At 47.7% G+C, this 251357-nt stretch overlaps 11 protein-coding genes across 15 annotated transcripts in view; 5 read left to right on the forward strand and 6 right to left on the reverse strand.

Moving 5' to 3' along the window:
• Positions 1–210, forward strand: part of SQLE (squalene epoxidase) — a 17565-nt gene extending 17355 nt beyond the window's left edge. The window contains exon 11 of the mRNA XM_083872918.1: positions 1–210. This exon is cut by the window's left edge and continues 2055 nt beyond it. The gene's annotated coding sequence lies outside the window, so the exon portion shown is untranslated.
• A 9063-nt stretch (positions 211–9273) lies between these two features.
• Positions 9274–22653, reverse strand: VPS28 (VPS28 subunit of ESCRT-I). Its single transcript, XM_083856700.1, has 9 exons — positions 22457–22653; positions 22272–22300; positions 22020–22057; positions 21436–21525; positions 20501–20606; positions 18502–18603; positions 17790–17843; positions 13345–13436; positions 9274–9488 (listed from the first exon to the last, which is right to left on the reverse strand). The coding sequence occupies exons 1-9, from the start codon at positions 22491–22493 to the stop codon at positions 9371–9373; spliced, it is 666 nt and encodes a 221-aa protein (XP_083712826.1). The 5' UTR covers positions 22494–22653; the 3' UTR covers positions 9274–9370.
• A 616-nt stretch (positions 22654–23269) lies between these two features.
• On the forward strand, positions 23270–27558 carry HGH1 (HGH1 homolog). Its single transcript, XM_083856686.1, has 6 exons — positions 23270–23825; positions 24357–24454; positions 25632–25730; positions 25857–25948; positions 26817–26939; positions 27022–27558. Exons 1-6 carry the CDS (start codon positions 23314–23316, stop codon positions 27166–27168), a joined length of 1071 nt encoding a protein of 356 aa, XP_083712812.1. The 5' UTR covers positions 23270–23313; the 3' UTR covers positions 27169–27558.
• A 372-nt stretch (positions 27559–27930) lies between these two features.
• Positions 27931–115175, forward strand: MROH1 (maestro heat like repeat family member 1). The gene is made up of 44 exons (XM_083861517.1): positions 27931–28063; positions 28886–30208; positions 31237–31382; positions 37268–37399; positions 41535–41697; positions 43430–43528; positions 47066–47430; positions 49332–49472; positions 53723–53980; positions 55343–55616; positions 57357–57470; positions 59269–59342; positions 63439–63686; positions 63961–63985; positions 65470–65580; positions 68309–68441; positions 68557–68601; positions 69437–70716; positions 71173–71229; positions 71901–72008; positions 72124–72243; positions 73087–73209; positions 74586–74732; positions 78825–78851; positions 80921–81115; positions 81880–82074; positions 83300–83449; positions 84644–84739; positions 89278–89382; positions 90207–90342; positions 91728–91840; positions 94931–95083; positions 98166–98320; positions 99728–99957; positions 101312–101801; positions 104003–104140; positions 105326–105440; positions 107214–107360; positions 108399–108587; positions 109879–110193; positions 110271–110405; positions 111412–111514; positions 111981–112046; positions 114699–115175. Exons 2-44 carry the CDS (start codon positions 30187–30189, stop codon positions 114782–114784), a joined length of 7524 nt encoding a protein of 2507 aa, XP_083717643.1. The 5' UTR covers positions 27931–28063; positions 28886–30186; the 3' UTR covers positions 114785–115175.
• Positions 115176–116614: 1439 nt separating this feature from the next.
• Positions 116615–161322, reverse strand: BOP1 (BOP1 ribosomal biogenesis factor). The gene is made up of 16 exons (XM_083872427.1): positions 161280–161322; positions 160411–160596; positions 157485–157604; positions 128786–128940; positions 127716–127833; positions 127233–127334; positions 125862–126074; positions 124982–125143; positions 124182–124262; positions 123844–123913; positions 123419–123551; positions 122596–122776; positions 120888–121176; positions 120717–120801; positions 118371–118478; positions 116615–116777 (listed from the first exon to the last, which is right to left on the reverse strand). The coding sequence occupies exons 1-16, from the start codon at positions 161286–161288 to the stop codon at positions 116624–116626; spliced, it is 2166 nt and encodes a 721-aa protein (XP_083728553.1). The 5' UTR covers positions 161289–161322; the 3' UTR covers positions 116615–116623.
• SCX (scleraxis bHLH transcription factor) lies at positions 132430–137852 on the forward strand (the record flags this gene model as incomplete). Its single annotated transcript, XM_083872691.1, has 2 exons — positions 132430–132993; positions 137811–137852. The coding sequence occupies 2 exons, from the start codon at positions 132430–132432 to the stop codon at positions 137850–137852; spliced, it is 606 nt and encodes a 201-aa protein (XP_083728817.1).
• Positions 139860–146151, reverse strand: LOC310915645 (uncharacterized protein; the record flags this gene model as incomplete). The annotated part of the gene is made up of 3 exons (XM_083872701.1): positions 139860–142876; positions 142960–143021; positions 146139–146151. 3 exons carry the CDS (start codon positions 146149–146151, stop codon positions 141125–141127), a joined length of 1827 nt encoding a protein of 608 aa, XP_083728827.1. The 3' UTR covers positions 139860–141124.
• Positions 161323–163363: 2041 nt separating the features above from the next.
• Positions 163364–191430, forward strand: HSF1 (heat shock transcription factor 1). Of its 4 annotated transcripts, XM_083864705.1 has the most exons (13): positions 163364–163625; positions 166993–167101; positions 170222–170358; positions 172465–172589; positions 178626–178701; positions 181258–181319; positions 182225–182318; positions 184765–184910; positions 186484–186711; positions 188244–188346; positions 188618–188683; positions 190753–190822; positions 191199–191430. In XM_083864705.1, the coding sequence occupies exons 1-13, from the start codon at positions 163497–163499 to the stop codon at positions 191393–191395; spliced, it is 1542 nt and encodes a 513-aa protein (XP_083720831.1). In that variant the 5' UTR covers positions 163364–163496; the 3' UTR covers positions 191396–191430. The 4 variants fall into 4 exon arrangements, with proteins under 4 accessions (XP_083720831.1, XP_083720828.1, XP_083720830.1 ...); XM_083864702.1 differs by lacking the exons at positions 163364–163625; positions 166993–167101; positions 170222–170358; positions 172465–172589 and adding an exon at positions 173145–174173 and having other exon boundaries at positions 188241–188346; XM_083864703.1 differs by lacking the exons at positions 163364–163625; positions 166993–167101; positions 170222–170358; positions 172465–172589 and adding an exon at positions 173147–174173.
• Positions 191431–203465: 12035 nt separating this feature from the next.
• Positions 203466–222714, reverse strand: DGAT1 (diacylglycerol O-acyltransferase 1; the record flags this gene model as incomplete). Its single annotated transcript, XM_083861641.1, has 17 exons — positions 203466–203612; positions 205523–205585; positions 206370–206457; positions 207245–207310; positions 208331–208443; positions 209342–209386; positions 209997–210038; positions 210292–210330; positions 210794–210897; positions 211462–211527; positions 211621–211761; positions 214223–214328; positions 217450–217502; positions 218331–218416; positions 218988–219028; positions 220225–220312; positions 222542–222714. The coding sequence occupies 17 exons, from the start codon at positions 222712–222714 to the stop codon at positions 203466–203468; spliced, it is 1461 nt and encodes a 486-aa protein (XP_083717767.1).
• An 820-nt stretch (positions 222715–223534) lies between these two features.
• LOC310916320 (cytochrome P450 11B, mitochondrial-like) lies at positions 223535–230664 on the reverse strand. 2 transcript variants are annotated; one of them, XM_083873772.1, is made up of 9 exons: positions 230351–230664; positions 229983–230138; positions 229204–229403; positions 228416–228616; positions 227413–227570; positions 226506–226696; positions 225988–226066; positions 225157–225336; positions 223535–223856 (listed from the first exon to the last, which is right to left on the reverse strand). In XM_083873772.1, the coding sequence occupies exons 1-9, from the start codon at positions 230617–230619 to the stop codon at positions 223743–223745; spliced, it is 1548 nt and encodes a 515-aa protein (XP_083729898.1). In that variant the 5' UTR covers positions 230620–230664; the 3' UTR covers positions 223535–223742. The 2 variants fall into 2 exon arrangements, with proteins under 2 accessions (XP_083729898.1, XP_083729897.1); XM_083873771.1 differs by having other exon boundaries at positions 225157–225348.
• A 9995-nt stretch (positions 230665–240659) lies between these two features.
• On the reverse strand, positions 240660–244999 carry SCRT1 (scratch family transcriptional repressor 1; the record flags this gene model as incomplete). Its single annotated transcript, XM_083870048.1, has 2 exons — positions 240660–241396; positions 244885–244999. The coding sequence occupies 2 exons, from the start codon at positions 244997–244999 to the stop codon at positions 240660–240662; spliced, it is 852 nt and encodes a 283-aa protein (XP_083726174.1).
• Positions 245000–251357: the final 6358 nt, after the last annotated feature.

A 251357-nucleotide genomic window follows, 5' to 3' on the forward strand; every position in this document is an offset into this window, starting at 1 on the left:
AAGTGTCAACCTGAAAATATGACCATGAGATGCCTACGTGTCCTCAGGACAAGAGGAAGGGCTTTGAAATATCAGAGTGGGATCACTGGGACACAGGGCAGCACAGGATTGGGGTTCTGGCTGAGATTACTGATGAGCTGCTCTTTAGTAGTGTTGGCTGGGTGCTCACTCCAGAGGAGAGTTGCAGGGCAAGATCTCAAGCTGTGTTCTGTGGTCCCTGACCGCAGTTGCTTTCTCATGGATGCAGAGGGATGTTGGGTGGTGGAGAAGAAATCATGAAAAAAGCAGTTCTTGAGTCAGCTGAGACTAAGAAGAGTAAAGCCTGGCAGTGAGGGACTAATATCCATAGGTAAAATGGCCAAAAATGGAATCCAACAGCACCAGCATGCAGCAGGTGGTCTGCAAAAATCCTGATTGTCATTCTCTGCACTTATATGCCACAAATAAAGCAACATGCGAGGAAGGTTTTGTCACAGGCACGATTCAGAATCTGAGAGGAGCAGAATACAGGCATTTTGATGCAACTTTTGAGTTGTTTCTCTGTTTTCTAACTCTGAAGAGGTTAATTCAAAGGATTTCTACAGTGCAACATTTAATGGCAATAATGTGCTGTTAGGTAAGTGTTGTGGGCACAGGGAGAGAATGAGTTGTGGTTATCCCTCTGTTCCAGGACTGATGCAGCTGCAGAAGAGAAGTAGCTACGTAGTGGTGTGTTTGTAGATGTTCACATAGTGCAGGAGTATGAAAACTTGCTTGTAGTGGAAAGAGGAGATAGTATCGTGGAATCATAGAATCATTAACTCTGGAAAAGACCACCAAGATCATCAAGTCCAAGCTTTGACTGAACACCACCATGTCAACTAAACCATTACACTAAATGCAATATCATGTTGTTTCTTGAACACTTCAGGGGTGGTGGGTCCACACTTGCCTGAGCAGCCCATTCCAGTGTATAACCACCATTTCAGCGAACAACCTCTTCCTGATGTACAACATGAGCCACACCTGGCACAGCCTGAAGCCATTTCTTCTTGTCCTGTCGCTGCTTGCTTAGAAGAGGAGATGGACCCCAACCTGGCTACAGCCTCTTTGCAGGCACTTGTGGAGTGATAAGGTCCCTCCTGACCCTCATTTTCTCTAGGCTAAACACCCCCTGCTCCCTCAGCAGCTCCTCACAAGATTTGTACTCCATTCCTTTCCCCAGCTCCAGGATTCAGCTGCTGCACTGCAAAAAGGGGTAGATGGGAAAGGTGTGTGGAGCATGCTGCCTGTACTGGCTTTCCATGTGTAAACTGTGACCTTTGCTACTTCAAAGGCTGCTCACATCCCCTAAAACCTGTGTGTTGGTGTTTGCTCTAATGCTATTGATGCCCATGGGTTGTTTTGTGTCAGTAGGGCATTAATTTACTGTTGAGTCATAGTCTTTGTACATCCTGCTCTCCGAAACCAACTCGTGTATTCTGAAAAAAAAGTGAAATCCGTTCAATCCAGAATAAATATGGGCAGTTGATAAATTATTCATCCTGAAATTCTGGCTTGCTGAGCATGACAGTACTACATGGAAAATAGTGTCAGCAGTTCCTAAATTGTTCCCTGTGAGGCTCCAAAGAGTTGCACAAGCTCATGTGCTGTGCAGAGTGAACAGAGTTACACAAACTCCTGTGCTGTGCAGCGTGAACAGAGACAGGACGCAGTTTGCTGAGACAAAATTATTAAAGGTACTGACAATAAAAGCCAACAGGGTATTTTATACCCTAAATGGTAATTGAAATGCACTCTTAATATAAGCAAAGTAACATAAATAGGAAAAAGAATCCTGATCATAGAATAATTTGTTTTGGAAGGGATGTTTAAATCTCGTGTACTCTAACACCACTGCAATGAGCAAGGACGTTTTCAGCTAGATGAGGTTGCCTGGAGCCCTGTCCAGCCTGATCCTGAAAGTTTGCAGGGTTGGGTGTCTACCCTCTATCTCTATGGGCAACCTGTTCCAGTGTTTCAGCACCCTCATTGTAAAAGATTTTTCTTATTGCTATTACAAATCAACCCTTTTTCAGTTTAAAACCATTGTCCCTTGTCCTATTGCAACAGCTCCTGCTGAAAAGCTTGTCCCCATCCTTCTTATAGATCACCAGCAGGTACTGGAAGGTCTCAATGAGATCTCCCTGGAGCCTTCTCTTTTCTGGGCTGAACAACTTCCTTAGCCTGTTTTCATAGGAGACTGACTTCATCCTCTAACCATGTTCCAGGCCCTCCTCTGGCCCTGCTTTAACCAGTCTATGTTGTCTTTCCTGTGCTGGGCACCACAGAGCTGGGTGCAGTTCTCCAGGGAGGCTCTCCCAAGAGCCGAGCAAAGGGGGACAATCACCTCCCCTGCCCTGCCGGCCCTGCTGCTTTTGGTGCACCCAGGACACAATTGGCAGTGTGGCTGTGAGTGCACACAGGTGGCTCACGGCCAGACTCCCATCTCCCAGCACCCCCAAGTCCTTCTTGCCAGGGCTGCTCTTGAGCCATTTGTTCCTCAGCCTTTACAAATATTGGGAGTTTCCTCAATGCATATGCAGGACCTTACATTTGGTCTCATTGAACCTCATGAGGTTTTCCATGGGCTCAGTCCTCATGTCTGTCAAGATCCCTCTGGATGGGATCCTGTCCCTCAGGCGTGTCAGCTGCACCACTCAGCTTGGTCTCATCTGCAAACTTTCTGAGGGTGCACTTGATTCTGGTGTCTGTGTCATTGATAAAGATATTAAACACAGACCCCTGAGAGACACCACTCATCACTATCTCTGTCTGGATGTTGAGCCATTGACCACTACCCTCTGGATGTAACCATTGAACTAATTCTTTATTCACACAACAGTCCACCTACCAAATCCGTATCTCTCCACTTTAGAAAGGATGTAGTGGGGTACCTTGTCAAAGGCCTTACAGAAGTCCAGAGAGCTGATTGACATCTGTAGCCCTTCCCTTGTCCACAGATGAACACACCCCTTCACAGAAGGCCACTGGGTTGGTCAAGCAGGACTTTTCCTTGGTGAAGCTGTTCTGGCTGTCTGGAATCACCTCCCTGTTCTCCATGGGCTTTAGCACAGCTTCCAGGAGGATCTGCTCCATGATCTTCCCAGGCTAACAGGTCACTAGTTCCCAGGGTCCTCCTTTTGACCTTTTTTTAAGATGGGTACATTTCCCCTTTTCCAGGTATATGGACCTGACTGCCATGACTTTTTGGATGTCATGAAGAGTGACTTGGCAACTACATCAGCTAATTCCCTCAGACTCTGGCAGGCCTGTTGGTCCCATAGACTTCTGTATGTTCAGACTCCTCAGGCTCCTCACCTGATCAGATCTGATCCTATAGTGGGAATCACTTTGTTCCCTCAGTTTCCATTCTGCTGTCCATCCACTTGAGAGATGTGGAAGAGATGTTTCCCTTGAAGACTGAGGCAAAATTTGTTGAGTACCTCAGCATTCTCTTCATCCCTTCATTCTCTTCACCAGCTTCATGGCCTTGCTTCTTTCTTTGACCCTCCTTTTCTAATTAACAAACCTGTAAAAGTCCTTGTTACTCTCTGAGTCTTGCCAGGTTCAGTTCCAGCTGTGCCTTGGCTTTCTTTAGTCCATGCCTACGTTACCCCATGCCTACACAACCAAACCTCATCCCTATACTTTCCCCAGGATACCTGTCCTCGTTTCCATTGCCTGCTCATTTGCTTCTTGCCCTGTAGTTTGACCAGCAGGTCCCTACTCAGCCATGCCAGTCTCTTGGCCTCCTTGCCTGATTTCTTGCTCCTGGGGATCAAGAGCTCTCACACTCTATGGAAAGCATCCTTAAAGATCTGCCAGCTCTGTTCTGCTGCCTTGTTCCAGAGGGCAGTTTCCAGGGGTCCTATTGTCCCTAAGATTCAGGGTTCTGATTTTCCTTTTTGCCTGACCCGTGTTCTGCAGGAGTGTGAGCTCCACCACTGCATGATCACTGCAGCCCAGGCTGCCTCCGATCTCCATGTCCCAGATTAGCTCACTGCATTCATGCCCATCGAGTCCAGCCCTGTATCCTCTCTAGCACGGCTGTCCATTACCTGCCCGAGAAGTTTCCCTCCATGCATTCCAGGATTCTCCTGCGCTGCTTACAGTTTGCTGTGCTCCTCACCCAGTAGATGTTGGGGTGGTTGAAGTCCCCCAGCAGGATAAGAGTCTGTGAGTGTGATGCCTCCTGCAGTGGAGCAGCAAGGCTTCATCAGTTGGCTCCCCTTCTTCAGTGGCCTGTAGTGACACCAACCACAAGATTTCCATCTCAATAACCACACTGCGGTGATGGGATCTGTCCCCCAAGGTTCAGCAAAGGCAAGTGGGTCACAGCTTTCCAGCAGCACGGTGGCTTCCAGCTGGTGTTCATTGTGTGCACTGGTGTACGGGCCCTTCAGCTGGGCTGTCAGCTCTATCACCTTCTTAGAAGGGCACCCCTGAATTCCTCTGAGGTATTTCACTGGTGTTTCCCTGATTGCTTCTATTATCCCAGATGTCCCTGGCTCATCTCCATAAGATTTACAATGTTCTCCAATGTGCTCAACACCTCTGGAGCCACTTGGTCTGAGGTTCCTCACTCTGTCCCTTTAACCTTGGTGCATCTTCCCACAGCTTGTCATGGGCAAGCCTGATATTATCCCTCTTCCCTGCCATGTCTAGTTTAAACCTCTCTCAGTGAGCCCCTCTGGCTCGGAGCAAAGAAGCCCTTCTCCTTTTGGGAAAGGTGAATCTCATCTGATGGCAGCAAGCCTGGAGCCATGTAGGCCATCCCACTGTCAAACCAAAATTCTGGCAGTGACACCAGCCGTAGAGCCACGAACAAGACTGGTCCGTCTGCTTCCTACTTCTTGTTTTTGCCAGCAACTGGAAGAATAGAGGAAAAATTATGTGCTCCACATTCCTTTACCAAGCAAGCCAAGGTGCTGAAGTCTCTTTGGATGACCCTTAGGCTGGGATGTTGTGGCTCCACTGTCGTCCACATGGAACACCAGTAATGAGTAATAGAGCTATGCCAGGCTAGGAAGTTTCCTGGAGTTGTCCTGAACCTGGACCTTAGAGAGGCACCAGACTTTGCTAAGAGGAACATTTATCTGGCATATTAGACCCTCTGTTCCCCTTAGAAAGAATCACCTGCAACTACAACCCATCTTTTCTTCCTCATGGAAGGCCTTTCTGACTCTGGTGTAGCTGGACCTTCATCCTCATCACATGTTGACTGGCATTCCACCTCCAGAGCCTCACACATCCTGTACAGAGGCACCTGGAGCAGTGAGGTGGACAGGAAGGGATTTAATCTGCTGCCCAAGTGAGGACTTCATTCTTTATCCGTTTCCTCCTTTCTTTGGAACTACTGTTTTCTGCCTGCTGGGGGGAAGATACAGGAGACTCTTGATCATATTTTTTTTTTTCTGGTGGTTGTTCCTGTCTCAGTGCAGGTTCTACCAGCCTGTCTCCTTCTTAGACTCTCGGATTCTCCTAAACCATCCTGTTTCCTCTCTTTAGCTGTGCCACCAGACTGAGCAAATCATCCACCTGCTCACACAGGTGTTTTTTGTGCTGCTGTCCAATGCCAGGGATGGGTGGAACCCAACTGAGATTGTCCTGGCATCACCACGACTGGACCGCTCCGTGCTTCCACCCACTCGGCAGCACCAGGTAAAAAGGTAAACAGGATGCTGGAAATTGTTAGCGAAGGGCTAAAGCAAACAAATGACAATTCTGCCTTGAAATGGGCCTTTGCACTGACTGGTGCATGGCAGAGCTGGAGGAAAATAAGCCTGTCCGGAGCCCGTGGTAGCTCCAGCTGCTTTGGAACACATTCTGCCACACTTGCTTGTTTATCAAGTGTCTAGACGCCCCAAGTCAGTTTCTGCTGTCTCCCTGCTTCTTTTCCATGGCAGACATAACAGCACCTGCCAGCTCTCTTTTGCCGAGAAAAGCAACTCTGCACACAGAGCTTGGGGCCTCTCAGGGGGGGTTCTGTAACTTTGCTTGCAGCAGCACCTTGGGGTGTTTTCTGTGTTCTCCAAGTGAAAAGAAGCTTGTCAGGAGCCCGTGGTAGCTCCAGCTGCTTTGGAACACATTCTGCCACACTTGCTGTTTCTCCATGTCTCTAGCAGCACTGTGGTATGGAGGTGTGAAGAAAAAGAATGGAAAGGTCTAGAGCCCTGGGATAGTGCATGGTCTGTGAGTATACTCCAGAAATTCCAATATATGGCAGACACTCCCTGGTGTATTAAATGGAAAGGCCCCAAGAGTGACACAGACCCAGCAGTAACAAATACTGAAACCAGCAGTAGAAGGGAAGCCAATAAAGTAGATTGGTGGGCATGTGATAAGATTTAGGACTGCACTTCTGATGACCTGGAGATAAAACAATGGTCACTATTGGCAGTAGCCTTACGAATTGGTTGTGGTTGCAGAGGGATTAGAGAGGGATCAGACATAAACAAGGTAAGATAGACTCCAGGATTGTAGTGGGATGTAGCAAGAGTACAATCCGGAGTCCGGTGCAATTTGTATGGGCAACAAGTGATGGTAGATGGATGACACACCTGCCAGTGGACGGGGAAGTAAAAGAAATTACCATAGGTCTCCCTACTTTATGTCCCATTTGGAAAAGGTCCCCATTTAATGGGAGCCATGAGCTCCTGCAAATCAGAACAAAGCAGGATGTCCCAGACAGTGAAGATCAAGATGATACCTGGCAGGAACCCTCTAGTGGAGTAAAGCTTGGATGGGCCCTGGAATCTTTGTTTGGCCCTGTTGCAAACTATCAAAATAGGGAAATGTTATATAGGCTCACAGGTCAGGTAGATAGACTAGCCAGAGTTAGGAGAGAAGGATTCAGAGAACTCAATATGCAATTACAAGCCACTACCAAAATGACCTTACAAAATCAATTGGCTCTAGACATGCTACTTTTAAAAAGAGCATGGAGTGTGTGGATATTCAAAAAGACAAATTGACCACTGCTGCGTCCACATCCCAAATGTAACTGCAGATGTAGAATATGATATTAGTCAAATAAAACATATAGAACATGAGGTACAAGAGGAGCAAAAGGATTTAGCTACTACTTGGTTAGACAAAATCTTTAACAAGTTGGGATGGAATGTGAGTTCATGGGTAAAATCTATCCTTGAGAATTTGATCATTTTACTAATCATATTTCTAGTGATTTGGTTAGCTTTTAGAATCCTGAAGAGAGAAATACAGAAAAGGACATCCTGGAACAGAACAGGAATGAAGACACTAACGCGAGACAAGACCCCACATCCAGCGCCTGCAATCCATAACAACTTCCACCATGGGGCCCACGTCAACCATGGATTTGAAGACAAATATCCAGTATAGACACAAAAGATGAATGGACTGTAATTCTGTGAAAGCATTTGCATAGTAGAATGAAAATACTTTCAAAGGGGGGAATGATAACATAGGGTTAAATTTATTTCTAAAATAGCAAGGGCCCAAAAACAGGGATTGGCTCCACTTGTAACCAGGATGTTATTCCATGCTATTGTTTTAATTAAATTGTGAAAAATGAGGTTCACTTTTTAGTAAATTTTAAGGAATATGTTTAATAAAATAATTAAGACAATTAGGAGATAAGAAAAAACCAAAAACGGCCGGCCGGGTGACTCGGCATTCAGCCAAGTCCACACTTTGCTTTCTCAGAGACACTTGTTAAATACCCTTCTCGTTATATCGATATATGAATATTCATAAAATTCCATAAAGTAGTTTCCATATTCCAGGAACTGCCCTGCATGGCCCCTCCCTGGGTCCGCCTTTTTAGAGCATGCGTGTTTCGTGGCTGTGTCCTTGTTATCGCGTCCAGCTTGGGCCTTGGTCCGTGCTTGCTGCGGGTGATAGATGCTGATAGTTGGTGTTATCAGTAGCAGAGTCTTCTTTACATGTTCACTGGATGTTATCCCAACCACACAGACAGTTTAAGCAGCTGCCGCATCAACTACTCCCTTTATATCTAGTCTTACCAATAGCAGAAATAAACTTATACCTTTATATCTTTACTATGTTATTAATCATATAGCATACATCTTGCGAAAAGCCAATTTTATAATACACACGTATAACAGGGAATTTTGGGGAATTTGGGGCAAATTTTAGGTGAATTTTAGCTGAATTTTGGGGCAAATTTTGGCAGAATTTAGGTTAATTTTTTGGCGAATTTTGGACGAACTTGGGACGAATTTGGGGCAATTTTGGGCAGATTTGGGGCAATTTTGGGCAAATTTGGGCAAATTTGGAGTGAATTTTGGCCAAATTTTTGGGGATTTTTAGGAAAATTGTGGATTAATTTGGGCAAATTTTGGGCAAATTTTGAGTGAATTTTGGGCAAATTTTAGGAGATTTTGGGTGAATTTTGGCAAATTTTTTTGCCGAATTTTGGGTGGATTTCGGGTGATTTTTGGCCAATTTTGGGTGGATTCAAGCAAATTTTTTGGGCGAATTTTTGGTGACTTTTGGGCAAACTTGGGGCCGAATTTTGGGCGAAATTTTGGGCATATTTTGGGCAAAATTGGGTGAATTTGGTGTGAAGTTTTGGCTAATTTTAAGTGAATTTTCAGTGAATTTTGGCCGAGTTTTGAGTGACTTTTTGGCAAATTTGGGGGGGAATTTTGGGCGAATTTTAGGTGATTTTGGGTGCATTTTGGACACGCTTGGGCGAATTTTAGGCAAGTTTGGGTGAATTTTTGGCCGAATTTTGGGCACATTATGGGTGAAATTTTGGGCACATTTTGAGAGAAATTTTAGGTGCATTTTGGGTGAATTTTGGATGAATTTGGGGAGAATTTTGGGCGCAATTTGGGTGAATTTTAGGCAAATGTCAGGTGAATTTTGGGTGAAGCAAAGAAGAGAAAGGAAAAAAAGAAATTAATGAATGAAGAGAGAGAGAGAGAAAGAAAGAAGAAAGAAAGAAAGAAAGAAAGAAAGAAAGAAAGAAAGAAAGAAAGAAAGAAAGAAAGAAAGAAAGAAAGAAAGAAAGAAAGAAAGAAAGAAAGAAAGAAAGAAGGAAAGAAAGAAAGAAAGAGGAAGGAAGAAGGAAAAGAAAAAAATTTCTCCCAAATTTTGTGAATTTTTGGGATTCAGCTCTTCCCATTTATTATCCCAAGGTTCTGAACTGGTCTGAACCGGTTTTGAACTGGTTTGAACTGGTCTGAACTGGTTTTTTACTGGGAACAGCTCCAGAAATGACGAGAAAAAAGGGTAATTTCTCCCAAATTTTGGGGATTTTTGGGATTCAGCTCTCCCCGTTTATTATCCCAAACTTCCCCATGGACAGGTGGGAACCGGTTGGGACTGGTTTGAGGCGGTTTCAGGCGTGCAGGAAGCGGTTGAAGGCGTTGTAGGCGGACTCGAGGTCGAAGAGCATCTGCCGGACCTGGGAATCGTCCAACTCGTCCGAGGCCGACATCGCGCTCAGCGTTTGGAGCCTAAAAAATTCCCAAAATTAACTGCAAAAAACTGCCTGAAATTCCTGGATTTTTTTTTTTTTTTTTTTTTTTTTTTTTTTTTTTTTTTTTTTAAAATCCCCCCACAAAAAAATCCCCCGCGCAAATTTAAAAAAAAAATTTTCAAAAAAAATTCAAAAAAAATTCAAAAAAAATTCCAAAAAAATTCCAAAAAAATTCTCAAGAAAATTCCAAAAAAAAAAAAAATTCCCCCAATCCCAGAAATTTCCTAACATTTTAAAAATTAAATATATATTTCTAAAAAAGGATTTCCACAAAAATCTCCAAGAATTTCAAAAAATTTCTCAATCCCAGAAAATTCCTCAAATTCCAAAAAAAACCCCCTTAAATTCCTAAAATTTCCCCCCCAAAAAATCCCGAAATTCCCGAAACTAAAAAAAAAAAACCCCACAAAATTTCAAAAATAAATTCTCAAAAAATATTTCAAAACATTCCTCTCAAGGTCCCAGAAAGTTCCTCAAATACAAGAACTTCCTCCATAAAATCCCCAAATTCCTGAAATTAAAAAAAAAAAAAAAATCCCAGAAAAGTCCAAAGAAAAATTCTCAAAAATCTTCTCAAAAAAATTCCAAAAAAATTCTCCAGTCTTGGGAAATTCCCATAATTCCCATAAAATACCTGGAATTAAAAAAAAAAAAATCCTCAAGTTCCTGAAATTAAAAAAAAAAAAACCCAAACAACAACAAAAAAATTCCAACAAAACTCCCAAAAAATTCTCCAAGAAATTCTCAAAAGAAATTCCCAAAAAATTCCCCCCAAAATGCCAGAAAAATCCCACAATTCCCAAAAAAATCCCAAAATTTTCCCAAAAATCCCAAAATTAAAAAAAAAATAAAAAATAAAATCCCACCAAACCCTCCTCCCAAAATCACTCAAATTTTCAAACAAAAATTCCCAAAAGATTCCAAAAATTTCCCAGAATTCAGGAAAATAAAACCCAGAAAGTTCCCAAAAATTGCAAAAAAATTTCCCAGAAAAAAAATTCCCAGAATTTCCCCCCCCAAAAAAATTGTCCCCAGAATTTCAACGAAATTCTCAAGAAAATTTCTCCACCAAAATCCCCAAATCTTGGAAAGTTACCAAAAAATTCCCAGAAATTCCCAAAAATTCCTGAATTGTTTTTAAAAATCCCTGAAATAAAAAAAAACAATATCCCAAAACCTAAAAAAATTCCCCTCAAAAATTCCCCAAATTTCCAAAGAATCCCCAACATTCCATGAAATTTAATCGAAATTAAGAAAAAAATATTTAAAAAATAACTATTAAAATGAATAAAATTTAAGAAAAAAAAATCCCCAAAAATTCCAACAGAAAGTCACTTTCAAAATCTCCAAAAATTAAAAAAAAAATCAAAAAAATTCTCAAGAAAATTCCCTCCCCAGAAAAAAACTCCCAATTTTGTAAAATTCCCAAAAATTTCCCCCAAATTCCCAGAAATTCAAAAAAAAAAAAAAAATCCACAATTCCTGAAATTAACAAAAAAAAAATCCCCCAAAATCTCCAAAATATTCTCAAAAAAATAATTCCCCCCAAAACGCCCAAAATTTTCTCCAAATTAATAAAAAAGGCCCCGAATTTCCCCAAAAACTTCCTAAATTAATTTAAAAAAAAAAAAAAAAGCTCCCAGAACTCCCCCCAAAATCTTCCAAAATTAAAAAAAAAAATTCTCAAAAAATAATTCCCCAAAAATTGCTCTCAAAATCTCCGGAAACTCCCACAATTCTTCCCAAATTCTGGAAATTTCCAAAGGATCTCCAAATTCCAAAAATAAAAAAAAAAAAATCAAAAAAAATCCCATACTGGAATTTCCACAAATCTCCCAAAATTTCAGTCCCGAGTTCCTCAATTTCACCCCGAAGCCCCGAAAATTCCCAAATAATTCCCAAAAAATTCCCAAACTCCCCCAAAAAATGCCCCAATACCATTCCCAATAATTTCTCATTCCCAGATTTCCCTCCATCAATTTCCAAATTTCCCCAACAAAATCCCCAAATTCCCCCAAAATTCACAGAATTTCCCCCAAAAATCCCCGAAACTTCCCCTCAAAATTTGCAAAATTCCCCAAATCCCCCAAAAAAATCCCCAAATTCCCCCAAAAAATCCCCCCAAAATTCCCCAAAAAATCCCCAAACTTTGCAAAAATTCCACCAAAATTCCCAAATTTCTTCCAAATTAAAAAAAAAAAAATCCCCAATTTCCCCCAAAATTCACAGAATTTCCCCCAAAAATCCCCGAAACTTCCCCTCAAAATTTCCAAAATCCCCCCCAAATTCCCCCAAAATCCCCAAAAAAATCCCCAAACTTTGCAAAAATTCCACCAAAATTCCCAAATTTCTTCCAAATTAAAAATAAAAAAAAAATCCCCAAATTCCCCCAAAATTCACAGAATTTCCCCCAAAAATCCCCAAAACTTCCCCTCAAAACTTCCAAAATCCCCCCCAAATCCCCAAAAAATCCCCAAACTTTGCAAAAATTCCACCAAAATTCCCCAAATCTCCCAAAATTCCCAAATTTCTTCCAAATTTTTTAAAAAAATCCCCAAATTCACCCAAAAATCCCCAAAACTTCCCCTCAAAATTTCCAAAATTCCCCAAAATTCCCCCCAAATTCCCCCAAAATCCCCAAATTCCCCCAAAAAATCCCCAAAAAATTCCCCAAAAAATCCCCAAACTTTGCAAAAATTCCACCAAAATTCCCCAAATCCTCCAAAATTCCCAAATTTCTTCCAAATTTAAAAAAAAAATCCCCAAATTCCCCCAAAAATCCCCAAAACTTCCCCTCAAAATTTCCAAAATTCCCCAAAATTCCCCCCAAATTCCCTCAAAATCCCCAAATTCCCCCAAAAAATCCCCCCAAAATCCCCCCAAAACTTCCAAAATCCCCCAAATTCCCCCAAAAAATCCCCCAAAAATTCCCCAAAAAATCCCCAAACTTTGCAAAAATTCCACCAAAATTCCCCAAATCTCCTAAAATTCCCAAATTTCTTCCAAATTAAAAAAAAATCCCCAAATTCCCCCAAAAAATCCCCCCAAAATCCCCCCAAAACTTCCAAAATCCCCCCCAAATTCCCCCAAAAAATCCCCCCAAAATTCCCCAAAAAATCCCCAAACTTTGCAAAAATTCCACCAAAATTCCCCAAATCTCCCAAAATTCCCAAATTTCTTCCAAAATTTTAAAAAAAATCCCCAAATTCCCCCAAAAATCCCCGAAACTTCCCCTCAAAATTTCCAAAATTCCCCAAAATTCCCCCCAAATTCCCCCAAAATCCCCAAATTCCCCCAAAAAATCCCCCAAAAAATTCCCAAACTTTGCAAAAATTCCACCAAAATTCCCCAAATCCTCCAAAATTCCCAAATTTCTTCCAAATTAAAAAAAAAAATCCCCAAATTCCCCCAAAATTCACAGAATTTCCCCCAAAAATCCCCAAAACTTCCCCTCAAAATTTCCAAAATTCCCCAAAAAAATCCCCCCAAAATCCCCAAAAATCCCCAAACTTTGCAAAAATTCCACCAAAATTCCCCAAATCTCCTAAAATTCCCAAATTTCTTCCAAATTAAAAAAAAAATCCCCAAATTCCCCCAAAAATCCCCAAAACTTCCCCTCAAAATTTCCAAAATTCCCCAAAATTGCCCCCAAATTCCCCCAAAATCCCCAAATTCCCCCAAAAAATCCCCCCAAAATTCCCCAAAAAATCCCCAAACTTTGCAAAAATTCCACCAAAATTCCCCAAATCTCCCAAAATTCCCAAATTTCTTCCAAATTAAAAAAAAGATAAATAAAAATCCCCAAATTTGCCCAACTCCTTTGGGTGTCTCACCACTGGTTGACTTTGTGGCGCCCCTCGAAGTCGGGAGGGAGGGAACTCATCCGAGTCATCGTCTCCATCAGCTCCCGCAGGTCCGGCTGGATCTGGGCAAAAATTGGGAATTTCAGGAAAATTTTGGGGATTTTGGGGGATTTTTGGGAGGATTTTTAGAAATTTTGGGGGATTTCTTAGGAAATTTGGGAGCTTTTTTGGGGATTTTGGGGAATTTTTTAGCAATTTTGGGGGATTTTTAGAAATTTTGGGGGATTTTTAGAAATTATGGGGGATTTCTTAGGAAATTTGGGAGCTTTTTTGGGGATTTTGGGGAATTTTTTAGCAAATTTGGGGGATTTTTTAGCAATTTTTGGGGATTTTTAGCAATTTTGGGGGATTTTTTAGCAATTTTGGGGGATTTTTTAGCAATTTTGGGGAATTTTTTGGCAATTTTTTGGGGATTTCTTAGCAAATTTGGGGGATTTTTTAGCAATTTTGGGGGATTTTTTAGCAATTTTGGGGAATTTTTTGGCAATTTTGGGGGATTTTTTAGCAATTTTGGGGGATTTCTTATGAAATTTGGGGGCTTTTTTGGGGATTTTGGGGAATTTTTTTAGCAATTTTGGGGGATTTTTAGAAATTATGGGGGATTTCTTAGGAAATTTGGGGGCTTTTTTGGGGATTTTGGGGAATTTTTTAGCAATTTTGGGGGATTTTTTAGCAATTTTTGGGGGATTTTTTAGCAAATTTGGGGGATTTTTTAGCAAATTTGGGGGATTTTTTAGCAAATTTGGGGGTTTTTTAGCAATTTTGGGGGATTTTTTTAGCAATTTTGGGGGATTTTTTAGCAATTTTTGGGGGATTTTTTAGCATTTTTGGGGAATTTTTTGGCAATTTTGGGGGATTTCTTTAGCAATTTTGGGGGATTTTTTAGCAATTTTTTGGGGATTTTTTAGCAATTTTGGGGGATTTTTAGAAATTATGGGGGATTTCTTATGAAATTTGGGAGCTTTTTTGGGGATTTTAGGGAATTTTTTTAGCAATTTTGGGGGATTTTTTAGCAATTTTGGGGGATTTTTAGAAATTATGGGGGATTTCTTAGTAAATTTTGGAGCTTTTTTGGGGATTTTAGGGAATTTTTTTAGCAATTTTGGGGATTTTTTAGCAATTTTTGGGGGATTTTTTAGCAAATTTGGGAGCTTTTTTGGGGATTTTGGGGAATTTTTTAGCAATTTTGGGGGATTTTTAGAAATTTTTGGGGATTTCCTAGGAAATTTGGGGTTTTTTGGGGGGATTTTGAGGAATTTTTTAGCAATTTTGGGGGATTTTTAGAAATTATGGGGGATTTCTTATGAAATTTGGGGGCTTTTTTGGGGATTTTAGGGAATTTTTTAGCAATTTTTGGGGATTTTTAGAAATTATGGGGGATTTCTTAGGAAATTTTGGAGCTTTTTTGGGGATTTTGGGGAATTTTTTAGCAATTTTGGGGGATTTTTAGAAATTATGGGGGATTTCTTAAGAAATTTGGGAGCTTTTTTGGGGATTTTGGGGAATTTTTTAGCAATTTTGGGGGATTTTTTAGCAAATTTGGGGGATATTGGGGGCATTTTGCAGGATTTTTTTTTTTTTAATTTGGAGAATTTCATGGGAATTTTAGTGGATTTCTTTTATGGGGATTTTTTTGGGTTTTTTTTTTTATTTTTTAGGAATTTGGGGGGAATTTTGGGAGAATTTTTGGGGGGAAATTCTTTGATATTTGGGGGAGTTTTTGAGGATTTTGTTTTTTTACTTTTGGGGAATTTGGGGGGTTTTTTTTCAGGATTCTTACGGAACTTTTGGGAAACTTTTAAGCATCTTTTGGGATTTTTTTAAAGAATTTTTGGGGATTTTCCTGGAATTTTGGGGAATTTTATGAGAATTTTGGTGGATTTCTTTTATGGGGATTTTTTAGGGTTTTTTTTTATTTTTTAGGAATTAGGGGGGAATTTTGGGAGAATTTTTTTGGGGGGGAATTCTTTGATTTTTTGAGGATTTTTTTTTTTTTTTTACTTTTGGGGAATTTGGGGGGTTTTTTTTCAGGATTGTTACGGAACTTTTGGGAAACTTTGAAGCATCTTTTGGGATTTTTTTAAAGAATTTTTGGGGATTTTCCTGGAATTTTGGGGAAGTTTTGCCAATTTTTTTTTTGGAGATATTTAGGAATTTTAGGAGGATTTTGAGGGGATTTTGGGGCATTTTTGGAAGTTTTTTTTGTATTTTTTTAGGAATACTTCGAGATTTTTGCAAAAATTTCAGGTGGTTTTTTTGAAGAATTTTTTGGGGAATATTTTTAGAATTTTTTAGGTTTTTTTTTTGGAATTTTAGTAGATTTGGGGGAAAATTTTGGAGAATTTGGGATTTTTGGGGGAATTTTTTTAGAAATTTTCAGGAAATTGGTTGGATTTTTAAGGATTTTTTTTCGAATTTTTGGAATTTTTTTGATTTTTATTTTAAAGGAATTTTTTGGGGATTTTTTTGGGGAATATTTGGGGGATTTTTGGGGCAATTTCTTTGAAATTTTGGGGAGAATTTGTCGGGATTTTGGGGGAAGTTTTTTTGGGGGGGGGATTTTTGGAAGTTTTTTGGGAATTTTTAAGGATTATTGAAGAATCATTTTTGGATTTTTAAAATATTTTTTAAGAATTTTTTAAGAATATTTTTGGATTTCAGGGGGAATTTTTTGGATTTTCGGGGGAGTTTTAGGGGGTTTGGGGTGAAATTTTGTGGAATTTTGGTGACTTTTTGAGAGTTTTTTAGGATTTTTGGGGAGGTTTTTTATTATTTTTAGGGATTTGGGGGGGTTAGAATTTTTTTTAATTTTTTTGTGTATTTCTGGAAGTTTTTTGGGAATTTTAAGGAATTTTTTTGAGACTTGGTATTTTGCGGAATTTTCTGGGAAGTTTTAGGGACTTTTGAAGGGAAATTTTTATATTTTGGGGGGGGGTTTACGAATTTTATGGGATTTTTTTAATATTAGAGATTTTTTTTTTTTTAATTTTGGGGGATTTTTTTTAGTTTGGGGGTAATTTTTTGGGGGGGACAATTTTTGTGTTTGGGGAGAATTTTTGGGGAATATTTGAGGATAGTTTTGTGTTTTTGGAGAATTTTGGGGGAATTTTTGGGAAATTTTGGGGATTTTTTTTTAATTTTATTTTATTTTTGGAGTGAAATTTTGGGGAATTTAGGACTCCAGGAATGAAAAATTTGGGGGAATTTGGGGAATTTTTGGGACAAGAATTGGAGGATTTTGGGGAATTTTTGGATAATTTTTGGGAATGGAATTGAGGGATTTGGGGGGATTTTGGGGAATTTTGGGGAACGGAATTGGAAGATTTGGAGGAATTTTTGGGAATGGAAATTGGAAATTTTTGGGACTGGAACTGGGAGATTTTGGGGGAATGGAATTGGGGGATTTTAAGGAATTTTTGGAAAATTTTGCAACTGGAATTGAGGAATCATGGAGACTGAAAATGGAAGATTTTTTGGGAATTTTTAGGAATGGAATTGGGGAGTTTTGGGGGATTTGGGGGAATGGAATTGGGAGATTTTGGGGAATTTTTGGGAATGGAATTCTGGGAATTTTTGGGACTGGAACTAGAGAATTTTTTGGAATTTTTTGGAATTTTTGGGAATTTAATTGAGGGTTTTTTGGAACAGAATTGGGAAAATTTTGGAATTTTTGGGAAATTTCAGCCTTTTTTTGGGACTAGAAATGGAAGATTTTTGGGGCTGGATTTGGGGGGTTTGGGGGTATTTATGGGAATTTTTAGGACTGGAATTGGAAATTTTAGGTATTTTTGGCAATGGAATTGGGGAATTTTAGGGATTTTTTGGGGAATGAAATTGGCGGATTTTGGGAGATTTTTGGGAATGGAATTGGGGGATTTTGGGGAGTTTTTGGGAATGAACTTGAGGGATTTTTGGGACTGGAATTGGAGGATTTGGGGGAATTTGGGGAATTTTTGGGAATGAAATTCTGGGAATTTTTGGGGAATGGGTGGATTTTTTTTTTTTTTTTTTTTTAATTTTTGGAAAAAGTACTGAAATTTTTGGGGAATGGAATTGGTGATTTTTTGGTGAAATTCGAAAAATTGAATTGAGAGATTTTTTGGGAATTTTTGGGACTGGAATTGGGGGATTTTGGGGCATTTTGGGGAATTCTTGTAAATGAAATTGGGGAAATTTCAGGGAATTTTTGAGAATGAAATGGGGGCATTTTGGGGAATTTTTGGGAAAGGAACTGGGGATTTTTTTTTTTTTAATTTCTGGGAATTTAATTGAGGGTTTTTCGGGAATTTTGAGGAATCGAATTGGGAGATTTTTGGGACTGGAACTGAGTAAATTTCTGAGAATGAAATTGGAATTTTGGGCAATTTTTGAGGCAGAATTTGGGGGAATTTTGGGGAATTTTTAGGACTCCTCACCTCGTCCATGGCTCGGATCTCCAGGCGCAGTTTGTCCATGACGGTGATGAAAAGCTGCCGGAATTCCAAAGGAAATTTGGGATCAGCCCCATCCCAAAATTCCCCCCCAAAAAAATCCTTCAAATATTCCTCCATAAAAGCTCCGAAAAATATAAAAAAACCCCCAAATCCCCACAAAAACAAAACAAAAAAATCCCCCCAAAAAAGCAAAAAATAAATTTCCCGAAAATCCCCCATAAAATTGTAAAAAAAATCCCCCCAAAATAAAAAAAAAGTTAAAAAAAACCAAAAGCCTCCACAAAATTGCAAAAAATATTCCAAAAAATCCTAAGATAATTTAAAAATAAAAAAAAATCCTTGAAATTCCCCCAAAAAAATCCCTCAAAAAATCCCACCAAAAATCCCCCCCAAAAAAAACCAACCCAAAATAATAAAAAAAAAAAAAATTAAAAAAAAACCAAAATCCCAAAAAAAAACCCCCAAAAATTTCTAAAAAAAATAATTTAAAAATTCCCAGATCGCCCCAGAATTTCCAAACATCCCTGGATTTCTCAGAATTCTCAGGAAATTCCCCTTTTTTCCTCCCAAAATTGCAAAAAAAAAAACCCCAAAAAATTTGCAAAAAAATCCCAAAAAAATCCCAAAAAAATCCTCTAAAAATTCCCAAAATTCTCAAGAAAGTCTCCAATTTTTTATTTTCCGCCCCCGGTACCGAGACGATGTCGGCGATGCAGCGATTGAGGTTTCCTTTGTCGTCCTTGATGGTGATGGGCCGATCCTCACGGATCCTCTCCATGGCCAGGGGACAATCCAGCTGCCAAAATGCCCAAAATTCCCAAATTTTCCCTGTGATTCAGGGCCAAAATTCCCTAAATTCCCAGAAAAATCTCAAAAAAAACCACAAAAAATTTGAAATATTGGCATTTTTATCTCAAATTTCCCAATTCCATCCATGGCCAGGGGACGATCCAGCTACAAACATTCCCAAAGTTCCCAAAATTCCCACAATTCCTGAAATTTCCAAATTTTCCAACCCTCTCCTGTGCTTTAAGCCTCAAATTCCTGGAAAAAAAATCCCAATAAAAATCCCAATTTAAAAAAAAAAAAAAAAAATCCCATCTTTATCCTAAACTTCTGTCCCAAATTCACCATTTTAGCCCTGAATTCCTGGAATTCCTGAAATTCCCAAATTTCCAATTTCAGGCCTGAAATTCCAAAAAATTCCCCACAAAAATTTTAAAAACAAACAAACAAACCGACAAAACAAACTAAACGAAATTCCCACTTTTATCCCAATTTTTAGTCCCAAATTTCCAAAAATTCCCAAAATTCCAAAAATTCCCAAATTTCCAAAAATCAACCCCCCCAAAAAATCATCAAAAACCTCAAAATATTCCAAATTTTATCCCAAATTTCTGTCCCAAATCCCCAAAAATTCCCAAAATTCCCCCCAAAAATCCTCAAAAAACCAAAAAAAATTCCCAATTTTATCCCAAATTTCAGTGCCAAATTCCCAAATTCCATCCCCAAATTCCCTGGTTTTAGTCTCAAATTCCCAAAATTCCCATTCCCAGAATTCCCAATTCCAAAATTCCCAATTTTGGTCCCAGATTCCCAAAAAATTCCCCCCAAAATTCCCAATTTTATCCCAAATTTCAGTCCCAATCCCCCAATTTTAGTCTAAAATTCCCCAAATTCAAAAAAAAATCCCCCCAAAAAATCAAAAAAACCCGATTTTATCCCAAATTTCAGTCCCCAATCCCAAATTTTAGTCCAAAATTCCCTAAATTCCTGAGAAAAAAAATTTAAAAAATTAAAATTCCAGTTATATCCCAAATTTCACTGCTAAATCCCAAATTTTAGTCCTAAATTACCAAAGATTCCCAAAATTCCCTCTCAAAAAAAATTAAAAAATCCCGATTTTATCCCAAATTTCAATCCCTAATGCCAACTTCACTCCCAAATTCTCAGAATTCCCCAAATCACCTAAATTCCCAATTGTGGAATCCCAAAAATCCCAAATTCCACCCCCGCATATCCCCAAAATTTCATCCCAAAAGTCCCAAATTCCCAAATTTCAGTCTCAATTTTTTCTCTTCCACGGCTCCGTTTCACTCCCAAAATCCCTCAAAACAACCCTCCCAAAAAACCCCAAATTTTTGCCCCAAATTTCACACAAAATTTCCCAAAATTCCCAATCCCAGAATCCCAAATTCCATCCCAAAATTTCCAAAATTCCCGAATTTTTCTCTTCCATGGCTCCATTTCACTCCTGAAATTCCCCCTAAAATCTCCCCCAAAAAAACCCAAAAACCCCTCAAAACCACCCAAAAATTCCCAAATTTTCACCCAAAATTCCCAAGTTTATCCCAAATTTTCCCCAAAATTTTGGGATTTTTGCGCGAAATTTGCGGCAGAAGTCATCGATGTAGGTGACCTCGGCCCCCTGGACTTGCCACCCACAATCCCAAAATTCCCAGTCCTGGAATCCCAAATTCCCAAATCCCAACCCAGAATTCCATCCCCAAATTCCCAAATTTTTTCTCTTCCTTTGCTCCACTTCAATCTCAAAACTCCCACTAAAAACGCCAAAAAAAAAAAAAACGCCAAAAAAATCCCAATTTTCACCATAAAATCCCAAAATTTTGCCCAGAAGTGCCAAAATGTCACCGAAAATCCTCAAATTTTCCCAAAAATTTTGGACTTTTCACCCGAAATTTGCGGCAGAAGTCGTCGATGGAGGCGATTTCGGCCCCCTGGACTTGCTTCAGCGCAGCCTTGAACTGCACCAGGAGCCGGGAGCAGGCCACCGTGTACCTGCAAATTCCCACAGGTTTGGCGTTGTTTTTTTTAGGAATTTTTGGGGAACTTTATAGGAATTCCTCATTCCTGAGGGTGTGAGGGATTTGGGGAATTTTTGGGGGATTTTTTGGAGGGGTTTTGGGGAGTTTTTTGGGGAATTTTGTGGTCAGAATTCAAAGGGTTTGGGGTGGTAATTTTGGAATTCTTGGGAATTTGGGGGGAAATTTTAAAGAATTTCTCATTCCTGAGGGATTTTTGGGAGTTTTTTTGGGATTTTGGGGGTAGGGGTTGGGGGATTTTTTGGGCAATTTGGGGGAATTTTGTGGTCGGAATTTGAGGGGTTTGGGGTGAAAATTTTGGGATTTTTGCAGGGTTCTTGGGAATTCTTGGGGAATATTTAGGAATTCATCATTCCTGAGGATCTGAGGGATTTGGGGGAATTTTGGGGGGGGGGGGGCGGGTTTGGACAATTTCAGGACTGAAGTGGAGCCATGAGAGAGAAAACTTTGGGAATAAAATTGAGGATTTTTGGGAATTTTGGGTGGACTTTTGGGGATTTGAGATTCCAGGATTAAGAAATTGAGGAATTTTGGGTGAAATTTGGGGAATTTTTGAGCGAAAACTGGGGGATTTGGGGTGGAATTTGGGCAATTTTGTGGTTGGAATTTGAGATAAAATTTTGGATTTTTTTAATGATTTTTTTTTTCTTGCTTTTTTGGTATTTTTTTTCAGAATTTTTGGGGATTTTTTTTTTTTTTTTTTTTTACAATCCCCATTCCCAAGGCTCTGAAGAATCTTTTGGGATTTTTCAGGGTGTTTTTGGGGAGGATTTTGGGGTCCTCACTCGTTGGGGGTGACGCAGTCCTTGATGTACGCTTTCTCCAGAGCCTGCAGAGTCTTCACCACCGCAAACAGCTCGGCCATGTTGTCATACCTGGGCGACACTGGCATGGACTGGGAGCCACTGGGAACGACTGGGAGGGGTTTGGGAGGGACTGGGAAGGGATTATGAGACACTGGGATGGGATACTGGGATACTGGGAGGGACTGATATGAACTAAAATGGACTACTGGCATTAACTGGGAGGGGACTGGGATGGAATTGGGACGGACTGGGATGGAATTGGGACAGACTGGGATGGGACTGGGAATGGATTGCGAGGCACTGGGATGGACTGGAATAAACTGGGATGGGATTGGGTTCGACTGGGATAAACTGGGAGGAGACTGGGAGGGAATTGGGATGGACTGAGAGGCACTGGGGTGGGATAATGGGATACTGGGACAAAATGGGACAAACTAGGATGGGGTAATGGGATACTGGGAGGGGACTGGGACAAACTTGGACTAAACCCCAACGTCCTCCACCCTCATCCCCCAAAAAATTCCCCCCTCAGAATAAAATTTCCCGGAATTCCCCTCACTCACTTCTCCCGTTCCCGCGCGTTCTTGTAGAGCTTCACCTCCTGTGGGAAGAAAATTCCCGAAAATCCCCAAAAAAAATTCCCAAAATTCCCACAAGAATTCCCCAGGAAAATTCCCGGAAATTAAAAAAAAAAATCCCCCCAAAATTCCCAAATTTCCTGGGGTCGTCTTCGGCCATTTCCGGATATTTCCGGATACCTTCGACTATTTCCAGATATTTCCGGACATCTTCGGACATTGCCGACCCTCACTCACCTCGTAAAGCTCCGGTTTATTCCCGGGCGCTGCCGTGGGAAGAAACGAAAGGGTTAAAAGGAGGAAGAAAGAAAAAAAAGAAAAGAAAAAAAAAAAAAAAAAGAAAAGAAACACCGGGACTCCCATCCCGGGAATCCCCAAAATCATCCCGAGGTTTCCATCCAGGGATCGTTCCCGGTTCTCACCGCCCATCCCGGCCGGGCCCGCGATGCCGTGGAACATCCTCGGCTGAGTCTGGAGGCCTCTGGGCCCTGTCGTGGATCCCGATTATCCCAATAATCCCGATAATTCCGATCTCAATGATCCCGGTCCGCCGCCGGTGTCGCCGCGGCGCTTCCGCCTCTTTCCGTACACCCTCATGCACGCCCCGCCCTTATTCCGGCAGTGTTCGGCATTTCATTGGCTCGCCCATTCCGCCGCTATGTTTTCCTCCCCGCTGATTGGTTGTTAGATCTGTCAATCAACTCGGTTGCCAAGCGACGCGGTCACGTTGGTCGTTGCTATGGCGGCCCCATGCGAGGAGCCTCACTGCGTTTTCCGTACAACGCTGCCTTCCCACAATCCCTCTCTCTCCTTTCTGTCCCTCCCTCTTCGGGAGTCAATTGGCTCAGCAGTCAATTGGTTTATTTTTTACACTTCTTTATGTTTTCGTTCCTGATTTGCTCCTGGAGCTGTCAATCAGAGCGGTTGCCCAGGGAAGCCGCTGTTTTGCTCTCGCTATGGCGGCGACAATGAAGGAACTGAGGGTGCTCCTGTCATGGTGGCGGTCGACGCCCCGGGAGCTTCCATAACTGAGGTGGTAGCGGCCCTTTCTGTGCTTTGCGTGACCTAATTAAACCGTGGCTTAATTGGGACCGTGTCTGTGTGGCTTCACAACATTTTTCTGTGCAACTCCACCTTCCCACAATCCCTTTCTCCCTCAATCCCTCCATTTCCGCCAGCACGCCTGCACTCTATTGGCTGTTTCCCCCCACATCCGTATATCCGCAGCGCTGATTGGCTGTTACCTCCATCAATCTCTCCGTTGCTACGCAACGCGACCATGGCGACGGAGACGAAGGCGTCCATGGCGGAGCCCAGCACAGCGCTGTCTGAGCTCACGGCGCTGCTATCCCCGTCCTCCCCCGCCGCTCTCGAAGCAGCTGAGGCCTGTCTGTCGCTGTCCGGTAGCCCTTCAGGCCGGGCGCTGCTCGCGGGACACCCCCCGGCTTTATCGGCCTTGGCCGCCATGGCGGCCTCGGCTTCGCGTGGATCCCAGCCCGCTTTAGCCGCGCTAGTGAACGCGTCCTCAGAGCCGGCAGCGCTGGAGCCGCTCCTGGCCGCTCTCCCTTCTCTTCTCCCGCTCGCTCCGAGCTCCGGAGGGGTTTGCGGGGTTCTGGCGAACCTGAGCCGGGATCCCGGCGCGGCCCCGCGGGTGCTGCGGGCTCTGGGCCCCGGAGCGGAGCCGCTGCTGAGGGCGCTGAGCGGGGCTCGGCCCCCGGCGGAGCTCGGAGCGTTCCTCTGTAACCTCAGCCAGGCCCCCGAGGGCCGCCAGACTCTGCTGGATCGCTCCGGGTGAGGCCGAGGGGAGCGGGGGGAATAAATCGGGAATGCGAAAAATGAGTTCTGCTCTCTTTTTAAAAATTGAGACGTTTCATTTAAAAAATGAAAACAGGCAATCGGGAGACAAAAAGCAAAAGTTTCTCGGCCGAGAGTGCCTGGCATGAAGGTAACCAGCAACACACTTTTCACTCCTTCAGGCCTGTGCTTTTAAAGATTGCTGTGTTACATATGCACGATTTGAACATTTTCTTCGAGTTGTCCTTCATTATTTTATCAGATTTATCCGTGGGGGGCTCCACTCTGGTAACGTGGGTCTCGTAAATCTTTTTTTCTTGACCGTAGAATTGTATATATAGCGTTCATAGTGTTAGTATTTGTGAAAATCCAGGTGTATAACATGCATTTACTTGGGATAAAATGAGCAACCAGTGGATTTTTTGGGGGTTTTTTTGTAGGTTGGTGGGGAGGAGGATGTTGACGTTTTGGGGATAAAAAGTTTGGACTAAAAGGGTCAATAAATGGATTTATTTTTGTTTTTTGTAGGGCGGTGGTGAGGAGGATGCTGGCGTTGGTGAGGTGGCCGCAGGTGGAGATGAGGAGAGGGGTGGTGGGAGCCCTGAGGAATTGCTGCTTCCAGCACGGTAAAATAAAATAAAATAAAATAAAATAAAATAAAATAAAATAAAATAAAATAAAATAAAATAAAATAAAATAAAATAAAATATCTTGGGGGATGCGGGGAGGGGAAAGGGGAAGGGAAAAAAGGAGCAGAAAATAGGACAGGGAAGAGGGGAGGGGGAAAGGGAGGGGAGGGGAAATTCAGGGAAGGGAAGAAGGGAAAAAGGGAAAAGAGAAAGGGAAAAGGGGAAGGAGAAGAGAAAATCATGGATGGGAAGAGGAAATTCAAGAAAGGGAAGGGGGAAAGAGGGAAGGAAGAGAGAAATTGAAGGGTGGGAAGGGAAAAAGGAAAAGGAAAGACTGAGGGAAAAAGAGGGAAGGGATGGAAAATTCAAGGAAGGGAAGGGGAAGAAGAGGAATTTAAGGAAGAGAAGAGGGAAAAAAGGGAAGAGGGAGGGGGAAAAGAGAAGGGAAAGGGAAGAGGAAAGGAGAAGAGAAATTGAAGGGTGGGAAGGGGAAAAGGAAACAGAATACAGGAGAGAGAAAAGAGAAAAGGGAAAGAAAAGAGAAGGGGAAAAGGGAAAAAGGAAGGGATGGAAAATTGAAGGAGGGGAAGAAAAGAAAGAAAAGAGGAAGGGGAAATTCAGGGAAGGGAAAAGAGAAAAAGGGAAGTGAATGGAAAAGCAAAAAGGGAAGAAAAGAAGTTCAAGGATGGGAAGGAAAAAAGGAAAGGGGAAGGGGGAAAAAGGAAAGGGAAGGAAAAAAGGGAAGGGAGAGGGAAATTCAAGGAACGGGGAAACGGAAGGGATAAAGAGAATACAAAAAGGGAAGAGGGAAGGAAAAAAACGTTCCAACCCAAATCCAGCTCCAATCCCTACATTCCAGCCCAAATCCAGCCCCAATCCCAAATCCTTTTCCAAACCATATCCCAACATTCCAGCCCCAATTGAAATCCCAAATCCAGCCCCAAATCTCAAAATTCCACCCCCAAATCCAGCCCCAATTCCAGGCCAGCCCCAAATCCTGCCCAAATTCCAACATTCCAGCCCCAAATCCAACCCCAAATCCAACTCCCAGCTCCGCCATTTCCCGCGATTTTTTCCTCCCCATTGCCCTGGGCCCTTCCCAGTTTATCCCAGCGGGGTCAGAAAAATCGGGACAAGATTCCCAAATCCCCTCCGGAATTCTCAAAATTCCCAGAGAACCACGAGTGGCTGCTGAGCCCCGATGTGGACGCGCTCCCTTTGCTGCTGCTCCCCCTGGCCGGCCCCGAGGACCTTCCCGAGGAGGAGATGGAGCGTGAGTGAGAATATTTTGGGGGGGACGGGTGGGAATTTTTTGGGAATATCCCAAATATTCCCAGATTTTCCTGAAAGGGTTTTTTTTTGGGTTTGTTTTTTTCCTCCCCCGTCCCCAAAATTCTAGAACTTCCCGTGGATCTCCAGTACCTCCCTCCGGAGCATCGTCGGGAAGAGGAGCCGGAGATCCGGAAGATGCTGCTGGAAACTTTGATGTTGGTAGGGAAAGTTTTGGGAGAAAAAAATGGGATTTTGGGGATTTGGGAACAGATTTTGGGGGTTTTGTGAGGGATTTTGGAGGTTTTGTGAAGAATTTTGGGGTTCCGTGAGGAATTTTGGGTGTTCCATGAGGAATTTCGGAGGTTCCATGAAGAATTTTGAAGGTTCCTTGAGGAATTTTTAGGGTTCCTTGATGATTTTTGAATGTTTCTAGAGTAATTTTGGGGGTTCCTGTGGAACTTTGGGGGGTTTCATGCGGAATTTTGGGGTTCCTTGGGGAATTTGGGGTTCTATGAGGAATTTTGGGGGTTCATGAGGATTTTTGAGGGTTCCTTGAGGAATTTTGGGGATTCCCTGAAGACTTTTTGGGTGTTTTTAAAGGAATTTTGGGTTCCTTGAGGCATTCTGTGTCCCACCAACCCTCTGTGTCCCCAGTGTCCCCGAGCAGGTGGCAGCCACCGAACCCACCCGGCGTCACCCGAGGTCCCCAAGGAGTTTGGGGAGCTCTGTGAGGAATTTTTGGGGGTTCCTTCCTTGATGAATTTTTTGTGATTTCCTGAAGACTTTTTGGGGTTCCTTGAGGGAGTTTTGGGCTTAAATGAGGAATTTTGGGGTTCCTTGAGGAAGTTTGGGGTTACTTGAGGAATTTTTTGTGATTTCCTGAAGATTTTTTGGGGCTCCTTGAAGGAGTTTTGGGGTTAAATGAGGAATTTTGGGATGTCCAAGAAGGATTTTTGAGATTAAATTATGAATTGTGGGGTCCTTGAGGAATTTTGGGTGTTCCATGAGGAATTTTGGGGTTTCTTGGGGAATTTTTGGGTTTTTTTGAGGGATTTGGGGGGTTTCTGTCCCCGATGTCCCCGAACAGCTGGCAGCCACAAAGCCGGGCCGGTGTCACCTGAGGTCCCAAGGTTCCTACCTGGTTCTCCGTGAGCTCCACACCTGGGAGAAGGACCCCGAGGTGCTCAGCACCTGTGAGAAGCTGATCCAGGTGAGCCTAAAATTCCAGGGTCAGGGATTTCTGGGAATTCTGGAGGCACAATCCCAGAATTTTTTTGGGGTGTCCCCTCCAGGTGCTGATCGGTGACGAGCCCGAGGAGGGGATGGAGAACCTGCTGGAGGTGACAATTCCTGAGGAGATGGAGAGACGCCTGAGGGACCTGGACAGGGAGGAGGAGGAGGAGGAGAGGAGGAGGAAGGAGCTGAAGATGTCCAGGTGACAGCGGAATGTCACCAGGATGTCACCTAGAAGAGGACAGTGGCAGTGGCCTCAAGGATCACCATGGTGGCAATCGGATGGTGTCCCTAAAAAGCCACCACGGTGACAATGGAGTGTCCTTGAGGAGCTATCTTCATGAAGATGTGGTGACCTTGAGCAGTCATCTTGGTGACAGTGGGGTGACCTTGAGGAGCCATCTTGGTGACAGTGGGATGGTTTCCCCAAAAAGCCACCACGGTGACAATGGGGTGTCCCCAAGGGCCACCACGATGGTGACAGTGACCTTGGGATGTCCCCAAAGGTGGCCATGATGGTGACAACGACCGTGGGATGTCCCCAAGGCTCCCCCGGTCTGTCCCAAACTCGGCAAATTAAAGGATTTCATCTCAAATCTGCTGTGGCCTCCTCAGGGCTGGGGACAACTGAGACATCTGGGGACATCAGGGAGGGATTTGGGGACATTTGGGGGGACGTTGGAGCAGAATTTGGGGACATCAGAAGGAATTTGGGGACATGTTTGGGAATTCCAGGACATTTTGAGGGATTTGGGGACATCTGAGGGAATTTGGGGACCCTGGAGGGGATTTGGAGATATTGGGGCAGAATCTGGGAACATCTGAGGGGATTTGGGGACATTTCGGAGGATTTGGGGACATTGGGAGCAATTTGGGGGCACGGGGAGAGATTGGGGGCAGAATTTGGGGGCCATTTGGGGACATTCGGGGTCCAGCCGGGGCGGCTTTTTTTCCCGCCCCGCCCGGGGTCGCCGACACCGCCAGGTAACCCCGCCCCTTTCCCCTCTCAGCCAATCAGCGCTCAGGATGGGCGTGTCCTCTGGAGGTGGGGGCGTGGCTTAGGATGGCTTTACACCCGGAAGCGGCGCCGGGTGAGTCCCGGTGAGTGCTGAGGGCTGGGGGGGAAGGGAATAAATCTGGGGGAAATTTGGGAACATTTGGGAACGTTTGGGCATTGTTGGGCTACATGAGGGTGAGGATAGAAGGGGAGAGGATCCAGCGGGAGCTACCGGAGATTCCCACGAGTCTCCGAGGCCTGGGCAAGACCCTTCGCGTTCATTCTTTTATTTTCTCCCCTTGTTCCTTCTTTTTTCCCCAAAAAAATTTCCATCCCCAACATTTCCCCCCCCAAAAAAAAAAAAAAAGTCGGGATGAACCCCCCGGGGATGAGAATTCCGCGGCGCCAAACCTCTGTTAAGGGGGTGGGAATTTACAAACTCTGGAGCTTTTTAGGGGTGGGGAAAAAAATCGGATTTTTTTTTTTTTCCAGCCCTCTGCGGGAACCTTTCGGGAATCGCTTTTCCCAAATTTCCCAGGGGGGAAAAAATTTGGGGAAAACGCCAAGGACAGGGGAATGACCTGAAGAAATCAGCTCCTGGAAAAATCTGGAATGTCACCCCTGACAGAAGATTTTTAATTTTTTATTTTGTTTTCTCCGAAAAAAATCATAACTTTGGATGGATTTTTTTTTTCCCCTTATTTTTTTTTTTTTTTTCCTCTGAATCCCAGGATTTTCTCCTTCCCAGCTTTTCTGGAAAGAGCAAAAATTCCTTTTTTGATTTTTTTTTTTTAGGGCCAAATATTTGGGACAAGGCCCTGGAGCTCGGCTTTGGGATTAATGGGACAGTGGAGTGGGGGAAAAAAAAATAAAAATTGGGATTTTTTTGGGGGGGAATTTAAGAGGTTTTTTTTCCTGCTTTTCAGGAGCCTCGGGATGAGGAGGATGAAGGAGGGAACCCTTTGGAAACTTCTGGAATTCTCCAAGTTTTCCTGGACTGGCTAAGGCTGGAGTTCCCGCCAGGATTGGGATTTCTGCCTTGATTCCTTCCCTGGAGCGGAGAATTCCCAATTTATTCCCTTAGGAGCAGAGAATTTCTAATTTAATAAAAAAAAAAATCCCATTTAATTCTCATTGAATCAAAAAAAACAGAAATTAATTTCTGTTTAATCTAAGAATTCCCGTTTTATTCCCTTTGGAGCAGAGAATTTCTAATTTAATTCCCATTTATGAAAAAAAAAAAATCCCATTTAATTCTCATGGAATCCAAAAAAAATCCCGTTTAATTCCCATTTAATCAAAGAATTCCCATTGAATTCCCACTGGGAGCAGAGAATTTCTAATTAATTCCATTTAATCAAAGAATTTCCTTTAAGTCCCACTGGGATCAAAAAATTCACATTTAATTCCCATTTAATTAAAGGAAAAAAATTTAATTCCCGTTTAACCAAGAAATTCCTGCTTAATTCCGGGTGGGATCCAAAAATTCCAATGTAATTCCCATTTAACCAAAAAATTCCCGTTAAATTCCCACTGGGATAAAGCCATTCCCGTTGAATTTCAATTGGGATCAAAAAAAAATTCCCCTTTAGTTCCCACTGGGATCAGAAAGATTCTCATTGAATTCCCATTGAATTAAAAAAAAATCCCATTGAATTCCCAGTGGGATCAAAAAATTCCCATTGAAATCCTATTTCATTAAAAAAACACATTAAATTCCCATTTAATTAAAATTCCCATTAAATGTTCATTTAATTTAAAAAAAATCCCATTAAATTTCCATTTAATTTTAAAAAATCCCTTTTAATCTCAACTGGGATCAAAAATTCCCATTAAATTCCCCCTTAATTTTAAAAAAATTCCCATTGAATTCCCATTTAATTTTAAAAAAAATTCTCATTAAATTCCCATTTAATTTAAAAAAAAACCCCATTTATTTATAAAAAAATTCCCATTAAATTCCAATTTAATTTTAAAAATCCATTTAATTTCCCATTTAATAAAAAAAATCCCTTTTAATTCCAGCCGAGATCAAAAGCTTCCCATCAAATTCTCATTTAATTAAAAGAAAATCCCATTAAATTCCCATTTAACCCCAAAATTCCCATTTTACTCCCGATTTTCCTGGGAATTCTGAGCCCTCTGTGTGTAGGGGGTAAAAAATTCCCCAATTTCCTGAGGATTTTGGGGCTCGTGCCCTTGGTGGACGAAGCTGGAGACGAGGAGCATGATGGAGTCACGGCTCCGGCGTGAGTGAAATCGGGGAACTCCTGAAATTCCCCATGGAATTCTTGGCAATTCCCAAATTTCTCAAGGAGAAATATGGGGAAAAGGGGGAAAAAATGAGGAAAAAGTGGAAAAATGTGGTTAAAAAAGGGAAAAATATGGGGAAAAATTGGAAAAAATATGGGGGGGAAAAGGGGGAAAAATGAGGAAAAAGTGGAAAAATATGGTTAAAAAAATAGGGAAAAATATGGGGAAAAATTGGAAAAAATATGGGGGGGAAAAGGGGGAAAATGAGGGAAAAGTGGAAAAATATGGTTAAAAAAATAGGGAAAAATAGGGGAAAAATTGGAAAAAATATGGGGGGAAAAGGGGGAAAAATGAGGGAAAGGGGGAAATTGGAAAAAAGGGGGGGAAAAGGCAGAAAAAAAAATAAAATATGGGGAAAAGTGGGAAAAAATGGGGGAAATGGGAGAAAATGTGAAAAAAGGGGGAAAAGGGGGGAATGGAGGGAAAATGGGAAAAATATGTGAAAAAGAGGGGAAAAATAGGGGAGAAAGGGTGGAAAATTGGAAAAATGGTGGAAAAAAGGGGGAAATGGGAAAAAGGTGAGGACAAGGGGGAAAAAAAGAAAATATGGGGAAAAGTGGGAGAAAATAGGGGAGAATGGGAAAAATATGGGGAAAAGGGGAAAACGGGAGAAAAATGGGGAAAAAGGGGGAAAGAAAGGGGAGAAAAGGGGAAAATATGGAGAAAGACGGGGCAAAAGTGGGGGGAAAGAGAAAAAAGGGGGGAAGCAAAAAAAAAGGTGAAAAATAGGGGAAAAGGGGAATGAAAGGGGGAAAAATGGGAAAAAAGGGGGGGAAAGGGAAAGAAGGGAAAAAAATAGAGAAAATATGGGGAAAAAATAGGAAAATGGGAAAAAAAAAATGGGAAAAATGGGGGAGAAATAGGAAAAAAAATGAGAAAAAAAGGGGGGAAAAAGTAAAAAAAAAAGGTTAAAAATGAGGAAAAAAAGTGGAAAAAAATGTGGGAAAACTCTGGGAATGTCCAGGGCTGGCGACGACGCTGATGGACGCAACGACGGACGCGGATCGGGAGGTGCAGGAGCAGATCCAGGAGTCTCTCTGTGCCCTGGCTGAGGCTGACCCCGAGGAGATCCTGCAGTGCTGCTCCCAGTACCTCCGGCAGCACGACAAGGTGGCCAAGTCCTTCCCACAATTCCCATTACATTTTTTGGGGTGTTTTGGGATTTTTTTTCAATTTTTTTCAAATTTTTTTGGGGGTTTTTTTGGGGTTTTTTCAAATTTTTTTTTTTTTGAATTTTTGGGGAGTTTTTTTTTGGGGATTTTGGGAAATTCTCCAAGATTGGGAAAGGTTTGGAGCTGGGAGGGTGGTTTTTTTTTTTTTTTTTGCCCCTGGGAATTCTTTGAGTTTGGAGGTGTTGTTTTTTTTTTTTTTGCCTGGGAATTGTTGGAATTCTCAGAAATCGGGGAAAGGTTTTGGGAATTCTTGAAGTTCGGGAAGGGTTTGGAATTTCTGGAGTTTGTGAATTTGGGGTTTGGAGTTGGAAATTTCCCAGGAATTTCTGAGAGTTTGGGAAGGGTTTAGAACTTTTGGAATTGGGATTTTCCTGGGAATTCTTGGAATTCCCAGAAATTGAGAAAAGTTTGGAATTCACAGATTTTGGGCTGGATTTGGAGCTTTTGAAGCTGGGATTTTCCTGGGAATTCCCATTCCCCATTTCCCTTTCCTATTCCCATTCCCGTTTTTCGCTTTTTCCCCGTGTTTCCATTCCCTATTCCCAGAATTCCCAGTTTTCCCATCCACATTCCCAAAATTCTGATTCCCATCCCTGTTCTCAGAATTCCCAAAATTCCCATTTTCCCTGTCGATATTCCCAAAATTCTCATTCCCATCCCCATTTCCCAACTCTCAGAATCTCTCAAAATCCCTGATCCTGAAAAGGAAAACCCTCAAAATTGAAGAAAATCCAAAATATTTCCAAAAAATTCCCCCAAAATCCAAAAAAAAAAAATCTCAAAAAATCCGCCCCCAAATTTGAAAAACACTCAAAAAAAATCCCCCAAACAAAAATCCCTCCAAAATTCCAAAAGAAGTCCCCCCAAAAAATTATTCCCCAACGAATTAAAAATAAAATTTGCAAAAAAAAAAATCTCAAAATTCCTAAAATTCCCATTTTCCAGCTCTCAGAATCCCCGATCCGGAAAAGAAAATGCCTCAAGAAAAAGAAAAATCTGCAAAAAATAATTTAAAAAACCCTCAAAATCCTCCAAAATTTCCCAGTTTTTCCCATTTTTTCCCCAAATTCCTGATGTTTCACAGACTTTTCTCCAGATGGCCTATCCCTGTTGAGCTGTAATCCTGCTGTCCATGGCCTAATTTCCCGTTTTTCCCATTCCTAAATCCCCCCAAGAATCCCCAAAAATTTCCCAAAAATCCCCCCAAAAATTCCCAAAAAATTCCTCCGAAAATTCCCCAAAAATTCGCAAAAAATTCCCCAAAAATTCCAAAAAATTGGCAAAAAAATTGAGAAAAAAAAAATATATATAAAAAGAGAAATCCTCCAAAATTTCAAAACACCTAAAAACAAATCGCCAAAAATTCTCTAAAAAATCCAAAAAGTTTCCCAAATATCCCACAAAATTCTAAAAAATCCCCAAAATTCTTCAAAATTTCCCAATTTCTCCAGCTGCCCCGTCCCTATCGCTCAGTGATTCCACTGTCCGTGGGCTCGCTGCTCTGCAACATTCCCATTTTTCCCATTCCCAAAAATCCCAAAATTTCCCATTTTTCCGCTATCTATAGTCCCAAAATCCCCCAAATTTCCATTGCCCGACTCTGAGAATCCCCCAAAATCAAAATAAAAAAAAAAAAAAAGAAAAATCCCCCAAAATTGTAAAAAAAAAAAAAAAAAAAATCCCAAAAAAATCCCCAAAAAATCCCCACAAAACCCCCAAAACGCCAAAGGAATCCCCCCCAAAAATCCCAAAATTTCCCATTTTTCCGCTATCTATATTCCCAAAATTCCCCAAATTTCCATTGCCCGACTCTGACAATCCCCCAAAATCAAAATAAAAAAAAAAAAGAAAAATCCCCCAAAATTGTAAAGAAATAAAAAAAAAATCTCAAAAAAATCCCCAAAAAATCCCCCAAAAAATCCCAAAATTTCCCATTTTTCCTCTATCTCTATTCCCAAAATTCCCCAAATTTCCATTGCCCAACTCTGAGAATCCCCCAAAATCAAAATAAAAGAAAAATCCCTCAAAATTGTAAAGAAATCAAAAAAATCCCCTAAAAATCCCCAAAATGCCAAAAGGAATCCCCCCCAAAAATCCCCAAATTTCCCATTTTTCCGCTATCTCTATTCCCAAAATCCCCCAAATTTCCATTGCCCGACTCTGAGAATCCCCCAAAATCAAAATAAAAAAAAAAAAAAAGAAAAATCCCCCAAAATTGTAAATAAATCAAAAAAAATCCCCCAAAAAATACCCCAAAAATCCCCAAATTTCCCATTTTTCCGCTATCTCTATTCCCAAAATTCCCCAAATTTCCATTGCCCAACTCTGAGAATCCCCCAAAATAAAAAAAAAAAAAAGAAAAAAAAAAAAAAAGAAAAATCCCCTCAAAATTGTAAAGAAATCAAAAAAAAATCCCAAAAAAATCCCCCAAAAATCCCCAAAATGCCAAAGGAATCCCCCCCAAAAATCCCAAAAAATCCCCAAATTTCCCATTTTTCCACTATCTATATTCCCAAATTTCCATTGCCCGACTCTGAGAATCCCCCAAAATCAAAATAAAAGAAAAATCCCCCAAAATTGTAAAGAAATCAAAAAAAATCTCCAAAAAAATCCCCGCAAAAATCCCCAAAATGCCAAAAGGAATCCCCCCCAAAAATCCCAAAATTTCCCATTTTTCCTCTATCTATATTCCCAAAATTCCCCAAATTTCCATTGCCCGACTCTGAGAATCCCCCAAAATCAAAATAAAAGAAAAAAAAGAAAAAAAAAAAATCCCCCAAAATTGTAAAGAAATCAAAAAAAAAATCCCCCAAAAAAATCTCCCCCAAAAATCCCCAAAATGCCAAAAGGAATCCCCCCCAAAAATCCCAAAATTTCCCATTTTTCCGCTATCTCTATTCCCAAAATCCCCCAAATTTCCATTGCCCAACTCTGAGAATCCCCCAAAATCAAAATAAAAAAAAAAAAAAAAGAAAAATCCCCCAAAATTGTAAAGAAATAAAAAAAAAATCTCAAAAAAAATCCAAAAAAAATCAAAAAAAAATCCCCAAAAATCTCCCCAAATTTCCCAGTTTTTCCCAATTTTTCCCCAAATTCCCCCGATTTCCATCTCCAGCTGCCGTTCCCGTACCGAGTGATGATCCTGCTGTCCATGGCCTAAATTCCTGTTTTTCCCATTCCTAAATCCCCCCAAGAATCCCCAAAAATCCCCCCCAAAATCCCAAAAAATTCCTCCAAAAAATCCCCAAAAATTCTCAAAAAATTCCCCAAAAATTCCAAAAAATTGGCAAAAAAATTGAGAAAAAAAAAAATACATATAAAAAGAGAAATCCTCCAAAATTTCAAAACACCTAAAAACAAATCGCCAAAAATTCTGTAAAAAATCCAAAAAGTTTCCCAAATATCCCACAAAATTCTAAAAAATCCCCAAAATTCTTCAAAATTTCCCAATTTCTCCAGCTGCCCTGTCCTTATTGCTCAGTGATTCCACTGTCCGTGGGCTCGCTGCTCTGCAACATTCCCATTTTTCCCATTCCCAAAAATCCCCAAATTTCCCATTTTTCCGCTATCTCTATTCCCAAAATCCCCCAAATTTCCATTGCCCAACTCTGAGAATCCCCCAAAATCAAAATTAAAAAAAAAAAAAAAGAAAAATCCCCCAAAATTGTAAAGAAATCAAAAAAAAATCCCAAAAAAATCCCCCAAAAATCCCCAAAATGCCAAAGGAATCCCCCCCAAAAATCCCAAAAAATCCCCAAATTTCCCATTTTTCCACTATCTATATTCCCAAATTTCCATTGCCCGACTCTGAGAATCCCCCAAAATCAAAATAAAAGAAAAATCCCTCAAAATTGTAAAGAAATCAAAAAAAATCTCCAAAAAAATCCCCGCAAAAATCCCCAAAATGCCAAAAGGAATCCCCCCAAAAATCCCCAAATTTCCCATTTTTCCTCTATCTATATTCCCAAAATTCCCCAAATTTCCATTGCCCGACTCTGAGAATCCCCCAAAATCAAAATAAAAGAAAAATCCCCCAAAATTGTAAAGAAATCAAAAAAAAAATCCCCCAAAAAAATCTCCCCCAAAAATCCCCAAAATGCCAAAAGGAATCCCCCCCAAAAATCCCCAAATTTCCCATTTTTCCGCTCTCTATATTCCCAAAATTCCCCAAATTTCCATTGCCCAACTCTGAGAATCCCCCAAAATCAAAATAAAAAAAAAAAAAAAGAAAAATCCCCCAAAATTGTAAAGAAATAAAAAAAAAATCTCAAAAAAATCCCCAAAAAATCCCCCAAAAAATCCCAAAATTTCCCATTTTTCCTCTATCTATATTCCCAAAATCCCCCAAATTTCCATTGCCCGACTCTGAGAATCCCCCAAAATCAAAATAAAAGAAAAATCCCCCAAAATTGTAAAGAAATCAAAAAAAATCTCAAAAAAAATCCCCCAAAAATCCCCAAAATGCCAAAGGAATCCCCCAAAAAAATCCCAAAAAATGTGCCCAGAATCCCTCAAAGAACTCCCCCAAAAATCTCCCCAAATTTCCCAATTTTTCCCCGGATTGTCCCAATTTCCATGTCCAGCTGCCGTTCCCGTTCCGAGCGGTGATCCTGCTGTCCATGGGCTCGCTGCTCTGCAACATTCCCATTTTTCCCATTCCCAGAAATCCCCAAATTTCCCATTTTTCCACTATCTATATTCCCAAATTTCCATTGCCCAACTCTGACAATCCCCCAAAATCAAAATAAAAAAAAAAAAAAAAGAAAAATCCCCTAAAATTGTAAAGAAATCAAAAAAATCCCCCAAAAAAATCCCCCACAAAACCCCCAAAACGCCAAAGGAATCCCCCCCAAAAATCCCAAAAAATCCCCAAATTTCCCATTTTTCCACTATCGATATTCCCAAATTTCCATTGCCCGACTCTGAGAATCCCCCAAAATCAAAATAAAAGAAAAATCCCTCAAAATTGTAAAAAAATCAAAAAAAAATCTCAAAAAAAATCCCCAAAAAAATCCCCAAAAATCCCAAAAAATCCCCCAAAAATCCCCGAAAATTTCCCATTTTTTCCCAATTTTTCCGCGGATTCTCCCGATTTCCATGTCCAGCTGCCGTTCCCGTTCCGGGCGGTGATCCTGCTGTCCATGGGCTCTGTGCTCTGCAACATTCCCATTTTTCCCATTCCCAGAAATCCCCAAATTTCCCATTTTTCCACTATCTATATTCCCAAATTTCCATTGCCCAACTCTGAGAATCCCCCAAAATCAAAAAAAAAAAAAAAAAAAAAAGAAAAATCCCCTAAAATTGTAAAAAAATAAAAAAAAATCCCAAAAAAATCCCCCAAAAATCCCCCAAATGCCAAAGGAATCCCCCCCAAAAATCCCAAAAAATCCCCAAATTTCCCATTTTTCCGCTATCTATATTCCCAAATTTCCATTGCCCAACTCTGAGAATCCCCCAAAATCAAAATAAAAGAAAAATCCCTCAAAATTGTAAAGAAATCAAAAAAAAATCCCCCAAAAAATACCCGCAAAACCCCCAAAACGCCAAAGGAATCCCCCCCAAAAATCCCAAAATTTCCCATTTTTCCACTATCTCTATTCCCAAAATTCCCCAAATTTCCATTGCCCAACTCTGACAATCCCCCAAAATCAAAATAAAAAAAAAAAAAAGAAAAATCCCCCAAAATTGTAAAGAAATAAAAAAAAAATCCCCCAAAAATCCCCAAAAAAATCCAAAAAAATCCCAAAAAATCCCCCAAAAATCCCCGAAAATTTCCCATTTTTTCCCAATTTTTCCCTGGATTCTCCCGATTTCCATGTCCAGCTGCCGTTCCCGTTCCGGGCGGTGATCCTGCTGTCCATGGGCTCGGTGCTCCGCACTCACCTCCCGCAGCTCGGCAAGTCCTCGGCGTCGTCCCTCATCGCTTTGGCCTCCCAGGAAATGACCAAAGCCAAGGTAAAACTGGGAATTTTCCACCAGAATTCCAGAAGATTTGGGAAATTCGGGAATTTTTGGAGGTTTGGGGTTTTTTGGGATTTTTTAGGGGGATTTCTGGACGATTTTTTTGTAAGTTTTGGGATTTTTTCGTGATTTTTAGGAGGATTTTTTTGTAATTTTGGGGGATTTTTTGGGGGGATTTTTTTTTTGAGACTTGTGGGAATTTTTGGAGAATTTGTTTGGAGATTTTTTTTCAGAAATTTTTGAGATTTTTTTGAGAATTTTTTGAGATTTTTTTCAGAAATTTTTGAGATTTTTTTGAGAATTTTTTTGAGATTTTTTTTTTAAATTTTTGAGGAGGTTTTATTGTGTTTTGGGGGACGATTTTGAAGGGATTTTTTGGGAATTTTGGGGGATTTTTTTGGGATTGCTTTGGCCTCCCAGGAAATGACCAAAGCCAAGGTAAAACTGGGAATTTTCAACCAGAATTCCAGAAGATTTGGGAAATTCGGGAATTTTTGGAGATTTGGGGGTTTTTTAGGATTTTTTGGGGGGATTTCTGGACGATTTTTTTGTAAGTTTTGGGATTTTTTCCTGATTTTTAGGAGGATTTTTTTTGTAATTTTGGGGGATTTTTTGGGGGGATTTTTTTTTTGAGACTTGTGGGAATTTTTGGAGAATCTGTTTTGGAGATTTTTTTTCAGAAATTTTTGAGATTTTTTTGAGAATTTTTTGAGATTTTTTTTCAGAAATTTTTGAGATTTTTTTGAGATTTTTTTCAGAAATTTTTGAGATTTTTTTGAGATTTTTTTGAGATTTTTTTTGAGATTTTTTTTAAATTTTTGAGGAGGTTTTTTTGTATTTTTTGAAGGGATTTTTTGGGAATTTTGGGGGATTTTTTTGGGATCGCTTTGGCCTCCCAGGAAATGACCAAAGCCAAGGTAAAACTGGGAATTTTCGACCAGAATTCCAGAAGATTTGGGAAATACAGGGATTTTTGGAGGTTTGGGGACTTTGGAGAAGTTTGGGGGATTTTTATTTTATTTTATTTTATTTTTTTTGCTATTTTTTCAATTTTCGCGGAGTTTTTTTGAATTTGGGGGGATTTTTTAGAGGATTTTTTTGAGACTTGTGGGAATTTTTGGAGAATCTGTTTGGAGATTTTTTTTTCAGAAATTTTTGAGATTTTTTTGAGAATTTTTTGAGAATTTTTTTTTTAATTTTTGAGGAGTTTTTTTTTTATTTTGGGGGGAATTTTGAAGGGATTTTTTGGGAATTTTGGGGGATTTTTTTGGGATTGCTTTGGCCTCCCAGGAAATGACCAAAGCCAAGGTAAAACTGGGAATTTTCCACCAGAATTCCAGAAGATTTGGGAAATTCGGGAATTTTTGGAGATTTGGGGGTTTTTTAGGATTTTTTAGGGGGATTTCTGGACGATTTTTTTGTAAGTTTTGGGATTTTTTCGTGATTTTTAGGAGGATTTTTTTTTGTAATTTTGGGGGATTTTTTGGGGGGATTTTTTTTTTTGAGACTTGTGGGAATTTTTGGAGAATCTGTTTGGAGATTTTTTTTCAGAAATTTTTGAGATTTTTTTGAGAATTTTTTGAGATTTTTTTTCAGAAATTTTTGAGATTTTTTTGAGATTTTTTTGAGAAATTTTTTGAGGTTTTTTTGAGATTTTTTTGAGAATTTTTTTGAGATTTTTTTTAAATTTTTGAGGAGGTTTTTTTGTATTTTTTGAAGGGATTTTTTGGGAATTTTGGGGGATTTTTTTGGGATTGCTTTGGCCTCCCAGGAAATGACCAAAGCCAAGGTAAAACTGGGAATTTTCCACCAGAATTCCAGAAGATTTGGGAAATTCGGGAATTTTTGGAGGTTTGGGGTTTTTTGGGATTTTTTAGGGGGATTTCTGGACGATTTTTTGGTAAGTTTTGGGACTTTTTCGTGATTTTTAGGAGGATTTTTTTGTAATTTTGGGGATTTTTTGGGGAATTTTTGGGGATTTTTTAGGGTTTTTGGGAGGGATTTTGGGGGATTTTTTTGAATTTCGGGGGGATTTTCAAGGAATTTTTTGAATTGGGGGGATTTTTATTTTAAAATTTCGGATTTTTTTTAATTTTGGGGAAATTTTTTGGAATTTCTGGGGGATTCTGGGGATTTTTTTTTTAATTTTGGGATTTTCAACTTTTTTTCTAAATTTGGGCGGATTTTTTTTTTTTAATTTGTGAGGAATGTTTTGGAAATTTTTGGGGGAATTTTTTGAGGGATTTTTGGGAAATCTTCGGGGGAATTTTGGAGATTTTTTTTGGGAAATATTTTGAGGGGGAAAATTCTTTTTGATTTTTTTTTTTTTTTAATTTGAGGGAAATTTTTGGGGATTTTTCGGAATTTTTTTGAGGGATTTTGGGGGGATTCATTTTTTTCTTCCAATTTTTTCCTTTTATTTTTTTTTCAATTTTTCCAATTTTTTTTCAATTTTTTTTCCAAATTTTTTCAATTTCTTTCAATTTTTTTTCAAATTTTTTCCTTTTTTTTTCATTTTTTTCCAATTTTTTTTCAAATTTTTTTCCAAGTTTTTTCAATTTTTTTCAATTTTTTTCAAATTTTTTCCTTTTTTTTTCAACTTTTTCCAATTTTTTTTTCAATTTTTTTCCAAATTTTTTCAATTTTTTTCAAATTTTTTTCAAATTTTTTTCAATTTTTTTCAAATTTTTTCCGATTCTTTTCCAAATTCTTTGAATTTTTGAGGAGCTTTTTTTTTTAATTTTTTAATTATTTTTTTTTAATTTGGGGGGGATTTTTTTGGTGGGAGTATATTTTTGGGATTTTTTTTTGGGTTTTTTTAAGTTTTGCAAATTTTTTTTTTTTTTTTTTTGAAATTGAGGGAAATTTTGGGGGGTTTTTCAGGATTTTTTTGAGGGATTTTGGGGGAGATTCTTTTTTTTTTTTTTTTTCAATTTTTTCCTTTTTTTTTTTTAATTTTTTCCAATTTTTTTTTTCAAATTTTTTTCCAAATTTTTTCAATTTTTTTCAATTTTTTTCAAATTTTTTCCTTTTCTTTTTTTCAACTTTTTTTCAATTTTTTTTCCAAATTTTTTCCAAATTTTTTTCAATTTTTTTCAATTTTTTTCAATATTTTTCAAATTTTTTCCTTTTTTTTCAATTTTTTCCAATTTTTTTTTCAAATTTTTTTTTCAAATTTTTTCAATTTTTTCAATTTTTTTCAAATTTTTTCCTTTTTTTTTCAACTTTTTCCAATTTTTTTTTCAATTTTTCTTCCAAATTTTTTTCAATTTTTTTCGAATTTTTTCAAATATTTTTCAAATTTTTTTTTCAATTTTTATTCAAATTTTTTTCCGATTCTTTTCCAAATTCTTTGAATTTTTGAGGAGCTTTTTTTTTTATTTTTTTAATTTTTTTTTTAATTTGGGGGGGATTTTTTTGGTGGGAGTATATTTTTGGGATTTTTTTTTTTTAAGTTTTGCAAATTTTTTTTTTTTTTTTTTTTTTGAAATTGAGGGAAATTTTGGGGGGTTTTTCAGGATTTCTTTGAGGGATTTTGGGGGGGTCATTTTTTTTTTTTCAATTTTTTTCCTTTTTTCCAATTTTTTCCAATTTTTTTTTCAATTTTTTTTCCAAGTTTTTTCAATTTTTTCAATTTTTTTCAAATTTTTTTTCAAAATTTTATTTCAATTTTTTTCAAATTTTTTTCCGATTCTTTTCCAAATTCTTTGAATTTTTGAGGAGCTTTTTTTTTTTAATTTTTTAATTTTTTTTTAATTTGGGGGGGATTTTTTTGGTGGGAGTATATTTTTGGTGGGTTTTTTTTTTTGGTTTTTTTGGGTTTTTTTGTTTTGTTTTGGGGTTTTTTGGGGTTTTTTTTTGGTTTTTTGGGGGTTTTTTGGAGGTTTTTTTGGGTTTTTTTTTGGTTTTTTGTGGGGTTTTTTTTTGTTGTTGTTTTTTTGGGGTTTTTTTGTTGTTTTTTTTTTTTGTTTGTTTGTTTGTTTGTTTTTTTGTTTTTGGTTTTTTTGGGTTTTTTTGTTTTTTTTTTTAAGTTTTGCAATTTTTTTTTTTTTTTTCCGGAACTTTGGGAATTTCTATTTGGATTTTTTTTTTTTTTTTTAAATTAAATTTTGGATTTAAAATCCCCCAGGATCCCATCCCGGAGTGGCAGGAGGCCGCCAGCGACGTCCTGGTGGAACTGGGGAAACGATTCCTCAACAAAGTCATGGAAGAAATCCTGGGGAAATTCCAGCCGGGAATTCTGCCCCATCCCTTTGTGCTCCGCACCTTCGCCAACCTGGCCACGGCCAACGGTCAGCGCAAAATCCACTAAATTCCGGGAAAATACCAGGAAAATCTTGAGGAAATTCCAGGAAAAATTCCAGAAAAATTTTGGGAAATTTAGGGGGAAAATGCTGGAAAATAATCACAGGAAAATTCCGGGAAATCTGGGAAAATTTGGGGGAAAATCCTGGGAAATTTTGGGGACAATCCAGGAAAAATTCTGGGGAAATCCAGAAAAACTACAGAAAATCTGGGACATTTCAGGGGAAATTCCAGAAAATCCTGGGAAATTTTTGGGAAAACTCCAGGAATAGTCCTGGAAAGTTTCTGGGACATCCCAGGAAAATCCTGTGAAAATCTCAGGAAAATGCTGGAAAAATCGCAGGAAAATTCCAGGGGAAATTCTGTAAAAATCCTGGGAAAATTCCAGGAAAAAATGCTGGAAAAATCCCAGGAAAATACTGGGAGATTTTGGGGAAAATTTCGGGAAATTCTAGGAAAATCCTGGAAAATTTCTTGGGAATTCAAGGAAAATTTCTAGGAAAATCCCAGAAAAATCCTGGGGAAAATTCAGAAAAATTCCAGAAAATCCGGGAAATTTTGGAGAAAATGAAGCAAAAATCCTGGAAGATTTCTAAGAAATTCTGGGAAAATTGCAGGAAAATTCTGGAAAATCTCCGGAAAATCCTGGGAAAATGATGGGAAAATATGCTGGAAAAATCAGGAGAAAATTTCAGGAAAATTCTGGGACAATCTTGGGAAAAATAAAAATAATAATAAAAAAAAAATCCTGAAAATCCAGGGAATTTCAGGGAAAATGAAGCAAAAATCCTGGAAAAATCCCAGGAAAAATCCTGGGAAAATCCTGGGAGAATTCCAAGATAATTCTGGGAAATTGCAGGAAAATCCTGGGAATTTTCCAGAAAAATCTCAGAAAAAGTCCCAGAAAATTCAGGGAAATCTTGGAAAATCCTTGGATAATTCTGGAAAATCCCATGAAATCCTGGGAAATCCTTGAGAAATCTCGGAAAAATCTTCAGAAAATCCCAGAAAATGTCTGGGAAATTCTGAGGATTCCCAGAAAAATCACAAAGAATTCCAGGAAATCCTGGGGAATTCCTTGAGAAAGACAGGAGAGTTCCCGGGAAATCCTGGCAAATTCCAGGAAATTCCAGGAAATCCTTGGAAAAACCCCAGGAAATCTTCAGGAAATTCCAGGAAATCCACAGAAAATCCCAAGAAATCTTGAAAGATCCTGGAAAAAAAATCCCCAGGAATGCTGGAAAATCTTCGGGAAATTCTGGGAAATCCTCAGAAAATCACAAAATATTGGATAAAATCCTGGGAAATCCAGGAAAACCCCAGGAAAATCTGGGAAATCCTCAATAATGGGGATGGAATTTTGGGATTTGGGGCCAAAATGTTGGGATTTGGGATTGGAATTTGGGGATTTGGGGTTGGAATTTTGGGGATTTGGGGTTGGAATTTTGGGGATTTTGGATTTAGAGGTTCAGAATTTTGGGAACTTTGGGATTTGGGGCTGGAATTTTGGAATTCTGGAGCCAGAAGAGGAAAATCCAACATTTTTTTTTTAGGGAGATTTTTTCCCTTTGAAAAAATGGGGATTTGGGGCTGGAATTTGGGTTCTTTAATTTTGAGAATTTGGGTCTTTAATTCTGGGATTTTGGTGATTGGAATTTTGGATTTTTTTTTCTCATAACTTTTTTTTTTTCCCTGTTTTTTTTGGTTTTTTTTTCCAAGTTTTTGGGATGGTGCCGTTCCTGAATTCCATCCTGGGGACTTTGCTGCCCATGCTGGGGATGGCCCGGGCGGATTCCATGAAATCCACCTTTTGTTACGGTAAAAAAAAATTCCCCAACACACCTGAAAAAGGATTTGGGATTCAAATTCCCTAAAAAATCTCCACAAATTCAAAAAAAAAAAAAAAAATCCAAAAAACTTTTTATAAAGTGATTCCCCCAAAAATCCAAATATTTCCAAAAAATTTTATTAAAACCCAAAAAAAACCCCACCCAAAATTCTGAAAATTCCCAACTTTTCTGAAAGCTTTAAAAAAATTAAAATAAATGAATTTAAAAATAGAATTAAAAATAAATTTAAAAAAATAAAATTAAAAAATCCGAAGAGATAAAAAAAATTCCTGAAAAAATCCCCAAAAAATTTTGAAAAGAAATTTAAAAAAAATTTTTTTAAAAGATTCCAAGAAATTCTGAAAAATTCCAGAAAAGTCGCGCCTTTTCCGAAAGATTAGAAAAACATTTTAAAAATTTTAAAAATCCAGAAATATTTTTTTTAATAACTGGAAGAAATAGCCCCCAAAATTTTGAAAAAAAAATTCAAAAAGAATTCCTCAAAAAAATCACCAAAAAAAAGTCTCAAAAAAACTTCCAAAAAAATCCCCCAAAATTCCCAAAAATTCCCCAAAAACTTAAAAAAAAAAACCCCTAATAAATTTTAAAAAATTCATTAAAAATCATTTAAAAATTCTGAATAACTCTCAACTCTCCCAGAAACTTCCAAACACTTAAATAATAAAAAAAAAATCTTAAAAATCCAAAATAAAATTTTCCAAAAAATTGGAAAAAAAAAATTTAAAAATTCCAAAAAAATTCCGAAAAAATTCCAAAAAAATTCCAAAAAAATTCCAAAAAAAATTCCGAAAAAATTCCAAAAAAAATTCCCAAAAATTCCCCAAATTCCTGAGTTTCTTGGGATAATTTTTTTAGCCCTGCAGCGTTTCAGCGAGAGCATCCAGGAGTACCTGGCGGGGCGGGATCAGGTCCCTGGATCAAAATTCCCAAAAATTCCCCAAAAACTTAAAAAAAAAAACCCTAATAAATTTAAAAAAATTCATTAAAAATCATTTAAAAATTCTGAATAACTCTCAACTCTCCCAGAAGCTTCCAAACATTTAAAGAAAAAAATCTTAAAAATCCAAAATAAAATTTTCAAAAAAATTGGAAAAAAAAAATTTAAAAATTCCCAAAAAATCCCTAAAAATTCCCAAAAAATTCCCAAAAAATTCCCAAAAATTCCCCAAATTCCTGAGTTTCTTGGGATAATTTTTTTAGCCCTGCAGCGTTTCAGCGAGAGCATCCAGGAGTATCTGGCGGGGCGGGATCAGGTCCCTGGATCAAAATTCCCAAAAATTCCCCAAAAACTTAAAAAAAACCCCCCCTAATAAATTAAAAAAAATTCATTAAAAATCATTTAAAAATTCTGAATAACTCTCAACTCTCCCAGAAACTCCCAAACACTTAAAAAAAAAATCTTAAAAATCCAAAATAAAATTTTCCAAAAAATTGGGAAAAAAAAATTTAAAAATTCCAAAAAAATTCCCAAAAATCATTTAAAAATTCTGAATAACTCTCAACTATCCCAGAAGCTTCCAAACACTTAAAAAAAAAAATCTTAAAAATCCAAAATAAAATTTTCCAAAAAATTGGAAAAAAAAAATTTAAAAATTCCCAAAAAAATTCCAAAAAAATTCCGAAAAAATTCCCAAAAATTCCCCAAATTCCTGAGTTTCTTGGGATAATTTTTTTAGCCCTGCAGCGTTTCAGCGAGAGCATCCAGGAGTATCTGGCGGGGCGGGATCAGGTCCCTGGATCAAAATTCCCAAAAATTCCCCAAAAACTTAAAAAAAAAAACCCCTAATAAATTTAAAAAAATTCATTAAAAATCATTTAAAAATTCTGAATAACTCTGAACCATCCCAGAAACTCCCAAACACTTAAAAAAAAAATCTTAAAAATCCAAAATAAAATTTTCCAAAAAATTGGGAAAAAAAAATTTAAAAATTCCAAAAAAATTCCCAAAAATCATTTAAAAATTCTGAATAACTCTCAACTATCCCAGAAACTTCCAAACACTTAAAAAAAAATCTTAAAAATCCAAAATAAAATTTTTAAAAAAATTGGAAAAAAAAATTTAAAAATTCCAAAAAAATTCCGAAAAAATTCCAAAAAAAATTCCAAAAAAAATTTCAAAAAAATTCCGAAAAAATTCCAAAAAAATTCCAAAAAATTCCCCAAATTCCTGAGTTTCTTGGGATAATTTTTTTAGCCCTGCAGCGTTTCAGCGAGAGCATCCAGGAGTACCTGGCGGGGCGGGATCAGGTCCCTGGATCAAAATTCCCAAAAATTCCCCAAAAACTTAAAAAAAAAACCCCTAATAAATTTAAAAAAATTCATTAAAAATCATTTAAAAATTCTGAATAACTCTCAACTATCCCAGAAACTTCCAAACATTAAAAAAAAAAATCTTAAAAATACGAAATAAAATTTTCCAAAAAAATTGGAAAAAAAAATTTAAAAATTCCAAAAAAAATCCCGAAAAAATTCCGAAAAAATTCCAAAAAAAATTTCAAAAAAATTCCGAAAAAATTCCAAAAAAATTCCCAAAAATTCCCCAAATTCCTGAGTTTCTTGGGATAATTTTTTTAGCCCTGCAGCGTTTCAGCGAGAGCATCCAGGAGTATCTGGCGGGGCGAGATCAGATCCCTGGATCAAAATTCCCAAAAATTCCCCAAAAACTTAAAAAAAACCCCCTAATAAATTTAAAAAAATTCATTAAAAATCACTTAAAAATTCTAAATAACTCTGAACTATCCCAGAAACTCCCAAACACTTAAAAAAAAAAATCTTAAAAATCCAAAATAAAATTTTCCAAAAAAATTTGAAAAAAAAAATTTAAAAATTCCAAAAAAATTCCCAAAAATTCCCCAAAAACTTTAAAAAACCCCTTAATAAATTAAAAAAAATCCATTTAAACAAATTCATTAAAAATCATTTAAAAATTCTGAATAACTCTCAACTGTCCCAGAAGCTTCCAAACACTTAAAAAAAAAATCTTAAAAATCCAAAATAAAATTTTCCAAAAAATTGGAAAAAAAAATTTAAAAATTCCAAAAAAAATCCAAAAAAATTCCCAAAAAATTCCGAAAAAATTCCGAAAAAATTCCCAAAAATTCCCCAAATTCCTGAGTTTCTTGGGATAATTTTTTTAGCCCTGCAGCGTTTCAGCGAGAGCATCCAGGAGTATCTGGCGGGGCGGGATCAGGTCCCTGGATCAAAATTCCCAAAAATTCCCCAAAAACTTAAAAAAAAAAACCCCTAATAAATTTAAACAAATTCATTAAAAATCATTTAAAAATTCTGAATAACTCTCAACTGTCCCAGAAACTTCCGAACACTTAAAAAAAAAATCTTAAAAATACGAAATAAAATTTCCAAAAAAATTGGAAAAAAAAATTTAAAAATTCCAAAAAAAATCCCGAAAAAATTCCGAAAAAATTCCAAAAAAATTCCAAAAAAATTCCAAAAAAATTCCCAAAAATTCCCCAAATTCCTGAGTTTCTTGGGATAATTTTTTTAGCCCTGCAGCGTTTCAGCGAGAGCATCCAGGAGTACCTGGCGGGGCGGGATCAGGCCCCCGACCCCACGATCCGCCGCGACGCCTTCGGCCACGAGCTGGGAACGGCCTTCGAGCTCCTCCTGCGCTCCTGGATCCAGCACAGGGAGCCCAAGGTGGGAAATTCGGGAATTTTTTTAGGATTTTGGGGAATTTTTTTGGGGTTTTTTTTGTGGAGTTGGGGATTCTGGGATTTGGGATTCCCAGGAATTCGGAGCCACTTTCTAGGTCCTCTTCAAATCCTGTATCCAGCACTGAGAGCCCGGAGGAATTCCAGGATTTTCCCGCTGGAATTCCAGGATTTTCCTATTGGAATTCCAGAATTTTCCCCTTGAAATTCCAGGATTTTCCTATTGGAATTCCAGAATTTTCCCACTGGAATTCCAGGATTTTCCCGTTGAAATTCCAGGATCTTCCCGTAGGAATTCCAGGATTTTCCCCGCTGGAATTCCAGGATTTTCCCATTGAAATTCCAGGATTTTCCCGTTGAAATTCCAGGATCTTCCCATTGAAATTCCAGGATCTTCCCGTAGGAATTCGAGGATTTTCCCCTTGAAATTCCAGGATTTTCCCCGTTGTAATTCCATGATTTTCCCATTGAAATGACAGGATTTTCCCCTTGGAATTCCAGGATTTTCCCGCTGTAATTCCATGATTTTCCTGCTGAAATTCCAGGATCTTCCCGTAGGAATTCCAGGATTTTCCCGCTGGAATTCCAGGATTTTCCTATTGGAATTCCAGAATTTTCCCCTTGAAATTTCAGGATCTTCCCGCTGAAATTCCAGGATTTTCCCCTTGAAATTCCAGGATTTTCCCGCTGGAATTCCAGGATTTTCCCCGCTGGAATTCCAGGATTTTCCCATTGAAATGACAGGATTTTCCCATTGGAATTCCAGAATTTTCCCCTTGAAATTCCAGGATTTTCCCATTGAAATGACAGGATTTTCCTATTGAAATTCGAGGATTTTCCCCTTGAAATTCCAGGATTTTCCTATTGGAATTCCAGAATTTTCCCCTTGAAATTCCAGGATCTTCCCGTTGAAATTCCAGGATTTTCCTGCTGAAATTCCAGGATATTACCATTGGAATTTCAGGATTTTCTTGTTGGAATTTTGGGATTTTCCTGTTGGAATTTTGGGATTTTCCCATTGAAATTCTGGGATTTCTCCATTAAAATTCACAGATTTTCCCATTAAATTTCCCAGATTTTCCATTTAAATTCCCAAATTTTCCCTTTTTTTTTCCCCTGGATTTTCTCATTAAAATTCCAGAGTTTTCCCTTTTTTTTCCCTGGATTTTCCCCTTGAAATTCCAGGATTTTCCCCTTGAAATTCCAGGATCTTCCCGTAGGAATTCCAGGATTTTCCCGCTGGAATTCCAGGATTTTCCCTGCTGGAATTCCAGGATTTTCCCATTGAAATGACAGGATTTTCCTATTGGAATTCCAGAATTTTCCCCTTGAAATTCCAGGATTTTCCTGCTGAAATTCCAGGATCTTCCCCTTGAAATTCCAGGATTTTCACACTGTAATTCCATGATTTTCCCATTGAAATTCCAGGATATTACCATTGGAATTTCAGGATTTTCTTGTTGGAATTTTGGGATTTTCCTGTTGGAATTTTAGGATTTTCCCATTGAAATTCTGAGATTTCTCCATTAAAATTCACACATTTTCCCATTAAATTTCCCAGATTTTCCATTTAAATTCCCAAATTTTCCCTTTTTTTTTTCCCCTGGATTTTCTCATTAAAATTCCAGAGTTTTCCCTTTTTTTTCCCTGGATTTTCCCCTTGAAATTCCAGGATTTTCCCGCTGAAATTCCATGATTTTCCCCTTGAAATTCCAGGATTTTCCTGCTGAAATTCCAGGATATTACCATTGGAATTTCAGGATTTTCTTGTTGGAATTTTGGGATTTCCTGTTGGAATTTTGGGATTTCCTGTTGGAATTTTGGGATTTTCCCATTGAAATTCTGGTATTTTCCTGTTGGAATTTTGGGATTTTCCCATTGAAATTCTGGGATTTCTCCATTAAAATTCACACATTTTCCCATTAAATTTCCCAGATTTTCCATTTAAATTCCCAAATTTTCCCTTTTTTTTTCCCCTGGATTTTCTCATTAAAATTCCAGAGTTTTCCCTGGATTTTTCCATAGAAATTCCAGAATTTTTCCCAATCAAATTCCGGCATTTTCCCATTAAAATTCCCCATTTTTCCCTTTCTTTCCCAGGTGCGTTTGGCCGTGGTGGAGGCTCTGGGCCCCATGAGCTCCTTAATTCCCGAGGAAAAGTTGGAAGAGCAACTCCCGAAACTCCTGCCCGGAATTCTCGGCCTCTACAAGAAACATCAGGAACCTTTTCCCATCTCCAAGGTTGGGGAATTCTTTTCCCAGATTTCTGGGGAGGGTTCCTGGATTTTTCCTGATTTTTTGTGAGGATTTTTCGTGGAATTTTCCTGAAATTTTCCTGATTTTTTTCCCAAAGTTTCCCAAAATTTTCCTGATTTTTTTCCCAAAGTTTTCCTAAATTTTTTCCTGATTTTTCCCAAACTTTTCCTGAAGTTTTCCTGGTTTTTTCCCCAAAGTTTTCCTGAATTTTTCCTGATTTTTCCCCAATTTTTTTCTAATTTTTTTCCCAAACGTCTCCTGAATTTTTTCTGATTTTTTTTCCTACTTCCCTTGATTATTTCCCAAAGTTTTCCCAATTTTTTCCTGATTTTTCCCAGTTTCCCAAAATTTTCCTGATTTTTTCCCCAAAATTCCCCTGAATTTTTCCTTGATTTTTTTCCCAATTTTTTCCCCAAATTTTCCCCAATTTTTCCCCAAACTTCTCCTGAAATTTTCCTGATTTTTTCCCAAAGTTTTCCCAAATTTTTTCCTGATTTTTCCCAAGCTTTTCCTGAAGTTTTCCTGGTTTTTTCCCCAAAGTTTTCCCCAAAGTTTTCCTGAATTTTTCACAATTTTTTTTCTAATTTTTTCCCAAACATCTCCTGAATTTTTTTCTGATTTTTTCCCTACTTCCCTTGATTATTTCCCAAAGTTTTCCCAATTTTTTCCCGATTTTTTCCCAAAGTTTCCCAAAATTTTCCTGATTTTTTTCCCAAAGTTTTCCCAAAATTTTTCCTGATTTTTCCCAAACTTTTCCTGAAGTTTTCCTGGTTTTTTTCCCCAAAGTTTTCCTGAATTTTCCTGATTTTTTCCCAAATTTTTTCCTGATTTTTCCCAAACTTTTCCTGAAGTTTTCCTGGTTTTTTCCCCAAAGTTTTCCCCAAAGTTTTCCTGAATTTTTCCCAATTTTTTTCTAATTTTTTCCTAAACGTCTCCTGAATTTTTTTCTGATTTTTTCCCTACTTCCCTTGATTATTTCCCAAAGTTTTCCCAATTTTTTCCTGATTTTTTTCCCAGTTTCCCAAAATTTTCCTGATTTTTTTCCCAAAGTTTTCCCAATTTTTTCCTGATTTTTTTCCCAAAGTTTTCCCAAAATTTTCCTGATTTTTTCCCAAAGTTTTCCCAATTTTTTCCTGATTTTTTTCCCAAAGTTTTCCCAATTGTTTCCTGATTTTTTTCCCAAAGTTTTCCCAAAATTTTCCTGATTTTTTTCCCAAAGTTTTCCCAAAATTTTCCTGATTTTTTCCCAAAGTTTTCCCAATTTTTTCCTGATTTTTTTCCCAGTTTCCCAAAATTTTCCTGATTTTTTTCCCAAAGTTTTCCCAATTTTTTCCTGATTTTTTTCCCAAAGTTTTCCCAAAATTTTCCTGATTTTTTCCCAAAGTTTTCCCAATTTTTTCCTGATTTTTTTCCCAAAGTTTTCCCAAAATTTTCCTGATTTTTCCCAGTTTCCCAAAACTTTCCTGATTTTTTCCCAAAGTTTTCCCAAAATTTTCCTGATTTTTTCCCAAACTTTTCCTGAAGTTTTCCTGGTTTTTTCCCCAGTTTTCCTGAATTTTTCCTGAATTTTTCCCAATTGTTGTTTAATTTTTTCCCAAATGTCTCCTGAATTTTTTTCTGATTTTTTCCCTACTTCCCTTGATTATTTCCCAAAGTTTTCCCAATTTTTTCCTGATTTTTTTCCCAGTTTCCCAAAATTTTCCTGATTTTTTTCCCAAAGTTTTCCCAATTTTTTCCTGATTTTTTTCCCAAAGTTTTCCCAAAATTTTCCTGATTTTTTCCCAAAGTTTTCCCAAAATTTTCCTGATTTTTTCCCAAAGTTTTCCCAATTTTTTCCTGATTTTTTTCCCAGTTTCCCAAAATTTTCCTGATTTTTTTCCCAAAGTTTTCCCAATTTTTTCCTGATTTTTTTCCCAAAGTTTTCCCAAAATTTTCCTGATTTTTCCCAGTTTCCCAAAACTTTCCTGATTTTTTCCCAAAGTTTTCCCAAAATTTTCCTGATTTTTTCCCAAACTTTTCCTGAAGTTTTCCTGGTTTTTTCCCCAGTTTTCCTGAATTTTTCCTGATTTTTTCCCAATTGTTGTCTAATTTTTTCCCAAACGTCTCCTGAATTTTTTTCTGACTTTTTTCCCTACTTCCCTTGATTATTTCCCAAAGTTTCCCAATTTTTTCCTGATTTTTTTCCCAAAGTTTTCCCAATTTTTTCCTGATTTTTTTCCCAGTTTCCCAAAATTTTCCTGATTTTTTCCCAAAGTTTTCCCAATTTTTTCCTGATTTTTTCCCAAAGTTTTCCCAAAATTTTCCTGATTTTTTCCCAAAGTTTTCCTGATTTTTTCCCAAAATTCCCCTGAATTTTCCCTTGATTTTTTTTCCCCAATTTTTTTCCCCAAGTTTTCCCCAATTTTTCCCCAAACTTCTCCTGAAATTTTCCTGATTTTTTCCCAATTTTTTTCTAATTTTTTTCCCAAACGTCTCCTGAATTTTTTTCTGATTTTTTTCCCTACTTCCCTTGATTATTTCCCAAAGTTTTCCCAATTTTTTCCTGATTTTTTTCCCAGTTTCCCAAAATTCCCCTGATTTTTTCCCAAAGTTTTCCCAATTTTTTCCTGATTTTTTTCCCAAAGTTTTCCCAAAATTTTCCTGATTTTTTTCCCAAAGTTTTCCCAATTTTTTCCTGATTTTTTTCCCAGTTTCCCAAAATTTTCCTGATTTTTTTCCCAAAGTTTTCCCAAAATTTTCCTGATTTTTTTCCCAAAGTTTTCCCAATTTTTTCCTGATTTTTTTCCCAAAGTTTTCCCAAAACTTTCCTGATTTTTTTCCCAAAGTTTTCCCAAAATTTTCCTGATTTTTTCCCAAAGTTTTCCCAAAATTTTCCTGATTTTTTCCCAAAGTTTTCCTGATTTTTTCCCAAAATTCCCCTGAATTTTCCCTTGATTTTTTTCCCCAATTTTTTTCCCCAAGTTTTCCCCAATTTTTCCCCAAACTTCTCCTGAATTTTTCCTGATTTTTTCCCAATTTTTTTCTAATTTTTTTCCCAAACATCTCCTGAATTTTTTTCTGATTTTTTTCCCTACTTCCCTTGATTATTTCCCAAAGTTTTCCCATTTTTTTCCTGATTTTTTCCCAAAATTTTCCTGATTTTTTCCCAAAATTTTCCTGATTTTTTTCCCAAAATTCCCCTGAATTTTTCCTTGATTTTTTTCCCAATTTTTTCCCCAATTTTTCCCCAATTTTTCCCCAAACTTCTCCTGAAAATTTCCTGATTTTTCCCAAAGTTTTCCCAAAATTTTCCCGATTTTTCCCAAACTTTTCCTGAAGTTTTCCTGGTTTTTTCCCCAAAGTTTTCCTGAATTTTTCCTGATTTTTTCCCAATTTTTTTCTAATTTTTTCCCAAACGTCTCCTGAATTTTTTTCTGACTTTTTTCCCTACTTCCCTTGATTATTTCCCAAAGTTTTCCCAATTTTTTCCTGATTTTTTCCCAAAGTTTTCCCAATTTTTTCCTGATTTTTTTCCCAATTTCCCAAAATTTTCCTGATTCTTTTCCCCAAAGTTTTCCCAAATTTTTTCCTGATTTTTCCCAAACTTTTCCTGAAGTTTTCCTGGTTTTTTCCCCAAAGTTTTCCCCAAAGTTTTCCTGAATTTTTCCCAATTTTTTTCTAATTTTTTCCCAAACGTCTCCTGAATTTTTTTTCTGATTTTTTCCCTACTTCCCTTGATTATTTCCCAAACTTTTCCCAATTTTTTCCTGATTTTTTTCCCAGTTTCCCAAAATTTTCCTGATTTTTTTCCCAAAGTTTTCCCAAAATTTTCCTTATTTTTTTCCCAAAATTCCCCTGAATTTTTCCTTGATTTTTTTTTCCCAATTTTTTCCCCAAATTTTCCCCAATTTTCCCCCAAACTTCTCCTGAAATTTTCCTGATTTTTTCACAAAGTTTTCCCAAATTTTTTCCTGATTTTTCCCAAACTTTTCCTGAAGTTTTCCTGGTTTTTTCCCCAAAGTTTTCCTGAATTTTTCCCAATTGTTTTCTAATTTTTTCCCAAACATCTCCTGAATTTTTTTCTGATTTTTTTCCCTACTTCCCTTGATTATTTCCCAAAGTTTTCCCAAAAATTTTCCTGATTTTTTCCCAAAATTTTCCTGATTTTTTTCCCAAAATTCCCCTGAATTTTTTTTTTGATTTTTCCTCAAGTTTTTCCGAACTTCTCCTGATATTTTCCCAATTTTTCCCTGCAGAGCCTGTGCCAGATCCTGGACTCTTCCGTGGGGATCGGGAGCCGCAGTTTGGAGTTGCAGCTCGAGTCGCTCCTGGGGACGTTGATGTGTCAGGTCAGGGAATTTTTCCTCTCAAATTTTGGAATTTTCCTCTTCCCAAACTGCTGGATTTCTCTGGAATTTTTCCCGGATTTTTTTCTTGGATTTTTTGCCGATTTTCCTCTGGTTTTTCCCCATTTTCCAAGATTTTTTGTGGATTTTTCTCTGATTTTATGTGGATTTTTCCAGGATTTTTAGCTGATTTTTCCTGGAATTTTTTAGGATTTTTCCACAATTTTCCTCTGATTTTTCCAGGTTTTTACCTGGGGTTTTGTTTGATTTTTCCGGGATTTTTCTGGGATTTTTCCGGGATTTTTTCAGTATTTTTCCAGGATTTTCTCCTAATTTTTTCTAGATCTTCCCCACGTTTTTTCCTGGATTTTATTCTGTTTTTTCCAGGATTTTTCCAGGGTTTTTTCTAAATTTTCTCTGATTTTTCTTTGATTTTTCCCCAATTTCCTCTAAATTTTCCTGGATTTTCTTCTGATTTTTCTCAGATTTTTTCCTCATTTTTTTCTGATTTTTTTCTGGATCTTTCCAAGATTTTTTTGAGGATTTTCCCAGGATTTTTCCCAGATTTTCTCTGGATTTTTTCTGGGATTTTTTTTTTTTATTTTTGTGGATTTTTATCTGATTTTTTCCTGGAATTTTCTAGGATTTTTCCACAATTTTCCTCTGATTTTTCCAGGATTTTCCCTGGGGTTTTGTTTGATTTTTCTGGGATTTTTCCAGGATTTTTCCGGGATTTTTCCAGGATTTTCTCCTAATTTTTTCTAGATTTTCCCCAGGTTTTTTCCTGGATTTTATTCTGATTTTTCCAGGATTTTTCCAGATTTTTTCCAGGGTTTTTTCTAAATTTTCTCTGATTTTTCTTTGATTTTTCCCCAATTTCCTCTAAATTTTCCTGGATTTTCTTCTGATTTTTCTCAGATTTTTCCCTCATTTTTTTCTGATTTTTTTCTGGATCTTTCCAAGATTTTTTTTGAGGATTTTCCCAGGATTTTTCCCAGATTTTCTCTGGATTTTTCTGGGATTTTTCTTTGATTTTTGTGGATTTTTATCTGATTTTTTTTCTGGATTTCCCCAGGATTTTTGAGGAGTTTTTCCAGGATATCTCTGGGATTATTCCCATTTTCCCAGAATTTTTCCAGGATTCTCCACTGATTGTTCCTGGGTTTTTTTCCTGAATTGTTTTCCCTGATTTTTTTCCAGATTTTTTCCTGATGTTTCCAGGATTATTCCAAGACTTTTCCAGGATTTTTCCTGGATTTTTCTTGCATTTTTCCATCATTTTTCCCATATTTTTCCCATACTTTCCTGTATTTTTCCAGTATTTTTCCTATGATTTTCTTGTCTTTTTTCCAGGATTATTCCAGGATTTTTCTTAGATTTATTTTGAGTTTTTTCCTGGATTTTTCCCAGATTTTTCAGGATTATTTCCAGATTTTTCTTGGATTTTTTTCTGCATTTTCCCCTCATTTTTATAGGATTTTTTCCATATTTTTCCCCAACTTTTCCCTTTTTTTTTCCCCATGATTTTTCCTGGAATTTTTCTTGTTCTTTTCACAGGTTTTTCCCAAATTTTTCATTATTATTTCCAGCATTTTTTTGATTTATCCTTCATTAATCCTGGATTTTTTTCTCGGATTTTTCACTAATTTTTCCTGGATTTTTCCAGGATTTTCTCCAATATTTTTCCCATATTTTTCCATGATATTTTTCCCATTTTCCCCCCAGATTTGTGTTCCTGCTGATGCCAATGTCCCCACGAGCGCCAAGAACCACACGGAGCTGCTGCGCTGCTTCTCCGTCCTGGGTGAGAAAAATCTCCAGAATTCCCAAAATTCCCCAGGATTTTCCTCACCCTATGGAGCTGGGAAACCCCCAAGAATCCCAATTTCCCCAATTTTCTCCCTTTTTTCCCCAATTTTCTCCCTTTTTTCCCCAATTTTCTCCCTTTTCCCCCCATTTTTTTCCATTTTTTCCCCCTTTTTCCCATTTCCCCCCATATTTTTCCATATTTCTCCCCATTTCCATACTTTATCCCCATTTTTTCCCCAGTTCTTCTCCAATTTTTCCTGCAATTTTTCCCTCACTTTTCCCCCATTTTTCCCTTAATTCCTCACCTTTTAATCCCCAATATTTTCCTCCTTATTTTTTCCATATTTTTCCACATTTCCCTTATTTCTCCCCAAAATTTCCCCCTTTTTTCCCTATTTTTCCCCTCTTCTTCCCCAACTTTTCCTTCAAAAATTTCCCCACTTTTCCCCTCAATATTTTCCCCTTTTTCCTCCCAATTTTTCCCCTTTTTCCTCCCAATTTTTCTCACATTTCCCCCATTTTTCCCCCCATTTTCCCCCCCATTTCCCCCCCATTTTCCCCCCATTTTTCCCCCCCCATTTTCCCCCCATTTTTCCCCCCCCATTTTTCCCCCCCCATTTTCCCCCCATTTTTCCCCCCCATTTTTCCCCCCATTTTTTCCCCCCATTTTCCCCCCCATTTTCCCCCCATTTTTCCCCCCCATTTTTCCCCCCCCATTTTTCCCCCATTTTTCCCCCCCATTTTCCCCCCATTTTTCCCCCCCCATTTTCCCCCCATTTTTCCCCCCCCATTTTTCCCCCCCATTTTTCCCCCCCATTTTTCCCCCCCATTTTTCCCCCCCCATTTTCCCCCCCATTTTCCCCCCATTTTTCCCCCCCCATTTTTCCCCCCCATTTTTCCCCCCCATTTTTCCCCCCCCATTTTCCCCCCCATTTTCCCCCCATTTTTCCCCCCCCATTTTTCCCCCCCATTTTTCCCCCCCATTTTTCCCCCCCATTTTTCCCCCCCATTTCCCCCCCATTTTTCCCCCCCATTTTCCCCCCATTTTTCCCCCCCCATTTTCCCCCCCATTTTCCCCCCATTTTTCCCCCCCATTTTCCCCCCCATTTTTCCCCCCCCATTTTCCCCCCCCATTTTTCCCCCCCATTTTCCCCCCCATTTTCCCCCCCATTTTCCCCCCATTTTTCCCCCCCATTTTCCCCCCCATTTTTCCCCCCCCATTTTCCCCCCCCATTTTTCCCCCCCCATTTTCCCCCCATTTTTCCCCCCCCATTTTTCCCCCCCATTTTTCCCCCCCATTTTTCCCCCCATTTTTCCCCCCCCATTTTCCCCCCCATTTTTCCCCCCCATTTTTTCCCCCCCATTTTTTCCCCCCATTTTCCCCCCCATTTTTCTCCCCCATTTTTCCCCCCCATTTTCCCCCCCATTTTTCCCCCCATTTTTCCCCATTTTCCCCCCCCATTTTCCCCCCCCATTTTCCCCCCCCATTTTCCCCCCCCATTTTCCCCCCCATTTTCCCCCCCATTTTCCCCAATTTCTCCCCCTTTTAATCCCCACTTTTCTCCCCAAATTTCCCCAATTTTCCTCCCGTATTTTCCCCGCACAGAATTTACATTTACACGGAATTTTGGTAATTCCAATCCTCGGGGTTTTTTTTCCAATACTTAACATTCCACGTTTATTTTTTTTTAATTATTTTTTATTTTTTTTTTCTCCGACATTCCCAAATTTCCAGCCTGTTCCTTCCCTGACCGAGTCCTGATTTTCCTGCTCCCAAAATTCGAGAGCAGTTCCGAACGCACCCGCGTGGGGGCGCTGCTGGTGCTCAGGCACATCATCAACAGCGCCCGTGAGTATTCACTATTTTATTTTAATTTTTATGGAATTTTATGGGATTTATTGGGAGTTTTTAGGGGGATTTTGTAGGATATATTTGGTATTTGGGGGGGGAATTTTATTTTAATTTTTATGGAATTTTCATGGGATTTATTGGGGATTTTTAGGGAGATTTTTATAGGGATTATTGGGGATTTTATGGGAATGCTATCAGATTTTTTTGGGATTTATTTGAGATTTTTTTGAGATTTTTTTTTGAGATTTTTTTTGAGATTTTTTTTTGAGATTTTTTGAGATTTTTTTTGAGATTTTTTTTGAGATTTTTTTTTAATTTTTAGTGGATTTTGTGGGATTTCTTAGGGATTTTATGGGATTTATTATGCATTTTTATCTGAATTTGATGAGAATTTTTTGGAATTTGGTGGGGATTCTTAGGGGAGTTGGGGGTTTTTTTTATGGGATTTATTGGGGATTTTTGGGGGGATATTTATAGGGATTATTGGGGGTTTTGGGGGGATTTTATGGGAATTCTATCAGATTTTTTTGGGATTTATTTGGGATTTTTTTTGAGATTTTTTTTGAGAATTTTTTTGAGATTTTTTTTGAGATTTTTTTTGAGATTTTTATCTAATTTTTAGGGGATTTTGTGGGATTTCTTAGGGATTTTATAGGATTTTTTTATTATGCATTTTTATCTGAATTTGATGAGAATTTTTTGGAATTTGGTGGGGATTCTTAGGGGAGTTGGGTTTTTTTATGGGATTTATTGGGGATTTTTAGGGGGATATTTATAGGGATTATTGGGCATTTTATGGGAATTCTATCAGATTTTTTTGAGATTTATTTGAGATTTTTTTGGGATTTATTTGAGATTTTTTTGAGATTTTTTTGAGATTTTTTTTGAGATTTTTTTGAGATTTTTTTTGAGATTTTTTTTTCAATTTTTAGTGGATTTTGTGGGCTTTCTTAGGGATTTTATGGGATTTATTATGCATTTTTATCTGAATTTGATGAGAATTTTTTGGAATTTGGTGGGGATTCTTAGAGGAGTTGGGTTTTTTTATGGGATTTATTGGGGATTTATTTTAGGCTTTTATGGGAATTTCTTGGTATTTATTTGGAATTTTTGGAGGTTTTTTTTTTTTATTTTTATGTTTTTATTTTTTTATGTATTGCGGATCGTAGGAGAATTTTATGGCATTTATTAGGGTCTTTTTTTTGGGATTTATTTGGGAATTTTATGAGAATTCTGTGGGATATTTTTGGGATTTATTTGAGAACTTTATAGGATTTTGGGGAGATTTTTTTTTTTGTATTTTTTAAGAGGATTTTATGGGATTTTTTTATTTTTACAGGAATTTTATGGTATTTATTGCCGGTTTTATGGGAATTTTATGGGGGTTTTTATGGGGATTTTCTGGGATTTATTTGGGATATTTTTTTAATTTTTTGGGAATTTTTGAGAGATTTTTTGTGGATTTTTGGGGGATTTTTGGGGGATTTTTTTTTTTAATTTTCAGAGGAGATTTCATGGGGAAATATTTAAGGGAAATTTCCTGGGGAGGATTTTTAGGGAATTTCCAGGTGGGATTTTTTTAGGAAATTTCCCTGAAAAAAAAAAAAAAAACAACAGACATTTGAGGAAATTTAATTAATTTTTTTTTAATTCATTTGAATTTTAAGGGATTTTTTGGGGGGAATTTATTTGAATATTAAGGGATTTAAAAAAAATTTTAAGGAATTACAGTGGAGAAAAAAAGTGATTTTTCAGGAATTCCATCCCAAATTTTGATTTTTTTTTTTTTTTTCAGCTTCCCAGATGGATGTCAAGAAACTCTCCATTGTCTCTTCCATGAAACTCCCATTGCAGGACAGCAGCAACAAGGTATTCCCAGATTTCTCACAATTCTGGAACGGAAAAATTCCCAAAAATCTGGGCAATTCCCAAAAAATCCCAATTCCAGCTGCCATCCCAAATCTCTAGGGGGGTATTTTATTTTAGTCCCATTTTTGTTCATTTTATTATCTTTTTTTTTTTTTTTTTTTTGTGAGAATTTTTATAGGGTTTTTATGGGAATTTTATGGGATTTATTGGGAGTTTTATGGAATTTAGTGGCGCCTTTATGGGGATTTTATGGGAGTTTTATGGGATTTATTAGGGATTTTAATAGGATTTATTGGGGGTTTGATGGGGATTTTATGGGACTTCTTTGGGGTTTTAATGGGGATTTTATGGGAATTATTTGGGGTTTTAATGGGGATTTTATGGGAATTATTTGGGGTTTTAATGGGGATTTTATGGGAGTTATTTGGGGTTTAAATGGGGATTTTATGGGAATTATTTGGGGTTTTAATGGGGATTTTATGGGAATTATTTGGGGTTTTAATGGGGATTTTATGGGAATTATTTGGGGTTTTAATGGGGATTTTATGGGAGTTATTTGGGGTTTTAATGGGGATTTTATGGGAGTTATTTGGGGTTTAAATGGGGATTTTATGGGAATTATTTGGGGTTTTAATGGGGATTTTATGGGAATTATTTGGGGTTTTAATGGGGATTTTATGGGAATTATTTGGGGTTTTAATGGGGATTTAATGGGAATTTTAATGAGGTTTTAATGGCAATTTTAATGGGAATTTATGGGGATTTTATGAGACTTATTGGGGGGTTTTATAGGAATTTTAGGAGATTTTTATGGGAACTTTATAGGATTTATTGGGGGATTTTTTTGGGAATTCTTAAGGAGATTTTTAGGAGTTTCCTCCCATTTTTTCACTTTTTTTTTTTCCCCTGGAATTCCCATTTTTTCACCTTTTTTCCCATTTTGCCCCATTTTTTCACGCTTTCCCCCCATTTTTTCACCATTTTTCCTTTTTTTTTGCCATTTTTTCCTGGAATTCCCAATTTCTGTGCCAAGAATTCCCGTTTTCTTCCTGGAATTCCTGCTTGGCACCATTTTTTCTGGTTTTTTTTCCACCATTTCCTCCATTTTCCCACCGTTTTTTCCCCAGAATTCTCTTTTTTCCCGGAATTCTCATTTTTCACTATTTTTCACCATTGTTTTCCCCCCAATTTTTCTACTTTTCTTTCCTCAAAATTCCCTTTTTTTCCCCTCATTTCCCCCCCCTCCCATTTTTCCATTATTTTTTCTTCAAAATTCCCATTTTTTTCTCCAAATTCCCATTTTCCCCCATTTTATTCCTGTTTAATTCCCCATTTTCCAAAAAAAATTCCCATTTTTCATCATTTTTCCTGCTTCTTTCCCCATTTTCCCCTGTTTTTCCCTGATTTCCCCCATTTTCCTGTTTTTTCTCATTTATTCACTGATTTTCCCCATTTTCTCCCTGATATTTTCTCATTTTCCCCCATTTTTCACTGTTTTTTCTCATTTTTTTCACTGTTTTCTCCCATTTTTCCCCAATTTCCCTCCCAAAATTCCCATTTTTCCCTGTTTTCTGATCTTCGTTCCTTAGTCCCATTTTCCCTCATTTTCCCCCGTCTTTTCCACCATTTTTCCACCATTTTTTCCCCCAGAATTCCCATTTTTCATCATTTTTCCCCACTTTTCCCTTGTTTTACCCCTTTTTTTGCTGCTTTTTCTCATTTTTACTCCATTTTTTCCCCAAAATTCCCATTTTTCCACCCAAAATTCCCATTTTTCCCCATGTAAAACGTGCCTCGATGCAGCTGAGTCCCATTTTTCCCATTTTCCCTCATTTTTCCCCATTTTCTCCCCTTTTTTCCCCCCCAGAATTCCCATTTTTGCCCACAATTTTTTTTTTGCCAGAATTCCCATTTTAAATCTTTTTTTCTCACTTTGTCCTTCATTTCCCTCCATTTTCCCCTTATTTTTCCCTCCATTTTCCCCTTATTTTCCCCTCCATTTTCCCTCCATTTTTTCCTCCATTTTCCCCTTATTTTTCTCTCCATTTTCCCCTTATTTTTCTCTCCATTTTCCCTTTATTTTTCCCTCCATTTTCCCCTTATTTTCCCCTCCATTTTCCCCTTATTTTTCTCTCCATTTTCCCCTTATTTTTCTCTCCATTTTCCCCTTATTTTTCCCTCCATTTTCCCCTTAATTTTTCCTCCATTTTCCCCTTATTTTTCCCCAATTTTTCCCCTTATTTTTCCCCAGTTTTTCCCCCTATTTTTTCCTCCTTTTTCCCCTTATTTTTCCCTCCATTTCCCCCCTATTTTCCCCTCCATTTCCCCCTTATTTTTCCCTCCATTTTCCCCTTATTTTTCCCTCCATTTCCCCCTTATTTTTCCCTCCATTTCCCCCTTATTTTTCAACAACTTTTCCCCATTTTCCACCATTTTTCCCTATTTTGCCACTGTTTTCCTTCATTTTTCCACCATTTCCCCCCGTTTTTCCACCGTTTTCCGTATTCTCCACCATTTCCCCCCATTTTTTCCACTATTTTCCCCCATTTTTTCACTATTTTTCACTGCTTTTCCACGGTTGTTCCCCATTTTCCCACTGTTTTTCTCATTTTTCCACCGTTTTCCTCCATGTTTTCCCCCCCCCAGAATTCCCATTTTTGCCCACAATTCTTTTTTTTTTTTTTTTTTCCAGAATTCCCATTTTAAATCTTTTTTTCTCACTTTCTCCCTCATTTCCCTCCATTTTTCCCTCCATTTTCCCCTTATTTTTCCCTCCATTTTCCCTTTATTTTTCCACGATTTTCCCCATTTTCCACCATTTTTCCCTATTTTGCCACTGTTTTCCTTCGTTTTTCCACCATTTCCCCCCGTTTCTCCACCGTTTTCCCTATTTTCCACCAGAATTCCCATTTTAAATCTTTTTTTCTCACTTTCTCCCTTCATTTCCCTCCATTTTCCCCTTATTTTTCCCTCCATTTTTCCCTTATTTTTCCACTATTTTTCCCTCCATTTTCCCCTTATTTTTCCCTCCATTTTCCCCCTTATTTTTCCCCAATTTTTCCCCCTATTTTTTCCTCCTTTTTCCCCTTATTTTTCCCCTTATTTTTCCACTATTTCCCCTCCATTTTCCCCTTATTTTTCCCTCCATTTTTCCCTCCATTTTCCCCTTATTTTTCCCTCCATTTTCCCCTTATTTTTCCACAATTTTCCCCCATTTTTCCCTATTTTCCCACTGTTTTCCTTCGTTTTTCCACCATTTTCCCTCCATTTTGCCCTTATTTTTCCACAATTTTTCCCCATTTTCCACCATTTTTCCCTCCATTTTCCCCTTATTTTTCCCTCCATTTCCCCCTTATTTTTCCCTCCATTTTCCCCTTATTTTTCAACAACTTTTCCCCATTTTCCACCATTTTTCCCTATTTTGCCACTGTTTTCCTTCGTTTTTCCACCATTTCCCCCCATTTTCCCACCGTTTTCCGTATTTTCCACCATTTCCCCCATTTTTTCCACCATTTTCCCCCGTTTTTTCACTATTTTTCCCTGTTTTTCCACAGTTGTTCCCCATTTTCCCACTGTTTTTCCTCATTTTTCCACCGTTTTCCTCCATGTTTTCACCCCCCCAGAATTCCCATTTTTGCCCACAATTCTTTTTTTTTTTTTTTTTTGGCCCAAATTCCCATTTTAAATCTTTTTTTCTCACTTTCTCCCTCATTTCCCTCCATTTCCCCTTATTTTTCCCTCCATTTTTCCCTCCATTTTTCCCTCCATTTTTCCCCTTATTTTTCCCTCCATTTTCCCCTTATTTTTCCCTCCATTTCCCCCTTATTTTTCAACAACTTTTCCCCATTTTCCACCATTTTCCCTATTTTGCCACTGTTTTCCTTCATTTTTCCACCGTTTTTCCTATTTTCCACCATTTCCCCCCATTTTTTCCACCGTTTCCCCCCATTTTTTCACTATTTTTCACCGCTTTTCCACGGTTATTCCCTATTTTTCCTCATTTTTCCACCGTTCTCCCCCATTTTTCCACCATTTCTCACCATTTTTTCCCCCATTTTTCCCTCCAAATTGTCATTTTTGCCCCATTTCTGTGCAGGTGAAGCGCGCCCTGGTGCAGCTGATCAGTGCCATGGCTCACCACGGTTACCTGGAGCAGCCGGGGGGGGAAGCGCTGCTGGAATTCCTGGTCCGTCAGTGCGCCCTGCCCGCAGACCCGGTGAGAATTCCCAAAGTTTTCCCACCCTTTGCCCAAATTCTCCCATCTTTTTCCCCACTCCTTTTCCCAGTTTTCCCTCAATTTTCTCTCTGTCGTGGTTTGAAAGGAAAACGAGTGAGAGTCTCCAAGTCAGAGATATAATTTAATAAGAAAAAAAGGTAAAAAGGTAAAAATAAAATAAAATAAATGCAATAACACAAAGGATCACTGACAGAGTCAGAATACAGCCTGAGCAGGATGGTGGGAGCAGTCCAGGTGAGGTGCTGCTTTTCCCAATTTTTTTCTTCATTTCCCATTTTCTTCCTCCTTTTCCCAATTTTTTTCTCCATTTCCCAGTTTTCCCCCCCTCCTATTCCCAATCTTCCCCCTCCTTTTCCCATTAATTTTCCCAATTTTTCCCAGTTTTCTCCATCTTTTTCCCAATTTTGCTCTTCCTCTTCCAGATTTTCTTGAACTTCCTCATCCTTTTTCCGATTTTCCCATATTTCCCACTTTTCTTCCTCCTTTTCCCAAATTTCCTCAATTTTCCCAATTTCTCCCTCCTTTTCCCAACTTTTTTTCCCCAATTTTCCCCCATCTTTTCACTAATCCTCCTCCTTCTCCCAATTTTCCCCCATTTTCCAAATTTTTTTCCTCCTTCTCCCAATTTTCCTGCTCCTTTTCCAAATTTCCCCATCGTTTTCCCACTCATTTCCCCTTTTTTTTCCCTCCTTTTCCCAATTCTCCCCAATTTTCCAATTTTTTCTCCCACTTTTCCTCTGCCTTTTCCCCTCCCTATTATCCCATTTTCCACCTCTTTTCATCCCTTTTTTCTTCCCATAATTTCCCTTTTTATTTTCCCCCTTCCTCATCCCAGACTTTTATCAGATTTTCCTACATTTCTCCCATTTCTCCCTCTCCTTTTCCTCCCTCTTTTCCCTCCTTTTTTCCCCCCTTTCCTCCCAGATTTTTTCATTTTTCCCCTCCCATTCCCTCCTTCTCCTCCCAGATTTTTCCCACATTTTTCCCATATTTCCCTCCTTTTCTCTCTTTCTTTTTCCCCCTTTCTTTCCCCCTTTCTTTCCCCCCTTTTTCCCCCCTTTTTTCCCCCTTTTTTCCCCCTTTTTTCCCTTTTTTCCCCCTTCCCCCCCCTTTTTTCCCCCCTTTTTTCCCCCTTTCTTTCCCCCCCTTTTTCCCCCCTTTTTTCCTCCCCTTTTCCCCCCCCTTTTTTCCCCCCCTTTTTTCCCCCCTTTTCCCCCTTTTTTTTCCCCCTTTTTTCCCCCCCTTTTTTCCCCCCCTTTTTTCCCCCCTTTTCCCCCTTTTTTTCCCCCCTTTTTCCCCCCTTTTTTCCCCCCTTTTTTCCCCCCTTTTTTTCCTCCTTTTTCCCCTTTTTTTTCCCCCTTTTTTCCCCCCTTTTTTCCCCCTTTTTTTCCCCCTTTTTCCCCCCCTTTTCCCCCCTTTTTCCCCCCTTTTTTCCCCCCCCCTTTCCCCCTTTTTTCCCCCCTTTCCTCCCCCTTTTCCTCCCTTTTTCCCCCCCCTTTTTTTCCCCCCTTTTCCCCCCTTTTTTCCCCCCTTTTTTTCCCCCTTTTTCCCCCTTTTTTCCCCGCTTTTTTTCCCCCTTTTTTTCCCTCTTTTTTCCCCCCCTTTTCCCCCCCTTTTTTCCCCCCCTTTTTTTCCCCCCTTTTCCCCCCTTTTTTCCCCCCTTTTCCCCCCTTTTTTTCCCCCTTTTTCCCCCCTTTTTTCCCCCCCTTTTTTCCCCCTTTTTTTCCCCCCTTTTTCCCCCCTTTTTTCCCCCCTTTTTTCCCCCCTTTTTTCCCCTTTTTTCCCCCCTTTTTTCCCCCTTTTCCCCCCTTTTTTCCCCCTTTTCCCCTCCTTCCCACAGGTTTGTTTTTTTTTCAGGAATTTCCATCTCTTTGTTTTTTTTCCTCTCAGCGCCCCAGAATTCCGGATGAAAATCCCGAGGATCCCACGAGCGACAACGTGCGGAGCATCAGCGTCAGCACCCTCCTGCTGCTCAGCACCACCGTGGACAGGATGAGCCACGTGCGTTTTTCCTGCAAAAATATCCCCCCAAAAAAATGAAAATCTGCAAATTCCCTCTCCCCCCCCAAAAAAAAAAAATTCCCAATTTTGAGAGATTTCAACCCAAAAATTCTCAATCCCCAAAGATTTTGTCCCCAAAATTCAGAATCCCAAATGAATTTCAACCCAAAATTCCCAATCCTGAGGGATTTAATTCCCAAAATTCCCAATCCCCAAAGATTTTGTTCCCCAAATTCCCAATCCCCTTTTTTCCCCATATTCCCGTTTTTTCCCATTTTTCCCATTTTTCCTTTTTTTTCATTTTTTTCCGCTTTTTTTCCTTTTTTTTCTCCTCGTTTTCCCCAGTTTTTTCTCCTTTTTTTTTCTCCTTTTTTTTTTTTCTCCTTTTTTTTCTCCTTTTTTTTTCTCCTTTTTTTTCTCCTTTTTTTTTTCTTTTTTTTTTTCTCCTTTTTTTTCTTCTCTTTTTTCCCTCCTTTTTTTTCTTCTCTTTTTTTCCCTCCTTTTTTTTTTCTCCTTTTTTTTCTCCTTTTTTTTTCTCCTTTTTTTTCTCCTCTTTTTTTTCTCCTTTTTTTTTCTCCTTTTTTTTTCTCCTTTTTTTTTTCTCCTTTTTTTTTCCTTTTTTTTCTCCTTTTTTTCTCCTTTTTTTTTCTCCTTTTTTTTCTCCTTTTTTTTTCTCCTTTTTTTTCTCCTTTTTTTTCTCCTTTTTTTCCTCCTTTTTTTTTTTCTCCTTTTTTTTCTCCTTTTTTTTCTCCTTTTTTTCCTCCTTTTTTTTTCCTCCTTTTTTTTTTTCCTCCTTTTTTTTTTCTTCTCTTTTTTCCCCCTTTTTCCCATTTTTCCTGTTTTTCCCTCATTTTTCCGCTTTCCCCATTTCTTTTCCTGTTTTTCCCCATTTTTCTTCTTTTTCCTCCCTTTTTCCTTTTTCCTGTTTTCCCCTCCCCGTTTTTCCCATTTCCCCCCTTTTTCCTGTTTTTTCCCCCATGTTTTTCTTGGTTTTTTCCTTCTTTTTTCCCATTTTTCTCCCAATTTTCCTCAATTTTCCCTTATTCTCATATTTTTTTCATATTTTTCCCCCTTTTTTCCCTTTTCTCCCCCAAATTTCCTGGGTTTGTTCCTATTTTTTCCCCAGATTTTCCTGTTTTCCCCCCTTTTTTCCTATTTTTCTTCCCTTTTTTCCTTCTTGTTTCCCATTTTCCCCCATTTCCTGTTTTTCCTATTTTCTCCCATTTTCCCCCCATTTTTGTCCGTTTTCCCCCCTTTTCCTCCTATTTTTTCCTGGTTTTTTTTCCATTTCCCTCCCAGTTTTTTCCCCTTTTTCCCATTTTTCCCATTTCCCCCCTTTTTTCCCCATTTTTCCCCACTTTCACCCTTCTTCTCCATTTCCTCCCCACTTTTCCAATTTTCTTCCCATTTTTTCCCATTTTTCCCCTTTTTTCTCCCTTTCAATTTTTCCCCCTCTTTTTTTCCGCACTTTCCCCCATTTCTTCTCTTCTCCCCTTCTTTTTCCCACTTCTCCTATTTTCTCCACATTTTCTCCTTCCCCCCATCTCTTTTTTTTTTTACATGTTTTTCCCTTTTTTCCCTGGTTTTTCCTTATTTCTTCCCATTTTTCCCCTGTTTCCCCGCTTTTTTTCCCCTTTTTCCCCCTTTCTTCCTCATTTTTTCCTAGTTTAGCCCTGGTTTTTCCTTGGGTTTTTTCCCATTTTTTCCATTTTTTCCCATTTTTTCCCTTTTTTCCCCCTTTTTTCCCTTACCCCCCCTTTTTTCCTGCTTTTTCCCTGTTCATCCCTATTTTTCCGCTTTTTTCCCTCCATTTTTCTGCTTTTTTCCCTCCATTTTTCCCTTTTTCCCCCTTTTTCCCTTTTTCCCCCTTTTTCTCCATTTTCCCTCTATTTTTTCCCCTTCTTTCCCACTTTTTCCCTATTTCTTCCCGTTTTTTCTCTTTTCCCCCTTTTTCCCATTTTTCCTATTTTCCCCATTTTTTCCCCTTTTTTCCCTGTTTTTCCTTTTTTTCCCTGTTTTTTCCTTATTTTTTTCCCATTTTTCTCCCTTTTCCCCCCCTTTTTTTCCCTGTTTTTTCCCATTTTTCCCCTGTTTTTTCCCATTTTTCCCTGTTTTTTCCCATTTTTTCCCGGTTTTTCTCATTTTTCCCAGTTATTCCCATATTTTCCCCATTTTTCCCGCAGGTTTTGTGGCCGTTCCTGTTGGAATTTCTCCTCCCAGCCCAGTTCAGCCCTGCCCTGACCCCGCTCTGCCTCAGCCTCACCTTTTCTCCCTTTTTTTCCCATTTTTTCCATTTTTTTCCCATTTTTCCCTTTTTTTCCCCTTTTTTCCCTTACCCCCCTTTTTTCCTGCTTTTTCCCTGTTCATCCCTATTTTTCTGCTTTTTTCCCTCCATTTTTCTGCTTTTTTCCCTCCATTTTTCCCTTTTTCCCCCTTTTTCTCCATTTTCCCTCTAATTTTTCCCCTTCTTTCCCACTTTTTCCCTATTTTTTCCCGTTTTTTCTCTTTTCCCCCTTTTTTCCCATTTTTCCTATTTTCCCCATTTTTTCCCCTTTTTTCCCTGTTTTTCCTTTTTTTCCCTGGTTTTTCCTTATTTTTTCCCATTTTTCTCCCTTTCCCCCCCTTTTTTTCCCTGTTTTTTCCCATTTTTTCCCTGTTTTTTCCCATTTTTTCCCATTTTTTCTCATTTTTCCCAGTTATTCCCATATTTTCCCCATTTTTCCCGCAGGTTTTGTGGCCGTTCCTGTTGGAATTTCTCCTCCCAGCCCAGTTCAGCCCTGCCCTGACCCCGCTCTGCCGCAGCCTCACCTTCCTGGCCGGGAAAATCCGGGAAGAGCAGCTGGAAAATTCCCAAGATTTCGGTAAATCTCAGAAAAAACAATTGGGGAATTTGGGATCAAGGCTCAGGAATATCCAAAAAAAATTTAATTTAATTTGATTTGATTTTTTTTCCCCAATTTTGTGTCTTTTTTTCAGGGAATGTTCCGTCTCCTCAAGCATTGACCGCCAGGCTCTTGGTGAGTCGCAGGATTTGGGGGAATTTTTGGGAATTTTCAATGATTTTTTGGGGAATTTTTGAGAATTTTCAATGATTTTTTGGGGAATTTTTTGGGAAGGATTTTTTTTTTTTTTTTTTTTTTAATTTTGGGGTATTTTTATTATGGGAAATTTTCTGGGATTTTTTTTTTTTATTATTATTATCATTTTTAGAGAATCTTTTGGGAATTTTCTGGGGATTTTTGGGGAATTTTCTGGGAATTTTTGTCTCACGGGGTGGGGAAAACGTGGGAAATTTTTCCTTTAAATCATTCCGGAAAAGCCGTTCCAAAGGTGGGAAAATCCCAGAATTCCTGCACAGAATTCCCTGATTTCATCATCTTCTACTTTCATCATTCCCAAAATTCCAGAATTTCCTGATTTTCTCATTCCCAGAATTCCCAAATTCCCTGTTTTTAGAATTCCCTGATTTCAGCATTCTATGGTTTTATTATTTGGGCTCTAATTCCCATTTTTTAATTGGAATCCCATCTCAAATTCTCTTTTTTTCTCCAGAATTCCACCTCAAATTCCTATTTTTCCTCTGGAATTCCCCTTTGTGCCTTTCCCAGCTGGAATTCCTGGTTTTATTCCCACTTTTTTCTCTGGAATTCCACCTGAAACTCCCTTTTTTAAAAACAGAATTCCAGCTCAAATTCCCACTTTTCCTCCATGATTCCACCTCAAATTCCCTTTTTTTTTTTCTGGAATTCCAGCTCAAATTCCTGTTTTTTTTCTCTGGAATTCCACCTCAAATTCCCTTTTTTAAAATAGAATTCTGGCCGAAATTCCCATTTTTCCTCCAGAATTCCTTTCTGAGCCAGAATTCCCGAGTCCATTCCCACTTTTTTCTCCAAAATTCCACCTCAAATTCCGTTGTTTTTTTGTTTTGTTTTGTTTTTGGTTTTTTTGGGTTTTTTTCCTGGAATTCCAGCTCAAAATCCCTTTTCTTTAAATGGAATTCCGGCTCAAATTCCCATTTTTTTCTCCATAATTCCAACTCACATTCCCAATTTTTTTCTCCAGAATTCCACCTCAGAAATTCTGGCCCAAATTCCAATTTTTCCTCCCAAATTCCCTCCCCTGCCCCTCCCAGCCAGAATTCCTGGATTTATTCTCATTTTTTCTCTGGGATTCCACCTGAAATTCTCCTTTTTTAAATGCAATTCTGGCTCAAATTCCCATTTGTCATCCAGAATTCCACCTCAAAGTCCCATTTTTTTCTCTGGAATTGCAGCTCAAATTCCCATTTGTCATCCAGAATTCCAGCTCCAATTTCCTTTTTTTCAAATTGAATTCCAGCTCAAATTCCCTTTTTTTTCACTTGAACTCCATCTCAAATTCCCATTTTTCCTTGGGAATTCTGGCCCAAATTCCCATTTTTCCTCCCAAATCCCTGGTTTTATTCCCACTTTTTTTTTTCCTCTGGAATTCTCCTTTTTTCCCCCCATTTTCCCCATTTTTTTATTCCCATTGTTCCCCATTTTTATTCCCATTTTTATTCCTATTTTTCTCCGTTTTTTCCCATTTTTTCCCCATTTTTTTCCCCATTTTTATTCCCATTTTTATTCCCATTTTTATTCCCATTTTTTCCCATTTTTCCCATTTTTATTCCCATTTTTATTCCCATTTTTATTCCCATTTTTTCCCATTTTCCCCATTTTTTCCCCATTTTTATTCCCATTTTTATTCCCATTTTTATTCCCATTTTTATTCCCATTTTTTCCCATTTTTCCCCATTTTTATTCCCATTTTTATTCCCATTTTTTCCCATTTTTCCTATTTTTATTCCCATTTTTATTCCCATTTTTCCAGGTGGTTTCCTCGCAGCCTTTCCTGGATCGTGGCCGGGGCGGGGCGGCCCTGAGGCTGCTCCAGGTGCTCCCCATCCACCCCCAGCTGGAAAACCTCTGGAATAAGGAAATCCCACTGCTCCTGGAACACCTGGAAGGTTTGGAAAAAAAAAAAAAAAATCCCCCAAAAAATTCCCCGAAAAAATCCCATGAAATTCCAAAAAAAATTCCCCCCAAAATCCCAGAAAATTTTCACAAAAATCCCAAAATACCCCCATTAAAAAAAAACCAAAAATCCAATAAAAATCCCCCCAAAATCCCATAAAATTAAAAAAAAATAATTCTTGCAACCACACACCCCCCCCCCAAAAAAATATCCCAAAAAATTCCCATCAACCCTCCCCTAGAATTCCCCATTTTCCCTCTGGATATTCCCCTCTAAAATTCAAAAAAATTCCCCCAAAAGATCCCAAAACATTCGCCATCAAATTCCCAAAAAATTCCCATAAAAACCCCCTAGAATTCAAAAGAAAATTCCCATAAAACCTCCCCAAAAATCCCCCCAAATTCCCATAAAATTAAAAAAAAAATCCCATAAAAACACAAATAAATGCCATAAAATTCCCCTATGCCCCACCCCCAATAAATCCCAAAACACCCCCATCAAATTCCAGAAAAATTCCCATAAACCCCCACAAAAAATTCCCACAAAAACCTGAAAAAAATCCCATAAAATCCCCATAAAAATCCCAAATTTTCCTTCCCAGACAACACCGAGGATTCCCTGATCCAAGAGGAATGGGAAGAGAAGCTGCTCCAGGTGAGAATCCCAGGAATTCCGGGAATTTTTTCCTGGATTTTTGACTCGTGGATTAGGAAAAAAGGGGCAGGAAACTCAAATCCCGGGAGATTTTCTCCTGGAACTGGGGAGGGAGATGATCCTGATCTTTGGGAAATTTGGGATCGGGATCCTCAGGGAAAAGGGAGCCAGGCCATTCCTTGGGAATTCGGGCTGGGAAAACCAGAATTCCAAAGGATCCTGAGCATTCCCTGGGAATTTGGGATGGGAAAACCAGAATTCCAGAAAGGATCTGGGGTGGGAAAACCAGAATTCCAAAGGATCCTGAGCATCCCCTGGGAATTTGGGATGGGAAAACCAGAATTCCAGAAAGGATCTGGGGTGGGAAAATCAGAATTCCAAAATGATTTTTTGGTAATGGGGAAACCAGAATTCCAAAGGTTCATTAGAATTCCATGGGAATTTGGGACAGGAAACCAGAATTCCAAAAGGATTTTTTGGTAATGGGAAAACCAGAATTCCAAAGGAATTTTTAGGATAGAAAACCAGAATTCCAAAGGTCCTTTCCCTGGGAATTGGGGATGGGGAAACCCAGCATTCCAAACCCCTCAGGCTTTTCCCTTGGAATGGAATTCCTGGCTCGGAATTCCCGGGAATTCCCACAATCCCATTTTTTTTTTTCCCCCTCCTAGTTTCTCCGGGAATCTTTGACCTCCATCCCGGAAAAATCCTGGATTTGCCCTTTGGTATCGGAAATATTCCGGCAACTCCACGGCTCCGACAGCTCCCAGGAGGAAAAGGTCAGGATTGGGGAAAATTTGGGAATTTTTTTTTTTTTTCTGCTTCATCCTGAGATTTTTTTTGTTGTAATTTCCTTTTTTTGTTTTGTTTTGTTTTGTTTTTTTCCCCCCCCAGATTTTCCTCTACAGATCCCTGGGAACGGCTCTGGGGTTGTGTCCCAGTAAGGAATTGGTTCGGAAGCAGCTCCAGGAAATCCTGGAAAATGCTCGGTACCAGGAGGAGGCTGACAGGGAGGTGAGGAGGGAAAATAAAATCTGTGGAAAAATCCCAAAAAAAAAAAAATCCTCCCAAAATTCCCCCAAAAAATCCAATTAAAAAAGAAATCCCCCCCAAAAAAATCACCAAAAAAAATCTCAAAAAAAAAAAAAAATCCCCAAAGGGGATTCGGAATTTTTTTGGAATTTTTCAGCCTGGGAAAAGTTTGGAATCCTTGGGAATTGAGATTTTTTTCCTGAGGGTGAAAAGTGTGGAATTTTGGGGGAGAAAATCGTGGAATTCCAGGGGAGTCAGGGTTAAAATTGTGGAATTTTGTGGAGCCTCTGCTAAAATCTTGGAATTCTGGCAAATCCCGGTAAAAATATCACGGAATTCTGGCAAATCCCGGTAAAAATACCATGGAATTCCAAAGAAATCCCTACTAAAAATTTTGGAATTTTGGGCAATCCTGTGTAAATAAAAATATTGTGGAATTCCAAGGAAATCCCTACTAAAATCATGGAATTCTGTGGAAACGCTGACTAAAACCACGGAATTCCACGGGAGCCTTACTAAAATCCTGGAATCCCAAAAAATGGGCAAAAAATTCCAGAGCGGTTTTTTTTGGGATTTTGGGAAGTTTTCCCATTTCTTGCTCATTCCCTTCCTTTGAGCTGAGGTTGGGATTGAATTTTTCCAACTTTTCCAACATTCCTATTTTTCCTCCAGCCTCTGGCTGGAATTCCAAGGATGGAGCAACCAAAAAAAAAATTCCTTGGGAATTCCATCCAGACAGGAATTCCTTCCCCAAAATCATGGAATTCCAGCTGGGAATAAAACCTGGGAAAAACTTTGGGAATTTTATTCCTGGAATTCTGGCAGGGTTTGGCCTCTTGCTTTGGGATCTGTGCTCGGAATCACCTGGAAGAGACGTTGGAAAAGTTGGAGGAGTTTGTAAGATCCGACATCTTCAAGAAATCCCTGGGACTGTTCAGCATCTTCAAGGTGGGAATTTTGGGGATGGGAAAAAAATGGGAAAAATGGGAATGGGGAAAATGGAAACAAATGGGAAAAAGAGAAATGGGAGTGGGCAGTTGGGAATGGGGAAAATGGGAATGGGAAAAATGGGAAGAAAGGGAAAAATGTGGATGGGAAAAATGGGAAAAATAGAAATGGGAATGAGAAGCTGGAAATGGGAAATTGGGAATGGGAATTTGAGAATGGGGAAAACGGGGAAAATAGAAATGGGAAAATCAGAATAGGAAAAATGGGAAACTGGGAATGGGGAAAAATAGGAAAAATGGGAATTAAAATGGGAAATTGGGAAAATGGGGAAAATGGGAATGGGAAAAGTGGGAGGATAGAAATGGGAATGGAAGTGGGAAATTGGGAATGGGGAAAATGGGAATGGGAAATTGGGAAAAATGGGAAGAATAGGGAAAATGGGAAATTTGGAATGGGGAAAATGGGAAGAATAGGAATGGGAAATTGGGAAAAATGGGAACGGGAAGAATGGGAATGGGGTTGGGAATGGGAAAAATGGGAGCAATGGGAAAAATGGAAAGATAGAAATGGGAGTGGGAAATTGGGAAAAATGGAATGGGAAATTGAGGGAAATGGGAATAATGGGGAAAATAGAAATGGGAATGGGAAAAGTGGGAATGGGAAAAATGGGAAAGGAATGGGAAATTGAGGGAAATGGGAATGAGAAATTAGGAAAAATAGGAATGGGAAAAAAGGAATGGGAATGGGAAAAGTGGGAAATCAGGAATGGAAAAATGGGAGTGGGATTGGGAATTTGGGAATTTGGGAATAGGAAAAATGGGAATGGGGGAATTCCGAGGAGCAGCTGGTGGGGCTGGGGCTCATCCTGGAAAAAAAACTGGGTTTGAAGGAATCCAGAGGGAGCCAGGGCGGCAGTTTGACTTCTCAAATTCCAAGGAATTCCTGCTGAAATCCTGGAATTCTGTGAAATTCCTACTAAAAGGCTGGAATTCCTCCCCAAATCCTGGAATTCCATGGGAATTGTCCTCAAGTCCTGGAATCCCATGGGAATTCTCCTGGAATTCCGAGGAAATCCTGTTAAAATTCTGGAATTCTAAGGAAATCCTATTAAATTCCTGGAATTCCAAGGAAATCCTCCTCAAATCCTGGAATTCCAAGGAAATTCTTGAATTCCCAAGAAATCCTGCTGGAGTCCTGGAATCCCAGGGAAATCCTGTTAAAACTCCTGGAATTCCAACTAAATCCTTCTCAAATTCCAAAGAAAATCCTCCCCAAATCCTGCAATTCCAAGGGCTCCTAAACCCTAATTTCCCTGAAATTCCCGACATTGCTAAATCCCATTTTTTCCACATTTTTCCATGTTTTTTTTGGAGCAGGAAAGGAGTGAGGGGGAGCTGGAGAAGGTTCGGAGCGGCCTCGTGCTCTGCTACGGCCGCGTGGCCGAGGCGGCGCCGCCGGAGCTGCTGCGATCCCGCCTGGAATCCCAAATCTGCAAACAGCTCCTGCAGCACGGCCACACCAAGGTGAAAATCCGGGAATTTTTTGGGAAATTTATTGGGAATTTTTTGGGATTTTTTAGGATATTTTTTGGGAATTTTTTGGGATTTTTTAGGATATTTTTGGGATTTTTTTAGGATATTTTTGGGAATTTTTGGGATTTTTTTAGGATATTTTTTGGGGGATTTGTTTTTTTTAATTTTTTTTTTTTTTTTTTTTTTTTTTCGTTTTTGATATTTTTTCCCCCCCTCCCCTGGAATTTTTTGGGTTTTTTTTTTTTTTGGAAAACTTTTGGGATTTTTTTAAATTTTTGGGAAATGTTCAGGGAGTTTTTAGGGAATTTTTGGGGATTTTTGGGAAATTTATTGGGAATTTTTGGGATTTTTTTAGGATATTTTTTTGGGGATTTGGTTTTTTTAATATTTTTTTTTTTTTTTTCGTTTTTGATATTTTTCCTCCCCACCCCTCCACTGGAATTTTTCGGTTTTTTTTTTTGGAAAACTTTTGGGATTTTTTTTTTTTAATTTTTAGGAAATAATCAGGGAGTTTTTAGGGAATTTTTGGGACGATTTTTTAGGAATTTTCTGGGAATGATTTTGGTGGTTTTTTTTTTAATTTTGGAATTTTTTGGAAATTTTCTGAGACTATTGGGAGAATTTTGGGGAATTGCTGCGATCCCGCCTGGAATCCCAAATCTTCAAACAGCTCCTGCAGCACGGCCACACCAAGGGGAAAATCTGGGAATTTTTAGGGGAATTTATTGGGAATTTTTGGGGATTTTTTAGGATATTTATTGGGAATTTTTGGGGATTTTTTAGGATATTTTTGGGAATTTTTTTGGGATTTTTTTAGGATATTTTTGGGAATTTTTTTGGATTTTTTTAGGATATTTTTGGGAATTTTTTGGGATTTTTTAGGATATTTTTGGGAATTTTTTGGGATTTTTTTAGGATATTTTTGGAGATTTGATTTTTTTAATTTTTTTTTTTTTTTTTTTTTTTCGTTTTTGATTTTTTTTCCCTCCCCCGGAATTTTTCGGGTTTTTTTTTTTGAAAACTTTTGGGATTTTTTTTTAATTTTTTGGGAAATGTTCAGGGAGTTTTTAGGGAATTTTTGGGACGATTTTTTAGGAATTTTCTGGGTATGATTTTGGTGGTTTTTTTTTTTTAATTTTGGAATTTTTTGGAAATTTTCTGAGACTATTGGGAGAATTTTGGGGAATTGCTGCGATCCCGCCTGGAATCCCAAATCTTCAAACAGCTCCTGCAGCACGGGCACAGCAAGGGGAAAATCTGGGAATTTTTAGGGGAATTTATTGGGAATTTTTGGGGATTTTTTAGGATATTTATTGGGAATTTTTGGGGATTTTTTAGGATATTTTTGGGAATTTTTGGGATTTTTTTAGGATATTTTTGGGAATTTTTTTGGATTTTTTTAGGATATTTTTGGGAATTTTTTTGGATTTTTTAGGATATTTTTGGGAATTTTTTGGGATTTTTTAGGATATTTTGGGGAATTTTTTTGGGGATTTGGTTTTTTTAAATTATTTTTTTTTTTTCGTTTTTGATTTTTTTTCCCCACCCCTCCACTGGAATTTTTTGGGGTTTTTTTTGAAAACTTTTGGGATTTTTTTTTTAATTTTTGGGAAATAATCAGGGAGTTTTTAGGGAATTTTTGGGGATTTTTGGGACGATTTTTTAATGATTTTGGTGGGTTTTTTTTTTTAAATTTTTCAGGAATTTTTTTTGGATTTTTTTTTTGAATTTTTTGGAAATTTTCTGAGACTATTGGGAGAATTTTGGGGAATTGCTGCGATCCCGCCTGGAATCCCAAATCTGCAAACAGCTCCTGCTGCACGGCCACACCAAGGGGAAAATCGGGGAATTTTTTGGGAAATTTATTGGGAATTTTTTGGGAAATTTATTGGGAATTTTTGGGGATTTTTTAGGATATTTTTGGGAATTTTTTTGGGATTTTTTTAGGATATTTTTGGGAATTTTTTTGGATTTTTTTAGGATATTTTTGGGAATTTTTTGGGATTTTTTAGGATATTTTTGGGAATTTTTTGGGATTTTTTAGGATATTTTTGGGAATTTTTTTGGGGATTTGGTTTTTTTAAATTATATTTTTTTTTTTCGTTTTTGATTTTTTTTCCCCACCCCTCCACTGGAATTTTTTGGGGTTTTTTTTGAAAACTTTTGGGATTTTTTTTTAATTTTTGGGAAATAATCAGGGAGTTTTTAGGGAATTTTTGGGGATTTTTGGGACGATTTTTTAATGATTTTGGTGGGTTTTTTTTTTTTAATTTTTCAGGAATTTTTTTTGGATTTTTTTTTTGAATTTTTTGGAAATTTTCTGAGACTATTGGGAGAATTTTGGGGAATTGCTGCGATCCCGCCTGGAATCCTAAATTCTGAAAAGCCTCCTGCAGCACGGCCACACCAAGGTGAAAATCTGGGAATTTTTTGGGAAATTTATTGGGAATTTTTTGGGATTTTTTAGGATATTTTTGGGAATTTTTTGGGATTTTTTAGGATATTTATTGGGAATTTTTGGGGATTTTTTAGGATATTTTTGGGAATTTTTTGGGATTTTTTTAGGATATTTTTGGGAATTTTTTGGGATTTTTTAGGATATTTTTTGGGAATTTTTTTGGATTTTTTTAGGATATTTTTGGGAATTTTTTGGGATTTTTTTAGGATATTTTTGGGAATTTTTTTTGGATTTTTTAGGATATTTTTGGGATTTTTTTAGGATATTTTTTTTGGGATTTGATTTTTTTAAATTTTTTTTTTTTTCTTCTTCGTTTTTGATATTTTTTCCGCCCACCCCAGAATTTTTCGGTTTTTTTTTTTTTGGAAAACATTTGGGATTTTTTTTTAATTTTTGGGAAATGTTCAGGCAGTTTTTAGGGGATTTTTGGGATGATTTTTTAGGAATTTTCTGGGAATGATTTTGGTGGGGTTTTTTTTTAATTTTTCAGGAATTTTTTTGGATTTTTTTGGAATTTTTTGGAAATTTTCTGAGACTTGGGGAATTTTTAGGGACTTTTTGGGAATTTTCGGGGACTTTTTAGGAAATTTTTGGGAGTGGGGTTTTTTTCTTGGATTTTTTTATAATTTTTAGGATTTGGTTTGGGTTGTTTTTGGAAAATTTTTGAGATTTTTTAAAATTATTTTTTGGGAATTTTTGTTGTTGCTGGAGGGAGGGAATTTTTCAGGAGTTTTTTTGGAATTTTCTGGAAATTTCCTGGGATTTTTCTGGAAATTTTCTTTGACTTTTCAGGGGATTTTTCAGGGGATTTTTCTGGGATTTTTCAAAGAATTTTTCAGGGATTCTTTGGGAATTTTCAGGAATTTTTTATTATTATTTATTTATTTTGAATTTTCAGGATTTTTTTTTTTCATTTTAGGGGATCTTATTCACAAATATTCTGGAAAATTTTTGGGAATTTTTCTGGAAATCTTCCGGGAAATATTTTTTTTTTTATTATTTTCTAGGAAATTTTCAGGATTTTTCTGGGATTTTTTTTTTTTTTAATTTTTCAGAAATTTTGGGGGATTTTTTCCCACTGAAATTCCATTTTTTTTCCTCTGATGGGATTCAGGATTTTCCAATGGAATTTCTTGTTTTTTTCCAGTGGAATTCTGGTTTTCCGATTGGAATTTGGGGTTTTCTGTTGGGATTTTGCCTTTTTCCAATGGAATTTGGGATTTTTCCCGCTGGAATTTGGCTTTTCTTCTAATGGGATTTTATTTTATTCTAAATGAAATTTTGTTCTAAATGAAATTTTGTTCTTCCCATTGGGATTTTGGTGGTTTTTTTACTGGAATTTTATTTTCCCATGAGAATTTTGGTTTCCCTAATGGAATTTTCTTCTTTCCTTACGGAATTTGGGGCTTTTCCCCAAAAAAAAAATTTCCATTGGGAAAATTGATTTTCTTCTAATGGAATTTCTTTTTTTTTTTTTTTTTTTTTTTTTTGGCTTTTCTCAGTGGAATTTGGGGTTGTTTTCTTTTCCCGGTTGGAATTTTCTTTTTTTCCCAACGGAATGTTTTTGGGGGATTTGAGTTTTTCCCTGATGGGATTTTTTATGTTTTTTCTTCCCACTTGTTCAGGTTCTGGGAATAAAAGTAGAGACCAAGGTAGGGATTTGTGGGATTGGCTTTGGGATTTTCCCTCTTTTTCCACCTTTTTCGTCTTGCTCCTGGCTGGAATTGCTGAAATTCCTGGGAAAATTCCTGGAATGCCCCAAGTGGAGAGCCTAGAATTCCATGATCCCAGAATTCCATAAATCCCATAAATTCCAGGATCCCAAAATTCAGTAATTCCATGATCTCGTCATTAAAGAATTCCATAATCCCAGAAAAATTCCCTGAATCTGGAATTCCATGATTCCATCAATCCCATTAATTCCATGATCCCATAACTTCACAATCCCACAATTCTGTGATCCCAGAATTCCATGAATCTGGAATTCCATCATTCCAGCTTTAAATATTTCCGTGATCTCAGAAATTCCACCATTCCAGAATTCCATCATCCCCAAAATTCCAATTCTGTGAATTCCAGAATTCCATCAATTCCAGGATCCCAAAATTCTGGAATTCTGCCTTAAATGATTCCCTATGATCCCAAAATTCCATGATCCTATAATTCCATAAATTCCATCAATCCCACCATCCTAAAATTCGGTGGTTCTGGAATTCCATGGTCCCAGAATTCCATTAATTCCATAAATTCCAGGATCCCAAAATTCAATAATTCCGCAATTCCGCCATCTTGAAATTCCATCAAATCCCTGAAATTCCCAAATTTCCCAAAGGCCTCCTCCCCCCAGTATCCAGCCCAAAAATCCATCCCCGTTTTCTTTGGAATAAATCCCAAAGTTTTCCCAAATTCAGGAATTCTGAAGGTTCAGGTTGAGACATTTCCAGGGGTTTTTTTTCCATGGAATTTTTGGGAATTCTTTCCTTGGGCTTCACTAACGCCTCTCCCTCATTGGCTTTAACGGCTTCCACCAGGAATTCCTGAATTTTTTCAGAATTCCTGGAATTTTCCAGGATTCTCAGATTTTTCTGGAATTCCTGGATTTCTCTGGAACTCCTGGAGTTTTCCGGAATTCCCAGATTTTTCTGGGATTCCCAGATTTTTCTAGAATTCACGGATTTTTCCAGAATTCCCGGATTTTTCTGGGATTCATGGATTTTTCCAGAATTTTCCAGGATTCTCAGATTTCTCTGGAATTCCTGGATTTCTCTGGAATTCCCAGATTTTTCTGGGATTCTCAGATTTTTCTAGAATTCACGGATTTTTCCAGAATTCCCGGATTTTTCTGGGATTCATGGATTTTTCCAGAATTCCCAGAATTTTCCAGGATTCTCAGATTTCTCTGGAATTCCTGGATTTCTCTGGAATTCCCAGATTTTTCTGGGATTCTCAGATTTTTCTAGAATTCACGGATTTTTCCAGAATTCCCAGAATTTGCCAGGATTCTCAGATTTCTCTGGAATTCCTGGATTTCTCTGGAATTCCTGGATTTTTCCGGAATTCCCAGATTTTTCAGGGATTCTCAGGTTTTTTCCAGAATTCCCGGGTTTGGCTGGGATCTGCTCCCAGCACTCTGAGGATCCCTGGAATTGGGGTTTGGAGGTGGCTGCAATTCCTCTTTGTTGTCGTTGTGTTGCTACTAATTATTTTTCTATTAATTATTTTTCTATTAATTATTAATTTTTAAAACTTATTATTCTTCATTATTTTTTTTCATTTAATTCAATTTCACAACGTTTAGGCCGATTCTTGGGGGTTTTTTTTCTGGTATTTTGTTTTACTTTATTTTGTTTTCTTTTGTCTTATTTTATCTGTTTTGTTTTATTTTGTTTTTTTTGGTTTTGTTTCGTTTTTAGGTTTATTTTATTGATAATCCCAATCCCAGTTTCTGGTTTGATCCCAGTCCCGGTTGATCCCAGTTTTGAGGCTCATCCCAGTTTTCAGGCCAATCCCACTGATCCCAGTCCCAGTTTCAGGGCAGATCCCAATCCCAGTTGATCCTGATCCCAGTTTCTGGGCTGATTCCAGGTTCCAGCTGATCCTGGTTCCTGGGCTGATCCCAATCCCAGTTGATCCCAGTTTCCAGTTGATCCCGGTTTCTGGGTGATCCCGTTTTGTTTCTGGGCTGATCCCGCTGATCCCGATCCCGATCCCTGTTCCTCAGGACCCGGCACTGAAGCTGAGCCTGGCCCGCAGCATTGCCATGATCAGCCGGGCCCTGGGCCCGGGAAACAACTCCAGGAATTCCGGGAATGGCACCGGGAACGGCACTGGGAATGACTCCGGCAGTTATCCCGGGAATGGCCCCGGCAGCTCCAGCAGCATCGCCCGCAAGGCTGAGCTCGTGGCGCTCATGGTGGTGAGACTGGGAGGGGCTGGGATAAACTGGGATAAACTGGGATGGACTGGGAGGGGATTGGGATGGATTTGGAGAGACTGGGAGGGAACTGGGATAAATTGGGAGGGATTGGGAGGGACTGGGATAAACTGCGATGGACTGGGAGAAAACTGGGATGGGATTGGGATGGACTGGGGGATACTGGGAATAGAGTGGGAGAGACTGGGATTAACTGGGATCAAGTGGGATGGGATAATGGGATACTGGGATGGACTGGGAGCACTGGGAGGGACTGGAATAAACTGGGATGGGATAATGGGATACTGGGATGCACTGGGAGGGTGTTGGGGGTATTGGGAGGGACTGGGAATGACCATGGGAATGGAATCCGGGGTATCCAAGAATCCAGGAAATCCAGGGAATTCAGAAATTCAGGGAATTCAGGAATCCAGAAATCCAGGGAATTCAGAAATCCAGGGAATTCAGGAATCCAGAAAATTCAGGAAATCTGGAAATTCAGGGAATTCAGGGGATCCAAGAAATTCAGGAATTCAAGAATCTGGAAATTCAGGAATTTAAGAATTTTAGGAATTTCCAGGGAATTCAGGAAATCCAGGAATTCCACCCTTGGAAACCTCTCAAAATTCCCACGTGGAACCTTCAGAATTCCAGGAAAATTCCAAGAAAACTCTTTTGGATCCTTCCAGAACCTTCCCAATTTTCCAGGACATTCCAGGACTTTCCCCAGTTCTCCCAGACTTTTTTCCTTTTTCCCTTTTCCCCAGGAATTCCTGAAGGCAGAACCTGTGGACTCACTGCCGTCCCGGCTCAGACAACAAGCCCTCAGCACCTGCAGCCACCTCCTGTATCCTTGGGGAGAAATCCAGGGAATTTTGGGAATTCTGGGAATTCTGGGATTGGGGACTTGGGTTTGGATCTTTGGGGGGTGGGGGGGGGGGAGGTTTCCTCTTTTTTTCCTTTTTTTTTCCTGGTAATTTTTTTCCCCTCATTTTTTCACATTTTTTCCTCTTTTCCGTTCTTGTTCCTTCTCTTTTCCTTCTTTTTGCTCCTTTTTTCTTTCTTTTTTCCTTTTTTTTCTTTCTTTTCCCCTCCTTTTTCTTCTTTTCCTTCTTTTTCTCTCTCTTTTCTTTCTTTTCCCTCTTTTTTCCTCCCTTTTTCCTCCTTTTTTCCTCCTTTTTTCCTCCTTCCCTTTTCCTTCCCTTTTCCTTCCTTTTTCCTTCCCTTTTCCTTCCCTTTTCCTTTTTTCTCTTGTTTTTCCTTCTCTTTCCTTTCTTTTCCTTTTATTTTTCTTCTCTTTTTTTTTCTTTTTTCCTGTTTTCCTTCTCTTTTCCTTCTTTTTCCTCCTCTTTTGCTTCTTTTTCTCCCTTTCACTTACTTTTCTCTTTTCCTTCTTTTTGGGTTTTTTTTTTCTTGTTTTTCCTGTTCTTTTCCCTATTTTTTCCCCTTTTTTCTTATTTTTTCCTTCTTTTTTCTCCTTTTCCGTCTTTTCTCTTTTCCCTCTTTTCCCAATTTTTCCTTCTTTTCCCCCTCTCTTTTCCTCTCTCTTTTCTTTATCTTTCCCTCCCTTTTCCCTTTTTTCTCTCTTTTTTCTTTCTTTCTTTCTTTCCCCTTCCTTTTCCCACTCTCTTCCCTTTTCTCCCCTTTTCCCTCTTTTCTCTCTTCTCCCTATTTTCCCTTCCTTTTCCCGCCTTCCCTCATTTCCCCTCCTTTTCCCCATTTTTTTCCCTCTTTTCCCTTTTTCCTTCCTTTTCCCACCTTTTTTTCCCTCCTTTTTCCCTTCCTTTTTTCCCCCTTTTCCCCTCTTTTATTTCTCCTTTTTCTCCTTTTTTTCCCCCTCCTTTTCCCTCTTTTTTCCCTTCCTTTCTCCCCCTTTTCCCTTTCTCCCCCTTTCCCCTTTCCCCCCCTTCCTTTTTCCCTTTTTTCCCTTCTTTTTCCCCCATTTTTCCCTTCTTCCCCCCCTTTTCCCCTTCTTTTTTCCTCATTTCCCTCTTTTCCCTTTTTTCCTTTCTTTTCCCCCCTTTTCCCCCCTTTTTTCTCTCTTTTTCCCTTCCTCTCTCCCTTTTTTCCCACCTTTTTCCTCTCCTTCAAATCCTCAAACTCCCCTTCCCACCCTCCCTCTGGCCCCATCCCGCCTCCCAACCAACCCATTCCCAATCAATCAATCAATCCCTGCCCAATTAACAATTCCCGATGAATTCATTCCGGGATTTTTCCCTGATTTGGGGGTTCAGCGCCCTGGAGCCGCCGCTGCTGGATCCGGAACATTCCGAGCTGCTGGACACGGCCCTGGGGAGTGTCCTGGCCCTTCCTCCTCTGGAATCCGGGATAAACCAGGTGGGAATTCCAGGGGAAAAAAATCCAGGAAAAAAACATGGGAATGCTGGGGAAAAAAAGTGGGAATTCTGAGGAAAAAATGGGAATTCTGGGGGAAAAAAAAAGGGAATTCTGGGGAAAAAAAACCCCCAGAATTCCAGAAAAAAAAATACAGGAAAAACCATGGAAATTCTGGGGAAAAAAAAAAAAAAAGGGATTCTGGGGAAAAACTCAGGAATTCTAGGGGGGAAAAGGGGGAATTCCAGGGAAAAAAAACACCCAGGAGTTCCAGGGAAAAAACGCGTGAATTCTGAGAAAAAACACGGGAATTCCAAGAAAAAAATGGGAATTCGGGGGGGAAAAATGGGAATTCTGAGGAAAAAAAGGAGAATTCTGGGGGAAAAAAACAGGAATTCTGAGAAAAAAACCCCGGAATTCCAGAAAAAAATATTCCAGGAAGATCACGGGAATTCTGGGGAAAAAAACTGGGAATTCTGGGAAAAACCCTGGAATTCTGGAAAAAAATTCCAGTAAAAAACACGGGAATCCTGGGGGAAAAAAAACGGGAATTCCAGGGGAAAACAAGTGGATTTGTGTTTATTTAGTAATTCCCTCCCCAAATTCCCAGAATTCCAGAAATCCATACCCAGATTCCCAAAAAATTCCACTCCCAAACTCCTGAATTCCAGATCTCCATATTCCCTCCCAGAATTCCCCAAAATTCCCCAAAAATCCCAAACCCAGATTCCCAAATTCCCTCCCAAAGGGACTCCAGGAGGTTTTTCCGAGCCCCAAAATTCCCAGGGTGTTTTTCCTTTCCCATAAAAATTCTGGGATTTCTAAGGGAAAAGGCCAAAAATTCCCAAATTTTAAGAGAAAAAAATTCCCAAATTATCCCCTTAAAAAATCAGGAAAAAGCCCAAAATTCCCAATTTTTTTTTTTTTTTTCTGGGATAACAATGACCTGGGATGGATTTGGCACCTCTGGAGTTTTTCCCAGCCCAAAATTCCAAGATTTTATCCCTTAAAAATCTTTCCCAAGGGAAAAAGGTCGAAATTCCCAAATTTTAACAGGAGAAATTTGCAAAATTACCTTAAAAAAGTGGGGAAAAACCCCAAAATTCGCCGATTTTTTTCTGGGATAACGATGACTTGGGATGGATTTGGCAACTCCAGGAGTTTCTCCGAGCTCAGAATTCCGGGATTTTTTTCCAGGATTTATTCCAGGCCACTCTGGAATCTCTCAGGGAGCTGCTCCAGGGGATCCTCCGCAGGAGCCTCAGCCCTCACGGCCTCCAGGATTTGTTTGCCGTGAGTTTTTTTGGGAATTTGGGGAATTTTGGGATTGGGGGGGGGAATATGAGAAAGGGGTGGGAATGATGGGAATTTGGGGAGTTTCTGGGAATAACGGGAATGGGGTTGGAAAATTGGGAATGATGGGAGTTAAATTGGGGAATGGGAATTCTGGGAATGGGAATGGAGGATGGAAAATTGGGAATGGGGAATAGTGGGAATGAGAATGGGGAGATTCCAAGGAATGGGAATGGGATGGGAATTCTGGGAATGGGAATAATGGGAATGGGAATTCTGGGAATGGGAATTCTGGGAATGGGAATAATGGGAATGGGAATTCTGGGAATGGGAATGGAGGATGGAAAATTGGGAATGGGGAATAGTGGGAATGAGAATGGGGAGATTCCAAGGAATGGGAATGGGATGGGAATAATGGGAATGGGAATAATGGGAATGGGAATTCTGGGAATCCCAGAGAAAAACGGGATCCAGGCGATGCCAGCTTGGATTTTCAGGAATATCCCCTTAGAAAAGGGAGATTTTCCCTGTGGAATTCCTGGATTTTCCTGCCAGAATTCCTGGATTCTCCCACCAGAATTCCAAGATTTTCCCTGCAGAATTCCTGGATTTTCCTGCCAGAATTCCTGGATTCTCCCACCAGAATTCCAAGATTTTCCCTGCAGAATTCCAGAGGTTTTTTCCCCCCACACACAATTCCAGGGTTTTCTGCCAGAATTCCAGGACATTCCCACCAAAATTTTGGGATTCTCTGTGCACAATTCCAGGATTTTTCCCAAGAGGATTCCAGGATTTTTTTCCCTGCTTAATTCCAACATTTTCCCATCAGAATTCCAGAATTTTCCCACCAAAATTCCAAGATTTTCCATCCGGAACTACAGGATTTTCCCTCCAGAATTCCAAGGTTTTTTTTCCCTGTAGGATTCCAGAATTTTTCCTGCCAGAAATTTGGGATTTTTCCACCAGAATTCCAGGATTTTTCACACCACAATTCCAGGATTTTTCCTGAGACAATTCCAGAACTTTCCTTGCAGAATTCCCAACATTTTCCCATCAGAATTCTGGGATTTTCCCACCAAAATTGCATGGTATTTTCCCGCCAGAATTCCAGGATTTTCTCACCTGAATTTTGGGATTTTTTCCCGCCAGAATTCCGGAGTTTTCCCTGCGGAATTCCAGGATTTTCCCACCAGAATCCCAGAACTTTCCTGCCAAAATTCCAGGATTTTCTCACTGGAATTCTGGGATTTTCCCACCAGAATTTTGGGATTTTCCCACCGGAATTCCAGATTTTTTCCCTGAGGAATTCCAGGATTTTCCCACTAAAATTTCAGGATTTTCTCATCAGAATTCCCAGATTTTCCTGCTGGAATTTTGGGATTTTCTGCCTGCAATTCCAAGGTTTTCCCACTAAAATTCCAGGATTTTCCATCCGTGATTCCTGGATTTTCCCCCCATTCGCAGCATTTTCCTGTCAGAATTCCAGGCTTTTCCTGACAAAACTCCTGAACTTTTCCCTGTAGAATTCCAAGATTTTCCCATCAGAATTCTAGGATTTTCATGCCAGAATTCCAAGATCTTCCACTGGAGAATTCCAAAATTTTCCCCTCAAAATTCCAGGATTTTCAGGGTAGAATTCCAGGCTTTTCCCTTGGAGAATTCCAGGATTTTCCCTTGGAGAATTCCAGGATTTTCAGGGTAGAATTCCAGGATTTTCCCTTGGAGAATTCCAGGATTTTCCCTTGGAGAATTCCAGGATTTCCCTTGGAGAATTCCAGGATTTTCAGGGTAGAATTCCAAGATTTTCCCTTGGAGAATTCCAGGCTTTTCCCTTGGAGAATTCCAGGATTTTCCCTTGGAGAATTCCAGGATTTTCAGGGTAGAATTCCAGGATTTTCCCTTGGAGAATTCCAGGATTTTCCCTTGGAGAATTCCAGGATTTTCAGGGTAGAATTCCAGGATTTTCAGGGTAGAATTCCAGGATTTTCCCGGACCGAATTCCAGGATTTTCCCTTGGAGAATTCCAGGATTTTCAGGGTAGAATTCCAGGCTTTTCCCTTGGAGAATTCCAGGCTTTTCCCTTGGAGAATTCCAGGATTTTCCCTTGGAGAATTCCAGGATTTTCCCTTGGAGAATTCCAGGATTTTCAGGGTAGAATTCCAGGATTTTCCCTTGGAGAATTCCAGGATTTTCAGGGTAGAATTCCAGGCTTTTCCCTTGGAGAATTCCAGGATTTTCAGGATAGAATTCCAGGATTTTCCCTTGGAGAATTCCAGGCTTTTCCCTTGGAGAATTCCAGGATTTTCAGGGTAGAATTCCAGGATTTTCCCTTGGAGAATTCCAGGCTTTTCCCTTGGAGAATTCCAGGATTTTCAGGGTAGAATTCCAGGATTTTCCCGGTAGAATTCCAGGATTTTCCCTTGGAGAATTCCAGGCTTTTCCCTTGGAGAATTCCAGGATTTTCAGGGTAGAATTCCAGGCTTTTCCCTTGGAGAATTCCAGGATTTTCCCTTGGAGAATTCCAGGATTTTCCCTTGGAGAATTCCAGGATTTCCCTTGGAGAATTCCAGGATTTTCAGGGTAGAATTCCAAGATTTTCCCTTGGAGAATTCCAGGCTTTTCCCTTGGAGAATTCCAGGATTTTCCCTTGGAGAATTCCAGGATTTTCAGGGTAGAATTCCAGGATTTTCCCTTGGAGAATTCCAGGATTTTCAGGGTAGAATTCCAGGATTTTCCCTTGGAGAATTCCAGGATTTTCAGGGTAGAATTCCAGGATTTTCCCGGACCGAATTCCAGGATTTTCCCTTGGAGAATTCCAGGATTTTCAGGGTAGAATTCCAGGCTTTTCCCTTGGAGAATTCCAGGATTTTCCCTTGGAGAATTCCAGGCTTTTCCCTTGGAGAATTCCAGGATTTTCAGGGTAGAATTCCAGGCTTTTCCCTTGGAGAATTCCAGGCTTTTCCCTTGGAGAATTCCAGGATTTTCCCTTGGAGAATTCCAGGCTTTTCCCTTGGAGAATTCCAGGATTTTCAGGGTAGAATTCCAGGATTTTCCCTTGGAGAATTCCAGGATTTTCAGGGTAGAATTCCAGGCTTTTCCCTTGGAGAATTCCAGGATTTTCAGGATAGAATTCCAGGATTTTCCCTTGGAGAATTCCAGGATTTTCCCTTGGAGAATTCCAGGATTTTCAGGGTAGAATTCCAGGATTTTCCCTTGGAGAATTCCAGGCTTTTCCCTTGGAGAATTCCAGGATTTCCAGGGTAGAATTCCAGGCTTTTCCCTTGGAGAATTCCAGGATTTTCAGGGTAGAATTCCAGGATTTTCCCGGTAGAATTCCAGGATTTTCCCGGACCGAATTCCAGGATTTTCCCTTGGAGAATTCCAGGATTTTCAGGGTAGAATTCCAGGATTTTCCCTTGGAGAATTCCAGGCTTTTCCCTTGGAGAATTCCAGGATTTTCCCTTGGAGAATTCCAGGATTTTCAGGGTAGAATTCCAGGCTTTTCCCTTGGAGAATTCCAGGCTTTTCCCTTGGAGAATTCCAGGATTTTCAGGGTAGAATTCCAGGCTTTTCCCTTGGAGAATTCCAGGCTTTTCCCTTGGAGAATTCCAGGATTTTCCCTTGGAGAATTCCAGGATTTTCAGGGTAGAATTCCAGGATTTCCCTTGGAGAATTCCAGGCTTTTCCCTTGGAGAATTCCAGGATTTTCAGGGTAGAATTCCAGGCTTTTCCCTTGGAGAATTCCAGGCTTTTCCCTTGGAGAATTCCAGGATTTTCCCTTGGAGAATTCCAGGATTTTTCAGGGTAGAATTCCAGGATTTTCCCTTGGAGAATTCCAGGATTTTCCCTTGGAGAATTCCAGGATTTCCCTTGGAGAATTCCAGGATTTTCCCTTGGAGAATTCCAGGATTTTCCCTTGGAGAATTCCGGGATTTCCCGGACCGAATTCCAGGATTTTCAGGGTAGAATTCCTGGATTTTCCCTTGGAGAATTCCAGGATTTTCAGGGGAGAATTCCAGGCTTTTCCCTTGGAGAATTCCAGGATTTTCAGGGTAGAATTCCAGGCTTTTCCCTTGGAGAATTCCAGGATTTTCCCTTGGAGAATTCCAGGCTTTTCCCTTGGAGAATTCCAGGATTTTCCCTTGGAGAATTCCAGGATTTTCCCTTGGAGAATTCCAGGATTTTCCCTTGGAGAATTCCAGGATTTCCAGGGTAGAATTCCAGGCTTTTCCCTTGGAGAATTCCAGGCTTTTCCCTTGGAGAATTCCAGGATTTTTCCTTGGAGAATTCCAGGATTTTCCCTTGGAGAATTCCAGGCTTTTCCCTTGGAGAATTCCAGGATTTTCAGGGTAGAATTCCAGGCTTTTCCCTTGGAGAATTCCAGGATTTTTCCTTGGAGAATTCCAGGATTTTCCCTTGGAGAATTCCAGGCTTTTCCCTTGGAGAATTCCAGGATTTTCAGGGTAGAATTCCAGGCTTTTCCCTTGGAGAATTCCAGGATTTCCCTTGGAGAATCCCAGGCTTTCCCCCATTCCCAGCATTTAGGGCCCTGGATCCAGTCGCGGCGGGTGGAGCAGCGGGAACGCGCCGTCGGCCTCGGCAAAGCCCTGCTGGAGTTTTTCCTGGAAAACCTCCACGTCAGCGTGAGATTCCCAACTTTTTTATGGAATTTTGGGAATTTTTTGGGAAATTTTAGGAGTTTTGGGGATGTCGGGAAATTTTTTTTGGATTTGGGGGTGGAATTTTTGGGAATTCTGTGAATTTTGGGATTGGGGAGTGTTGGGAGCTCAGCACTGTTGGGATTTTGGGAATGGAATTTTTGGGAATTTGGGAAATGGAATTTTTTTTTTGGATTTGAGGGTGGAATTTTTGTGTATTTTTTGGAAATTTTTGGAATTTGGGAAATGGAATTTTGAGGATGTTGGAGGGGAATTTTGGAGAATTTTTTTTGAATGGAATTTTTGGCATTTGCAATTGAAATTTTGGGATTTTTTTGGGGATTTTGGGAATTTGGAATTGGAATTTTTGGGAATTTGGGAATTGAGGATTTTGGAATTTTTGGGATTTGGGGATGGAAATTTTGGGGGAATTCAGTAATGGAGTTTTGGGGATTTCCAAATTGAATTTTTGGGGATGGAATTTTTGGGATCCAGGAATGGAATTTTGGGGAAATAATTGGGAATTTGGAGATTTCAGAGTTTTTTGGGATCTGGGAGTGGAATTTTGAGGTATTTTGGGGTTGGAATTTCTGGGAATTTTGGGGAATCTTTGGAATTTGGGAATGGAATTTTTGGGAATTTAGGGAACAGAATTTCAGGATTTGGAATTGGAATTTTGGGAACAGAATTCTTGAGAATTTGGGGAATTCTTGGGAATTTGGGGAATGGAATTTTTGAGAATTGTTGAAAAATTCTTGAAAAAATTTGGGAAAAAAAAATCTTGGAATTTTTTTTCCCCTTTTCCACAGTCCGTCACTCCCTTCTACAACCTGAGCTCCCTCCTGGCCCTGCTGGCTCCTCGCTGCTCCGACGGAATTCCCAAAATCCGATGGAATTCCGTGGATTGTGTCCAGTCCCTGCTCCGCATCCAGCTCTGCTACGAAGGTGGGAAAAATTCCCCATTTTCCAGCAAGAAAAAATTCCCAATTTTCCAGCTCTTTCCTGAGGTTTTCTCAGCTCTGGGTTTTTTGGGGGAGATTTTTTGAGGATTTTTTTTTTTTTTTTTCTTTTTCGGCATTTTTGGGGGGGATTTTTGGGGATATTTTGGGGGATTTTTTTTATTATTTTTGGGGGGGTTTTGAGGATTTTTTGGGGGAATTTTGGAGAGTTTTTTTGGGATTTTTTTGGAATTGTTTTGAGAATTTTTTGTGGATTTTTGGGGGATTTTTTTTCCCAAATGTTGGGCTTTTTGGGAGTGTGGAATTCTCAGGTTCTCCAGGAGAGGGCGCTGCATCCCTTTGGATTTTGGGGAAGTTCTTTCCCCAAAATGGAATTCCATGGAATTCCAGGAATTTTGGGAGTTTAATTCTAGCTTTTTCCAAACTTTAAAAAGAGAGAGTTTCATGGAATTCCAGGAATTTTTTTTTTGGCTCAGTCTCATCAAATTGCAACTTTTTGAAACTCCCAAAGAGAGAATTCCATGGAATTCTCAGAGTTTTGGGCGATTTTTTGGGAGGAATTTTGGGGATCGTGGAGTTCTCAGGTTCTCCAGGAGGTGGCGCTGCTTCCCCTTGGATTTTTGGGATTCCCTGGAATTCCAGGAGGTTTTGAGGTTCCATGGAATTCCCCCCCAAAAATTCCAACCAAAATTCCATAAAAATTCAATAAAACCCCCCCCCAAAAAATCCCCAAAAATCCCAGAGCTGAAAACCTCAGGAATGAGCTGGAAAATTGGGAATTTTTTTCCCTCTGGGAATTAGATCTGAAAACTCTCAGAATTCCTTGGAAAAAACTGGAATTTGGTGAGATCAAACCCCAAAATCTCCTGGAATTTTCTGTGCTCCCCAAAAAAACCCCAAAATTCAGGGAAAAAAAATCCAAGAAATCCAAAAAATATCCCCAAAAATCCCAAAAAAACTCTGAAAAATAATTTAAAAAAAACAAAACCAAACAAAACAAACAAACCTGAAAAAATTCTCCCCCCAAAGATCCCAATTAAAAAAAAAAAAAAAAAAAAATCTGAAATTTTTCCCACTGTTGGAGGTTTGGAGTTACTGAAGGAGGGGTTGGAAAATCAAAAAAAATTCCAACCAAAAGATCCTCAAAAAAATCCCCTAAAAAATCCAAAATAATTTTAAATAAATCCCCAAAAGTTCTAAAAAATCCCCCCCAAAAAAATCTCCGCAATATTAAAAAAAATCCCCAAAAAAACTCTCAAAAATCCACAAAAAAAAAAAAAAAAAAAAAGAAAAAAAAATTTAAAAAAATTTTCAAAAAACCTCAAAATAAATTTAAAAATTCTGAAAATTCTGTTTTTTTTTTTTCTTCAGGTTTTTCTCGCTGTCACCGCGACGAGCTGGTGGAAGGGTTGGACTCTCTCAAGGAGGGCTTGGAAAATCCCGATTTTTCCTTCCTGTTCCACACCTGCACCAGGATCGGCTCGGTGAGAAATCACAATTTTGGGAAAATTTGGGGAAAAGTTGGGGATTTTTTTTTGATTTTTTGGGGGGATTTTGGGGGGATTTTTTTGAATTTTTGGGGATTTTTTTGGGATTTTTGGGGACTTTTTTTTCATTTTGGGGATTTTTTTGGATTTTCTTATTATTATTTTTTGGGAATTTTTGGGGGGATTTTTTGAGGGTTTCTGGGGGTTTAAGGAGTTTTGTGGGATTTTTAATGGGATTTTTGTGGGATTTTTGGGGACTTTTTTTTTTATTTTTAGGGATTTTTTGGATATTCTTATTATTATTTTTTGGGAATTTTTGGGGGGTTTTTTTGAGGATTTCTGGGGGTTTGGGGAGTTTTGGGGGATTTTTAATGGGATTTTTTGTGGGATTTTTGAGGACTTTTTTTTTTTTTGAGGGGATTTTTTGGGGATTTTCTTCTTATTATTTTTTGGGAATTTTTTGGGGGGGATTTTTTGAGGATTTCTGGGAGTTTGGGGAGTTTCGTGGGATTTTTAATGGGATTTTTTGGTGGGATTTTTGGGGACTTTTTTTTTTCATTTTGGGGATTTTTGGGGGATTTTCTTATTATTATTTTTTTGGGGAATTTTTTGGGGGTTTTTTTGAGGATTTCTGGGGGTTTGGGGAGTTTTGTGGGATTTTTAATGGGATTTTTTGTGGGATTTTTGGGGACTTTTTTTTTTATTTTTAGGGATTTTTTGGATATTCTTATTATTATTTTTTGGGAATTTTTTGGGGGGGATTTTTTGAGGATTTCTGGGGGTTTGGGGAGTTTTGTGGGATTTTTAATGGGATTTTTTTGTGGGATTTTTGGGGACTTTTTTTTTTATTTTGGGGATTTTTTGGGGGATTTTCTTATTATTTTTTGGGGGAATTTTTTGGGGGGGTTTTTTTGAGGATTTCTGGGAGTTTGGGGAGTTTTGTGGGATTTTTAATGGGATTTTTTTGTGGGATTTTTGGAGACTTTTTTTTTTAATTTTGGGGATTTTTTTGGGATTTTCTTCTTATTTTTGGGGAATTTTTTGGGGGGGATTTTTTTGAGGATTTCTGGGGGTTTGGGGAGTTTTTAATGGGATTTTTTGTGGGATTTTTGAGGACTTTTTTTTTTATTTTGGGGATTTTTTGGATATTCTTATTATTATTTTCTGGGAATTTTTGGGGGGGATTTTTTGAGGATTTCTGGGAGTTTGGGGAGTTTTTGGGGGATTTTTAATGGGATTTTTTGTGGGATTTTTGGGGACTTTTTTTTTTATTTTTAGGGATTTTTTGGGGATTTTCTTATTATTATTTTTTGGGAATTTTTTGGGGGGGATTTTTTGAGGATTTCTGGGGGTTTGGGGAGTTTTTGGGGGATTTTTAATGGGATTTTTGGTGGGATTTTTGGGGACTTTTTTTTTTTCATTTTGGGGATTTTTTGGGGGATTTTCTTCTTATTATTTTTTGGGAATTTTTGGGGGGTTTTTTTGAGGATTTCTGGGGGTTTGGGGAGTTTTGTGGGATTTTTAATGGGATTTTTTTGTGGGATTTTGGGGGACTTTTTTTTTAATTTTGGGGATTTTTTGGGGATGTTCTTCTTATTATTTTTTGGGAATTTTTGGGGGGTTTTTTTTGAGGATTTCTGGGGGTTTGGGGAGTTTTGTGGGATTTTTAATGGGATTTTTTGGTGGGATTTTTGGGGACTTTTTTTTTTTAATTTTGGGGATTTTTTGGATATTCTTATTATTATTTTCTGGGAATTTTTGGGGGGGATTTTTTGAGGATTTCTGGGGGTTTGGGGAGTTTTGGGGGATTTTTAATGGGATTTTTTTGTGGGATTTTTGGGGACTTTTTTTTTTAATTTTGGGGATTTTTTGGGGGATTTTCTTATTATTTTTTGGGGGAATTTTTTGGGGGGGATTTTTTGAGGATTTCTGGGGGTTTGGGGAGTTTTGTGGGATTTTTAATGGGATTTTTTGTGGGATTTTTGGGGACTTTTTTTTTTCATTTTAGGGATTTTTTTGGGATTTTCTTATTATTATTTTTTGGGAATTTTTTGGGGGGGATTTTTTGAGGATTTCTGGGGGTTTGGGGAGTTTTGTGGGATTTTTAATGGGATTTTTTTGTGGGATTTTGGGGGACTTTTTTTTTTATTTTGGGGATTTTTTGGATATTCTTATTATTATTTTCTGGGAATTTTTGGGGGGGATTTTTTGAGGATTTCTGGGGGTTTGGGGAGTTTTTGGGGGATTTTTAATGGGATTTTTTTGTGGGATTTTTGGGGACTTTTTTTTTTAATTTTAGGGATTTTTTTTGGATTTTCTTATTATTATTTTTTGGGAATTTTTGGGGGGGATTTTTTGAGGATTTCTGGGGGTTTGGGGAGTTTTTGGGGGATTTTTAATGGGATTTTTAATGGGAATAATTTTTTGTGGGGAGGGTTTTGAGGGAATGGTCGGGATTTTTTGGGGGCATTTTGGGCAGTTTTTTGGGGGATTTTGGGGAGACTTTTTTCTGATTTTTGCAGGAATTTTTGGGGGATTTTTTGAGGATTTTTTTGGATTTTGTTGGGGTTTGGGGATTTTTGGTAGAATGTTTTTTGGATTTTTGGTGGGAATTTTGGGGTTTTGGGTGATTTTTTTTGATGATTTGGGGGATTTTTTTTGGATTTTTTTTATTTTGGGGTGATTTAGGGGGGAATATTTTGGGATTTTTGGGGGCGATTTTTTGGGATTTTCTAGGATTTTTTCTTGGATTTTTTTTCTTGGATTTTTTTTCTTGGATTTTTTGGGAGATTAGCGGAATTTTGTGGGGATTTTTTTGAGGATTTTATGGGGGAATTTTTGGGGGATTTTTAAAAAATTTTTGGGGTGGACTTTCAGGGGGATTTCGATAGATTTTTGGGGGATTTTTTTGGGATTTGGGGGATTTTTTGGGGATTTTTTTAATTTGGGGGGGATTTTTCTGGGGAATTTTGGGGAGAGTTTCTTGGAATTTTTTGGGGAGAGATTTTATGGAATTCTGGGCAGGTTTGTTGTTTTTTTTTTTTTTTTTTTTTTCTTTTTTTTTTTTCATTTTTCCCTATTTTTCAGGTGATTGGGAAGCGAATTCCCCCCGAGCAGCTGCTGAGTCTCCTCCTGGCCCTTTTGGAATTCTGGGAAGATCCCGATGGGAATTGTTCCCGCGCCGCCTCCGTCATCTGCAACTCCCTGCTCCGGGAACGGGGAGGGATCCTGCAGGAAAAGGTCATAAAATTCCCCAAATTCCTGAAATTCCCAACATTCCCAATGTTCAGAACATTCCAAAAATTCCAAAATTCCCAACGTTCCTCGAAATTCCCGAAATTTTCAATGCTTGCGACATTCCCAAAGTTCCCCAAAAATTCCAAAATTCTCCAAATTTACAAAAAATTCCCAAAATTCCCCAAATTTTGAAGATTCCCCACTCCAGGAATGGGGGACATCCTGCAGGAAAAGGTGAGAAATTCCCAAAAAATTCCCAATGTTCTGAATGTTTCCCAAATTTCCAACTTTTCCCAAAATTCCTGAAATTTCCTGTGTTCCCAACAATCCCCCAAATTCCCAAAATTCCCAAAAATTCCCGAAAATTCCTGAAATTTCCAACATTTCCGACATTCCTGAGGTTCCCAACATTTCCAAGGTTCCCCAAATTTCCAAAGTTTCTGATATTCCCCAAAATTCCCAACATTCCCCAAAATTCCCCAAATTCCCAATATTCTCCAAACTCCAAAAAATTCCCAAAAAATCCCAATATTTCCAATGTTCCAAAGTTCTCCAAGTTTTGGAGATTCCCCACTCTGGGAACGGGGAGGGATCCTGCAGGAAAAGGTGAAATATTCCCAAAATTCCCAAAAATTCCCAGAAATTCCCAATGTTCTCAATGTTCCTGAAATGCCCAAAATTCCCAAAAATTCCTGAAATTCCCAAAACTCCCCAAATTTGCAGATTTTCAAAATTCCCCAAATGTCCCAAAATTCCCAACGTTCCCAACAATCCTAAATTTCCCCAAATTTCCCCTCAATTTCCAACATTCCCAAATCCACAGAGTTTTTTTTTTTTGGGAATTTCCAAATTCCCGGATTTTAGGGGGATTTTTGGAGAATTCCCAAATCCAGAATTTGGGACATTTTTGGAATTCTTAAATCCAAATTTTTGGGGGATTTTTGGAATCTTCAAATCCAGAGTTTGGGAAATTTTTCTCTCTGGAGAAATTCCCAAAATTTGGGGGATTTTTTTTTGGGATTTAGGGTTTGGTCCCACCTGGAATTTTTTCTATCCAATTTTTGGAATCCCAGGAGGCCTCAAATCCTGGAAAAATCTGTGGAGCAGCTGGAAACGGCCCAAAAATTGGGAAAAAGCCCAAAAATTCCTGAATTTTCTCCTTTTCCAAACTTTCGTTGGATTTTCTGGGGGCTCCTTCCCGATTTCGGGGCTGGGATTTGCCAAAAAAAAAATTGGGGTAAAAAGCCCCAAAAATCAGGAAAAGCAAAGTTGAGGAGTTCAGAAATCCCAGGAAAACTTAAATCCCAGAAAAACCCTTTGGATCAGCCTCGTTCCTGGCTGGAAAATCCGTCGGAATTTTGGGGTTTTTCCGTCTAATCCCAGGATTTTCAGGATAAATTTCCTTCTAATCGGAACCAGCTGGAGCCTCTTTCCCGTTTTTGTTTTTTTTGGTTTTTTTTTTTTCCCTCCTCGGAATTCTGGAGTTGGGAATGATCCAAAGTTCTCTGAGTTGCCTGAAATCCAAAGCTCATCCTGAAATCCTGGGGATTTGGGGCTGCCAGGGAAAAAATCCTGGAAATTTTGCGGTTCCGGGGAGGGAATTTGTTGCACTGGGGGAGTTTTGGGGGGTTTTAGGGTTGGAATTGCTGGTGGGATGAAGGTGAGGGGGTGGGGAATTAACTGGGAAAAAAGGGGAAATTGGGAAAAATGAGAAAAGTGGGAAAAAAATGGGAATGGAGATGGAAAACTGGGAATGGGAAAAAAATGGGAATGGAGATGGAAAACTGGGAATGGGAAAAAAATGGGAATGGAGATGGAAAAATGGGAATGGAGATGGAAAAATGGGAATGGAGATGGAAAACTGGGAATGGGAAAAAAATGGGAATGGAGATGGAAAAATGGGAATGGGGATGGAAAACTGGGAATGGGAAAAAAATGGGAATGGAGATGGAAAACTGGGAATGGAGATGGAAAACTGGGAATGGGAAAAATGGGAATGGAGATGGAAAACTGGGAATGGGAAAAATGGGAATGGAGATGGAAAACTGGGAATGGGAAAAATGGGAATGGAGATGGAAAAATGGGAATGGGAAAAATGGGAATGGAATGGGAAATTGAAAATGGGAAACTGGGAATGGGGAAAATGGAAACGAGAATGGGGAAATGGGAATGGGAAGTTGGGAATGGGATAATGGGAATGGGATAGTGGGATTGGGAAAAATAAAAATGGGAAATGGGAAACTGGGAATGGGAAGGGGATAATGGGAATGGGGAAAATAGGAAGGGAGAAATGGGAATGGGATGGGGATGAGAAACTGAGAATGAAAAACTGGGAAAATTGGGAATGGGGACACTGGGAATAGGGAAACTGGGAATGAGATGGAAAACTGGGAATGGGAGTGGAGGTGGGAAACTGGGAATGGGAATAGGAAAAATAGGAATAAGACATTTGGAATGAGAATATGAATGGAGGTGGGAAACTGGGAGTGGGATAAAGGACATGGGATGGGAATGGGAAAAATGGGAAGTGGTAATGGAGGTGAGAAACTGGGAATGGAATGGGAATAGGAAAGTGGGAATGGGATAATGGGAGTGGGAAATTGGGATTGGGAATGGGAGTGGGAAAAACAGGAATGGGGAAACGGGATGAGAATGGGGAAAATTGGAATGGGAAATTACAGGAATGGGAATATGAATGGAGGTGGGAAATTCGGAATGGAGATGGGAAACTGGGAATGGGAATGGGAAACTGGGAATGGGAATAACAGGAATGGGATCCAATGGGCTTCCAGTGATTTTCCAACCCCAACCATTCCCCGACCAATTCCAAAATCCCTTTTTTTTTTTTTTCTTTTTTTTTTTTTTCTTTTTTTTTTTTTTCCCTGAGAATCTCCCACAAATTCCTCCCTCTCCCAAAACCCCTGGAATTCTTCCCTTTGGAATAACCCTCCAACATTTCCCGAACCCATCCAAGGATTGCTCTTAGGATCCCATCCCTCTTTTCCAGCTTTTGCATCTTTTCCAGCTTTTCCAGCTTTTCCAGCTTTTCCCTCTTTTCCCGTATTTTTTCCCTGTTTTCCCGTAGGTCCCGGAGCTGCTGGGGGTGCTGCACTCCAAGCTGGAGCTGCTGGAGGAGGATCAGCTGCGGAGGGCGGCCCAGCAGTCCGTGCTCATCCTGGGCCTGCAGCACCCCAAAACCGTTGTCTGCTGCCTGCTGGGGCACCCCCTGCCCTTCGACAGGTCAGCCCCCAAACGCCAACCCCAAATCCCAGTTTTCCAGCCCCAAATCCCAGTATTCCAGTCCCAATCCCGAATCCCAACGTTACACCCCCAAATGCGGCTCCAATCCCGAAATTCCAACCCCAAATCCCAGATCGATCCCAAACGCAGGCTCAACCCCAAATCCAGCCCCAGTCCCAAACCGCAACATTCCAAACTCAAATCCAATCCCAACATTCCACCCTCAATCCCAAATCCAGCCCCAAACCCCAACATTCCAACCCCCAACCCTAAATCCAGCTTCAGTCCCAAATCCCAATTTTACGGCCCCAATCCAAATTTTCCAGCCCCAAATCCCAGCATTCCAGCCCTGAATCCCCAATCCAATCCCAAATCCAGCCCCAATCCAAATTTTCCAGCCTCAATCCCAATCCTAACATTCCAATCCCAACATTCCAACCCCAAATCCCAACATTCCAATCCCAACCACAAAGTGTTCCAACCTCAACCACAAAGCTCAACATTCCAGCCCCAAATCCCAAATCCAGCCTCAATTCCCAGGATTCCAACCTCACACCCCAATATTCCAACCCCGAATCCCGACATTCCAACGCCAAATCCCAAAATTCCAGTCCCAAATCCAGACCAAATCCCAAAATTCCAACCTCAATCCCAAAATTCCAACTTCAATCTCAAATCCCAAATCCAGCCCCAAATCCCAACATTCCAACCCCAAATCCAGACCCAAATCACAAATTCCAGCCCCAATCACAACATTCCTGCCTCAATCCCAAAATTCCAACCCCCAATCCTAAATCCAGCCCCAGTCCAAAATCTCAAATCCAGCCCCAAATCCCTGGAAAAATGGGAGTTTTCTTTTTATCTCATTTTTAATCCCATTTTTATCTCAGAATTCCCAGGAATTCTCAGGAATTCTGTCCTTTTCTTGATATCCCATTTTTAATCCCGTTTTTTATCCCAGAATTCCCAGCTTTTCCCGTCATTCCAGCCCTAAAAAAACCCCATTTTTATCTCATTTTTATCCCAGAATTGTCAGAATTCCCAGAAATTCCCCAGAATTCCCAGGAATTCTGTGCTTTTCCCGATATTCCAGCCCTAAAAAGTCCCATTTTTATCTCAGAATTCCCAGAAATTCTGTGGCTTTTCCCATCATTACATCCATGCAATTCCTTTAAAAATCCAGCTTTTAATCCAATTTTTAATCCCAGAACTCCCAGAATTTTGTCCTTTTCCCATCATTCCAGCCCTAAAAAAAAAAAAAAAAAAAAAAAATCTAAGTTTTAATCCCAGAAATTCTCAGAAATTTCCCAAAATTCCCAGAAAATTCTCAGAAATTGCCAAAAAATAATAATAATAAAAAATAAAAAGCTGGAAATTCCCTGTTTGTTTTTTTTTTTTTTCCCTCAGCTCCAGCCGCGCCATGTGGAGGGCTCTGGGCATGGATCCATCGCTGAATTCCCAAATCCTGGAGCAGCTCCTGGAGAAGCTGGAGAGGGAAATTCCCTTCCAGGAGATCAAACCTTCCCTGCTGGGCTCGGGCAGGCACAGAGTGGCCACAGCCCTGCCCCTGGCCGTGAGTGCTCCCTGCAATTCCCAAAAAATCCTGGGAATTCTGCTGGGATTACAACGGGAATTGCGTTTGGAAAGGGGAAAGGAGGGAAAAGTATTCCCAGCGGGGAAAAAATTCCCAAATGGAAAAATATTTCTCAGGTGGGAAAAAGTTCCTGGGGGGGAAAAATGTTCCCAAAAGGAAAAAAAAAATCATTCCCAAGTGGGAAAGAATATCCAGGTGGAGAAATATTCCCAAATGAAAAATGTTCCCAAATAGAAAAAAATGTCCCAGGTGGAAAAATCCTGCCACTGGCTGTGAGTGTTCCCACAGAATTCCCAAAAAAATCTGGGAATTCTGGTGAGAATCCAACGGGAATCAGGTTTGGGGTAAAGGGAGAAAAGGGAAAGGGTCAGGGGGGAAAAAATTCCTGAGGCCAAAAAATATTCCCAGATGGAATATTTGGGAATGGAACGGAAAAATGTTTCCCAGGGGAAAAATATTCCTGGGTGAGAAAAATATTCCCAGGTGGGAAAAAAAATTCCTAAGGGAGAAAATTTATTGGTGGAAAAATATTCCTGGGTGGGAAAATATTCCCAAATGGAAAAAAAAAATACTTCTCAGGTGGGAAAAAATTCCCAGGGGGAAAAAATCATTCCCAGATGGAAAAAATTCATTCCTGAGTGGGAAAAAAAATTGTCAGGTGGGAAAATATTCCCAAGGGGAAAAATATTTCTCGGGTGGGAAAAATATTCCTGGGTGGGAAAATATTCCCAAGGGGGAAAATATTCCCAAATGGAAAAATGTTGCCAAATGGAAAAATATTTCCAGGGGGAAAAATTATTTCTAGGTGGGAAAATCATTTCCAGATGGAAAAATTAATTCCTGGGGGGAAAAAACATTCCCAAATGGAAAAATACTCCCAAGGGGAAAATCATTCCTGAGTGGGAAAATATTCCAGGGGGGAAAAATGCTCTGAGGTGGGAAAAAAATTCCCACATGGAAAAATATTCCCAGGGACAAAATCCTGAACGCTTCCTAAATTTTTTTTCCCAGGTAATTCCGGCTTTGGAATCCCTCAGAAATGAGAGAGCAATTCCCAAGGCCACACTTGGGTTTTAGGGTCTGGAAACCTTTGGGAATCAGGGAATAATTCCCAGGGAATCAAAGAGAAGTTACCAGGAAATCAGGGAGAAATTTCCAGAGAATCAGAAAGTAATTCCAGCAGAGAAAACCCCAAATCCAGGGGAATTTCATGAGGAAAAACCCCAAATCCATGGGAATTTTGGGGAGGGAAACCCCAAATCCCTGGAAGTTGCAGGAAGGGTTAATTCCAGGAGCCAGGAACGGGGGGGAAAACCTTTTCCCGAGAGTTTTTTCCGAGGTTTTCCTGGGAGATTCCCGTTTTTTTTTTCCCTGGCAGGCCACGGAATAATTTCCAGGGAATCCAGGAGCAATTGCAAGGGAATCAGGGAAAAAATTCCCAGGAAACCAGGGAATAATTCTGGGAGGCAAAAACCCAAATCCATGGGAATTTTGGGAGAGAAAACCCCAAATCCATGGGAATTCTCTGAGGGAAAACCCCAAATCCAGCAGGGAAAAACCCCAAATCCACGGGAATTCTAGGGAAAAAAAAAAAAAAAAAAACAAAAACAAATCCCTGGAAGTTCCAGCAGGGGTTAAATCCGGGAGCAGGAAAATCCTTTTTCCGAGTGTTTTTCCCGGGAGATTCCCGTTTTTTTTTCCCCTTTTTCCTTGGCAGGCCACGTGCGCCCTGGATGAGCTCATGTCTGTGCCGGAGGCGGCGGCTGCGGTCCTGGAACGCTTCCCAAAACTTTTCCAGAGCCTCATGCTGCGCCTGGGCTGTTCCCTGGGGCTCCACATCCCCAAATCCCTGCAGGGCCGGGACAAGAGGAGCCTCCAGCCCTGCAGGTGGGGGAGAAAACGGGAATTCTAGGGGGGAAATGGGGATTTTGGGGGGAAAAGTGGGAGTTCTGTGGGAAAAGAGTGGGAATTCTTTGGGGAAAGGATGGGAATTCCATTGGAAAGACGGGTCTGGGGGAAAACGGGGTGGGATCCATGGGATTATGAGATTCATGGGATTTATGGGATAACGGGAAGGAGAGGATGGGATAGTGGGATGGGATTTATTTGTGGGATTTATGGGATAATGGGATGAGATGGGAATGATGGGATGGGAATGCAATGGGAGTTATGGGATTTATGGGATGATATGATAATGGGACAGGATCCATGGGATCCGTTGGATCCAAGGCTGGGATGGGGAATTCGGGAGGCGGGAATGGGATGGAGCATCCGGAGCAGGGTCGGGATGTTGGAGCAGATTCCCAAGAAAAGGAGGAGTGAGGGAGTGAATTCCAGGAAAACTGGAGCTGGATTTCCGTCCCAGGGATAATGAGAAGTTGGGAATGGGATGATCCCAAAATTCCCTTCATCCCAAACTAATCTGGAATTCCTTGGACATCCCTGGAGTTGTCCCATCCTGGGATAACGGGATTGGGATCAACCTTAAATCCATTCCCACCCCATTCCCGGATTCCAGAAGTTCCCAAGATTCCAAGATTTCCCATGACAGACAGTGGCTGCATCCCAAATTTTCCTTAATTAAGCCTTAATTAATCTTTAATTAACCTTTAATTAATCCCAGAGGCTCCCAAGATCTCTCTGGCACTCCCAAGTTTATTTTTTTCCTGGAATTTTGCCCTTCCGTTTCTTTGTTGCACTTTTTGGGCCGTCCAAAACAGGGAAAGCTTCACCAGGCTCTTTTTGGTTTTTTGGGGGTTTTTTTTGGGTTTTTTTTTTGTTTTTGTGGTTTTTTTAAAAACCTCTGGAATTTTCCATCCGGGATTCCATTTTTGTGCCTCTTCCTTGGACTTTTTTCCATGGATCTTGGATCCTTTGGTTCTTATGGACTCATGGAATGGCAGAAGTTGGAAAACCTCTGGGCTGGTCCCATCCCGTGAATCCAAGGATGCTCCAGATCCCCAAGGAACGTTTTCCGGGGCGATCCCCATGTTTGGGATTGGTTTTTTTCTATCATCATTCCCAAATTCTCAACATTCCAGAGGCTGTCATGAAATCCTTAGGATTCTCCCACTTCAAAAAATCCCAGAGGCTCCCCAGGGAATTGGGAGAAATCCCAACAGGAAACTCCAGGCCAGCAGCTCCAAAGGCTGATCCCAAATCCCAGATTTCCTTCGTGTGTGGGATCCCCATTCCGGCAGCCGGGATTTATCCCTGGCTCCTCTTGCCGGTGTTTTGACGGGATAACGGATCTTTTCCAGATGTTGCTCCGAGGCAAAACAATCCCAAGGCTATAAATTGTTCGTTCCATGAAAAAAAAAAAATTCCTTCCAGTAGCTCCGGAGTTTTTCCCTTCCCATTTTGGTTTATTTGTCTTGGATCGCGTTCCTGATGTGGTGGGGTTTCTCCAGCTCTGGCATTCCCGGTGTCCTCCGGCGCGGAATTCCCTTGGGAGATCCAGGATGGAGCCAGAGCAAATTCCCGATCCAATTCCAGATCCAGTTCCAGATCCAATCCCAGTTCCAACTCCAGATCCAATCCCAAATCCAGTCCTAGATTCTATCTTAAACCCAATCCCGAATCCAATCCCAAATCCAATCCCAGATGCAATCCTGAACTCAAACCCAAATCCAATCCTGAATCTAATCTTGACCCCAATCCAGAATCCAATCCCAAATCTAATCCTGAATTCAATCCCTGACCCAATCCTAGATCCAGTCCCAAATTCAACCCCAAATCCAACCTCGAATCCATTCCTGAACCAAATCCCAGATCCAATCCCAAATCCAATCTTGAATACAATTCTAGATCCAATCCCAAATCCAATCTCAAATCCAATCCCAAATCCGATCCCAGATTCAATCCTGAACCCAATCTCCTAGATCCTATCTCAAATCCAATCCCAGATCCCATCCCAATCCCAATCCCAAATCCAATCCCAAATCCAGTCCCAAATCCAATCCCAGATACAAATCCAATCCCAAATCCAACCTCAAATCCTATCTTGAATACAATCCCAGCTCCAATCCTAAACCCAATCCCAAACCCAATCCCAGTCCCAATCCTTGACCCAGTCCCGGATTTTCCAGCTGTGCCGTGGACGCGCTGAAGGCAATGCTGTCCCGGGCTGGGAACGACGATGTCGTTCGGGATGTGGGGAACGCTGGAGGTTGGGAACTGATGGCGATTCCTGAGCGGCACCACGACGGGATCGCTCTCCTGGCCGGGTATGGAATTCCGGGAATGGGATTTGGGGGCTCTTCCTAAAGAATCCTGGGATTTTTGGGGTGGAGTGGGATTGTTTCACTCCCGGGAATGTGGAGGGGTGGACACAGCTGGAGCTGGAAGTTGGTATCGGTGTGGAATCCCAGCGTCTTCGATCCCACTATGGAATTCCTGGTATCTTGAATCCCAGTGTGGAATTCCTGGTTTTATCAATCCCACTGTGGAATTCCCAGTGTTTCCAGTCCCAATGTGGAATTCTCAGAGTCTCTGATCCTACCTCAGAATTCCCAATGTCACCAAGCCCACTCTGGAATTCCAGCACCAATGATCCCCGTGTGGAATTCCCGGTATCTCCAATCCCCTGTAGTATTCCCAGTGTTGGGATCCCATGTCATGATCTCACTCTGGAATTCCTGCTGTCACTGATCCCACTCCGGAATTCCTGGTACCATCAATCCCGCTGTGCAATTCCCAGAGTTTCCAGTTCCACTGTGGAATTCCAGTGCCATGGATCCCAGAGCAGAATTCCCAGTGTCTCCAATCCCCTGTGGAATTCTGTATTGGGATCCCATGTAGTGATCCCACTCTGAATTCCCTGCCGTCACTGATTCCACTCTGGAATTCCCGGTGCCATCAATCCCGAGATGAAATTCCTGGTTTTATCAGTCTCACTCTGGAATTCCCAGTTTCCAATCCCAATGTGGAATTCCAGTGCCATTGATCCCAGTGTAGAATTCCCAGTGCCAATGATCTCACTGTGAAATTCCCAGTGTCACCAATCACAGTGTGGAATTCCAGCACCATTGATCCCAGTGTGGAATTCCTGGTGTTTCTGATCCCATTTCCCACCCATCCTGAATTTCCAGCCATTCCCACAGCTGAGCTCATTCCCTTCCCTGTTCCCTTCTCACTTCCGGAGAACACCAAAGGTTCCATTGGAAAACTTCTCCCTTTTCCCATCCTGGGACATTCCCTTGGAAAACCCATTGGGATTTTCCAACTTTAGGGAACGTTCCAATAAGTCCAGAGTGACTCATCCCAAAGAAAACCCGGGTGGGTTTCGTTCCTTCCATGTGGGTCAATCCCAGGGATTTCCAGGATTCCCAGGATTGCCGGGATTTCTGGGATGTCCAGGATTCCCAGGATTTCTGGGATTCCCGGAATTCCGAGTGCTGTGTCCCACACAGGGCCATGGCTCAGCTCTGCGGGCCCCGGCTCCCCCCCATCATCCGGAGCCTCATCCCAGCCCTGGGAAGCGTCTTCGAGTGCCAGAGGGTGACCAGCACCGCCTTCCTGGCTGAGGTGAGCCCCGAAATACGGCAATGTCCGGTGTTACTGTGCCCGTGGATCCACGGATCCATCCGTCCGTCCCGTGGATCCATTGTTCCACCCATCCGTGAATCTGTCCATCCATGGATCTGTCCATCCATCCATTGATCCATCCACCCCATGGATCCAGCCATCCATCGATCCACCCTTCTATGGATCCATCCATCCCATGGATCCATGGATTCACCCATCTATGGATCTGTCCATCCATCCATCCCCCCATCCATCCCTCCATCCATCCCTCCATCCCTCCCTCCATCCATCCATCCATCCATCCATCCATCCATCCATCCCTCCATCCATCCATCCATCCCTCCATCCATCCATCCCTCTCTCCATCCATCCCTCCATCCCTCCCTCCATCCATCCATCCCTCCATCCATCCCTCCATCCCTCCATCCATCCCTCCATCCATCCATCCCTCCATCCATCCATCCATCCATCCATCCCTCCCTCCATCCATCCATCCCTCCATCCCTCCCTCCATCCCTCCATCCATCCCTCCATCCATCCATCCATCCATCCCTCCATCCCTCCCTCCATCCCTCCATCCATCCCTCCATCCATCCATCCATCCCTCCATCCCTCCATCCATCCCTCCATCCATCCCTCCATCCCTCCCTCCATCCCTCCCTCCATCCCTCCATCCATCCCTCCATCCCTCCATCCCTCCATCCATCCCTCCATCCATCCATCCATCCATCCATCCATCCATCCATCCATCCATCCCTCCATCCATCCATCCATCCCTCCCTCCATCCATCCATCCCTCCATCCCTCCCTCCATCCCTCCATCCATCCCTCCATCCATCCATCCATCCCTCCCTCCATCCATCCATCCATCCATCCATCCCTCCCTCCATCCATCCATCCATCCATCCATCCATCCATCCATCCCTCCATCCCTCCATCCATCCCCCCATCCATCCATCCATCCATCCATCCATCCATCCATCCATCCATCCATCCCTCCATCCCTCCCTCCATCCATCCATCCCTCCATCCCTCCCTCCATCCATCCATCCCTCCATCCATCCCCCCATCCATCCATCCCTCCCTCCATCCCTCCCTCCATCCATCCATCCATCCATCCATCCATCCATCCCTCCATCCATCCATCCATCCATCCCTCCATCCATCCATCCATCCATCCATCCATCCATCCATCCATCCATCCCTCCCTCCCTCCATCCCTCCCTCCATCCATCCATCCCTCCATCCATCCATCCATCCATCCATCCATCCCTCCATCCATCCATCCATCCATCCCTCCATCCATCCATCCATCCCTCCCTCCATCCTTCCCTCCATCCATCCCTCCATCCATCCATCCATCCATCCATCCATCCATCCCTCCATCCATCCATCCATCCATCCATCCATCCATCCATCCATCCATCCATCTCCTATCCCAAATTCCCAACTCCTCCTGGAGCCCATCGCAGAATTGGGAGCTTGCTTGTATCTCAGAGGGTTTCAGATTCCAGCTGGAGCCGAGGGGAAGAAAAGGAAAATTCTGACGGATCTGCCAGATGAGGGGAAATTCCAGCCCCAAAGCAGCTCTCAGGGGCCCGATCTTTCCAAAAATCCCCAAATTTTCCCAATCCTGCATCAAATCCCAAATAATCTCACCCTGGGCTGAATTTTCCCTGGATTATCCCAGAGCAGCTCCAACCCCCAGGAATTCCAGCTCATCTGTCCAGGGCTTTTTTCCTGGTGTATCCCAAGGTTTTTTCCCTTCTCCAGCTCCTCAACCACAACGTGGTGAACGACCTGATCCTGCTGGAGCCGCTCCTGGACGCTCTGACGGCTCTGGAGAAGGATTCCTCCCTCCTGGTGCGGGTCCTGGCACTCCGGGGCCTCGGGAATGTGGCCTCGGGATCCCCAGAAAAGGTGGGATCAGCTCCCAGGGTTTTGGGATTCGGGAAGCGGGGAATGGATTTCTGGTTCTGCAAAGGGAAGGGTTGGGATTCCCACAAAAAACATCGGGGGGAAGTTTTGTGGGATGGGGATTGGGATGCACCGGGAGGCTCTGAATCCTAAAAGTCCTGAGAATTCTCCAGAACTATTCCTGAAAATCCTGGGAAGTGCTGGAGCCATTCCCAACAGGGGGATTCTCCCCAGCCCCGTTTTTCAGGGATTTGGGAATATTTCCACAGGAATTCCAGCTGGGATCGGCCAATTTTCCCAGGAATTCTCAGCCTCAGTCTCTTCCCCTTCTTCCTGAGGCCCCAAATCCCGAAATTCCATCAATTCCAGGGGACTATTCCCAAAAATCCCAACTTGAGGCCATTCCCTCTTTCCCCATCCCTTTTTCCCTTGGGAGCAGATCCCAAACTCCCTCTGGCTCCCCAAAATATCCAGAATTCCAGCTGAGATTCCTATTTGCTCTGTAAAATTCCCATCTTTGCCTTTCCCAGCTGGAATTCCTGGGTTTATTACTGCTTTTTCTCCGGAATTGCATCTCAGTTTCCCCCTTTTTACTCTGGAATTGCACCTCAAATTCCAATTTTTTCTTAGGAACTCCACCCAAATTCCCATTTTCCTTCCAGAATTCCACCTCAAATTCCCACTTCTTCTCCAGAATTCCACCTCAAATGCCAGTTTTTCATTCAGAATTCCACCTCAACTTCCTGATTTTTTTTTCTGGAATCCCAGCTCAAATTCCAATTTTTCATCCAGAATTCCACCTCAAATTCCCATATTTTCTCTGGGATTCCAACTCAAAATTCTGGGTTTTTTTTCCTCCACAGTTCCACCTCAGATTCTCATTTTTCTTCCAGAATTCCAGCTCGAATTCCTGCTTTCCCTGTGGAATTTTCCCCCCTGGATCCCTTCAATCCCTCTTTTCTCTGGGCTGATCCGTCCCAGCTCCCTGCCGGGGCTCCGTATCCCGTTTTTCCCAGTTTTCCTGGTGTTTTCTCCCGGCAGATCCGGCGGCACGGCTCGCAGCTGCTGGCCTCCATGGTCAACGGCATGGACGACAAGGACGATCCCAACAATCTGCTGGCGCTGGAGGCCATGTCCAGCCTCTCCAAAATCCTGCATCACCTGGAGGAGCGGGACGTGCAGTCCACGCTGCTGCACATCGCCATCCGCATCCGGCCTTTCTTTGACAGCGTGAGCAATTCCTGCTCGGAATTCCAGGAGTTGGGAATGGCCTTGGGGGCATAGGTGGTTTTCCCATCCTGAATTTCGCCCTCGGGTTGAGATTTCTCCTGACTTCTCATCCATATGCTGAGCTGAGGGTCCTACAGGGATTGTCCCATTGGAATTGTCGCACCGCAATTATCCCACTGGGATCGGCCCGTCGGGATCATCCCGTTGGGATCATCCCGTTAGGATTTTCCCATTGGAATCATCCCACTGAGATTTTTCCACTGGAACTGTTCCGCTGAGATTGTCCCACTGGAATTGTGCCACTGAGATTGGTCCATCAGGATTTTTCCATTGGGAATGTCCCATTGGAACCATTGCATTGGGATTTTGCCGTTGGAATCGTCCCCATTGGAATTGTCCCACTAGGATTTTCCCATCGGGATCGTCCCACTGGAATTGTGCCCATTGGGATTTTCCCATTGGGATTGTCCCATTGGAGTCATCCCATTGGAATTGTCCCATTGGAAATGTCCCATTGGGAATTTCCCATTGGAAATGTCCCACTGGAATTGTCCTGTTAGAATTGTCACACTGGAATTGTCTCATTGGGATTTCACCATTGAAATTTCCCCACTGGAATTTTCCCATCGGGATCTTCCCATTGGAATTATCCTGTTGGAATTCTCCCATGTGGAATTGTCCCATTTGGAATAGTCCCACTGGGAATTTCCCATTGGAAATGTCCTATTAGGATTGGCCCATTGGAATCATCCCATCAGGATTTTCCCATTGGAATTGTCCCACTGGGATCATCGCATTGGGATTTTCCCATTGGAATTGTCCCACTGAGATTTTCCTGCTGGGGTTTTCCCATTGGGATTTTCTGACTGGAATCGTCCCATTGGGATTGCCACATCAGGATTTTTCCATTGGAATCGTTCCCATTGGGATTTTCCCATTGAAATTTCTCCATTGGGATTTTCCCATTGGAATTGTCCTATTAGGATTAACCCACTGGGATCGGTCTATTGGAGTTCTCCCATTGGAATTGTCTCATTAGGATTGTCCCATTGGAATTCTCCCATTTGGAGTTTCCCCAGTGGGATTGTCCCACTGGAATTCTCCCATTTGGGATTGTCACATTGGAATTTTCCCGCTGGGATTTTCCCACCAGTTTTGTCCCATCAGGATTGTGCCCCAGACTTGGGGGACAGCAGGATTGGGATGGTGGGAAAAATGGGATGAGGGTGGGATCTGCAGGATGGGAATGGTGGGAAAAGTGGGATCGCAGGATGGGATTTCAGGATAATAGGATGGGATTTTGGGATCACACGACAGGATTTGGGGATCACAGAAAGATTTCAGGATCACAGGATGGGAAATTTATGGGATAAAAGGATGGGGATTTTGGGATCCCAGGATGGGGATTTTGGCATTTTCTCCCCGTGATTCCCGTTTTTCCCCGTTTTCCCAGGAACACCCAGACCTCCGTCGCTCCTCCATCATCCTCTTCGGAAACCTGTCCCGCTTCAGCCGCTCCGACTCTGAGGTTTTCTCGGAGCAGATCCTCAATGGGCTCGTCACGCTCCTGCTGCACCTGCAGGACCCAGAGCCAGGCGTGGTCAAGGTGAGCTTCTCCCGCCCCGTTCCCAGGAATTCCAGGGATTTCCCCATCCCGGGTCTCCAGCATTCCTGGTTTTCCAGGCGTGCAAGTTCGCGCTGAGGATGTGCGGGCCCAGCCTGGGCTGCGAGGAGCTGCGGGAAATGTTCGGGAATCACCTGAGGGAGGAGAGAGGGATCCACTACGGGGAGTTCATCAATGACGTCTGCAAGTTCCTGGTGCGAGATTGGGACACGGCGGGATTGGGACGTTGGGATATTGGGACATTGGGACTTTGGGGTATTGGGATATTGTGACATTGGGATGTTGCGACATTGGGAAATTGGGACATTGGGACACTGGGATATTGGGACATTGGGATATTGGGATATCGGGATATTGGGATCGGGACATTGGGACATTGGGATATTGGGACACTGGGACTTTGGGACATTGGGACATTGGGATATCGGGACATTGGGATATTGGGACATTGGGACTTTGGGATATTGGGATATTGGGACATTGGGACATTGGGATATTGGGACATTGGGATATTGGGATATTGGGACATTGGGATATTGGGATATTGGGACATTGGGATATTGGGACATTGGGACGTTGGGATATTGGGGTATTGGGATATTGGGGTATTGGGATATTGTGACATTGGGAAATTGGGACATTGGGACACTGGGACATTGGGACACTGGGATATTGGGACATTGGGACATTGGGACACTGGGACTTTGGGACATTGGGATATTGGGATATCGGGATATTGGGATATCGGGACATTGGGACTTTGAGACATTGGGATATCGGGACATTGGGATATCGGGACATTGGGACATTGGGACATTGGGACTTTGGGACATTGGGATATTGGGACATTGGAACTTTGGGACATTGGGATTTTGATATGGGGATGGATTGGGAGTGGGACACTGGGATATGGGCATGCCCCAATTGTCCTCAATGTCCCCAATTCCCCAATATACCAATGTCCTCAATATCCCCAACATTTCCAACATTCAAAAAAATCTCCCAATGTCTCCAATCCTCTCAATGTCCCCAATGTCCCCTATCCCCTCAATGTCCCCAGTGTCCCCAATGTCCCCAACATCCCTCCAATATCCCTGCTATCCCCAATATCTGCAATGTCCCTGAAGTCCCTGATGTCCCCAATGTCCCCAGTACCTCTCGGTGTCCCCAATGTCCCCAATGTCCCCTGTGTCCCCGCAGATGCGCAGCCACCCGACGCTGCTGAGTCGCCTCATCTCCACCAACCTCTTCTACTTCAAGAGCCCCTGGCGGGAGCTGCGGGCGGCGGCGGCCATGTTCATTGGTGAGGGACAGGGACAGCGCGGTGGCCTGTGTCACCAGGAGTGCCATCACCCATGCGGTCCCCAAGGGCTTTTGGAGGGGTGATTTTGAATGGTTTTTAAATAATCTGAAAGTTTGAGGTCTCTGGTGACCCCCAACCTTGTTCCCGGCTTCTGTCACCTCTCGGGGTCACGGTGGTGGCTTTTGTCACCAGAAGTGACATCACTCCTGAAGGTCCCCGAGGGGTTTGGAGTTGGTTTTGGAAGATTTTTGGGATAATTTTGAAGGTTTTGGGGTCTCTGGTGACCCCAAACTTGTCCCCAGGTGAACTTTGGTTCTGTCACCTCTGGGGTCTCCGTGGTGGTTTTTGTCACCAGGAGGTGACGTCACTTCTGGGAGGGTCTGGAGCTGATTTGGGGATATTTTGGGAGAAGTTTGGGAGTTTTTTCGGGAATATTCCCCGATCCCAATCCCGACATTCCCCTCAGGGTTCCTGGTGCTCCACGTGGACGAGGAGCAGGGCCAGCAGGTGGACCTGGACCAGCTCATCTCCGGTAAGTGGGAATTCCCAAATCCCCGAAATCTCCAAATCTCAAAATCCTGAATTTGCAAATTCCTGAATTCCCGAATTCCCAAATTCCCAAAATCCTGAATTCCCAAAATCCCAAATTCTTGATTTTTAGGGGGGAAAAAAAATTCTACATTTTGTAGGATCTAAACTTCAATTTTGAGGAAAATTCCACATTTTTGGGGCCAAATTCCCATTTTTAGGGGGAAAAACGTCCAATTTTTACAATCTAAACTTAAATTTATAGTGCCAATTTCCCTATTGTTAGAGAAAAATCATGATTTTTTTTCCTAAATTTCCTTTTTTTAGGAAAATTCCATCTTTTTAGAGCAAATTTCCTGATTTTTAGGGGTAAAAAAAATCCCAATTTTATGATTTAAACTTCAATTTTGAGGAAAATCCCATATTTTAAGGACCAAACTTCTCATTTTTAAGGAAAAAAAAAATCCTTTGATGGGAACTAAACTTTCATTTTGAGAATAGTCCCAACTTTTAAGTTCAATTTCCCATTTTTAGGGAAAAATCTCACATTTTTAAGGAAAAAAAAATTTCCCTCATTTTTAAGGAAAAAAAATTTCTCATTTTCTAGGACCAAACTTCTCATTTTTAGGGTGGAAAAAAACCCCCCGTTTTTAGGGGAAAATCCCTCATTTTAAGGAAAAAAAATCCCAATTTTTGTGAACAAAATCCCTCACTTTTAGGAGGAAAAAATTCCCATTTTCAGGGAAAAAAAAAATCCCTCATTTTTGGAAAAAAAAATCTCATTTTTGGGCCCAAAATTCTCATTTTTAAGGAAGCCCCTGAAACACTCCCCCCCCGCCATTTTTTGGGAAAAATCCCTCATTTCTAACGGAAAAAGTTTCTTTTTTTGGGTAAAAAAAATTCCTATTTTTAGGGCCAAACCCTTGATTTTTTAGGGACAAAAAAATCCATTTTTCGGGAATATCCCTCATTTTAAAGGAAAAGGCTTCCTATTTTTAGGGGAAAATCCCTCATTTTTAGGGCTAAAAAAAAAAAAATCCCCTTTTGTTTTTTTAATCCCTCATTTTTAAGGAAAATAAATCCATTTTTAGGGGGGAAAAAAGTGCTATTTTTACGGGGGAAAAACCCCCCGTTTTTAGGTGAAAACTACTGATTTTTTGGGTGTTTTGGGATTTTCGGGTGAGAATTTTGGGCTTTGTGTCCCGACCCTCCCAGGAAGGGCCCTCTTGGCTCCCTGGGCGCAGGATGAAATCACTTTCCTGGATTTCAGGGATTTTTTCCCCCTCTCAGCTCTGACCTCATCCCGTGGAGCTGAGCCTGGAAAATTCCTCAGCTTTCCAAAAACTCTAAAAAAGGGAAAAAAAAAGAAGTCATTTTTTTTTTTTTTCCTTTGGGCTCTGAGGAGAGGAAAAAAAAAAAAAAAAAAAAAGGAGGGATTGGAATTCATTCGGAATTCTGGGAATTTTTGGGATCATTTTTGGGGGGGTTTTGATCCCATCGGGAATGTGGGAAAGTCTCGAAGGATTTGGGTTAAAAAAAGAAAAAAAATTGGAATAAAAAACCCTGGATTAATTCCTGGAGCTGCTCCAGGATTTGGGAGAAGTTTGGTCAGGAAAATCCCTGGGGGGGAATTTTTTAGGGTTTGTTTTTCCCAAAAAAAAAAAAAAAAAAAAAAAAGAGGATTTTGTTGCTATCGTTATTCGGGATTTGGCGATTGACAGGGAAAGTTCCGGGGGGAGAAAAGGGAACAAAACTCAGGATGATCCTAAAAAAAACTAAAATAGAGGCTTGAGGTGATCCAAATAAATGAAAAAGGAAGGCTCAGGATGATCCCAAAAAAATGAAAATTAAAGGTACAGGATGATCCCAAAACTCCTAAAATGAAAAGTAAAGGGTTGAAATAATCCCAAAATAATTTAAATTCAAAGGAGAAGGCTCAGGAGGATCCCAAAAAATTAAAACTGAAGGTACAGGATGATCCCAAAAAAAGTAAAATTGAAACTGAAGGTTTGGGATTATCTCAAAGAATTAACATTATTGGCTCGAGATGATCCCAAAAATCCTAATCCCTGATCCTGACCCTGATCCCGATCCTGATCCTAATCCTGAGCCTGATCCCAATCCTGATCTCAATCCTGATCCCAATCCTCATCCTGGTCCTCATCCTGATCCTGACTCTGATCCCCATCCTGAGCCTGATCCTGGTCCTGACCCTGAGCCTGATCCCAATCCCGATCCCAATCCCGATCCCAATCCCAATCCCGATCCCAATCCCGATCCCAATCCCGATCCCGATCCCAATCCCGATCCCGATCCCAATCCCGATCCCAATCCCGATCCCAATCCCAATCCCGATCCCAATCCCAATCCCAATCCCGATCCCAATCCCGATCCCAATCCCGATCCCGATCCCAATCCCGATCCCAATCCCGATCCCAATCCCAATCCCGATCCCAATCCCAATCCCGATCCCAATCCCGATCCCGATCCCAATCCCGATCCCAATCCCGATCCCGATCCCAATCCCGATCCCAATCCCGATCCCAATCCCAATCCCGATCCCAATCCCGATCCCAATCCCAATCCCGATCCCAATCCCAATCCCGATCCCAATCCCGATCCCAATCCCAATCCCGATCCCACTCTGCTGTTCCAGCCCTGAAGCTGCTGCTGAAGGATCCGGTTCCGGCCGTGAGGATCAAGGTGGCCGAAACCCTGGGACGCCTGGTCCGCCTCCTCTGAGTCCCAAAATCCCCAGAATTCCCAGAAATTCCCAGGCTCTGGGACACCTCCTCTGAATCCTGGAATTCCCGGAATTCCTAGCTCTGCTCAGCAATACCCCGGGGGATCCCAATCCATGGGAAAAGTCCTCCCGCTCCTCCTTCCTCGAGAATATCGGTGGCTTCGCACTCACAGGGGCAAATAAAGTGGGAAAACAGACAAAATTCAGGATGGGATCCAGACAGAGCCTGATCCCGGCCCTGCTGCTGGTCCCGATGGATCCGGGATCCGTTCCCACCCCCACATCCCACTCTGCTGCTTCCCAGTGGATCCAGGATCCGTTCCCAAAATTCCCAGCTGGAATCTCCCCGTGTACAGAGACCTATTTTTAAATAAACCTTTTGGCTCCTGATCCCACTCTGGAATTCTGGGATTCCTCAGATTTGGGGGTTGGGGAGAGGTGATCCCACCTGTGTTTCCATGGGGATGATCCAGGGGATGATCCAGGGGATGATCCAGAGGATGATCCAGGGGATGATCCAGGGGATGATCCAGGGGATGATCCAGGGGATGATCCAGGGGTTCTTCTCAGCCTCTCATCCATAGAGAAAATTTTGGATTTCCAGGCTTGTCCTGCCCTGTTTCTCTCTCACCTCTGATTTTTCCTTTGGGATCCTGGTGCAGATCCTGTTCCGGATCCGGATCCCATTCCAAGTCCTATTCCAGGGGAAGTTTTCAGATCCCATCCCAGGTCCTATTCCAGGTCCTATTTTCAGATCCCATTCCAGATCCCATTCCAGATCCTATTTTCAGATCCTGTCCCAGATTCCATTCTAGATCCCATTCCAGGTCCTATCCCAGATGCTATTCCAGGTCCCATTCCAGATCCCATTCCAGGTCCCATTCCAGATCCCATTCCAGGTCACATTCCATGCAAAAAAAGCCTTTTGTGATTCCAGGGGATCCTGGGAATTCTCCATGTAGGGAATGTGGGGATGGGATGAGGATGGGGATATTCGGGAATGTGGGAATGGGGACACTGGGAGATGTAGGAATGGGAATATTTGGGAATTCAGCACAGAAAAAGCCCATAACTGTATCAAAAAAAAAAAACCATTTATTGAGCCTTGGGAGCAGGAATTCCAATGGTGGCAGATCCCAGCGGATCCAGCTGGATCCCGGCAGGTTCCCCTGGGGAATGTCAAGTGTAGGGAATGTGAGGATGGGGACACTGAGGGATGTGGGAATGGGAATATTGGGGAATATTGTGGAATTCAGGACACAAAGAGCCCGGAATTCTATCCAAAAAAAGCCTTTATTGAATGCCGTGAATTCTGAGCCCGGAATTCCCAGTAGATCCCTGCTGGATCCTGTGGGATCCCTAGTGGGCCTGTCAGGTGTAGAGAATGTGGGGATGGGGACATGGAGAGATGTGGAAATGTGGGAATATTGTGGAATTCAGGCCATGAAGAGCCTGGAACTGTATCCAAAAAAAGTTTTTATGAGCTCAGGGTGTGGGAACTCTGACGGCAGCGGAACTTGGTTGATCCTGCCAGATCCTGGTGCATTCCCTGAGGACTGTCAGGTGTGAGGAACACTGGGAGATGTGGGAATATTGTGTAATTCAGGACACAGCCTGGAACTGCAAGTATTGCAAGTACTGTGCCTAAAAAACCCCTTTATCGAGTGCTGGGAATTCCGACAGATCCCGCTGGATCCCGTTAGATCCCAGTTGATCCTGTCGGGTGCAAGGTCAATGGGAAATGTGGGAATGGAAATACTGGGGAATTTAGGACACACAGAGCCCAGAATTGTTCCTAAAAAAAATAAACCCTTTATTGAGCGCTGGCGGGTCCCGGGTCAGGTGTAGAGGCGCACGGTGCCGTCGGCGCCCGAGGAGAAGAGCCAGGGCTGCTGGGGGTGGAAGGCCACGTCGAGCACGCCCAGGTCCAGCGTGGGCACGTGGCCCTTGAGCACCTTCAGCGGCACCAGCAGCGCGTTCTGCAGCAGGTCACTGAAAATAAACAAACCCCATAAATCCGTCCTGGAACTACATCCATGAACCCCACAAATAAATCTATAAATCCATAAATAAATCCCATAAATGCTGTGAATCCCAGAAATCCCACAAATAAATCCCATGAATCCATAAACCCCACAAATAAATCTATAAATCCATAAATAAATCCCATAAATGCTGCGAATCCCAGAAATCCCACAAATAAATCCCATGAATCCATAAACCCCACAAATAAATCTATAAATCCATAAATAAATCCCATAAATGCTGCGAATCCCAGAAATCCCACAAATAAATCCCATGAATCCCAAAAACAAATCCACAAGTAAGTCCCATAAGTCCCATATATAAATCCCATAAATCAATCCTGTAAATAAATCCATAAATCCAATAAATAAATCCCGTGAATCTCATAAATAAATCTCACAAATAAATCCCATAAATAAACCTATAAATCCCATCAATAAATCCCAGAAATCCCGTTAATTCCATAAATCTCATAGATAATTCCATAAACCCATAAATAAATCCCATAAATACTGTGAATCCCAAAAATTCCATAATTAAATCCTGTAAATCCCATAAATAAATCCCATAAATAAAACCCTTAAATAAATCTATAAACCCATGAATAAATCCATAAATCCCACAAATAAATCCTATTAATCCCATAATTCCCACATATAAATCCCATAATTCCTGTGAATCCCATAATTCCCATAAATCTCATAAATAAATCCATAAATTCCATAAATCCTGTGAACCCCATGAACATAAATCCAATAAATAATTCCCATAAATCCCATAAATAAATCCACAAATTCCAAAAATCAATCCCACAAATGAATCCAACAAGTAGATCCCACAAATAAATCCCATCGATAAATCCCATAAATAAATCCAAATATCCCATAAATAAATCCCATAAATCCCGTGAATCCCATGAACATAAATCCCATAAATAATTTCCATAAATAAATTCCGTAATTATTCCCATAAATTCCATAAATCCTGTAACTAACTCCATGAACCCATAAGCAAATCCTATAAATCCTGTAATTCCTGTAAACCCTGTAAGTAAATCCTGTAAATCCCATAAATAAATCCCAAAAATAAATCCCACGAATAAATTCCCTAAATAAATCCCGTAAACAAATCCATCAACCTATAAATAATTCCCACAAGTGCCATCATTTCCCACAAATCCCATAAATCAATCCCACGAATAAATCCCATAAATAAATTCATAAATCCCATAAACAAATCCCATAAACAAATCCATCAACCTATAAATAATTCCCACAAATGCCATCATTTCCCACAAATCCCATAAATCGATCCCACGAATAAATCCCATAAATAAATTCATAAATCCCATAAATAAACAAATCCCATAAATCACATAATTAAATCCCATAGATAAATCGCATAGATAAATCCAATAAATCCCCATAAATAAAATCCCACAAATAAAGCCCATAAATAAATCCCATAATTCCCGCAAATAATTCCTACCAATCCCACAAAGGAATCCCCCAAATCCCACAGCGGATCCCCGTGAACCCCACAAAGGCTCCCCAGCCTCACTTGTAGACCATGCCGTGGCAGACGATGACGGTGCCGTCGTCCGAGGCGGAGGCGAACAGCGGGTACCGTCGGTGGAACGACACCGCCCGCAGCGCCCGCCGGTGGTGCCTGCCAAATCACCGGGAAAAACGGGATTAAACGGCCCGGAAAAAACGGGATAACGGGCAGGGAAAATCGGGATAATGGGGCTGGGAAAAATCAGGGTAACGGAGCGGGAAAATCAGGATAATGGGCACCGGTGATGGAACGACACCGTCCGCAGCGCCCAGCGGTGGTGCCTGCAAAATCACTGGGAACACCAGGATAAACAGCCAGGAAAAATGGGATAATGGGGTGGGAAAATCAGGATAATAGACTGGGAAAAATCAGGATAATGGACCGGGAAAATCGGGGTAACGGGGTGGGAAAATCAGGATAATAGACTGGGAAAAATCAGGATAATGGACCGGGAAAATTGGGGTAACGGGGTGGGAAAATCAGGATAATAGACTGGGAAAAATCAGGATAATGGACCGGGAAAATTGGGGTAACGGGCAGGGAAAAATGGGATAATGGGTACTGGCAATGGAACGACGCCGAGCACAGGGCACGGCGGTGCTGCCTGGAAAAATCACTGGGAAAAACTGGGATAACGGGAGGGAAAAACTGGGATAACAGCCTGGAAAAGCCAGGAAAATAACCTGGAAAATCAAGATAACAGACAGGGAAAAATCGGGATAACAAGAGGGAATACTAGGATAACGGGTAATGCCAGTATAACAACACCATGTGCAGGGCACGGTGGTGGTGCCTGGAAAAATCATTGGGAATAAAACATGGGAATAAAAAAATGGGAAAAATTGGGATAATGGACCAGTGAAAATCAGGATGATGGATGGGAAAGCTGGGATAACGGGTACCGGCGATGGAACGACACCAAGCACAGGGCCTGGCGGTGGTGCCTGGAAAAATCACCGGGAAAACCAGGATAAACAACTGGGAAAAATGGGATAATGGACTAGGAAAAACGGGACAACCACACGGAAAATCAGGATAATGGATTGGGAAAAAATAGGATAATGGACTGGGAAAAAAAAAAACGGGATAATGGGCAGGGAAAATCAGAATAACGGCATGGGATAACTGCCCAGGAAAAACCGGGGATAACTTCCTGGGAAAATCAGGGTAATGGCCTGGGCAAAACCGGGATGACAGCCTGGGAAAACCTCCAGGAAAATTGGGATAACAGACCAGGAAAAACGGGATAATGGGTACCGGCGATGGAATGACACCAAGCGCAGCACACAGCGGTGGTGCCTGAGGGGAAATCCACAGGAAAACTGGGATAACCAGCAGGAAAATCGGGATAACAGGTAGGGAAAAATGGGAAAATGGAATGGGAAAATTGGGATAACAGCATGGGAAAAAAGGGGATGACAGGCTGGTAAAATCAGGATAACGGCACAGGAAAAAGGGGATAACAGACCGGAAAACTGGGATAAGGGTCTGGGAAAACATGGGATAATGGCACAGGAAAATCGGGATAATGGACCAGGAAAATCCAGGATAACGGGCAGTGGAAACTGGGATACAAACTGGGAAAAACTGAGATAACAGCATGGGAAAACTGGGATAATGGACAGGGAAAAAAACAGGATAACAAACAGGGAAAATCCAGGGTAATGGTCAGGGAAAACTGGGGTAACAGGTGGGGAAAATCGGGATAATGGACCTGAAAAAACTGGGATAATGGGCAGGGAAAATATTGGGATAACAGGCAGGGGAAATTGGGATAATGGGCTGGAAAACTGGGACAGCTGCCTGGGAAAATCAGGAGAACAGCCCAGGAAAAACCGGGATAACAGGCAGGGAAAATTGGGAAAATGGGCTGGGAAAACTGGGATAACTGCCCAGGAAAATCAGGGATAATGGAATAACAGCCTGGGGTAGTCTGGAATAACAATCTGGGATAATGTGGGATAATAACCCAGGATAATCTAGGATAACAACCCAAAAGAACTTGGGATAACAACTTGGGAAAATGTGGGATAACAGCCCCAGAAAAATCAGGATAACAACCCTGGAAAAATCGGGATAACAACCTGGGATAATCCGGGATAACAACCAGCGATAATGTGGGGTAAGAACCCACGATAATCTGGGATAACATGGGATAATCTGGGATAACGACCCAGGAAAAACTGGGATAACAACCCAGGATAATGTGGGCTAATGACCTGGGATTCTCTCTGGATAATCCCACAGAGAGCCGAGACATTGGGGATGCTCCCAGGACAAGCCCAGCAACTCCCAGTGGATCCCAAGGGATCCCAAGGGCTCCCAGAGCTCAGGAAGCCCGAGTCTCACCTCAGCAGGCGGTAGGGCCGCGTGCTCAGGTCCAGATCGAACCAGGCCAGTTTGCTGTCGTAGCTCCCGCAGATGACGTTATCCCCTACAGGAAAAAAACAACCAAACCCCGGGATCAGCTGGATCCCCGATATCCCCAGAGGAATTCCCAGCAGATCCCAGGGGTCCAACCTCCGGGGTGCACGGCCATGCTGGAAATCCACTGGCAGTTGCTCTGCAGTTTCTTGGTGAGCTCCTGGCGCAGCAGGTTGTAGATGCGGACGGAGCGCTGGGAGGCCACCAGGAAGTAGGGCCGGATGGGGTGGAACCGCACACACTGGATCATCCCCGGGCTCTTGCGGAAGGGATCCTGGCTCCAGCGACGGCTGCTCTGGTGGATCAGGACCTGCCGCCCGCCGGGGTTGCGCAGCACCGAGGCCCAGTAATCGCCCTTGGCGTGCCACGTCACCTGCGTCACCGGCTGGAATGGCAATGGGATTGGGAATGGGATTGGGAATGGGATCTGGGTGATATCCCCAAATCCTGAACCTCTGGATCACCCCCAAGGGTGATCGCCCTCGGCGTGCCATGTCACCGGGGTCACCGGCTGGAATGGGATTGGGAACGGGATCCCGGTGAGATCCCGAAATCCCGACCCTTTGGATCACCCCGGAGCTCCTCGGGGTGGGAACGGGAATAAGAATAGGAATGGGAATGGGATGAGGGTGAGATCCCGGGATCATGAACTTCTGGATCATGCTGGAGCTCTTTGGGGTGGGAATGGGGATGGGATTGGGAATGGGGGAATTCCCAGGAGCAGCTGAGGGAGCTGATCCCAGAGACAAGCGGGATTGAAGGGATCCAGTGGGATCCAGGGTGGGATCTGCTCTCAGGGAACAAGGACAGCACCAGAGGGAACACTCAGGTTGGGATTTTTGGGACTATTCCCCTGGAATTGATGGAATTCCGGGATCTAGGGTCTCGGGAAGAAGGGGAAAGGACTGAAGGTGAGGATTCCCGGGAAAAGTGGCCGATCACAACTGGAATTCCTGCAGAAATATTCCCAGAGATCCCTGGAAAACGGGGCTGGGGGGAATCCCCCTGCTGGGAACGGCTCTGGCACTTCCCGGGATTTTTGGGAATGGGAAGGGATCCCTTGGGATGTGGAGGGTCGGGATCTTTTTTGGATCCTTTTGGGATCCTTCCTTGCGGATCTGGGGCTGGGAACAAGGATCCCTCTGGAATTGTGTCCCTCGGGATGCAGGTGTGGGAACGAGGCCCCTCCCAGGATCTGGAACTGACCCCACAAACCCCAAATTCTGGGAATGCCGAGCACAAAACTCACAGGTCCCAGGAATTCTGAGCCAAACAAATCCTGGGAATTCCAAACTCACCCAAATCCCAGGAATGCTGATCCTACCTGAATCCCAGGAATTCTGGTCCCACACAAATTCTAGGAATGCTGATCCCACCCAAATCCCAGGAATGCCGATCCCAGTCAGATCCTGGGAATGCTGATCAGACCCAGATACCAAGAATTCTGATCCCATCTGAATTCTGGGAATTCCAATCCCACCAAGATCCCAGGAATGCCGATCCCAGCCAAAACCTTGGAATTCTGATCCCAGCCAGATCCCTGGAATTCCGATCCCATCCCAAATCCCGGGAATGCTGAACCCATCCAGATCCTGGGAATGCCAATCCCACAACCTCCAGATCTCAGGAACACCAATCCCACCCAAATCCCGGGAATTCCGATCTCCCCCTAATCCCAGGAATGCCGAGCCCACCCGGATATCCTGGGAATCTCACACGAATCCCAGCAATGCCGAGCCCTGCCAGAATCCTGGGAATCCCGGGAATTCCGAACGCCCCTAGATCCCGGGCGCCGGGAGCCCACCTTGTCGTGCTGCACGCGCAGGCGGATGCCCTTGGCGCGCTCCTCGGGGCCGGCCGGGATCCACTGCACCGGCTGCACCCGCTGCTCCTGCGGCGCCTCCCAGGAATCCAGCAGCTGATCCGTGCCCGCCACCAGCAGCCGGTCCCCCAGGCCCGGGTTCAGCAGCAGCACCTGCTCCTCCCTGGGGATCAGGAAATTCAGGATCAGGGGGAAAATCTGGAATCAGGGAATTCCCCCCCCAGGAGCAGCTGCTCATCCTGAGGGAATGAGAAATCTGAGATTGTCTGGCCCTTCCAGGGATGGATTTGGCCATTCCAAGGGAGAATTCTTCAGAGGAATAATCCCAGGATTGATCCCAAGGGAAGGATCCCAAAGAGTATCACCATGGAATGATCCCAGTAATGATTCCAGGAAAGTCACCAGGGAATGATCCCAGGGAACGACCCCAGGAATGATCCCAGGGTGGATCCAAGGGAACGATCCCAGGAATGTCACCAGGGAATGTCACCCGGGAATGACCCCAAGGGATGGATCCCAGTGAATGATCCCAAGGGAAGGATCCCAAGGGAATGACGCCAGGGGAATGATCCCGCGGAATGATCCCAAGGGTGGATCCCGAGGGAAGGATCCCATGGGAATGATCCCAAGGGTGGATCCCGAGGGAAGGATCCCATGGGAAGGATCCCAAGGGTGGATCCCGAGGGAAGGATCCCATGGGAATGATCCCAAGGGTGGATCCCAAGGGAATGATCCCAAGGGTGGATCCCGAGGGAAGGATCCCATGGGAATGATCCCAAGGGCGTATCCCGGGTGGGGCACTCACACGGCGGCAGCCACCAGGCAGACGTTGGGGTTGGGGTTCCAGGCCACGCTCTTGACTGCGGAGCCCACGGGGACAGTGCGCAGGCAGCGGGCGCTGATCACCTCCCAGAACCTCAGAGTGCCGTCATCGGAGCCTGGAGAAAGGATTGGGATAATGGGATAATGGGAATGGAAGTGGGGATAGGAATGGGATGCGGATGGGAACAGGAGTGGGACGCCAGAGCAGCTGGCAAAGTTCCGGAATTTTGCGGAGGCCCTGCAGGATGGGGCCAATCCCGAGATCCTCCCCTGGATCCAGAGTTTGGGATTTTCCAGGGGGAAAAGCCCCCAATCCCAATGTTGGGCCTGGAGCAGCTCTGGGTGGAGCTGGGCTGTGGATCCATGGGATTTTTCCTGGGAATTCCCAGTCCAGGGACGGATCCGTACCTGACACCAACCACTGCCCGCTGGGCGACACACTCAGGGTCCGGACCAGGCTGGAATGGCCGCGGTAAATCTGGGAAAAAACCGGAAATGGGGGAGAATCCCAAACCCTGGAAGCTGCTCCGGAATCCTCGGGAAGGGAGGAGGGATTTGGGATCTGGAGGAAGCTTGGCCAAGGCCACCCCATCCCACATCCACAGGGACGAGAATTCCAGCTGGGAATGAGGATTCCAGCCTAGAATCATTCCTGAAAATCCCAACCCAAGGCCATTCCCTCTGGTCCTATCCTGATTCCCCAGAATTCCATCAATTCCAGGGGAATATTCCTGAAAATCCCTCACCAGGGCCTGGGTGGTCGGGAAGGGCTGCAGATCCCGTGGCTTCGGAAGTTTGGGAATGAGATCCTCAGGATCCACATTGACCTGTGGGATGGGGATGGCGCAAATCCAAACTGCTCCCATTCACTTCCCAATCCCAATCCCATTATCCCATTCCCAATATCCCATTCCCAATATCCCATTCCCATTATTCCCTTCCCAATATCCCGTTCCCATTTTTCCCATTCCCAATATCCCATCCTCATTATCCCAATTCCATCCCATCCCCATTATCCTATTCCCAGTATCCCATTCCCATTCCTCCATTCCCATTATCCCGTCCCCATTCCCATTATCCCATTTCCATTATCCCAATCCTGCTCCCATTCCCATCTCCATTATCCCATTATCCCATCCCCATTATCTCATTCCCATTATCCCATTCCCATTTTCCCATCCCCATCCCCATTCCCATTATCCCACCCTCATACTCATTATCTCATTTCCATTATCCCAATCCCCATCCTCCCATCCCCAAACCCAGTACCCCATTTCCATCCCCAGCCATGAATCCCCAAGGCTGGGTGTCATCACCCCATCCCTCCATTCCCATTCCCGGAATTCCCGTTTTTTATCCCGGGATTTGATTTTCCCCAACCTCATTTCACGCTGCTGGGGGCAGAGGCAGAGGTGGAGGCAGCGCTCGCAGCGCTCACGGATGAAGCGGGGGTAGGAATGATCCCGTTATCCCATTATCCCACTATCCCATTGTCCCGTTCCCAGAATTCCCGGGCTGTTGGTGTTATCCCGCCCCGGGCTCTGACCCTCATTTTGCGCTGGCGGGGGCAGAGGTAGAGGTCGAGGCAGCGCTCGAAGCGCTCGTGGATGAAGCGGGGGTAGGCGGGCACGGCGCGCAGGCTCGGGAATCTCCGCGGGAGGAAGTTCAGGCGCCGCTCCGACGGCTCCTGCTGCTCCCAGGACAGCTCCTGACGGGACATCCCGCGGGAATAACAGGGGTGGGAATGGGAACAAATGGGAAAAATGGGAAAAATGAGAATGGGAACAAATGGGGACGGGAACAAATGGGAATGGGAACAAATAGAAAGGGAATGGGGAAATGGGAAGTGGAGAAATAGGAATGGGATAATGGGATGAGAATGAGAATGGGAAAAATGGGAATGGGGGAATGGAAATTGGAATGGGGGGATGGGAATCGGATGGGAATGAAATAGGATTGGGAATGGGAATGAGAATGGGAACGAATGGGAAAAATGGGGAAATGGGAATAAGAAAAATGGGGATGGGATGGGAATGAGAACAATGGGGATGGCAATAATGGGAATGAGAACAAATTGGGATGGATAAAATGGGAATGGAGATGGGAATGGGAAAAAAGGGAATGGGATAATGGGGTAATGGAATAATGGGAATGGAAATGGGATAATGGGAATGGGAAAAATGGAAAAGCGAATGGGGAAATGGGAATGGGGAAATGGGAATGGGATAGTGGGATAATGGGATGGGAATGGGGAAATTGGAATTCCCAGTATCCCATTATCCTGGGACGCTCCAAACTCATCCCTGACTATTCCCAAGGATGAAGAAACCATCCCCCAAATTCCCAAGAAAAACACTCCCAGAGCCCAGGTGATCCCCTAAATCCCCTCCAGGGAGGGATCTCGTGGGAATTCCTAGCGCTCCCACCTCCTCGGGGCTGAGCAGGAATTCCGGGGGTGGGTTGTAGGACTCGGCATGTCCCGGCAGTGGAATCTTGGGAGCGGGGACGTGCATTTTGTGCCGGCCCAGGATGGAGTTGGGATCCTCCTGAGCCCACAGGTCATAAAAAGTGGGAACATTCTCCTTGGGCTTCCGGGGCTGGATCCAGCCCATCTTGATGGCGTGGACCAGCTTGGAGACCTGCGGAGAATTCCAGGGGTTTGGGGAGGGAGGAGAGGGGAGGAGAAGAGTTTTCCATCCTTCTCATCCCACTGGAGCTTTTCCTTCCTCCTCAGCTTTTCCCTCCTCATCATCCCACTGGGATCTTCCCAATCTCCTCATCCCATTGGGATCTTCCCAATCTCCTCAGCTTTTCATCCTCATCCCACCTGGATCTTTCCAACCTTCACATCCCACTGGGATTTTCCCAATCCCCTTAATCCATTGGGATCTTTCCATCCTCTTCAGCTTTTCCCTCCTCGTCATCCCACCAGGATCTTCCCATCCTCCTCATCCCATCCGGATCTTTCCAGTCTCCCCATCCCACCAGGGCTTTTCCACCCCCCTCATCCCACCTGAATCTTTCCAATCCTCTCATCCCACTTGGATCTATCCATCCTCTTCAGCTTTTCCACCTTCATCCCACCAGGATCTCTCCGTCTTCTCCATCCCACCAGGGCTTTTCCACCCTCTCCTTCCAGTTTCCTCATCCCACCAGAATCTTTCCATCCTCTCCATCCCATCAGGGCTTTTCCATCATCCCCATCCTCAAATTTTCCACCATTCCCATCTGACCAGACCTTTTCCAACCTCCTCATCCCACCAGGGCTTCTCCATCCTCTCCACCCCACCAGATCTTCCTACTCTTCTCATCCCACTGGGATCTTTCCATCCTCTCCCTTGCCAGAGCTTTTCCATCCTCCTCATCCCACCAGGATTCTTGCTATCTCCTCATCCCACCAGGAGCTTTTCCATCTTCCTCATCCCACTGGGATCTTTCCATCCTTTTCAGCTTTTCCATTCTTCCCATCCCACTGGACCTTTTCCAACCCCCTGATCCCACCAGGGCTGTTCCACCCTTGTTGCACCAGAATCTTTCCACTCTCCTCATCCCACCGGGATCTTTCCAATCCCCTCAATCCACTGGAATCTTTCCATCCTCTTCAGGTTTTTCATCCTCCCCATCCCGCCAGGATCTTCTGACCCCTCTTCATCTCACCAGGATTTTCTCACTCTCCTCATCCCACTGGGATCTTTCCATCCTCCTCAGCTTTCCATCCTCATCCCACTGGGATCCTCCCGCCCTCCTCAGCCTTCCCACCCGGATTTTTCCCCCAGAATTCCAGGTGTCTGTCCCACCTTCTCCTTCTCCACCAGTGAGGGGATGAAGCTCCGTTTGTCGGCCGGCCGGTTGGTCACTGGGTGGATCCGCACCTCGTGGCTGAAGAAATCCACGGCCGGCTGGAAAAATGGGAATGCTCAGACACCCAGCCCGCATTCCTGGCGGGAATTCCACCCTCAGGGGGCTTCACTTCCCACTTTCCCATGGGAATTCCATCCCCTGGGGCTTCCCCTTTCAGCATTCCCGGATGGAATTCCAGCCCTGGGATCTCCTCTCCTGCATTCCCATGGGAATTCTGGCCCCAGGGCCTCACCTCCTGCACGCCCCTTGGGAATTCCAGCCCCAGGGCCTCTGCTCAGGTATTCCCAGCAGGAATTCCACCCCATTCCCTTTGGGAATTCCATCCTGGGACGTCCCCTCAGGCATCCCTCGCAGGAATTCTGCCCCATTCCCTTTGGGAACTCCTCCCCAGGGTCATTCCCAGTGGGAATGTCGCTGACCTCATAGGGATCGAAGTTGACGTCCCCGAAGTGTCCCCTCTGCAGGCGCCGCACCAGCTCCAGCTGCTCCTCGGACAGACGGACATCTGCCCCCGTCTGCGGGTCCTGCACCGTGCGCCTGGACAGACACACGGACACCCGGACGTCAGGACACGCCAGGGACACCCGGGACATCAGGGACACACAGACACCGGGATACAGGACACACGGACACCGGGATACAGGACACACGGACATCAGGGACACACGGACACCGGGATACAGGACATCAGGGACACACAGACACCGGGATACAGGACACACAGACACCGGGATACAGGACATCAGGGACACACGGACACCGGGATACAGGACACACGGACATCAGGGACACACGGACACCGGGATATGGGACACACGGACACCGGGATACGGGACACACAGACATCAGGGACACACAGACACCGGGAGGTGGGGCACAGGGATGAACATCAGGACAGACACAGGGATATGAGACATCAGGACACCAGGATGGACCCTGAGATGTGAGACAGGGACACAGAGATGGACACCGGGATGTGGGACGCCGGGATGGACACAGGGACACCAGGATGGACACCGGGACACCAGGATGTGGGACAGGGATGGACAGAGGAATGGACACCAGGACACTGGGATACGGGACACCGGGACGGACATCAGGATGGACACTGGGATGTGCGACACCAGGATGTGGGACACAGGGACGTGGGACAGGATTCCTGGGATGGACACAGGGATTCCTGGGACTGGGACAGGGACTCCTGGGATCAGGATATGATGACGGGGATGCAGAGGGATTCCTGGGATGCAGAAGGTATTCCAGGAAACAGAGGGATTTCTGGGATTCAGAGGGATTTTTGGGATGACAGGGATGCAGAGGGATTCCTGGGATCCCCAAAGAAACCTCAGGACAGCTCCAGAACCCCACATCCCGGGAATTTTGTGCCAATTCCCCACGGATTCCATCCCCAAAACCCCTATGGGATTTTACGGCTGACCCCCCATCCCACGGGACACTCCTGTCCCGGGGTTTTCCTGGGATTGCTGACCAGTATTCCGGGTTTTCCATCTTCTCCAGGAAGAGGTCCAGCTCGTCCTTGCTGCGCAGGGGTTTGAAGATCCTCCTCCCGTCCAGGTCGTAGCCCACGTGGGGGAAGTCCTGGTACCACTCCATGGGGATGTTCCCAACCGTGTTCCGGATGTCCTGGGAGGGGAAAACACACCGGGAAAAGGGTGAGGGGACGGCAGAGAATTCTGGGGGGAAAGTGTGAGGGGGTTCTAGGGAATTCCAGGGAATTTTTTGGGGAAAAAAGTGAGGGAATTCCAGGGAAATCTTGGGGCTGCACCCTGAGGAAAACACTGGGAAAAGGGTGAGGGGAGGGCAGGGAATTCAAGGGAAATTTTGAAGAGAGGTGTGAGGGAATTCCAGGGAAATCTTGGAGAAAAGGATGAGGGGATCCCAGGGAAAAGGATGAAGAAATTCCAGGGAATCCCTGGAGAAAAGTCTGAGAGGAGGGCAGGGAATTCCAGGGAATCTTTGGAGAAAAGTGTGAGGGGAGAGGAGGGAGTTCCAGGGAAATCTTGAGCAAAAGGGTGAGAGGAGAGAAGGGAATTCCAGGGAATCCTTGGAGGAAAGGGTGATGGAATTCCAGGGAAACCTGGGAGATGCTTCCCAAGGAAAACACAGGGAAAAGGGTGAGGGGAAGGCAGGGAATTCCAGGGAAATGTGGGAGAAAAGGGTGAGGGGATTCCAGGGCTCACAAAGGTGGGAAGGGGCAGAATTCCAAGGGATCACAGAGGTGAGGAAGGTGCAGGATTTCCTGGGATCTCATGGAATCTCTCCAGGAAACTCAAGAGACCCAAGAATTCCAGGGCCAAATCCCTCATTGCACAATTCCCCACTCCTGGCTGCAATTCCATGGATTTCAGTTGCAATTCCATGGATTTCAGTTGCAATTCCATGGATTTTGGGACTCCCTGTGCCCCCAACCTCTGCCCACGATCATCTCCGTGTCCCTGGCTGCAATTCCATAGATTCTGGCCGTGATCCCATCAATTTTGGGACTCCCTGTGCCCTCAACCTCTGCCCACCATCACCTTCACATCCCTGGCTGCAATTCCACGGATTTCAGCCGCAATTCCATGGATTTTGGGACTCCCAAGCTTCTTTGTGTCCCTGGCTGCAATTCCGTGGATTCTGCCTGCAATTCCACGGATTTCAGCCGCAATTCCATGGATTTTGGGACTCCCAAGCTTCTTTGTGTCCCTGGCTGCAATTCCATGGATTCTGCCTGCAATTCCACGGATTTCAGCCGCAATTCCACGGATTTTGGGACTCCCTGTGTCCCCAGCCTCCGACCACCATCACCTCCGTGTCCCTAGTTGTGACTCAACGCACTCTGGCCGCGATCCCATAAATCCTGGCCGCGATCCCACAAATGCTGGCCGCGATCCCATAGACCGTGGCGGCGATCCCGTGGATCGTGGCAGCGATCCCACGCGCTCCGGCCGGGATCCCGTGGATTTGGGGACTCCTGGCCCTCCCGGCTGTGGGTGAACCCCCGTGGCCGGTGCCCTGGGGACGGTTCCCGGATCCTGTCCCGGGCACGGTGCCGGCTGGCGGGAGCAGGGGAGGCTGAACGAAAGCAGATGTCCCCGGGAGGGGAGCACACAGGTCGGGTTTCGGAAGCCGCCGAGACGGGGATTAAGTGCGGGAGCTCACGGAAGGTGCCGGCAACGGGACCGGGAACTGCGGGGACCAACCTCCCGCCAGGAGCCCCCGGGACGGGAAAACGGGGGAGGGAGAGGGGGAAAATGGGGGGAAAGAGGGAAAAGGGGGGAGAATGGGAAAAAGGGAGAAAAAAAGGGGGAAAAAAGGGAAAAAAAGGGGAAAAAAAGGGGGAGAAAAGGGGGAAAAACGGGAAAAAAGGGGGAGAAAAGGGGAAAAAAGGGGGAGAAAAGGAGGGGAAAACGGGAAAAACAGGGGAAAAGAGGGAAAAGGGGGGAGAATGGGAAAAAGGGAGAAAAAAGGGGAAAAGGGAAAAAAAGGGGGAGAAAAGGGGAAAAAAGGGGGAGAAAAAGGAGGGGAAAAGAGGGAAAAAGGGGGGGAAAGGGAGAAAAAAGGAGGGGAAGGGGGGAAAAGGGAAAAGGGGGGGGAAGGGAAAAAGAGGATAAAAAGGGAGGGAAAGGGGGGGAAAAGGGGAGAAAAAAAGGGGGGAAGAGGAAAAAAGAGGAAAAAAAGAGAGGAAAAACTCAGAAGAAAAAAAAAAAAAAAAAAGAGGAAAAAAAAGAAAAAGAGGAAAAACTCAGGAAAAACCTGTGAAAAACTCGGGAAAAAAAAAAATATCCAGGAAAAACTAGGGAAAAACCTGTGAAAAACCCAGGGGGAAAAAAAAAATTAAAAACCTTTGAAAATCCCCAGGAAAACGAGGATTTCAGCATTTTTTTTTTTTTTTCCCAGGTGGAAATGCTGGTTTTCCACAGGGAGCTGAGGGAATTCCTGGATCCCTGGCGTTTAGGGATGGCTCAGGATATTCTGGGATGGATCCTGGGAATCCTGGCTGGGAATGGGGAATTCCAGGAGAATTCCAGGAGTTTTTCTGCGGAGGGATTTGGGATGCTGGGAACAGGGAATGGCTTCCTGTATGGAAAATTGGGATTTTGGGATGGAATTCCCAGAGAATCCGGGGCTGCTCCGTCCCTGGAACACCCCCTGGGGACTGGGACACAATTCCCATCCCCGATCCCGAATGCTCCAGCAAATCCCAGCGGCGGCTCCTCAAGGGTTAATCCCCAACTCCCTCCCGCCCCCAGGAGAAGAAAATCCCAAAAAAATCCCAGCCGGGATGGAATCCCGCGGGAATGGGATGGGGAGGGCTGGGGGTGAAATCCCAGAGGGATCCCCTCGGTGAGCGCCGGGATGGGGAGAAGGGAATTGATGGGGAAAACAGCTCGGGAGGCGGAGGGAAAGCGGGGAAGCGGCGGCGAAGGGGTTAAGGCGGGCCTTTGGAGGGTGGGCTCGGGTGGGCCGGGCCTGGGGCTCCCCTTTGAGCTCCAAAGGCTCCTGTTCCAGGGCAGGCCGGGCCGGGGGAGGGGCCGGGGCCGCTATAAGGACCCGCCGCTATAAAACCCCGCAGCTCCCGCCGCCGCTCCCGGAGGACGCGCACGTGCGACCCCCGAACACCGGGATACACCGGGATACACCGGGATACACCGGGATACACCGGGATAAAACCGGGATACACCGGGATACACCGGGATAAAACCCTCCCTTAAAAACAACAACAACAGGATAAACTCTCCCCTTTAAAAACAACCAAACAAAAACAAACAAACAAACAAAAAAATTACCGGGATAAACACCCACCCCCTCTCCCCGGAAAAGCGGGACTAGAGTTGAAAGAGCGCGGTAAAAGCGGGATAGAGCGGCGAGAAGAGGGGGAAAAGCGGGATAAAGAGCCGAAAAGAGGGATCAAAGGAGCAAAGATCGGGATCAAAGGGCCAAAGATCAGGATAGAAGTCCTGAAAAGCAGGATCAAAGCGGGCTGAAGCGGGCCAGAAGCCCCGGCGAGGATGGCGGTGCCATGAGCGGCCGGAGCTGAGGATCGCTCCCGCTCCCGGTCCCGGCTCTCCCGGTCCCGGCTCTCCCGGTGCCGGTGCCGGCTCTCCCGGTGCCGGTCCCGGCTCTCCGGCCATGTCGTTCGCCATGCTGCGCTCGGCGCCGGGCCGGTTCCTGTACCCCGACATCAGCGCGCTCTCCGAGGATGAGGAGAACAGCGGCAGCTCGGGCTCGGAGGAGAAGCCCTTCCCGGCGGAGAGCGAGGGGTTCGGGCTGAAGAGCGGCAAGAGGCGCAGCGGGAAGAGCCGCGGGAGGCTGGCCCGGGAGCCCCGGCAGCGGCACACGGCCAACGCCCGCGAGCGGGACCGCACCAACTCGGTGAACACGGCCTTCACCGCGCTGCGCACCCTCATCCCCACCGAGCCCGCCGACAGGAAACTCTCCAAGATCGAGACGCTGCGCCTGGCCTCCAGCTACATCTCCCACCTGGGGAACGTGCTGCTGCTCGGAGAGGCCACCGGCAACGCGCAGCCCTGCCACGGGATACCGGGAACACCGGGAACAGCGGGAACGGCGCCGGGAATAGCGGGAACGGCCGGGTTCTACCCCGCCGGGAACGCCTCGCCGGGCGGCAGGGACGGGGACAGGGACCAGCCCCGGCAGATCTGCACCTTCTGCCTCAGCAACCAGCGCAAAATGGTGAGCCCGGAATGCGGAGAGTGGGATTGGGGAGAGCGGGATACAGGGACCGGGATACTGGGAAGGGGGACAGGGATCTGGGATACAGGGACCGGGATACTGGGAAGGGGGACAGGGATCTGGGATACACGGACCGGGATACTGGGAAGGGGGACAGGGATCTGGGATACAGGGACCGGGATACTGGGAAGGGGGACAGGGATCTGGGATACACGGACCGGGATACTGGGAAGGGGGACAGGGATCTGGGATAGAGGGACCGGGATACTGGGAAGGGGGACAGGGATCTGGGATACAGGGACCGGGATACTGGGAAGGGGGATGGAGATTAGGGCTCCCAGCCCCGGCAGAGCTGACCTGCACCTTCTGCCTCAGCAGCAAGAGGAGAATGGGGAGTGCTGGATCCAGGGAATGGGATCTGTGATGCTGGGAATGGAGTTTGTGATGCTGGGAATGGAGTTTGTGATGCTGGGAATGGGGTTTGTGATGCTGGGAATGGGATCTGTGATGCTGGGAATGGGGTTTGTGATGCTGGGAATGGGATTGGGATGCTGGGAATGGGATTTGGGGCTCCCAGCCCCGGCAGGTCTGATCTGCACTTTCTGCCTCAGCAGCCAGCGGAGAATGGGGAGTGCTGGATCCAGGGAATGGGATCTGGGACACCGGGACATTGGGATACCAGGATATAGGGAAAGGAGAGCAGGATAGTGGGAATGAGGACTGGGATTAGGGAATGGGGCTCCCGGGGTTCCAGCCCCGGTGGATCTGCACCTTCTGCCTCAGCAACCAGCGGAGAACAGGCAGCGATGGAGGCTGGGAATGGGATTGGGATGCTGGGATATAGGGAATGGGACCGGGACACTGGGAATGGGGACAGGGATCTGGGATATAGGGATACTGGGAATAGGGATTGGGGTTTGGGAATGGGGCTCCCAGCCCCAGCAGGTCTGATCTGCACTTTCTGCCTCAGCAGCCAGCGGAGAATGGGGAGTGCTGGATCCAGGGAATGGGGACTGGGATACAGGGATACAGGGAATGGGGAATGGGATACTGGGAATGAGGACCGGGATTTGGGAATGGGGATTGGGATACTGGGAATGGAGAGCAGGATACTGGGACTGCCACAGGGAATGGAGACTGGGATACTGGGAACAGGGAGCAGGATACTGGGAATGCCACAGGGATGAAGGGAATGGGGAGGAGGATACAGGGAATGGGATACAGGGAATAGGGATTGGGATTTGGGAATGGGGACTGGGGTACTGGCAATGTTGTAAGGATAAAGGCAGTTGTGTGGCCTGGGATTCAGGAATGAATCCCATGGGAAATCTGGGAATTGTGTCCTGGGGTCTGGGATTTGAACTGGGAATGACGAGCTCCCATTTGGGGTTTCCCGGAAAAGCGTCTATTCCTGGATTTATCCCGGTGAAAACTCTCTCTGTCCACTCTGAGGGGCAACGGGAGGCAGGGAATGGTGTCCTGGGAATTCAGGAATGAATCCCATGGGAATTGTGTCCCGGGATTCAGGATCTGGGCTGGGAATGAGCAGCTCCCACGCAGAGGCACCACTGGAAGCTGAGGCTTCCCAAAAAACCAGAGATTCCTGAGTTTATCCCAGCAATTCCCGGTTTATCCCAGTGATCCCCAGGTTTAACCCAATGGTTCCCAGCTTATCCCAGTGTTTGGGGGTTACTGGGAGGACTGGGATGAGTGGGAATTCCAAGGAGCTCCCACTTGGAGCTGCAGGGACAGCAGAGCCTGCCTGAGTCAGTTCCAGGGAAAATCCACGGAAAAATCCATGGAAAATCCTCAGGGAAAATCCATGGAAAATTCATGCTCCATCCCAGTGCTCCCAGTGCCACTGGCTGTGATCCCCTGGAATTGGGGCTGGAATTGGAACTGGAATCGGGGCTGGAATTGGAACTAGAATTAGAGGTGGGTTTTGGGATTCTCTCTCCTGCCCTGATTCCCTGGATTTTGGGACTTCAGGTGGATCCAGCCAGATTTTCCTGCCCCATCCCAAATCCCAAATAACCCAGAGAGGACGGAAAACTCCTCGGGAATTACTCAGGGATCATCACACTCCAGAATTTTTCACTCAAAAAAACTCCTAAAAATTTTTGGCTGTGGGATCTGGGGGGAAAAAAAGGGAATTTGGGCAAAGCCCAGATGCCAGAATGGGATCCAGGCTCGGGAATCTGGGAATGCTCCACCCTCATCCTGATCCCATTGCAGCATTCCCAGGGGTTTTTCCAGCCCCGGATTCTCTGGGAATTCCAGCCCCGAGGATCCTCCCAGAGGAGAATTCCCTTCCCCAAATCCCACGGGAGCAACTCCTGGAGGTGAGAGGTGCAGGGAAAAGAGGGAATCCAGGGAAATCCCTTCATGGTAATTCCCATCCTGAATTTTTCCATCAATCCAAATAAATCCTCATCCTTAATTTTGGATCAATTCCTATAAATTCCCATCACAAATTTCAATCAATTCCTACAAATTTCCATTCTTAATTTTCCACCAATCCAAATTAATTCCCATCCTTAATTTACGATCAATTCCTAAAAAAATTCCACCAATTCCAATCAATTCCTACAAACTTCCATCCTTTAAATTTGGATCTGATCCCTAATTTTGGATCAATCCCAATAAATCCCCCATTCTTAATTTTCCACCAATTCCTATAAAATCCTGTCACAGTTGGATTAGAATTAGAACTGGAATCGGGGCTGGAATTGGGGCTTCCATCCCTATCCCAAAACTCGGCTTTTCCAGCAAATTCCCATGGATCTGGGAATGGGACTTAAAGGGATTTAAGGTTCCTCCCAAGTCTTGCAGGATTCCAGGTGGGAGCAGGAGAATCCCTAAAATCTGGGATCGGCTCCCTAAAATCCATCCTGTCCCAAAAATCCTCCCTAAAATCCTCTCTGTGCCCCAAAAATTGTCCCTAAAATCCTGTTCCCATCCCAAAAAAATCCTCCAAATCTTCCTCCCATCCTGAAGATCCTGAAAAATCCTCCCTAAAATCCTTTCCCTGTCCCCAAATCCTGGGAAAACTCAGGAGGAGCCAATCCAGGGCGGGTTCCCAGCTGGAATGCCAGGGTTAGAGGGGAAAATTTGGGATAATCTGGGTCGGGATCAGAGACATGGACACTCTGGAATTAAGGCAGGAATGGCACATTCCGAACTCTGAAATTCCTTGGAATTCCCAGATCCCTGCTCCCATCCCAAATCCTGGGGAATTTGGGGAAGGCACCCTGGGAAATGCCCAGGATTTTCCAGACTGGGACCAGTCCTGGACTGGGGGAGTTGGGATCTGCTCAGATGCCCAAAAATTCTCAACCCGAGGCAGGAATTCTTGCTGGGAGAGAGAAAAATGGGATTTGGGGATGGAGCCAGGTCCCTTTCCCAAGGGAATCCCAGGCTGGAACTCTGGGAGTCAGCAGAGATTTCTCAGGATCAGGGAGCAGCTGAGAACTGGAATTGGGGCTGGAACTGGGTCTGGAATTAGAACAATTCCCAGATCCTTTGGATCCTTGGGATCCTGGCCCCTTCCACAGGGAAGGAGGGGATGGGAGAAGGGATCCAGGGGAGAAATCGGGATCTCGAGGGGATTTGGGATAAAGGAATTCTCCTCTGGAATGTCCTCAGGATCCAGACGGAACTTGGATCCCGGGGGGAAATTGGGATACAAGAAGTTCTTGGGATCCAGAGAGGATTTGGGAAAAGTTATAGGGATCCAGAGGGGATTTGGGATCCAGAAGGATTTGGGATGGGAGCAGGGATTTGGGCCCCTCTGGAATCCCAGATTTAGGCATAGGAGCAGAAATTCCATGAAATTCCCAAACCACCTCAGAGCCCAGTCCTTCCCTTGGCCATTCCCAGTCTTCCCCCTCCAGGGCTGCCCCAACATCCAGAATTTCCATGGGGAAAATCCCATATTTATTAGGCGCAGGGAGCAGCAATTCCATGAGATTCCCAAATCACCCTGGAGCTGGGAGCTTCCCTCAGCCATTCCCGGTTTTCCCCAGAGCAGGATCACCCCCAATCCAGGTTTTCCATGGAAAAACCCAGGCTTTAGTTACAAGTAGCAGAAATTCCATGAGATTCCCAAAAGATTCCAGGGAGTTTCCCTCAGCCATTCCTGGATTTCCCCCTTGCCCGAGCGCCAGGATCCCGAATTCCCGCTGGAATTCCCGCTGGAATTGCTGCTCAGGTGAGGGGAGGAGGGAGGGATTTTCCCAATCCCTGTTTCCGCCCCAGACGGCCCCGAGCTCTCCCCGAGCCGCCGGCGGTGGAACATCTGGGAAATCGGGAATTGTAGCCCAGAAAACGGGGATGGGATTGGGAACTGGATCCTGAAGAATGGGGATGGAAAACAGGGGAGGGATGGACGGGGATGGAGTGGGAATTGGAGCCCGAAAAATGGGAATGGGAAAGGGCGAGGGATGGAATGAGGATGGGATTGGGAATTGGATGCTGAAAACCAGGGATGAGATTGGGAATTGGATCCCAAAAAACGGGGTTGGAAAACAAGGATGGAAAACAGGTGAGGGCTGGGATGGGGATGGGATTGGGAATTGGGAATTGCCAGGGGACTGGTGGGGTCAGGGCAGGGATTGAGAACAGCTCCACAGGACCCCAGGGAAATTCCCTGGGAAAGGGATCCTGGAAGAATTCTCTGGGTTGGGGATTCCAGCAGAATTCCCCGGGAAGAGGATTCCAGAATTCCCCTGGAAAAGGGATTCCAGCAGAATTCCCTGGAAAAGGGATCCCAGAATTCCTGATCCCAGCTCTAATCCAACCTCCTTTCCCTCTTGCAGAGCAAAGACCGGGACAGGAAGATGGGACAGCTCCGGAGCTAGGCCGGGAATTCCAGCTGGGAATTTGGGAATTCCAGCCGGGAATTCCAGCTGGGAATTTGGGAATTTCAGCCAGGGACCTTTTCCTGCCTGACCCCGCTGGGAAGAGCAGCACCGACATTCCAGAGGGGCCAGAATTCCGGGATATCCTGGGAATGCGCCACAGAGCCCCAGGGACAGCGCAGTTGTTCTGGGAATTCCTGCCCTGGGAATTCCAGATCGTGGAACACTTGGATCTCTTGGATCGACTCTGGGAACTCCTGGAAATTCCTGCCGCAGGATTCCAGATCACTGAACACTTGGATCTTCTGGATCTGCTCTGGGAATCCCTGCCCCAGGATTCCTGCCTGTGGAACGCTTGGATCTCCCGGATCTGCTGCAGGAATCCCCGCCCCTCATGGAACACTCGGATCTCCTGATCCACTTGGGAACCCTCGGAAATCCCTGTTCCAGGATTCCTGCCTGTGGAACACTTGGATCTCCCAGATCCGCTTGCCACTCGATCCCTGAACTGATCCCGGAACCAATGCCTGGACTGATCCCTGAACGGATCCTGGAACTGATCCCGGCACTGGTCCCTGAACGGATCCCAGAACTGATCTGGGAACAGATCCCAGAGCAGGGGGCACGGGGGCTGCGTGCTTTGGGGACGATCAATCACATGCTGGAATTTCATGTTGTTGATGCGGGAATGAATTAAATCCGGAATTTGTGTCATTAATCGGGAATCTGGGTCACCATCCTTGAGGGAAATTCCTTTCTTTTCCTTTTCCTCTTTCTCCCTTTCCCCCTTTCCCATTTTCCTTTCTCTTTCCCCTTTCTCCCCTTCCCCTTCCCCCTTTTCCTTCTCCCTTTTCCCTTTCCCATAGGTTATTCCCCAGCCAGCACCGACATTCCCTGTGCCAGAAGAACCAGGTAGAAAACCAGGAATTTGGGGGAGAAAACGTGAGGAAATCCCAGCACTCCCGAGCCCCATATTCCAGCCCTTTCCTAGAACTTTCCAGCCTTTCCCAACCTTTCCCAGCCCCAGCTGCTTCCCCCCAGGCTCAGTCCCTTTCCAGCAAGGAAAAGGCTCCAGATCTGGCCATTCCCAGGGAATGTCGCGGGAAGAGCAGCATTCCCATAAATCCTGAGGGGGTCCTGTCCCCTTTTCCTGGCTCCTGACCCTTTCCAGCACTGGGATCCCATCCCGGGAGAATTCCCAGCTCTATCCCAGCTCATTCCCGGCTCCATCCCGGGAGAATTCCCAGCTCCATCCCAGCTCATTCCTGGCTCCATCCCGGGAGAATTCCCAGCTCCATCCCAGCTCATTCCCGGCTCCATCCCGGGAGAATTCCCAGCTCTATCCCAGCTCATTCCTGGCTCCATCCCGGGAGAATTCCCAGCTCCATCCCAGCTCATTCCTGGCTCCATCCCGGGAGAATTCCCAGCTCCATCCCAGCTCATTCCTGGCTCCATCCCGGGAGAATTCCCAGCTCCATCCCAGCTCATTCCTGGCTCCATCCCGGGAGAATTCCCAGCTCCATCCCAGCTCATTCCTGGCTCCATCCCGGGAGAATTCCCAGCTCCATCCCAGCTCATTCCTGGCTCCATCCCGGGAGAATTCCCAGCTCCATCCCAGCTCATTCCTGGCTCCATCCCGGGAGAATTCCCAGCTCCATCCCAGCTCATTCCTGGCTCCATCCCGGGAGAATTCCCAGCTCCATCCCAGCTCATTCCTGGCTCCATCCCGGGAGAATTCCCAGCTCCATCCCAGCTCATTCCTGGCTCCATCCCGGGAGAATTCCCAGCTCCATCCCAGCTCATTCCTGGCTCCATCCCGGGAGAATTCCCAGCTCCATCCCAGCTCATTCCTGGCTCCATCCCGGGAGAATTCCCAGCTCCATCCCAGCTCATTCCTGGCTCCATCCCGGGAGAATTCCCAGCTCTATCCCAGCTCATTCCTGGCTCCATCCCGGGAGAATTCCCAGGAGCACTCCCAGTTCCATCCTGGCTCATTCCCGTTTCATTCCCAGCTCCATCCCGGTTCGTTCCCTGCTCGTTCCCGGCCCCCGACGGAGCCTGGCCCGGGATTTTCCGGGACATTTTTGCTCCATGAAATCAGCGGAGGCTCCTGGAGCGGCACGTCCCGGCCTTGGCTCCCGCGGGATTGGCCCCCCGCCCGCTCCCGCTGCCAGCCCGGCTCCTGGAATTCAGGAATTCAGCCCGGGATGGCTCCGCCACGGAGGGAGAGAGGGAGGATTTTTTTTTTTTTTTTTTCGGGATCCGAGAGCCGGGAGCTGCTCCCGATTTTCCCTGCGGGCCCGGGAGACCCAAACTGGGGAGGGAAGCTCCGAGCTGGGAATTTCCACCGGCCTGGGGATTCCTGGGAGGAGATTCCGGGGCAAACCCGGCGGGAATCAGCCTCTGGAATCTCCCCGTGGAGCTGCCCTGGGGCATCGGCCCCTCCACATCCAGGGGAACGGGGAAATCCTGGCCTTGGGAAATCCAAATATTCCCAAAAATTCCCCTCTGGATATCTCTGGGGGTGCCAGGGGTGGGATGCGGATCCGGGTGTTCCCAAATCCCGCCCTGGCGGGAAGGGGAGGCCACCTCAGCTGCCAGAATTCCCAAAAAAAATCCCTTCCATACTCCAGGAGAGCTGGAGAGGGATTTGGGATGCAGGAAAACAGGGAATTGCTTCCAATGGAATGTTGGGATTTTGGGGTGGGATTCCCAGAGAATCCGGGGCTGCCCCAGGAGCCCTGGAACAGCAGAAGGTGTCCCTTGGGAATGGGATCATCCCTAGAACTCCTTCCGACCCAAAGCAGTCTGGGATTCCCATGGAATTCCTGGAATTGTCTCAGGACAGGCTGGAGCATCCCGGGATAGCAGAGCGGTCCCTGCCCCTGGAACGGGACAATCCCTAAATCCCATCCATCCATCCATCCCAAAACTTCCAGGAGTCCCCGGAGTGCTCCCAGCCCCATTCCCAATAACTCCCAGCCCCCAGGCCCAGTGAATTCCCTCGGAGCCCCTGGCAGCCCCCATTCCCCGGGAGCGGAGCGGGGAATGAGCTGCCGGGCTCCCACCTGATCCATCAGCAGCTGCTCCCGGGCCCAGCACCTGCAATTCCTGCCGGGAACCACATGTGACCCCTCTTGTGATCCCGCCCTTTGTTCCCTGATTTATTTCCTGCCAGCCCCTTGCTTCCCCCCCTGCTTTATTTCATTTGATTTCCCCGGGAATGTTTGCCAGCTGGGAACGGCCCCCATCCCACTAAAAAACCCCGGAGCTCATCCCAGACAATCCTGTTTTTTTTTTTTTTTTTTTCCTGATTTTCCCAGGTGTTTTTTCTGTTTTTCTTGGGTTTTCCCTGATTTTCCTTTTTTTTTTTTTTTTTTTTTTCCAGGTTTTTTCCCTGATTTTCCTTTTTTTTTTTTTCCCGTTTTTTTTTTTTTTTTCCTGCTTTTTCCGGATTTTTTTTTCTTCCTGTTTTTCCCGATTTTTTTTTTTTTCTGATTTTCCTGGGCTTCTTTTCCTGGTTTTCTCCTCCTCTTTTCCCCCCTGCTTTTCCCTTCCCTCCCACCCTCCAATTTCCCCTTTTTTTTTTTTTTTTGTTTTGTTTTGTTTTGTTGTTGTTTGTTTGGGGGTTTTTTTTGGTGGTTTTTTGTTTTTTTTTTTTGGTGGGTTTTTTTGTTTGGTTTTTTTTGTTTGTTTGTTTTTTTGTTTGTTTTTTGGGTTTTTTTTGTTTGTTTTCTTGGTTTTTTTGTTTTGTTTTGTTGTTGTTTGTTTGGGGGTTTTTGGGTTTTTTTTGGTGTTTTTTTTTTTTGTGTGGTTTTTTTTTTTTTTTGTTTGTTTGTTTGTGGGTTTTTTTTGTTTTTTTGGTTTTTTGTTTTGTTTTGTTTTTTCCTGATCTTTCCCCGTTTTTCCCTATTTTTTTCCCCTGATTTTCCCCATTTTTTTCTCCGTTCTTCCCTTTTTTTTGCCCTGATTTTCCCCGGGATTTTGTCCCCAGTTTTCTCCCCTCGGCGCCGCTCCCCCTCCCCTCCCTGCCCCTCTCCGCAGGCGCTTCCCGAGGCCGCTCCAGGTGCGAGCGCGGCGGGTTTTTTCGGGATGTTTTTGGGCAGCGGCGCCTCCCCCGTGTCCGTCTGCGGCGGGAGCAGGAAGCCAAATCCGCCTCTGGAATTCTTCACTCGCTCCTCGTTGGCGGCTCCCGCGGGACCGGCCCGGGTCAGGCTCCCCTCGGCCCTTTTCCCGGGATGGGCTCGGGTTACAGCGGCTCCCGGCTCCGCTCCGGGGCTTGGGGATCCTGCCCGGGGCTGCTGGGGGCTGCTTTTGTTTCCCTGTTTGCGCCGGCCGGGCCTCCGCCGAGACAGAGCGGTTATCCCGGAGAAATCGGGAAAAGGGCAGCGGGGAGAAGGGGAACTGGGAAAGGGGATGTGGGAATTGGGATGTGGGGAATGGGAACTGGGAAACGGGATATGGGAATTGGGATGTGGGGAATGGGAACTGGGAAAGGGGATGTGGGAATTGGGATGTGGGGAATGGGAACTGGGAAAGGGGATGTGGGAATTGGGATGTGGGGAATGGGAACTGGGAAAGGGGATGTGGGAATTGGGATGTGGGGAATGGGAACTGGGAAAGGGGATGTGGGAATTGGGATGTGGGGAATGGGAACTGGGAAACGGGATGTGGGAATTGGGATGTGGGGAATGGGAACTGGGAAACGGGATGTGGGAATTGGGATGTGGGGAATGGGAACTGGGAAACGGGATGTGGGAATTGGGATGTGGGGAATGGGAACTGGGAAACGGGATGTGGGAATTGGGATGTGGGGAATGGGATGCGGGATATGGGAAGTGGGGAAAGGGATGTGGGGAAAATGGGATAGGAGGAATGGGAAAAGGGATGGGGAGTGGGAACTGGGGATGTGGAGAAATGGGGAACTGGGAATCGGGAAAAGGGATGTGGGGAACTGGAAAATGGGAATTGGGATGTGGGAACTGGGAAAAGGGAATTGGAAAATGGGATATGGGATGTGGGAACTGGGAAAAGGGAATTGGAAAATGGGATACGGGATTGGGAACTGGGAAAAGGGAATTGGAAAATGGGATATGGGATTGGGAACTGGTAAATGGGATGGGGAAGCAAGAAATGGGAACTGGGATATGGAAAATGGGATGTGGGGAACTGGGAGAAAGGATGGGAAAAAGGGAATTTGGATGGAGAGAAGGGAAATGGGACAAGGGAAATGGGAAATTGGGATATGGGGAAATGGGAATTGGGGAAAGGCAACTGGGAAATGGGGAAAAGGGATGTGGGGAACTGGGAATAGGGAAAAGGGATGTGAGGAAAGGGATGCGGAGAACAGGGAAATGGGAACTGGGGAACTGGGAAATGGAGAAATGGGATACAGGAAACAGGGAACTCGGAAATGGGATAAAGAACATGGAAAGGAGACAGGAAGAAGAGAAAAGGGAAATGGGGAACGGGGCAAAATCCCGGGATGGATGGATGGATGGACCTGGATCTTCCCAGCTCCCAGCACGGGATTCCCATGAACAGGGACAATGCCAGGAATTCCACGGAATCCCAGACTGGTTTGGGATGGAAGGGATTCTAGGGATGATCCCATTCCCAAGGGACACCTTCTGCTATTCCAGGGCTGGTGCAGCTCCGGATGTTTTTGGGAATTTCACCCCAAAATCCCAACATTCCATAGGAAGCCATTCCCTGTTTCTCTGCATCCCAAATCCCTCTGCAGCTCTCCTGGAAAAATCCTCTGGAAAAGGCTCTGGGATCTCCTGGGATTTCCCAGCTCATTCCCAGCACATTCCCAGTTTTTCCCTGGATCCTGGATGGAATTTTCCAGGTGGAATTCCCAGCACATTCCCAGTTTTTCCCTGGATCCTGGATGGAATTTTCCAGGTGGAATTCCCAGCTCAGGAACTGCTCTGGTTAATGAGGGGGAACCTTTCCCAGTTCCCCAGCTGGGAATTCCGGCCAGGAACTGCAGCCACAGCTGATTTATGGGAGGAACTCCTGGAAAAACGATCCCAAATTTTGGTCTTTCCTGCACCTGGAAAAGAGGAGCCTGAGGGAAAATCGGGAATGAAGCCTGGAGCTGGGAATACTCAGGTTTTCCTGGGAATACTTGGTGTTTTACCCCAGGAATATCCATTTTTTTCCTGAGAATACTCAGGTCTTTCCTGCGAATGCTCAGGTTTTTCCCGGGAATACCTGTTGTTCCCAGGCAGCTGCTCTGCCTCCTCAAAATTCCCAAAAAAACCAGCTCAAAACTCCATTAAAAGAGATCTCACGATTCCTTAAAAGACACCTCAAAATTCCCCAAAAAAACGGTTTAAAACTCCCTAAAAGAAGATCTCAAAATTCCCTAAAAAAACACCTGTAGAGTTCTCTAAAACCCCCCTCAAAATTCCCTAAAAAAACTCTCAAAAATCCCTCTAAAAACCCTCAACATTCCCTAAAAAACATCTGTAAAGTTTCCTAAAAACCACCTCGAAATTCCCTAAAAACACCCCTCAAAATTCCCTTTTAAAACCCCTCAAAAACCGCTAAAAACACCTCAAAATTCCCAAAGAAACCTGCCTTAAAATTCCCTAAAAAAACCCTCAAAATTTCCTTCAAAAACCCCTCAAAATTCCCTAAAACCTCCCTCATAATTCCCTAAAAAACACCTGTAGAGTTCCCTAAACAAAATCTCATAATTCTCTTTAAAAAAACCCAGAAATTTCCCTTAAAACCCAAAAAACCTACCTTAAAATTCCCTAAAAAACACCTGTAAAGGTCCCTTAAAAACCACCTCAAAACTCCCCTAAAAAAGATGAAAATTTTCCCTTAAAAAACCCTCAAAATTCCCTTTAAAAACCTTCAAAATCCCCCCCAAAAATACCCCACCACATTCCCCCCCACCCCCTTTGCTCCAAATTCTGCTCCATCTCCTCTTTGGGAATATCCCGGGGAAAAAAATAAAATCGGATATTTTTCTTTCCAACCCCCTTCTCCGAAATCTTTTCCGTGCAGCCTTTAAAAAAACTTTCCGGGTTTGGATCCAAAATTCCTGAGCAATCCTGATCTCGGCAAATCCTTTTCCCCTCTAATTTTTCCATCCCCAAAAAAAAAACCTCGGGAATCATTCCCGGCCTGGGCTCCAAACTGGGAATTCCAGGCAGGAATTCCATCCCAAAAATCCCAGTTTTCCATTGGGAAGCCATTCCCTGTTTCCCTGCATCCCAAAATCCCTCTGCAGCTCTCCCAGAAAAGGCTCTGGAATTCTTCTGGGAATTCCCTGCTCCTCCTGCTCAATTCCAAGGAATTTCCCTTTGCGGTTTTTCCCTCTCTGCCCCCAGCTCTGGAGGGAAATCCAGAGGGGCTCGGTGACCACCCGGATTTGGGATCAGCCTCCTGCTCTGCCAGAAAATTCTCAGGAAAATCTTTCTCTGGGATTTCTCTGCTCCCCCTGCTCAACCCCGAGGAATGGCCCTTTGGGGTTTTTGCCCCTAGCCGTGCAGGTGAATCCTTCGGATCCGAGGGGCCACCCGGATTTGGGATCAGGGGCCCCTGCAGCCGCCGCCGCTTCCGGAGGAGCCGCCGGAATTCCAGACCCCCCTTTTCCTCTCCTTTCCTTTCCCTTGCCGGGGCCCTCGGGAAGAGCCTCCCTGGCGCTCCAGCAGGCCCCGCTCGTTAAACCTTACGGGTGGAAAAGGGAAAAGAGGGAAAAAAATAACAAAAAACCAGGGAAAAGCTCCGGAGGGAGCGGGGGGAGGGGATAACGAGATAAATGGGATCACAACTGGGATCGCTGGGATAATGGGATGGGGTCCCTCTTTCCCGGGCTGCCCTGGTGCCCGTGCTGGGGATTTTCCAGCTGGTTCCAATCCCAGCCATCTGGGATGGGATCAAAGAGCCGCTCAATCCCGGCGGGATCGGGGCTGGGCGTACCCCAGGGTCTGCACCTGCAGCCTCAGACAGCCCACGGCACAAACCACAAACCCCAAACCCCACATCCCAAATCTCACAGGCCAGATCCCAAATCCCGCATCCCAAATCCTGCATCCCATATCCCAAACCCCACATCCTTCATTCCACATCCCTCATCCACGGAGCCAGAGATCCATCCTTCACCCCACATCCCAAACCCACAGATTCCGTGGATCTATCCCACACTGCTCATCCCACACCCAAAGATCCTTCGATCCATCCCTCACTCCTCATCCATGGATCCATCCTTCATCCCGTATCCCACATCCACGGATCCATGGATCCATCCCTAATCCGTCATCCCACATCCCTCATTCATCCTGTGTCTCTCATCCCACACCCACGGATCCATGGATCCATCCCTCATCCCACATCCACAGATCCCTGGATCCACCCCCCTTCTCCTCACCCCAGCCCCAGGAAGGATTTCCCGCCAGCATTCCAAAGGTTTAGGAAAACATGAGGCAAACCCCAGGGAGATTTCTGGGATGAGGGAATGGCCCGGCTAGGAAGGGAGGCGCCACCGGGAACGGATTTTCCAAGAGTTTTCCAAGGAAAAGAGCTGAGGGAAGCTGAGCTCCAGCCAGGGGGAACCGGGAGCAGCTGGGATTGGGATAATGGGATGGGATAATGGGACTGGGATAATAGGATTGGGATGGGATAATGGGATAATGGGATGGGATAATGGGATTGAGATGGGACAATGCGATAATGGGACAGTGGGATTGGGATAACGGGACTAGGATTGGGACTGGGATGGGATCTGTGGGATGGGAGCAGGGCCGGGAGCGGGGCCGTGGCCTCTGGCAGCTGCTGGAGCAGGAGCCGAGAAAAGCTGGGAAAAGCCGTTCCAGGGATTTGGCTGCCGAGCAAAGGCACGGCCATGCTCCGGGAGCTGCGCACACTCCAGGGATCTGGACACATTCCAGGGATCTGGACACGCTCCCAAAATCCGTCCCTTTGCTCCCGGGACCTGGCCCTTGGCTCCCAACACGCTCCAGGGATCTGGAACCACTCCAGGATCCAGAGCTTCACTCCCAAAAATCCAGCCCTTCATTCCCAAACAGGATCCAGAGCTTCACTCCTAAACACTCCGGGATCCAGCCCATTCCCATTATCCCAGACTGCTCCAACCCAGCCTTCTGGGGATTCCATGGAATCCCAGACTGGTTTGAGATAGAAGGGATTTTAGGGATGATCTCATTCCCATGATGCAGCTCCCACTTATCCCAGGGATGGAGCGGCCTCAGATTCTCTGGGAATTCCATACCAAAATCCCATAAATCCATTGGAAGCTATTCCCTGTTCGCCTGCATCCCAAATCTCTCCACAGCTCTCCCAGAAAAAAAAGAACTGGAAAAGGCTCTGAAAGGGGGTCTGGGATTCTCCCATGGAATCCCGTCCGTGGAAATCCGCCCACGGAATTCTGGCCGTGGAATCCTGGCCATTGGAATCTAGTCCATGGAATTTCATCCACGGAATTCTGGCCATGGAATTTCGTCCATGGAATCCCAGGCATGAAATCCCGGCCACAGAATCCTGGAATATTTTGACCAGGAAAGGATTTTAGGGATCCATCCCATTTCAATCATTCCACAAGCAGGAAACTCCCCAAAACCTCCCCTGATTTTCCTGGGCCAGTGCCATCGTTCAGGAATCCCGGGAATTGTTTGGGAATCGTTTTGGATTCTCCCTGCAGCCCTGAGCCTCGCCTTTGCCAAGGATTTTTTTTGTTCCAGGGTTTTTCCAGGAAGCCCAGCCCAGGCCGGAGCAGCTTTTTTGGGACGAGTTTTGCTCCTGGATGAGGAGAGAGGAATCCGAACTGTCCCAAAATCCGGGAGGCCTGGGAGGGACAGGGAGAGGGGGATGGAAATCCGACATTCCCAAAAATTCCCTGGGAAGAGGCAGAGCTCCGGGAAGTGGAAAATGAGGGAGGAATTCCCACAGGAAATTCCCAATTCCTTCCCAAGGGCAAACCCAGCCCTGGCTCCCGCCCGAGATGATCCTTGCCCTGCATCTCCCTTTTCCCAGGAATTCCCAAACTTTCCTGGCTGTGCTTGAACCCCTGGAATTTCACGCTGGGAGCTGGAACGCCGGGATTGTACCGCAGAGAATGCGGTGAATCCCACAGGGAATGGGGTCAATCCCACCAAAACTAACCAGGCCACGCTTCTAACTCCAGTTTTCCCAAATAAATCCATCCCAAGGGAATGGGATGAGCCAGGATCTGGATTTGGGATTATTTTTGGGGTGGTTTTTAGTTTTTTTCCGTGGATTTGATCCAATTCTGCCAAAGTCTGGGAATGGTTCAGCAGCTCCTTCTATTTTCCCTATGAAAACCTTTTGGGAGCACAACTCCACGGATGAGATCCTGGAATTCCAGAGGCTGGAAAAGGCCCTGGAACCACCCAATCCCAATCCCAAGGCCTGGCCACATTCCCAAGTGCCACATCCACACGGAATCAGCCAGTTTGTGCCAGGTGGGGAATCATTCCCAAAAATTCCATCTGGGATAAGGAATTTCCTGCCCAGCTTGCCCAGCCACCTCCACACACACCCCAGAAAAACAGGGCAAAATCCCAGAAAAATTCCAGAAAAAGAGGGGAAAATTCCAGGAAAAATGGGAAAAAAAAAAAAAAAAAACAAAAAAAAAACAAACCACAACACCTGGGGGAAAATTCCAGATAAACAGGGGAAAATCAAAAAAGCAGGGAAAAATCCCAGAAATACGAGGGGAAATAATAATTAAAAAAATGAGAAAAATCCCAGAAAAATGGGGAAAATAAAAAAAAAAAACTGGGAAAAAAATTCCAGAAAAACAGGGAAAAATCCCAGAAAATGGAGGAAAATCAGGGTAACGAGGGTGGCGGGGCAGTTTTCCAGCGGAATTTGGGGCTGTTTTTCCAGTGGAATTTCCGGGCAGCTCCCGCTGGTGTGGGATCCACCCCCGTGACGAGAGCTCCAAGGAATCCGAGCGGGCACCGGAATCATCCCCGGCCGGGAATTTCTCCACATGGATCCCAGTCCAAGGCAGAGCTAAAAAATTCCATCAGAATCTGTAAAAAATTCCGTAAAAAAAAAAAAAAAATCCAGCCGAGCAGAGGAACCCCCCTTCCCCTGCTCCATCCCTGAGTTCCAAATCCGGATGCGGCCGTCGCCAAAAAAAAAAAAAAAAATCAGGAATCTTCCCAAAATATCCTCGGGATCATCGGGGCCAAGAGCGGCCCTGGGTGGGATCCACACTTTCCCCTCTCTGGATGCTCCTGGCCCTGCAGGAGGAGGAGGAAATTCGGGATGGAGGGATGGCAAAGAGATTTCCTTCACCCAGAGTTTTCCTCCACAGAACCCGGAGCCTGAGGAGGTGGGAATGAGGCTGGGAAAAGGGGCCAGGAATTCCGGCTGGGAGAGGCTCCAAAATCCTGGGAATTGCCCCCTTAATGTGGGATGGGAATGGGGGGAAAGTCCTGGGAATGTGGAGTTTGGGATGGGGGTGAAAATCCTGTGAATGTGGAGTTTGGGATGGGATGGGAATGGGAGTGACAATCCTGGGAATTGTCCCCTAAATTTGGGATGGGAATGGGGGTGAAAAATCCTGGGAATGTGCAGTTTGGGAACAGGGTGAAAATCCTGGGAACTTGTCCCCCTAATTTGGGAATAGGGGGAAAAATCCTGGGAATGTGGAGCTGTTTCCTGTCCCCCTAATTTCAGACGGGAATGGGATGAAAATCCTGGGAATGTGGAGTTTGGGATGGGAATGGGGAGAGGGCTGAAAATTCCAGGAATGTAGAGCTGCTCCCTCTCCCCTTAATTTGGGATGGGAACGGAGTGAAAATCCCAGGAATGTGGAGTTTGGGACGGGATAGAACGGGATGGGATGGGAATGGGGGTGACAATCCCAGGAATTGTCCTCTAATGTCAGATGGGAATGGGGCGAAAATCCTGGGAATGTGATTTGGGGATTTGAAAATCCTGGGAATTGTCCCCATAATTTGGGATGGGAATGGAGTGAAAATCTCAGGGATGTGGAGTTCGGGATGGGAGTGAAAATCCTGGGAATGTGGAGTTCGGGATGGGATGGGAATCCCAGGAATTCAGGAATCTGGAGGGAACAGGGCTGGAAGAGCAGCCCCAAGCAGGAAAATCTGGGAATGGTGGCAGCTCCATCCCTGCAGGAATTCCCAGGATTTTCCCGGATTTCTGGGATCCCCAGGAGCTCATCCCATCGGGATAACCCATCCAGAGGGACTCCAGAATTCCCAAAGAAACCCCAGGAGAAGGGAAAAGCTTAGCCCTGGAGCTGGGACAGAATTCCTGCCAGGAGCCAAAGCTGCCAACGGAGCAGCTGGAAATATTTGGGAAGAATTTGGGAAAGAATGTGGGAATGTGGATCCCCAGGCTCCGGAGCTCCCCCAGTTCCCGAATTTCAGGCGCAGAATTTGGGATAAATCTGCCCTCCCTCTCCCCCTGAATTTTTTTTTGGGAAGACATTCCAAAGGCGGCCAGCAGCACAGAGCGGGACGGAAAAAATTCCAGAAAGGAAAGAAAGAGGGAGGAATAAAAATAAGATTTAAAAAAAAAAGCAGGGAGAGAAGAAAAGCCAGGAATTAGAAAAAAAAAGGAGAAATATATTTTTAAAAAGCAGGAATATAAAACCTGCAGGAATATTAAAAACAAAAAAAAAAAACAGGAATTAAAAAACACCCCCAGGAATAGGGGAAAAAAAAATAAGATGATAAGAAAAGCAGAAATGAAAAAAAGATGGAATAATAATAAAAAAAAAAGGTGTAATATTAAAAAAAAAGGTGGAATATGACAAAAAAAAAAAAAAGCAGGAGTAGCAAAAAAACGTGGAATATAAAAAAAGCAGGAATACAGAAAAAAGCAGGCAAAAAAAGGAATTAAAAAAAGCAGGAATGTAAAAAGTGCAGGAATACAAAAAAAAAAAAAACAGGAATATTTTAAAAGGAATATTAAAAAAACAGGAATAAATTTAAAAAAAAAAACCAAAAAGTAAAAACACTTTAAAAAGCAGAAATATAAAACCGAGGAATATAAAAGATATGGAATTTTAAAAAGCACCAGCTATTAGAAAAAAGCAGGAATATAAAAAAGCGGAGCAAAAAAAGTTGGAATACAAAAAAAAAAAGCAGGAATATTTTAAAAAAACAAAAATATAAAGAAAGGTGGCATTAAAAAAACGTGGAATATAAAAAGAAGGAGGAATAAAAAAAAAAGCAGAAGCACTTTTTTAGAAAGCAGGAATATTAAAAAAAAAACAAAACAGGAATAAACCATAAAACAGGAATATAAAAAAATAGCAGGTGTAAAACAAAAAGCAGGAATAAAATGAAAACCAGGAATACAAAAAAAAAAAGCAGGAATATTTAAAAATCTCAGGAATATTTAAAAAAAAAGCAGAAATATTAAAAAAGTGGCATGACAAAAAAAAAGCAGAATACAAAAAGAAGCAGGAATTTAAAAAGCTCAAAAACAAAAAAAAAAGTTGGAATATTTTTTTAAAAGCAGGAATATTTTTAAAAAGCAGGAATATTAAAAAAAAAAAAAAAAAGCAGGAGTGAAACGAAAAGCAGGAATGAAACGAAAAGCAGGAACACAAAAGAAAAAAAAAATAAAATAAATAAATAAAAGGTGAAATGTAAGAAAACCCAGGAATATAAAAAAAAAAGCAGGAAAAGTTTCCGCTCGCTCCGGGTCACTCCAATGTTTTGGGTGATGTCATTCCTTCCACACGGAAAAAGCTTTTCCTGCCCAAATTCGGGAATTTAACCCCAGCAGGGCCAGAGGGGAGCAAAGCACGGGCTGATCCCAAATTCCACAAATCCTGGACCATCCCAAATCCTGAAGATCCCAAATCCCGGGGTGATCCTGCCTCCTTTAACCCTTTGTGGGATGGCTGATCCTGGAATTATCTGAATTTTTCACTTCCCAGCCTGCTTTTCCCAAATTCCAGCCTTATTTTTTTTTTTTTTTTCCCAACTTTCCAGCCCTGTTTTCCCCAACTTCCAGCCTCAGTTTTCCCAAATTTCAGCCGCAGTTTTCCCAACTTCCAGCTGTTTTCCACCTTCCAGCCTCAGTTTCTCCCAAATTCCAGCCTCGGTTTTCCCAAATTTTCAGCCCCAATTCTCCCAAATTTCCAGCCTTGGTTCTTCCAGCTTCCAGTCCCTTTTCCCTAAATTCCAGCCTTACTTTTCCCAAATTCCAGCCCCAGTTCTCCCAAATTCCTGCTTCTTTTTAACCGATTTCCAGCCGCTTTTTTTTTTTTGTCTAACTTCCAGCCCCATTTTTTCCTAAATTTCAGCCTCAGTTCTCCCAACTTTTCAGCCCAAGTTCTCCCAAATAATAATTCCCAATGGAATTATCTGGGCATCCCTGGATTTATTTATTTTTCCAAGTGGGAAAATCCTGGAAAACTCCCATGGAATTGGTGACAACAATGACCCCGCCCCATCCCACATTCCCAGGGGATTTTCCTGCTTTTCTAAGGGATCAAAACTCCTGGAAAATCCTCAGGGGGTTCCCCAAATTCCCCATTTTCCTTCTTAGGAAGGCACAGGGAATAAAAACTGATGGATAACAGGGAGAAGGGACAACCTGGAAGGAATCAGTGACTACAGAGAGGCGGAAAAATGGGATTTGTGTGGAAAAGTGGGATCTGAAACAATGGATAAGAGGAAAAAGGGAAAGCCTGGAGGGAACTTATGGATACAGAGAGGAGGAAAAGTGGGATTTGTGTGGAAAAGTGGGATTTGTGTGGAAAATGGGGATCTGAAACTATGGATAAGAGGGAGAAGGAACGGCCTGGAGGGAATCTGTGGCTGCAGAGAGGTGGAAAAATGGGATTTGTGTGGAAAAGTGGGATCTGAAGGGACGAATAAGAGGGAAAAGGGACAGCCTGGAGGGAACTTATGGATACAGAGAGGCGAAAAAGCGGGATTTGTCCAGAAAATTGGGATTTGTGTGGAAAATCAAAATCTGACACTATGGATAAGAGGGAATAGAGATGACCTGGGGGGAGTCTGCGGCTGCAGAGAGGTGGAAAAGTGGGGTTTGTGTGGAAAAGTGGGAATTGCATGGAAAATCAGGATCTGAAAGGATGGATAGGAGGAAAAAGGGACGGCCTGGAAGAAACTTGAGGAAACAGAGAGGTGAAAAAGCGGGATTTGTGTCTGGAAAAGCGGGATCTGTCTGGATACGGGGATGTGCTCCGTGGGGAAAGGCGGCGGAGCCGCAGCAGCCGCAGGATCCGAAGGGAACAGGGGCAGGGGAGGGGGAGAGAGGCTGGAAAAGCTGGAAAAGCTGGAGAAGGCCGGGCTGGAATCCCGGGGAGGGATTGTCTTACACCGGCCTGGCCCGGGGAGTCGGAAACAAGCGGGAGAATGATGGAAATAACAAACAGCGGCAGGAGCCGCTGGAAATCCTGGATCAAAGCTTGGCCCAAATCCGCCCGGAGCCGGAGCTGGGCACGGCCGGGATGGGACCGACACAGATCCCCAGGAAATTCGGGCTCAGAGAGGCCGCAGGAACGGGAATTCCGATGGGAATTCACGAGGAAAGGATGAGATTCACCCCTCTGATCCCAAAGATCTGCTGCGGGGTTTGGGGATGGAAGTTGGGATTGTCAAGGGTGGGAAATGGGATCGGGTCATGGAGGTCACAGGTGGGAAACTGGGAAAAGTGGGGCTGGAAACTGGGAAAAGTGGGGCTGGAAACTGGGAAAAGTGGGGCTAGAAACTGGGAAAAGTGGGGCTGGAAATTGGGAAAAGTGGGGCTGGAAATTGGGAAAAGTGGGGCTGGAAACTGGGAAAACAGGTTGGAAACTGAGAAGAATGGGGCTGGAAACTGGGAAAAATGGAGTTGAAATCTGGGAAAACTGGAAGTTGGGAAGAACCAATGTTGAAAGTTGGGAAACTGAGGCTGGAATTTAGGAAAACCAGATCTAGAATTTGGGAGAACTGAGGCTGGAATTTGGGAGAACTGGGGGTGAAATTTGGGAAAATGGGGCTGGGAATCTGGGAAAACTGGGGCTGGAAGTTGGGAAGAACCAGTGTTGAAAGTTGGGAAACTGAGGCTGGAAGCTCGGAAAACTGGATCTGGAATTTGAGAAAACTGAGAATGGAATTTGGGAGAAGTGGGGTGGAATTTGGCAGAACTGCAACTGGAATTTGGGAGAACTGCGACTGGAATTTGGGAGAACTGGGACTGGAATTTGGGAGAAGTGGGGCTGGAACTTGGGCAACCCAGGCTGTTCCCTCACAAACCATTCCCTGGTTTTGGAGCTAAAGCCAGGAATTCTGACCCCCATCCCTGTCACTATCCCATCGCTGCTCCCAGCTCCATTCCCAATCTCCAGCCTTATTCCAAATCCTCCATTCCCAATCCAAATCTCTGTTTCCAGCCCCATTCCTAACCCCCTGTTCCCAATCCCCCAATCCCATCCATCTGACCCCATCCCATTCCAAATCCTCCATCTCCTTTCCCAATCCCCCATTCCCATTCCTGTTCCCATTCCCAATTCCCCCATTCCCTATTCCCACCCCACTCTCAATCCCAATTCCCAATCCCCCATGCCCATTCCTCATTCCCCCTTCCCATTCCCAATCCCTCATTCCCATTACTGTTTCCATTCCCAGTCCCCCATCCCCATTCCAAATTCCCCCGTTCCCATTCCCAAGCTGCCATTCCCACTCCCAATTTCCCCATCCCCATCTCCATTCCCAATCCCCCATTCCCAATTTCCCAGTTTCCCCTCTCGTGTCCCGTCCTACTCCGGAGGCAGCGGCACATTCCCATTCCTCCATCCCTCCCTCCCTTCCCCTGGAATTCTCCCCATCCCGACCCCTGATCCCGTCGGGAGCCTCGAAGAGGAGGAGGAGGGACCAGAGCCCTCGTCCATCCATCCATTATCCCGACATCTGGAATTGTCATTCCGGGAGGAAACGGAGCCCCCGGCTGCTTCCTCCTGCCAGCAGCCCCAGCACATCCATCTCTGATCCAGCCGGGAATGGCTGGGAATGGCACGGGCATGGTTGGGAATGGCACGGGCATGGCACGGGAATGGTTGGGAATGGCACGGGAACGGCATGGGAACGGCACGGGAATGGCATGGGAATGGCACAGGAAAGTAATGTGGGCCATTCCCGGGCTCCAGGATCGGGTCTGTACCACCCCAAAGAACCAGGACCGTGTCCATGCCATCCCCGGGAGCTGGGATCTGTCCCTGCACCATCCCAAAGAAAAGAACTGGGATCAGGATCCTGGCCATTCCATAGACCTGGGGTCTGTCTCTGTACCATCCTAAAGTATCGACATTGGCTCTGTCCCATTCCCAGAACTGTGTCCCTGCCATCCCCGGGAGCCGGGATCTGTCCCTGCACCGTCCCAAACACCCGGGATCTGTCCCTGCACCATCCCAAACACCCGGGATCTGTCCCTGCACCATCCCAAACACTCGGGATCTGTCCCTGCACCATCCCAAACACCCGGGATCTGTCCCTGCACCATCCCAAACACTCGGGATCTGTCCCTGCACCATCCCAAACACCCGGGATCTGTCCCTGCACCATCCCAAACACTCGGGATCTGTCCCTGCACCATCCCAAACACCCGGGATCTGTCCCTGCACCATCCCAAACACTCGGGATCTGTCCCTGCACCATCCCAAACACTCGGGATCTGTCCCTGCACCATCCCAAACACCCGGGATCTGTCCCTGCACCATCCCAAACACCCGGGATCTGTCCCTGCACCATCCCAAACACTCGGGATCTGTCCCTGCACCATCCCAAAGACCCGGGATCTGTCCCTGCACCATCCCAAAGACCCGGGATCTGTCCCTGCACCATCCCAAACACTCGGGATCTGTCCCTGCACCATCCCAAAGAGCCGGGACTGGCCCGGAGCCATCCCAAACACCCGGGATCTGTCCCTGCACCGTCCCAAAGAGCCGGGACTGGCCCGGAGCCATCCCCGGGAGCCGGGACTGGCCCGGAGCCATCCCCGGGAGCCGGCTTCACTCGGGGTCCCCCGTGGGGCCGCCGGGGGCCGGCTCCGGGATCGCGGCTGCTCTTCCCGGGAGCGCGGCCAAGGCTGCGGCGAGCGCCAGCGGGAGCGCGGCCAGGACGGATCCGTGCGGAGCGCGGGGGCAATTCCAGAGGAAAGCGCTCCCGGGGGCCGCTCCGGAGCTTTTCCAGACCTGCTGCCGGCCGGGAGGAAGGAGGGAGGGAGGGAGGAAGGGAGGAGGGAGGCAGGTGCCCCAGCCCGCCTCGGGAACAGCCGGGAATTCAGGGAAATCAGGGAATTCAGGGATCAGCCCTGTGCTTCCCGAGATTCCAGCCCGGCCTGAGACGCTCTCAGGGATGGGGAGCACCCGGCAATTCCATCCCAGCACTCCTATCCAGCGAAATATTCCCAAAAATCCCGCCTTGAACATCCCTGAGTGTCACAATCCCAGGGATTTATCCCTGTGGGAATGGGATTTCCAGCCCTGGACAGCCCTTTCCAGGGGAATATTCCAAAAAAACCCACTCCCCTCCTCCCTTGAAGCCATTTCCTCAGTTCCTAAGGATTTTGAGGATTCTGAAATCCCAAAATTTCCAACATTTTCCTGAAACCCGGGAAAAAAAAACCACTCAGATTTTCCTGACTTGTTTGGTTTTCCTGAGTGAATCCCACCAGATCCAAAGGCATCTCCCCAAAAATTCTTCCCAGCATTTGCAGGGCTGAAATCCAGGGAAAACTTTCCTTAGGATGGGGGTCAGAAATTAATGAGGAGAGGGATAGGATGGAGCCATTCCCAAAATCCGGGATAGGATGGAGCAAATTCCCCAAAAAATCGGGATAGGACGGAGCCATTCCCCCAAAAAAACTGGGATAGGACGGAGCCATTCCCCAAAAATCCGGGATAGGACAGAACCATTCCCCAAAATCCGGGATGAGGAGCCCTGCCGGGTTTTTTTGGGAAGAGGCAAGGAACAAAAGCTCTGGAATCACCTCAGGACCGGGATCAGCGCTCCCCCCACCGGCAGCTCTGGCCGGAATTCCTGCCCCGGCTTTTCCCAACATTCCCTCAGGGATTATTCCAGAGGAATCCGGGTTCTTTTCCAGCATATTTCCAGGACTCTGAGCTCTTCACAAAATTTTCCAAAGCCTGAAGATCGCCCAGAGCAGGGATGGGAGCCTGGGAAAGGCTCAGGGAGCTCATGGAATTCCTGAGCAGCGAGAGTTTCCACATGGAATACTCAGAATTCCCCAAAAATTTGCCCTGAGATGGAAATCGGGGAATTGCAGGGACAGAAATCACAGAATTGCAGAGGTTGGAAAAAGCCACCCCTAGCCATGTCCCCATCCCACAGCCACAGGAATGGGAATTCCAGCACAGAATTCCAGGGGAATATTCCCAAAAATCCCACCTGAACAGCTCTGAGTGTCACAATCCCAAGGATTTATCCCTGTGGGAATGGGAATTCCTGCTCTGGAATCCCTCTGGATCCCTCCAATCCCTCTTTTCTCCAAGATCATCCCCCCGAGACGCTCCAGACTTTTCCCACGTCCATTATTTTTCCCAAATTCGTCACTTCCATCTCCGATCCGGGATAAAATTCCAAAATTCCAGGAGAATTCCAAAATTCCTACCTCCTCATCGGAGCTGTCCTGCTCGTACTCATCCCGGACGAGCAAATCCTGCTGCCCTTCCAAGGGGGAATCATCTTCCAAGGCTTTCCTCTTCCCAGGAGCCCCCTTGGCCTGGGAAAACTGGGAAAAAAGCAAAGCTCACTGAGATCCCGACCCAAAATTCCGGGAATTTTCTGTCCTAAGGAAAGAGAGGTGCTCGTTAATCCCAGTGGGATGGGAACAGGAAAATCCTTGGGATGGGGAGCCAGGAATCAGCTCAGGGCAGGGACACAAATCCATGGAAAAGCGGGAATTCTGCTCTGCTCAGATCCCAGCTGGAATCTGGATCCGACACCAGAGTGGTTTAGGAATGAGCTGGGAAATCCCAGGTGTTTTCCTGGGAGAGCCACAGAGGGATTTGGGATGCAGGGAAACAGGGAATGGCTTCCTACGGAATGCTGGGATTTTGGGATGGAATTCCCAGAGAATCTGGGGCTGCCCCATCCCTGGAACTGCAGGAGGTGTCCCTTGGGAATGGGAGCATCCCTAAAATCCTCTCCATTCCCAGCCCATTCCCAGGATTCCCAGGGTGGATCCAGGAGAGAATTCCCAGGGATTTCCCATCCTGGTAATATTCCCACATTCCTACCCCTCTTATCCCAGATTTTCCCCTCTCATCCCGGGGTTGAGGAGAATCCTCCCCATTCCTGGGAGCCCAAACTTCCCCAAGTTCCCCTGTTTTTCCCCCAAATCTGGGAAGAAAAGTGAAATTCCAGAGCTGGGACTCCAAGTGTTGGTGATTCCAGGAGAATTCCAGAACCTTTTCCAGAGTTTTTTTTTTGGGAGAGCTGTAGAGGGATTTGGGATGAAGGGGAACAGGGAATGGCTTCCCAATGGAAAACTGGGATTTTGAGATGGAATTCCCAGAATATCTGGGGCTGCTCCATCCCTCGGAAAATCCTGAGAATAAGGAGACCTGCCCCTTGGGAATGGGATCATCCCTAAAAATCCCTTCCATCCTAAACCAGTCTGGAATTCCATGGGAAAAGCCCAGAACAGGGAAAAGCAGCTCCAGGATCAGGATTCAGGGAATGATTGGAAAAGCAGGATTGGGGTCAGGATTCAGGGAACGATTGGAAAAGCGGCTCCAGGGTTCAGGGAATGATTGGAAAAGCAGCTCCAGCCCAGAGGGAGCCATTAAAGCTTAGCCCGGGCAGGATTTGGGAACATCCTGGAGCAGGGGATGGAATTACCAGGAAAACAAAGGCGGCTTTGAGGGGCCGGGATGATCCACTGGGAATTTCCCTGGGATAACGTTTTTCCCAGGTTTTTGGCTGTTCCCAGGTACTGGGCTGTTCCCAGTCTCTCCTAGTCCATCCCAGTCTTTTCCATAAACCCCCTGATAAACCCCCTGCTTTTCCATGAAAAACTCAAACATCCCTGGAAAAGTGTGGGAGCTCTGGAAGTGACCCTGGAGAAAAGTGGGAGCCCTGGGAACAGCCTGGAGCAATTTGGGAGCTCCGGGAAAGGTCATGGAAAAGTCTGGGAGCTTTGAGAACAGCCCTGGAAAAGTCTGGGAGCTCTGGGAAGATCCCAGGAAAACCCAGCTGTGCAAACAGGGATCGGCTGGGAAAAGCTGCAGGAATTTAACTGGGATTTAACTGCAGGCAGGTCATGGAATGGGAAAATCCCGGGATTCTGGAGTGGTTTGGGATGGAAGGGACCTTTGGGATGATCCCATTCCCACGGGGCAGCTCCTGCTATCCCGGGATGTTCCAGGGATGGAGTAGCCCCTGATTCTCTGGGAATTCCATCCCAAAATCCCAATATTCCATGGGAAGCCATTCCCTGTTTCCCCTCATTCCAAATCCCTCCCCAGCTCTCCCAGAAAAAAACCTGGAAAAGGCTCTGGGATTCTTCTGGAAATTCCCTGCAGGGCTTTTCCCACCCCAAAACCCTGGAGCAGGACCAGTTTTCCAAGCACGAATCCCAATTTTCCAGACACAAACCCCGGTTTTCCAGACACAAACCCCGGTTTTCCAAGCACAATCCCAATGGGAAGGGAAGGGTTAAAGAACTCCAGAGTTTTGCCTGGATCAGGAAAGCAGCAAAACAAATATTTCCAGCTGCTCCAGGAGCTCCAGGAGCTGCCAGGGAAAAGTGGGAATGCTGGAAAGAGTCAGGAGGAAATCTAAAGTGACAGGGATAGAGAAATATTTACAGAGCCCCTGGAAGCTCTGGGATTTGGGGAGCAGGGAATGGCAGCTCGGGGATTTGGGGAGCAATTCCATCCCAAAATCCCAATATTCCATTGGAAGCCATTCCCTTTTCATCCCATAACTGGAGCAAAACAAGGGAATTTGGAGAAGTTTGGGCTCCCAGGAATGGGGAGGATTCTCCTCAATCCCAACAACTGGGAATCCTGGGATGAGACGGGAAATCTGAGATAAGGGGGGTGGGAATGTGGGAATTCCCTCCTGGAAGGGCTGATGCAGCCTGGGAATCCTGGGAATGGGCTGGGAATGGAGAGGATTTTAGGGATGATCCCATTCCTAAAAGATAGCTCCTGCTGTTCCAGGGATCCTGGGACAGCCCTGGATTCTCTGGGAATTCCCTGCCAGGCAGGACTTCCATCCCCCAAATCCCATAAATCCATTGGAAACCATTTCCTGTTTCCCATCCCTCCAGCCTGCATCCCAAACCTCACTCCAACACTCCCAGAAAAACCTCTGGAAAAAGCCCTGCAAAGTTTAATTTTCCTTTTTTTTTCCACAATTTACCACGGGATAGACTCAGTCCTGGACACAAATCCTTCCTCACACTAATTCCTACCCCTCCTGGAAAACCGGATCAGGGCCAACCCATTCCTGGATTTTGAGGGACCAGAGTATCCCAAAAATTGGCCAAGAATGGGTGGGAGACCCCAAATCCAAGGCTGAGCCTTTACCTGTGTCTGAGGAGCTGAGGGGCCTCCAGAGGCTTCTTCTTCTTCTTCTTCTTCTTCTTCTTCTTCTTCTTCCTCCTCCTCAGGGTCATTCCCGGAGGATTCGCTGTCACTTCCCGAATCCTCCAGGCCGGAATAAACGCTCTCCTCACTCTCTGACAGCTCCTCACTGCCTCCAGAGGGGCTGGGCTACAGGGACAGGGGAGGGGGTCACTAAAGGGGACACAAATGGGGACCCCCGACCATGGTGGGGGCAGACAGAGACACCTCCACAGTGCTGGACCCCCCCACACTTTTAGGGTTCCCCCTCAGAACCAGGATGGACCACCCCCCCCTCAGTTGCAGGGTCCCCCCCTTCAGGACAAAATCAGAAACCCCCCCAGTTTTTGGATCCCCCCTCACAACAAAATCAGACCCGTAAAATTCTCAGATACCCCCTCAGGACAAAGCCAGACCACCCCTAAATCCTGGCTCCTGCACCAGGACGGAGTCAGACACCCCCCGCCCCCTCCCCAAATGTTTGGGTGCCCCCTCAGAAGCAGGCTGGATCTCGCTCAATTGCTCGGTCTCCCCTCAGGACAAGGCCAGACCCTCCCCATGGTAACCAGGCCAGAGCCCCCCAAGCACGGGGTCCCTCCTCATTGGGACAGGGCCGGGCTCCTGGCGCAGGAGGCCAAATCCCCCCTCACAGCCGGGTTCCCCCTCACGGACACCAGGCCTGACCCTTCCTAAATTTCCCGCTCCCTCCTCGCCGGGACCAGAGCAGCCTCCCCGTTGCCATGACAATGCCGCGAGTGTCCCCTCCCTCCCCGTTGCCATGACAACCCCGCGTGTCCCCCCCTCAGTCTCCCCCTCCCCGGTCACCCCCGGACCTGCTCCATGGTGGCGGCTCCGCGTGCGCCGCCGAACACGTGGGCGCGGGTCAGAGGTACGGCCACGCCCCCGCCCGCCGCGCTTCCGCCTTGCCGCCGCTCCTGAGGGAGGGGATCCCGCTGCTGGGCGGGGCGGGATAACGGGAACGGGAAAAGATAACGGGAGAAGATAACGGGAAAAGATAACGAGAAAGGAGTGGCGGCGCGGCAAAACGTGAGAGCGAAGTACGCATGCGCAGAAACCACGGCGCCGCCGGGCCCGCGCATGCGCAAAGCGGCGGCCGCGCCAAAGGCGGTGTGAGTCAGAAAGGAGGCGTGGTCTTGATGGAAGGGGCGTGGTCAAAAGGGAAAAGGGGCGTGTCCACACAGGAGAGAGGGGCCGCTCGGATAGGGGCGTGTTCACTCCTTTGGGGGTGTCACCCTGTGGGAGCCCCGCCCAGGTATTGCCGGAAATGGCTGGAGGGCGCGGCCAGGTGTGCGGGGGCGCATCCCTGAGGGCAAAAAACATGTCCAGGTGTGTGGGGGCGTGTCTCTATGGGCAGGAGGCGTGGGCAGGTGAGACGGGGGCGTTCTGATGTGAGACCAGGAAGAGGCGGGGCCTGGTGTGAGGGGTGTGGTCTGACCCGTCAGGGGCGTTCCCAGGCAGTAGCCACGCCCAAGCCATGCTAGGTATAGGCAGGGGGCGTGGCCTGCTGTGAGTGGGCGTGTCCCAACCCATCAGGGGACGTTCCCAGGGTAAAATCCAACCAGCACACTGCCACAGCAGAAAGGGGTGTGCCTTCCACACAAGTGGGCGTGGCCTGACCTAGAAGGGAAGTGTTGCATGTCATAGCCCCACCCATGCTTGGTCACCTAGGAGGCAGGTGACTTATTAAAAATGTATGGACATTGATCTAATACCAATATCCAACTATGACGGACAAAGACTCTCTAACAGTTTAAAGTTAGAAAGTGTATGTTTAGTACGACGCCGGGCAGCGTGCGGGATAGCTCCCAGAAACACAAACTTTTATCTTTTATCTACGGGAGTATTGAATACACAAACTACAAATGCATATTCATAGCTCTGATACCTCCCATTCCCTGCTTCGTATGGTAATTAGCCCAAAAAGCCATCAAGCATGCGTAGTTTGTTCTTTGAAATGGGTCGGTGGTCTTTTTTATAGGGTGGGGTCCCAAAATGATGAAGTAAGATGGGTCTTCCTCCCTTGACTTTTTAACCTTTAGTGTTCGTGACAGCTAAATCCTGTTTTTCCCAGGACTGTTTGATTTATGATTGTATTGTATTCATGGGGTCTATTGATTATTCAGGATGCAAAAGCCTAGTTTGACAGCTCCCATGATCTATCAGTTCCTTCCAAGATTTATCAGTTCCTTCAGTCTGGCTTCTGTTAGCAAAAGGGAAGTCCTAGTTACATTATCTCAGCACTATCTATTTTGACTACAGTCTTTAATTCTTCTAAATCAATGCCTCACATGGGCGTAGGCTATTGCCGAGTGGGCGTGTCCTGACCCTCCTGGGGCCCCATCCCTCCCTTTTCTGTAGCCAGTGGGCGTGGCCACAGGGTCCAAGGCTCTGCCCCCAGTTTACAATATGCTGTGGGCGTGGCTATGGCTCAAGGGGGCGTGGCCTCGCATCAAAGTTGCCATATTCAACACGGAGTAGGGGTGGCTCTCGCTCAAGGGGGCAAAACTTCACCCAAAAGCCTCGCCTCTCCGTCGATACCACGCAGTGGGCGTGGTTACCATTCAAATGGGCGTGCCTTTGCACCAAAACCCCACCTCGCTATCTTTAACAAGCAGTGGGCGAGGCTCTCACCCAAGAGGGCGTGTCTTATCAACAAAGTCCCGCCTCCCTTCTGTCTTTAGGGCGTAACGGGCGTCGCTCTGTCCCAAAGGGGCGTGGCCTCGCACCAAACCCCACGTCCCCAGCGCGCAGTGGGCGTGGCTATACCCGGAGGGGGCGTGTCCATGCGCGGAAGCCCCGCCCCTCTCCGCCCCACGGCGCACTGAGCGTGTCCCGCCCGCAATGGGCGCGTCCGCGCACGCGCCGCTCGCCGCCTCCTCCCACCTCTCGTCCAAGATGGCGGCGGCCATGCCGCGTTCCGCCGCCGCGGCCGCTCCCGCCGCTCGGGGCCTTTCCCGCCTTTTCTAACGCCCTTCCGCCGCACGGGGTTTCCCGAGGCCCCTTCCCGGCCCCGCCGTGAGGGCGCGGCCATGGACGGCCCGGGCGCGGCGGCGGCGGCGGGCGCGGGGCCCGGCGCCAGTAACGTGCCCGCTTTTCTCACCAAGCTGTGGACGCTGGTGGAGGATCCCGACACCGATTCTCTCATCTGCTGGAGCCCCGTGAGTTCCCGGGAAGGCGGGGAGGGAACTCCCGGGGTGTGCGGGCCGGAATTCCCGGGAATGCCGGGCCCGGCCTGCCCGAGGGCCAACGGCCTGAACTGGGCGCCGAGGCCCGCGCTGTTCTTGGGGAAATTCCCCTTAAAATCCCACTAAAATCCCGTTAAAATCCCATTAAAATCTCGTTAAAAGCCTATTAAAATCCCACTAAATTCTCATTAAAATCCCGTTAAAACCCCATTAAAATCCCACTAAAATGCCATTAAAGAAACCGGAGAAGGGTTGGAGCGAACGGGATAACAGTGAGAGCCGCTAATTAGAGACTAATTTAGGATTAATTAGGGACTAATTAGGGAATCATTTAAGGATCGAGGGAATAAACTTGAGGATGTGCAAAAAGAGAATTCCAAGAGATCCCTTAAAATTTCCAAGTTTTTTTTTCCAGACTTTTTTTTTTTTTTTCTGGGAGAAGAACCTGGCGAGGGATTTGGGATAAAAATAAAACCAGGGAATAATTTAATTTTTGTGGAATATTAGGAAGGAAAGTTCCTTTACTCTGATTTTCCTGACCTCAGCCCGGCTTGTTTTGTTTTGGTTTTGTTTTTTTTTTTTTGGGAATATCTTCAATCCCGAGGCTTTTATCCCACAAATGGATTTTCCAGCTCTTGGAAAAGAGAATTTGGACAGAGAAAATCGCTAAAAACTCATTTTCAAGCCTCAAATTTGGGGTTTTTTTTCCCCATTGGAAAAGATTTTCCCACCTTTTTCCATTCTCACAATTCCTGTTTTGTTTTTTTTTTTTTTCCTGCAGTTGGAATTTCACATTTTGGGGAATGGGAAGCTCTGGAAAATCCCAGGAAAATTGAGATTTCTTGGAGGATTTTTTCATTTCTGGGAGAATTTTTCATCCCAAAATCCAAATTTCTCCTGAAAAATTCTTCAGGATTTGGGAATTTCTTGCCTTGTCTGGGTTAAAAACATTCCTTGATTTTTTTTTTTTTTTTTTTTTTTTTTTTTTTTTTTTTTTTTGGTGCTTTTAAAGAATTCCCTTCTTTCTTTCTTTCTTCCTTTTTTTTTTTCCCCTTTTTTCCTGGGTTTCAAGAGTTCCTGACTATTTAAAGGGATTTTCCTGCTTTTCCTGAAGGATTTTACTCCTTTTTTTTCCAAGGAATTCCTTACTTTTTCCCCAGAATTTCTTCTCTTTTCCAGGGAATTCCCTAATTTTTCCCAAAGATTTTCCTGCTTTTTCCCCCCCCAAGGAATTTCTTCCTTTTCCCCGGAAATTTTCCTCCTTTTCCCAGGAATTTTCTGCTTTTTCCCAAGAGTTCCCTGATTTTTTCCAAGGATTTTCCTACTTTTTTTTTTTTTCCCAGGATTTTCCTCCTTTTCCCCCAAGGAATTCTCTCCTTTCCCCAAGGAATTTTCTGCGTTTTCCCAAGAAATTCCCTTATTTTCCCCAGGAATTCCTGATTTTTTTTTTTTCCCCAAGGAATTACCTCCTTTTTTCCCAGGAATTTTCTGCTTTTTCCAAAGGATTTTCCTGCTTTTTTCCCCTAAGGATTCTCCTGGTTTCCCTCCAGGAATTTTCCTCCTTTTCCCCAGGAATTTCTTCCCTTTGCACAAGGAATTCCCTGATTTTTCCCGAAGATTTTCCTGCTTTTTTTTTTCCCCTCCAGGAATTTTCTACTTTTTCCCAAAGAATTCCCTGAGTTTTGTTAAATTTAAGAAATCCCTGGTTTTCCCTTGTATTTTTTTCTTTTTTTTAATTATTACTTTTTCCAGGAATTCCCTGCCTTTTCCTGGGATTTTCTCTTTGCCAGAACCTGGAATTCCCATGGAATTTCCCTGAACTTTCCACGCAAATCCTGGGAATTTCAAGAGGTACCTCTGGAATTCTGAGCCCATAAAAAGCTCCCTCCATTCACTGCTGGGATGGGAACAATTCCCCAAATATCACCAAGAAAATAAAAAAAAAAAACCCAAAAAATCTCCCGCAAAAATTAACAAAAAATCAAAACAAATTCCCAAAAAGCCTGAAAAAAATCTTCAGAAATCCAAAAAAAAAAAAAAAAAAATTCCCCCCAAAAAATATCAAAAATCCCTCCAAAAATTCCAAAACATTTCGCCAAAAATTAAAAAAAAAATCCCCCAAAACCCCCAGAAAAATCAAAAACCAACCACAAAACCCCCCAAAAAATCCAAAAATGCCCCAAAAATAATAATAAAAAAAATCCCTCAAAAAAATCCCAAAAATCCCCAAAACTCAAAAAAAACCCCTCTCGTTCTCCCAGATTCCAGCGAAAATTCAAGATAAACCCAGAATTCCAGGGGCTGGTTACAATCCTGATTTTTCCCAATTTTCCCTGATTTTTTTCCTGATTTTCCCTATTTTTCCCGATTTTTCCCAATTTTTTTCCCCTGATTTTTTTCCTGATTTTCCCCAAATTTTTTTGCTGGTTTTTCTGATTTATTTTGCCCTTTCTTTTTCCAGGTTTTCTTGATTTATGTACCAATTTTCCATTATTTTTCCTGATTTTTTTTTCCGATTTTTCCTAATTTTTCGCAGTTGTCCCCAATTTTTCCAATTTTCCCCATTTTTTCCCCTGATTTTTTTCCCAATTTTTCCCAATTTTATTCCCCAATTTTTTCCCGATTTTTCCCAATTTTTTTCCCCCCGATTTTTTTTCCTGATCTTCCCCAATCTTTTTTGCTGATTTTTCTGATTTATTTTGCCCTTTCTTTTTCCAGGTTTTCCTGATTTATGTACCAAATTTCCATTATTTTTCCTGATTTTTTTTTCCTGATTTTTCCTAATTTTTCGCAGTTGTCCCCAATTTTTCCGATTTTCCCCATTTTTTTCCTCCGATTTTATTCCCAATTTTTCCCAATTTTATTCCCCAATTTTTTCCCAATTTTTCCCAATTTTTTTCCCCTGATTTTTTTCCTGATCTTCCCCAATTTTTTTGCTGATTTTTCTGATTTATTTTGCCCTTTCTTTTTCCAGGTTTTCCTGATTTATGTACCAATTTTCCATTATTTTTCCTGATTTTTTTCCCTGATTTTTCCTAATTTTTCCTGATTTTTTTCCTGATTTTTTTCGCAGTTGTCCCCAATTTTTCCGATTTTCCCCATTTTTTTCCCCCGATTTTTTTCCCAATTTTATTCCCCAATTTTTTCCCGATTTTCCCCAATTTTTTTCCCCCATTTCCCGCTTTTTTTCCTGATTTTTCCCTGATAGTTTTCCCTTTTTGTCCCAGATTTTTTCCCAATTTTCCATGATATTTTCCCAGTTTTACCTGATATTTTTCCCAATTTTTCCCAATGATTTCCCCTGACATTTCTTTCCCCTGATGTTTTATTTTCCCTGCAGAGCGGGAGCAGTTTCCACGTCTTTGACCAGGGCCAGTTCTCCAAGGAGGTGCTGCCCAAGTACTTCAAACACAACAACATGGCCAGCTTCGTGCGCCAGCTCAACATGTGTGAGTGACACTTCCCAAAACTCCCGAAAAATCCTGACAAATCCCAGAATTCTGGGGGGTTGGGATTGGGGATGGGCTTTGTGCGCCAGCTCAACGTGTGTGAGTGACAATTCCCCAAAAATTCCCCAAAAATCCTGACAAATCCCGCAATTCTGGGGGGTTGGGATTGGGCTTGGTGCGCCAGCTCAACATGTGTGAGTGATAATTCCCGAAAAATCCTGACAAATCCTGGAATTCTGGGGGGTTGGGATTGGGATTGGGGATCAGCTTCGTGCGCCAGCTCAACGTGTGTGAGTGACACTTCCCAAAATTCCCAAAAAATCCTGACAAATCCCACAATTCTGGGGGGTTGGGATTGGGATTGGGGATCAGCTTCGTGCGCCAGCTCAACGTGTGTGAGTGACACTTCCCAAAATTCCCAAAAAATCCTGACAAATCCCACAATTCTGGGGGGTTGGGATTGGGATTGGGATTGATCGGCTTGGTGCGCCAGCTCAACATGTGTGAGTGACAATTCCCAAAATTCCTGAAAATTCCCGAAAAATCCCGCAATTCTGGGGGGTTGGGATTGATCGGCTTGGTGCGCCAGCTCAACACGTGTGAGTGACACTTCCCGAAATTCCCAAAAAATCCTGACAAATCCCGGAATTCTGGGGGGTTGGGATTGGGATTGGGCTTGGTGCGCCAGCTCAACATGTGTGAGTGACAATTCCCGAAATTCCCAAAAAATCCCAACAAATCCCGCAATTCTGGGAGGTTGGGATTGGGATTGGGGATGGGCTTCGTGCGCCAGCTCAACGTGTGTGAGTGACACTTCCCAAAATTCCCAAAAAATCCTGACAAATCCCACAATTCTGGGGGATTGGGATTGGGGATTGACGTGGTGCACCAGCTCAACATGTGTGAGTGATAATTCCCGAAAAATCCTGACAAATCCCGGAATTCTGGGGGGTTGGGATTGGAGATTGACGTGGTGCGCCAGCTCAACATGTGTGAGTGATAATTCCCGAAAAATCCTGACAAATCCTGGAATTCTGGGAGGTTGGGATTGGGATTGGGGATCGGTTTGGTGCGCCAGCTCAACATGTGTGAGTGACACTTCCCAAAATTCCCCAAAAATCCTGGCAAATCCCGCAATTCTGGGGGATTGGGATTGGGGATTGACGTGGTGCACCAGCTCAACATGTGTGAGTGACAATTCCCAAAAATCCTGACAAATCCCGGAATTCTGGGGGGTTGGGATTGGGGATCAGCTTCGTGCGCCAGCTCAACATGTGTGAGTGACACTTCCCAAAATTCCCCAAAAATCCTGACAAATCCCAGAATTCTGGGGGGTTGGGATTGGGATTGGGATGGGCTTTGTGCGCCAGCTCAACGTGTGTGAGTGACACTTCCCAGAATTCCCGAAAAATCCTGACAAATCCCACAATTCTGAGGGATTGGGATTGATCGGCTTGGTGCGCCAGCTCAACATGTGTGAGTGACACTTCCCAAAATTCCTGAAAAATCCCGGAATTCTGGGGGGTTGGGATTGGGATTGATCGGCTTCATGCGCCAGCTCAACGTGTGTGAGTGACACTTCCCAAAATTCCTGAAAAATATGTGAGTAAAATTCCATTAAAATCCTGAAATTCCCAAAATTCTGGGAGGTCTGGCGGGTTTGGGGATTGGCCTAGTGCCCCAGCTGAACGTGTGGAAGAATAATTCCATAAAATTCCATAAAAATTCCAACATTCTGCAGGGCTTGGGGATCAGCTTCGTGGGCTGGCTCAACATGTGGGAGTGAAAGTCCCAAAATTCCATAAAAATCCAAAATTTGGAGAATTTTGGGAATTCTGAGGGTTTGGGACTGGGATGGAGCTGTTTCCATGAGGGGGAATCCCAGAAATCCAGGATTTTTTACCATTTTTCCCATTTTTCATGACGATTTCCACAAGATGGTGCCAGAATCCCAGAATTCCCAGATTTTTCCAGGATTTTTTTTCCCTTTTTTTTTTTTTCCAAATTTTTCCCCATTTTTTCCTGAATTTTCTCTTGGATTTTTTTCCCATTTTTCCTATTTTATTCCCCATTTTGCAGGCAGTTTCAGGAAGGTGGTGCCGGGATCCCAAAATTCCTGGATATTTTTCCCCCATTTTTTTCCTCCTTTTTTTCCTGTTTTTTCACAGGTTTTTTCCTATTTTTTCCCAGATTTTCCCCCCTTTTTTTCTCCCCATTTTTTCCCACTTTTTTACAATTTTTCCCCCATCTTTTTCCAATTTTTTTATGAATTTCTTCCCATTTTTTTCCATTTTCTCCCCATTTTCTCCCCATTTTTTTCCCAGATTTTATTCCCATTTTTCCCATTTTTATTCCCCATTTTGCAGACGGCTTCAGGAAGGTGGTGCTGGGATCCCATTTTTTTTCCCTGGATTTTTTTTCCTAGATTTTTTCCAGGATTTTTCTCCCTTTTTTCTCCATTTTTTCTCAGATTCCCTCCCCCCGTTTTTTTTTCTCCGTTTTTTTCCCTGATTTTTTCCCATTTTTTCCTGAATTTTCCCCATATTTTCCAACTTTCTCACCATTTTTCCCCAGATTTTTTTCCCCAGATTTTTTCCCCAGATTTTTTCCCCCAGATTTTATTCCCATTTATCCCCATTTTTATTCCTCATTTTGCAGACGGCTTCAGGAAGGTGGTGCTGGGATCCCAGAATTCCTGGATTTTTCCCCATTTTTTCCTGATTTTTTTTTTTCGAATTTCTCCCCCTTTTTTCCCCATTTTCTCCCCATTTTTTCCTGAATTTTCTCTTGGATTTTTTTCCCATTTTTCCTATTTTATTCCCCATTTTGCAGGCAGCTTCAGGAAGGTGGTGCCGGGATCCCAGAATTCCTGGATATTTTTCCCCCATTTTTTTCCTCCTTTTTTTCCTGTTTTTTCACAGGTTTTTTCCTATTTTTTTCCCAGATTTTCCCCCCTTTTTTTCTCCCCATTTTTTTCCACTTTTTTACAATTTTACCCCCATCTTTTTCCTATTTTTTTATGAATTTCTTCCCATTTTTTTCCATTTTCTCCCCCTTTTCTCCCCATTTTTTTCCCAGATTTTAATCCCATTTTTCCCATTTTTATTCCCCATTTTGCAGACGGCTTCAGGAAGGTGGTGCACATCGAGCAGGGCGGGCTGGTGAAGCCGGAGAAGGACGACACCGAGTTCCAGCACCCCTTCTTCCTCAGGGGCCAGGAGCAGCTCCTGGAGAACATCAAGAGGAAAGTCACCAGCGTGAGTTCCACAGGAAAAGTGGGATTCATCCCAAAAAAACAGCCAGAATCGGTTAAAAATCCTGGGATTTAACCCAAAAAACAGCCAGAATCGGTTAAAAATCCTGGGATTTAACCCAAAAACCAGCCAGAATCGGTTAAAAATCCTGGGATTTAACCCATAAAACAGCCAGAATCGGTTAAAAATCCTGGGATTTAACCCAAAAACCAGCCAGAATCGGTTAAAAATCCTGGGATTTAACCCATAAAACAGCCAGAATCGGTTAAAAATCCTGGGATTTAACCCAAAAACAGCCAGAATCGGTTAAAAATCCTGGGATTTAACCCAAAAAACAGCCAGGATTTGTTAAAAATCCTGGGATTTAACCCCAAACTCACCTGGAAACCTTCAAGAAATCCCAGGATCCTTGAAAATTCCCAGAATTTGCCCCAAAACCCGAATGGGGTCCCTTAGAAATCCCAGAATTTGCCCCAAAAGTCATCCAGGATCCATTAAAAAATCCCAGGATTTGTCCCAAAAAACCCATTCAGGTCTTGCTGAATTCTGTTGCTGCTGCCATTTGATTCCAGAAAAAAACCCCAAAACTGCCCCAAAAACTCCCTGAAACCCCCTAAAAATTCCAAAAAAAAAAAAAATCATAACATTTTTCCCAAAAAAGCTTTTTAAATTCCCCAAAAACTCTCTAAACCCCTCTAAAAACTCCCAATTTTTTTTTTAAAAAAAGATGAAAAATGCCGCTGAAAAGCAAAAAAAAAAAAAAAAAAAAAAAAAAATCGAGGAAAATTTCCAAAAAAAGTCTAAAAAAAATTCTAAAAAAAATTTGGAAAAAATTTTGAAAAAAATTAAAAAAAAAAATCGGAAGAAATTCTAAAAAAAGTTAAAAAAAATCGGAAAAAATTCTAAAAAAAATTTTTAAAAAAATCGGAAAAAGTTCTAAAAAAATTAAAAAAAATTGGAAAAAATTCTGTAAAAATTTCAAAAAATCGGAAAAAATTCTAAAAAAAATCGGAAAAAATTCTGTAAAAATCCCTGCTGGTTTCCTGCATCCCCATTTCTGATTTTTTGTGGTTTTTTCCCATTTTTCAGGTGTCTGGGCTGAAGGGTGAGGAGGTTTGGGTGAGGCAGGACAGCAGCCCTGGGGCAGCACCATCCCCAAAAACTCCCTGAAACCCCCTAAAAAAATTCCCTTAAAATTCCCCAAACCTCTCTAAACCCCTTTACAAGCTCCTAAAAAAGTTAAAAAAATAACCTGGAAAATATCTGAAAAAAAAAAAAAATTCAGAAAAAAAATTAAAAAAAATTCGGAAAAAATTCGGAAAAAATTAAAAAAAATCGGAAAAAATTCTGTAAAAATTAAAAAAAAAATCGGAAAAAAATCTAAAAAAAACTAAAAAAAAATCGGAAAAAATTCTAAAAAAAATAAAAAAAATTGGAAAAAATTCTGTAAAAATTTTAAAAAAATCGGAAAAAATTCTGTAAAAATTTTAAAAAAATCGGAAAAAATTCTAAAAAAAATCGGAAAAAAATCTGTAAAAAAAATTTAAAAAAAATCGGAAAAAATTCTAAAAAAATTTTTAAAAAATCGGAAAAAATTCTGTAAAAATTTTTTAAAAATCGGAAAAAAATCTGTAAAAATCCCTGCTGGTTTCCTGCATCCCCATTTCTGATTTTTTGTGTTTTTTTCCCATTTTTCAGCTGTCTGGGCTGAAGGGCGAGGAGGTTTGGGTGAGGCAGGACAGCAGCCCTGGGGCAGCACCATCCCCAAAAACTCCCTGAAACCCCCTAAAAAAATTCCCTTAAAATTCCCCAAACCTCTCTAAACCCCTTTACAAGCTCCTAAAAAAGTTAAAAAAATAACCTGGAAAATATCTGAAAAAAAAAAAAAAAAAAAAATCGGAAAAAATTCTTTAAAAAAATAAAAAAAAATCGGAAAAAATTCTAAAAAAATTTAAAAAAAAAATCGGAAAAAAATCTAAAAAAAACTAAAAAAAAATCGGAAAAAATTCTAAAAAAATTTAAAAAAAATCGGAAAAAATTCTGTAAAAATTCCTGCTGGTTTCCTGCATCCCCATTTCTGATTTTTTGTGGTTTTTCCCCATTTTTCAGGTGTCTGGGCTGAAGGGCGAGGAGGTGCGTGTGCGGCAGGACAGCGTGGCGCGGCTGCTGGCCGACATGCAGGCCATGAGGGGCAAGCAGGACAGCCTGGACTCACGGCTGCTCGCCATGAAACAGTAGGGAGAGAAAAAAATGGGGGAAAAACTGGGAAAAAAATCCCAGAAGAAACAGGGAAAAAATGGGGAAAAATTTGGGGGAAAATGGGAGAAAATCCCGGGGAAAAAATGGGGAAAAATGCTGGGGAAAATAGGGAAAAATCCTGGGGAAAATGGGGGAAATTTGGGGGAGAAATCCCAGAAGAAAAAGGGAACAAATCCTGGGAAAAATTTGGGGGAAAATGGGAGAAAATCCGGGGAAAAAATGGGGAAAAATCCTGGGGAAAATGGGGGAAAATCCCAGGGGAAAAATCCCAGGGGAAAATGGGGAAAAATCCTGGGGAAAATGGGGGAAAATCCCAAGGGAAAAATCCCAGGGGAAAATGGGGAAAAATCGCAGGGGAAAATGGGGAAAAATCCTGGGGAAAATGGGGAAAAATCCCAGGGGAAAATGGGGAAAAATTCAGGGAAAAATGGGGAAAAATCCTGGGGAAAATTGGGGAAAAATCCCAGGGGAAAATGGGGAAAAATCCTGGGGGAAATTTGGGGGAAAAATCCCAGGGGAAAATGGGGAAAAATTCAGGGAAAAATGGGGAAAAATCCTGGGGAAAATTGGGGAAAAATCCCAGGGGAAAATGGGGAAAAATCCTGGGGGAAAAATCCCAGGGGAAAATGGGGAAAAATTCAGGGAAAAATGGGGAAAAATCCTGGGGAAAATTGGGGAAAAATCCCAGGGGAAAATGGGGAAAAATCCCAGGGAAAAATGGGGAAAAATCCTGGAGAAAATGGGGAAAAATCCTGGGGAAAATGGGGGAAATTTGGGGGAAAAATCCCAGGGAAAACATGGGGAAAAATCCCAGGGGAAAATGGGGAAAAATCCTGGGGAAAATGAGGAAAAATCCTGGGGAAAATGGGGAAAAATCCTGGGGAAAATGGGGGAAATTTGGGGGAAAAATCCCAGGGGAAAATGGGGAAAAATTCAGGGAAAAAATGGGGGAAAATCCTGGGGAAAAATTTGGGGGAAAATGGGGAAAAATCCCAGGGAAAAATGGGGAAAAATTCAGGGAAAAATGGGGGAAAATCCTGGGAAAAAAATGGGGAAAAATCCTGGGGAAAATGGGGGAAATTTGGGGGAAAAATCCCAGGGGAAAATGGGGAAAAATTCAGGGAAAAATGGGGGGAAATCCTGGGAAAAAAATGGGGGAAAAACAGGGAAAAAAATGGGGGAAAAAACAGGAAAACCAGGGAAAAATCATGGGGGAAAAAGGGGGGGAAAATCTGGGAAAAAATGGGAGAAAATTCCGAGAAAATGTCCCTGAAAAAAAAAAAGGGGAAAAATCCTGGAAAAAAATGCAAAAATAAATCCTGGAAAAATGAGGGGGAAATCATGGGAAAATTGGGGAAAAATCCTGGGAAAAATCTGCGAGAAACTGAGAGAAAATCCCGGGAAAAACAGGGGAAAATCCCAGAAGAAAATGGGGGAAAATCCAGGAAAAAATGGGAGAAAAACCAGGAGAAAATCCCAGAAGAAAATGGGGAAAAATTCCAGGGAAAACCGGAAAAAAACCCAGGAGAAAATCCAGAAAAAAATTTGGGAAAAAGAAGGTAAAAATCCCAGGAAAAGTGGGAAAAAATCCTGGAAAAGATGGGGAAAAACAAAGGAAAAACCAGGAAAAAAATCCTGGGAAAATCAGAGGAAAACAGGGAAAAATCCCAGGGAAATGAGGAGAAAATATCGGACGAATCAGGAGAAAATCCAGGAAAAAAAAGAGAGAAAAACTGGGAAAAATCATGGGAAAAAATTGAGGAAAAACTGGGAAAAAATCCCAGGAGGACTGGGAGAAAATCCAGGAAAAAAACAGGAAAATCAAGGGGTGAATACTGGAAAAAAGGGAGAAAATCCTGGAAAACCTGGAGAAAAATCCAGGAAAAAGTCCCAGAAAAAAAAGGGAGAAAATCTTGGGAAAATTGAGGAAAATTCAAGGGAAAAAATCCCAGGAAAAACGGGACAAACTGGGAAAAAATCCAGGAAAAAACAGGAGAAAATCTGGAAAAACATCCCAAAAAAAAAAAGGAAAAATATGGGAGAAAACAGGGAAAAATCCCAGAAGATGGGTGGAAAATCATGGGGGAAAAACGGGTAAATTGGGGAAAAATACTGGGAAAAATGGGAAAAATGCCGGGAAAAACAGGGAGATAATCATGGAAAAAACTGGGGAAAAATTCCAGGAGAACTGGGAGAAAATCGGGGGAAAATTGTGGGGAAAAAGGGGAAAAATCTCAGAAAAAATGGGGGAGAATCCTGAGAACAAATTCTGAAAGAACTGGGAGAAAATTCCAGAAAAAAACAGGGAAAAAAACCAAGAAAAATATGGGGGAAAGTCCCAGGAAAATCCAGGGGAAACCGGGAGAAAAACTGGGAAAAACTCTCAGGAAAATCCTGGACAAAAAATGTGGGAAAACCCTGGAAAAAACGGGAGAAAATCCCAGAAAAACTGGGAAAAGATCCCAGAATAAGTGGGAGAAAATCACAGAGAAAATCTTGAGAAAACCAGGAAAAAAATCCCGTGAAAATCAGGATAAAAACCTGGGAAAACTGGAAAAAAAATCCCAGAAAAAACAGGAGACAATCTGAGAAAAACCAGGAAAAAACCCCAAATCCCGACATTTTCCCACCCCGATCCCAAAACCCAGTATTTTCCCATCCCCATTCCCAAATCCCTCTCTTTTTCCTGATCCTAAATCCTGGATATTTCCCATCCCCAATCCCAAATCCCGACATTTATTTTACCCCAATCCCAAATCCTGACATTTTCCCTCATCCCAAATCCTGGAGATTTCCCATCCCAATCCCAGCATTTTCCCATCCCAAATCCTAGTATTTTCCCTTTTCCCAATCCCAAATCCCAGATATTTTTCACTCCAATGCTAAATATTTCCCGTCCCAAATCCCGTTTTTTGGGGAGCAGCTGCTGAACTCTCTGATCCCACAAACCCTCAGGATCCAAGTCCAGAATTCCTTTCATGTCCCCTCTGGGAATTCCCGGCCCTGATCCTATAAAATCCATTAATTACCTTCCCCATCCCATAAAATTCCATCCCCTAATTACCTCCCTCATCCCAGAAAATCCTTTGGGAATTTTTTCCCAGCTGCTCCTTCCCCGTTCCTTTATTCCCGAATTCCTCATCCGTTCCTGGCTCAGCTGTGATCCCAATCCTATTAATTCCTTTTGGGATTTGGGATGGGGGCTTGGGGCTGTGCTCAGCTCAGCTGTGATCCCAATCCCAAAAATCCTTTGGGGATTTGGGATGGGGGGCTTAGTTTCCGTTATCCCGAGGTTTTTCCCGAGGTTTTCCCGGGGCTGGAGGCAGGTGCGGGGACAGGGATGGGAATAATTGGAAATTGTGACCCCAAATCCCAGTGGGATTTTGGGAATGGAGCGGGATTTGGGGTGGCAGCTGCTCAGCAGGGCCAGGAATGGGGATCCGGGGAATTGGGGGAATAATGGGATAGTTGGAAAAATGGGAATGGGATAATGGGGATGGGAAAATGGGATAATGGGAAATATGTGGAAAATGGGAATGGGAAAAATGGGGATGGGGATAATGGGAACAGAGACAGGAAAAACGGGAATAGGATAATGGGGGATGGGATAGTGGGGAAAATGAGAATGAGGATTGGAATGGGAAAAATGGGATAATGGGAATGGTGGGGGAAAAGGGATAAAAGGAATGGGAAAAATGGGATTTGTGGGAATAATGGAGATGGGAGAATGGGATAAAGGGAATGGGAATGGGGAAGATTGGAATAGGGTTAATGGGAAAATGGAGGTGGGAAAAATGGGAATGGGGTGGGAATGGAAAAATGGGAGTAATGGGAGAATGGGTTAAAAGGAATTTGAAAAATGGGAATGGGGAAAATGGGAGTGGAGTAATGGGAACAATGGGAATGGGGGCACATCCCAAACTCAATCCCATTCCAGGGATTCTGGAGGATTTGAGGTTTCCTGGGTTTGGGGTTTCCTGGATTTGGGGGAGATGGTTATTTGGGAGATTCCCAGATTTGAGACTTCCTGGTTTACGGTGTCATGAATTTGGGGTTTTCCTGGATTTGGGATGTTCTGGATTCGGGGTGTCCTGGTTTGGGGTTTTCTGGTTCAGAGAAGTTCTGGATTTAGGGTTTCCAGGATTTGGGGTTTCCTGGTTTGGAGTTTCCAGGATTTGGGGTTTCCTGGGTTCGGGGTGTTCTGGATTTGGGATTTCCTGGTTCAGGGCTGTTACAGATTCAGGATTTCCAGGATTTGGGATTTTCTTCAGAGTTTCCTGGGTTTGGGATTTCCTGGATTTGGGGGGTTCCTGTTTTGGGGACCATCATAGATTTGGGCTTTCCTGGATTTGGGATTTCCTGGATTGGGAATTTCCTGGTTTGGAGAGTTCTGGGTTTGGGATTTCCTGGTTTGGAGAGTTCTGGGTTTGGGATTTCCTGGTTTGGAGAGTTCTGGGTTTGGGGTTTCCAGGATTTGGGATTTTCCTGGATTTGGGGTTCCCTGGATTTGGGATTTCCTGGATTTGGAGTGTTTTGGATTGGGGACTCCTGGATTTGGGATTTCTTGGGTTTGGGATTTCCTGGTTTTGGGATTTCCTGGATTTGGGATTTCCTGGGTTTGGGACAGATCCTTGGGATGGATCCAGGGAATTTTCCCAAATCCCCCTAAATCTCCCCAAATTCCCCAGCACGGGGTTGGATTTTTTCCATCCCTTTCCCCGTGGGCTCTCTCTGCTCCCGCTGCTATTCCTGACTTTCCCATGGAATTTATTTTTCCCTTTCCCATGGAATTCTTTCCTCAGGTTTTCACTTTTTTCCCCCAGGTTTTCCATGGAATTTTTCCAGTTTCCCCTAGAATTTTCCCCCTTTCCCACGGAATTTTGCCTATTTTCATGGAATTTTCTCCCATTTCCCACAGAATTTTTTTTCCCAGGTTTTCCTTGGACTTTTTTTCCTGTTTCCAATAGAAATTTTTCCTGGGTTTTCCGTGGACTTTTTTTTTTCTGCATTTCCCATGGAATTTTTCCATGGAATTTTTTCCCAGGTTTTTTCCTGTGGCATTTTTTTCCCCTATTTCCCATGGAATTTTTTCCCTCCTTTGTGGTGAAATTTTTCCCCTGGAATTTTTTCCTCATTTCCTATTAAATTCTTTCACATTTCCCGTGGAATTTCCTCCGTTCCCACAGAATTTTCCTCATTTCCCACAGAACTTCGCCCCTTTCCCATGGAATTTTCCCCATTTCTCATGGATTTTTTCCCCCCATTTCCAATGGAATTTTTTCCTGAGGTTTCCATGGGAATTTTTCCCCAGGTTTTCTAAGCACTATTTTCCCCCTATTTCCTGTAGAAATTTTTCCCATTTCCCGTAGATTTTTTTTTTTTTTTTCCTATTTCCCATGGAATTTTTTCCCAGGTTTTCCATGGACTTTTTTCCCCATTTCCCATGGAATTTTCCCCCCTTTCCCATGGAATTTTTTCCCAGGTTTTCCATGGACTTTTTTCCCCATTTCCCATGGAATTTTCCCCCCTTTCCCATGGAATTTTTTCCCAGGTTTTCCACGGACTTTTTTCCCCATTTCCCATGGAATTTTCCCCCCTTTCCCATGGAATTTTTTCCCAGGTTTTCCATGGACTTTTTTCCCCATTTCCCATGGAATTTTCCCCCCTTTCCCATGGAATTTTTTCCCAGGTTTTCCACGGACTTTTTTCCCCATTTCCCATGGAATTTTCCCCCCTTTCCCATGGAATTTTTTCCCAGGTTTTCCACAGACTTTTTTCCCCATTTCCCATGGAATTTTCCCCCCTTTCTCATGGAGTTTTTTTTCCTGGATTTTTCACGGATTTTTTTTTTTTTTTTCCCGTATCCTCTGTAATTTTTCCCCTTTGCCTTGGAAATTTTCTCTCAGGTTTTCCATGCAATTTCCTCCCATTTCCCAAGGAATTTCCTCCCGTTTCCCGTGGGATTTTTCCCTTTTTTTCCCGTGTCCCCACGGGCTGTGTTGGTGTTGCAGTGAGAACGAGGCCCTGTGGCGGGAGGTGGCCAGCCTGCGCCAGAAACACGCCCAGCAGCAGAAGGTCGTCAACAAGGTAACGCCTCCTCCTCCTCCTGGGGCAATTCCTCCTTTTCTAGGCTCAATTCCTGATTTTTCTGGGGTGATTCCCACTTTTCTGGGGGCGATTCCTCATTTTCTAAGGTCAATTCCTGATTTTTCTGGGGTAATTCCCACTTTTCTGGGGGTGATTCCTGATTTTCCTGGGTTGATTCCCAATTTCTGGGGATAATTCCTGATTTTCCTGGGGCAATTCCTGGTTTTCCTCGTGTAATTCCCACTTTTCCAGGGGTAATTCCTGATTTTCCTGGGGCAATTCCTGGTTTTCCTCATGTAATTCCTGATTTTCCAGGGGCAATTCCTGGTTTTCCTCATGTAATTCCTGATTTTCCAGGGGTGATTCCTGATTTTCCTGGGGCAATTCCTGGTTTTCCTCATGTAATTCCTGATTTTCCTGGGGCAATTCCTGGTTTTCCTCATGTAATTCCCACTTTTCCAGGGGTAATTCCTGATTTTCCAGGGGCAATTCCTGGTTTTCCTCGTGTAATTCCCACTTTTCCAGGGGTAATTCCTGATTTTCCAGGGGCAATTCCTGGTTTTCCTCATGTAATTCCCACTTTTCCAGGGGTAATTCCTGATTTTCCTGAGGCAATTCCTGGTTTTCCTCATGTAATTCCCACTTTTCCAGGGGTAATTCCTGATTTTCCAGGGGCAATTCCTGGTTTTCCTCATGTAATTCCTGATTTTCCTGGGGCAATTCCTGGTTTTCCTCGTGTAATTCCCACTTTTCCAGGGGTAATTCCTGATTTTCCAGGGGCAATTCCTGGTTTTCCTCATGTAATTCCCGATTTTCCAGGGGTAATTCCTGATTTTCCTGGGGTAATTCTTGATTTTCCTCATGTAATTCCCACTTTTCCAGGGGTAATTCCTGATTTTCCAGGGGCAATTCCTGGTTTTCCTCATGTAATTCCCACTTTTCCAGGGGTAATTCCTGATTTTCCAGGGGCAATTCCTGGTTTTCATCGTGCAATTCCCGATTTTCCAGGGGTAATTCCTGATTTTCCAGGGGCAATTCCTGGTTTTCCAGTGTGAATTTATGATTTCCCATTTTGGGGAAATTCCCAATTTTCCAGCTGTCATTCCCACTTTTCCTGGGTAACTCCCCATTTTCCAGAGGCCATTCCACCCTCCCTGAGTAATTCTCAATTTTCCAGGGGTAATTCCCACTTTTCCGGGTTTAATTCCTGCTTTTCCTGGGGCCATTCCCGCTTTTCTGGGCTAATTCCCACTTTCCCAGGAGCTATTCCTGCTTTCCCACGAGTGATTCCCAGTTTTCCTGGGGTAAACCTCACTTTTCTAGGGTGATTTCTGATCTCCCAGGGCCAATTCCCAGTTTTCCAGAGCCAATTCCTGCTTTTCCAGGACAATTCCTGATTTTCCAGGCACCATTCCCAGTTTCCTGGGGTAATTCCCACTTCTCCAGTGTTAATTGCCACTTTTCCAGAGGCCATTCCCAATTTTTCCAGGGGCAATTCCTGCTTTTCCAGGTACAATTCCCAATTTTCCAGAGCGAATTCCTGATTTTTCCAGGTTAATTCCCACTTTTCTGGGGCAATTCCTGCTTTTCCAGAGGCTCTTTGCCTTTTCCCGGGATTTCCCCTCCCTCTCCAGAGCTTTTCCCAATTTTCCAGCTCCTTCTCTTCCACATTCCCAACACTTCCAAGGGATTTCTCCCACTCTTCCTCTTCCCAGATTTATTTCCCTCCCAGTTTTTCCCATTTTTCCTTTTCCCAGAGCTCTTCCCCTCCTGTTTTACCCAGTTCTTCCCAGTTTTTCCCAGATTTTTTCCAGTTCTTCTCAGTTTTCCTGGTTTTTCCCAGTTCCTTCCAGATTTTTTCCAGTTTTTCCCAGTTTTTTTTCCCAGTTTTCCCTTCCCAGAGTTCTTCCCCTCCCGTTCTTCCCAATTTTTTCCAGTTTTTCCCACTTTTTCCTTCCCACATTTCCTCTCCTCCAGTTCTTCTCAGCTTTTCCCAGTTTTTTCCCAATTTTCCCCAGTTTTCCCAGATCTCTTCCCTTTCGTTTTTCTCAATTCTTCCCAGTTTTTCCCTTCCCAGATTTCCTCTCCTTCAGTTTTTGCCAGTTTTTCCCCATTTTTCCCAGTTTTCCATTCTCAAATCTCTTCCCTCCTAGTTTTTTCCTTGATTTCCTTTCCCAAGTCTATTTCCTTCCAGTTTTTCCCAGTTCTTCCCAGTCCCTTCCAGTTTTTTCTCAATTTTTCCCGTTTTTCTCTTCCCCTCCAATTTTTCCCAATTCTCCCTGATCTCTTCCCTCCAGTTTTTTCCCAATTTTCCCCCATTTTTCCCCGTTTCCCCCCAGTTTTCTCTTTCCCAAATCTTTTTCCCTCCAGTTCTTCCCCCAGTTTTTCCTATTTTTCCCTTCCCAAATCTCTTCCCTTTTATTTTTTCCCCTGGTTTTCCCATTTTTCCCCAGTTCCTTCCATTTTTCCGCATTTTTCCCCGTTCTTCCCAGTTTTCCCTCATTTTCCCCCCATTTTTTCCCATTTTTCCCACCTTTTCCCTGTTTTCTCTGGCAGCTGATCCAGTTCCTGATCTCCCTGGTTCAATCCAACCGGATCCTGGGTGTCAAGAGGAAAATGTGAGTCCAGAATTCCCAAAAAAAAAATCCCCCAGGACTTTGGGAATTCCCAAATCCCAACAAACCTCAGGAAGGGCTGGGCTGGGCTCTGGGAATCCCTTGCCATAAAGGGGGTGGAGAATTCCTTGGATTTTCATTTTTTTTTTTTTTTTCCTGGGAAAATCTGTGAGAATTTGGGCTCCTGGAATTCCCAAAAATCCGGAAATGTTGGAATGGCTGGGTCAGGATTGGAGTTCAGGATTTTCCCATTCCCAGCCCATGGAATTCTCTGGGAATTCCTTCCCAAATTCCCAGAAATTCAATGGGAATCCATTCCCTGCCTCCTGGGGAAAAAAAAAGCAAACAGGAAAAACTCTGGGAATTCCAAGATTATCCTGCACATTCCCAATCTTGGTTTGCTCCTCCCTGGAATAAAAAAAAAAAAAAAAAACTAGAAAAAAACCCTGGAAAAATCCTTGGGATTCCAAGATTTTCCTGTACATTCCCAACCTTTTGGTCACTCTTCCTGGAACAAAAAAACCTGGGGGAAAAAAAAAAAAAAACTGGAAAAACTTTGGGAATTCCAAGATTTTCCTGCACATTCTCAACCTTGGGTGGCTCCTCCATGGAACAAAAAAAAAACCAGGAAAAATCCTGGAAAAAAAAACTGGGAAAATTCTGGCAATTCCAGGATTTTCCTGTATATTCCCAACCTTGGGTGGCTCCTACCTGGGGAAAAATCCAGGAAAAAACCTGGGAATTCCTTTTTCAAGGGAATTGCAGCTCTGGGATTTGGGGGGGTGTTCTTGGTGCTGATCCTGGGGTTTTTCCTGGGCTTTCTTTAGGAATTGCAGCTCTGGGATCCCTGGGGGGGTGTTTCAGGTGCTGACCTGGGGTTTTTCCTGGGTTTTTTTTGGGAATTGCAGCCCCCTGATGCTGAACGATGGCGGCCCTGCACATTCCATGCCCAAGTACAGCCGGCAGTATTCCCTGGAGCACCACGGGAACGCCACCTACGCCGTGAGCACAGACACCAGGGATCAGTGACAGACTGGGATTGAGCAATAACGGGATCGGGAATGAGATTAATCAATAATGAGATTGGGATTGATTGGTTAATAATGGGATTGATCAGTAACGGGATTGGGAATGGGATTGTTTTGGATTAGGATTGGGATTGATTCATAATGGGAATGGGATTGATTGGGAATGGGATTGGGAATGGGACTGATCAGTAATTGGGTTGATTAGGAATGGGATTTAATGGGAATGGGATCGATCAGGATTGGGAGTGATCACTAATGGGATTGGGACTGATCAATAACGGGATTGATAAATATTGGGATTTTCCCTTTGGCAGTCCCCGGCTCTGGGCGGCCTGGCGCTGTTCTCAGGGGATCTGGCGCCAGTTCTGGCCCGGGAATTGATCACTAATGGGATTGCGATTGATCCCTAATGGGATCAAATCAGGATTGGGATTGATCAATAATAGGATTGGGACTGATCAATATTGAGATTTCCCTCTGGCAGTCCCCGGCGCTGGCTCTGGCAGCTCCCGGCGCTGTTCCCAGTGGATCCGGGCTCCAATTCCAGCCCAAGGATTGATTGCTAATGAGATTGGGACCGATCACTAACGGGACTGATCACTAACGGGACTGATCACTAACGGGACCGATCACTGACGGGACTGATCACTGACGGGACTGATCACTAACGGGACCGATCACTAACGGGACTGATCACTGACGGGACTGATCAATAACGGGACTGATCACTGACGGGACTGATCACTGACGGGACCGATCACTAACGGGACTGATCACTGACGGGACTGATCACTAACGGGACTGATCACTGACGGGACTGATCACTGACGGGACCGATCACTGACGGGACTGATCACTGACGGGACCGATCAATAACGGGACTGATCACTGACGGGACTGATCACTAACGGGACTGATCACTAACGGGACTGATCACTGACGGGACTGATCAATAACGGGACTGATCACTGACGGGACCGATCACTGACGGGACCGATCACTGACGGGACCGATCACTGACGGGACCGATCACTGACGGGACCGATCACTGACGGGACCGATCACTGACGGGACCGATCAATAACGGGACCGATCACTGACGGGACCGATCACTGACGGGACTGATCACTGACGGGACTGATCACTAACGGGACCGATCACTGACGGGACCGATCAATGACGGGACCGATCACTGACGGGACTGATCACTGACGGGACCGATCAATAACGGGACCGATCACTGACGGGACCGATCAATGACGGGACCGATCACTGACGGGACTGATCACTGACGGGACCGATCAATAACGGGACCGATCACTGACGGGACTGATCACTGACGGGACCGATCAATAACGGGACCGATCACTGACGGGACTGATCACTGACGGGACTGATCAATAACGGGACTGATCACTGACGGGACTGATCACTGACGGGACTGATCACTGACGGGACCGATCACTGACGGGACTGATCACTGACGGGACCGATCACTAACGGGACCGATCACTGACGGGACTGATCAATAACGGGACTGATCAATAACGGGACTGATCACTGACGGGACTGATCACTGACGGGACTGATCACTAACGGGACCGATCACTGACGGGACTGATCACTGACGGGACCGATCACTGACGGGACTGATCAATAACGGGACTGATCACTAACGGGACTGATCAATAACGGGACTGATCACTGACGGGACTGATCAATAACGGGACTGATCACTAACGGGACTGATCAATAACGGGACTGATCACTAACGGGACTGATCACTGACGGGACTGATCACTGACGGGACCGATCACTGACGGGACTGATCAATAACGGGACTGATCACTGACGGGACTGATCACTGACGGGACTGATCAATAACGGGACTGATCAATAACGGGACTGATCACTGACGGGACTGATCAATAACGGGACTGATCAATAACGGGACTGATCACTGACGGGACTGATCAATAACGGGACTGATCAATAACGGGACTGATCACTGACGGGACTGATCAATAACGGGACTGATCAATAACGGGACTGATCACTGACGGGACTGATCAATAACGGGACTGATCACTAACGGGACTGATCACTGACGGGACTGATCAATAACGGGACTGATCAATAACGGGACCGATCACTGACGGGACTGATCACTAACGGGACCGATCACTGACGGGACCGATCACTGACGGGACCGATCACTGACGGGACCGATCAATAACGGGACCGATCACTGACGGGACCGATCACTGACGGGACCGATCACTGACGGGACTGATCACTGACGGGACCGATCACTGACGGGACCGATCAATAACGGGACCGATCACTGACGGGACCGATCACTGACGGGACCGATCACTGACGGGACTGATCACTGACGGGATTTTCCCTCCCTCTGGCAGTCCCCGGCCCCAGCCCTGGGCGGCCCGGCTCTGTTCCCGGCGGATCCGGGCTCCAATTCCGGGCCCATCCTGGGGCCCATCATCGCCGACGTGACGGAGCTGCCGCCCTCCAGCCCCGACGCCTCCCCGGGCGGCCGCCACGGCAGGTGGGAAACGCTTTCCCAAAATTCCTCGGGAATGGGAGCTGGGTTATGGGCTGGATGGGAGGTGGGAATTGCTGCCCGAGAATTCCCAAAATTCCCTGGGAATGGGAGCTCGGAATTCCCATTATTCCTATTTCTTGTGATTCCTGTTATTCCCATTCCTGTTATTCCCATTATTCCCATTACCGTTATTCCCATTATTCCCATTACCGTTATTCCCATTATTTCCATTATTCCCATTACCGTTATTCCCATTATTCTCGTTTCCAGTTATTCTCATTATTCCCGTTCCCATTAATCCCATTTTTCCCGTATTTCCTGTTCTTCCCATTCCCTTTATTCCCATTCCCTTTATTTGTTCCTGTTATTCCCATTTCCTATTATTCCCATTATTCCTGATTTCCATCATTCCCATTATTCTCGTTATTCCCATTCCCATGACTCCCATTGTTCCCATCATTCCCATGATTCACATCATTCCCATTATTCCCGTTATTCCTCTTATTCCCATTTCCCATTTTCATTATTCCCATTATTCCCATTCCCATTATTCCAATTTCCCATTCCCATCATTCTCGTTATTCCTGTTATTCCCATTTTCCCCATTCCCTTTATTCCTGTTACTCCCATTTCCCATTATTCCTCTTTCCCATCATTCCCATTATTCTCTTTATTCCTATTTCCCATCATTCCCATTCTTGCCGTTATTCCCATTTCCCATTCCCATCATTCTCATTATTCCCATTCCCATCATTCCTGTTGTTCACATTTCCCATTATTCCCATTTCCCATTCCGCTTTTTCCCATTCCTCTTATTCCCATTCCCATTTCCTATTCACATTATTCCCATTATTCCCCTTTCCCATAATTCTCATTATTCCTGTCATTCCCATTATTCCCATTCCCGTTACTCCTGTTCCTATTATTCCCATTCCTACTCCCGTGATTCCCATTATTCCCATTTCCCATCATTCCTGTTAATCCTGTTTCCCATTCCCATTATTCGTGTTATTCCCATTATTCCTGTCATTCCCATCATTCTCATATTTACTGTTATTCCTATTATTCCATTTCCTATTCTTCCTGTTATTCTCTTTATTCCCATTCTTGTTATTCCTATTATTCCTGTTATCCCATTGTTTCCATTCCCGTTATTCCCGTTTCCTATTCCCATCATTCCCGTTACTCCCATTCCCCATTATTCCTGTTATCCTCGTTTCCCACTCTCTTTATTCCCATTATTCCCTTTCCCATTACCATTATTCCTATAATTCCCATCATTCCTGTTATTCCCATTATTCCTGTTTCCCATCATTCGCAATATTCCTGTCATTTCCGTTATTCCCATTCCCCTTTTTCCCCGTCATTCCTGTCATTATTTCTGTTATTCCTGTTCCCTTTATTCCTATTATTCCCGTTTCCTATTCCTGTTATTCCTGATATTCCCATTATTCCCATTATTCTTGTTATTCCCATTTCTCCTGTTTTTCCCGTTATTCCCATTATTGCCATTATTCCCATTTCCCATAATTCCCATTATTTTTCCTGTCACCATTCCCGTTATTTGTCCCACCAGGAGCAGCCCGGTGATCCGGATCAAGGAGGAGCCTCCCAGCCCCACGCGGAGCCCGCAGGTGGAGGAGGAGCCCAAGAACTCCGGGAATTCTGGCAATCCCGGGAATGCCGAGACCCCCCTCTCCCCATCCACCTTCATCGACTCCATCCTGCGGGAAAACGACTCCGGAGCTGCTCCCGGGAATCCCCAATCCCAGGAAAAGTGCCTCAGCGTCGCCTGCCTCGACAAGTGAGCTGCCAGGAAAAGAGGGAACAGATTCCTGGAATTTCCAGCTCGGGAAAAGTGGGAAATGGGGCGGGATTCCCAGAATTCCGGGAATTCCCAGCAAAGGGAAAAGCAGAATTGGGGTTGAATTTCCAGCTTGGGGGAAGTGGGAAACAGGGGGGAATCCCCAGCTTGGGAAAAGCGTTGTTCCCGCTGTTGTTCCCGTTGCTGTTCCCATTGTTCCTGACTCCGCTGCCCTCGGGGGCGTTCCTAATCCCGCTGCTCCTGTTGTTATTCCTGTTATTCCTCTTGTTATTCCCGCTGTTGTTATTTCCGTTGTTCCTGGTGGCACTGCCCTGGTACTCCCATTCCCATTATTCCTGTTGTTATTCCCATAGTTCCCATTGTTCCTGACTCCGCTGCCCTCAGGGTGTTCCCATTCCCAGTGTTCCTGGTGTTCCCATTGTTGTTCCTGTTGTTGTTCCTGTCCCGTTATTCCTGTTGTTCCCGTTCCCATTATTCCCATTGTTCCTCACTCTGCTGCCCTCAGGGCATTCCCATTCCCGTTGTTCCTGTTGTTGTTCCTGGTGTTGTTTCTGGTGTTCCCATTGTTGTTCCTGGTGTTATTCCTGCTGTTCCTGACTCTGCTGCTCTTGAGGCGTTCCCATTCCCGTTGTTCCCGCTGTTGTTCCCATTGTTATTCCCATTGTTGTTCCCGGTGTTATTTCCAGTGTTATTCCTGGTGTTATTCCCGGTGTTCCCGTTGTTGTTTGTTCCCATTTTTATTCCCAGTGTTATTCTCAGTGTTCCCATTGTTATTCCTATTGTTCCTGACTCTGCTGCTCTCGGGGCATTCCCGTTCCTGCTGTTGCTCCCATTATTGCTCCCGGTGTTGTTCCCATTGCTGTTCCTGTTGTTATTCCCAGTGTTCCCGTTGTTCTTCCCATTGCTATTCTCGTTCCCACTCCCAGTGTTCCCGACTCCGCTGCCCTCGGAGTGTTCCCATTCCCAGTGTTATTCCTGTTGTTATTCCCATTATTCCTGACTGTGCTGCTCTCAGGGCATTCCCATTCCTGTTGTTCCTGTTGTTATTCCCACTGTTGTTCCTGGTGTTATTCCCACTGTTGTTCCTGTTCTCATTGTTGTTCCCGGTGTTCCCATTCCCGTTGTTCCTGACAGCGCTGCCCTGGGGGCATTCCCATTCCCATTGTTGTTCCTGGCATTGTCATTCCCTTTGTTGTTCCCGATGTTCCTGACAGTGCCTCTCTGGTGGCGTTCCCATTCCCGCTGTTCTTCCTGGTGTCATTATTCCCGGTGTTGTTATTCCCGGTGTTGTTCCCGGTGTTGTTGTTCCTGACTGTGCTGCCCTGGGGGCTTTCCCAATCCCGCTGTTCCTGTTGTTATTCCTGTTATTCCCATTGTTCCCAGCATTCCCATTGCCGTTGTCGTTCCCAGTGTTGTTGTTCCCGGTGTTGTTATTCCCGGTGTTGTTATTCCCGGTGTTGTTGTTCCCGGTGTTGTTCCTGACAGTGGCTCTGTGTTGGCGTTCCCAGCAGGAATGAGCTGAACGAGCACCTGGACACCATTGACTCCAGCCTGGACAACCTGCAGGCCATGCTGAGCACGCACGGCTTCAGCATGGACAGCGCCCTGCTCGACGTGAGTCGTCACCCACTTCCCAAAATCCCCCAGGAGCCTTCGGAAAATGGGGCTGGAGATCAGGGATTGAGGCCTTGGGGGGGCTCTGCCTGACAGGAATGTTTCAGGATTCATTCCCTGGGTGAATTTTTCCCAGGAATTTTGACATTTCCACATTTGGGGTTTTTTTTTTTTTTTCCCCAGGAATTTTGTCCTTCCCTAGTTCAGGGTTGGATTTTTCCCAGGAATTCCATCATTCCCAAATCCCATTCCCATTTTTTTACCCCCCCAGCTCTTCAGCCCGTCCATGGCAGTGCCGGATGTGACCCTGCCGGACCTGGACAGCAGCCTGGCCAGCGTGAGCTCGGAATTCCGAGGGAGAGGGAGGCAGGATTTGGGGAATTCCCAACAGGAATAATCCCAGCTCACATCTCCATCCCCAAAAATGGGAAATCCCGGATTTTCCAGGGAAAAAATCCTGAGATTTAGGGCACAAATTTGGGGATTTCTTGGGAAATTCATCTCAAATCCCAGCTTGGCTCTCAGGGCTTCAGTTTTCCAGAAAACCCAAAATGGGAATATTTTGGGATGGGTTTTCCCACCCTGGGAGTGTCCCAGGAGGTCCAAAATCCCAGGATTTGGAGCCTTTTTTGGGAATATTCCAGATTACAGGGATGGGAATGAGGGGATTCCTGGGATGGGAATGAGGGAGATTCCTGGGATGGGCTTTTTTGGAATATTCCTAGGATGGGATTTTTTTGGCTATTCCCTGGGATAGGATTTTTTGGGATATTCCATGGGATGGGAATGGGGATATTCCGTGGGATGGGATTTGTAGGTTATTCCACAGGTTGGGATTTTTTGAATAGTCCATGGGATGGATCCCCTTGTCCCATTCCCAAGGATTCCTGGGAATCCTCCCAGCTCCTTTGAGATCCTCTTTTCCCAGCCCTGGAATGTGGGAGCAGGCTGGGAATTCCCAGTCCCACGGGATGGGACTGGGGGATTCGGGGCCGGGAAGAGCCGGAACCCAGAGAGGAAATCTGTGATCGGGGCTGGGATTGGGACTGGGATCAGGATTGCGATCAGGGCCAGGATTGGGATCAGCACTGGAACTGGGTTTGGGATCAGAACTGGAATTGGGGCTGGGATCAGGTTTGGGATCAGGGCTGGGATTGGGGCTGGGATCGGGATCAGGGTTGGGGCTGGGATTTGGGCCAGGATGAGGATGAGGGCTGGGATCAGGATAGGAATCAAGGACAGGATTGAGATTGGGACTGGGATTGGAATCGGGACTGGGATCGGGATTGGGGCATGGGTTCGGGCTGGGATCAGGATCAGGATCAGGACTCAAACTGAGATCAGAGCTGGGATCGGGATCAAGGCCGGGATCAGGATCGAGGCCAGGATCGGGATCAGGGCTGGGATTGGAATCTGAGTTAGGATTGGGATCAAGGCCAGGATTAGAATTGGGATTGGGATCGAGATCCAAGATCAGGGCTGGGACTGGGATCACGACTGGGACTGGGGCTGACATCAGGCCCATATTTGGGATCAGGGCTGGGATTGGGATCAGGGCTGGCATCAGGTTTGGGATTGGGATCAAGGCCAGGATTGGAATCAGGTTTGGGATTGGGATCGGGATCAAGGCCAGGATTGGGATCAGGGCTGGGATTGGGACTGGGATCAGGATTGGGGTTGTGCTGGGGGCTGGGATCAGGATCAAGGGCAGGATCAGGATCAGGATAGGGGCTGGTATTGGGACCAAGATCAGGATCTAAGATGGGATTGGGATCAGGATTGGGATTGGGATCAAGGCTGGGATTTGGGCTACGATTGGGATCAGGGCCAAGATCGAGATCAGGGCTGGGGTCGGGATCAGAATCAGAGCTGGGATTGGGATTGGGGCTGGCATTGGGATCAGAATAAGGGATAGGATTGGGATCAGGGGTGAGATTGGGATTGGGATCAGGGCTGGGATTGGGACTGGGGTTGGCATCAGGGCTGGGAATGGAATCAGGATTGTGAGTGGGATCAGGGCTGGGATCAGGACCAGGACTGGGATTGGAATCAGGATTGGGACCTGGATCGGGATCAGAGCTGGGATTGATACTGGGATTAGGATCAGGGCTGCAGTTGGGATCGGGGCTCCATTTGGGATCAGGATTGGGATCCGGATCAGGACTGAGATTGGGATTGGGGCTGGGATCACAATCGAGGCTGGGATTTGCTCCAGGAATGTTCCCAGGTGTTCAAGCAGCTCTAGCTCCAGGTCATTCCCAGGATTTTCCTCTCCCGGATAATTTTTGGGTCTGTTTGGGATGAGCAGGGGCTGAATTTGGGATTTTTCCTGAGGTTGGGAAATAAACACCTTTAAAACCCACAAACCCTTGGAATGAAGGGAAACAATTCCTGAAATTCCGGCAGATCCAGGATCTCATCTCGGCCCAGGAGCAGCAGAAACCAACGGAGACCGAGCCCGGCGCAGGGGACTCTGGTATTCCCAGAGGGAATTTCAGGGATTTGGGGGAATTTTGGGATCCCTGGGATTTGGGGAATGGGTTGGGGCACTCCCATATTCCCAACGGGAATTCTGGGATCCCTGGGATTCGCGAATGGGGTGAGGGACTCCAGTATTCCCAGTGGGAATTTGGGGAATTTTGGGATTTGGGAATGGGGTGGGACATTCCAGCATTCCCAGCAGGAATTTTGGGATTCAGGAGTGGGGTGGGGTACTCTGGTATTCCCAGAGGGAATTTGGGGAATTTTGGGATTTGGAAATTCCCTGCAGCCCCTGTTTCCCTGTTCCTGGTGCATTACTCCAATCCCATTCCCCCATTCCCAATCCCAATCCCAAATTCCCGTTTTCCCAGGGAAGCAGCTGGTGCCCTGCACAGTCCAGCCGCTGTTCCTGGTGGATTCCAGTGCCGTGGACGTCGGATCCGGGGATCTCCCCATCTTCTTCGAGCTGGGGGAGGGGCCGTGTTTCCCGGATGGGGACGAGTATCCCGAGGAGTATCCCGAGGAATATCCCGAGGATCCCACGCCCAAGGACCCGGCCGTGTCCTAAAGCCTGGAACGGGGGACAGGGACAGGAGCGGGAAAAAAGGATCCCAAAAAAGGATTCCAGAAAAAGGAACTGGGAAAGAATCCTGGGAAAAGGAACTGGGAGAAGGATCCCAGGAAAAGGAAAGGAAGCCCCAAGCGACTCCTCCTGCTTCGCACAAAATCCTGGAGCCGCCGCTCCCCTCGGAGGATCCCGGGGAATCCTGGCGGATCCTAAATCATTCTGGGGGATCCTGGAGCATTCCAGGGAATCCTGGAGGATCCCAAATCGTCCCAGGGAATCCTGGAGGATCCCAGGGCATCCTGGAGGTTCCCAAACCATCCCAGAGCATCCTGAGGAATCCTGGAGCGTTTCAGGAGATCCCAGAGGATCCCAGAGCGTCACAAGGGATTCCAGAGGATCCCAGAAAATCCTGGAGTGTCTCAGAGCATCACAAAAGATTCCAGATGATCCCAAAAAATCCTGGAGCATCCCAGAGAAATCCTGAGGGATCCCAGAGGATTCCAGTGGATCCTGGACCCGGAAATCCTGGGAATTCCACCAGACCCCCAAAGCCATGGCAGTGCTGGAATCCCACAGGACCCCCAAGGCTAAGTGGACCCCAGAATCCAATAGGATCCCAAAATCCAGTGGGATCTCAAAACCTGGAAGTGCCCAAACACCACAGGACCCTAAATTCCAATGGGACTCCAACATCCTACAGGACCCCAAAATCTGGTAGTGCCCCGAATGCTATGGAACCCTAAAATCCAGTGGGATCCCAAAACCTGGCAGTGCCCAAACACCACAGGACCCCAAAACCCAACACTGCCAACAAGACTTCCAAAGCCAAGAGGACCCCAAAACCCGTGGGATCCCAAAATCCCACATGACCCCAAAACCTGGCAGTGCCAGAAGAACCCCCAAAGCCAAGGGAACCCCAAAATTCAATAGGATCCTAAAGCCTGGCAGTGTCCAAATCCCACAGGACCCTAAAATCCAGTGGGACCTTAAAATCCATTGGGACCCCAAAACCCTCCAGCCCCACAAGGCCCCAGTTTCAGCTTCTCCAATTCCTGCTCTGGGCACTCCTGGATTTTATTCCGCTGGAATTCTGGCGAGGATCCCTCTGGAATTCTGGGGGGGGGATCCCTCTGGAATTTTGGGAGGATCCCACTGGAATTCTGGGGGATCCTACTGGAATTACAGGGAATTCCATTGAAATTTTGGGGGATCTCTCTGGTATTTTGGGGGGGATCCCACTGGAATTATGGGGAATTCCATTGGAATTTTGAGGGATTCCCTCTGGAATTTTGGGTGGATCACTCTAGAATTCTGGGGGGATCCCACTGGAATTACAGGTAATTCCATTGGAATTTTGGGGGATCCTGATGGAATTCTGGGGGGATCCTGATAGAATTCTCAGTGATTCCACTGGAATTCTGAGGGGATTCCCCTGGAATTCAGGGGGAATCCTGCTGGAATTCCACGTGCTCCCGGTTTGGTGTTCCCAGATTTCCCCGCTCCTCCTCTGCTCTGGGATTTCTTGCCCTGGACCTCGGGATTGGGAGCAGTGACCCCCGAACTGAATTTGGGGTTTTTACACGAGAGAAGGACCCGGATCCCGCACGGGAAACCATCGGGATTCCCAATGGGAACGTGTCTAAATTCCATAGGGGAATGGCCAGATCCCACGTGGAAACGTGTCAGAATTCCATATGGGAATGTCTGGATCCCATATGGGAGTGAGTCTTGATCCCAAACGGGAATGTCTCGGAATACCATATTGGGAATGTCCAGATTCCACGTAGGAATATGTTGGAATTCCATGTGAGAATGTCAAAATTCCAGGTGGGAATGTCTTGATCCCGTGTGGGAATGTGTCAGAATTCCATGCGGGAATGTTCCGGGATGGATCCCAGGTGAGAACATGTCAGAATTCCTTATGGGAGTGTGCCGGGATGGATCTGGTGGGAACCTGTGGGGATGGATCCTGGGTAGGAACATGTCAGAATTCTATGTGGGAACGTTCCAGGGTGGATCCCACGTGGGAATGTCAGAATTCCGTGCGGGAATTTTCCAGGGCGGGTCCGGTGGGGTGGATCCCCCGGGAGGCCGCGCTGTGCACATACAGATCTCTATAAAATCCCGACTCTGCCTGCACCACCCTCACACCCGGGGGGGGATCTGGAATTGGGATCCGGGAACTGGGATCCAGGAATCAGGATATTGGGAAATGGGGATTGGAAATTGGGATCTTGGCCTGGGAGTTGGGATCTGGAAATTGAGAAATGGGATCTGGGGTTGGGAGTTGGGATCCACCCCCAGGAATTGGGATCTGGAACCAGGAAATGGGATCCAGAGCTGGAAATTGGGATCCAGGGTTGGGAGTTGGGGTCTGAGCATGGGAATTGGGATTGTGGGCTGGGAGTTGGGATCCAGCCCTGAGAATTGGGGTCTGGGCATTGGAATTGGGATCCAGGCATGGGAACTGGGATCCAGGGCTGTGAATTGGGATCTGGAGTCAGGAATTGGGACCTAGCTCCAGGAGTTGGGATCTGGGCACAGGAACTGCCCACAGAGGATCCACAGGGAATGTCTGGGAATATCCCCCCAATCCGTGGATTCCCCCCAGGACCCTCGTGGGAACCGGGAATCTCCCAGGGCTCAGGGATGGGACTGGGGGGATTCCGCCAATTCCAGCTCCCGAGTTTAGGAGCACACCCCCGCCCCCCGTCCGGTTTCTGGGGACAAGACGGAGCAGCCCCAGGTGAGGACAGGAGGGACAATCCCAAATTTCTCCGGGATGGAGCCATGGGAAGCCCATGGACACCACACTCAGTGTCCCCCTTGTGTCCCCTCAGTGTCATCCCCACCCCCCGCCATGTCCCTCTTGTGTTCCTGTGTCCCCCTGATGTCCCCACCATGTTCCTCCTGTGTCCTCCTCATGTCCTCCCTTTGTCCTCACATGTGTCTCTCATGTCCCTCCTTGTCCCTCCCATGTCTCCTCCATGTCCCCCCCCGGTGTCCACCATGACCCCCCTTCCTGCATCCCCTTGTCCCTCCCATGTCCCCCCCGGTGTCCCCTTAGTGTCCCACCATGTCCCCCCCTCCCATGTCCCCTGTGTGTCCCCATGTCCCCCCTCCCATGTCCCCTGTGTGTCCCCATGTGTCTCCCCCATGTCCCCTGTGTGTCCCCATGTCCCCCCCCATGTCCCCTGTGTGTCCCCATGTGTCTCCCCCATGTCCCCTGTGTGTCCCCATGTCCCCCCTCCCATGTCCCCTGTGTGTCCCCATGTCCCCCCTCCCATGTCCCCTGTGTGTCCCCATGTGTCTCCCCCATGTCCCCTGTGTGTCCCCATGTCCCCCCCCATGTCCCCTGTGTGTCCCCATGTGTCTCCCCCATGTCCCCTGTGTGTCCCCATGTCCCCCCCCCATGTCCCCTGTGTGTCCCCATGTGTCTCCCCCATGTCCCCTGTGTGTCCCCATGTCCCCCCTCCCATGTCCCCTGTGTGTCCCCATGTGTCTCCCCCATGTCCCCCCTCCCATGTCCCCTGTGTGTCCCCATGTCCCCCCCTCCCATGTCCCCTGTGTGTCCCCATGTGTCTCCCCCATGTCCCCTGTGTGTCCCCATGTCCCCCCCCATGTCCCCTGTGTGTCCCCATGTGTCTCCCCCATGTCCCCCCTCCCATGTCCCCTGTGTGTCCCCATGTCCCCCCTCCCATGTCCCCTGTGTGTCCCCATGTCCCCCCCCATGTCCCCTGTGTGTCCCCATGTGTCCCCCCCTTGCCCCCCCATATTCCTCACATCCATCCATGTCCCCTCCCGTGTCCCCTGTCATGTCCAAGTCCCTCAGCTGTGTCCCTCATGTCCCTCCCCAGTGTCCTCCCACCATGTCCCCCCCATGTTCCCCCCCGTGTCCCCCCCCGTGTGTCCCCCCCATGTCCCCCCCCGTGCCCCTCTGATGTCCCCTCTGTGTGTCCCCCTGGTGACCCCCCCCATGTTCCGCCCATGTCCCTCCCAATGTCCCCCCCGTGTCCCCTCCCCCCTGGCGCTGTCGCGGTGTCTCTGCAGGGACTTTATTGGGGGGGAGGGGACACGGGGGGGACACGCGGGGGGGTCCGGCCACCCCCAGGGCCCCCCGGCCCAGGGTCACCGCGGGGGGACACAGAGGGGACACCGAGGGGGGACACGGCGGGAGAATCCATCGGGAGCGGCAGCGGCCACCTCAGATCCCTGCGGGGACACCCCGCCGCACTGTCACCTCTGTCCCCATGGCCACGGCTGCCACCCCCACCCTGTCCCCACTGCCGCCCTCAGTGTCACCTGGCCCTCCCCCGCGGTGTCCCTGTCCCTGTGGCCCTCCCTTGTCACCCCCGCTGTCCCCAGCAGTGCCCCCACACCCTCCCCGGTGTCCCCCGTCCCTGTGACCGCCCTCTGTCACCCCTCGGTGTCACCCCTGTCCTTCCCCCCCGCTGCCACCCTGTCACCCCCAGTGCCCCCTCGGTCCCACTGTCCCTCTCGGTGTCACCCCTCACCCTGTGTCTCCCCCCGTGTCACCCTGCCACCCCTCGGTGTGTCTTTGTCCCCGTGGCCACCCCCGCCATGTCCCCCCGGTGTCCCCCCCAATGTTCCCGTGCCCCCCCCAGGTGCCCCCATGGCCACTCCCTGTCCCCTCGGTGTCACCCCCCTCCGTGTCCCCACCCAGTGTCCCCGTGCCCGCCCCGTGTGTCCCCCCACCCCCCGGTGTCGCCCCGGTGTCCCCTCGGTCACCCTGGGCCGCCAGAACCTCCTCGGAGTCGGGGTCGCGCTCCCGCCCTGAGGACAAGGACACGACAGGGCGGGGCTGGCCCCGGAGCCACCCCAAAAACCGGGAGACCCCAAAACGGGGAGACCCCAAAACGGGGAGACCCCAAAACGGGGAGACCACAAAACCCCAACAAACGGGAACCCCAAAAACGGGGAATCCCAAACCCGGGGAATCCTAAATTCTGGGGAACCCCAAAAAGGAGAAACCCCAAATTAGGGACCCCCGGTTTATGGGACCCCCAGTTATGGGACTCCCCCAGGAGTCTCCCCTGGGTGCCCACACAGCCCCGGGGGTCGGGATTTGGGTCTGGGGGCTTTGCGGGCTCCAGGGTCTGGATGTGGAGTCTGGGGGCTTTGGGGGATCCCCGGGGTCGGGCTTTGGGGTCAGGATTTGGGTCTGGGGGCTTTGGGGGATCCCCGGGGTCGGGCTTTGGGGTCAGGATTTGGGTCTGGGGGCTTTGGGGGATCCCCGGGGTCGGGCTTTGGGGTCAGGATTTGGGTCTGGGGGCTTTGGGGTCAGGATTTGGGTCTGGGGGCTTTGGGGGATCCCCGGGGTCGGGATTTGGGGTCAGGATTTGGGTCTGGGGGCTCTGGGGTCAGGATTTGGGTCTGGGGGCTTTGGGGGATCCCCGGGGTCGGGATTTGGGGTCAGGATTTGGGTCTGGGGGCTTTGGGGTCTCACCCTCCTCGGACTCGCTGGACTGGGAGGGGACATCGGGACCTGGGGGTGAGGACGGGGACAGTGAGACCCCTCCCCAAAAACCCAGAGACCCCTCCCCACACCCAGAGACCCCTCCCCACACCCAGAGACCCCCACTCACCCCGGGGACCCCTCCCCATCCCCGGAACTCCCACCCAGCACTGAGAGACCCCTCCCCACCCCGGGGACCCCCCCCACCCCAGAGACCCCCACCCCAGAGACCCCCACCCGGCACCCCGGGACCCTCACCCAATATACAGAGACCCCTCCTCACACCCAGGGACCCCTCCCCGCACCTCGGGGCCCCCCGCCCCCTCCCGAGCCCCCTCCCCAGCACCTGGGGGTGCCCCCCGCAGGGGGTGGGCGCTCTCGGAGCCGCTCTCGGAGCCGGGGTCGCCCCCCGGGGGTGGATCTCGGGGGTCCCCGGGGGGGTCTCGGGGGTCCGTGGCCAGCGGGGACCCCGGGAAGGCCAGTGACGTCACAGCTGGGGACATCGGGGGGTCACGGGGGGCACAGAGACCCCCGGGGGGGCAGGAATCTGGGGAGGGGGGCTGGGCCTGTTTTGGGGGTCCCCGTGTCCATTTTGGGGATCCCTGTGCCCGTTTTTGGGGCTTCTGTCCCCATTTTTGGGGTCCTCATGCCCATTTTGGGGGGCTCTGTCCCCAGTTCTGGGTTCCTCTCCCCATTTTTGGGGTCTCCCTGCCCAATTTTGGGGTCCCCGTGCCCAATTTTGGAGTTCCCGTCCCCATTTTTGGGTTCCCCATCCCCAGTTTTGGGGTCTCTGTCCCCATTTTTGGGGTCCCCGAGCCCATTTTAGGGTCTCTCTCCCATGTTTGGGGTCCCTGTTCCCATGTTTGGGGTCCCCCTACCTTTGCCCAGGTGCGCCGCGGTGCTGAGGTCACCTGGGGGGGACACGGGGGGGGTCAGGACGGTTTTGGGGTCCCCGAGAGGTTTTGGGGATCCCCGGGGGTCTTTGGGGGTCCCCGCGGGGGGTTTGGGGGATTTGGGGTCCCGGGGGGGGTTGGGGGGATTTTGGGGTTCCCGGGGGGGGGGTTCGTGGTCACCGGGGGGATTTGGGGGTTCCAAAGGGGTCGGGGGGGTTTGGGGGCTCCCCGGGGGGGGTGGGGGGTTTTGGGGTGTCCCCCGCCCCTCCCCCACTCACTCTCTCCGGACGCCTCGAGCCGCGCGGGACCCGCCGGGTCTGGGGGGACATTTGGGGACATTTGGGGACATTTGGGGACACGGGGACAGAGGAGGGGACACGGGGAGGGACAGAGCGTCACCCACCGTGTCCCCAAATGTCCCCAAAAGTCCCCAAACCCTCCCGGGCCCCCCCGGCCGTACCTGGGCTCTGCCCCTCCGCCGACAGCGACACCTCCAGGGGACCCGAGGGCCCTGCGGGGACACCGCGTGACACCGGGACGGGACACCGAGGGGACAGCGGGGACACCGGGGACGGGACACCGAGGGGACACCGCGTGACACCGGGACGGGACACCGAGGGGACAGCGGGGGTGGCACCGGGAGGGGACACCGAGGGGACAGCGGGGGTGGCACCGGGAGGGGACACCGAGGGGACAGCGGGGGGACACCGGGGAGATAGCGGGGAGGGGACACCGAGGACACCGGGGGGACACCGGGGGTGACAGAGAGGTGACACCGGGGGTGACATGAGGGGGACACAGGGGGGTGACACTGCAGGGGACACGGTGGTGACACCGAGGTGACAGGGAGGTGATGTGGGGGTGGCACGAGGGTGACATTGGGGGTGACACTGGGAGTGACACAGAGGGACAAGGGGGTGACAAGGAGGTGACACCAAAGGACACCGAGTGACATCACAGTGACACTGGGGGAGACACGGTGGTGACAGCGGGGGGTGACACGGGAGGTGACACCGGGGGACCCGCCCCCCCCTCACCATCGCCGGCCGCGGTGGCGACGAGCAGGAGGGTGACAACAACGGCCAGCGCGGGGACCCTGCGGGGACAGACAGACAGCCTGAGGACAGCGGGACACCGCCACCCCCCCCCCCCCGAGCCCCGCTGGGGACAGACAGCCGGGTCCCCAAACGGGACATCGTCACCATTGTCACCCCCAGGGGACAGCCGGGCCCCCAAATGTCACTCGCTGTCCCCTCTGTTCCCGTGTCCTGCTGCCCCGGGGCTCCTCTCTGTCCCCTCAGTGTCCCCCCTCTGTCCCCTCAGTGTCCCCTCTGTCCCCTCAGTGTCCCCTCTGTCCCCCCGGTGTCCCCGCTGTCCCCCCGTGCCTCACCCTGGGCTCTGCCCCATCAATGTCCCCACAGCCCCTCAGTGTCCCCGCTGTCCCCTGGGTGTCCCCGCTGTCCCCTCAGTGTCCCCCCGCTGTCCCCTGGGTGTCTCTGCCATCGCTGCCGGTACCGGCGCGGCGGGGCCGGGCCCGCTGTCCCCGCTGTCCCTTCAGTGTCCCCTCTGTCATTCAGCGTCCCCTCTGTCACTCAATGTCCCCTCCATCCCCCGCTGTCCCCTCGGTGTCCCCTCGGTGTCCCCCGCTGTCCCCGCGGTCTCACCGTGTCCCCGCTCCGTGTCCCATCGCTCCGGTGCCGGTACCGGCGCTGCGGGGCCGGGCCCGCCCGGGCCGTTTTTAGCGGCGGGGCCCGGGGAGGGGCCGGGGCCGGGGCCGGGGCCAGCCAATCCCGGCACGAACCGCGCCCGAACCCCAACCCCGAACCGGCACCGGGATGGAACAGGGATGGAACCGGCCCCGGCCCGGGACTGAACCGGGACCGCATTAACACCGAACCGGAACCGCATCGGGGCCGCACTGCGGGCACCGGCACCGAACCGGGCTCAGAGCGGGACGGAGCCGGGACTGACCCGGGGCCGCATTAAAACCGCCCCGGGACTGCGGCGGGGCCGCGAGCACCGGGACTGGCACCGAACCGGGGCCGTCCGGGGCACCGGGAACGGCTCCAACACTGCGGGTGTCGGAACTGGACCGGAACCGCAGCGGGACTGCACCGGCACCGCCCCGGGACTGCACCGGAACCGCGGGGATTGGCACCGCACCAGCGCCGGGACCGGGAACGGCTGCGGCACCAGGAACTGCAGCGGGACCGCACCGGGATAGAACCGGGACTGCACTGGCCCTGCGGGACCGAGAACCTCCCGGGCAGCAGCGGCACCGGGAACCGGGAGCGGGATCCGGGAACGGCGCCGGCCCCGCCCTGCCCGAACCGCGCGGGGACCCCCAAACCGGGACCCCCAAACCGGGACCCCCCAAACCGGGACCCCCAAACCGGGACCCCTCAAATGGCGGAGCCGGTTCTGTCCCGGCGCGGGGACCCCAAAGTGGCCCCGGGCACTTCGGGACTGCTCTGGGGACCCCCAGAGTCAGAGTCAACCGAGACCCCCAGCCCCATTTTGGGGGACCCCAGAGCCAGATCCGGGACCCCCAGTTTGGGGTCTCCAGAGCCCAGATCGGGAACCCCGGGAGTTCCAGGTGCGGATTTGGGGTTCCCAGATGTGGATTTGGGGTTTCCAGGTGAGATTTGGGGGTTCCCAGGTGTGAATTTGGGGGTTCCAGGTGCACATTTGGGATCCCGTGCCCCACCGGTGTTTGGGAGCCCCTGGGGGCTGGCAGTGTCGCCGGCAGGGGGAGTGACAGTGCCTGGGATGTCCCCAGGGGGTGACAGTGCCCCCGAGGTGGCCCCGGTGTGTGCTCGGGGTGGCACAAGGGTCCCTTTGATGTCGCGGTGTGTCCCCGGTGTCGCACAAGGGTCCCTTTGATGCCACCACAGCTGCTCTTTGTGCCGGGATTAGGGCGGGGCCCATGTGGGGTCGGCTTGGGGCCACTTCGGGATTTGAGTTTGGGGTCGGGTTGGGGTTGGGGTCATTGTGGGGTCCGTGTGGGGTTTGTGGTTTGTGGTTTGGGATTTGGGATTTGGGGTGTGGGGTCTTGTCTGGGGCTGGGGTCGGTGTCGGGGTCGCTGTTGGGTTTGGGGTTTGGGGTTGAGGATTGGGATTTGGGGTCACTGTAGGATGGGTCAGTGTGGGCTCTGGGGTTGGGTTGGGGTTCGGGGCTGGCTTTGGGGTCGGTTCAGGGTTTGAGGGTCCCGGCGCTTGCCCCACCCGGTGGCGGGGGACAGGAATGGGGGAGGGGGAGACCCCCATTCCCAGTTTGGTGTCACTTTTCCACCCCCAATGACAGTTCGGTGTCCCCTGTCCCCTCCCAGCCCACCGTGCCAGTGTCCCGTGTGTCCCCCGTGTCCCCATCTCTGTCCCCCCGTGTCCCCCCTGGCACGGCCGGCCACAAAAGGCTCTTTGTCCCTTTTTGTCCTTTTCTTGTCCCTTTGTCATTTGTCCCTTTGTCGCAGTGTCCGGTCCGTGCCCGGGGGGACAGCGGGGAGTGCCCGGCCTGGCACCGGAACCGGGAGGGAACTGGGAGCACTGGGGGGACCACAGAACCCCCCAGAAACAACCCCCCAGAAACAACCAAACCCTACAAAAACCAACCCCACAGGAACAACTCCAAATCCAGCTCGACAAAAACAACCCAATAAAAATAACCCCCCCCCCCCAAAAAAAAACCCTACAGAAACAACCCCACAGAAACAGCCCTACAAACCCGACCCCTCCAAACGAAACCCCATAAAAACAAACCTCACAGAAACAATCCTATAGGAACACTGTTAAAAACAACCCTATAAACCCAAACCCTATAGAAACAAGCCTAAAGTAACAACACTATAAAACAAACCTTTTAATAAACAACCCCACAAAACCAAACCCTATAGAAACCATTCCCAATGTCCCCATTCCCTGTCCCACTGTCCCTGTCCCATTCCCAGTGTCACCATCCCTGTCCCGGTGTCACCATGTCCCTGTGCCATCTCCTGTCCCATTCCTGGTTTCATTCCCAGTGTCACCATCTCTGTCCTTGTCCCCTTCCCAATGTCCCCATTCTCTGTCCCTGTCCCATTCCTGGTGTCCCCAGTCGCTGTCCCATCCCCGGTATTTCCAGTGTCCCCGTGTCCCCTGTCTCCAGTCCTGCACGGCTGGGATACAGTTCTGGAATGTTGGGATCCAGCCCCAGTCCCACCATCCCGAGGATCAAAACAGTAAAAAAATAAAATTTATTTTCTATGTCTTGAGCGGGGCCGGAGACATTTTTGGGAAGCAGGAAAAGATCCTGGAGGAATGTGGGATCCATGGAAAGCCAGGGGAACATTCAGGATCACTGGAGAATCCCGGGACTCGTCCCCAGCCCATCCCAGTCCCCCCACAAAGGCACAAACGGGGCCGGAAATGGAAAAAGAGATTTTTAATCACTGGGGGGAGGGGAAAGGGGGAGAGGGGCATGTCCTGGCAGGGGCCTGGACAGCACCCAAGGGTCCTGGCGGGCCACGGACACCCAAAAGTCCCAGCAGGTCCTGGCAGGGTTGTGGAAATGTCACTGAAGGTCCTGGCAGGACCGTGAGCAGGGACAGGTCCCGGCAGGCCGTGGAAATGTCCTAGCGGGTCCTGGCAGGACCAGGGGCAAGGACAGGGCCAGGTCTCGGCAGGATCATGAAAATGTCTCAGCAGGTCCTGGCAGGGTCATGAGCAAGGACAAAGCAGGTCCTGACAGGACCATGAGAGGATACAGGGAGAGAGACAGATCCTGGCAGGGCCATGGAAATGTCTTGGTAGGACCATGGGACAGTGAAAGGGACAGGACAAGTCCCGGCAGGTCCTGGCAGGGCCATGAGCAGCACCCAAAGGTCCTGGCAGGGCCATGAGCAGTGACAGGAACAGGACAGGTCCTGGCAGGGCCATGAGCAGCACCCAAAGGTCCTGGCAGGGCCATGAGCAGTGACAGGAACAGGACAGGTCCTGGCAGGGCCATGAGCAGCACCCAAAGGTCCTGGCAGGGCCATGAGCAGTGACAGGAACAGGACAGGTCCTGGCAGGGCCATGAGCAGCACCCAAAGGTCCTGGCAGGGCCATGGGCAGTGACAGGACCAGGGCCAGGTCCCGGCAGGTCTTGGCAGGTGCAGGGACGGGGTCAGGGATCAGGGTCAGTCCATAAAGTGCCGAAGGCGCCGCGGGGGCTCCGCCGGGGCCGGGGGGTCCCCAAAGGCCGCCCAAGACCCCCCGAGAGTCCCCAGTATTGCATTGATCCGACATTCGCTCAGGCCCCGCCCACAGCGGGGCGGGGGGAGGGGATTTTGGGGGCTCCTGGGACCCCCGGGAGGGGTTTTGGGGGGGTCCCCGGGGGGATTTGGGGGGTCCCCGAGGGGGTTTGGGGGGTTCCAGAACCCCCTGGGGGATTTTGGGGGTGTCCCAGGATCCCCGAGGGGATTTGGGGGGTCCCGGAACCCCCCAGGGGGAGGTTTGGGGGATTCCTGGGATGATTTAGGGGGTTCCGGAATCCCCGGAGGGGGTTGGGGGTCCCCAGGGGGCTGAGGGAGGTTTTGGGACCCTCAGGAGAGTTTGGGAAGGGGCCCCAGGTGTTTCAGGGGGGATTTGGGGGGTCCCAGGACTCCCGGGGGGTTTCGGAGGTTCCAGGCTGGTTTGGGGGTCCCAGGGATGTACTGGGGGGATCCCCGTGAGGGATGTGAGGGGCTCAGGGGGCGCCCTCGCAGTTGAGCACGTAGTAATCGTGCACGTACATGAGCACGGCGATGGGCTGGCCCAGGATCAGCGACATCCACACGGCCGCGTTCCCGTAGTGTCCCCGCAGGAACCGCGACACCAGCCACGCCAGCGGGATCTGGGGACAGCCACAGGACACGCTCAGGGCTGTCACCCGTGTCCCTGCCCTCTGACACCAGCCAGCCCTGCGGCGTCTGGGGACAAGGGCAGTGACACACCGAGGGGTGTCACCGGTCACCCCCTGCCACCCCAGCGCTGTGACACAGCCAGGACAGCACAGCTGAGCACAAGGGACACTCAGGGCTGTCCCCTCCCTGTCCCCTGGTCACCGCTCAGCGCTGTGACACCAGCCAGGCCTGCGGGATCTGAGGGGACAGTGACACAGTCAGGGCTGTCCCCTGGTGTCCCCTGCCACCCCAGGCCAGCAGGACCAGGGGACAGTGACACACTCAGGGCTGTCCCCTGGTGTCCCCTGCCACCCCAGGCCAGCAGGATCAGGGGACAGTGACACACTCAGGGCTGTCCCCTGGTGTCCCCTGCCACCCCGGGCCAGCAGGACCAGGGGACAGTGACACACTCAGGGCTGTCCCCTGGTGTCCCCTGCCACCCCGGGCCAGCAGGATCAGGGGACAGTGACACACTCAGGGCTGTCCCCTGGTGTCCCCTGCCACCCCGGGCCAGCAGGATCAGGGGACAGTGACACACTCAGGGCTGTCCCCTGGTGTCCTCTGCCCTGTGACAACCCTAGGCCAGGGGGACCTGGGGACAAGGACGGGGACAATGTCACCCCCTGGTGTGTCCCAGTGTCACCCCCAGGTGTGTCCTGACTGACGGCCCTGCCCTGGGGACACCGGGTCACCCCTGAACCTCAAACCCATTGTCCCCCTCCCTTTTTGGGGACCCCAAACTCACTGCCCCCGTTTTGGGGACCCCAAATCCATTCTCCCCATTTTTTTTTGAACCTGAAATCCTTTCTTCCTCCCCTTCCCTCCCGTTTTTTGCCTTGTCCCCCCGGTTTTTGGGGTACCCGTTTTGGGGTTACAGTTTTGGGGTATCCCTGTTTTGGGGCGGCCCTTCTTTGGGGGTCAGGTTTTGGGGTGTCAGTGTTTTGAGGTGTCGAGTTTTTGGGGTGTTGGGTTTTTGGGGTGTCCCGGTTTTGGGGCGCCCCATTTTTGGGGTGTCAGGTTTTGGGGTGTCCAGTTTTTGGGGTATCAGTGTTTTGGGGTGTCGGGTTTTTGGGGTGTCAGGTTTTAGGGGTGTCAGGGTTTAGGGGTGTCAGGTTTGGGGTATCAGGTTTGGGGTATCAGGGTTTAGGGGTGTCAGGTTTGGGGTATCAGGTTTGGGGTATCAGGGTTTAGGGGTATCAGGTTTGGGGTGTCAGGTTTGGGGTATCAGGGTTTAGGGGTGTCAGGTTTGGGGTATCAGGTTTGGGGTATCAGGGTTTAGGGGTATCAGGTTTGGGGTGTCAGGTTTGGGGTGTCAGGTTTGGGGTGTCAGGTTTGGGGTATCAGGTTTGGAGTGTCAGGTTTTGGGGTATCAGGTTTGGGGTGTCAGGTTTGGGGTATCAGGTTTGGGGTATCAGGTTTGGGGTGTCAGGGTTTAGGGGTGTCAGGTTTGGGGTATCAGGTTTGGAGTGTCAGGTTTGGGGTGTCAGGTTTTGGGGTGTCAGGTTTGGGGTATCAGGTTTGGGGTATCAGGTTTGGAGTGTCAGGTTTTGGGGTATCAGGTTTGGGGTGTCAGGTTTGGGGTATCAGGTTTGGAGTGTCAGGTTTGGGGTGTCAGGGTTTTGGGGTGTCAGGTTTGGGGTGTCAGGTTTGGGGTGTCAGGGTTTAGGGGTGTCAGTGGTTTGGGGTGTCAGGGTTTAGGGGTGTCAGTGTTTTGGGGTATCAGGTTTGGGGTATCAGGTTTGGGGTGTCAGGTTTGGGGTGTCAGGTTTTAGGGGTGTCAGGGTTTTGGGGTATCAGGTTTTTGGGGTGTCAGGTTTGGGGTGTCAGGGTTTGGGGTGTCAGGGTTTTGGGGTGCTCTTACCTGTGCCGCCATGCCCATGAAGGCCCAGAGCCGGAACATCCTCAGGGGGACACTCACCAGGTACTGGGGGAAAATGGGGTCACAAACGCATTTGGGGCACTCCCCCAGGATTTAAGGGGGTCCCAGAGGCATTTTGGGGATCCTTGGGGGGAATTTGGGGTTCCCAGAGGGGTTTTGGGGGTTCCCAGAGGGATTTTGGGATTCTCAGTGGGAATTTGGGGTTCTCTGCAGGAATTCTGGGGCTCCTTGTGGGGTTTTGCGGGGTTCCCTGTAAAACCCTGTGAATTTTGGGGTTCTCATTGGGATTTTTGGGTTTTCCCAGGGGGGTTTTGGGGATCCCAGCAGGATTTTTGGGAGTTTTTGTGGGATTTTTGGGGTTCCCAGAGGGGATTTTAGGGTTCCCAGCAGGATTTTTGGCAAGAATTTTGGGGTTTCCAGCAGGATTTAGGGTTTCCCTGCAGGATTTTTGGGGTTTTTAGTGGGATTTTGGGGTTTCCAGCAGGATTTAGGGTTTCCCTGCAGGATTTTTGGGGTTTTTAGTGGGATTTTGGGGTTTCCAGCAGGATTTAGGGTTTCCCTGCAGGATTTTTGGGGTTTTTAGTGGGATTTTGGGTTTCCCTGCAGGATTTTGGGGTTTTTAGTGGGATTTTGGGGTTTCCAGTAGGATTTAGGGTTTGGATTTTGGGATTTTTAGTGGGATTTTTCAGGGTTTTAGTGTTCCTGGCAGGATTCTGGGGTCCCTGATGGGATCTTGGGGTTCCCAGGGGTGGTTTTGGGGTTCCCAGGGGTATTTTTGGGGTTCCCAGGGGTATTTTTGGGGTTCCCAGGGGTATTTTGGGGCGCTGACCTCGTGGAAGAAGGCCGAGGCCAGGAACACGGCCGCCTGCGCCGTCCACTTGCTGACCCCCCTCTTCAGCATCGGCTTGTAAAAGTGCCTGGGGACCCCCAAAACCGCCCCAAAATAACCCACGGGCCCCCCAGAGCCCCTAAATACACCCCCAAAAAAACCCAAAATTCACCCAGAATTCCCCCCCCAAAAATGCCAATTCCCCTCCAAAAAAACCCTGAAATTCCCCCAAAAAAGCCCAGGAATCCCCCCCAAAAACAGAAATCTCGTCCAAAAAAACCCAATTTCACCCCAAAATTCCCTCTCAAACGCCCCAAAATCCCCAAATTCCTTCAAAATTCCCTCTCAATCACCCCAAGACTCCAAATCCCCCTAAAACCCCATATTCCCCCAAAAATCCCTCCTCAAAACCCCCAAATTCCTCCATAATTACCCCTCAGACTCCCCAAATCTCCCCAAAATCCCAATTCTTCCAAAACCCACCCCAAAAAATCCCCCAAACCCCAAAATCTCTCCCAAATCCCCCCAAAAATCCCCCAAATTTCCTCTAAATTCCCCCCAAATTCCCCTAAATTTTCCCCGAAATCCCAATTCTTCCAAAACCCACCCCAAAACCCAAAATTTCTCCCAATTTTCCCCCCATTTCCCTCAAAATCCCCTCAAACTCCAAAATTCCTTCCCAAACCCCCAAAATCTCCCAAATTGCCCCCCAAAATCCCCCCAAAATCCCCCCTAAACCCCAAATTCCTCCAAAATCCAACCCAAAAATCCCCCCAAATTCCTCCAAAATCCCCCCAAAACCACCAATTCCTCCCAAATCCACCCCAAATCCCAAAATTTCTCCCCAAATCCCCCGAATTTCCCCCAGACCCCACCTGAGGCACCATTTGTGCACGGGGATGTTCCAGTTCTGCCAGAAGTAGGTGACGGATTCCGAATTCCTGGAGGGGGGAAAACTTGGGCTCAGGGACCCCTAAATAACCCCAAAAAACTAAAATTCCCCCCAAAATTCATCCCTAAATGCCCACAAAACCCCAAAATCCCTCACAAAAATCGTCATAAAAGCCCGAATTCCCCAAAATTCACCTCTAAATACCCAAAAAATCCTCCCCAAAATCCTGAATTTCCCAAAAATTCACCCTTAAATAACCCCAAATTCTCCAAAATTCACCCCTAAATACCCCCAAATTCCCTCAAAAGTCATCCCTAAATACCCCCAAAACCCTAAATTTCCCCAAAAATCCTCACAAAACCCAAACTCCCCCAAAATTCACCCCTAAATAGCCACGAATACCCCGATTTCTCCAAAATCCTCCCAAGAATTTCCCCAAAAAATCCTGAATTCCCCCAAAATCCGCCCAAATTCCCCAAAAATTCACCCCTAAACACCCCCCGAAACATCAAATTCCCCCCAATCTACTCTCAAACTCCCCAAAAACGGGATGGAAATTGGGCTGGGGAACCCCAAAAATGTGGCACCCCAAAAACCCGACACCCCAAAAAAGGGACTCCCCAAAAAAACCCTGACCCAAACCCCTGAACCCCAAAATCCCCCAACCCCCCAAATCCCCCAACCCCCCCAAAGTCCCCCCAAAACCCCAAATTCCCTTCAAATCCCTTCTCAAATGCCCTAAAAAACCCCAAATTGCCCCAAAAACCCAATTTCCCCCCAAATCCTCAAGTCCTTCCTCAAACCACCCCAAAAAATCCCCTCAAAACCTCAAATTCCCACAAAAATCCCCAACAAAACCCAAAAATCCTGCCAAAATTCTTCCTCAAACCCCCCCAAAATTTCCCCCAACCCCCAACTCCACCCAAATCCCCCCCCCAAAAAAAAAAAAAAAAAAAAAAAAAAAAAAAAAAAATCTCCTCAATCCCCCCCCCCAAACACCCCAAAATGTCCCCAAATCCCCGAAAATCCTCGAAAATCCCCAAAAATCCCCAAATTTCCCCCAAATTACCACCAGTCGCGGTAGAACTCCCTGTCCCCGAACTGCAGCAGCTCGGCCACCACGTTCAGACACGAGTGGAAGAACCAGTAGAAGAAAATCAGCCAGATCAGGTGATTGGGGACCTGGGGAAAAAAAAAACAACCAAAAAAACCACATTTGGGGCTTTTGAGGGGGAAAAACGGAATTTTTTTTGGGGAAAAAAGGGAGTTTTGGGTCATTTTTGAGGAAAAAAAGCTGCTTTACGGGGGGAAAAAAAGGAGGTTTTCCGTTTTTTTGGGGGTTTTTGTGGGATAAAAAGGGCATTTTTGGGGGAAAAAGGGGGTTTTGGGGAAAGAAAAGGGGGTTGGGGTTTTTTTTTGGGGGGAAAAAAAGGGAGTTGGGGAGGAAAAAAGGTTTGGGGTCTTTTGAAGGAGGATTTTTGGGGAAAAAAGGGGCGTTTTGGGGTTTTTGGGGGGAGAAAAGGAGGGGTTTGGATTTTGGGGAGGAAAAAAGGGGGGTTGGGAGTTTTTTTGGGGGAGAAAAGTGGGATTTGGTTTTTTTTGGGGGGGAAAAAGTCCACGGGGTTTAGGGAAAAAGGGGGTTTTTGGGGGGGAAAAAGGGTTTTGGAGTTTGGGGGGAAAAAAGGTAATTTAGAATGGGTTTTTTTGGGGGAAAAAACAGGGATTTGGGGCGATTTTGAGGGGATTTGGGGGATTTGGGGTTTTTGGGGGGGTTTGAGGAAGAATTTTGGCAGGATTTTTGGGTTTTGTTGGGGATTTTTGTGGGAATTTGAGGTTTTGAGGGGATTTTTTTGGGTGGTTTGAGGAAGGACTTGAGGATTTGGGAGGAAATTGGGTTTTTGGGGCAATTTGGGGTTTTTTAGGGCATTTGAGGAGGGATTTGAAGGGAATTTGGGGTTTTGGGGGGGGGTTTGGGGGATTTGGGGGGTTGGGGGTATTTTGGGGTTCAGGGGTTTGGGTCAGGGTTTTTTTGGGGTGGTTTTTGAGGTGTTTTTTGGGGTTTTTGGGGTCCCAGACTCACAGCCAGCTTCAGGAGGCGCTCGATGATCCGGGAATAATCCATGTCCTGGAGCGGGGGAGGAAATTTGGGGGTTTGGGGCAAGTTTGGAGGGTTTGGGGGGGAATTTGGGGTTTTGGGGGGGAATTTAAGGGGATTTTGGAGTTTGAGGAGGGATTTAAAGGAGGATTTAGGGGGAGTTTTGGGTTTGCAGGTGATTTTGGGGGAGTTTGAGGAGGGCTTTGGGGAAAATTTGGGGATTTTGGGAGGAATTGGGGGTTTTGGGGGGAATTTTGGGAGGTTTGAGGGGGGATTTGGGTTTTTTTTGGGGAGATTTTGAGAGATTTAGAGGGGTGTGAAGTGAGATTTGGGAGGAATTGGAGTTTTGGGAGGAATTTTGGGAGAATTTAAAGTGTTTGAGAGAGAATTTGGGAGGAACTTCAGGTTTTTGGGGGGAATTTTGGGAGGATTTTGGGGGCGTGAGAGGAGATTTGGGGTTTAGAGGAATTTGGGGCAGAATTCAGGGGTTTTGGGGTGTTTGGGGGAGCTTTTTGGGAGGAATTTGGGAGGGTTTAAGGGGAGATTTCAGAGAATTTGGGTTTTTTCAGTGAAATCCAAGATTTTTGGGGAATTTGGGTGAGTTTTTTCTGGGGTTTTTTTTTTGGGGGAAGGGGCTCACCCGGAAAGGTTTCATGGAATTCTGGATCGTGGGAACCATCCACTGCAAAAAACGGGGGATCCTGAGGGGGGAACCCCAAAAAACCCACCAAAAAATCCCAAAATTCCCTCTCAAACCCCCCCAAAAGCCAGAATTCCCCCCAAAGTCCCCCCAAACTCCTAAATTTCCCCCCATCCCTCCTCAACCCCCTTCAAAACCCCAAAAATTCCCTTCAAATTGCCCCAAAATCCCCCAAGATCCCCCCTCAAATCCCCCAAAACCCAGAATTCCCTCCAAATCCCCCTCCTCAATTCACCTGCTGGATCAGCCCCACCAAGAGCTGGGTGAAAAACAGCTGGAAAAAAAAATGGGAAAGGAAATTTGGAGAGGAGGCTCCGAGCCCCAAATGGCCTCAGGGACACCCCCATTTAAAGCTCCCTCCCCCTCAGTTTTTTAGGGTCTCATTCCCCATCTGGGACCCCAAAATCCCAAATTTTCCCTCAATCCCCACACAAATTTTAAGGTTTTTTTTTTTTTTTTTCCAAAATTCTCCCCCCAAAATACCCTCAGGACCTCCAAAATTCCCCCTCAAATCCCTCCCCCAGGATTCCCCAAACCCTCCCACATTTCCCCAAAATCCTCCCCCCTGGGACCCCCAAAACCTCCTCAAATCTCCCCCCAGGATCACAAAACCTCCCCAAATTACCCCCTAAATCTCCCTCAAATCCCCCTTAGGACCCCCCAGGATGCCCCAAATCCTCCCCAAACCTCCCCAAGCCCCCCCAGTTCCCCCCAATTTCCCCCCAGGAGCCCGTTACCATCTCGCAGAGGCGTCTGAGCAGGAATCTCTTCCTGAGCCGCGGGGAGCGAGGGAAGTTGAGCTCATAGCACAGCGTGGGGGCCAGCAGGAAGTAATACAGGTCTGGGGGGGCACGGGGGACTCTCAGGGGGGCCAAAAAACATCCCTGGAACCCCCAGAACACCCCTAAAAAGCCCCCCAAAAATAGCCCCCCAAAACCCACCCACAATGGAGATCAGGAGGGGATTTGGAGGTGGTTTGAGGAGGGTTTGGGGGTCCTAGGGGAGGATTCGGGGAGGTTTTGGGGGGTCCTAGAAGGCGTTTGAGAGGGATTTGGGGAAGTTTTGGGGTTCTCATGGTGGATTTGGGGAGGTATTGGGGTTTTTTTGGGGGGTTCCCGTGGGAAGTTGAGCTCATAGCACAGGGTGGGGGCCAGCAGGAAGGAATACAGCTCTGGGGGGGACACACGGGGGGGCTTTTAGACCCCCAAAACCACCCTCAAAAACACAACCAGAAACTCCCTAAAAACACCCCAAAAAACCCCCAAAATCCACAAAAACCACCCCAGAAATTCCCAAAAACACCCCAAAAATCTACCCAAATAAACCCCCCAACACCAGCCCCAGAACCCCCCAAAAACAGCCCCAGAACTCCCCCCAAAGCAGCCCCAGCAGCCCCCAGACTCACTCCTGTAGCTGAGGTTCTCCGGGTAGGCGACCTCTCCGTGCGCCACGTTCCCGTTGGCTCTGCGGGCTGTGAGACCCCCCCCAAAAAACAAAACCCACCGTGAACTCCCCAAAATGGCCTCGGGGGACCCCCCCAGACCCCTCCCCGAGCCCCCAGCACCTGCAGGAGCCCCCTGGGGGGCTCTGGGGGCCGTCCTGGGGGTCCCGGCCTGGCGCTCCCGGCACCATTTGTTGACGTCGTGGAAGGAGAAGAGCTTGAGGAAGAGCACGGTGTGCACGGCCAGAGCGAACACGGCGCCCACTGCGGGGGGATTCGGGGCTCAGGGAGGGCTCAACCCCAACTATTTCACCACTTTTCCCTTCCCAAATCTCTTCCCCTCCATTTTCCCCCCAATATTTCCCATTTTTCCCCAATTTTCCCCCATTTTTCCCCAATTTTCCCCCACTTTTTCCATTTTTTCCCCATTTTCCCCGCCATTTTTTTTCCATTTTTTCCTGTTTTGTTTCCTCTATGTTTCCTGGTTCTTCCCAATCTTTTCCCTTTTTTTTCCCAGTTTTCCTCCATTCTTCCCAGTTTTCCCCTACTCCTCCCAGTTTTCCCCAGATTTATCTTCCCACCTCTCTTCCCTTACAGTTTTTTTCCCATTTTTTCCTTTTTTTTTCCCATTTTTTCCTTTTTTTCCCAGTTTTTTCCCATTTTTTCCCAGTTTTTCTCCATTTTTTCCCATTTTTTTCCCAATTTCTTCCACTCTTCCCTTCCCAGTTTATTCCCTTCCAGTTTTCCCCAGGTTTTCCCCAATTCTTCCCAGTTTTTTCTCATTTTTCCCTTCCCAGTTCCTCCCCTCCAATTTTTCCCAGTTCCTCCTCATTTTTCTATTCCCAAATCTCCTCCCTTCCAGTTTTTCCCAGTTTTCTCTTCCCAAATTTATTCCCCTCCATTTTTTTTTCCCAGTTTTTCCCAGATTCTTCCCAATTTTTCCCATTTTTCCCTTCCCAGAGTTCTTCCCCTCCATTTTTTTCCCAGTTTTTCCTGATTTTTCCCCAAATTTTTCCCAGATTTTCCCATTTCCCCCCATTATTTCCCCTGTTTTCTATTTGCAGAGTTCTTCTCTTCCAGTCTTTCCAATCTTTCCCCAGTTTTGTCCCATTTTTGTCCCATTTTCCCCCAATTTTATCCCATTTTTCTCATATTTCCCAGTTTTTCCCCAGTTTTTTGCAGCTTTTTCCCATTTCCTCAGTTTTTTCCCCATTTTCCCCAATTTTCCTCTATTTTTCCCATTTCTCCCCATTTTTTCCCTTTTTTCCTACTTTTCCCCTCATTTTTTCCCAAATTCTCCTCATTTTTGTCCCAGTTTTTCCCCCAGTTTTGTCCCTTTTTTCCCCAGTTTTTGTCCCATTTTTCCCCAGTTTTTGTCCCATTTTCCCCCAGTTTTCCCTGTTTTTTCCCATTTTTTTCCTCATCTTTGTCCCAGTTTTTTCCCCAGTTTTGTCCCCAGTTTTCCCCAGTTTTGTCCCAGTTTTTTCCCCGTTTTTGTCCCAGTTTTTTCCCCAGTTTTTGTCCCAGTTTTTCCCAGTTTTTGTCCCATTTTTCCCCAGTTTTGTCCCATTTTTCCCCAGTTTTGTCCCAGTTTTTTCCCCAGTTTTGTCCCAGTTTTCCCCAGTTTTTGTCCCATTTTTCCCCCATTTTCCCCAATTTTTTCCCTAATTTTGTCCCATTTTCCCCAGTTTTCCCTGTTTTTTTCCCATTTTTTCCTCATCTTTGTCCCAGATTTTTCCTCATTTTTGTCCCAGTTTTGTCCCATTTTTCCCCAGTTTTTGTCCCATTTTTTCCCCAGTTTTGTCTCTTTTTTCCCCATTTTTTCCCCATTTTCCCCAATTTTTTCCCTAATTTTGTCCCATTTCCCCCCCATTTTCCCTGTTTTTTCCCATTTTTTCCTCATCTTGGTCTCAGTTTTTTCCTCATCTTTGTCTCAGTTTTTTCCTCATTTTTGTCCCAGTTTTTTCCTCATTTTTCTCCCAGATTTTTCCTCATTTTTCTCCCAGATTTTTCCTCATTTTTCTCCCAGATTTTTCCTCATTTGTGTCCCATTTTTCCCCAGTTTTTGTCCCATTTTTCCCCAGTTTTGTCCCAGTTTTTTCCCCATTTTTGTCCCTTTTTCCCCAGTTTTTCCCCATTTTTCCCCAGTCTTGTCCCATTTTTCCCCAGTTTTTGTCCCTTTTTCCCCAGTTTTGTCCCTTTTTTCCCCATTTTTTCCCCATTTTCCCCAATTTCTTCCCTAATTTTGTCCCATTTTCCCCTGTTTTTTCCCATTTTTTCCTCATCTTTGTCTCAGTTTTTTCCTCATTTTTGTCCCAGTTTTTTCCTCATTTTTGTCCCAGATTTTTCCTCATTTTTCTCCCAGATTTTTCCTCATTTGTGTCCCATTTTTCCCCAGTTTTTGTCCCATTTTTCCCCAGTTTTGTCCCAGTTTTTTCCCCGTTTTTGTCCCTTTTTCCCCAGTTTTTCCCCATTTTTCCCCAGTCTTGTCCCATTTTTCCCCAGTTTTGTCCCTTTTTTCCCCAGTTTTTCCCCATTTTCCCCAATTTCTTCCCTACTTTTGTCCCATTTTCCCCTGTTTTTTCCCATTTTTTCCTCATCTTTGTCCCAGATTTTTCCTCATTTTTGTCCCAGTTTTTTCCCCATCTTTTTCCCAGTTTTTGTCCCATTTTTTCCCCATTTCCCCCAGTGTTGTCCCATTTATTTTCCCCAGCCGTGTTCTCACCGGGGGTGACGGAGGGCAGCAGCAGCACCACGCCGGCGGGCACGCACAGGATGCTCAGCAGGTTCAGGGCGTGCAGACACGACCCCGCGCGCTCCGACACCGTCCCCTGAGGAGGAGCCCAAAATCAGCAGAAATCACCCCCAAATCATCAGAAATCAGCCCCAAATCCCCAAAAATCACCACAAAATCCCCGAAAATCAGCACAAAATCCACTGAATTCAGCACAAAATCCCCTAAAATCACCACAAAATCCACTAAAATCACCACAAAATCCACTGAATTCAACAGAAATAATCCCAAAATCCTCCAAAATCAGCTCAAAATCATCCTAAAACCCTGCCAAAATCAGCCCAAATTCACCCCAAAATCCAGCAAATTCACCCCAAAATCAGCCCAAATTCAGCCCAAAATCAGCCCAAATTCACCACCAAATCCTCCAAATTCACCCCAAATCCAGCCCAAATTCACCCCAAAATCCAGCTCAAATTCACCCCAAAATCAGCCCAAATTCACCACAAATCCTCCATATTCGCCACCAAATCCCCTGAAATCACCTCAAAACACACCGAAATCACCCCAAAATCTGCCAGAACTGCCCCAAAAGTCCACCCAAATCAGCCCCAAATCCCCTAAAATCACCACAAAATCCCCTAAAATCAACAGAAATAATCCCAAAATCCTCCAAAATCAGCTCAAAGTCATCCTAAAACCTGCCAAAATCAGCCCAAATTCACCCCAAAATCAGCCCAAATTCACCCCAAAATCAGCCCAAATTCACCCCAAAATCCAGCAAATTCACCCCAAAATCCAGCCCAAATTCACCCCAAAATCAGCCCAAATTCACCCCAAAATCCAGCCCAAATTCACCCCAAAATCCAGCAAATTCACCCCAAAATCCAGCCCAAATTCACCCCAAAATCAGCCCAAATTCACCCCAAAATCCAGCCCAAATTCACCCCAAAATCCAGCCCAAATTCACCCCAAAATCAGCCCAAATTCACCACAAAATCAGCCCAAATTCACCACCAAATCCCCTGAAATCAGCTCAAAACACACTGAAATCACCCCAAAATCTGCCAGAACTGCCCCAGAAGTCCACCCAAATCAGCCCCAAATCCCCTAAAATCACCACAAAATCCCCTAAAATCAACAGAAATAATCCCCAAATCCTCCAAAATCAGCTCAAAGTCATCCTAAAACCTGCCAAAATCAGCCCAAATTCACCCCAAAATCCAGCCCAAATTCACCCCAAAATCCAGCCCAAATTCACCCCAAAATCCAGCAAATTCACCCCAAAATCCAGCCCAAATTCACCCCAAAATCAGCCCAAATTCACCCCAAAATCCAGCCCAAATTCACCCCAAAATCAGCCCAAATTCACCCCAAAATCAGCCCAAATTCACCCCAAATCCTCCATATTCGCCACCAAATCCCCTGAAATCAGCTCAAAACACACCGAAATCACCCCAAAATCTGCCAGAACTGCCCCAAAAGTCCACCCAAATCAGCCCCAAATCCCCTGAATTCAGCTCAAAACTACCAAAAATCCTCTGAATTCACTCCAAAATCCCCCAAATTCACCCCAAAACACCCTGAAAACACCTCCAAATGAACAGAAATCAGCCCAAAATCCCCCAAAATCACCCCCAAACACTCTGAAATCACCCCAAAATCACCCCAAAGCCCTCCGAAATAATTTGTAAAATCACAGCAAAATCAGCCAAAATGACCCAAAATCCCCCGAATTCACCCCAAAATCTGCCTAAATCAGCCCAATTCACCTCAAAAAATCCCCCCAAATCCCCCAAAATTGCCCCAAAACCATCAGAAATCGCCCCCAAATCCGACAAAATCGTCCAAATTCATCCCAAAATCCTTTGAATTCACCACAAAATCATCAGTAATGACCCTAAAATCCTCCAAAATCATCTTAAATCAGTCCAAAATGCCTCAAATTCATCCCAAAACCCATCAGAATCACCCAAAAAAATCATCAGAAATCACCCCAAAATCCTCCCGAATTCACCCCGAAACGACACGAAATTCTCTGAATTCACCCCAAAAACACCCAAAATATGGTGAAATCACCCCAAAATCCTCCCGAATTCACCCCGAAACGACACGAAATTCTCTGAATTCACCCCAAAACCACCCAAAATATGGTGAAATCACCCCAAAATCAGCCCCAAATCCTCCACGTTCACCTCCAAATCCCCTGAAATCAGCCCAAAACGCACCAAAATCAGCCCAAAATCCGCCAGAACCGCCCCAAAAATCCACCCAAATCAGCCCGAAATGCCCCAAATTCACCCCAACTGTGCCAAATTCAGCCCCACACACCCCGAATTCACCCCAAATTCACCCCAAATGCCCCGAATTCACCCCAAATTCACCCCAAATTCACCCCAAATGCCCCAAATTCACCCCAAATTCACCCCAAATTCACCCCACATGCCCTGAATTCACCCCACATGCCCCAAATTCACCCCAAATTCACCCCAAATTCACCCCAAATTCACCCCAAATGCCCCGAATTCACCCCAAATTCACCCCAAATTCACCCCAAATTCACCCCAAATTCACCCCAAATTCACCCCACATGCCCTGAATTCACCCCAAATGCCCCAAATTCACCCCAAATTCACCCCACATGCCCCAAATTCACCCCAAATTCACCCCAAATTCACCCCACATGCCCCGAATTCACCCCAAATTCACCCCAAATTCACCCCACATGCCCCAAATTCACCCCAAATTCACCCCAAATTCACCCCACATGCCCCAAATTCACCCCAAATTCACCCCAAATTCACCCCACATGCCCCAAATTCACCCCAAATTCACCCCAAATTCACCCCACATGCCCCAAATTCACCCCAAATTCACCCCACATGCCCCAAATTCACCCCAAATTCACCCCAAATTCACCCCACATGCCCCGAATTCACCCCAAATTCACCCCAAATTCACCCCACATGCCCTGAATTCACCCCAAATTCACCCCAAATTCACCCCAAATTCACCCCACATGCCCCAAATTCACCCCAAATTCACCCCAAATTCACCCCACATGCCCCGAATTGCCCCCAAATTGACCCCAAATTGACCCCAAATTCACCCCAAATTCACCCCACATGCCCCAAATTCACCCCAAATTCACCCCACATGCCCCGAATTCACCCCAAATGCCCCGAATTCACCCCAAATTCACCCCAAAAGCCCCTCACCGCCGCCAGACGCCGCTCCAGGGCCAGGCTCAGCACGGCAAAGGCGTTGGCGGCTGAAACGGGGCGAGAACGGGAGATTTGGGGAAAATGAGAGGAAAAGGGAGATTTGGGGGGAAAATGGGAAATTTGGGGTAGAAGGGGCAGGAAAATGGGGCAGAAAATGGGGGGAAAATTATGGGAAAATGGGCAAAATAGACAGAAATGGGAGATTTTGGGGTAAAAGGAGAAAAAATATGAGAGAAATGGGAAATTTGGGGTAAAAGGGGTAGAAAAATGGGGCAGATAATGGGAAAATGGGGAAAATGCAGAAAAAAATTATGGGAAAATATGGGGAAAATGGGGTAAAAGGGGGGAAAATGGGACAAAAAATGATGGGAAAACAGGAAAAATGGGAAAATTTGGGGTCAAAAGGGGGAAAATGGGGGAGAAAATAGGGGGGAAATGGGGAAAACAGGAGATTTTGGGGTAAAAGGGTAGAAAAATGGGGCAGGAAATGGGAAAATGGGGAAAAAGTGGGGGGGGTGATGGGAAAATGGGCAAAAATGGGAGATTTTGGGGTTAAAGGGGAAAAATGGGGGAGAAAATGGGGGAGAAAATGGGGGAGAAAATGGGGGAGAAAATGGGGGAGAAAATGGGGAATTTAAGATTTTTTTGGGGTATTTTTAGGGAGATTTTGGGGGGGTTTTGGAAGTGATTTTTGGGTCTTTTCAGGAGGGATTTTTAGGGGTTTTGGGGATTTTTGGGGGATTTTTGAGAGGTGATTTTGGGGGCAATTATTTGAGGGTTTTTTAGGGGAGATTTTTGGGGGTTTTTTTGGGGGGAGGATATTGGGGGGGGAATTTGAGGGGTTTTGGGGGGATTTTTGGGGTGCTGGGACACACCAATGACGAGGCAGGGGGCAGGCCAGCTGTAGGGGTCTTTGAGGAACAGAGAGACCACCTGGATGGGATCCACCAGGATGCCGTACCTGAGTGGAGGAAAAAACCCCAAAATAGCCCAAAAATAACCCCGGGATACCCCAAAAACAACCCAAAAATACTCCCTGAACACTCCCCAAAATATCCAAAAATAACCCGAGGATACCCCCAAATAACCCTGCAATACCCCAAAAACATCTCTCCCCAAAAATAACCCCAAGACAACCCCCTCAAAAAAACCAAAATACCCCAAAAATTACCCTGGGACACTCCCCAAAAAAACCCTAAAATGCTCCCCTAAAAGAAACCCAAAAAACCCAAAAATTACCTTGGGACACCCCTCAAAACACCCAAAATATCCTAAAAGTTTCCCTGCGACACCCCTCCCAAAAAAAACCCCAAAAACACCCCCAGGACACCCCCCAAAAAATCCTAAAAAACCCTCTGGGACACTCCAAACCCCAGTTTGGGGACAGTGACACCCAAAGTCCCCACCCTGGGGACAGTGCCACCCCTCTGTCCCCACCCTGAGAACAGTGACACCCCCTAAATGCCACTCTGGGGACAGTGCCACCCTGCTGTCCCCGTGTTGGTGGCAGTGCCACCCCGCTGTCCCCTCACTTGATGAGGTTCTCCAGGAAGAGCCGCGCGTTGCTCAGCACCTGCAGGGGACACAGGGGACACTGAGGTGGCACTGAGGGGACAGGGGTGTCACCAACCCCCCCCGCCAGTCCTTTGGGGACCCCCCCAGGTCGGTGCCACCCCGGGGCTGTCATGTCACCAGGGTGTGGCGCAGGGGGTGGTGGCACCAGGTGAGTCACCAGTGACAGGGACACGCTGGGGACAAGGGTCACGGCGGGGACAAGGACCCTGGGGACACTGCTGTCACCTCAGTGTCATCCTGGTGTCACCCTGGGGACAAGGAGGGCTCTGGACTCTCTTGGGGACAGGGATGGGGACCCCAATGTCCCCCTGTCACCTCAGTGTCACCCTGGGGACACAGACAGCTCTGGACCCTTCCTGGGAACAGGGATGGGGACATTGGTGTCACCTTGGTGTTACCCTGGTGTCACCAAGGGGACTGGGGACAGGGATCAGTGTTGCCTCAGTGTCACTACAGAGACTCTGCACCCTCTTGGGGACCAGGACAAGGACCTTGGTGACACTGCAGGGACAGCGATGGGGGCCCCAGTGTCACCTCAGTGCCACCCTGGGGACAAGGAAGGCTCTGGACCTCCTTGGGGACAGGAATTGGGACCCCAATGTCCCCCTGGTGCCACCCCAGTGTCACCCCAGTGTCACCAAGGCCACCAGGAAGTCTTTGCGCCCTCTTGGGGACAGGGATGGGGACCCCAATATCACCTTGGTGCCACTTCAGTGTCACCCCGGTGTCACCAAGGGGACTGGGAGGCTCCAGACTCCTCCTGGGGACAGGGATTGGGACCCCAATGTCCCCCTGGTGCCACCCCAGTGTCACCAAAGGGACTGGAAGTCTGCACTTCCTTGGGGACAGGGATGGCGACACTGGTGCCACCTCAGTGTCACTATGGGGACTCTGGATCCTCCTTGGGGACCAGGACAAGGAGCTTGGTGACACTGCAAGGACTGGAACAGGGTCCCCAGTGTCCCCCTGGTGTCACCTCAGCCACGCCCCTGTGTCCCCTTTGAACCAAATCCAACCTCCCCGGGGAGAGCCCCCCGCCATCCTATCGCGACGGGAGCGGCGCTATCGCAACAGGAACGGCTCTGTCCCGCCCCCATCGCGTGACGTCACGACGGCCACGCCCATTAACCCGGCAGGCGCCCCGCCGCCAGCAGGGCGGGACTATCGCGATAGCGGGGGACTGTCGCGACTCACCAGCATCACGACGCACCAGTTGAGCACCCCCCGGTAGTTGCTGTAGCCGCTGGCCGAGCTCAGCAGAGACTCCTGCACCTTGTGACACCTGGGGACAGTTTGGGGACACTCGGTGAGGGGGGAGGTGACACACGGGGACAGCCCCCCCAGGGACACCCCCAAGTCCTCCCGGGGGGAGGGGACACACAGGGAGGGTCCCCAAGGCTTGAGGACATCCCCGGGGGGTGACAGGGGTGACACACGTGACACAGGTGTGACAGAGGTGACACAGAAGATGACAAAGGTGACACAGGAAGGGACGGAACCCCCCCCAGGGAGGTTTTGGGGGGCTGCAGATGGGGAGGGGACACACTGGGAGGTCCCCACAGCTTGAGGACATCCCGGGAGGGTGATAGAGGTGACACAGGAGGGGGCAGGACGGTGGCAGTGCCACATCCGGGTCCAGAGTTCCCCCCCCCCGATAAGATACAGGAGTGATTAGGGGTAATTAGCAATAAGGGGGGCACAGGGGGTCAGGGACGGGCCCTAAGGGGGGGGGGAGGTGTCACCAGGGCAGGGTCACCCCAGACCCTGTTTCGGGGTGACCCTTAGGGATTTGGAATGGCCCTGGAGGGGTTTGGGGGGGCCCTGAGGGGGTTTGGGGTGGCCCTGGAGGGGGTTTGGGGGGGCCCTGGAGGGGTTTGGGGGGGCCCTGAGGGGGTTTGGGGTGGCCCTGGAGGGGGTTTGGGGGGGCCCTGGAGGGGGTTTGGGGGGGCCCTGAGGGGGTTTGGGGTGGCCCTGGAGGGGGTTTGGGGGGGCCCTGGAGGGGTTTGGGATGAACCTAGAGGGGGTTTGGGGTGAACCTGGAGGGGGTTTGGGATGAACTTAGAGGGGGTTTGGGATGGCCCTGAGGGGGTTTGGGGTGGTCCTGGAGGGGGGTTTGGGGTGGCCCTGAGGGGGTTTGGGGTGAACCTGGAGCGGGTTTGGGGTGAACCTAGAGGGGGGTTGGGGTGGCCCTGGAGGGGGTTTGGGGTGGCCCTGGAAGGGGGTTTGGGGTGGCCCTGGAAGGGGGTTGGGGTGGCCCTGAGGGGGCTTGGGGTGGCCCTGGAGGGGTTTGGGGTGGCCCTGGAGGGGGTTTGGGATGGCCCTGAGGGGGTCTGGGATGAACCTAGAGGGGATTTGGGGTGGCCCTGGAGGGGGGACCCCCTTGGTGACCCTGACCTCCAAGGGACAGGGGACACCCCAAACCATGGACTGAGGGTCCCTAAACAAGGGACAGGCAACAGAGGGACCCCAAACCAGGGACAGGGGGCAGTGGGACCCTCCCAGTAGACAAAGGGACCCCAAACAAGGGTCAGGTGACAGTGGGACCCCCTTGGGGACCCTCACAAGTGAGGGAAGGACCCCAGCCCAGGTACGGGGGACAGCGGGACCTCCTACAAGTAACAGAGGGAGCCCAAACAAGGGACAGCCACTGCACGGAGGGGCTCACAGCGACACAGAGGTGACACTGGGGGGGACACAGGGTCACGGATGTGACACAGGTGGGTCACAGGGACACAGAGGTGACACCGGGGGGGTGGCACAGCGACACGGAGGTGACACGGGGAGGTGGCAGGGCACGGCCGGCGCCCGCCTCGCACCGGTCCCAGCGGTGTCGCAATCGGGAGTGGCGGGGCAGGGTTGGGACATCGCCCCGGGGACACGGAGCGAGCACGGGGACAGGGGGCACCGGGCCCAGGGATACGGGGACAGGGGGCACGGACACCCCGGGGACACCGCGGGGGGAGGAGGGGACACCCAGGACAGCGTGGGGGACAGCGGGACCTCCGTGGGATACGGGGACGGGAACCCTGTGGGGCCCCAGAGGACTCAGGCCACGCCAGGGGCGGGGTGATCCTCGGGGGTCCCCACACAAGGAGAGGGGCCCCCGACTGTCCCTGGAGGGGTCGTGAGGGGCCCCGGTCCCAACCGGGGGAGGGGGTCCCGAGTGTCCCCACAGCAAAGTGGGGGGCTCTCTGAGGGTCCCAACATGAGGGGGGGTCCCTGAGGGTCCCGAGTGTCCCCTCTCCACCTGAGTGGGGGGTGGGCTCCTGAGGGTCCCGGAGTGCCCCAGGCCCAACTGGAGGGGGTCCCGAGTGTCCCCTCGCCACCTGAGGGGAGGGTCCCTGAGGGTCCCGAGTGTCCCCACACCGAGGGGAGGGTCCCAATTGTCCCCACAGCGAAGGGGGGGGTCCCGAGTATCCCCTCCCCACCTGAGGGAGGCTCGGGGTCCCTCATGGCTCCCGCTCCCCGGCCGTGAGGGGGACGCTCCCGTTTCCCGCGCCGGGCCCGTTACCTGAAGTCTCCGGCGGGGTCATCGGCGCTGTCGCCGCGCACGGAGGCGGGTGCGGGTTTCGGGGGTCCCCCGCGGCGCTTGCGGGTCCCCCCGTTGCCCCCGGCGGGGCTCGGGGCCCCCCCGGTGTCGCCCCCCGGGGCCGCGGCCCCCGCGCTGCCCCCGGGCTCGCCCATCTGGGCCCGGCCCCGCCGCGCCCGCCCTTTGTAACCTGGCAACGCTCCGCCCACGCGATCCGCGGCCAATGGCACGGCGGGGAGCGCGGGGATGGGCGGGAGGAGCGCCCAATAGAGAGGGAGTGCGGGGAAAAAGGGGGAGCCAATGAGGAAGGTAGACGGGTGGAGGGGCGGCCAATGGGAGGGCGGGAAGGGGCGAGGGGCGGGGCAAGAGTACTAACGGGGATTTGGGGGAATTTGGGAGGATTTGGGGAATTCGGGAAAAATTCGGGGGGATATTGGGGAGGTTTGTGGAAATTTGAGGGGATTGAGGGAAATTTGGGAGAATTTTGGGGGGATTTGGGGGAATTTTGGAGTATTTGGGGGAAATTCGGGGGAGATTTGGGGGAATTTTGGGGGATTTGGGGCCGAGCTCGTGAGGGATTTAAAGAGGGGAATTGGGGGCTGCTGGGGGGATTTGGGTGGAGGAATTTAGGGGGATTGAGGGAAATTTGGAGGGAAATTGGGGAGGTTTGGGGAAAGTTTGGGGAGGATTTGAAGTCTGGGGATTTATCAGGAAGAGAGGGGAAAGATGGGGGGATTTGGGTGGGTTGGGGGGATTTGGGGGATTTTGAGGGGATTTGGGAAGGGTTTTGGGGGGCTGGGGGGTTTAATGGGGAGAGAGGGGAAAAATGGGGAGATTAGGGAGGATTTGGGGAGAATTTGGTGTGAGGGGATTTTGGGTGGTTTTAGGGTATTTTGAGGGGGTCTTTGGGTGGTCGTGGGGGCAGTGAGGGGTGTAATAGGAACCCCCACACCCCTCTCCCAGCTGAGCCACTGCTTCGCCTGCAACACGACTTTATTTGGGTTCTTAGAGCTGCTCATTTGCATGTGATTTGTATGTGATTTACATAACATCTCTCACCGCTCATGGGGGGGGGGGCGTGGGGTCCTGCCCCGCCCCCACCCTCATGGCTTTTCCCATGGTATGGGGGGGTCCCCAGTGACCCCCAGGGACCCCTCAGTGACCCTCCAGAGACCCCCTTGGGTCAGTCAAGCGTGCGGAAGGTCAGCAGGGGCGACTTCTCGGGCATCAGGATGAAACGGAACACAGTGGGGACGTCCTCGGTGGACACGGCCTCGATAGTGAAGTTGCTCAGGACCTGGGTGGGGACAGTTTTGGGTCAAGTTGAGGTTTTGGGTCAAGCTGAGAGGGTTTGGGGTCAAGCCAAGTTGGTTTTGGGTCAAGGTGAGGAGGTTTCGGGTCATGCCAAGGAGGTTTTGGGAGAAGTTGAGATGGTTTTGGGTCAAGCCAAGAGGGTTTTGGGTCAAGTTCGGATGGTTTTGGGTCAAGCCAAGAGGGTTTTGGGACAAGTTCGGATGGTTTTGGGTCAAGCCAAGTCATCAGGTCAAGACCACCCATCACTGCCTCAAGCCAAGATGGTTTTGGGTCAAGTTGAGGAGGTTTTGGGTCAAGCCGAGATGGTTTTGGGTCAAGTTCGGATGGTTTTGGGTCAAGCCAAGTCATCAGGTCAAGACCACCCATCACTGCCTCAAGCCAAGATGGTTTTGGGTCAAGTTGAGGAGGTTTTGGGTCAAGCCGAGATGGTTTTGGGTCAAGTTCGGATGGTTTTGGGTCAAGCCAAGTCATCAGGTCAAGACCACCCATCACTGCCTCAAGCCAAGATGGTTTTGGGTCAAGTTGAGGAGGTTTTGGGTCAAGCCAAGATGGTTTTGGGTCAAGTTGAGGAGGTTTTGGGTCAAGCCGAGATGGTTTTGGGTCAGGCCAAGGACGTTTTGGGTCAAGCCGAGATGTTTTTGGGTCAGGCCAAAGACATTTTGGGTCAAGTTGAGGTTTTGGGTCAAGCTGAGATGGTTTTGGGTCAGGCCAAGAAGGTTTTGGGTGAAGTTGAGATGGTTTGGGGTCAAGCCAAGAGGGTTTTGGGTCAAGTTTGGATGATTTTGGGTCAAGCCAAGTCATCAGGTCAAGGCCACCCATCATTGGCTTAAGCCAAGGTGGTTTTAGATCAAGCTGAGAGGGTTTTGGGTCAAGCAGAGATGGTTTTGAGTCAAGCCATCAGGTCAAGGCAACCCATCATTGGCTCAAGTCAAGATTTTTTTGGGTCAAGTCAGGGCATGGTTGGCTCAAACTAAGGCATGGCTGGGTCAAGCCAAGAGATCATTGGGTCAAGCCAAGGCTTTGAGTCAAGCCAACACCTCATTGGGTTGAACCAAGATCTCGTTCGGTCAAACCAAGACCTTGGGTCAGGCCAACACCTCCTTGGGCCAAGTCAAGGCCTTGTTGGGTCCACCCAACCCATGGTTGGGTCAACCCAAGCCCTCCTTGAACCACCCCAAGCTATTGAGTCAGACCAAGACCTCGTTGGGTGAACCCAACCCACCCCTGGGGTCCCAACCCCGCCAACCCTGGTCAGCGGGGGCGTTTTGGGGTCCCCCACTCACGTGCACAAGGAACAGCATCATCTCGGCCTCGGCCAGGCGCCGCCCGATGCACTGGCGCGCGCCGAAGCCGAAGGCCAAGGCCTTGAAGGTGGTGTCATCCTTGCCGAGCCAGCGCTGTGGGTCGTAGCGCTCGGGGTGCGGGAAGACGTCGGGGCAGCGCCCCATGGCGTACAGAGCCACCTGGCACAGCGTCTGCGGGGGGTCAGTGCTGAGACAGCCCCCCCTGGGACCTCCCAGGGCCCCCCAGGAACCCCTGGGACCCCCCAGCCCTGTGCTGACCCATACCAAGTCAACACCTCATTGGGTCAAGCCAAGACCTCGTTGGGTCAAGCCAACACCTCACTGGGTCAAACCAAGGCATGGTTGGGTCAAGTCAAGACTTTGTAGGGTCAAGCCAAGGCTTTGGGTTCAACCAAAACCATGTTGGACCAAGCCAAAACATGGCTGGACCAAGCCAAGACTTTGGGCCAAGCCAAGACCTCGTTGGGTCTAACCAAGATCTTTTTGGGTCAAACCAAGGCATGGTTGAGTCAGGCCAAGACTTTGGGTCAAACCAAGGCATAGTTGGGTCAAGCCAAGACTTTGGGGCCAAGCCAAGACCTTGTTGGGTCATGCCAAGTCATGGTTGGGTCAAACCAAGATCTCGTTGGGTCAAATCAAGACTTCATTAGGTCAAACAAAGACTTTGGACCAGGCCAAGACCTCGTTGGGGTCAGGACAAGATCTTGTTGGGCTAAGCCAAGACTTTGGGTCACCCGGGGACCCCCCAGGACCCCCCAGGACCTCCCGGCAGCCCCAAGGACTCCCAAGACCCCCTGTTGCGGCGCTCACCCCCGCCGGCACACGGTAGTTGTGGAGCACCACATCGGTGGCCGGGTAACGCTGCACAGTGATGCCCACGGGGTACAGCCTGGAGGGACACCCGCCCACTATGGACCAGGTCACCCAGTATGGGCAGCCAGACCCTCCCAGTATGGACCAGTTCACCTAGTATGGGGGGCCAGACCCTCCCAGTATGGACCAGTGCCCCCAGTCTGGGGGGCGAGACTCTCCCAGTATGGACCAGTTCCACCAGTGCCCCCCAGCCCCACAGGCACCCCCCCAGTTCCCCCCAGTTCCCCCAGTACTCCCAGGTCCCCTGGTGCTCAGCCCCCTCAGTTTCCCCAGTGCCCCCAGCCCCCTCAGTTCCCCCCAGTCCTCCCAGTCCCCCCAGTCCCCCCTAGTTCCAACCCCCCCAGTCTCCCCAATCCCCCCCAGTCCCCCCGGTTCCCCCCAGTATCCCTCAGTCCCCTCAGTACCCCCTCAGTTCCCCCAGTCCCTCCCAGTGCCCCCCAGTTCCCTGCGCCCACCTCAGGGTCTCTTTGATGGCAGCTTTCAGCAGCGGCAGCGCCCCCAGGAGTTCGGGCAGGGGAACCCCCGGTCCCTTTTCGGGGATCCCCCCGGGGACGCCCCCGGCCGCCCGCAGCTCCTCCCGCAGCGCGTGCTGCACCCCGGGGTTCCGGCCCAGCTCGAACAGCGTGAACAGCAGTGGGATCGCTGTCTGGGGGGGGACGCGGGGTCAGAGACCCCACGGGACCCGCCCGGGACCCCCCAGAATAACCCAGAGACCCCCCACCTCTGAAATCCCCCCAAGACCCCCCAGAACAAACCCAGCCCCAGCAGCGGGAACAGCAGTGAGATCGCCGTCTGGGGGAGGGCGGGGGCAGGGGGTTAGAGACCCCCTGAGACCCCCCAAAATAACCCCGAGACCCCCTGAGATCCCCCCTGAACCCCCCGCTCTGAAATCCCCGAATTTCCCCAAACCAGCCCCCGGGACTCCCCAAAACAACCTCAGCCCCAACAGCGTGAACAGCAGCTGAATTGCCGCCTCGGGGGGCGGACGGGGTCAGAGACCCCCCCAGAGACCCCCAGAGACCCCCAGAGAGCCCCCAAAACAACCCCAGCTTCAACAGTCTGGGGGGGGGGGCATAGGGTTAGAGACCCCCCCGGGATCCCCAAATTAAGCCCTCACTGACACTCTTGAGCCCCCTGGGACCCCCTTCCCCACATTGACCCCCCCCCAAACCCCCGGGACCCCTTCACTGACGCCCCCTTAAGATCCTCCAGGACCCCCTTATTGACACCCCCCCGAAAATTCCCCAAACCTCCACCCCTAATCCCCCCCAAATCTCCCTCAAATCACCCCCAAACCCCCTCTGAGTGCCCCCCCGACCCCAAATTTCCCCCCCGGTGCCCCCCTCGGTGTTCCCCCCTCACGGTATCGACGCCTCCCGCGGTGAACTCGGTGACGTTGGCCTTGATGGAGGGGAGGGGCAGCTGCCCCTGCAGCAGCAGCTCGGCCAGGACCCCCCCGGGGCCGCCCCCGGGCCCCCCCCGGCAGAACTCGCGGTAAATCCGCTGGATGTTCTCGTCAGCTGGGGGGGGGGCGAGGTCAGGGCTGGGGGCGGTGGGACCCCTCCAGATATCCTCATTTGGAGACCCCCATGCTGAGCCCCACACACCCAAAATCTTCATTGGGACCCCCCCACTGTGACCCCCCCCCCACAGTGACCCCCCTACTTTTGGGGTCTCCCATGGGTGGGGGTCCCAAAGGTGGGGGTCCCAAAGGTGGGGGGGGGAGTTCCTACAAACGGGGAGGGTCCCACGGGGGGGGTCCCAAATAATAGAGGGGGGAGTGTCTTATCAGGGGGTTCCGAGGGGGGTCCCATAGTTTTGGGAGGGTCCTATAGGGTGAGGGTCCCATGGGGGGTCCCGAGCACTTTTTGGGGTGGCCAAGGGGGGTCCCACAGGGCGGGGGTCCCATAGGGGAATTCCCAAGGGGTGGGGGTCCCATGGTTTGGGGGTCCCAAGGGGTATGGGCCCCATAGTGGGGGGGGTCTCAGGGGGGGTGCCAGGGATTGGAAGGTCCCGAGGTTGGGGGTCGCATAGGGGCGTCCCTACAGGGTGGGGGTCCCATAGGGGAATTCCCACGGGGTTGGGGATCCCATAGGGGGGTTCCCACGGACTGTGGGTGTCCCCCCACCACCCCGTGTGTCCCCTAAAGGTTGGGATCCCATAGAGGGGTCCCTACAGGGTGGAGGCCTTACGGGGGGTTCCCATGGGTTTGGGGTCCCAGGGGGTGGGGGCCCATAGCAGGGGGGTCTCATGGGGGGTGCCAAAGATTGGGAGGTGCCAGGGGTGGGGGGTCCCACAGGGTGGGGGTCCCCTAGGGGGGGTGTCCCCCACCGCCCGGGGGGTCCCGGGCCGCAGCCCCCCTCACCGTGCTGGAAGATGGTGTCCCAGGCGCGCAGGTGGCGCTGCCAGAGCGGGGAGTGCAGGCGCAGCAGCGGGGGCGGCAGGAAGAGCAGCGGCAGCGTGGTCTGCAGCATCTCCTCCAGAGCCCCCAGAAACCGCTGAGCGCCCCCCGCCGCCGAGCCCCCCAGCAGCCCCAGGCGCTCCCCGTACAGCGCGTAGCTGCTGGCTGGGGGGGAATGGGGGCGTCAGGCGGAATCCCCAACATTTTGGGGTGTGGGAGGGTCCTGTCAGACACCCCCATTTCCTCCCCATTGTCACCCCCCTGTTTCCGGGGGCCCCCCAATCTCCTGGGTCTGCACCCCTCAGCACCCCCGAGATTGAGGGGGGGGGGGGCATCCCGTCAGACAGACCCACCCCTGAGGGTCCCAATGTTGTTCCCCACCCAGAGGGGACGTGGGGGTCCCACCCCCTCGAATCTGGAGCTGAACCCACTCAGGACCCCCAAATTTGTGGGCGGCCTGTTATGGACCCCCCACCAAGCCTCCCAATTTCCTGGGGTTGCACTCCCTCAGCACCCCCAAATTTGGGGGGTGGTCCCAATGTCACCCATCCCCTGGGGATCCCGGGGGTCCCATCGCCCCCCATTCCCTGGTGGTCCTGGAGGTCCCACCACCCCCAAGCCGGGGGTCCTGGGGGCCTCATTGTCGCCTTCCTCAATCCCCCGGGGGTCCCAGTGTCACCCCCCACCGTTCCCTGGGGGTCCTCAGGGTCCCCCTGCCCCCCAAGCCGGGGGTCCCGGGGGTCCTGTCTCACCCTCGAGGGTGAACCTGAAGAGCAGGGGGTGGGGGTCGATGGTCAGGGTCCCCCCGGGGGTGTCCCGCACGCGGCCCCGCAGCGCCCGGGCGAAGTCCCGCGCCACCGCGTCCAGCAGCGGCAGGAAGCGCCGGGCCCCGGACGGCGACAGCACGGCCCGGTTCAGCGCCAGCCGGTCCGAGCGCCACGCCGGGCCGTTCCTGGCCAAAACAACCCCGGGAAACGGGGGTCAGGGGGTCAGCTGGGGGCGGCACACAGGGGAGGGACAGGTGAGGGACAGGTGAGGGACAGGTGGTCCCAGAGCCACGTGGGGCCATTCCTGCCTGAAATCACCCCAAAGATTGGGTCAGGGGTCACCCGGGGTCAGGGGGGGGGGGGTCAGGACACACGGGGGGGCGGGGTCAGGGAAGGGACAGGCCCCGCCCACTCTGCCCCAGTTCTGCCCCCCAGTTTGTCCCAGTTCCCCCCAGTGTCCCCAATGCCCCTCAGCCCTGTGTCCCCCCAGTGCCCCATGCCCGTGTCCCCCAGTGCTCCCAGTGCTCCCAGTGCTCCCAGTGCCCCATGCCCGTGTCCCCCAGTGCTCCCAGTGCTCCCAGTGCTCCCAGTGCCCCATGCCCGTGTCCCCCAGTGCTCCCAGTGCTCCCAGTGCCCCATGCCCGTGTCCCCCCAGTGCTCCCAGTGCCCCATGCCCGTGTCCCCCAGTGCTCCCAGTGCTCCCAGTGCCCCATGCCCGTGTCCCCGGTATCCCCAGCGCCCCCAGCCCACCCCAGCCGGCTCACAGCAGGAAGAGCCCGCAGCGGTGGTCGCGGAGCGCCCGGTGCTCGCTCCAGGCGGCGATGCCCATCCTGCGGGGGAACGGCCCCTCGGCCCGCAGCAGCTGCGCCGCGTCCCGCGGCAGGAGCACGTTCACGCAGTCCAGGGAGCCCACGCGGTCCCTGCGCCCCAAAAACCCCCTCAGCGGGACCCCAAACACGGGACCCCCAAATGCAGAGAGCCCGCGCGGGCCCTGCACCGCACAAACAGCGCTCCGAAACTGGGGGGACACAGGCTCGGAGGGGAACCCCGCTATTCCCGGGACAGCTCGGGGGTCCCCTGTGTCCCGGAGGTTTTGGGGGTCTCCAGGACATTTTGGGGGTCCCCATCTCACCTGTAGACGGGCCCGAGGCGGCGGAAGCCCCCCTCCATGCGGCGGTGGAAGTCCTGGAAGCCCCCCCGGCTCCAGAGGCGCAGCAGGTTCACCCAGCGGTTCCGCCCCGAGCGCGGCATCTCCTCGAAGGGGCGCGGGGACCCCGGCCCGGGGGAGACCCCTGAGACCGGGGGGACCCCCGAGCTTGAGGAGAACCACGAGTGTGGGGAGACCCCCGAGCTCAGCACCCGCCGCGCCCCCCGATCCCACACCCAGCCCGGGGGAGCCATGGCTGTGGGACCCCCTGAACAGCCCCCCCGGGACCCCAGGATCCGCCCCCTTTTATCGCTCTGGGACCCCCAGACCCGCCCCCCTTTTATCGCTGTGGGACCCCCCAGACCCGCCCCCCTTTTATCGCTGTGGGACCCCCAGACCCGCCCCCCTTTTATCTCCCCCGGCCAAGGCCGCCCGGGCGCGGTGGGGAGGGGCCACCCAGGAGGGGAGGGGGGGGCGATGTGGGGCAGCCCTGGGGGGGCTTGGGGGGCACCTATGGGCCTAGGGAGGGGGACTGGGGGGTCCTGGGCGATGTGGGGCACTCCAGAGTGTGGGGCACCTCCAAAATATGTAGTGGGGAGGGGTCCGCGACCACCCAGAAGGGGATTGGGGGGGGGGGGAATGTGGCGCAGCTGTGGGGGATGGGGAGGGGGCCGGGACAGGGGTGGGACCCCTGAGCTGTGGGGCAGCCCCGGAAATATGGGGCTGGGGAGAGCTCTCCCCGGGAACTGGGGCTCCACGAGCTGTGGGGCACCCCTGAGTTGTGGGGCCAGTCCCTGAGCCCCCAGCCCCCATAGCACCCCATAGCACCCCAGGGCGCCCCATAGCCCCCAGCCCCCCGGCGCCCCATAGCCCCCAGCCCCCCGGCGCCCCCAGTTATGGGGTGCTTTGGGGCGGTTATGGGGTGTTTTGGGGTGTTTTGGGGGGGTTTGGGGTCCAGCCCCCCCGTCCCGTGCTCAGCGCTGACGTCAGAGCTAAAAATAACCCGGGGGGGGCAGCGGGGTCAGGGCCCGGAGCTGCTGCTGGGGGGGCGCGGCCCTGGACGGGGGGACACCGGGAGGGGACACCGGCGACACCGACAGGACACCGAGGACATCGGGGGGACAGCGGGGGGGACAGGGGGTGGCCCTGGAGGGAGGGACACCGCGGGGAGACAGAGCGGACACCGAGGACACCGGGGGACACCGGGGGGGACACAGAGTGGGGGGGGACACCGGGGGGGACACAGAGTGGGGGGGGACACCAGGGGGACACTGGGGGGACACTGGGGGACACACGGAGGTGACACCGCGGGGGGACAGAAGGGTTGGGGGTCCCAGGACTTGGGGGGCGGTTTGGGGGTCTCGGGTGTCCCAGGACTTGGGGATCCCGCGGTTTGGGAGTCTCGGCGGTCTCAAGAGATTTAGGAGGTTCAGGGGGTCCCGAGGGTTGGGGGTCCCGGGGGTCCCAAGGATTGGTGGTTTCGGGGATCGAGGGTCTCAAGGGTTGGGAGTCTCAGGGGTCTCAAGGGATTTAGGGGGTCCAGGGGGTCCCAAGGGTTGGGGGTTTCGGGGGTCCCGGGATTTGGGGGTCCCGTGATTTGGGGGTCTCGGGGGTCCCAAGGGATCCCGGGGGTCGGGGGTCCCACAGGGGTGTTCCTCGGGGGGCGTTCCCGCATTTGGGGTGTCCTGGAAGTCCCGGGGGTCGGGGGTCCCTCAGGGAGGGTCCCACGGGTGGGTCCCGGGTCAGTCCCGGGGGTCCCGGTGGTCTCGTGGGTGGTCCCGGTGGTCCCGGTGGGATTCTCGGGGGCAGGGCGCGGGGGTCGCGGCGCAGCGATTCGGAGGCCGGGGCAGGTCCCGAGGGGGTCCCAGGGGGTTCCCAGCAGGGTTCCCGGAGGTGTCCCGTGGGGGGTCCCAGTGGTCCCGGGTCAGCCCCGGGGGTCCGAGGGGAATCCTGGAGTAGCCCGGGGCGGGGAGGGGGGGAATGTCCCGGTGGTCGCAGGGGGTCGCAATGCAGGTCCCATGGGGGGGTCCCGGGGTGGTCCCGGGGGTGGCCTCAGGGATCCCGTGGGTCGAGGGGGTCCCGGGGGGTCCCGGGGGGGTCCCGGGTCAGTCCCGGGGGGGTCCCGTGGGGGGTGCTGGTGATCGGGGGGGGGGTGGTCGCAGTGAGTCCCGGGGGGTCCCGGGGGGTCCCGGGTCAGTCCCGGGGGGGTCCCGTGGGGGGTGCTGGTGATCGGGGGTGGGTGGTCGCAGTGAGTCCCGGGGGGTCCCGGGGGGTCCCGGGGGGTCCCGAGTCAGTCCCAATGGTCCCGTGGGGGGGGTGCTGGTGATCGGGGGTGGGTGGTCGCAGTGAGTCCCGGGGGATCCCGGGGGGTCCCGGGGGGTCCCGGGTCAGTCCCAATGGTCCCGTGGGGGGTGCTGGTGGTCGGGGGTGGGTGGTCGCAGTGAGTCCCGGGGGATCCCGGGGGGTCCCGGGGAGTCCCGGTCAGTCCCAATGGTCCCGTGGTGGGGGGGGGGCTGGTGATCGGGGGTGGGTGGTCGCAGTGAGTCCCGGGGGGTCCCGGGGGGTCCCGGGGGGGAGTCCCGGTCAGTCCCAATGGTCCCGTGGGGGGTGCTGGTGGTCGGGGGTGGGTGGTCGCAGTGAGTCCCGGGGGGTCCCGGGGGGTCCCGGGGGGGTCTCGGCGCAGCGAGTCGGAGGCCGGGGCAGGTTCATCCCTTTATTGGCCGCCGGGCCGCGGGGCCGTTTGTGCTTGTCCTGAAATCCCGGGGGGGCCCAGGTGCGCCCAGGTGTGCCCAGGTGCGCCCCCCGCCTGCCAGTCCGAACCGGGGCCGCAGCTCCCGGGCCTGCAGTACCTGAATTGGGTGGGGGGGGCCGCCCCGGCCCCTGTGGGGGGGCCCAGGTGAGGGGAGGACACACCTGGGGGGCACCTGGGGGCAGGGGGGGAGGAGCAGCTGCAGCACCTGTGTGGAGTGCACCCGGTGCATGTGTGTGCGTGTGTGCAGGTGTGTGCAGGTGTGTGCAGGTGTGTGAGTTGTGTGCAGGTGTGTGCAGGTGTGTGAGTTGTGTGCGTGTGTGCAGGTGTGTGCAAGGGTGTGCAGGCATGTCAGGTGTGTAAGGGTGTGTGAGTTGTGTGCAGGTGTGCACAGGTGTGCAGGTGTGCACAGGTGTGTGCAAGGGTGTGCAGGTGTGTGGGGGTGTGTGCAGGTGTGTCAGATGTGCACAGATGTGTCAGGTGTGCAAGTGCACAGGTGTGTGAGACGTGTGCAGGTGTGTGAGATCTGTGCAGGTGTGTACAGGTGTGTACAGGTGTGCAGGTTTGTACAGGTGTGTGCAGATGCGCACAGGTGCGAGAAGTGTGTGCAGTGTGCACAGGCGTGCAAGTGCGCAGGTGTGTGAGACGTGTGCAGGTGTGAGAGTTGTGTGCAGGTGTGTGCAGGTGTGTCAGGAGTGTGCAGCACCTGTGGCACCTGCACGGACAGGTGTGTGCAGGTGTGTGCAGGTGTGTCAGATGTGTACAGGTGTGTCAGGTGTGCGGGAGTGCAGTACAGGTATAATGTGTGCCACGCACAGGTGTACAGGTCTGTACAGGTCTGTACAGGTGTGTGCAGAGGTGTCAGGTGTGTCAGGTGTGTCCAGGTGTGTGCAGCCTGTTCCTGTGTATACAGGTGTGTGCAGGCGTGTGCGGCGTGCACAGGTGTGTACATGCATATCTAAGTGTGTGCAGGTGTGTGCAGGTGTGTAGAGGCGTGTACAGGTGTGTGCAAGTTTGTACAGCCGTGTGCAGCATGTCCAGGTGTGCACAGGTGTGCACAGCCCGTACAGGTGTGTGCAGGTGTGTCCATGCCTATATAAGTGCGCACAGGTGCGTACAGGTGCGTACAGGTACGTGCAGGTGTGTAAATGTTTGTGCAAAGGTGGACACAGGTGTGTACAGCCCGTCCAGATGTGTGGAGGTGCTCACAGGTGCGCACAGGTGCGCACAGGTGCTCACACGTACAGTTGCACACAGGCACACACAGGTATGTCCAGGTGTGTAAGGGTGGACACAGGTGTGTACAGCTTGTCCAGGTGTGTGCAAGTGTGCACCAGTGTGTACATGTGTGCATAAGCGTCTACAGGTGAGCACAGGTGTGCACAGGTGTGTACAAGTGTGCATAGTGTGCAATGGTGGTGGCTACAGGTGTGCACAGGTGCTCACAGGTGCACATAGGTGAGCACAGGTGTTTACAGGTAAGTGTGTACAGGGGTGTGCAGGTGTGTATAAGTGTGTACTGGTTCACACAGGAGCACACAGATGCTCACAGGTGTGTCAAGGTGTGCACAGGTGTTTACAGGTGAGTGTGTACAGGTGTGTGCAGGTGTGTACAGGTGTGTGTAGGTGTGTGCAGGTGTGTGCAGGTGTGTATAAGTGTGTGCAGGTGCTCACAGGTGGGTCCAGGTGTGCACAGGAGTTTACAGGTGAGTGTGTACAGGTGTGTGCAGGTGTGTACAGGTGTGTGCAGGTGTGTGCAGGTGTGTATAAGTGTGTGCAGGTGCTCACAGGTGGGTCCAGGTGTGCACAGGTGTTTACAGGTGAGTGTGTACAGGTGTGTGCAGGTGTGTACAGGTGTGTACAGGTGTGTGCAGGTGTGTACAGGTGTGTGTAGGTGTGTGCAGGTGTATGCAGGTGTGTATAAGTGTGTGCAGGTGCTCGCAGGTGGGTCCAGGTGCTCACAGGTGTGCACAGGTGTGCACACACGCCCCCGCCCCCCCATTGTCACACCCCCTCCCCTCTCCCTCCCTCGCCCCTCCCCACATCCACAGCGGGGGGCGTGTCCAGGAGAGGAAGGGCGTGTCCAGGCGTGTCCGGGGGGCGTGTCCGATCCCGGCAGGTTCGGTGGGAGGTGGGCGGGGCGGGGGCGTGGTTTCCTATCGCGCTACTCTGGCATTACGTCATCCCTGAATTCGGTCACGCTAAAAGGGGGCGGGGCTTGGCTCGGGGGTCCCTGATTGCTCGAGCCCATGCGGTCGGTAATTAATCGCTAATTAATTCATTAACGGTCAGGTAAATTATTGCTCTATCGGTGGGGGCGGGGCCAGAGCGAGGCCCCGCCCCGCGGTTTTGTTTTTTTCTACAGTTCGGCAAAAAAAAAAAAAAAAAAAAAAGAAAGCAAAAACAAAACTAAAAAAATTAAAAAATAAATTAAAAAAAAATTTAGAAAAAAAGCGTCAAAAATTGGCATAGATGGAAATTGGGGGAGGGGCCGGGGGGGGTTTTTTGCATGCAGAGACCCCTCCCCCCACCACCAGAGAAATTGGGGAAGGGGGGGAGGGGCGGCGGGGAGGGGGAGGGGCGTCGCCTTTTTTTCCCCTCCCCCTCCGCCCCCTCCCCTTCAGGCTTTGGCATCGCGGGGTCGGGGAGGGGGAGGGGCGCGGGGGGCGCCCCAAAATCCCCCCGAGGTGGGCGGAGGGGTGGGGGAAGGGTTTGTTTTGGGGCTGGGGGAGGGGTTTGTGCTCTCGGGAAGGGCGCCCCCAAGTGGGGGGAGGCGGGGCAGCCCCTCGGGGTGGGGGAGGGGAGGGATTTGGGGTGGGTGGGCTCCCCTCCCCCACATCCTTCCCCACAGATTTGGGTCGGTACCCCCTCAACGGGGGGGGATGGGGAGTTTGGGGGACCCCCTGCGGGGTGGGGGAGGGGCACCCGGAAATTATTGGGGTGCCCCAGAGTGGGGGGAGGGGCACCCGGAAATTATTGGGGTGCCCCAGAGTGGGGGGAGGGGCACCCGGGTGGAGGAGGGGCACCCGGAAATTATTGGGGTGCCCCAGATTGGGGGGAGGGGCACCCGGGTGGAGGAGGGGCACCCTGGAATTATTGGGGTGCCCCAAATGGGGGGAGGAGTCCCCGTGCAAATTTGGGGGCACCCCAGGGGGGGGGGAGAGGAGGGGGCGTGGCCATGCACGGATTGGGGGAGGGTAACCCCCCAAATGTGGGGGTTCCCCAGAGCTGGGTGGGTGGGGGAGGGGGCACCCCGGGGAGGTGGGGGGTGGTCCCCGTGTGGGGGGACGAGGGGCAGAATTTTGGGAACCCCCAGGGGCTGTGCCGTGCGAGGGGGGGAGGGGCTTATTGCGGGGGGAGGGGCACCCCGGGGGGGTGGGGGAGGGGCGCCCTGAATTTTGGGGTACGGCACAGGTTGGGGGGGAGGGGCACCCATGCATGGAATTACTGGGGGGGGGCACCCCGATTTTGGGGCGGGGAGGGGCACCCATGCAGCGTGGGGGGGGCGGAGGGGGGGGGTTCACCTGATTTTGGGGTACGGCGCGAGGCCGGGGTACCCATGCAAAGGGGGGGGCACCCCAATTTTGGTGGGGCGCCCCTGGGTGGGGGGGTGGGGGAGGGGCGTGGCGTGAGGCCGGGCAGGGCCCCTGAATGGCGGGGGGAGGAGCGTCACCCCCAGATTTTGGGGTCACCCCCATATTTTGGGGGGGCTGGGTTATGGCACGGGAGGGGGAGGCCCATGCAAAGTTTTAGGGGGCTCCCCCCGGTTTTTCTGGGGGGGCTGGGCTATGGCACAAGGCTGAGGCACCCATGCAAAAAGGGGAGGGGGAGGGGAAAAAAGGGGGGGGTCACCCCAAATTTGGGGCGCGCCGCGGGGGGGGGTCACCCCGAATTTTGGGGGGCACCCCGGGGTGGGGGGTGCATCGCCCGTGGAAGAGAGAGGGGGGGGTGACCCCAATTTTTGGGGGAGGCACCGCCGGGTGGTGACATCCTTGCAAGAATAAATCGGGTGGGGGGTCCCCCAAAAAATTTTGGAGCGCTCAGGACCCCCCCTTGAAGGCAGCGGGGTGGGTTATTGGGGGTCCCAGAGGGGATTTTTGGGGAGTGTCAGATTCCGGGGTGATGAATTTTGGAGGTGTCAGATTTTGGGGAGATTGGGGATGTTTTTTTGGGGAGGGGATGAGATGAATTTTTCAGCCTGAATTTTTCTTTTTTGGGGGCGGGGTGGGCTGAATTTCGAGGGCTGAGATTTTGGGGTGCTCAACTTTGAAAGATGAATTTTAAGGGGCTGAAATTTTGGGGGCCTGAATTTCGAGGGCTCAACTTCAAAGGGTGAATTTTTGGGGCCTGAAAAATTTTGGGGGTGAATTCCTAAGGCTGAATATCAAAGGGTGAATTTTGGGGGGCCTGAAACTCCTTCGGGCTGAATTTTGAAGGGGTGAATTCTTGACGGGGTAAAAAATCCTCGAAGGGCTGGAATCCTCACGGCTGGAAATTCGAGGGGTGAATCCCAAAGGGTGAAATTCGAAAGGTGAAATTCGAAAGGTGAATTTTGAAGGGTGAATCCTGAAGGCCGGAATTTGAAGAGTGAATTTTGAAGGGTCAATCCTGAAGGCTGGAATTTGAAGAGTGAATTTTGAAGGGTCAATCCTGAAGGCCAGAATTTTGAAGAGTGAATTTTGAAGGGTCAATCCTGAAGGCCAGAATTTTGAAGAGTGAATTTTGAAGGGTGAATCTCCAAGGCTGGAATTCGAAGGGTGAATCCTGAAGGGTCAATCCCCAATAGGTGGAATTTGAAGAGTAAATTTAGAAGGGTAAATCTCGACGCGTCAATCCCGAAGGTTGGAATACGACAGGTGGAATTTGAAGGGTCAGTCCTGAAGGCTGGAACTCGAAGGGTGGAATTTCCAAGTCTGGAATTCGAAGGGTGAATCCCAATGGGTCCATCCCGATGGGTGAAATTTGAGGGGTCAATCCTGAAGGCTGGAATTTGAAGGGTCGATTCCGAAGGGTCAATCCCCATGGGTGGAATTTGAGGGGTCAATCCCGAAGGCTGGAATTTGAAGGGTCGATTCCGAAGGGTCAATCCCCACGGGTGGAATTTGAGGGATGAATCCCGAAGGTCAGAATTTGAAGGGTGGATCCTGGTTAAGTGAATCCCAAAAGGGTAAAATTTGAAGAGCGAATTTTGAAAGGTCAATCCTGAAGGCCGGAATTTGAAAGGTGAATTTTGAAGGGTCAATCCTGAAAGATGAATCCTGAAGGGTCAATCCTGAAGGCCGGAATTTGAAGAGTGAATTTTGAAGGGTGAATCTCGAAGGCTGGAATTTGAAAGGTGAATCTCGAAGGCCGGAATTTGAAGAGTGAATTTTGAAGGGTGAATCTCCAAGGCCGGAATTCGAAGGGTGAATCCTGAAGGGTCAATCCCCAATAGGTGGAATTTGAAGAGTAAATTTAGAAGGGTAAATCTCGACGCGTCAATCCCGAAGGTTGGAATACGACGGGTGGAATTTGAAGGGTCGGTCCCGAAGGCTGGAACTCGAAGGGTGGAATTTCGAAGTCTGGAATTTGAAGGGTGAATCCCGATGGGTGAAATTTGAGGGGTCAATCCTGAAGGCTGGAATTTGAAGGGTCGATTCCGAAGGGTCAATCCCCACGGGTGGAATTTGAGGGATGAATCCCGAAGGTCAGAATTTGAAGGGTGGATCCTGGTTAAGTGAATCCCGAAAGGGTAAAATTTGAAGAGCGAATTTTGAAAGGTCAGTCCTGAAGGATGAATCCCGAAGGGGCCAGAATCGGAGGGGTGAATCCTGAAGGGTCAATCCCCATGGGTGGAATTTGAAGGGTAAATTTAGAAGGGTCAATCCTGACGGGTCAATCCCGAAGGACAGAACTTGAAGGATAAATTTCGAGCGCTGAATCCCACAGGCCGGAATTTGAAGGGTGAATCCCGAAGGTCGGAATTTGAAGGGTGAATCCCGAAGGTCAGAATTTGGAGGGTGAATTTTGAAGGGTTGAATCCCAACAGGTGAAATTTGAAGGGTGAATCCTGACAGGTCGGTCCCGACGGGTGGAATTTGAAGAATGAATTTTGAAGGGTCAATCCTGAAGGTTGGAATTTGGAGGGTGAATTTTGAAGGGTGGATCCTGACGGGTCAATCCCAACGGGTAGAACTTGAAGGGTGGAATTTGAAGGGTCAGTCCCGAAGTCCGGAATTTGAAGGATGGATTTTGGAGGGTCAACCCCCAACGGGTGGAATTTGAGGGGTCAATCCCAAAGGCCGGAATTTGAAGGGCGAATTTCAAAGGGTGAATCCTGACAGGTCAATCTCGACAGGTGAAATTTGAAGGGTGAATCCTGACAGGTCGGTCCCGACGGGTGGAATTTGAAGAATGAATTTTGAAGGGTCAATCCTGACAGGTCGGAATTTGGAGGGTGGATTTTCAAGGGTGGATCCTGACGGGTCAATCCCGACGGGTAGAACTTGAAGGGTGGAATTTGAAGGGTCAATCCCGAAGTCCGGAATTCGAAGGGTGGATTTTGGAGGGTCAACCCCCAACGGGTGGAATTTGAGGGGTCAATCCCAAAGGCCGGAATTTGAAGGGCGAATTTCAAAGGGTGAATCCTGACAGGTCAATCTTGACAGGTGAAATTTGAAGGGTGAATCCTGACAGGTCGGTCCCGATGGGTGGAATTTGAAGAATGAAATTTGAAGGGTGAATCCCGAAGGTCGGAATTTGGAGGGTGAATTTTGAAGGGTGGATCCTGATGGGTCAATCCCGACGGGTGGAATTTTGAAGGGTGAATTTTGAAGGGTCACTCCCAACGGGTAGAACTCGAAGGGCGGAATTTGAAGGGTCAATCCTGAAGTCTGGAATTTGAAGGGTGGATTTTGGAGGGTCAACCCCCAACGGGTGGAATTCGAGGGGTCAACCCCAAAGGCCGGAATTCGAAGGGCGGATTTCAAAGGGTGAATCCTGACAGGTCAAATCTTGACAGGTGAAATTTGAAAAGGGTTGAATCCTGAAGAATCAATCCCGATGAGTGGAATTCAAGGGGTAAATCCTGATGGCCAGAATTTGAAGGGTCAATCCCCATGGGTGAAATTTGCAGGGTGAATTTTAGAAGGTGAATCCTGAAGGGTCAATCCCAAAGGCCGGAATTTGAAGGGTGAATCCCCACTGCCGGAATTTGAAGGGTGGATCCTGAAGGGTCAATCCCAAAGGCCGGAATTTGAAGGGTGAATCCCCACTGCTGGAATTTGAAGGGTGGATCCTGAAGGGTCAATCCCGACGGAGGATCCAGGATTCAATCCCGAGGGGCACAACCCGGAGAAGGGTCCCAAAGCCCAGCCGTGCTCGGGTTACCTCTCCCCCTTCAATCCCGGACGGGGCCGATCCCCCGGGGCGGCGGTGACGGGAGGAAGAGGAGGAAGAGGAGGCGGGGGAGGAAGACCAAGAAGGCGGGGCTGCCTTTCCACACCGAGCCCCCCCATCCCGAGGAGGAGGAGGAGGGGGGTCCCGGCGCCCCCCAGACCCCTCTCCTCAGGCGTGCAGCGGGCTGAGGGGCGCCGCGGCCCCCTTGAAGCAGGCGGACTCGTAGTGCTTGTTGAGATAGGACTTGAGGGCGAAGGTTTTGCTGCAGCGCTTGCACTTGAAGTGCTTGAAGGCGGAGTGGGTCTGCATGTGGGCGCGCAGGTTGGAGCGGTCGGCGAAGGCTTTGCCGCAGTGGGCGCAGCCGAAGGGCTTCTCCCCGGTGTGCGAGCGCATGTGGCCCTGCAGCAGCCAGGGCCGGCTGAAGGCCTTGCCGCACACCTGGCACTTGTGCTTCAGGTCGTGGGTCAGCAGGTGCATGGCCATGGCCGGCATGGAGACGTACACCTTGCCGCAGGTGGGACACTTCTTGGCCATCTTGCTGTCCAGGCTGCGGTGGGTCTGCTTGTGGCGGCTCAGGTTGGAGGAGGTGGCGTAGCTCTTGCCGCACTCGCCGCAGGTGTGGCGGGGGAGGTTGCGCGTCCCGCCTCCTCCTCCCCCGCTCACCTTGCGCCGGGAGCGGCCGTCCGTGATGAAGAAGGCGTCCACGGCGTAGCCCTCGCTCACGGCCGCGTCGCCGTTGATGTAGCCGCCGGCCATGCCCGAGTGCGGGCTGTCGGGGGGCTCCGAGTCCCCCGCGCCGAAGTCGCCGCGGCCGCCGGGGTAGAGCGAGCCCGGGGACGGCACCTTGAGCGCCGCGTCCCCCTCCTCGAAGGCCGAGGGCGCCATGTAGTCGCTGATGTTGTACCCTGGAGGGGGGGGACAGAGGTCAGGGGGGATGGCAGAGGGTTGGAGGGGCGGGGGAGGACAGGGTTGTGTCGCTGTTTGTGTCCCCGGTGTCCCGTGTGTGTCTCCTCTCCTCTGTGGCCCCGGCGGTTCAGTGTCCCCTGCCCCTGCCCTCCTTCTCACCCTGTCTGTTCCCTTCTCTGTCCCCTTGTCTGTCCCTCTGTCTGTCCCCCTGCTTGTCCCCATTGTTTGTCTCTCTGTCACCCTGCCCCTCCCCTGCCTGCCCCCTGCTTGTCCCCCTGTCTGTCCCCCGTCTGTCCCCCTGCTTGTCCCCCCGTCTGTCCCCCTGTCTGTCCCCCTGCTTGTCACCCTGTCTGTCCCCCCCCGTCCCCCTGCTTGTACCCCGTGTCTGTCCCCCTGTCTGTCCTCCTGTCTGTCTCTATTTCCCCCTGCTCCTCCCCTGCTTGTCACCCAGCTTGTCCCCCTGTCTGTCCTCCTGTCCCCCTGTCTGTCCCCCTGTCCGTCCCTGCTCTGCCCCCCGCCTGTCCCCCGCCTGTCCCCGACCCCCGGCTCCTCCCCCCGCCAGACTGTGCCCGACTCCTCTTGACCTGCTCTTGTCCCTTGTCCCTGTGCCCCCCGCCCCCACTCCTGCCCCCCCCAGCCCTGCCTGTCCCCATCCCCATCCCTGTCCCCATCCCTGTCCCCATCCCCATCCCTGTCCCCATCCCTGTCCCCATCCCTGTCCCCATCCCCATCCCTGTCCCCATCCCCATCCCTGTCCCCATCCCTGTCCCCATCCCTGTCCCGGCTCTGCCCATCCCCTTGTCCCCATCCCCATCCCTGTCCCCATCCCTGTCCCCGTCCCCATCCCTGTCCCCATCCCTGTCCCGGCTCTGCCCGTCCCCTTGTCCCTGTCCCCTGTCTCCTCTCCCCTGTCCCTTCCCGCAGCCTCTGTCCGTGCCACAGATCCTGTCCCGCCCCTTTTCCTTCCCGCAGCTCCCTGTCCCCATCCCCGTCCTTGTCCCTGTCACTCTCCCTGTCCCTGTCCAGGCTCTGCCCGTCCCCTTGTCCCTGTCCCGCCCCTGTCTGCAGCCCCCCGTCCCCAAGCCTGTCCCTTCCCTCTGTCCCTGCTCCCCGATCCTGTCCCCATCCCTGTCCCCATCCCTGTCCCTGCTGCCAGCCCTGCCCTTTCCCTTGTCCCTGTCCCTGTCCTTGTCCCTGCCGGCAGGCCCCTGCCCCTGTCCTCGCCGTTCGTCCCTTGTCCCTGTCCCCATCCCTGCCCCTGCCCGCAGCCCCGTGTCCTGTCCCTGTCTCTTGTCCCATGTTCCCTAGCCCTGTTTCCACTCCTGTCCCCTCCCTTTCGCTGCCCGCAGCCCCCTGTCCCCACTCGGTCCCTGTCCCCTGTCCCTTGTCCCTGTCCCAGCCCGCAGCCCCCTGTTCCTGTCACCTGTCCCCATCCCTGCCCTTATCTCCTTGTCTCTGTCCCCACCCCGGTCCCTGTCCCTTCCCGCAGCCCCCTGTCCCCATCCCTGTCCGTGTCCCTTGTCCCCATCCCTTTCCCGTCCCTGTCCCTGTTCCTGTCCCCACAGTCCCGACCCCAGGCTCTGTCCCTTGTCCCTGTCCCCGTCCCTGTCCCCGTCCCTGCCCATCGGCTCTTGTCCCTTCCCTTGTCCCCGCAGTTCCTGTCCCCATCCCTGCCCGCATCTCTGCCCTGTCCCCTGTCCCCGTCTCCGCAGTCGCTGTCCCCGCAGTCCCGGCCGCTGTCGCTGTCCCCATCCCCGCAGTCCCTGTCCCCACCGCTTCGCGCATCTCTGCTCTGCTCCCTGTCCCCGTCCCTGTCCCCTGTCCCTGTCCCCAGCCCTGCCCTCGGCCCTCCGCCTCTTTTCCTCCCCTTTTGCCCTTGTCCCCGTCGCTGTCCCGGCAGTGGCTGTCCCGTCCCCGCTCCCTCCATCCCCATGGCCGCCGTTCCCTCTGCCGCTGTCCCCTTCGCTTGTCGCTGTCCCCTGCCGCTGTCCCCATCGCTGCCCTCACCGCGCTCTCCTCTTCCCCCGTCGCTGTCCCCGCTCCCGCATCCCGTCCCCGCCGCTCTCCGCGCGTCCTTTCCCTTGTCCCCTTCCCTTGTCACCTTCCATTGTCGCTGTCCCTTGTCGCCGCCCCCGCTCCCTGCCCGCATCCCTTTCCCTCGCCGCTGTCCCTTGTCGCTGTCCCCGTCCCTTCTCTTGTCGCTGTCCCCGTCCCTTGTTCCTTCCCTTGTCCCTTCCTCTTGTCCCCTTCCCTTGTCACTGTCCCTTGTCGTTGTCCCCTTCCTCTGTCCCCCTCCCTTGTCGCCGTCCCCGCTTCCTGCCCGCATCCCCTTCCCTTGTCGCTGTCCCTTCCCCTTGTCCCCTTCCCTTGTCGCTGTCCCTTTCCCTTGTCCCCTTCCCTTGTCACTGTCCCTTGTCGTTGTCCCCTTCCTCTGTCCCCCTCCCTTGTCGCCGTCCCCGCTTCCTGCCCGCATCCCTTTCCCTTGTCATTGTCCCTTTCCCTTGTCCCCATCCCCTGTCCCCGTCCCCTGTCCCCATGCCCTGTCCCCGTCCCCTGTCCCCTGTCCCCTGTCCCCGTCCCCTGTCCCCTGTCCCCATGCCCTGTCCCCTGTCCCCGTTCCCTGTCCCCTGTCCCCATGCCCTGTCCCCTGTCCCCGTCCCCTGTCCCCTGTCCCCATGCCCTGTCCCCTGTCCCCGTTCCCTGTCCCCTGTCCCCATGCCCTGTCCCCTGTCCCCATCCCCTGTCCCCATGCCCTGTCCCCGTCCCCTGTCCCCTGTCCCCATGCCCTGTCCCCTGTCCCCGTTCCCTGTCCCCTGTCCCCATGCCCTGTCCCCTGTCCCCATCCCCTGTCCCCGTCCCCTGTCCCCTGTCCCCATCCCCTGTCCCCGTCCCCTGTCCCCATGCCCTGTCCCCGTCCCTGTCCCCGTCCCCGCTCGTCCCCTGCCGCCCCTGGTTCCCGCATTCCCGCATTCCCCGCCCGCCGCCGCTGCCCCGGGCCCGCTCAAGGTCACGGCGGGGCCGGGCCGGGCCCGGTGCGGCTGCGGCGGTTCCGCCGGTCCCGGTTACGCAACGCAGCCGCAGCCGCCGCCGCCGCCGCACCGGGGCCCGGGGGCTCCGCACAAAGGGGCGGCACGGGGGGGGGGGGGGACACAACGCGGGGGGACAACGGCGACAACAACGGCGACACAACGGCTGAGGGGGCTCCGCGCCGCCGCCGCCGCTGCCCTTGAACTTGGCTCCCGCAGACAGACAAAGGGCAGCGCCGGGGCCCGTCCGCTCGCTGGGTTCTGACCCGGTTTTGTCCCGGTTCTGTCCCGGTTTTACCCGGGTTTATCCCGGCCGGTTTCCCCTCCCTCTCCCGCTCCCGGCGGTGTCGGCGCGGCGGAATGCGGCGGATCCCGGCCCCGGGGCGCGGCACGGCGGTGCGCGGGGGGGAGAACCCTCCCGGTCTGTGATGAATCCGGTCATTAATGAATTCGGTATTTACCCTTCTCGTGTAAGCGGGAGCCGAAATCCGCCCGGGCCCGGCCGTACGGGGGGGAGTCGAGGCCGGCGGGGAAGTCATCGAGCTTCACCTTCTTCACCAGGAACGACCTGGGCATGGTTCCTCCGCTGTGGGGAGGGGGCGAACGCCGGGCCCGACCCCACCGCCGCCGCCGGGAGGGAACCGGGCCGGGCCGGGGGCAGCGGGACCGAGCTAGGGCTTTGTGCGGCGGGCGCGGCCGCCCAGCACCGGGCCGGGGCCGCCCGCAGCCGCCGCCGCCGCCGTGTCGGTGTCGGTGAGGCCGCGCCCGGCGGCTCCCGGAACCCCCCCGCGGGCGGGCATGGACCGGCGGGCTCGGAACCGGATCGGAGCCCGGGGGGTGCTCGGGGCGGGGGGCGGGGGGCGGTCAGTGGCCCGTTCAGCACCGCGGACAGCGGCAGGAGGGGGCGGGGAGGAGGAGGAGGAGGGGGACGGGAGGGGAGGGAGGGAGGGAGGGTGATGATGGTGATGGGGGTGGGTGGGGGGCCGCGGGATGAAGAGGGGGTGAGGATGAGGAGGGGGCGCGGGGCCCGGAGCCTTGTGAGCGCTCGGAACCGGCCCCGCGCTTATAACGGGGACACGGGGGGGACAGAGGGAGGGGACAGGGGGGAGGGGCAGCGATGGGAACGCCCCCGGGGGGCGGGGAGACAGAGACACGCCCAGGGAGGGGAGGGGGCGGCGAGGGAGAACCCCGGGATTTGGGGCGGGGGGGGAGGGAGAGGAGATGGGGAAAATCCCGGGATTTGGGGGATTTGAGGGGGGAAATTGGGAAGGAACAGGAGATGGGGGAATCCCAAATTTTTAGGGGGAATGAAGAGCGACAGGAGCTCGGAGAATCCAAACATTTTGCGGAAAATTGAGGAGAGAGGAGCCGTGAGAATCCCAAAATCTGGGGAATTTAGGGAATTTTGAGGGGGGAATTGGGAGGGAGAGGAGCTTTAGAACCCGGGACAACCCCAAAATTTTTTATTTTTTTATTTTTTTATTTTTTTATTTTTTTATTTTTTTTTTTTTTTTTTTTTTTTTTTTGAGAGAGAGGGAATGGGGGAGCACCGGGAGCTGTGCGATTTGGGGTTAAAACCCCCCTAAAATTTAGGGTTAAAAACCCACAAAAAATTCCTGGTTTTAAAAAACCCCCAAAATTTCCATTTTAAAATCCGGGAATAACTGTGAACGGGATTAACTGGGAATAACTGGAAATAAATGGGGAATAGGAGTAGGAATAACTGGGAATGGAACTGGGAATAACTGGGAATGACGGGGAATAAATGGGAATAACTGGGGATAACTGGGATTGGGAATGGGATTAACTGGGAATGACTGGGAATGGGATTGGGAATGGGAACAGGAATGACTGGGAATAGCTGGGAATGGAACTGGGGATAACTGGGAATAGCTGGGACTGGGAATGGGAATAACTGGGAATAAATGAGAATGACTGGGAACGACTGGGGGATTTTTTGTTTGGGAAAATCCCAAAATTTTGGGAATCCAACCCCCCCCACCCCCCCCCCCCCCAGTCCCCAAATTTTTTTATTTTTGAAAATCCCAAGAATTGGTATTAAGGGGGGAGGGGCAGGTGGGCCCCAGGTGAGCCCCTCCCCCACCCCGAGGACAATCAGGGCGGCTCATTTGCATCTCACTAACATCTAATTAACGTCTCATTAGCATATAATTAAACGGCTGGGTGGGGGAGGGGGGGGTTGTTGAGGTTCCCCAGGTGGGTTTTGGGGTCCTCCAGGTGGATTTTGGAGTTCCCAGGCGGATTTAGGGGTTCCCCAGGTGGATTCAGGGGTTGCCCAGGTGAATTTTGGGGCTCCCCAGATGGATTTTGGGGTTCCCCGAGTGGATTTAGGGGTTCCTCAGGCGGATTTTGGGGTTCCCAGGTGGCCCCTCCCCCCCCCCGGCCGCAGCTGTGTGGATCCCGGGTGGGGGCGGGGCCGTCCCGCCTCATTAACGCTCATTAATATGCAAATGAGGCGGCCGCGCCGCCGGGTGACAAACGACCCCCGGGGGGGGGGGGAGTGACACAACCCCGCCCCTCCCCCACCTTTGGGGTCCCCGAGCCTCAGCTGGGGAGGGGGGAGGGGCCCCTCAGAGCCTTTCCTTCCCCATCCCCCCCGCTCAATTCAGAACCCAAATTTGGGGACTCCAAAATAGGGGGGGGGGCGGCAGAACCCGTTTATTGTAGCACCGAGGGGGGGGGGACCCCCCCAAAAATTTGGGGGGGGGACGACAACACAAAAATGGGGGGAGGGGACAAAAATGGGTAGGGTGGAGAAAAATCGGGGGATCCCCCCAAAAAATTGGAGGGACCAAAAAAATTGGGGGGGGGGGGGGACACAAAAATTGGGAAGGGACCCCCAACAATTGGGGGACAAAAAATTTGGGGGGGAGGACAAAAATTGGGGGTGGGAGACACAAAAGTTTGAGGGGGGGGTCTATAAAAAAGGGGGAGGGGCTATAAAAAGGGACTATAAAAATTTGGGGGGGGGGTACAAAAACAGGGGGGGGAGGGTGACTGGGGGGAGTCCCGCCCAAATTTTGGGAGGTCCAGGGCTCGGGGGGGGGAGGGGCGTATTTGGGGAGAGGTCTTTTGGGGGGTTCTTCTAATTAAGGGGGATCTCCTAATTGAGGAGGGGTCTTCTAATTGGGGGATCATTATGGGGGGCTCTTAATTGGGGTGGAGGCACTCCTTTTTTGAGGGGGGTCTCCTCTGTTTTTGGGGGAGTCCTTTTTTGGGGGGGGTCTCCTCTTTTTGGGGGTCTCCTGGGTTTTTTTGGGTGGTCTCCTGTTTTTTTTGGGGGGTCTCCTCTTTTTGGTGGGTCTCTTTTTGGAGGGGGTCCTTTTTTGGAGGGGGTCCTTTTTTGGGGGGTCTCCTCTTTTTTGGGGGTCTCTTATTTTTGGGAGTCTCCCTTTCTGGGGGGCTCTCCTCTTTGTTTTAGGGGTCTCCTATTTTCTGGGGGGCACTCCTGTTTTGGAGGGTCTCCTCTTTCTCGGGGGAACTCCTTTTTTGGGGGGGGGCTTTTTTTTTGGGGTGGGGGGTGTCTCCTCACTGTGGGGGGGGTCGTCTCCTCTTTGAGGGAGGCGGTTCTGGGTCTGGGGGCTCCTCCTCATCCCGGCTGTCCCCGGGGGGGGTCCCCTGGGGGTCCGTCCCCTCCCCCAGCCCCTGCAGGACCCCCAGCACCGCCCCCCGGCCCAGGTGCGGCCTCTTGGTGCCCCGGGGGAGGCGGCGACACGACGACAGGTCCAGGTGACACAGCTGGGGACAGGCCAGCAGAGGGCTGGGGGACACGGGGACACTGGGGTCACCGGAGTGACCTCTGACCCCCAGTGTCCCCCCCGAGTGACCCCAGAATGTCCCCCAACCCCCCAGGAATGTCTCCATATTCCCGTGTCCCCTCGATGTCCCCTCACATCCCTGATGTCTCCCTCCGTCCTGGTGTCCCCCTCCATGTCCCCAAGGTCCCCCCATGTCCCCCAGTGCTGCACCGCAGCTCCTGGGGGGGTCACAGGGGTGCCCACATCCCCAATGTCCCTTCCCTGTCCCCCTGTCCCCATGTCCCCATGTCCCTCCCTGTTCCAAATGTCCCCACATCCCCAATGTCCCCACATCCCCAATGTCCCCACATCCCCAATGTCCCCATATCCCCAAAATTCCCATGTCCCCAATATTCCCATATCCCCAATGCCCCCATGTCCCCATATCCCCAATGTCCCCATGTCCCCATGTCCCCATATCCCCAATGTCCCCATGTCCCCATGTCCCCAATGTCCCCATATCCCCAATGTCCCCATGTCCCCATGTCCCCATATCCCCAATGCCCCCATGTCCCCAATGCCCCCATGTCCCCATATCCCCAATGTCCCCATGTCCCCATATCCCCAATGTCCCCATATCCCCAATGTCCCCATGTCCCCATATCCCCAATGTCCCCATATCCCCAATGTCCCCATGTCCCCATATCCCCAATGTCCCCATATCCCCAATGTCCCCATGTCCCCATATCCCCAATGTCCCCATATCCCCAATGTCCCCATGTCCCCATATCCCCAATGTCCCCATATCCCCAATGTCCCCATGTCCCCATATCCCCAATGTCCCCATATCCCCAATGTCCCCATGTCCCCATATCCCCAATGTCCCCATATCCCCAATGTCCCCATATCCCCAATGTCCCCATGTCCCCATATCCCCAATGTCCCCATGTCCCCAATGTCCCCATGTCCCCATATCCCCAATGTCCCCATGTCCCCATATCCCCAATGTCCCCATGTCCCCAATGTCCCCATGTCCCCATATCCCCAATGTCCCCATATCTCCAATGTCCCCATGTCCCCATATCCCCAATGTCCCCATGTCCCCATGTCCCCAATGTCCCCATATCCCCAATGCCCCCATGTCCCCAATGTCCCCATATCCCCAATGTCCCCAATGTCCCCATATCCCCAATGCCCCCATGTCCCCAATGTCCCCATATCCCCAATGCCCCCATGTCCCCATGTCCCCATATCCCCATATCCCCAATGTCCCCATGTCCCCATATCCCCCATGTCCCCATATCCCCAATGTCCCCATGTCCCCATATCCCCAATGTCCCCATGTCCCCATGTCCCTGCCATGCCCCCAGTGTCCCCCCGCAGCTCGTGGGGGCTCACGGGGGTCCCAGCGAGCTTCAAGACCCTCAGGGTGTCCCCATGACCCCATGCCCCCCCATGTCCCCACGCCCCCCAGTGTCCCCACGTCCCTCCTTGTCCCCGGTATCTCCGATGTCCCCAGTGTCCCACCGCAGCTCGTGGGGGCTCACGGGGGTCCCGGCCAGGTTCAGGACCCTCAGGGGGTCGCGGGGCCCGAAGGCGGCCAGGGCCCCGCCCAGGTCGGGGTCGCGGCGCCCGCTCAGGTCCAGCTCCAGCAGCGTCCGGTGCCACCGCAGTGTCACCTCCCGCCACGACACCGCCCCGCGGCGCGGGGACAGCGCGGGACAGCCCGGGGACAGCGGCGCCAGCAGCCGCTCCAGCCCTGGGGACAGCGACACCCAGTCGCCGACAATAGGACACGGGGGGACAATGGGACAGGGGACAGCGACACGGTGCGACAACGGGACACAGCGTGTGACAGTGAGACCGGGGACAGCCCAGGGACAGCGGCCGCACCGGTCCTGAGGACAGGGACAGCGACATCAGCGGGACAGGGGACAGCGACAGGGACACGGGACAGCACCGCCGCCAGGCGCCGCAGGGCTGGGGACAGGCACAGGGGACAGCGAGTGACAATGGCACAGGAGACAGAGAGCGACACGTCGCGACATCTCACAAGACATCCACCCTCCATCCCCCGTGACCCACCCCCGCCCCCCCGGGTGTGTCCCCAGGTGTGTCCCCGCCCCCCCGGGTGTGTCCCCAGGTGTGTCCCCAGGTGTGTCCCCAGGTGTGTCCCCAGGTGTGTCCCCGCCCCCCCAGGTGTGTCCCTTTCATCCCAGTGACCCCCAGGTGTGTCCCCAGGTGTGTCTCACCTGCGCAGGGCAGCTCCAGCAGCCCCTGCGGGGTCACCTGGGGCGCCCCGTGCAGCTCCAGCCCCCTCAGGTGAGGGGCGTGGCGCAGGAGGCGGAGCAGGAGCCCGTCCCCGCCCCCCCCCGGCGCCCCCAGCCCCAATTCCCGCAGCCGAGGGAAGCCGGGGAGGGGCGCGGGGGGGGCGCGGGGACACCTGAGGGGCGCCCACAAGGCCCCGCCCAACCGCAGCACCTGGGGAGACACACCTGGGTCACCTAAGGGGGCACCCAAAGGTGGGGGGACACACACCTGGGTCAGGTGAGGGGGGCACCAAAGAGTGGGGGGGGATTTTGTGGGGGTTTTTGGGGTGCCCAGGTGAGTTTTGGGGGGTCCCAGGTGTGTTTTGGGGGGTCCCAGGTGTGTTTTGGGGGGTCCCAGGTGTGTTTTGGGGTCCCCATGTGGGTTTTGGGGTCCCCAGGTGTGATTTTGGGGTACCTGCAGCAGGGGACAGGCCGCCTGCAGCCGCTCCAGGGGCAGCGGGAGGGGGGGGCCAGGACCCCCCGAGTTCTGCTCCAGCTCCAGGACCCGGAGCCGGGGACAGAGCCCGGCCTGGGGGGAAAAAGGGGGGTCAGGGGGAGATTTGGGGCGTCTGGGGGGATTGGGGGGAAAATTGGAGGGAAATTGGGGGGATTGGGGGGGTCCTGGGTGGGAATTTGGGGGTTCAGGGGGGAAATGGGGGCATCGGGGAGGGATTCTGGAGCGTCCTGGGGGAGAAGTTGAGGGATGTGGGGGAAAATTTGGGGGTTCAGGGGGGAATTCGGGGGTCTGGGGGGGTAACAGGGAAAATTTGGAGGGTCTGAGGGGAAATTAGGGGAAACTGGGGGTCTTGGGGGGTCCTGGGGAGGTCTGGGGGAAATTTGGGGGGGTCTGTGGGGGTCAGGGGAAGA

This window comes from Zosterops lateralis, assembly GCF_965231275.1.
Source record: "Zosterops lateralis genome assembly, chromosome: 1".
NCBI classification, from domain to species: domain Eukaryota; kingdom Metazoa; phylum Chordata; class Aves; order Passeriformes; family Zosteropidae; genus Zosterops; species Zosterops lateralis.

What these genes read in the sequence shown, in the direction of transcription:
- LOC310916320 (XM_083873771.1), bottom strand. Translation starts at nt 230,619, where the DNA reads ATGGCTCCCCCGGGCTGGGTGTGGGATCGGGGGGCGCGGCGGGTGCTG. An exon ending in CCGCGGGAGGCGTCGATACC is followed by an intron (nt 226,697 to 227,412) that starts GTGAGGGGGGAA and finishes GTCCCCCCCCAG; the next exon opens with ACAGCGATCCCACTGCTGTT. An exon ending in ACTACCGTGTGCCGGCGGGG is followed by an intron (nt 225,349 to 225,987) that starts GTGAGCGCCGCA and finishes GACCCCCCGCAG; the next exon opens with ACGCTGTGCCAGGTGGCTCT.
- VPS28 (XM_083856700.1), bottom strand. Translation starts at nt 22,493, where the DNA reads ATGTTCCACGGCATCGCGGGCCCGGCCGGGATGGGCG. An exon ending in GCATCGCCGACATCGTCTCG is followed by an intron (nt 17,844 to 18,501) that starts GTACCGGGGGCG and finishes GAATTCCGGCAG; the next exon opens with CTTTTCATCACCGTCATGGA. An exon ending in CGCCACAAAGTCAACCAGTG is followed by an intron (nt 9,489 to 13,344) that starts GTGAGACACCCA and finishes GGAATTTTTTAG; the next exon opens with GCTCCAAACGCTGAGCGCGA.
- BOP1 (XM_083872427.1), bottom strand. An exon ending in AGGACAGCTCCGATGAGGAG is followed by an intron (nt 128,941 to 157,484) that starts GTAGGAATTTTG and finishes TTCCCCTCCCAG; the next exon opens with GACATCCGGAACACGGTTGG. An exon ending in TCCCGACCACCCAGGCCCTG is followed by an intron (nt 123,914 to 124,181) that starts GTGAGGGATTTT and finishes GTTTTTTCCCAG; the next exon opens with ATTTACCGCGGCCATTCCAG.
- HSF1 (XM_083864702.1), top strand. Translation starts at nt 173,479, where the DNA reads ATGGGGAAAAATCCTGGGGAAAATGGGGGAAATTTGGGGGAAAAATCC. An exon ending in TGGACAGCGCCCTGCTCGAC is followed by an intron (nt 188,347 to 188,617) that starts GTGAGTCGTCAC and finishes TTACCCCCCCAG; the next exon opens with CTCTTCAGCCCGTCCATGGC. An exon ending in TGGACAGCAGCCTGGCCAGC is followed by an intron (nt 188,684 to 190,752) that starts GTGAGCTCGGAA and finishes AAATTCCGGCAG; the next exon opens with ATCCAGGATCTCATCTCGGC.
- HGH1 (XM_083856686.1), top strand. Translation starts at nt 23,314, where the DNA reads ATGGCGACGGAGACGAAGGCGTCCATGGCGGAGCCCAGCACAGCGCTG. An exon ending in ACTCTGCTGGATCGCTCCGG is followed by an intron (nt 23,826 to 24,356) that starts GTGAGGCCGAGG and finishes TGTTTTTTGTAG; the next exon opens with GGCGGTGGTGAGGAGGATGC. An exon ending in TGCTGGAAACTTTGATGTTG is followed by an intron (nt 25,949 to 26,816) that starts GTAGGGAAAGTT and finishes GTCCCCGAACAG; the next exon opens with CTGGCAGCCACAAAGCCGGG.
- MROH1 (XM_083861517.1), top strand. Translation starts at nt 30,187, where the DNA reads ATGATGGAGTCACGGCTCCGGC. An exon ending in GAAATCCACCTTTTGTTACG is followed by an intron (nt 43,529 to 47,065) that starts GTAAAAAAAAAT and finishes TAATTTTTTTAG; the next exon opens with CCCTGCAGCGTTTCAGCGAG. An exon ending in TGGAAAACCTCCACGTCAGC is followed by an intron (nt 89,383 to 90,206) that starts GTGAGATTCCCA and finishes CCTTTTCCACAG; the next exon opens with TCCGTCACTCCCTTCTACAA.